The sequence below is a fragment of the Helicoverpa armigera genome, chromosome 16 (assembly GCF_030705265.1).
Source record: "Helicoverpa armigera isolate CAAS_96S chromosome 16, ASM3070526v1, whole genome shotgun sequence".
NCBI classification, from domain to species: domain Eukaryota; kingdom Metazoa; phylum Arthropoda; class Insecta; order Lepidoptera; family Noctuidae; genus Helicoverpa; species Helicoverpa armigera.
This window is the reverse complement of record NC_087135.1, coordinates 2,636,448-2,910,247: the sequence shown is the minus strand read 5'-3', so window position 1 is coordinate 2,910,247 and position 273,800 is coordinate 2,636,448. Positions and strand designations below refer to the sequence as shown.

The 273,800-nt window shown below is 34.7% G+C and overlaps 10 protein-coding genes, 3 long non-coding RNA genes and 2 other non-coding genes across 18 annotated transcripts; 10 read left to right on the top strand and 5 right to left on the bottom strand.

Annotated features, from left to right (window-relative positions):
• Positions 1 to 35,023: 35,023 nt before the first annotated feature.
• Positions 35,024 to 37,444, top strand: LOC110384574 (uncharacterized). The gene is made up of 5 exons (XM_064038713.1): positions 35,024 to 35,152; positions 35,337 to 35,630; positions 35,823 to 36,005; positions 36,616 to 36,837; positions 37,207 to 37,444. Exons 1-5 carry the CDS (start codon positions 35,119 to 35,121, stop codon positions 37,368 to 37,370), a joined length of 897 nt encoding a protein of 298 aa, XP_063894783.1. The 5' UTR covers positions 35,024 to 35,118; the 3' UTR covers positions 37,371 to 37,444.
• Positions 37,445 to 40,379: 2,935 nt separating this feature from the next.
• On the bottom strand, positions 40,380 to 94,979 carry LOC110384499 (connectin). Its single transcript, XM_021345802.3, has 3 exons — positions 94,688 to 94,979; positions 41,626 to 42,669; positions 40,380 to 41,218 (listed from the first exon to the last, which is right to left on the bottom strand). The coding sequence occupies exons 2-3, from the start codon at positions 42,644 to 42,646 to the stop codon at positions 40,458 to 40,460; spliced, it is 1,782 nt and encodes a 593-aa protein (XP_021201477.3). The 5' UTR covers positions 42,647 to 42,669; positions 94,688 to 94,979; the 3' UTR covers positions 40,380 to 40,457.
• Positions 94,980 to 95,427: 448 nt separating this feature from the next.
• LOC110384498 (mitochondrial genome maintenance exonuclease 1) lies at positions 95,428 to 104,651 on the top strand. Of its 2 annotated transcripts, none has more exons than XM_021345797.3 (5): positions 95,428 to 95,822; positions 96,151 to 96,618; positions 98,378 to 98,591; positions 100,878 to 101,213; positions 102,016 to 104,651. In XM_021345797.3, the coding sequence occupies exons 1-5, from the start codon at positions 95,621 to 95,623 to the stop codon at positions 102,026 to 102,028; spliced, it is 1,233 nt and encodes a 410-aa protein (XP_021201472.3). In that variant the 5' UTR covers positions 95,428 to 95,620; the 3' UTR covers positions 102,029 to 104,651. The 2 variants fall into 2 exon arrangements, with proteins under 2 accessions (XP_021201472.3, XP_021201474.3); XM_021345799.3 differs by having other exon boundaries at positions 100,878 to 101,223.
• A 637-nt stretch (positions 104,652 to 105,288) lies between these two features.
• Positions 105,289 to 114,852, top strand: LOC110384553 (uncharacterized). Its single transcript, XM_021345867.3, has 9 exons — positions 105,289 to 105,502; positions 105,855 to 106,066; positions 108,917 to 109,127; positions 109,265 to 109,621; positions 109,892 to 110,077; positions 110,704 to 110,822; positions 112,794 to 112,958; positions 113,437 to 113,607; positions 113,975 to 114,852. Exons 2-9 carry the CDS (start codon positions 105,863 to 105,865, stop codon positions 114,263 to 114,265), a joined length of 1,704 nt encoding a protein of 567 aa, XP_021201542.3. The 5' UTR covers positions 105,289 to 105,502; positions 105,855 to 105,862; the 3' UTR covers positions 114,266 to 114,852.
• Positions 114,660 to 114,852, top strand: LOC126055478 (U2 spliceosomal RNA). Its single transcript, XR_007511465.1, has one exon. It is a non-coding gene; the product is annotated as a U2 spliceosomal RNA (small nuclear RNA).
• A 3,948-nt stretch (positions 114,853 to 118,800) lies between these two features.
• LOC110369861 (uncharacterized) lies at positions 118,801 to 139,273 on the top strand. The gene is made up of 8 exons (XM_049844112.2): positions 118,801 to 119,068; positions 129,095 to 129,305; positions 136,278 to 136,640; positions 136,791 to 136,976; positions 137,145 to 137,266; positions 138,042 to 138,212; positions 138,530 to 138,700; positions 138,923 to 139,273. Exons 1-8 carry the CDS (start codon positions 118,871 to 118,873, stop codon positions 139,211 to 139,213), a joined length of 1,713 nt encoding a protein of 570 aa, XP_049700069.2. The 5' UTR covers positions 118,801 to 118,870; the 3' UTR covers positions 139,214 to 139,273.
• LOC126055479 (U4 spliceosomal RNA) lies at positions 132,991 to 133,130 on the bottom strand. Its single transcript, XR_007511466.1, has one exon. It is a non-coding gene; the product is annotated as a U4 spliceosomal RNA (small nuclear RNA).
• A 3,351-nt stretch (positions 139,274 to 142,624) lies between the features above and the next one.
• Positions 142,625 to 159,051, top strand: LOC110369823 (uncharacterized). 2 transcript variants are annotated; one of them, XM_049844106.2, is made up of 9 exons: positions 142,625 to 142,782; positions 148,116 to 148,352; positions 149,337 to 149,547; positions 150,729 to 151,091; positions 151,384 to 151,569; positions 153,197 to 153,318; positions 153,670 to 153,831; positions 157,187 to 157,357; positions 158,088 to 159,051. In XM_049844106.2, the coding sequence occupies exons 2-9, from the start codon at positions 148,143 to 148,145 to the stop codon at positions 158,376 to 158,378; spliced, it is 1,716 nt and encodes a 571-aa protein (XP_049700063.2). In that variant the 5' UTR covers positions 142,625 to 142,782; positions 148,116 to 148,142; the 3' UTR covers positions 158,379 to 159,051. The 2 variants fall into 2 exon arrangements, with proteins under 2 accessions (XP_049700063.2, XP_049700066.2); XM_049844109.2 differs by having other exon boundaries at positions 142,634 to 142,759.
• A 2,173-nt stretch (positions 159,052 to 161,224) lies between these two features.
• LOC110369863 (uncharacterized) lies at positions 161,225 to 166,603 on the top strand. Its single transcript, XM_064038609.1, has 8 exons — positions 161,225 to 161,506; positions 162,467 to 162,677; positions 162,952 to 163,308; positions 163,891 to 164,076; positions 164,325 to 164,446; positions 164,743 to 164,904; positions 165,642 to 165,809; positions 166,247 to 166,603. Exons 1-8 carry the CDS (start codon positions 161,324 to 161,326, stop codon positions 166,538 to 166,540), a joined length of 1,683 nt encoding a protein of 560 aa, XP_063894679.1. The 5' UTR covers positions 161,225 to 161,323; the 3' UTR covers positions 166,541 to 166,603.
• Positions 166,604 to 176,473: 9,870 nt separating this feature from the next.
• On the top strand, positions 176,474 to 179,375 carry LOC110369879 (uncharacterized). The gene is made up of 3 exons (XM_021325478.3): positions 176,474 to 176,706; positions 178,057 to 178,177; positions 178,682 to 179,375. The coding sequence occupies exons 1-3, from the start codon at positions 176,613 to 176,615 to the stop codon at positions 178,797 to 178,799; spliced, it is 333 nt and encodes a 110-aa protein (XP_021181153.3). The 5' UTR covers positions 176,474 to 176,612; the 3' UTR covers positions 178,800 to 179,375.
• Positions 179,376 to 180,794: 1,419 nt separating this feature from the next.
• LOC110369875 (uncharacterized) lies at positions 180,795 to 182,262 on the top strand. The gene is made up of 3 exons (XR_007511392.2): positions 180,795 to 180,912; positions 181,649 to 181,769; positions 182,082 to 182,262. It is a non-coding gene; the product is annotated as an uncharacterized LOC110369875 (long non-coding RNA).
• Positions 182,263 to 183,790: 1,528 nt separating this feature from the next.
• On the top strand, positions 183,791 to 190,501 carry LOC110369862 (uncharacterized). The gene is made up of 3 exons (XR_010277243.1): positions 183,791 to 183,929; positions 190,158 to 190,275; positions 190,382 to 190,501. It is a non-coding gene; the product is annotated as an uncharacterized LOC110369862 (long non-coding RNA).
• Positions 190,502 to 220,026: 29,525 nt separating this feature from the next.
• LOC110369834 (plexin A3) lies at positions 220,027 to 220,800 on the bottom strand. Its single transcript, XM_021325401.3, has one exon. The coding sequence runs from the start codon at positions 220,798 to 220,800 to the stop codon at positions 220,027 to 220,029; it is 774 nt and encodes a 257-aa protein (XP_021181076.3).
• Positions 220,801 to 221,584: 784 nt separating this feature from the next.
• LOC110369854 (uncharacterized) lies at positions 221,585 to 222,534 on the bottom strand. The gene is made up of 2 exons (XR_010277248.1): positions 222,331 to 222,534; positions 221,585 to 221,978 (listed from the first exon to the last, which is right to left on the bottom strand). It is a non-coding gene; the product is annotated as an uncharacterized LOC110369854 (long non-coding RNA).
• Positions 222,535 to 254,500: 31,966 nt separating this feature from the next.
• On the bottom strand, positions 254,501 to 264,752 carry LOC110369792 (uncharacterized). 2 transcript variants are annotated; one of them, XM_064038523.1, is made up of 9 exons: positions 264,604 to 264,752; positions 262,066 to 262,276; positions 259,923 to 260,133; positions 258,567 to 258,929; positions 257,807 to 257,992; positions 257,354 to 257,475; positions 256,028 to 256,189; positions 255,398 to 255,568; positions 254,501 to 255,024 (listed from the first exon to the last, which is right to left on the bottom strand). In XM_064038523.1, the coding sequence occupies exons 2-9, from the start codon at positions 262,267 to 262,269 to the stop codon at positions 254,734 to 254,736; spliced, it is 1,710 nt and encodes a 569-aa protein (XP_063894593.1). In that variant the 5' UTR covers positions 262,270 to 262,276; positions 264,604 to 264,752; the 3' UTR covers positions 254,501 to 254,733. The 2 variants fall into 2 exon arrangements, with proteins under 2 accessions (XP_063894593.1, XP_063894592.1); XM_064038522.1 differs by having other exon boundaries at positions 264,495 to 264,750.
• Positions 264,753 to 273,800: the final 9,048 nt, after the last annotated feature.

Genomic DNA, 273,800 nt, shown 5'->3' with positions numbered 1-273,800 from the left:
ACTTTAACTTTTTTTGATGAAGAAACTGGCCGTTAATATAGAAAAACAAAAGAAAAGCACAACAGATCTTCTAATTTCAAAACACTCGCCAAAAATGCTACCAAAACATTCACAAAACGAAACAGCACTTTTATTTAAATCATCCGCATAACCAATTTTTTCTAAGCTTAATAATATGTCATAACTCACCCTTACTGAGGTCAGGGTTGCCTCAAACGAGAACATAATGCGAGCTGACCGCTCTTATTGTTTTGTTGTAATCAATTCATGGCCATTCCTAAATATAACTTAAATAGGGTTACATTTTGTATAACGCTTTGTTGTAACCCCTTGGGAAGTAATGTTGTTAAAGATTTATGTATGTTACTGTTGAGCTGTAAGTTTGCTAATATTTGGTACAGCATTTTTAAGTGGCTGTTTCTAGCTTAATTCTAGTTTATGGCAAAATCTGGATTCCAGTAAACCTGGTGCAATTTTGTTATAAGCATAGTCCCGTACATTTTTAAAGGATAATATCTTTACTACAAAAGGTTTTTTGCCGCTCAACCGCAAAAAAACAATTTGTAAAACAATTCCTTCGTAAAATGCATTTCTTTTCCCATAATGTATAAGTAATTCAATTTAGGAGTTCACCTTTCAAATACGAACAAAATAACGCTGTTGATACAGCTATTTCTGACTTATTCCATTCCCATTCCTTAAAAAGTTAATTTTCTTTTTCCTTAACTTTCTTTGGCATTCGCTCGCGCCTTCAGAGCAAAACCATACGTGTTTGTAATCTAACTCTTGTTTGTATCTTTTTAACAACTTTAATACTCCCACAATAGAAGAAAATAATACTACCTTTACCTTTAATAATCATAACGCAGGATATCTTTTTATAAACCCCAATAACAATAAAGAAAGGTACCGTAATTCCAGGTGGCAACAGGCTGCCCCAATATTCCATAATGACAAATCCGTGAGAAAATCTGTTACGAAAGTAAAGAAAAAAAAACAATAAGTCTCTGCCAATTCCAAAAAAAGGTCAGACCGAAAAGTAATTAAGATAAAAGATGTCATTACACTTTTTTTTGATCTTTAAAATTTTCCTCCCGGTGCAAAATCTTTTATTGTTTTTTTTTTCAGTTTTATTTTCGTTTAGTGTTGTAATTTGGTTTCTGAGTCAAGAGGGGAAAAAAGTTAATTGGGTACAATTAAAAAATTCTGCGGCCTCTAAAAATATATGTTGCGATATAAATTATGTCTGGACGCGACATTAAAAGGCGAATGAGTAATTTAAAACAATCTGAATTATGAGCTCATTTATTTACAGATGAAAATCCGAAATTATTATTCATGCACCTTAAATAGGCATCTGGTAGAAAATGAGATGAGAAATAAAGCACAGTAATACTGACGTATATAAATATACAGTCTTGTACCATAACGTAATTGTTTTTTTTATGAGATTTCGATAAGTTTAAAATGTATGTGGTAGTGAGTTGTTACAAGTAGTCACTTCCAGTTTAATATACGTGCACGATATACGTTTAACAAGTTTTTACTCGCCAGCTTCCAAGCTTGCCAATTGAGCTTTCTGCTTCAAAATCCCACTCCCACATAAACTATGTCAGCTAATTAGCCAGTCTAACGTTTAAACAAAAACATTTAATATTAATATTTCATTTCCAAAATTCGTATTTAGGTAAACTTTATTAGTGAAACATCGACAAAGGGTTTTATTCAGCCAATGATCAAAGCCGGGGCGGTCGGCAATTTCCTTTGTTCAAGGAAACAATAATGTAGTGGGTTCTTTACGAAATATGAATTTGGATGGATTTCCAAAACATCATTATCTTAGTGGTTTTCTCGTTATTTCAGTTAATAAGGAAAGTTCTTTTGATTGGGGACCTGGAATGTTGTTTTGGTAATTTGGTAGCATTGAATTACGTAATAGACTTTAGGTCCTGTCAGTGAAATAAGTTGCGTTCAAAATATTTAATTACTGGATTTTGAAATATTGTATCACAATGTTCCATATTGTTTTTAATCATCACTCATTTCAGTAAAATGACAAATGTTTACGGTCTGTATAAAACGACCACATTTCAGCTCAAGAAATTTCAAAAACGTCCAAACAAAATAGATCCTTTGGCTTCCCCAGTAATATTACGGAGCGACCAAGTTGTCAGCTACTAACACACTCCAAAATAAGGTTGGCAGTTATTCATATACACTAAAAAGAGAGTATGCGGACGGCAAAAATACCGCACGCTTTGAATGAAGTATAAAATTTCGCATCGTCAACACAAAGGACGCGGGTGCTACCACAAAAGTTTGAAATGAAAGCCTTTCCTTCAATGTAAGGTTGACAGCCCTACGAGCGCCTGCAGCGAACAATGTAATTTTTGCTTTTTTAATAGAAACCGCAACTTGACAAGCGAAACGTGGATACACAGACAGTTGCGGCACAACTTTAAATAAGGTACCGGTTATAGCCAACCCTAATTTGTTACGGAAAAGCTTAGCTTTATATTTTATGGAAATTGTGAAATTTAAAGTGTATTTTTGTGTTTAAGAAGAATTTCATGCAATGTTTGGGGGAACATTTGGTCTATTTGCAAATTTAAAGGATCGGTTTGTTGAGCTAACTCGCAGTTAGCTTTTAGTTGTTAATGCAGACATGGAAAGCTTAATTTTTTTCTTACTTTTTCCCATTTATTGTGCTGACAATATCATGCTTAATTTTATTTTAAGTGACATTTCAGTACAAATCATTGTACATTTGTAGATACAATGGGTACTCGTGCAGAGCTCATCAGCTTATTAAGTTGTCATCTGTTTGCCGGCAATGACGCGTCACTGGAAATCAGTGAAACACTCGTACTACAGAATGTGATTGCTTTCAATGGCTGCACCTTTTCCAAAAATTCAAACATAATTGCTTATTTATTTGATTAAATAATATTATGATCTTCTTATTATAGGACTTAATGAACATAGAAATGTCGACAACAATAATTACGACGGTTGATTTAAAAAATAAATGTGTTTTTTTTATCTATGCTTCATAACGCCCGACTTTGCACAGGCATATACCAATAGATACGACAAACAGACACACAGACGCTGTGACGAACTGTTTTACCGTATTGATTGGAATTCTGAAACTTAGCTAACATTGTACTAATTTGTGTACATAAAGTTCAAGCAGGTACATTCAGGAACAAAACAACAATTATATTTAGACTCCCTATCTTACAGTTCGGAGAAAACTGGAGAAACCGTTAATTCCACTTCACTGTGACATTTACGCCGCCATATTGAAAACAAATTGAAAATCAATTGGTTATTTATTGAAATCATGTTTAATAACGACCTTTGGCCTTAATAGTTCATACGTTCATAACATTTCTGCAATACTTGTGGGTAGTAAAGGATCATTTTAAAGTCAATATTGTAACCCACCTAAATCTTTAGTGACCTTTTTATATGTATTGTAGGCGTGGCGTGCTTTTATTGGCATTACAAAGTTTTTTTTGCAAAACTTCACGGTTTAATGCATAACTATTTTTTATTAGGGATCCGTACCCAAATGGTAAAACGGGACCCTATTGTTTTCGCTCCTCTGTACGTCCGTCCATCCGTCTATCACCAGACTGTATCTCATGAACTGTGATAGTTAGAGAGTTAAAATTTTCACAGATGATGTATTTCTGTTGCCGCTATAACAACAAATAATGAAAACTAGAATAAAATAAATATTATACAAGAAACGTGATTTTTTTGCTCTGGTACGGAACCCTTCGTGCGCGAGCCCGACTCGCACTTGGCCGGTTTTTTTTACAAATCTTCACGGTTTAATGCATAACAATTTTTTTATTTGTTCAAACCCTTACCAATTTAGTTTATCGGTGTTTTTCTGCATATATAGAGTCACCAAACGAGGGTAGAACTAAGTGGGTGAGCGTGATGGAATATTTAAAGCGTCTGTGAGTAACCCAGGTGAGGTTGGTGTAAATAATTAGCTAGTAAGATGTCTGCAAGTATTATGTGGTGGCTTCTCTGTATGCACTTAAGTCATTCTAGTTTAAGTTTTTAAAGTGTGTTTGAAGGACAAACTTAACTTTCGAAAGTAAAAAATTAAGATTGAATTAGGTACACAAAACAGACGGGCCTGTCCAGCAGGAATAGAAAAAAAAAATACTTTCATGTGCCAAAATATTATCAAATGTCACCCATCAAGATCACATCAAGTTCTGCTCGATTTACGAACAAATAAACTAACCAGTAAAACATACATTATAAAAAAATACCTTTAAAAATTCTATGTCGACTTTCCGCTGACTGTACCTCTGAAAATGAAGTGACAAAATTAATACCTCATTAAAAACAGTAACGTATGCTAATAAGGTCACAAAATCGACATATTTCAATAACAAACAACACAGAACAATAACGCTGGCAACAAATTTTTGCATTCCACTTCTAGTGCAGTTACTCCACGAATATTAATAATTTATAGCCCAACTTGGAACGTTCGCGTTGCTTACTTTTCTCATTATCATAATTTTAACGTTGTCATGTAGCTTTCCACAGGCCTCGAGCAAAGACTTTATTATTTCAACATTTCTGTTGTTATGTAAAGAAGGTCAGAAGTTCAATGGTTACAATTATTTTGGTGAACATTTTGATAAATATACTAAGCAATTATTTTTTTATGAAGTTTGGTGGGAAGAAATGAAAATATCTTATACTTATTCAGTGTATGTAGTCTTTTCATAGTTTGTAAATGAAAAACATGAATGTATTATACGTTACTTTGCGTACCTAAAACGAGGACCCAGTATCAGATAATTACCTACGACAACAACAATCAAAAACTATGTAAATACTCAAAAGGTAATTTTAAAAGCTTAGATAAAATACAATGCGCTAACAATCCATTGATAGCAGTAAAAAACTATTCGATTTATTAACTTTAAACGTCCCAAGCCGCTTACAAAATGGAGCATTGTCGATTGAGAAGCTTTAAAATAACCATTGAATAGGAATTTTAACTGAACGGTAACGTTATACTGCACTGCAGTCAAACGCCGGCTTTAACCGATTTCAAAAATAAAAGTTTATTTGATTTTAAGTTATTTTAGCTTAAAGTATTTTAGAGGACGAAAGTTTTTAACTCTTGGAATTAATCTTCTTCACTCGAGTGATTTAATGAACTTTAATGATTTATTTAATTTCGTTAATAGTAATTTCTGAAATGGAAAGGTAACAGGTATCTGAATGACTGATTACTTTGTTCACCACCACTAAATTGTAGCTCGCTTGTCATTATGCTTGCATTTGCAATAACGTGTGATACCGACGAGTTAGTCTAATACAGCTTTACAATTTTCATTATTCATAGCTGTAAGTTTCATTTTTACGAAACATTTTGCAACTTTCATTTCGCGAAGTGGATTTTCTGCCCAAAACATTGTGGTATCCGGAATATTTTTCAGTTTTACGCTGTTTTTTTTATATTTCGATGTCAAAGACGTCACAATAAATCTTTGGGTATTAAGGTTGACGAGACTTTTGGTATTATCTGAGATTAAAAACGCGGTATTCGAACGCGTTTCGATGTTTTTACGAATGTTTGATCATGTGGGGTTCATTTTATAGGTACTTTTGGGAGTATTTCTGATTCTTTTGTAATAAGAATGAATAGAAGTACACGTTATAGGTTAGACTATATTTGATTCAAAACAGCGATTTTATACCGGCGGATTGAACGCTCGATTTTTAGGTAAAAAACATTTCACCCAGTTTCTTGTGTCAATTGTTTGTATTGTCGCGTAATTTCAAATACAAAATGTGTCCCTTCCTTGTTAGGTACAAATATAAAGTCCCAAGTATAAAACAACATAAAAAATTATAACCCACTTCAATCAACATTTTTTTCCGTATCGGTGTCAACTGGAAGTAGCCAAACAAACAATCAATGCTGCTATTTGTGGAAGAACAGTAGTTATAACATGTCATTATGTAGCAATACATAGCATAGTGCTATAATATACGAGTGCTGATAATAGCTTACTGTAATGTCTGGTATGTTATTGTATTCATAACATTAGAATTTAGGTATGTTCTTTTTGACGTTGTTTGAAAATAGTGAAATTTGTAACCATTGGTGTACAACGCCCAGACGGAATAATCGCTAGTGTGATATTCAAAACTTAGTGAGGAACATCACTTATATATAAAAATGTAATTAATTCGGAGCCTCTGTAAACTGCAGTCACTTTTGAAATATATCTTCTATATATATATATGTATATATCTAGATAAGATAAGATAATAGAAAGTCGTGTTAGTTACACCACTTATAACTCAAGAACGGCTGAACCTATTTAGCTAAAATTAGCAGGGAGGTAGTTTAGAGCCAGGAGAAAGACATAGGATAGTTTTTGTCACCATCCGGCTACGGGAAGCGGTTATCTCAGGACGCGGGTGAAACCGCGGGCGGAAAGCTAGTATACCTATAAAAGAAAGTCTTGTGGTTACACATTTTATAACTCAAGAATGACAGAACGGTTTAAGCTGAAAATTTTAGAGGAGATAGCTTAGACCCGGGAAAAGGTCATAGGGTTTAGTTTTTGCCATCATCCGACTACGGGAAGCAGTCATACCGGAACGCGTTTGAAACCGCGGGCAGAAGCTAGTTTTCGATAGAAAATAGAAAAATACCTCACGGTAGAATTATCCCAAACTAGTGGTCAAAAATAGTTATGTACCAGGACTATTTTTGAATTCGCATCAACACACAAAGACGGGATTACTCTCAAGATTCAAAATAGAACAAAATCCAACACATACCAACTTTAGGAGTTTATCAGAAATAGAATGTGTTCAATAAAATCTATTCGCATGAGCAAATCGGTTTTAATCAGGAAAAGGTCAATAGTATTTTTATGCACGACAGATCTATTTTCGTAAGTGATTTTTTGTTTTGAAAAGAGTGTGTGAATGACTCTTTGGAACTGCCTAGCTTTCGTAAGAATCCGTAATATGAAATAATAACTTTTGACTATGAGACAGTTATTACTTATAATCTTCCACGAAAAAGTAATTCAATTACTAATAGTGTACATTCATCAATAATAATAATTTTGCATTACGATTCAATTCACAAAAGAGTAAGAACGACATTAGTAACGTGTTTAATGAAAATTCTCCATACAAAATTTAAACTTTTTGCAGTAAGACCATGAAGGTTTAAAGCTAAAGGTTACACAAACTTTTCTCGTGAACTAAGCCCGAAATCCAGCCAGAGTCAACGACTCATACTTAATATGGCGTAGGATAAAAAAAAAGAGACCAGATGACTATTTTTGGTTGCTCTTTCGAATTTTAAATGCCAGCAAACGATTGACCTATAAGTTTACACGCCGATACCCTTCCGTGCCTCAGAGAGCACGTTAACCGTCGAGTCTGTTGTCAGGCGAACTCCATAGATTCACATGGATAGTTGAGCTTACGAAATATGTATTCATTTGTACATTCAGCTACAAAATAATTCTAAGTTTTTCCTCAGCAGTCTACGTTTAAGAGTCCTTCTTTCCGATTGTCAAATATATCATCATTTGCCTACCCTCTTCCGAACTATAGATACTGGTGTCAGCTTACAGTCTAACTAGATACAGCCGAGTAGCAGTGTTTTTCCCATTTATTTTATTTTATTTATTTGAGAAAACAAACAATTACACACTTAATAATTAAATTGGTTAAGATGCATACATCAGTGTGCAACTACTTGATCCAATTAACGTGCCTTCCAAAACATGAAGCGTAGGAACTCGTAATGATAAGATTGCCGCCCATCCACGAACTGATCTCGCCAAGCGTTGCTTAACCTTATGATCGATCGACACATGCATCTGTTACTGAGCCTCCAGCCTTGTACTGCAGCATAAAAAAGTCTATAAAATATATTCAGAAGTCAAAACAATATACCCGCGTAGAAAAAACTAGAACAATAATAAAAATCTGTATGAACATGAATTGTGCCCTAGAGTGATGAGATGTAAGCACTGTGACAATTACTATGCATGAGTCTAGGCTTTATCCCAGGGTACCCGTGTTTACGCAACGCGAACTATGAAATTGTGTACAACCATTTCATTTTAAATCTTGAACACTAGTTTCTGTGCTCAGTTTCACCCGCGTCTTTTAGAAGTGCCTTACACCCCAGAATAGTCTTTCATGACAAATGGGCTCTCTAACATCAATTATCTCATCTAACACTGAGATAATTTTCCGCCTTCAAGAAAACATTAATCTTTAGTGTATCATTGCATTAAAGTTTGCCTAAATAAGTGCTATTCAACAAACATTACCACTTACGTGAAGAAATAATAAAAAATAAAATAAAAATGTTTTATATTCAGACGCCAAGGCCCATAAAATGTTAGTAACAAAAAACAACTTAACCTATGTTAGATAATTACAATCTATAAAATAATAATAATAGAAAAAATACACCGCCTGATTCACTGGAAGGGTTATCAAGTTGCATGTAAAACATGCAGCTTGACAAACCTATCCAGTGCAGGCCCATAATCATCAAACATGTTTCATAAATCCGCACCATTTATTTAACAGCCTTTAAGAAAAATACATTTTTTCTGACCTCATCTACAAGCACTGCAAACTAAAGTTATACTTTGAAATAGCTATGTGAGAATTATACCCCGTTCACAGCTGTCTTAACATACGTCATGCAGACGCGTCCAAGATCTAAGGAAACTTGACCTACATGCTTTTGAACGCAGAACATTTGTACTATGTTTATGTATCAACATCTCATTCATATGTAGTTCTGACCTAGACATACAGGTCTTTATTTATCTTTGTATGTATTTGTAGAGCTGTAATTTTAAGTAAAGGTTTTTTAAGACGTAGTTTTGTAATGTTATTATAAATAGAAGATGAAGTTGTTCTAATAAAATTATGTCTGTTTTTTTATGGTTCCCAAATTAAAGGTTGGAATTTTTGACCAATGCAATTTGTGATTTTGCTCTATAAAGCAGTAGGAATTTCAACGGTACCGCTATGGCATGCCACATGGTAGTACTTACCATGTATTCCTAAACTATCTATGTAAATATTTCTCACACTAAAATCTCTCACAAACAAACCGTTAACAGAAAGCCCCACCCACAAACGATCTCACATTTTTTATCGCCACAAACCTCATTTGCTTCATTCAACTGCCAGTTATTTATAATTTGCAGCTAAGCGTGGCCTTGTTTTGGACAGATAAACAATTAAATGACAAAAGGTTTCTAATTGTCCAATTTAGATACGGAACCACGGCTGGCTTTTGTGTTGGCGTTCAAAGGGTGATTGTTGTGGCTTGAGATACATTTTAAAGCTTTGGGCGATGCTGAAAATGTTGAAGTTGACTTTTGTCATTCGAGCACTACTTCAGCGTCTTAATTTTGGTCACCCTGTATATTTGTTTATAGAATTTCATTGTCAAGCACTCTGTTGTTATGACGGAGGTATTATTGTTTTGTTTAAGTACTTTTACAGTTTGAAAAACCTGCCATCATTGGCCTTCTGCTGCATTCAACTGCCTCTATTTTGGGATAGATAAAATGATGTGCTATTATTGTAAGAAATTAATGGGCTAGTGCACGAAACCCTAAAAGTAATTTTACATGTATCCACGAGAGTAAAAACCGATGTTAAAACTGACATTATAACCAAAATGACTGCTAAATCCCATCACAAAATATTTTACCATACCTTGACAGGTTAATATTCTGGCTACAGAGAATCGAAAGCACTAAAATGCTCTTAAGCTGTACCTTCTTGCGTAGTTACCATCCGGCTAGTTTCATATGACGGTGCAAATACCCATTTAATTCAATAGGGTTAAGGCGTATACGTAATCCTGGGAAGAGGATGAATACGAGGCGTTAGGGCCTCCATAACGCGCCCTTCATATTTCGTGCCCACGCAATTCATGTCTAAGACATGAACTGCATGATTATGCTGGTTTATTTGTTATTCCATTTTACTCTAGAGCCTGTTGGTTAAATAAACGCGGTGATTCACTGATTACGAATAAGAAATGTTCTCGTAATATTTGTGGTTACACTGCTTATTGTGTAGAGATTTCTTGGTGACCTAATTTTCTGATTACGTGCCCAAATATTTGGTTGTAGGGATGTTACATTGTGTTCAGTTATTTTAAGTATTCTTAAGGACAACTATCTGAGATTAACTTATGATTCACATTCACAGTTTACCTATTTGTAACAACATTAGCTTAGTAAATACTTGCAGGTGTGTTTCTAGTCCTATACGTGTGTGTTCTTCTTTTTAATATTCAAATCTTCTTTCTAATAAAAAAAAACTGTAATGGACTTCCCAGGACCTCTCCTATTTTATTACAATAAAGTTCGACGTAGTTATTCTTTTAGGGTAACTAAGTTGGCGGCCAATTTGTCATGAATTAAGCATAATTAAAATATTTCTTTTGTTTTCTTTTCTTTTACTTAAATTTAGGCTTTCAAGGTTTTGTAGGAGGCCTACACTCTCTGTGAATACGTAATTTGTAATGATAATAAGTTTAACAGTTTCTAGGTTAAATATAATGAGATTTTATTTAATGTTTTTTCAGAGTTTTATCACTTCTCTAGGATTGGTCTTTTGAATCTAGAGAGTGTTTTACAGGCAATTATATTTGCTTATTATGGACTAAGAAAAAACATTTTACTGTGCTACATAATTCTTCAGCCCAAGCAACGAATTCTTTGTGATTTTACTACATTTTGCCTTAATATTTCCACCCTCACTATCCCTCTTAACGTTACACTATAAAGTCTTAACCTTCTGCGAACATAACATTTCTGTTGTAAAACGTACAAAATTACTCACGTTCACCACAGTGTACATACAAGTAACAAGTCAGTACTTTATGATTTAAGCGATGTTAATATTCTGTATTGCCTAAGAACAGTCCGAAATGTACTTTAGAACGAACACTGAGTGATGGCTTGACATTTATTTCCTAAATACATCACTTCGCCATTGTTGGCTTCCTTTATGAAGAAAGATAAAATATTTCCTCAAGCGCGGAGGGTATTGTCGGGGAAATGTCGCGGGGTGAGGGGAGCGGAGAGCTCGCGCGTTGTACGGGACAAGTCATACGCTGAAGCGATTTAAGTAAATGAGCGGAATGAGTACTTGAGTTGCCTCAGTTGTTGGGGATTAGATCGTCTCAGTTGTGCCGATTTTTGCTGTGGAATTTTAACAAAAAATAAATAGTAAACAGTCAAACACCGTGTGTGGTCTATTAGCCACTTAGCGTAATATAAAGCCACGACCACGTCCAGTGAAAACTTTGAATATTTTATACACTTAGGTAAATAGGAAAAAATACAACAATATGCATATGAATACTTGCATTTCACTCGGTAGGTTTCAGATCTACTCAAAACTTAGCGTAGGCTTATTTCAGTTGTTTTTTCATCCTCATTCTATGCTTAATCGCCATCTCTCACACCTTTTTTTATTATTTGATGATATCAGCAGCGCTGTGGGTTAGCAGCGGTGTGGGAGTGTCAGACTTACTGACTAAAACCCATCATGTTCCTTCGTAGGCCTTTTATGTACCAGGGCCGCGTTAACTCTCCACCGCTTACAACTTAGACAGAATCAAAGTTCCCACTGTAAACCTCCAACAAAGGCAGACGCCGACGTCAGTGAATTGACGAATATTTATGTTGTAAATTTTACTATATTCTTTATATTGTGTATCGACAGCCGTTACACATCGCGGCGTCTTTTCACGAGCACCGCTAATGTTACCTATTGTACCTAATATTGTTACGGATATAAAGGCCTTATTATCAAACTAGGCTGCATTTTTGTTTGTTTATTATAGGGTTAATAGATTTATTTTGTTGTGACCTGGTTAGCCATGAAAGGGTTCGTTGTTGGCGAAAGTTTCGTCGGAATTTTTCTTATTAAAAAGGAAATTTTTATTAAGTTAATTAAAAAACGTTAGTTATTATTGAGGGGGAATAATCATTATGATAATATATGATCTTAAACAACAGGAACGTAACATAAAGTAATTTAGGTAAAGAAATTCAAACTTCAACAAAAAATAGATACAAAGTTGATTCGTAAGTTTCTGAATGAAATAGAATTTCTAAGATAGAAGAGATTAGCTTTTCATTCTTAAGTACAAAAGAGCCTAAGTCTGTCGAAAAAGGCTGAAAACCTGTAACAAGTGGAACCTTTTTGAACTAACCTATTTAGCAGTCTTTTGGTAAAATTATTGTGCCAAGTCACAATGGTGGCTTGAGGCTCGAAAAAAAACTTTTTTGTTGTGAACCGACATTAATGAAATGACAAACGATGTTTGTGGACGCTAGTTGTTTAAATTCTTTGTTATTTTGGTTTAATGTATCCTGTTTAGTAGATGGAGTGTGTAATGTAACAAATTGTATATAATATTTAAGTTGGGTTTTAAAAGTTAAATTTTGGGTTGAAAAACAATTTTAACTTTCATTGTGAGATTTAAAATTAGCAGAAGATCAGTTCGTTTAACTCTTTTAATTTTTTTAAAGTACATTCCTGTAAAACGTTAGATATTTATAGGTACCCACTGCTATACATGGCGGAAATGTTTAATTTTCAGACTGACTGCAAATCACTCAAGCTACGCCTCTCAGCTACTTATAAACACCCTTAAAAGAAAAACAAATAAAGCTTAAAACAACACAGTCAAATCAGCAGTATAATTCCAAAAGAATAAAAACAAAAAACTTAACAGAAACAAATGCCGGCTAAAAATAATAAAGTATGATATCTCGTTCGGCAAAGCATTGAATAAAACTCCCGATCGAACTTGGCCCGCTTGAAAATTTTGACAAAACTTTACGATTAGATAAGAAACAGAGTTAAATCCGATTGAAAAGTTTTCATTCGACACCCCTGAGAAAAGATTAGAGCATCGTGTAGGGTGAGCAGGTATTTTTTTTACTTTTGTGGACTTTTCCTAGCTTGAACTGATATGCATTTTGTTAGTTTTAAGTGTAGAATATTTTTTCAGCTTCCTGTTATTCAAAAATAATATACCTATGTATAGTTATCGGCACGAATCTTGAGCTCTGACCTTCACCTGCGCAGAAGTAATTCATTGGATCCCTTTTGTGGTATGAAGTGAGGCGCGGGGGCGGGCTAAAGCGGTGATTGGCCCGCAGTGCATCGCGTCATAGCCGTCACTCGCGATTGGTTTTTTGCTAATAAATTACTTCTGCGCAGATGTAGGTCAGAGCTCAAGATTCGTGCCGATAACCATAGATATTTCAAGAACCGACCCCAATGACAATTATTTGTGATAACGATAGTAGGTAATTTTAGTATTGCGGTTATGTCGATCAAATCTGTCCTTATTTATAGTTTCTCCTCTACCTTTACCTACAGACAGTGAGACCGTGAATATAAACTCAATGTCCCGTTATATTCAGGCCAGGAATATCTGAAACCGGCAGGTATGTGGGCGTTGCGGGTTACCCCTAACCACTACATAGGAACTGCCGCTCTTCGGGACAACGAGTTCCCTAGTACCTGTATTTGACACAAGATTATATTATACCTTGTCACCTTTACTGGTATACCTATGTATTATATAGTTGCTATTCGAGAACTAGTACTGAAATAAACGCTTTAGTGGATTCTTGGGCTTTGGATACAATATCTACTTCTTATTCCTCCTATTCACAAATGGGGAAAATCCAGAAACTATTAATGTGAAGAAGCACCTATTTTTCGGCATTATTGTGTACAAGTACCTAGTTAAAAACCTTATAAATGATACAAAACGCTAGCTTCATTTAAATTAATATTTATTTTCGGATTCGTCCGGCAAAAAAATGCAATTTTCGAAAGATGTCCGGCTTTTTTGAATCTTTATCTGGGATTGGAATCCCAGATCCGAAATGCGAGATAGCAACACTATATTGGACCAACGAAAAACAGTGACAATGAAAATGATGGCACATGAATTATTATTTCGACTGACATTCATGAACTCTTTGAAAAGAAATCAATAATTTTTAATATTTTTTATCACCGATTCCTAATAAATCTAAAAGGTTGGTCACCATACCGCGTTCTCGCGATCTTTAAGAGTTTTAAGTGAGTAGCTAGGATGAGACCAAAGTTATTACAGGTGTTACTTTATATTATACTTATCGTGTATCTGAAGTATCTTAGTACTCTTATGAGTCTTGTACAACTTATTAAGTTAGCCGATCTCATAAAACTGTAGTTGTTAAACTTCTGTATTTTCTAAACATCTTTTTTTTTTCAAAAACCGGCTGAAACGTGTTTTTTTTTACTATCAAGTAACTTATTGAAATAAGATTTACTACTGCAAGAATGTTGTTAAGAGATGCAGTTTCTACATATGTTATGGATATTGTATGCTTAATAAACTCTAGCTTTATTTAAAGTAGAAATAGACATAATGAATTAAAACAAAAATATTAAACGATCATCATATTTAGTGAGCCGTCTAGCAAGTCGCACGAACTTTCAAACGTATTTTGTCAAAGTTTAATTAAAATTAATTATTTGACTTTAAACGTCAGTTATGGGTTGATATATTTTGGGTATAAATAAATACATGGGTACATTAGTACATACCTATAAACCTTTTGAATATCGCAGACATTTATCTATAACTAACTATATCTCGCAGTTTTACCCGCATCCCTACGAAACTACTTCAATAGACAAAAATATGCCTAGCCTATGTCACTCGGGGTGTAGTGTAGCTTTAGAACAGTGATTTTTTTTTTCAAATAAAAAAATTTAAAAGCCTTTAAGGTACACAAATATAACGTTCTTATATAATGCGACTTTTTATAAAATAATTTGCTATTGAAACCAACTTTCAAGTAGATAAAACAATTTTCCGATATGAAGAGAGGATCTTGGTATGTCTTTGTTACCCATCCATGGAGAAACAATACTAACCTTGTTTGTCTGTCGTAGCTTTACTAAAAGCGTTGAGGCGCTTTTAGTAAAGCTACATATAATATTAATATAAATTAACATATAACATATTAATATAACAATCAGCAGTCATAAAGTAATTTTAATACCGCATTATGGATGGCCTAATTCTAACTAATCGCGAGCTATAATCATTTACAATATTAATCTGAATTATTCCTATTAATTACGATGACACTATTAATTTGGGAACGTTTATTCGATAATTAATTAATCAATTATAATTTATTGGTGATAACGCATTAATGGATTATGGAATGGCCATCTAACTATGAAATTGGTTGTTGAGTTACAGATGTCTGATTATGTGCTCAAGTGGAGGTAATTTTATTCTTATACTTATATGTGGGTTTTAGGTGCAGTGGCTTGTTCGAAGGAGTTACCACAGCCCTACTATATGAAGAGTCTGACACTTTTTCATGCTTTGGAAGAGGTCATACTTATGATGATTTTTTACCAAAAAATTACCTACATAAGTATGTATACTATCACAAATAGACAGACCATTTAAACAAATGATTATAAAAAATAAAGTATTTGTAGCTCTTCTAAATCACTTACTTATTATAACATCATACTATTGAAATTAAAAAACAAAGTTAATTTTCTCACAGTATGAGCTCACTTTTTGAAGTACCTAACCACTACAAAACGTAGTAATAATTCATAAATTTTACTAATTAACCTCAAACGAACATTAAATACGCCACTTTAATCTCTTTTGCCGTAAGTCCTAAAATTGACATTAAAAGCCAATTATAAGAGAGGTAAATTATGTCTAAATTGTTCATAAAATTTATTGTGGGCCTAAATAAATGTCTCGTTAATAAATATTGGGGTTATTCGGAATGTCTGTGGCTAATGTCATTGCCACCTCTCATACTGAAAGGTTGCCACACATACTTCGAATATGTGGATAAAAGCAACATTCTAAGCACAATAATTGGCGTACATGGCATGTGAGTAATTAAGAATTTTTTGCATATTATGATAATCTGTGCCTGTTCCACGCAAAGCTACTAGATGGCTTTTGAAATATTTTCATATATACAACAGAATGACATACATGCCATATCCATGTTCGGGATGTAGTTCCCACGGAACGCAAATGAATCCGAGGGTGAAAACTAGTTTGTTCATAGGTATATCTCAACCTTAAGTGGGTACTCATGTCTAGTTTTTATTCAAGAAGTAAATTTACGTCCACAGTCATAACTGTCTGCAAGCTTTATTTATTATTTGCATGAAATTTCCCAAATATACCTACTGTATAATAATTATGCAACACGGTTGTTTTTAAAGAACTACAAATAAACAAAATGACGACATTAAACGTGTATTTAACACACGCCATTACGAAAATAATTACATCGTTTTCGCGAAGTAATAACACGAAATGAGTTCAGCGGTTTACAAATAATCAGGTTTTTATTTAACTGTAATTACAGAGGTAACTATCACGCAATTTTGCCTACCATCTGGGTTTTTAATTAAAATATTTCCAGTATACCGTCCAACACGGTATCCATAAGTTCGATACAGTTGCTCAATGATTGTTAAATAACACATATTTACTGGACCGAGAAACCCAGATGCGGGAAAACTTTGTACAGTATTATTTCACTGTGTTATTCTCTCACATATCTACGTAATTCGCTGTTGACCAAATTCTACGAAAAAGTTGTGTGTACTGTTTCAATAATTTTTGATGGAGGTGTATACGGATTTTCAGTAACTCTTATAATAGGGTAGTTTCCAGGGTCGAAATAATGAAATGATATTTAGTCCGCTTTTTAGATAATCAAAAAATATTGGATACGTATTTTTTCTTTTTTTAATTAAACTTAAAATGACAAAGATAATACACTTCAAAAATTAGGAGTGGGGGCCTTTTACGTCACAGTGTCCTGAAAATTGTAGCAACTTGTGACGTCACACTCAACTTTAACACGCTATATCTTAACAAGTTCTGATCCAATTTAAAAAAGAGAATTTTGGACAATCTACAAGACGGACTAATTATTATTTTTTAGGAAACTAGCCTATTAATTATATCAAAGAAGATTATGTTTTAAAACACAGTCGATAAATATAAGGTACTTGGAAATACGCAAAAGCATAAAAATAAGCACGAATATAATCAGTAAGAAGGAATTGCAAAGCTTCTTTATTTTTAGAAGTGCTAAAAATAAACACTTTATTTTCCCACGATACTATTCTTATGAGTTCTTTAGTACTTAAACAGCTTTTAAAACTACACCAACCAGTGTTGCCAGGGCCCTATGTTCTGTTGATGCTAACATTCGGAAAACTTCACAATTGATGCCCCACTTCGAATCGCGGATTCCCCAAGTTTGGGGAAGTATAGGCTTTATTTTAGAAAAGTAACTACGCTTTTTGGAGAACTTTTAAGTTTATTTTGAATTTTGTTATCTGTTTTCAGTTTGAGATTTAAGTTATTTGTGCTTTTAACTTGTGATATTGTACGTTTGTGAAGGCATTGTTTTGTTTATTAGAAATGTCAAATTAATGATTAGAAGAAGAATATAAAATAATGTGTTAACATCAAATCATTACATTGATCAAAATAAAAATAACAACATTTTTTTCTGTATACTCTGCATTGTAAAATCATAAACACGTAAACCAATAATTTCCGTTTCATTGTTAATCTGAATCATGGAACAGCTTACACATAATTGTGTTGAAGCTAAATTATGAAAATAACTGACCGTTCACATTATTACGGCTAATACTATGATATGATTTTTAATTGTTTCGACGTATGCATATTAACGAACTAGGTTCCGCCAGCGGTTGCTCCCAAAACAAATAAAAATACATAAAAAAGTGAAAAAAAATATATCTAATGGGCTAAGAAGTTTCGTAATATAAGCAACCAATTAGGAATCTGAAAAATATTAACTTTTCTCGTCACTTTGGTAAAAAGATGAGAAAATTCTCGGATACTTTTAGATTTAAAATATACGCTTCAAACACACGTACAACACACATACAAAATCAAGGAAAGAGAAAACGAAAATAAATAACAGTAGACATAACGTAACAGCAATAGTAGGCACTGTACCTCTACATGTCGCAGTCATCTAGTTCAAATTGCTATTTAATTGGTTGTTGTTCAAACTATATTAAATTAGATGACCATGAACATGCGTCGTTCATTCAATCAAATAGCAAAATTCAACCTGATGACTGCGACATAAATACCAAAGCGTGTTTCACATTAATAGTAAAATACATTTGTACTAAAACACCCAGCGCCTGTACTTACACATATACATATATGTATATTCACTCCATGTGGTCGGTGGTTAGCCCGGTACTAATCAACGCTGGTTTTCAATCCGTCATCTGACTTTGCAAGTACAGACTACTGGAGCGTACTACGATCAAAGTAAACAAACATTTGGCTTCAGCAACAGTACCTATAAAAAAAAATATTTAATACACGATAATATAAATAACAATCACTTCTATTTTTTTAGGTATTTTTACTCATAAGAGAGGCCTACCATACTTTTCAGACTGTATAATTTAGCTCAAAGTTTGCTAAAAAACATAATTAATTCTAATAAACTAAAAATCTAGGTCCCCAAAAGACCTTGGTTACACACTTAAAACGAGTTTTCCCCTCCAGCATTTTTTGAGAGAGGCCAGCAAAAAAAGGTTTCACGAAAAATATTTAAACATTAAAAAATATTCTTTACGAAGGCTCTCAAGCCCAACAGGGTGCAAGCGTGCCCATGAATAATTATTTGACCCTCTCCAATTAAAAAGTGCCGAGTGGGTACAGGTATTTAGCACTTCACAAACCTTGTTATTTGTGAATCATTTAACAGAAATACGACAAAAAAGGCTAAATACACGAAGTAACGGGCGACATTCAGATAATATTTTACGAGTTTAAACGGTGATCCCTCCAAGGACTAGCCTTGGCAAGCGTTAAGCACTAAACTCTTGAGTTAAAGATAGATAAAAAAGCGAATAAAACCGCCATGTTTTATGCCACATAGAACAGCAGGACAGACAGAGAATAAAAGAAACTTAAACATTTTTAGATAGGTAGTATTCAAATTAATTTCTTCCGAACACGTATAGTATTTTCTCAAAGCGAATGAACGATTCAATATACAACGCAACAGTAAAAGCTTTCCTATATTTACGACTGTTGACACAAAGATCTCACGCAAGTTAACGTGCTTTCAAATATTGGTACCTTTATAGAGCAATACTGTTAAAGTTTAAACGTTCTCTAATACTTTAAACTGTTAACCTTTTAAGCTTTATATAAATAATTGTGTATAACTATATACTGTAAAACAAAATTCTAGGGAATATTCACGCACCACCGCACAATATCGCAGACACAATTCTCTGAACTATTGCAAAGTGAAATCGAGCCTAAAGGATTTGTGTTTCAAATGAACGACCTCTCCTATAGTCTGACGAAGCAAGTAAAGCCAGTACTTCATACAAAAGAGAATAACCCCGCTTTACAAAAACTGTTTCAGTCATAAAAAGGACTTCGAGATAAAAAGAATACATATAACAAAAACTATTGGAGAGACAGAGCCAACGAATATATGCGATCCGTTTTATCGTCCGATCCATATAAATATCGGATGCGAAACGAAGAACCAACATAAAGTTTATACGCAGTAAAAGCTAGACTATCGTAATGTCGTCACTATTTCGTCGCTTCGAATTTATTGCATTTCGATGAATATTTTTTCTCGATAAAATTGGAGACGCTGATGGCACTGCAGAAAGCTATTTAAAATTGAATATTATTACGATTTTTTTTTGTGCAGCCTGGCTTCTGCTTGATGTCAGAGAAAGGTAATAATGAAACCTAGAATTGTAGGGAGAAATAATACAACTTTTTTTTTATATAAGATATGAAAGATATTTAGAGTAGGTACCTGGTGACCTGAAAAGTAGATATTAAACATTTTTCTAGGGACATCTACCTCTAAATTACAGGCGCTATAATAAAACTATACAGAACATTCCAAAACAAAATGGAGGTACCTAATTTCCACATTTCTATTTTTAGCCAGCAGTAATTTTATGTATAGTCGAGAGTTAATTACTCTCTCGGGACTAAGACAAATATCTCAAACACAGACATAGGCTGAAACAGAAATACGTAGAAACCTGGAAATTAAATACCAAGCATTTAGAGTACCCACACACAAACAAAAACAATGCAAACTTTTAGTCGGCTGATAGTTTGTTTGGGCTCATAAATCAGTATGAAGATGAATTACGCAAATAACTATAACAAACCGACTAAAAACTTTGATTGGAATCTAAATTTTCTTTTAAAAAAAATGCCATCCATCGCGCCGAAAATTTTGTCAACAGTGAGAAGGTAGTAAAAAAATATATGGTAGACTAATAGTCCCTATTTCTTAGAATCTTAAGCCTGTTGCAGTTCCAAAAAATCATTAGTAACTTTAATATTAAATTGAAGAAGATTAACGGAGAAATGCATTAGAACTTCAGTTGAAAAATATAATTTTTCAGGGATTTGAAATACCTTTGAAATAGTAATTTGACTTAAGATTTTCATTCCATATACATGATATTTACTTACCTCTTCTAAAGCGGCTTAACTCAGCCATGTTTCCGTCATTAAGTCATAAGTGACATTAAGTCCTAAAACGGCTCAAGGCGATCATCTCAAATAAACCGACTTCGGTATTTATAACACGGTTTCGGTATTACCGGTAAAGCTTCATTGATATTGGACAAGCGCTTGTGCACGGTCATAAAACAAATGCTTAATTCCTGGACGAAAATCGAACTCGGAACACCGACTTCAAGAAAGTCGTAACATTTGAATTGTAGGTGAACATAAATAAGAATTCTACTACGATTTGAATTTTTATTTTTCGAACTTCTGTAGAACACTGTGTTGGCCATTTTGAAGACGTTCCTACTGATAGATCTTGGTGTCTTTTGAACTTATTTATGTACACTGTTTTATATACTTACCTACACATAAGTTAAAGAAACTAAAGCTATTTGTTTAAGTAAGTACAGCTAATTGTCTAGATTCCACACATTCGTTATTCTCTAGGTTATAAAACAAAACTGAGGTTTTAGTTCATCATTTTAACTTCAATTCTTTTATCACAATTCACTTAGGTATACATCTAATCCTGTAAAAACATCTTTCAAAAACAAATCGTACAACCAATTTCATAAATCGATCACTTTACACGTTTATTCCAAAATGGATCCATAACAGATTAAAACTAAGGCTGTTCACAAAACCTATAACTTGAAGCGTAAAAGTAAAAATATTAAAACCTCTTTTGGTCGTAAAAGGTTGCGTAAATTTTACTGTACCCTCATTTGACGGGTTTGGGCTTCAACTGGCTGAACTGAATTATCCAATGCTCTGATCGGATAAGAGACGATTTACATCGGCCCTGTGGGAGCTATCTGTTTTGTTTATTTGTTACATCAAACAATTAATAAGATTACTTCGATTTAAATCAAATCATTTATTTAACTCAGGTATAAAAGATTTTACAAATAGATAAAGAGTGCACTAAGCTGTATTATTACCTAAATAGATTTTATAGAGATTTTTTCTAATAACATAATTCTTACAATAACGTCAAAGGATTAAAAGGTTAGGAATAAATTATATTTATGTGTTATCAATTGTGTATATTTATCAATTGTTGACTAACTTCTTGAATGTCGCGAATAATAACAATAGAAATTCAATGGTGTCTCGCTTATATCTCCGCTAAGACGTACAACGGATTAAAGCTCGTTTGGTTGAGCTCGATTCACTCAACATATTGTGTTACAATATTGTAATAGATTTACGTCAGTACAATCACCCTTATTAAAAAACTAAGAACGTGTCCAGAGCACTACCATACTCTGAGCTTTGTGTGTGTACAAAACTTGACAATAAATAATTTTAGTCGGAAAAACACACAAATACCTTTTATAGAACATTTCAAGAATACAGCTCTAATCTTTTCTATTATCACACATATACACTAAAAATCTTTTACTCCTTTCTGAAGTTTGATAGCATTACAGCTTTCTCCAGTTAATTAGGAGTGCTTTAAAATCTACGATAGCGTCTGCTTGTGATCCCACAAACGGGATTTCGTTTGAAAATAACGCCACTAATGCAAACCGTAAAATCTTGTACTAATTAGACATTCTATTGCTAGGAAAACTAAATAAATCTCCTCTTCACATTCATATCAGTTAAAAGTTTTTTTATGTTTCCAGTAATTTTCAATTTCCCTGCACAATTGATTGTATTTGAAATCTATTTTCTTTTGCAAATAGGCATGTGCTTCAGAGGTATTCTATAAGAAAATATTTCTAATATAAAAATCAAACATTCTTATCGAACAAAAATGCTTGATATGTGAGCCGGTCTTATTCGAAGTCATGGGTACCTGTTAAGGCGAAGTTACACGAGTAATGGAGCATATTTTTATAAACGCACCTGACTTATTTTATTGGCAAAGTTGAAAAGCATATAAAACGCTCCAGTTCGAGGTATTAATACTGTACTGCTATTTTACAGAGGTACATGAATTTATTATTTTATTACGCAACTCGTATTTGAGCTTATTTCATGCAATATCAACGCAAAGATATTAAATATTGCAACTATCTTATTATGACAGTCATTTGGCATTCTTACGATTCGATATACTGGTCAAAACTATTTACATCAATTTTTAAGATTTTTAATTCAACAAATAATATTCAGTACTCACGAACAGCATAGCTACAACTTCTTAAATATCATTAGGTACAAACAAGAATTATCACGCACGATTAGACATCCCGATAAAAAAGGCCGATCAACAAAATAACATAGCCCAAAAAACAGACTAGTAACACGAACAAATTCCATCGCAAATCCATCACAAACAAACAAAATGTACAATAAATCATTACGAAAAACAACTTATTCAATTGGACCTTCTATTTCGGTACTAACTGTCCAATGTTTTGTTTCGTAGATTCCCCTTGGGTGAGGGCGGTGGAAAGTTAGAGAATTGAATTTTACGATACTGTGCCCATACTCCCTTTACTCCTTGTGTGGAATCATTTAAAATTAGTCCCTCCAGTAGCGAGTTTGCCAACTAAAGTTCTTTAGAATTTTGAGATTGTGTGTTTCTTACCATTTTCGGCTGCAAGTTTTCTGGGCTAAGTTTTGAGGTTTCGCGGTGAAAACTGACCAAACTAAAATTTTGCTATGTACTGTGTGGGCTATTCTGCGGTATGGAAACAAAGGCTGGTAAAATTACAAAGCAACAAAACATCGAGTATCATTTGTTTTAATGAATTTTATACTATAAAAAATGAACGAGCCAGTTTCTTCAATTGACTAAAAATAAATATACATATTAATTGGGAAGTAAAAATTGATAAAACAACAAATAAATAAAGATATATTCTGTTCATACTGATTCAGGGATTAAATTAATCAGGTTCAGAGTACATATGTTCAATCCAGCGAAACAAACCATTATTAATGCAAGAATTATTACGGGTTTCTTTAATTAAACATGAATACAAACCCAACGTTTCATGAAGATATACATACAACTATAATATGAAGTATTTGAAATAGTAATTATTTTAGTATAAAAACAATACTTGTGGTTACCCCAGACGAGCTCGCCGCACGGTCTTCACAAAGCACAATTAGATTTTTTTTTAACATTTTTACAATTTATCAATCTTATAAATTATTCTAATAGAAATCATTAAAATGATCTACTCAAAAGTTTGGTTTTTAGTTTGAAATCAAGTCAAAATAATTTATTTTTACGCCATGTAAATATGTGAAGACATATATTATAAAACTTGTTAACAAAAAAAAAAGTTAAAATAAATAAAAATAGTTAAATTAGCGCTTCCCCTTAAAAATATGAAAAATTCATCCTCATGGCATGACGGACCTTTATAGAGTGCCAACGGTTTATTGTCCCAGTCTTAAAAGTTTTATGCATATCATACTGCGCGCTTTAAAAAATATAAACATGTTTTCGACTTCATTGTTAAGCCATTTGTGGGAGTAGAAATAACGTAGGTTTTATTTCTGCATTTTATGAGTAATTTTTTTTTACGTACGATACGTTTCGGTCGGTTTTTAGTCGGTCTCGGACAAAATCCTGTACGTCGATTCCATAAAATTCAAACAACAACTCGCATTTCACTTCGCTATTCACTCTCACTTCGCATTCGGTTCAAAACGTTCTAAAAGTCATCTCATACTTTATCTGTCAAAATCTCCAGTTTAATTTAGTTCAACTCGCAAACACGCTCGCATGAGTAGCGCTAGTGTAGTTTGAGAATGCCAATCACGAAACTCACGGCGGATTCAGATGCGAAGTCTTACAGAATCACACCACTGATCGTTGTTACGTGCATACTTTTTTGCATCTTCATACTGATTTAAGGGCCTAAACTAGCAATCAGCCGAGAAACCAAAAGTTTGTAGTGTGCGCATACTGATATTGATTAAAAATCTTTCACCAATTTAAATGTTAATTAGAACTTTTTCTAAATTATTTTTTTAAATATCTCTTATTTTTGTCCGTTTTAGAGTTTTCTTCTAACTAGCGAGGGCGCGACTTCGAAGTCGAAGTTGCAAAGAAGGGTAAACCAGGTGTTCCAGTGATGGAGATATCGCGGTTCTACGTGCTCTGAATTAATTACTTAGTGACGCGGTCCCATGATTAATGTGGCGGATACCAACTGATTATTAAATAGGGCTTCCAATGATATACGGCCACTACCACATTACCATACGTAACGCACAATTATGTGAGAAACTTTTTGAAATTGTATGAACAACTTTTAGAATATTTTATGGGTACTTTTAATGCTATTTTATTCATTTAATTTATTATGCACCTGTTGCAAATTATTTTTTACATTTTCTATTTGTTTTTTACAATCTAGACACACGGCAGTGTGTCCGCCAAGTTCGAGCTAAAAAAGCGACACACCGGCCGTGGGTTATATTACACGAACCATTTCGGTTCGAATTCGACCCCCCTATAACTCAAAATCTATTTTATTTACGCATACCAAATTTCTAGTATCTGTTGAGACCCCCTCACTTATCTAAAATACAAAATTTCATTAATATACCTATTGTAGGTCTTGAGATATTGACGTCAGAAAATCGCTATTTTTACTATACACTCACTGACTGACTGACTGACTGACTCACTCATCAAAAACCTAGACCACTTCCAATGGTCGTATTGACTTGAAATTTGGCATGGAGGTAGGTCTTTATGTCAAGGTAAAGGGAAAAATCTGAAAATGGCCAAGTGTGAGTCGGTTTCAAAATAATGAAGGTGTTTTATACCCGGTGTAAATTTATACCCCTGAGGAACTAAAACGAAATAAATTTATCTATATTTATATAATATATCTTCGAAAGGTCGTACCGATCTGAAATTCGTTACAAACGTTTGTATGAAGTCAAAGTAAAGTAAAAATCTGATCTGAAAACGACCAAATGTGCGTCAGTTTCGAAAATAACGAATGTGTAACTTTGATCCACGAACATAATATATGATAACATGTCATGTCAGTCAGTTGGTAAATCTAGTCCATTTAGTTAATCTAGTTCATTTCTTTGTAAAAAGCATAAATCTGAAAGATAGTATAAATGAGACATTTCCTAACTTAATCATAAGAAAAAAATAAAATAATCAACCTTACAAAAATAAATGAAATCCCACCCAAAACAATAATGTGAAAGACTGCCAAGTTCGATAATATGGGAATGCTTCGCCTATAAAAGAAGTGAGATCTGAATAAGAACCAAGTTCCATAGTTACATATACCTCAGTTCAAAATAGTTACTTTTTAATGATGTTACTTGGCAAGTTTTAATAGAAAATTAAATACTTGATTCATTGCGTTTAGTAGGTTTATAACAAGGTGTGTGAAAACTTGCCAAGTAGCATCATTAAAAAGTAACTATTTTGAACTGAGGTATATGTAACTATTTAACTTGGTTCTTATTCAGATCTCACTTCTTTTATAGGCGAAGCATTCCCATATTATCGAACTTGGCAGTCTTTCACATTATTGTTTTGGGTGGTTCATCTTCTCTCAAAGTACCTCTCTTTATCAGTGTTAGTGGCAGCTAGAAGTGACTTGGTTTTCAAAAATCACGAGCCTTAAATCCTTGTTTTTTTTAGGAAACCCTTTTGCCATATTTAAACTCACGACCAACTAAATAAGACTTGTGTTAATACTATTCTTCAACTTCGTGTACCAAAATCTTTAATTAAGTACAATTTTATCAAGTAATATTATCTTTCCAAAAAATATAATACGAAAACCGCACCGGAAACCGTCCCAAGGTGACTACATAAAGAGTTTTAAGTCAGCGTAAGGGACTGATCAGATACAGAGGCCTGAACCCTCGGTGAACGTGACCTGTCACTACGAGGCTTGCCTGAGGGCAAACCAACCCACAGGAATAGGATATGATCTGGGAAGTAAGCTACTTTAAGAGTATTAATGAGACAACCGTGTAGCTGTATTGTAAGTGATAAAAATTATTTTATGACCCTCATGAATGGCTGTGGGTCGGCCAAAGAGCAATACGCACAGCAAGCCTTGCTCACTGCTAGGTTTTTAAAATAACAAAAGGTATTATATTATCATAAAAACTCCGCTGAATTGTCTTACTCTTGACGTGAAATAAAGAAGCTAAAAACTATGTCCGTCCAATTAGAACTCGTCATAAAGAAACCAATATTTTTAACAGACTAAAAGTGCTTCGAGACTTGTGTCAACGAAGCACCCGCTCTGTATATGTACTTGCAGAATTCTAACCGAGCCCGCTAAAACTGCATACTGAAGACTAAAAAAAATCCTCGTCTAATATATACTCAAAGGATCCCGGCCACACGACCCAAAGCCTCCACTCCTGTTTTATTTAGATGACACCTCGTTTCATTTAGATTCGGATCTGATGGGTAAAAAGAGCTCGTGAATTCACACAAGATTTAAGTAATGTGAAATTGGACACTCTCCCGGATACTGTAATGGTATTTTGGGATTTTGGGAAGTATATGCAGCTAATTAAGTGAGAAATTATTCAAAGGTAACAAGGTATAAAGTGATGCAATACACATCGGGTTTTCTTTATCTAATTCCACAACTTCTCATCCATATAATATCTATATAGGATCTTAGCTTCGAAAACTGCTTTTTAAATACTTTACCAAAAATTAACCTCGAGGTATATGAATACACAAACTCGAAAACACAAGTATCTAATTCATTTATTTCAACCTCTAGAAATAATTGGCTTTGAGCCAACTACGAGTATCTTACCGATTAGCAATGTCTATGGATTCCCCGCTTATTTCCCAAAGCATTGGAGACCTGATATACACTGAACCACACACTGCAGAGCAAACAGTCGGCCGTCAGCTGAAAAATTATATTTCTCCATCAAAGTTTTTAGTCGCTCTGATACCGATCAAATACCTAATTGTTGTTCCGTGTGTACTTCCATTCATCTTCATGCTCATTTATGAGCCCAAACCAACTATCGGGCGACTAAAAGTTTGTAGTGTGCGCGCGCTCCGAGACTTCTTCGGAACCCTTGAACTGCTGGTCTTTGGGGATGCTCCTTAAACTTTTAGGCGCACTTGATGATTATAGCAGCAATTAATTTAAAATGTCGGCTCCTTATCAGTGAAATTTTGACTGTAAATAATATCCTTGCATACCCCGGGAACGCAGGCTCAAATACTTCTAAACGAAAAATATGATATCTTGTCTCCGGGAGTAAAATCTCGAGTAACTTAACTCGTTATTTAAAGAAGTATATAACATTCTAAGACTTTTGAACCCATTAAAAATCCTGTAACTAATGTATCTTTCTGTAAATCTAGAAATCTGTAACTAGTGTAATAATGGTTAAGATTAAAACGTGTTTTGGTTAAAAACACAAGATATATCGCCGTCGTAAAAAGCAGCCTTGAAACCTTCGCCCCTCCAGCGATACTATTAATTGGTAAAAAAGCAATTGTGGCACACTCGCTATAAGCACTAACCACTAGGGGGAAACGCCAAATAAATTGCCCCCATATATCGTTGGCTCAATCTATTAAAACCCGTTAAACGGGTTAGAAACTCGAAAAGTAGTAGTTAGTGTCCAGCAGGCTCGTTCAATAGATTCGAATAAGTGGACCGTTACTCGTCCAGCAATATCCGGATTGAAGCGGAAAAAACTCGATTAAAAAAGGTTAGGTTAATGGGTGGACCAGTGAGAAGTGATGCAATTACGTTAAATTGATTCTACCCTTTGTTCTTTCACTCAAGAGACTGATTTGTAATGAAACCACTTTTCTATCGAAGCTATGTTTACATTTTTATTTATATTATTTTTTCAAGTCCAGTTTCATGATCTCAATAATTATTTATTGACTGCCTCGTTGGTCTAGTGGTCGCAAGCGCGGCTGCTGTGCTCGAGGTCTCGGGTTCGATTCCCGGGACGGGCCGAAATCGCTTTGTGGGTTTTCTTAAACATTCACAAAGCAGCCCGTAGTCTGGAAGTTGGTGATTGATTCACCCGTGCATCGGAGAGCACGTAAATGTCAGTCCTGCGCCTGATCTCTTTCCGATCGTGTAGGATTGCCGTCCCATCGGGTTATGAAAGTCAAGAAATAGGGAGTGCACCTGTGTCTGCGCAAATGCTCGTGCACTATAATATGTCCTGCGCAGCTGGCTGATCTCCTTAAAAATGAGAACAGCCGCCGTGGCCGAAATCGGCCGTGGGCGCCATTATTTATTATTTCTCTCTTTACTATTGAAAATAAAATCACTGGTAAAGACCACGTCAATCAACGGCTTTTCTATGTTCTTAAGAGACAAATTCCTCAAAAATAAGACATTCGACATAGATGGTGTGTTTTCTTTATGAATTCAATACATTACGACATGTTTTATCTACGCTTCGTCTTTTGATCGTGTAAGCGGATTGTATGTCTTCCTGTAAAAGGCACTTACATTATAAAACGGCAACAAGCCCACGGGCCTTCTTAGATATAACGCGACCTTTTGTCCATTTACAAGAATAATATTCAGAGGATTTACTTATTGAAAATCAATGGCTAGCTTAGGAGGTAACAGGACTGGCGTTATCTCCTTAATTTTAAAGTCAAATTCTTAATCCGCAAAGTATTCGGGGCACGTCTGCCCCGCCTGGCTACTTTGCGTTGCAAATACCACTGCAGGGTTACGGTCGGACTAGAGAAAGTATGTTTTGCTATGTCATTTTAGGAGCTAATCGTCCTACCTAACCTCAGCTGTTAGAAGACCTTGTCTATACGAATAATGCTACAGACAAAGTATCGGTAGTCAAGTTGAAAAAACATTGCTATTTTTTCTTATAAAACTATGCGCTACTCTAGGATGTTCTGTTGAGTCTCGAGTGGTTTTAAAAACATAACTGGTACTTCGATTTTCTCGTGCGGGATTCGAAACCGCACTACTATAGCACACGTCGTGTCAAACATCTCTAATGTATGACAGGATAGAGGAAGAAACAAGTAAGTACTAGGCTGTCATAAACTAAAGGATGCAAACCCAGCACTGTTCTCTTCAGTGTAAAGTCATCTAGCATTTAGAGCTTCATCGAGCATCTCTGTGGCAGGTTTTACTCGAAAGAAGGAGATGTCGGCTATCATAAACTATAGGATACAAACCCAACACTGCTCTCTTCTTACCCGTGTGAGGTCGTCTAGCGTCCAACGCCCGCCATATATCTCTGACATCACCGTACAACCATTACCTGTATCATACTAAACTCAATCAGAGGCACAGTCATCGACATCAAACTCACTAACCTCAAAGGGTAAAAAAGCTACACAATTCCTTTGCAATGTCCTCCGTCCTCTAATAAGATACTGAGTCCCGTACACAGAGACGACTATAAGAAATCTACAAATAGGCCGTTACAAGCCTCTTGAGTAAACAATGGTCGATGCAGCTTGATAAGCGGTTGCATCGTATTTTAAAGTCAAATCGCCAATCGCAAAATATTCAAAGCTACCCCACTGTTCCGACTTGCAAATCTTAGGTAGGTATAGGCTTACTCCACTGTATTGGGCAGGCGAGTACATGTTTGTTTTTGTTCAACTTTTCTACCTACCTACTCAACTGTAGGTACACTAAGATAAGTAAGTGAACTTTAAGTCGTAACTTATTTTACGAAAAAAGTTAAAGGAAAGGTACAATGAATTTTTATACCCTTACATATATAATTACTAAATGTATAGCTAGACAATCTAAAATTATAAATTTAAAAAAACCCCCGACCCAAAAAAAGTACGCAATAATTATGACAAAAGGTTAAAAACGCTAAACCCTATAAAAAGCCAAAAATAACTTTTAACACTACGTAAACTAAATTTTGTCGTGTCGGGGGACCGCTCTAATTCATTACTTTAGATACGTGTTTTTTTTTTAAACTAATGTTGTAATTAGGTAGGTATCATTTGATTTATGTAAGTATTTATGAAGGTTAAAAGCGGTCCCCCGACACGTCAAAATTTAGTTTACGTAGTGTTAAAAGTTATTTTTGGCTTTTTATAGGGTTTAGCGTTTTTAACCTTTTGTCATAATTATTGCGTACTTTTTTTGGGTCAGGGGTTTTTTTAAATTTATAATTTAATTTTATTTCATGCTTTTTAAAGGAGCTCCTTAATTATTCCTTCTTTCGTTTAATTTATTTTATCTTAAGATGGGGTCGCTATATGCGATCTCGGCCAAAGGAAGCTGTTTAACAATCCTCATGACAAACTGGCTCTGGGAGAATTGCACAGATTGAGAAACAATAAAGATTAACCTTTGGACATTCTAGATTTTCAGCAAAAATATAAATCGGTTTATCAGTTTCATTCCGGCATTTCAGGGTTGCATCCGCCACATTCCATTTCCAGCATCAGGTTCTCGTCAATCAGAAACATGAAGAGAACTCGGCAAGACAAATTCAACGAGCCCAAACTCGATGGGTTTACTAAAAGGCAGTTCAGGGTTACGTCTCCTACCTTCGTGCCCTAACAGCAGACCAGCTCAGTGGTTCCAAAAGACATTAGTGTTTCAAATTTCAGATCCCACATATACTTGCAAGTAAACTGAGCGTGTAACATTCCTATCACATCTAGCAAACGAGCTGATGACCTTGAAGACCTGAACCGATTTACACCAAACATAGCTAAGAACACTCCCGACTGACATACCTTTTAAACAAAAAAAACCGCATTACAATCGGATCATCCGTTTGGGAGCTACGATGCCACATACACACACACACACACACACACACACACACATACACACACACACACACAGACACGTCAAACTTATAACACCCCGTCGTTTTTGCGCCGGGGGTTAAAAACATATATAACACTAGTTTACAAAATCAAACTTTTTGTCTGTTGCCGTGGATTTAATGGCTGGTAACATTCACTTATGTTTAGTTTTTATTCATTACATCCCCAAAAATTTTTTTGTAGCTCGACTTTACTTGTTATTGACTTTCTCTTTTCTGAACCTTTTTCAGTCGCTGAAGTACGTATTTTATTGTAATTATACAAATATGTGAAGTTTTTACAACACGAGTAGTTCAAGGAGGCGTTGTTTGAACAATCCAAACCATGTTTGTTACTTATGTGGAGAATATGTGTTTGAGAAGAGTAGAAATGTCATCAGAGACGCTTAAAAATACTTATTTTTTATATTTTGGAATGTTGTTAGATAAAAATGACAAATCTTGGGCTCCTGATTGTGTTTGTAAATCGTGCGTTGAATACTTAAGATTATGGAAAAGTAGTAAAAAAAGTACTTTTAAACTTAAAACACGAACTATTTGGAAAGAATCGAAAAATCATCTCGACGACTCTTACTTTTGTAGCGTGAACATAAACAGCTTAAACACCAAAAATCGAGCTAAATGGCAAAACCGAAGTAGAACATGTGTTCAGCGACCAGTGCAGCATTCACCTGAACTTTCAGAGAATAAAAATTATATTGAATTTTGAAAAATTATACTGAAAATTATGTTGAACTTGTCGACGACCTGCTTTTACAAATAAGAGATATGGGATGCAATTTGAGCATAAACTCACTTCCTCTTCACTCATCTGGACAGATTTCCAGAAAATTTAGGAGATATGAGCGAAGAGCAGGGAGAACGTATGCATCACGATTAACGTGTCATGGAAGAACGTTATCAGGGTTTCTGGGATGTAAATATGATGTCCGACTATTGCTGGTCTCTGATACGCCATTTCCCAAAGTCTACACATAAGAGAAGAGCTTTTAAGCCAAGTTTTTTGGAACTTAACAATTAATATAATTTTTAAACAAATATTCTTTAAGGTAAATCCACGTTTTTTCTCTTTAAACCGCACTTAGCTGAATCTCAAAAACTAGAGCTGATAAAAAAAAACTACTAATAGTTTTAAATATGGTTAAATATGAGTAGTCAACAACAGCTTAAAAAATCCCGGCAACAAATGTACTGTAAACTAGTGTAATTAGATACGTACATATTATAATTTCATTATATCTGTTGAGTATATGTAAACAGTGCCACAAAGATTGTTTATCTTCAGTTAAATGCCTACTCCAATGGAATATAGAAGAAATTATACGTTTCACCTTTGCATGGCGTGTAACCTAATAGCATGGAGAACAAAATGACTAGCGGAGGTGCCATAACTAAAAATCTCCTAAGAAAGTAGCGCGCCAAAATGCGGATGTACGTGAGACGAGGAACGTTGCTGTCTTAATACTCGTTCTTTCGAGCCGACCATTCTTTGTAATACCAAAATCGTTGTCAGATGTCCCAAAGAAATTAAACGTCTCATTAGTTTACTTGGAACTGATGGTTTTTGACCCAGGAGAAGGCACCTGACGTACCAGTACTATGGCATCTCCGCTTATATTTCCTTGCTCCGTGTCTATAGTCACGTTAAGCTGATTCTGCTCGTGTCACAACATTGTAATAATGTATTAATTGGCAACTTTGAATTATCATATCTGCCATGTCAACTGAACTTCTGTTAGTTGCGTAACTAGATACTTTACAAACTAGCTTGAGCCCCGGAACTGTCTCCCACTTTTTTGTTATAACAGGATAGTTAAATATTTAGATACGTTGCGATGATCTATGTTGCGATGTTTTTTTTGTTTCGAATGTAAACTTTAACTAAAATTATATATTCAACGATGGTAAATATGAAATGAAGAAGGAATGTTGTGAAGGCTGGCAGTTTTGTCTAAATAGCCGGTTTGTGAGCACATATATCAACTATTATTCATTCATTTTTAACCGTGGACAAGGGTGCCCATAAACTAAGTCAAGTAAGGTTCTGCCAGGGCTGTGGGAATTTGTAAGAGTTACCCTGGTACACAAAGTGCTCAAGCAGGTACATGGTGGGTAAAAACCTGACACTCCCTTACGCCCACCCCATCTGATAATTTCCTACCAAAAAAAGAGCTGCTGAATTGTTCGAAAGAGTAATCGCGGCCTTCTTCAGAAAAAAATATAACGGATATAGTTTAGTAGATAACGGCTATGGTATACAATAAACAATTGTTGGTAACAAACAAACTACTTTATTGTGTATTATCGGAGTATACTTAAACCTTTGACTTCCAGCGATAAAATAAATTATGTTACCTTATATGGCATGTGCTTTTTTTCATCAGAATTATTAATTGTAAACAACACTTTTATACAAAAAAAAAACTAACTGTTCCACTCGCTTTGAGTCCCGGGGAACCTTCTTCCGTACCCGGATAAAACATATGACCATGGTCAGCGCAATAAAACGCAAAAAGAATTTATTCTAATCGGTTCATCAGATCCAGAGCTTAATCGATTCATGATATTATGTATCTTAATAAGAATAGTTAATTTTCTTTTTTATATCGCAATTTCTTAATGTAGAACATAATTATGTATTCTGTATTATATAAGCTCCATTTTGTGTACTCTACTGTGTTTTTAACTCCTGGTTTTCTCGGAAAATATCTTTAAATACCAACATTAATCTGGGGCCCGATTCTCCTAAGTGAATAATGTCAAAATTGAATAGAAATTGAATCGCAATAGCAGTTTTAACCATATCGGTCATTCTGCTACTAATAAAAGACCAATCGTATCCCAATGACATTAGTTTGGTTTGCGATAGGTCTGCCATTTGGTCTATACGGTAGTTTGCTCTACAATCATATTGCAATCATAAATAATTAGCAGACAATATGATTCATTATTGAATCACAGAAACGGATAAGAACGCTTATTTGAAAGAAAAAATAGCGGAATGCCACATACGCTTCAATCGTAATTGAGTCGTGATTGAATCTCAATCGCATGTGAATCGTATGTACGTCGCTTAAGTAAATTTAGTACAATCGCGTCCCTGTATGCTGATCTGAATGGATTGTTGTGTAGAAAGATGAACTGATAGATATACTGTATATCAGGGAGGAAGGATAGATGATCGCAGATGCTATAAGACAGGTATCGGTACAAGTACAAACCGATCAGTTACAGTGAACTAACGGGGCGTTCGGGTTCTTCGAGACACCTGTTAACTATTTTTGATATAATATAAAAATGGTTGGGTCCAAAGAAGATATACAATTTTCGAGCGAGTAATTTTCTTTAAAATAGTTTCTCAGGAGATTTTGCGTTACTACATCTCCGCTAGTCATATTGTTATCCATGCTTTTATAGGTTGTAATAGGAATGGATGATCAATATCCTTGCCTGTACGAAATTAACTCTTGTGGTCTCGCAATATTGTATCAACCTGTATAACAAAACTGTCTATGTATGCTTTTAACAAGGTTCTTACCCGACCATAAACAATCCATATTTTTTAGTAATATATCGCCCCTATATATATTTAAAGTTAGCTGATTAAGCTCATTCAGTACAGTGAAGCGTCTCAATAAATAATGAAGTGTATATTGTTGGCTGCATTTTTGTTAGGTAAGCAGTTGACTGTTAATTTCATTTTAAATGAGAATATTCTGTTCTAAAAATAAACTTTCGTCGCGATGGATTTTCGTCCATAGGTGTACAAGTTAATATATAAATAAAAATTGAGATGAAGTTTCCACACATCTATAAGCTCTTGTCATATAAACTACTTTATTAACTGTGACTCTTACAGGCGCACTTCTGCCTGCACACTCTCGCCATGTCCACTTCTATAGAAAGGACTACACATACTTTGAAGAGTTCGATGCATTTTATAAACTGCATTGGGACCTAACTGGTACTGACTGGAACAGGGCTTTCTTGACTTGTGACGACGAAGAGTCCACTCTCTTCTACCCGAAGGCCAAAACGGAGTGGACTTTAGTCAAGAACTTGACTGATCGTATGTTGGAAACCCCTAATGTGACAGACATCTTTGTTGGACTCCACGACGCGTTCGAACTAGGAGAGTTTATCACCGTTGACGGTAAGAATTTATTACATGTACTTGCGAGAATCATATTACGACGCAATATTATACAGTGAGTGGGCAACCCGTTAACCAATGTTGTGTCCAGTTCTCAAACCCTTGCCAAAATTAAAAATACGCATGAACAACTGAAAGCAAAAGAAATAACTAACTTAACTTAACATACTTAATTAGAAATACATTTTACAGGACAGTCTACGCCATACCCATTGCCGTCGGAAAGCTCTCTGTTATCTCAACCGGATAATTGCATAACTATGAACATAGAAAGCGGATTATTCAGTGTAGATACGTGTCACAGAGTGCCTGACTCCCCGCTGCCATTCGTCTGCAAGAAAATTGAAGAAAAGACTTGCCCGACGATAGACCGCAGTAAGTTTAATTTTGTGTTGATGTCTCAAGGATCAGATTAGTAACAACCCGCACGAGTCAATGGATTTTACATTATTTCGCGGTGGGTCTGTGGATAGGTGACCAATCTCCATGATGAACTTCTACGTGTTTCAAAAGGCACGTGAATTTGGTATGTCCCGGCTGTCATTTTATCATCAGGTAGCCGTTACGGATAGTCAGACACCAGTAACTATGACAACAAGTTATAAACAATGGTATTGGGTTGCAAGAATGACTGGATTAAGGAGGTCAGATAGGGAGTTGCTCCTTGTAACACATCTGTATTTGGTAAGATTAGTTTCCGATCCTAACATAGTTGGGAAAAGGCTAGGCAGATGATGAGTAGTTGCTAAGCAAGTATCAACTACTCATTATTTGCCTTACAGGTTAAAGGTTGTATTTTTTTTAAATCACGGTGTTATTGTGGTATTTTAGTCTCCGAACACAACTCGTGAACTAGTTTTTTTTATTTGCAAATGACTGCTTCTATTTGCCGTGGCCGTGCTTTCAAAGTTCCCAAAATATAACTACAGGTACGGAGTTTTGTTTTCATATGATTAGAGTAATAACGACATAATATAAATTTCAGATTACAAATTCGTGAAGTCAGTAAGAAAATGCTACAAAATAAATAAAAAGCCGATGATGTGGCAAGATGCAATGAGGACCTGCTACATGGAAGGCGGAATACTGACTGTCATAGAAAACAGTGAACAAGCAGATATACTTCGACACATGATTTCCTACGGTGACCGATATTTTGTAGGAATAAGGAGGCTCTTTTCGCGCAGCGACTACTATACAGTTAAAGGTAAATTCTATTACGATAATTGTCACTTTTTTTTAATTTATTGCATGAATATAGAAAAGTCACCTCGAGTTATTTTGCGGTGGCATGTCTTCTAACTATCTAGTTCTTCCACATCTGTGAAAGGCCGTATCCGGGCCGAATATAGTTAGCCAAAAGTAAAATATTTTTTAATTAGTTTCGGGTTAGCCTTTAGTTAGGGTAAAAGCAAAAAAATATGTGTCCTCTTTATTACATTACTACAGACACAACTTCGACTTTGTTCGTTCTAGTAATTGATCCTCACCAAAGCCTCACCAAGCTACTCTAATTTCAACAATTTATTAAAATAGTATACCTAATGTTTACTAAGAAAATTGCTTTCTTTTGCAGGAAAGAAATTCATGGAACTGTTTGAAAATAAGTATGACGATGGCAACTATAATTCTCATGACTGTGGAACGATTTTAACAAATGGTAATGAAGTTCTATATACTTCTACAGCAGACTGTGTCAGTCCGTTGCCTTTTGTTTGTGAAATGGAATTATCCGAATGATAGGTTATCACTTGGATTATAACAAGTAACTGACGTATAAATAAAGATTCATCATTAAATAGTAGATATCTCGTTGTCAACTTGTTTCACTTGCACCCAACATGAAAGGACCCAACGAACATAGAACTAAAATTAAAACGAGACCATTTTTTCGTATTCAAGCATTCCGTTCAATATAATAATATCAACGTAATATGAATAATGTGACTAGATGGGATACAATTAATTGAGAATATTCTCAATTAAATTCTCTCGTAAGTACCATTTTGAATAACACCAAACGTATGAGTTCAAAATGCTACAGAAAACTCGCGTTTCAGACCTCGTACCATACCTTCGATTTCTTAATATCGACTTGCCTTTAGTGGACGCAGACTAACCGTCATTAATAAATAAATTTTCCTAAATGTTGAAATTAAAATAAGGAATCGAGGGTTAATCGTTTTCTCTGGGATATTCAGCAGAGTTTGATCTAAATCAGAATAGGCGTCTCAGAATAAAAATCGTGTATCAAACACTTCAAATATAGTCCTATTGAGAACTAAAATTAAAAATGAAGTCGTATAAAGAATCCACTAGTTTCGTAAATACGATTGAAAATAAATAAATTCAATTTCTACCACAGCAAACCAGAATATTTTATTCTATTGGTTATTCTGAGAACGTTTGCTTATATTTTTACGATGTTCACTCAAATCCCTAATATGATTCGATGGTTTTCAATTTCCCGGCCGTGATGTAGGCTCGCGTGATCATACCCTCTGTAATATAGTGTGGCGATGTAATAAATATTGGGACGACCAAAACATGTTTTACTTGTCGCACATCGCAGTGGCCAGCCAATTAGGTACTTCTATGATATAAAAGGTATTGTAAACTTTAATTCAGTCTATGTGACACTGTAACTGAATAAAGAATTCAAATACTTTTTTAGTCATACATATGTCACACATTTTCAACAAAACAGGGCCTACAGTTTGTTTTTATTAGCTACCATCAAAATAAAGCTAATAAAATAAATTTAATTAGCAGTTAATTCACTGGACTTTTTCTTGCTATTTAATTAAGTTTTCGTCAGTAAAGCGTTTCCTATTTAATTAACTCACCAGAGACGTCTTAGAAAAACACTTTGAGAATTTAAATTCCACTTATTTTTTTCGAAAAATAATCAGATGCAATTAGGGGGCATCTTTACGTACTTCTCTCTTACAAAATATTGTAGTTAACGTGAAAGTTTCTGGGCTTGAATTTTTGTTCCTCAATCACGTTTTAACTGCTGAAGAAATTTGATAAAATTGGAAGTAAGCAGGTAAGAAGTAAGTAAGTAGGTAGTAAGCTATTACTTAGGTACCTATATTTATCTGAGTGCAGAAAGCGGCTTTGTGAAAGAAAATTTAATGAATGCATACCTTACCTAATAGGTAAAGCAGTACTAAAAGTCTTCAGTCAGTGGTTTTTGCCTAAATTGGTGGGTATATCTTTAAATGTCTAATCTAACTAGATCCCTATATAACAACTATTACTAGCAATTCCTTGGCTGTAGCCAATGTAACCATAGTTACGCCATCTACCTATGCAATGCTTAACCACATACATTTATCATCAAATATTGCTTTCAGGGCCTAGATAGAGGCTCTATCTATTTGATAATGTTTAAATTTATAATTATCTTCATCAATGACACGCATTTTTCTTTAATATTTTTGTTTTATTCATAATGACTGGATTATAATTTATTTTGAGTTTGGTGATCTTCACACTGCCCCGCATCACGCTGCATCTTGCGTGTCGACGCACCTACGCGCGTTCTTGCGGGAGTGCAGATCTGCATCATCGTGCGGGTTTTTCACGCACTCACGCGCGTAGGTGCGTTTTGTAAATTCACGCACGGCGGCTTCCATTTTCAAATATACACGTCACGCCCATTCAAAATCACGCGCGTCACTGCGGGATTCAGTGTACCTTGCGTCTCGCCCCGCACCTACGCGCGGGGGTGCGTGTTTCTCCGCATGTATGTGCGTGATCCGCATGAACGCGCGTGGATGCATTTTCAGTGTGTTGGACTATGCGTGTTTTCCATACAAACGGAGATATTTCCATACAACGGGAAAAAACGCATCCACGCACTACGCTGCATCATGCGGGGCAGTGTGATAATCGCCTTTGAAATCTACGTTTTCCCCTACGCCATCTACTTATATTTTTTTGTAAATGTTTCTTTTTGGAAGTAGAAAAAGCGACACCTATCGTCAATATGGCGAAACAAATCTGTATCATGCAGTGCATCTTACTGAGTAGTACATTAAAGTTACGATAGATGGCAGCAAGTGTCTTAGATATAAGAATGAAATCATCTCTATTTTGTGTAGATTTCTTCTGCTTTAAAGCATTATTTTAATTTGAGTCGAACTACGGATGCCTTTTATAATCAGTGTGCCACATCCAACGTGGCAATGCCGCCAGCCTTTTGGCTACACTCCCGGGAGACAGCGATGAGGACCAATTTTTCGACACCCTTTATTATGTTTAGGATTCTTATTTATGTAAATATAGATAGAGTTTACTTTAAAATAATGTACTGTTTATTTTAACAATAAATTTAGGGGTGTGAGTACTTACCTATTAGGTGCTAACGAGTATACTGATCATTACGTAGATAATATTTACATAGGTACCTACCTAATTGGCCATTTATGGGTCCAATATCAGTTAGATATGTATTAAAGAAATACTCTACCTATCTTAATTTTGAAGTTACGATTTTTGTTTCTTTCTAACATAGGTTCTATCCTCTGATTTACCTATGTCATTGGATTTTAAAGCCATGTAAATAATAAATAAACTAGTAGGTATACCAATCATTTTCATTATATCGTCCGATTGCCGTCCACTGCTATACGTAAACCTCCCTCAACGAACGCCAACTATCCATAATCGGAAATAATAAATATTTATTCCGATCAATGTCATAAGTACTTATACAAATACACAGAACAATAAAACAATACAAAACTTAAAATTGTTTAATTTAATGACTGTGAGAGAGTGTTTAACATTATCAACTAAAGAGCTAAATATATTTGTGATTTAATAAAAATACAGTCTAAAGCATAATATAATAGATACTAAAGCGACACTGTTCACATTTCTAATTGCGTTATTGTAATTCATTTCAGGAGTTGTTTTTTTCTCTTCCTGAATGCTCCTGTGTGAGTGCTCTTTAATTTTCTCAGGCCTTGCTTCATCAGATGCCATATCTTGATCATAATTATGTTCAGTTGGTTTAGCAGAGACAGTAGCTAGACGAACAGTAGTGAATGTTTCTTTGCTCTTAGTTCCATTATCTTTACTTGCTTTTTCTATTTTATCTTCTTTGGGTTTCGTCGCTTCAAGTAATGTATCTTGGTTAGAACGTACAGTTGACCTCAGCGTACTATATTCTGTGCTAGTCTTAGGTGAAGTTACTGGACTAGTGATTGCTTTGGTATTTTGCTTCACGGTGGTTTTTACGGCTTTCTGCGGTGCGGCTCCTTCATTTCCTGCAGTTGATCCATGAGATGTGGTATTGGTGCAGTTTGCCAAATCCCTTATATCTGTGTAAAAGAGCTTTCCATTGAGCTGTGTGTCGTCGTAATATTCGTAGTCAGTGTTTTGCGCTGGAGGATCGTCTTCGTCTAACGGTTGACCTGTATTCTTCTCCGTATCTTCAGTTTTAGTCCAGAGTTCCTTAAGGTTGTCGTCGGGGTTACATTTGAGATTTTCTGTGGCGTGGCGCAAGTAACTGTTCTGTGTCTTGTTCATTAGAGACATGAACCATTCTAAGCGGCAGTCGCAGGGGAAGTTGTTGTCTGAAACATGAAAGTAAATATTGTTAGAAAATAAATTAGACAGACACGTCCAAATCTTTTTATGATAAAAATTAAATTAATTGACATCTTTTATTCTGAACTACAGAACTGAAAAGGTTTTTGCTTCTATAAACTACATTCATGCATATAAGCCTAAAATGATAAAAAACTACTATGCTTACTAAAGCATAGTTTTGTGGGAACCATTTTTACCGGTTACCATTGATTTGGACGAGAACTAACTAATAAATAGTACTTTCTTAAATCGAATGCATTAAATGTTCATGCGTTTTTATGACTTGCAGTTTGAGAAGCTAAAGTACATTATTTGTGTGATTATGGTATAAGATTTATTCAGTGGGAATAATTTTTATTTCTAATCTCTAATTCTCTCAAAAAAATCTCACCTTCCACATCCAAGCTGCTAACGTTGCCGTAAAAATTACTCAAAATCGGTGACATCACTTGCGGCTTTAATTCAGTAAGCTGGTTGCTTTTCAAGCTTAAACTTGTCAAAGAGTCCAAACCTTCAAATGTTTTCACATTTTCAATGGTGATCAGCTTGTTGTGCGCTAAATTCAAGGCATTCAATAACCCTAAGCCATTAAATGCTTTCTCGTCTAGCATCTGAATCTTGTTCTCCTCTAAATTTAGGGTTCTCAATTTTACAAGTGGCAAAAATGTATTATCTCCGATTACCTCCAGACTGTTACTACTAAGATCTAACTTTTGCAAATTTCTTAATCCGGAAAAAGTCTCACTGTTTAAACTAAACAGCCCATTTCTGTCTATTTCAAGCTCACTTAAATTAATTAAATGCACAAAGGCCCTATCATGTATCGTCGTTATTTTATTGTTTGTCAGATATAATCTTTCTAAAGATGGCAGTTCAACGAAAACATCTCTGTTAATCTCGGTTATGATATTGGAGTCCAATCCAATAAGACTTAAATCTCTATGGTGAGCGAAAGCATTCTTTTCCAAAACTTTGATTTGGTTATCGCTTAGTGTTATTTCTTCAATAAGGCTTAAGTTAGCAAAAGCAAATGCGTCAATTTTCTCGATGTTCCCATACTTGATGTCCACTTTCATAAGTTTATCCAAGAACGTGAGTGCATATGTTGGAATATATGGGATTGCGATGCCTCTTGTGTTGGAGATGGTTAGTTTGGTGGTATCTTTTATGACTTCAAAACTGTTCCAAGTTTTGTCGTCTCGAAGGACGTCTTTTTTTAACAAGTGACAGCTAGCACTTTGCACCATATCTTTGTTTCGACTCGGAGTACAATAGCACTGTATGGCATTCGTATTGTTGTACACGGGATCACAAATGTTAGTCGTTGTTTCGCGTTTTTGATGGTGATACCATTTTGCTTCGGCGAAGATTGATGTGGCAAAGGCGAGTGTCATTATCCTCCACAATGCCATTTTGATCCTTTGATACTGCTTGCCTGAAAAAAAAACAGAAATGACATATTAGAAAGTTATTATCAAACATAAGGCGTTTTATGTACAATATTAACTGCTTGAATGCCGCTAATAAGAGAACAATAGAAAATCAATTGTGTCTATGTGGATCCACGCCACCGGCGTACAAGGGGTTAAGGATGGCCATGAACATATCAATTGTAATTCGATTATTGTAGTTCTTAAAAAGCTGAACTCTTTGAAGTGACTTAAACACATTATTTTGATGTCTTTTGCATAATTTACGAGTACGTATCATACGTAAAAGCTGCAGCAATAAATATCATGTGGACTATTCATCATTAATCTCCGAAGTAATAAGCCAATTCCAATGAGATTCCTTTTATGCGATTATTTATATTTCGGGGTTCGTAAATATTAACTTTATGTTCTCAGAGTATTGGAGCAGATAATATTAAAATGATGTCGCATTGCTGCCGTACATAAAATTCGCTGCAGTATTAAATCATTGATATATAAAGACCTATATTTATCTGTAGTGGCTGCAGTAGTATTCTATTAGGAACTTTCTGCACATACCTGAATAAACCTTGTCTAGTAATACTGATTAGTCTAAAACTATAAGAACGAATGCTTAAAAGAAGACATCAGAATCTCTAAATTGGTCAAGTTTCCTTCGATTTTTGTTATTTACAACTTCAGTTAAAACAAAATAATATTACAGAACATCCTGAAACTCAAGATAAAATGTAGAACATTTATCCAAGTGATTTAGAAAAAGCGTTATTGGCAGTGGGCTCAAGTTAAGCCCCCGACACTCTGGCAAAGATCGACGGCCATTTCTCAAATGGGATTTAGTTAACTTCGTAACTTTGTACCAGGTGGCAGGCGGGAAAAACGTCTATATTACATGTTATTTTATACAAATTGAAAAACCTGCTCTTCGTTTTTCCTTATAGAAGCTATTTTTTATGAAGTAAATATAAATGCTTTATTTCCTGTCCTAGTTTTTTGTTAACTTTTGTCTGAATATTCTGAAATCCACCAAAATTATTAACCTAAAGAGGCTTTTTGGTAGATGCGCTCAAGATTTGCTGATCTAATTTGTAAAAGTTTATCAGTTTCAAAATCAGTGTCATATAGGAGAATGTTTTTGATCATTTTCCATCTTACACTAAAGCCGGAATGAATGGTGTCTACATTATGAGTACCTACATCAGCATCATTTACGTTAGAAACTAGGGTAACAATATTTTTGAGATTAACACAAAATTTGGTCGTTTATACCACCTGTGTTGTGAATAACGATGACTCAAACTGCCGTGAGGGTAATTAACCCCATTTAACCCCATACCTTTTTATTAAATGCCAAGGATAAATACTTTTGTAATGTAAGACTGTAATTTAATATTTTTTTTTCTATCTACTAAGGAGGGCCAGTTGGAAACGGCTAGCATATTATTTAAAAAACTATTCAGGTTGGATGTTAGTTTCTGAAGTGACCCACTGTAATCAGAACGAACCGTTTGCTAAATCGGGAACCTGGGATACTTGTTAGACAAATAAGTAGATAATAATTTAACCTTTAATTCATTCTTGCTCTTGAAAACCATTCGTCTGGATATCAACGATATGGGTAACTAAACGGACAACGAACAGCCCACACAGAATTACCTTGTTACACACAATACAAGTTTTACAAACGTATTTTGCTTATCTTAATGTTCAAGAATGTCTTAATTTAATTGCAAAGCTAGCTGGATTTCTGTGCGTTCAAGTATCAGTAGTTAATTCAGATGAAAACTATAGGTACCTGTAAGTATTTAAAAGAAGATATTTGATTTTGCTGTCAAGTAATTTTGACTAAGTACATAGTTAAATTATTTACCAATATTTATCTACTAACTCGGTGTTACAAATACCTACATGTATTTTTTAAAACACTTAAAATATAATTAAAAGGTAACATTACATGCGTATTCAGTGTATTTGAGTTTGTGTCACTGCAAATATTTTTTTTTTATAAGGTAACATATTATATTTCGTTAAAATACAACTTTAGATACCTAGACAAAAATTATTTCAATATTTAAATGCAAGCAAAAGCGAATACTCCATATTCTAAACGTGTCAAAAATATCGATTAGGGTAAACAAAGTTTTATAGATCCGCTATCAATAACCTTTCCTTGTGCGCGTGGGCCAGTATTTCTGTATAGGTACATGAATAAAACGTATTTATAACTCCTGCTAAACATTTGAGCAATACTCAAACTTGTTCTAGCTAAAGTTGTAGGTATAACAAAAGAAAATAAGGTAAAGGGGAAACAGGCCACAGAAAAAATAATGTCAAATTCAAAGTTACAGTTTAGACGTAAAAAAATATTGCATAAAATAAGTGTATGTATCTACGAAAATTAGACTGGACGAGCTGTTGCTCACAAATAATGTATCTGAATTTCATCATCATCATCCTGTGCCCTTATCCCATTTAGAGTTAAGGACATAAAGTAACAAAAAATATGTCTATACCTTAACGCCTTTACTTAACTAGCTTCGAATACCCAAATATTTAGCTCTCGATTGTAAAACAACTTTAGCACTACTTTAAACCGTTTCCATCGAAGCGATAAGACAACATAAACGCAGACACTGTTTACACGGTTTTAGCTATATATTGTAAAGTCGCGGACAAACTTTGCAGTCTCTCCTATAATTCTAGCTAACTCAGATACATTTGATTTTCAACCGTATGCTTTCAGCAATAAGATGGAAAATTGTTCAGGTCTTGTAAGTAGGGAGTGCCGGCTTTTCTGGGCTCAATCAATGGATTATTTTGTCTCTAACTGCGCCCAAGGGATAATTGCCTCGCCAATGACCGAATTCAAAACGTCACTCAACTTTAAGACAAAGACTGCTCCCTGTACATAGTACCTTCTTAGTAAGACTTCACAAAGAGTATACCAAATCTATGTATAAAATAGGATTGAGTATAAAGAAGGCAATACTGTTCAAGTTCAAGCGCAAGCAAAAGTTATTGATGTCGTTTGAGGTATTCTAAAAGAAGAAAAAATAACTTGCTTAAGAATGTCTTTACAATTTATAAACAAAACAGCATCCACATTATAGAACGCAACTCCGCAGTCGAAAATAACAAAATTAAATTCTGTCTCACAAACTCCGTTCGTTACTTGAAATAGTTTTAAAATAACCAAGTCAGCATCCTTATGACGTTATAATAAAAGCAACTTTACACTTCTACATGGTTCCTCCATTTTCCTCCGTACACTTGCTTGCACATTAAAGTACGCACTGTTACGTCTGTTATGTTCTTAATTAGATTCGCCTGTCAATTTGATGTAGTCTGACATTATTGAATCACGTCAATCCAATCCGAGTACATATTAATTCGTGATGAGTACTTGAGTGTGCTCGCAAGTGTACTGAATTTGCTTATTGTAATTAATTGATGTCAGTCTTCAGGGATTTGTGTTGATGATAATCTAGTTATTAAGAAAGGATTAGGCAACAGGTGAAGACTAATCCAAACGCTTAATACTAATTTTCAAAATGGGATCTGAAATACATGATTTTATATTTAAGCGAATGCCTAATAGGTAACGATACGACAAATAAATTCAAAGCTAATTTCTTCCATACTTGATCAAGTTTCCAAGTTAATAGGAAGAAGAATACCAAAAGACTGGAATTTCATTGGACGCATACAATTTGCAATATTGATCCAATCGCTTTTGGGCATGCTTGAATAATGAATCTATTTGAATATATTTGAATTTGGAAGGATCGTATTAGCTCTCGTTATGTTTGGTCTGGTCATAGTCGATCTTTCTAATAGCCTTTTAAATGCTGGTTTCCTAGTATTGTACATTTAAAAATGAGAGCTTTCTAAAATAGAATACTTACAACTGCTTAGTTTCGTCATATTAAGTTTAGATACTAAATAACGTATTGAATAGGAATTGTTTTGGTGCCAATACTTTTAATTTTACTTATATTGTTAAATAGTTAAAAATAAATAAATTGGTCACAGCTATTAATATATTTTTGAGTTTTCATGACGAAAACACAAAAAAAGACTCAATAATGTGCCATTGACGACTTACCAACTTCTTAAAAACACTTCAAGCACAACAACAAGTAACTAACTACAGTAAAAAAACAAAATTTCTCACGTACAATTCAGGCCATAAAATCTAAGCAAGGATAACATTTGAAAAAAATAAAAACAAAAATCACAGTTTCATGCATTATTCGATAAACACGTGTTTATCGCACACCAGTCGAATCTGTACTAGACCTTGTGTACATTGTGTTCCGAATTGTTCTAATTAGGAGTACAATAGCTGTTTATTAAAATTGTGTCAATATTATGTGTGATAGGAACTGTAAACTGACAATGTCGTTATAACAATCTATTGAATCCAACGTAAGGGGGCCCTAAATGATAAATAAACAGTGGTGCTCATTAATTGGGCTGAACATCTTGTGATTTTAGTCGTATACTAGCCGTTTTCCTGTGTCTCGTGGGAGCTACTGTCCGCAGGGAGATAAAATATAGCCTATTTTACTCGCAGATAATATAGCTAAAAGAATATTTAAAATCGGTCTAGTAGTTTTTGAGTTTTTCCATTACAACCAAACAAACAAACAAACAAAGTTTTCCTCTTTATAATATTAGTATAGACTATACCAGTTTAATTTTCACACTGTAGCAGTAACGAAAGCTGAAGGGCTGAATAAAATTCTGGCTTCAATTCTTGTGAAAAACTGTCTACAGCAGTGTGCGAACTAGATAGGTTTTGGCGTGGTTTTTAGGCATGGGATAAGTAATAAAATTTAGCAATTGTTGCGTTTCAACCCGGAATCAGTACCTACAGAAATAATTTTCAACGGGCATCTATCTATTTGTTTAATGGATCTATATCCATAAAAACACTCGTTATTATACATTATATCTTGTTATCAATCATACATATTATAAAGGACATTTTAGCTAGATTCTTTTACCTTATTTTCTCTCTTACTGAAGCAGATTTATATAAATTAATTAACAAAAAATAATATTTTTGATTACACAATTTTGACCGCCTTGTCAAGTATTATGTAAGTTAAAAATGATGTTTAACACCCAAACGTGGATATTTTATTTTACGAGAGCGGATTGTGTTCTTTGCGCACTGTCTTTGTATAACTTGGCCACTACTGAGCACTACCGACCCAAAAAAAATTTACTCCCGAGCTCACGCTTACATAGGCGGAGTGCATGTACAATTATATAAGAATGGCTCACCCAGTTTCGTAAAAAAACATCTGTACCTACCTGTATGTTTAATAAAACAAAATAATAACAAAGCACTGAATGTATGTTCTCAAAACAAAATACGCTTGAATGGTAAGTAGCTGAACAGAATTCCTGTCTTCAGGCCTGTATTGAATTTCCCTTTAAACAAATTCTAGAAATTAAATTGTACATTCTCTCCGCGCTATAAGCGGATTTGTCAGCAAAACAGACACGGTGCGAAGTGTGAACGTGAAATTGCAAACAAAATTGTAAAATCCACGTTAGGACCAGGTGTTTCCTTGAACACTGGTCAGCCTAAACCCTTTCGAAATGATTTAGGCCCAAGCTAGCGTGAGCGCTAAACCTTCAAGCTCGTAAATTAAGTTGTGGGGAAATGGGTCTAAGTAGATGTATGGACTTTTATTGTCCTGAAAAGGTAATCGTTGACGCACGTATTGTTTTTTTCATAGATGTTAGTGATCTTTAAGTTTTTACGTAAACAGCAAAAAAAAAACACTAGTAATTAATAATTTAGTTGAAAAAAAGGAAACATTATAGTCTTAATATTTTCTAGGTAGATAAACATAGCTTTTCATAAAGACCACTTAGATGCGTTCCTCGGTACGCCATTGTAAAATGAAACGGCTTGGAAAACTATCAACTGCTCTCAATTACTACCCATAAAGGTTAGACGACACTCGGTACTGAAATTATGTTACCATTGCCCAGCAGGAGTAGCCCAGTGCAGTTCACGATATAATTCAATACGGAACCACCCTTGTTTATAATTTTATTGAGAGTCTAGCTTCCAGTTAAAACTTTGTATGATCAAATACCGACCATAAGTAATACCTAGAGTGACCAATCTGCGTCGTGGCAGGTCCAGCGGAAAATAGTGGGACTATTTATTCTTGCATGTAATTACTAGGCAATGGTCATTAGACATTAGAGCGCCACGTCTTCAACACTTCTTTCGAATTTACAGCTTAGCTTATTAAAACGATGTAGGCTGTCAGGCCTTTTAGTAGCACTATAGAAACGACAGATGAAACAGACAGCTAAAAGTGGTCAAATAATATATTTTATTAGTCTTGTTATAAAATATGTATATGGCCACTGCGAAAATGCTATCTAATCTGTTCACTCAATTTATTTAAGTACTTGCGTTTTCTATATTTAAGAGAAGGCTTTTTCCTATCGGCTGGGCAAATTATCGTTCGAATACTTCCCACTACATTACCATCCCGCCGCGTCCATAGAAATAATTTCAACGAAGGTACATTACAATCTCAATTTTCCATTAGTGCACAATACTTCATATTTACCACGATAGCGAACGTTTTCTTTAGGTACTGGCTCCTCTAGACGTCGTAAAAATGAATTCACGGCTCCTCGGTGATCGATGAAAGCAATTCCGATGTTAGTGTTACCATCAAGTTATGAAGCGAAGAATGACAGAACTTATTTCCTTTTTAAACAAAATGTAAAATATTAAAATATAAGCTGAGCCATTTATAAACTGAAGACTTTAAAAAAAAATAGTTCCTTTTCTGTTGCCGCTCATCAATCAATAGCAAACAAATAAATATCGAATTTATATAGGTACTATGACAAATTATAACTTATTATTTAGACACTGAACTGTAATAATTCTTAAAAAATAAAGTACAAAAAAATGGCCATACACAAAAATATCTAGGTCTCATAATTAATGCACTCAACGACTTCTATTAATATGTTACATTTTTAATTGAACAATTTAACACTTTGTATCATGCAAATGAAGAAACTGACATTGTAATAATTAATAGCGTGGGTTGTTCTTAAATGCTTCTAATTAGTTAGCTAGATTTTGAGTCTGACAAAACTCAATTCGGATTTTAGAATAAACGTCAGAAGCAGTCGGAAAAAATACTAACATCAACTCGGCCACGACAATCTCGTTCACGTGGTCGAAACAGGAAAATTGGGCCCACACGTCAACCAAACCAATTCACCAGTTTTATGGAAAGAGCAAGCAAGCCGAGTAACTCGGCCTAATAATACCTTTAATATAATGAAAAATTATTATGTAAAGGATGCATACATACGTCGCTGTAGTCAAATCGATATTCTAGAAGTATAATGTCTTGCATCCGGTAGCATGAGTCAAGGATATGCATACGAATTGCAATATTAATCGAAATATTAAAGCTGACAATTTAAAAATATCACTGACGTTAAATTGTAGAATATGTTTGTATATGGGGACTGAATATGGTAATAGCAACGGCTAGCTTTTTTTATTTGTAGGTCCTGTAAATTTCAAAGTTTCAAATAACTTTTTCACAAAAATCATTAGCTGGATCTACACTCCACACTCACATTGCTTTTGCCTTTCTTAAATATTTATTATTATCATACGCATCGACACCAATATATGCACCGACCCCAAATAAAATTGGATTATGGCAGGGAGGCGACGAAATTCATCAAAACACGCGTTGCTCTTTTAGTTAATCGAAAACGTGCAGTACGAAAGCCTTTGATTAGAATCGAACTGTATTGGTCGCCCACACTTCATCCTATTTGAGACCAGTCCGCCAATCTAGAACTAGTCATGTTGTAATTAAAGTCGATTATGATGCAACTGACACCGACGTCAACTTGGCCGTGGCGTGAAATGCAAGGATTTTTGTGAACATAATATAGATAAGTACATCATTTCGAAAATAACGAGGATATATTACATAACACTACGTTACTGCTCAATTCGATTATTTGATTTTGATGATCGATTCTGGCAACACTAAGATGAAAACGTTAATCGGCGTGCAGTGCTCTTAATGAAAAAAATGCATAAAGGAAGTGACTATGTGAATGTGTACTAAAATAAATAGGTACCTAACAATAAAGACTACAATTTCCGCATAAGTAGGCTTCTTCGCTTTATTAGATACTTTCCCTATCCCATACTATTTCTTACTATGTATTTACAAAATACCTACTTACATGAATTCGCTAAGACTCATATTTTCACTACAAACCTGAAGCAAAGGCTGTAGTGTAAATTTTTCTCACAACAAAATGCAAATACCTCAATAATCAAAAGTATTTGAGCAACGAACAATAAAGCAGAAATAACGGAAAACATCTGTTTTCAATGTGCAGAACCTCAAGAGGATTATGATTTATCTCGCCACTCCAAACGTTGTGAAGACGAAACGTTTCAACTGAAACTGTGTTGAAAACTAGATAACATATTTCCTTTGTCTAGCATTACGGATGGTATTTGCTGACTGGTTTTTTCTTCATTTAATTTTAATAAGTTCACACCAAATCCTACTAATATTATGAGTAATTAGTGATTACCAACGTTTGTAGGAATGAAATAATATGTTACGTGAGTATGTTTGTTACCTTCACGCTAATACTTGTAGGTAGATGAATTCTGATGAGACTCGGCAGTTATGTATTTGTTACTAGAATAACATACACCTATAGGTTACTTATGTTCATTCGCGAGTATAGCTAGTTACGGTATAAAATATTGAACCTAGAAAACTGTGTTCAGACAGGTCGAATTTAGACCACTTTTCATTTTTTTTTTAACTTCTGTAGAAAACTAAATGAAAATAACTTAAGTCTCTCAATTCCCAATTGTGTACCCAAAATTAACGTCTTGTAAAAGTTTTAAGTGCAAGTCTCAGGAGACTTACTATTGTATTTGAAACGCGAAAGTTTTGATATTAAAATTAAAGACGCGACAATATTGCGGCATCGCCTCTTCAACTTCACAAGTATGTGCTGAGCGGGCTAATATTAAAAAAGGAGCTCGGGACGGGAACAGTCAAAGAATTTGCTAAACGAATACTTTTTCAAATCTGCGTCTATATTTTTTTATGTTCAGTAGCAAAGTAAATGGGTTAAAGAGAATATAAAATATCAAGCAAAAAAAATATCAACAAATATGAAGATGTCTAATGATTAATGGCATAGAGGCACCACGGTCAGTTTAAATAACACCTAATTCATTGTATCCAACAGAAATACCATAGGTATAAAGCTTTGCAATTTTAGAACACTGTAACTATCCCAAAAATATTGCTCGTGAGTATAAATTACAAAACTAGAGAGTGGTCTAAATAACTCTGAATTCCGAAAACCAATGTTTGGTTAACAAACCACTAGTCCATGTTATACGCGTAGTAAATTCAAAGCAGAAAAGCTAATTAATTAATTCAATAGGATTTTAGGGTATCTTGTTGTGGTAAACTGCAAGCCAACCCTGATATATATATAGTTCGGAAAAGACTAGACAGAAGATGATGATATTGCGGTACAAAAAGCCACTTCTTTGAATGTTTTTATCAGTTTACAGTAGTAACAGTAAATTATATATTTTTCCGTGGCAAAAGCAAATTATTTTTCATATTACGTATAATTATTGTGCAAAAGCTAAGCTTATAGGAAATGCGTTTTACTGGAAACTTGTCACATACACGCTCCCCTATTAAAAGGATACTAAAATTATTATTACGGTTATTATAATTACCGGGAATAGTGCTATCACTATTGTTTGTTTGCTTATATGTGCTAATCTCAGGTACTATGAGGTCCAGTGTGAAAATATCGTTAAAAGCAAAAATACCGGCTTATTGAAGTAGTTACCAGTCTGGCGCAATATGTGTGTAGTTCCTATGTTAACATTATTTCTAATTTTTATCCGGGTCTACGAAGTACCTATAGTTCCCATGTGAATCTGGTGAAGAAAGGTAGCACTCGTACATAACTTAAACCAAGACAGCTGTTAGAACATATTTTGTAACAATGCAAACAAAACAAGCGTGAATAAAAAACGAGTTAGGCACATTTATTGAAGCATACAAACCTACTTTTACGGGATTCTACTCCGTCTAGAGGACATGTAAGGGCAATTTTAAATGTTCCTATGTAGGTATGTGCCTTTACCTAAATATGCTTGAATTTTCACATAAGTTATTCTTCACGAGTTAAGTGAATTTACTTGGCTGTCATTTATATAGTCGTGCTGCGTATTTACAGAGTGTACATAGCCAAAACGCATCCATAGGAAACTGCTCGCTGATACTTTGTAATGCTGTTTTTTAGTTTGTGATTTCAAAGTATACACGAATTTTGCGTACTGCTCGCGTATAATTCGTAGCTTAGACGTGCACATGCATCTTTCCAATATATACACGGTCAAATTTATCTATACAAAATTAATATTAGGTAGGTAAAGCATTAAATAAAAATGGCTTTTGAATTCTAAAATACTATTAAATGACATCATAAAATATATTTCATTAGCTTCTAATTTTTTAACTCAGTACGTTTAAAATGTAAGCAAGCAACATGTAGCAAGCATCGCTTCTGTCACGGCTCCGGCGCTGCGGGTCTCCGGCGGTGCCATGCGAGCTTATCGTCGCAGATGGTTTTCACGCTCACCACCGCAGCTTCGGCTTGCTGGCCGGCTCGGCCGGCCAGCCTCAGCCGCGTCGGCGAGCATTAAAACTACCTGCGCCTCAGCTCGCGGGCCGCCTCGCCCCTCCGCGCCTACGCGGTTTTGAATTGCACTCTAGGGGTAGGGCAGACAAGACTACGTGGAGTCGGTTTTGCAGCAATTCGTTTTCGCCACTAACTTCAATTTTTGATACATTTTTTTAAAATTGAACGAGCATTATTAATATTTAAATTAACATTAAATGCTAGGTCGTGTTTTAATCAAAATGGCGAGTATGCAACTGCTCGCAAATAGATCGCGCCTGTTATGTATACACGATTCGTTTGCATGCGGACTAGCACTGTATATTATGGAACAAAGCAAGATACTTTGGCCACTACAAAATATATGCGAGTATTTGCGTACTGCTGCTGTATACATCGGAAGACTTTGTATAAAAAGTGAATTCCAATCTATTCGCGACTAGTTTCACACGCTTGCGTACTAGCCATGTATATACTGTAAATACGCAGTCGTGCTACTTAACCCGAGCTTTTATCAAAAGTAAACACAAGAATACCTGCATTGGAAAATAAATAATGACTATGTTTAAGAATAGAGCAAATATCAGTTAAGCATCTAAAAATCTGTTTATGTGAAGTAATGTGAACTGATGATTTTCACAACATTTGGAACAAGTGTTATATATAAAAAAAAAACTGTCATCGTATCCTTAAGATTAATTCAAGAACCATAAACAATCTTGGCAACGTTTTGTATATTAGAAAACAAATTATGGCATTTTCCCGATTTTAATCATCCCAGTAACACTTTTACAGAACAAAGGCCTTTTTTACAAACCCTGGCTCATGTAGTTAAGTACAACATGTTAACCCCATTAGTGAATATGAGTTTGTATTTAATAAGGATGCACGTTATGCGAAATGAAGCGAAACGACGAGGTTTCCTACCTTTTGTTGAAGCTTTTAGCAAAATTGTTGTAGATTTTGTACCTACGTTGTATGTGTACTGTTGACATGACAAGTGTGTAGGTATGTGATGATTGCATAGTTTCAGTGAAGGTATTACGTTAATGAAAAATTCATTTAGGTTCATGGTAATTTTTTGAAATCTTCTTAAATTATAAACAGACGTTCGGGTTTTGCCATAGCATTGTAAATAGTTAAAAGAAGTTCAGTGTAGGCACTCGCATGTTTATTTTTGAAAATCGTATCGATCCCGCAAATTACTGCATGTTCAAATTACTGATAAATATTAAGTTTAAAATGCAATATCATTAATAAGTGTTTTATACTAGGTACTTAAATTGAATGTGATGATAGTTCAACGTAAAAAAAAATCTACCTAATCATTAACCGACAGTAAACCTAATTAACTAGATAAACAAACAATAAAGCATTATTAATAGTTTTAAGAAACGGCTTATCGTAATAATAGTAGCTTATTATGAGACCGTTGACCTATCGTGATAAATAATAGTCAATAGACGCGTTCAACTCCTGTTTTATCTCCCATTATAATGGGTATTTTTAATGTTACAGCACACTATCTTCTAGCTATAAGTACCTACATAATATATATGGGTACTAAATGAACAGCAATAGCTGAGTTCATAGACATGAGGCACCTGATGTACGAGTACTTAAGTGAATATGAATATGATAATTGGAGGAAAACTGAGGAAACTATGTAAGTAAGTAGGTATTAATTTGGTAATTCAATCAAATTAGTCTTACAACCAGATGACTGCGACGTAATTGTGTATCATGAAGTAGATTTGTATTTTAGACTAAAAAATATTTGAATGGCTCGAGGTGATTTGTTTGTCAAAAAAGATGGTAACAATAACAACTGTATATCTTGCAAATACTTAGTGCTAAAGAAATGAACATATAAAAAAAAATCTTTTCATTTCCTATTCAATACAAAGCACACATTTATAACGGAAAGGAAATAGAAAAACCCACACACATTTAAAATAAATCACACCCTCAGTAAACTTAAGGTGTCATAGAATAAAAATGTTGCCTGCTACAAAAAAAGGAATCTACCAGCGAGTGATATTTATTCCGCTAGTGTTGTGTAGCCTATGTTGTCATAAAGTGTCGGAATAATGTTATGTTCGTGACAATATGGGCCAGTAGCTCATGAACAAAACCGTACTGATTCTAATTTTGTTCGCCATGACATCATATTTCGATGCATTCGATGATTGAGTCATTTTGCTGCTACATTGCTTATTTATGTTTTTTTTTTGTCGCTTCCAGTCTTAAGTATGGCTTTGAATTATTTGAAACTGCAAATTGCTTCCCGTTGGCTTGTTTTAGATGGATGCAACTTGAATGACAATCATGAGTCTCAGATTACATGATGAATTTGTGGTAGCGTAAAAATTTGTTTAACAATGATAGAATCTTGTATTACCTACTGCTTGAGGATTTTATAAAGATCAATTGAAATTGGACTGATCTGCAATGGTCTCAGTTTTACTCTCATTAAGCCAAATTGTTTCTTAGGCATCACTGAAAACACGGCAACAGTATTTAATCGCCCGATTTAAAACAGATACAAATAGCACACGGAAATATCTCTGTTTAATTTACCTATTAATAAAAGATTACCCGTTTTCTTAGTCACCTCAGTGTTTACGAATAAACGTCTATTTCTGAACTATTTAATCACTCTACTATATTTTCTCACAAGCACTTTCGAACGGTCGGTTTGTTTATCAATTGTGGTTGAGCTCCTAAAGTCAATGGATTCATCAAGGGAACAGCTGACATCTAAATCTGTCTTGAGCATGAGATCATCGGAATGTCCCATAAACTATACTTTATGTGAATGACTGCTTTAGAGTTTTACACCTATTAACTATTTAGTATTGAGTCAATGAGTCAGCGACTAAAGTGAAGGGAAGAAGCTAGAGTTCTAGCTAGGTTCTTGTGCTAATTAAAGATTTGAATCCTTTAAAATTGGCATGAATTCGATAAAGATATTTATTTCTCATATAGACGTCAACTCTTCAACAATACTCATTTCGGAATATTGAACACTCTTAAAACAGCAAATGATTTTTCAAATTGTTGCCTTTCCAAAAATATCGCTAACCTAACCTTCAGAAAGAAAAAGAAGTTTTCCATTTAATAGCTTACAAATAAGACCCTAGTACATTTTATTTGGCACTTATGACTTCCCACATAAAATTGGCATCTGAAACATTTTCTTGTTCCATTCCTTAGGGTTCAATTTCTAATTCCAATATCCTGAGATAATTCAACCAACTGGAGACGTCATTGCTGTGCTTTCCCGTTTGCCATATGTATGGTAGCCCCATATTTGTACGTGCTTGTGCGCCAATTATTTCACAATATTGAGTTCGTAACTATATGATCAAGAGTATGAATGTAAAGATATGAATGAACTATTTCTTCATTATTTCATGCGTAACACCGTGACAGACTATTTCGCGTAGTCTTCTTATAGTGGTGGCTCCAGTTGTTTCAATGCTCTAAGCCAGTATCTAATGTAATTGGGCCTCTAGTGTATTCTTATTAGAAGTCCCAAGATGAAATTGTGCTATTCCGGAAACTTGTACCTTGATACTGCTAATGATCTGTGTTTCTACTTGATTCTAGTAACTTCTTACTGTATCATGTTTCAGAATACACATGTTAAGAAGATCATTTTACTTTGTTTTTCAGAAAATATTTTTATATTGCCGAAAATATTTGTTTTTGATCTTGTTGTTCTACCAATTCCAAGTTACATTATGTACTTAGACTTTTCCGTTTGAAAGGAAGACCATGAGTGGTTTTAGATAAGATTTTCTGTAACGGGTAATTGATCAGGTACATATGAAAGTATTTTTTTTAATCAGACATACTTAATAATAAACCTGAAGGCTCAAAAAGAAAGTCTTACCACTACAGTTAAAACTAGAACCCAAAGCCAGCTATCTACACCTAACAATTTGTTTCAGTAATTTAATTTCAGAAGTTGAACCAGCACGGCTAAGTCGTATTATGTATATTGAAATTCTTGCTCCGTTCTCGAGCTTAGTCTCAGCTGTACGTGATTGCTCCTGTTGATTGATCTATGTTTACTGTACCGCTCACGTAGATAGAAAATAGTATACGGTTCAAATAGTATCTAACCATGAAACAGTTTTAGATCACACTGTTATGTGCGATTCTAAAATAGAATGGAGAAACTTTGAATGAGTGACGGTTGATTGGACGTTGATTTTTGATTGGTACGGGTGAGGAAGATAATCTGCAATACTTTCAGGATTTAATGTTGCTAATAATCCCTTAGTAGTGAAGGAAAATAAATGTTCACAATATTATAACAGGAAACAATGTATTTAAGTATAACATCAAGTCTTATCAAACAGTTCACTTTCATTACAATATATTCAATCCATCATAGATTTCGGTCGTACACTGTACAATTCCTCTTCTCTGCTTATATACTTCAATGGTCGTCATTATTTCATTAAGTTTCTTCTGTGATACAATATGTTTTGCAAAAAGGCCCGCTTGTACCTGTAACAGCTCATCGCGTACTTTTACGATTTGGTAAATAATTACGTAATCTTCTTGCACAAATCTCACTACACTGAAAAACATATGTTCTACGTCATGACACTTCGCGGTTAGATTCAGGGCAGGCATCACTTGTGCGAAATCTTCGACCACTGTTGCAATTGTGGTAGTATTATACCAGAAACTTCCATTGGCGTTCATAATCTCTGCTTGAAGTGCAATAGCTCTGCTTCCATCAGAAAACGTGCACTGTGCATCTTCTGGATACATAGAGAATCTATGCTTTGTACAATGTCTTGGGAGAGTATCATTAGACTCCGGATAATAAGCGGCTAATACCCAGTCGTTGTCGTATAGGTCTTTTATGTCCGCAGCTTGAGCGACGATTAATATAAACGATAGACTTATGAACTTCCACATGTTTAAATAATAGGTAAAGATACAACCGATGCTGCGTACTTTTTGTCTTGTACTGATTGATTCTAGTAGGTATCAAACAAGCGTTATATAAAAATCATTCTAAAATATCATGTCATGAAATTACCCTAACCCTTGACATGCTGCTGATATTAATGTTTTGTAAATATATCTCGTTGTTACTTAAGAGATCTACAATCAAGTTTATGAACTTTAATTATTGATATATGGACTCATATATCTTTAACTGTATCAATGATGTTTTGTACACTATTAGTGAATGAAAATAATTCAACACAATGTGATGATAGGAAACTATTTATTAATGTAAAATATTAATACCAAGTCTTGGCACACAGTTAATTTCAATTTCCATTACTGCTTATTTAATCCATCATAAATTTCTTTCGTACACGTTACAACTGCCCCTTTTCTTTGGTTCAATCCTTCAATGGTCGTCATTGCTGTGTTAAGTTTCTCCTGTGATATTATATCTCTTGTAAAAAGGCCGGCATGGTTTTGTACCACCCCATCTTGCATTATAATGTTTTGGAAAACAATCAAGTAATCGTCCACAAAGTTCACTACACTGAAATCCTTCTTTACTTCTTCACCGCACTTAGAAGTTAGATTTAAGGTAGGCATCACTTGTGCAAAATCATCGACTACTGTCATAACTGTGGTAGAACGGAAAATGAATCGTCCTGAGGCCTTCATAATATCTGCATGAACTGAGAAAGCGCTGCTTCCATCAGACAACGTACACTGTACATTATCTGTATTCGTAGAGAATCTGTACCGTGTGCAATCTAGTGGAGTAGGAAAATGAAGCACTGGATAAAAGGCGGAAAGAACCCATTCGTGGACATTCAGGTCTTTTATGTCCACAGCTTGAGCGACGGTTAAGAGAATCGATAGACTTATGAACTTCCACATGTTTATAGTATTATAACGACACAGCCGATGTTGCGTATTGTCTGTCTTGTACTGATTGATTCTAATATCAAACGCAAACATTTGAAAATAAGAATCTGGCTGTAATTGTTAACCCTTGACATGCTGCTGATAACTGACATGTGTAACGTATTGACATTTTAAAAGTTCCACGAAAATTCTTGTTTACTCATTTACTTCTAAATATCTACACAATCATGTTCAGCCTTAGTTTTATCCTCGAAAATAGAAAATCCTTCACTTATATCAACGTTGTTTATCCTGTCAATGTAAATTAAGATAGTTCTATTTTCCTATTTCGTTCCCGGTCAGGTCGCCTTAATGCAGTCTAGCTAACTTACGGTATATTTAAGTTGACCAAAACCGTTCCGGTTATGAGAAGAAATATGAACTTAAAACGTCTTGAATAGCTAACACTAACTCGACAAAAACTAGCTGACAGCTATTAATTAACTAGTTGACTGTTTAAGAATATGACATCACTGTCTACTACAATACCTATTGAGCTTATCCAAAATGGTCTTCTTATGGATGACGGCCAGCTTTCGAAAACGTCCAGTCGTTTAAACGCATACTATTAATGGATGTTTTATTCTATTGTTATGGGATCCTTAAATGGGCCCTTGTGAAAGTTCGTAGACAAATTTCGACCTAGAAAAGTATCCAAAAATTTTTTTTCGTTGTTCAGCTTTCTTCGATTCATCAGCGAAAATAGGACTATTTTCTTATCTACACCGATACGTACAGTTGAAAAAATAAGAAAAGGAGGTAAAGGAGTAATTATAGACATGGTTTCAATAATAGTGGGCCACCATAGATACGCAATGAAGAACGAGAACAAATTGTTCTTGAAATAGCAAATCTGATTTGTTGCAATATCTCCTATGCTTTCATTAACGTAACACATTGAACTTTAGATTATGATACTCTCCAACTTTCAGTGACGTCATCAAGCATATTTCTATTACACATTGCTTTCATAGCATCGCGCCTACGTACATATGTTTGGTTTACCTCTTTAAAGTTTCATCATCGTTTACATTGCATTCTATACAAGAATCGTCATGTCTTTCGCCACTATATTGTGATGTTCTTCAAAAGTTACCTACTTTCATTCATACCATGACAAGTATCCTAGCAATTTTTGATATACTTTCAGATCCGTCCGTATTAAGATAACATAATTCAATTTGAGTTGACAAATAGTGTGATCAGATAAAGATTTATGTTTATGGCCGTATACTAATCTTACCATACCTGAAAGATCAAGGTTTAAATAAAATCCCTCTGTATAAATTAGCCGCATTAGATAATTTTGATTGAGTTAAAGCATAAATTTAACATAATAAATTATATTTTGAACCATTTTCCAGTAGCAGGATAAACGGATATATTCGACTCTACTAAGTGGGTCTTTGACCAATTTACTGATGGATTAATTAAATCAGGACGGACTTTTATAAAGTAATGATATTTCTAATAGAGCTTATTTTTTTATCCACCATTTGTTTTACGTTATTGCTGATTCCTACATTAAGATTAGTCGTATCGTGACTAACTAATAATTATAAGTTAAACCAAACACTTGTGACAGCTGTTGGCTTCGAATTAACAGATGTAAGCAGTACTTAAGGCTAATTTGCACATCTTTAGTAACGTATTAGTCAAATGCACGTCTATTAACATTATTTGCATTATTGTATGTGTACACAGTTATTTGTAGGGTAGGTATCATTGACATAGATGTGACAAAGAACTTTAATGGTTCCTATTGACAGTTTAATTACCTATTCCATGTTCAGTCCTGAAAAATCTTCTGTTATAGAATATGCAGATCCTTCATTTAAAAAATCATGATTTTTTGTGGTGTGTATTTTAGAATTTTGTAACAGACTTTTGTGATGAAATGTTATTCGATAGCTTAGTTACATATCTATCCTAATAGAAGCAGTTATCGCAACATACAAAAGGATCTATAAACTTTCTTTGCACCTTAAATTGGATATGTCACAATAGAAAATAAAAAAATGATGGATTTTGTGTAAAGGTTCGAAGATTTTATTTCGAATCTTTCCACAAAGTCAAAGTGAGTAAGTAAACAAGCAATCGATATCTGGAAGTCCTATTTTTGATCTTAAACTGAACAAACAAACGAGGAGCACTTAATAAAGTATGCTGATATATTTTGTTAACACTTATTAATTACTTTGTCAAATGGTCGTGTGATCGTTAACATTATGACTGCTTCCAACAAAACCGAGAACAATTTACCGGAGTAGGTAAGTATCAATAAGCCGCGATTACGATATGTTACAGTTTTATATTTATTGTTTTATCCCTTCTGACCTCGAATTTCTGAATGGGTAACGTAAACAAACCTTACGGATACACATACAAACATACATATGGCAAATGGCTTGTGTGCTGAAGGAACGCCGCACAAATGTTATTTGTACATACCTAAAGATTTTACGTAATGTTTTTATAATTTGCTAATACGAACACTTTGGAAGTTATAAGTGTGTTCTTAAAAAAATGCTTCTAAAAGTTTAGTAGGTTGTTGGAAATTGAGGTTAGTCGTAGTGTCAGCTGAAAGACTCACTGTTAGAGAAAGGTCTCCAGCAACGCTTCCAGGTTTCAAATTTTGTAATTGTCAATATGCTTCATTAACCAGGAGGGTTAAGTTTTTTTTTTTTAAATAGTCACGTTACAATACTGTCGAAGGTCGTGAAGAGTTCTATGTCAAAAAAAAGAAAAATATTGCCATTGTATCAACTCACTCGGTATGGAGCTAATCAACGACGTCCACTCTACAGGGTGCTATTATTGTCAATGTTTGTTTTATCAGTCAAAGAGAACCAATATAATGCATTATTTTCATTATACTTCTCAACAGAAATAGCAACCCAGTTACCATTTTAAACATACTTATAGATAAGTGCTTCCGAGCTTACATTTTTCAAATCGGATATTCATAAAGCACTCTTACAGTAAGTACATGGATACTCGAAGTTAATCTAATCTGGCGTCGTTTCCATCCTGTACTTGAGTGGCCTTTGAAACAATATTATAATATCAAAAGGCGGCTTATTAAGCGTTATTGATGGCGGCAAAACCCTTTCAGAGTGTTTTAAGGGTAGAGTAATGTTGTTTTCTTTTGTTATGGGAATTTAACTAGCACAATCTTTGTGACCTTCATAATCGCTTAAGTGCTTAAGTTGCATAATTTTTGGAAATTGGTGTCCTTGTTTATGTCTTTTTTTTCTGGAAATTCTCAGTGTTGATTCTAGATTTGAGAGCGATGACAATAATCTCAAAATATCTGGCTAATTTTGGATACTGTGTTTCTTTAAAAAATATCAACGCCCTACTAAGTTAAGTAACTGCTGATTGAGGATGGAATGCAGAAGGGATTGTCAGACTTTACCAAACTAAACCTCATTTATTATCATTTTTCCACTAGGACTTTGTACTTCAGAGCAGCAGTAAGAACCTCTTTCAAACGTTCCCACAGCCCCAAAACAAATTACCTGTTTAGCATTCCCATTTTTGGCGGTACTGGCAATAAATAAAAACTATGATATCCTGCACATCCTGTCCTTGGTTAGATTTTGTAACAATATTAGCATATCAAAAGGCAGTTCGCTTATTTAGACTGATTGATGACGCCGAGACCCGTGAGCTGCATAGAAAGTGGCCACCGTACCGAAATGTAGATGCATTTGCTATGCATCAGCTATAAATGTTAAAGTGAATCTTAAGGTGGGTACACACACGAATATTTTCTTATTCCTTATATTTATAACTATTAGAATCGATGCTGGAGTAGAAGCAAAAAATCTTGTTTCAGAACGCACTTAACCTAGTTCTAATAAACAATAGCTTTACTTACAGTAAAATGAACTACATACCTAATTAAAAAGTTCATCGCTCGTTGTTGTGAAAGAATTTTATTTTTAGCATCTATGTATACTAGCCTTGTCTGATAAATAAGAAATTAAAACTACTTAAGATAAATACTAAAATTAATCTACAATAGTAAAATTATGTGACTTCTATTAAATAGGGATACTTTATTTTTCGTACCACAAAAAACTTATTTTTACTTCTCAAAAATGAAATTGATAATCCTACGGCTCCCCTGTGTCTAGTCTTTAATCCCCATGAGTCACTCTATGACATAATGCATCACCGTTATGACAACAATGTGTCATTAATTCGATATGCATTGAGCTGACTCACTGACGATATAGCGTCAAACCGCTCATTCACAAACAACCTATTAATTTATCTTTATGCGAAACTTTACCGTGCAAGCAAAATAAATACAGAAGTACAACTCTTGACTTCGCACGTTTTATGTATTCTAAGATTATGTCAAAGAATAGCTTCTCAAAGTGCACTTCACACTTCCAGCATTGATATTATTACATGCAACTTATTGGGTAAAATTAAATCACAGCACAAGATACGACACCTCACATCCTCCATGAAATAAATTGTCTTTCCTGATTTTACCCTTTACGACAAATGAATAGAAATATTTTTGTTTTTACTAATAGCCATAAGTGAGCAGACATAACTATTAGATAGGATAGATCCAGAATCGATATTATTTTATAATCTTCAAGACAGTTTAGTACACCCAACAAAACAAATCGCATCAAATTCTGGTCGCAATCTACAAGTTTTAATTGTTCTCTAACATAAGCATCGCGTTTCAATTCTACGGAAACTGTCATCTAACTTCGAAACCCCAATTATGTGAACATGAAATTCCATATTACCCAATACCCTTACGTTGATCAATGCCAATCTCCACTTTTACCCTTCGCAAGTACCTATGGGGTTACCTTACTCAAGTCATTTTGCTTATCAACGCTTATCTCATCCATGCGTGCCCTAATCATTTTCTGATGTAAAATATGTGACGAAGGGAACTTCCAACAGGATATCGTTATGGTAAGGTATGGGGTATAAAATGTATCGACCTTGAAGCAATGTGAAATCGATTAAATTGAAGTATTCTCAATCCTTCATATACTTAGCATTTTATTTTAAAGTTACATATGAATGTGGACATCATCATCCTCCGAGCCTTTTCCCAAACTATGTTGGGGTCGGCTTCCAGTCTAACCGGATTCAGCTGAGTACCAGTGCTTTACAAGAAGCGACTGCCTATCTGACCTCCTCAACCCAGTTACCCGGGCAACCCGATACCCTTTGGTTAGACTGGTGTCAGACTTACTGGCTTCTGACTACCCGTGACGACAGCCAAGGATGTTCAATGACAGCCGGGACCTACAGTTTAACGTGCCATCCGAAACACAGTCATTGGTGTCTAAGATATACTTAGAAAGTACATACAAACTTGGAAAAGTTGCATTGGTACTTGCCTGACCTGGAATCGAACCCGCGCCCTCATACTCGAGAGGTTGGTTCTTTGCCCACTAGGCCACCACGACTACTATATGAATGTGGACAGTTAACCTTATTTAGGACGAAAGTTATTACTACTACAGAAGTCCTCTTAACTTTAGGCCGTCCCATAAAAAAAAAAATAAAACTGGCTGGAATAACTGGATACCAGCTTTTATCAATCAAAGCACATTTGGTTCTTCTGAATTCTGAATGTGTTGAGACACTAATGTATATTTACTCGCGCACTTAACGCGTATGCGGTTCTACTATCGCTGAAGCTATAACTGAAATTACCATTTAAAAATATTAATTGCCAGTTTAATAGAACAACACAATGAATTATTGGTACAATAATAATACGTACGTAAGAGCAGTAATTATTATTAAAATGACATATATTTGTTTGCAATGTGTCGTGCATTTCAATATTGCACTGCTGATAAGTAATAGTACCTAATCTTTAAGACTTTGTTATGACTGTTTAAAGATGAATAAAGATCATCGTACTGTAGCAACAATCACAGTGCATTTCCGATGTCTTCATCAACTGATGAAAATGTAGGGTCACTTACTACCTTACCTATCCATATTTCGTTGGTTAGCTACGCTTATTTTTTAGCCGTTCTATTTGATAGTGACATTAAATCTAATAATATTTATGGGTTTCTATTAAAAATAAAATAAATCGGTCACCACACATGGGAATCAGATAATAATATAGCTCATTTGGCTAAACCATAACGATGAGAAAACAATAGGATCGCGTCACACCTCCGCATTTGATCTGCTCTATAATAAATTAGTTTTTTAATACAACCTTCAACTATACATTTATGGAAAGAAAATTAAACAAGAATTTATCTTACATCATTAGCATACAGTTAAAATAGTACCTAAGACCGCTTCTACACGAGCGGATATTTTTCTCGACGTTGTTACGCGTGACATTTTCGTCCGCTAGTTTGAAAGCGCTGCCACTCAAAATTGTGTCATCTAAAATTCTATCATTCATTCGTGGAACTCTTTAGTGTGTATTTTCCAATACGTATATTCCCCTACAAGTACTTGCTTCTTAGGCAATAAAATGTGAGTCATACGATGGTTTAAAAACAAATTAAGTCAAAAGCAAAAATAGAATCCTTGAGTTCTTGTTACTCATTTATTATTTACTCAGAATAGTAAGTACAAACGCAGATTATGTACTTTATAAACATCGAATAGTGTGGGAGAAATCTAATATCCTCGACATAAATATTAAAACAATACGTAAATACACAAAGGAACCTTGGCCAATATTTATTTAGACTCGTTAGGTTAAGTTTCTAGGCAATAACGCCTTTACCCATTAGGCCGCTAGAGAAACATACGGGGCAATTTACCGCACGCGCCCGTTTATTTATTCGCCTTTGAAATCTAGTGCACAAAGCTCTAGTAAATCATGGTGCTATAAAAATCGTATGCGCAATCTCCAAGATTTAAACAATCCCACTTGCACTGGCCTCGGAGTTTTTTTTTTGCATATTATGATTTTATTTTTGCAATGAGGTCAGCCTTCAAGTTGTGTCCGGAAAAAAGATGAAGTAATTTCAGTTGTGATTCAGTAATTTATCTTATTACCATAATTTTGCGCATGATCATAATATGTATAATTAATTATAATAGGTACCATATATTTTTTGGATCATATATGTATGTACCTATTAATCAAAATGTACATCACCAACAATGAATCACTTTTTGCAATCAGTTGTTTATTTTCACTGAACTGTCCATAAAAGAAACAAAATAACAATTTGAAATTCGTAACAAATTATTATAATTTAATCCACTTTAAGCCCGCCACCTGTAATGCAGGATACGTGACACGTACATATTTATTATCTTCATGCATCATTCATAGCAAATTCAGACAACCCAAATGCAAAGTTTTATAGCCTTACATCGGTCTGAATAAAAATGAATGAACAATTGAGTGGTACGCCGTTACACGTTCCTACAACCTGCTTTGGATATCGGTGCCATACTGTCTAGCTATTCTTAACTGCGACGCGACCGCACCAACCGCTGAGCCGAATATATTTACAAATATTAAAAGCTGAGATCATCCACTAAGAAGTTCGCCGACGTATTCCAAGAACAGCATATAAAATTTAATACAGCTGCAAGTATGATAAAATTGAGGATTACTGGTGAATTTTAATTAAAACTGCCTTAGGTTTACATGGAAAATGGCACGTAACTGGTTTTAGGTCAATTTCATGTTTGCTGTTTTAAACTATTTCCAAGTAAATGAACGATATGACAAATTCTATGTATTAACGTTTCTGTGGAAGCTTGAAGCATTATTACGGTCAGTGATAGGAATTAGTTAATACGTGCGAATCATATTAACCAGATTAATGATTTCTGATGATTAGGTTGTCTGATAGTATAATCAAACAGTTGATCAAAGTTAGTTTATTTTTAGATGTAAAGAAATTATACATAGAGTTACTTATACTGGTATTTATTAAAAAGCGTACGGACTGTGTGATATTTTTTGAATAAAAAATCCTTACCGAGAATTCACGGTCTGTCCAACATAACTAGGTTTAATATCTAGCTTCAATATCTGTTTAACCATTCATACAGGTCTGCCTACACAAATGACTATTGTCAAATATGTCCCATGTCCTTGGTGCTTTAAACGTCTCATAAGTCATGGCAATGTTTTTATTTCTGCTATATTTATTGTTCATAGTTCTGTCCGAATATCAATAGTGCCATATTTAGAAACTATTGTGTTTGTAGGTACCTATCTACTTGTTTATTTTTCTTGGTATTTTACGATAATATTATGGTGAAGTGACATCATTCGCGGTGTGCGGTTTGTTATACTTACGAATTTTTGTAAAACAATAACATATGTTTTAGAAGTTAGTAAGTGTTATGTGATGACATAAATAATAATAGCTATTCTGTCACCATTCGAATAATTCGGCTTAATAACAATAATGATGTAGGTCATTCTAGAGCCATATGCAGTTATCTTTTTATTTCGAACTTAAGTCTGGATATTTCGAACCGTTCAATGATGTAATTTCTCTACCATACACAAGCCAAAACAGAATTTCTAGTTATAGTTTCAAATAACCAATAAATAAGGAAATTATAAATTAGTCGATAAAAAATAGAAATCTGTTTAAATAGCATAACAGGTAATGTCTATGAATAGGAAAATATAGCACAATACCTGTTATTACTGACCAAATAGTTAGGTACCTAGTTTAATTTAGTTTGATAAATTATGGGTGGATAAGGATGTAATCACCTATCACTGTAATAATATTTAGATAACTAATTTATTTATAGATTTTTAATAGTTAACAAACACGCATTTACATTTACGTAGTTAGCTTTAAATAAGTAACAGTGGCGGAATATAACTACCTTTGTTCACCTGCCTACCTTTCACCGACCTAATGTTTTTTTTTTTCTAAAATATACACTAAATAGGACATTGTAAGGTATAGGTAATGTTGCAGTACATTTACCTAAACAAATACCTAAGGTTTGGCAATGAATGACGACCTATGAACCTAATAACGCACTGATTTATGACCAAATACATTGACTAACCAACTACAGAGATGATAACAAACTAGCGAGCGGTTGCAATAAACGTTTTAATAAAAATATTCGAATAGCAGTAGCTTTGAAATATGAAAAAGTAACTCTAGACCATAAAACGCAATATGCTGCAATAAGCACTTACGAGGCAAATGTATTGAAAAAAAAATCGGACATGTAACGTCGGAGTACCAAACATTACTGGGAGTACAGGCAATTTTTTTGATATTTATTTACTCATATTCGCAGAATGTTGATTTACCTTCAATTTTTGATGCACGGGTTCTCAAATTCAAAAAACCAAGTTTTTAGCGCGTACTAGGAAATTGTAATGAAGATACATATTGAAATCCAAACATGAGAGCTGAGTGAGTTACACTAAAAGTGGATTCTCGGAACATAACGTTTATTGTAACGTGTCATATTGCTTCAAGGTTTTTACAACAATAGTTTTTGAAGGAATGTGATTAAATCATCAAAACTGGATACTAAGTTTGGAACGCTGATCTGTATACTAATAAGTTTCTTTGTTTGTTGGCGTATCAAATACGTACCTACATATTTTAACTGATAGCCTTAGTGGGATCTGGCAGATAAGCACGCGCCTAGTAATTAGGTAGACCAACATAATAAACTTCTGCAAAGAGTAAAGGGCTGCTATATTTATCTTTTTACAAAACGTACACAGTCAAAAAATTAAATAAAAATCCCACATGAAAGTTTCAGAACCTTTAATCAGTAAAGAGTTTTATACAAATTCAGAGTGCCTGCTTTTAACTTTACCGTTTTTTAGGGGGTCGGAATATACCAACGGCCGAGTGAAATACTAGGCAGGTACGCATTTTACATTTGTAGTGAATCATATTACTCAATGTACGTAAATTATTTGTTAAAACTTCATGCAACAAGCTGTCTCGGTATAGGCATTGTTCTTTTTGATTCCGCAATGAATATAAATAAATCAAGTTTCCTCTCCATTTGCCTTTGTCCCCAGTGAGTCAAAAAATTGAATATCTGAATAAATAATCTGTTGCTGGCCCCTGAATTCTTTGCAAAGGCTATTCTGCTTCATTGTGGCTTTAACAAGGCCCAAGGAAACTGTCATATTTTGTAAATTATGCAAAATAAGTTGACCCAAAAACCTAAGACAGTTTGATAAAATGTCCTTTTTCTTAGCTTTGACCTCTGTCGTAGCCTTCTCAGTATCTCCGGCTAAAGCCTACGAGAATAACTAGATAGCAGTTTTTTTTAAGACAAGCTTTGTAGGCTAACAATATTAGTGCTGTTCTGTTCTTTATAACTTTTCCTTCCTCTTACAGTCTTCACGTCTTTTATTAAAGCTGAAGTTTTATACAACCAGATAATAATAATTTTATGTCTACTTTGTACTTTGAATAACCTGTAAAATAAATATTTTTAGAATGCTGAAAGTTCAACAACAATACCGACTGAATAAAGATGACATTTTCCTGTGTTTGAAAGTGTGGCAACACTGGCAACTCCCGCTGACATCCCGCAGGTGGCTCCTCAATACAATAAGCTGGCTTTCTGCGCTTCCCTCGAGAACATGTCCACGAATTTAATTTAAAACTTTCCTATTTTTATACAACTCCAAAGTAAGTATATTGGATAACTTGTTGAAGAATGGCTAGACTCCTTCAGAGTACAGGTCGTCACAAAAACGTCAGGTAACAAACAGTTTTTAATAAAACTAGTTCTAAGAAGAAAATATTACAAAACAAATCTCGGAGAAAAGTTACGTTGTTATTGTGAGTTAGTTCTTGAATAAAAAAAATCTGAGACGTCGGCGTCCCTATTTACTCACATATTTTACAAGGATTCTTGACACGACGAGAAATATACAAAAACCGGTCAAGTGCGACAGAGACTTACTTGGTGAAGGTTTCATATCTTAGTAACGAAGAATTTCAGGGCTGCGTGTACACAATACCGCCATATTTTATGCCGCATCAATAAGTAAGTAACGTATGCTTTTTGGTCAACGGATTTTATTGCGTAAGGTTAGCAATCTTGGTTTTAGGACAAGATTTATTAGAATTTTTATTGCAGTCCCAAAATGAACTTATTTGTGAAATATACAAAATTCTGTGACAAAATTGATTAGTCAATTTGTTAGCTCCATTTAAACGAGATAGGTAGTGTTCCCTTAAATTATCTTTCTCGGCAGCCAACTTTTTAATATTAGGCCTTCATAACAATTTTATTCCCAGTTTACCACACACATTTTATTGTAGCGATTACCGTAACGAGTTTGTTTTGCGATGTAAAAATATTGAAAGCATTAAAACGAATTGGGATGTTCAATAAACTTTTCTTGGGCTTGAATAAAATAACAATATGCCATATTTTATTGCAGACTCCATAATGCACAACGAATATTGTTTCTTTTTGTATGTTTACATAACATCTGCTTGGAACAAAAAAGTTTTCAGATATTTCTTTAGTATCTTTCTATTAGTATGGAATCAACAGCATTGTTTTTATTATTTTCATTAATAAAATAGAAATCTGAGTTTTCTGCACGTAAAGATAATACAATCAATAGGTTTGTGCAAGGATGTGTTTCGTAGAAATGAATGGAAAATCTAGGTGGTTGGAATTCTATCCATTATTTTTAGTGATAGCATAATATTTTTTACATTCACACTATAATCATTATTTTTATATTAAAGTTAAACATTCTGATATGCAATAAATAGTAGACACCTATATCAGGAACCATTTGTCTCAAGAAGGTAACTGGACCTGCCTCGTATGATTTATTATACGTCATATGAGATAAACTGTGGGATACGATACGATCTATATTTATTACTAAGCACATCCTTGATATTCTAACGGTGTGTAGTCAGGGTTGGTATTTAGTGGCAAGGGTTGGGAACTGTGGCTAGGGTTGACACGTCGTCAATTTAGGTCGAAAAAAATATTTTGTTTTAGGCAAAACTAATACTTAACGATGTTGTTGTAACTGTAAAACTATAACATGAAAAGGGGAATATGTTTATTTGAAAACTCTGTAAGCTTGTGTACTTATAAAACCACAATACATTTTCAATAAAAAGATATGAATTAAATAATATCTTATTTTTTAAGTAAATAAGCTAGATACTTCAATGCCCCTCTGCTCTGTCAACTCTCCACGTACAATCGTAACTGACCCTTTTTACACAAATACCAACGGAATACCTACATTAAATCAAGTAATCTTGTGAGTACCTAAAGGGATCGGTCAAGTTTCTAGCATTAGATATAATTTACGTAAAAGGTAAAGGGGATATAGAGTGTCATAACTGTCTAGCACAGCCATTGAAATATGAACTTTATAGCAATGTGGAGACCACTTATGACAGTCAAGCGAGCTACGAAGATGCTTTACGGTTCCTTTCTAATTGTCAGAATGCTTTGATGTTCGTTCCACATTTTTTTACCCTTAGTAGACCGTAAGGGGTCATAAGCGGAACATTACCTTATATTTCCATTCCAAAACAAAAAGTTACATGGTTTAATTCATCTCGCGAGGTCTACATATTTGCTTAATTAAGTTACAGTCCACACTGAACACTTACCACTCCACTTTTCCACTCTGTGAACGAAAATAGTTATCTGTGTGGACACGTGTCGGCAGATGGAACAAATAACTCAATTCCAGAGCAGTTGGACGTAGAAACTTGTATGCGGAATGTTTTATGTGCCAACCATTTACATCGCAAAGTTCAATTTGTATTTACTTAAGTTTGAAAGCAGTCCAAAATGTTTTTATTGTTACATTTCTGTGATCACCCACTATGTTAAGGTTTGGTATTCTGTAGCACGTATAAAGTAAAACTCATTTTAATTTGCGCGGTCACCGAAAAACCTGCCCTACATATCGTTGAAATTCCGCACCGGAAAAATGTAAGGTCTCCAAAAAATCCGTTGCAGGTCGCAGTGTAAATGCACGTGATTCATTTCTGTAAACGCAACCACGGTTCAAAAGAATGCACGGGGCTTTGGAAGCTTTATAGGTATTCTACACGAAAAATTGCATTGTCGTCCTCTTCAGCATACAGAATTCATAGATTTTCGCACCATTAAAGTAATGTATGGATCTCAATAACATTCAGTAATATTTTAAACCTATTACGCCAAATATCGGCTAGTAACTGCACATTATTTCCGAGTCCCTCCCATCAAGTACGCGAAACTAGGTTCAGTAGTTCCCGAATTATAACTTTTAGTAGTAACGTTTGTGAAAACGACGGTCATACAACCGTTTGTTCGAAATAGAAGCACATAACGTATTTACGGCATTTAGAAACATCGTCTTAGCCTCTTATATATCTTGAAACAATCTATTTTCTGGCCCCGGGATAGGAAATAATTCCCAGTGGTATTTTTGAAGGGGTAGATTGACGTCACTATTCTACCGTCTTCGAGTAAACTTAGGTAATCATGCCTAGAAGGTGTTGGAGCGTAATATCTTAAGTTTAAGATGAAAATTCGCTGGCCGAAGTCAAATAAAGTACACTGGGGAAATTTTGACTTCGCAAATTCTTCACAACAACCTAGTAATAGTGGATTTAAGACCGCGTCTTTATTCCCTTAAGAGTATCTGATGTAAATATTCTGTTTGCTAGAGATAAAATTCTAGGTCAATTGAGAAAATGCCTATTGGAATATATAAAAGGATCTTTATTTTTGGTTTCATAAAGAGATTCTGAAAATCAGTATGTTTTTAAAATGCGTAAAGGCTTTCAAAGCACGTTCTGTTATTCTGATTGAGTGTACTGAATTATTATAATTTTAACTGAAAATTGAAAACAGAGGTTTCGATAACTTTCAATAAATTAAGCATTTTCGTTCAAGGTAAAATACACCTAGTCTATCTTCGTAACTAAAAAGTAATTCAATATTCTATCTTCGTCTCGCGTTTCCGTATCTCCGACTGATTTTAATTAAAATCGCGGCTTCGGATCTGCGTGTCAGTGAAATGCCAAAAATGAACGTAGGAAGAATTTAATTATTTTAGTGTAATTTTTACTTCCGCAAATACTAATTGTTTTGAAAGTACGATAAGGTTAGAGGTCTTCCAGTTTTATTTAAATAGGCTTTCAAATAATACTTGGATCATCAAGAGGTTTTGGGTGGTTCTCTGAAATTAAATATAATATGGAATGATCCAAGTATAGAAAGAAAGACTTGAATTCGGAGATTGTTATTCTATTTACATCCAGCCTTAGAAAATCGCTGGATATCTAAAAAGTAAACTTTCAGCACACATTTAGGACAAGTGTTTGTGTTACAAAGACATGAAGCGCTTGAAGCAAACTAAAGCAGTGAAATCGATTTGGAAGCAATTTGGCGCGAACGTCGTTTTTAGCTGACGTAGGGGACAGTTATAGCTGTTATAGCTGGACAGTTATGCTAGAGACGTACCGTGGAAATGGAGGCTGGAAATTCTTGTGCGAAAAAATCCACTTTATGTAGGCTTTTGGTTATCAACTGTTCTTTGAATAAGCGGATTTTGAAAAAAAAAGGAACTTTGAATTTCGCGAAATCCTTTTATTTCAATCTACTTCATGATAAAAGACATCTTTCCTTTTTCAAAGTACTTCTGTAACCACTCCTCTAACACACGTTATGAACTTTAACACCATTAGCATACTGCTGAATCAAACTTATAAAATTGGCTAGACTTATAGTCAGCTTTTTTGCAGAATATTCTGTTAATACCAAGTTATCAAGTAAAACGACTTACTGGACCTTACCAAAATGGCCTCAGTGGATATTGTGAAACTATGAAACAGTGCTAAAAGGTTTTTATGTTAAACAATGCGTTTCTTAATAAGGTGCGGTTACATCATGCACGATTGAAACTGAATGCCAATATTTACAGAATCTACTTTCCATAACTAGTGAGAAGACAAAATACTTGAATGAAATCTTTTGGAATGGTATAAATATTTATAAATGAACTTTTAAGAGCAACGCATGCTGCAAGCTTTAATGGTTTTAATAAAGTACCCTGAATAAGTTTTGATATTCACACAGGTTGAAGCGCGTTCGCAATATCCATAACTTTGTGAGGTTCGTTACAAGATGATTGGGTTAAAAAAATGCAATTTCGTTGTTACCTGGTCCACCGAAATTGCCGCTGTCATACGGCTTGTAGTTAGTTAAAATTTGACACCTATAAAGTACTAGCAAAAGTGTGGGATCAATACTATAACTGCTTATATTTCTGTGAAGATGCAAATACAATAAGACCTTTATGATTTTGTACCCAACCTCTGTTCCAGTACTATCATTGATTCTCTTCGTACTCCTCAGTCGTTTGTACATCATTCTAACTGCTGCATTAGTCACTAAGACGGATCTATCGCACATTCGCTGTTCATTTAACTATAAATTAAGACTGGGACCTAACGTATTGGCAAACAATTCTGCTAAATTACAAACACTAAATTTAGTTTCCAAGGTCTCGGGAATGAAATCAAAATCTGGCTTATTTAGAGCGAGAATTAAAAGCAACAGGTACCTAAATGATAAATGTAAATACAAAATACGATAGGAACGCCTTTCTGTGTCAAGTTTACGACAAAATAATAGCCTGCTGACGCTACGGTAGGACTAGGTAACTGTGGAATCAGCGAAGCGACTCATTAGGTTTTATTGTCACCAAGACTCAGCTTCTGTAAAACGTAGCCATGTTTACTAAGTGCTTCTTAAGGCTGAGTTTAAAGCCCGATTTGTTGCAAGGCCAAAATATATTTGTCTTCACCCAAGGTCATCATTATTTCATACGATATTCATAGCTTCAATACACCTAAAGCAAGTCTGATGCATTTTTAACGATACACTATTGCAGACATACTGAGATCGTTCATCATAGCTGAATAGCCGTGCATCCATTAAAGCATTTTCACGGGTCGTTAACCTCACAAAAATATTTTTGCAAGAGATTTAAGGCTGAAAATGCGCTTTATGGAGTGCAGAAGGAAAATGGATGAATGGTCCGTGAAACGGGTCAGAAGCAAAGAAAAACGGAAACGTTGTATATATTTACGGTAAAAAATGACACATGGTTGTTGTGAATTAAACAAAACTATTGAGTTTGGTATTCAGGGAATTATTGTTAAACCCCACTGCGTCGACCGATGTATATTAGATTTTAGAGTTCTAGATTGCAGAAGGAGCAAAAATATCATCAGAGTTTATAAACACATTTATACTGGACGTACTGTTAAAAGTAATAGACAATGTTAATTTGGAAAGAATGAGGTTTTAGGTACAATAACTCATGATCATTGTACTACCAAGCTTTCAGAAGCAAAAAATATTTATATTTTCAGTATCAAACTAACGAAAAACTTTATTCCAACCACATAAACTGAAAACGATCCATCACACCCAATGACAAACGTATGCAAAAACAATCTGCCTTCCAATTCGATTGATGATGCAGAGTTTAATGCAAAACTCGTTCGAAAGGAAATAACGCCGAATCAATTTGGGATGGAAAGTGAAAAATAAATCGCAGGTACAGCTGGCCCACATCGAATCGACGTAACTCGATATCGGCGTGCCCCGAGCGACGCTCTGACCGAAATGCTCGCATTATCGAGAATGTTCGTACCTGATGCATGAGACGTATCTATTAGAGCGGGTGTCAAAAGTAGCGTTATTAACTTTTGCATAACGCTTGAGAGTACTGTTTCTAAATTGAACGTGAATGTTTCGTAAAATGTTCCTTAGAAATGACAATATTCTTTTTGCCGTACGTTTGACTTCATCTGTGAAATGTATGCAGGTAAGTAGGTACTGCACAATTCTTCCTTAATCGCTTGGAAAAGCGTAATAGTGCTTGTAAATATTGAACTGGGATATTTTTTTCTGAATTCCATTACGATAATCGATTAACGATCCAGTTATTGATACACCATTATTGTGCGCGATCATTCACAGAATAAATCTACAACCTAATGAGGTGCTCTCGATTTAATGAACAGGTATACCCATAATGAGCACACCCGGATAAGGTCCAATCCCAAGAGGTTGCTGTTATCACATAGAGAAGCAACTTTTTCTCCCAAGATTAAAAACTTGCTTTTACAAATCCCATGGGAAGAGATTTCTGCCAACAAATTCTTGCTACAATGTTTTATTATAACGTAAACAATAAAAACTATTTTGACGGAAACTCTTCAACTATAAATTCATTAAACGCGTTTACGATTTCATTCTACTATAAATTAACTGGGTCAGCTCTTATTCTTAGTTTTTTCCACAGAAAACAATTCGAGACGAACAAATAAAAATTCAGGGCAGATCGGGTGATTCATCAAACGTATAAAAGCTTGCACCTACGCTTGAAGTACTGAATCTGACAAATTCACACGTTTTCTCATAGCGATGATTGAACTTTATGGAGGTTGTACAAACAATTTTTTAAAGATTCAATGACTCATGTAACTGCATCTGACGATAAATAGCTTCTCATTTTGTCGGACGATGTTCTGAATCCTAGTTTAATTCCAGGAACTAGTTCTTTCAAATAGATAGGGTTACATTTTACCGTTGATACGATGGAACGTTTGAAGATTATTGGATTGGTCTTATAAATGTCTCAAGTACTTAATACTCAATCGTTCATATCGACATACCTGGTTTAATGAAAATATCTGCAAAATATAAAAACCATTGGGATCACTTTATATCTGCTCCTATACAGAAAGTCATAATTCTATACCTCCTATCATATTTAATACACCCGCAATAATTCGGTACAGATATCAATATCTTCAAGAAACCATAAAACAAACAAGGGTTATTAAACTCACGCAGGAAATAACACTCGGGGGTATCTGAAGTTAGTATCGTCGGAACGTGTACGCCTGATCTTTTGTGGCTCCCGTGGGCCACATACGAGGCTACCGAACCCTAAAGGGGCTGTAACCAAACTGACCCTAAACCGATTTGTGTAAATTAAACCAACACAAAACAATCAGTTGGCCGGACCCGTGATTGATAGATTCTACTTCGTGTTTTTAAAACTTATTAGTTCTCTGGAATGTGTATTGAGCCTGCCTTTGTCTGATGAATATTAAGGAACCCTTAGATATTTGTCTTCCTCACACATACCCTTACCCTTGGTGTGTTATTACCCATGTACAAAGGGCTATTAATGCCGTAAGACATGTTTAATGAATACATAAACATGATACGCTGATGGCACAATATGGGGTGTCACAGTATTATGTTTGGCCACTGAATAAGGACACCCAATTATCCTTTGAAAGAGGTTTTCTTAAATTAAATTGTCCAAAAATAATGTTATTCGTCCTTTGCTAACAGCATTACTTCATCTTCTACTGTTTGTATACGTAAATATACGCGACAAATTCTCCCTTTCCGTTTTCGCAACAGTTTTGACACTTACAGGTCCTAAATCATGAAATGCCATTCGTTTTCAGCAAATTAATTTCCAACAAAAGTGAATGAATCATACTGTTATTCCCACACTAGTTTTTGGAGTCAATCGAGGTCAATGCTCAGTAGTTAATGGTGTGCTGATTTGATCACTGTGAGACATTTCATTTGAAGTGTTTATTGCCGGCGAGTCTTCAAAGGAATCAGTTTAGAGATATCATTAGAGTTAATATTTGTCATATTTCCTTAATTTTTGCCAACATTCTATGGATATTTTTCTTAAAAGACTGTACGCAAGAAACATCTAAATAAAGACAAAATTGAAGAAGGAATTTGTACTGGAATTCAGCCTGTATTTCTGTTACTTATTAGCACTGCAGATATAATCCCCGGTGGCGCTGAAGTGTCACGTAATTCTATACAAGAGAGTCCAAAGCTTGCTTTATTTTTCACAAAGATATACAACAAATAACGGCTAATTAGCAGCTTGGAAAATGTAATAAGCGTAAGAACAAAATAAGGATAAGCTGCCCAAATATACATAATTAAAATGTATCTTGTTTCGATATTTTTTTAGGTAAAATAGTATCGCGAAATTGATGCAAATTGCATATTTAACAATTAGTTAAGTTAAAATAAACTATATCAAATAGAAGATAATGTAACTTCGTTACTAAGTAAAGAAACACACGGGTACCTACATAGATAGCAAGATTGGGCTAGAATCACAAACCACATTTTGGTGTCATCTCAAGTCGAGTTTGTCACTATTCATAATAAGTAACAATAACGGTGCGCTAGGCGTAATCTTCGCATGGATAAATATTTGTCACGTCAACAATAATATATAAATTGTTTGCTGGCTGTAAGTAAAAGTAACAGAAGGACAACTAGACATATTCATATCCTTGGCCCAAGTATCAGTAGATAACGCTAGACAACAATCGATGTTACACTTGTTATTCATAAAAAAAGTATCCATTTTGTAATATGTAGGTATATCTCTCGCTAATCTAATCTAATAGGTAAGTTACAGTAGTCAAAGACATTATAGCCGATTGTACAATATTTAGGTAATCTGGAATGACTCATTTTTACCGAAGAAAAGGTAAGTAGCAACTGCTGTGTTTTATTTAATAAAGCCTATATCTCGTCACCATGAGTTATATTTTCTCAATTTTCTTTTTTTTTCGCCAGAATGGTACTTCTGAACGCGCTTAGTAAATGTTCTCCGTGTGAACGTTTAATGCTAGCAATAACTTAGTTATCATCACAGCAAATGAACACGCGTATATTGTAATTGGTATAATATTTGATTTAACTATTTGGTTTGTAAGTCATAATTATAGTTATTTAGGTTGCAACTGCTAATGTGGACTGATTGAGTAAATTACGCAACGCCAAATTAATTTGGTAAATTAAAAATAATAAACTATGACACCAACTATTAGGTATTGCATGTTTAAGTTCATGGATAAACAATTGACTGAGGTCATTGATAAATGAAAATATTATATCTTAGATCATGGAATGGATAATGAATTCACAAATTTATATACCGTCTCCAATATTCGGAATATCTCAGCGCAAAGTTACGTCATGAAGATGCATCACAGCGCATTGGATCAACAGCAAAATAAACAAATCCTTTCGGAGCTGTGACGTCATACTTGTGCCAGTAATTAAAAGCTTCTGCGATATTAATCAGTGATTCCGAGTACTAGGAAATTTTAGCTTTGACGTGATTTCATCAATTTTTTAGTATTAAAGATTAAGTATAGGGAGACTATCTGGAAATTTATGTGAAATGCTTTCGGACTACGTATACTTATTTATTTATAGTTAAGAAATAACTGTGTTAGGTAATATAGTCTCCCTATACTTAATCTTTGATTTAATATTTTAAGACTAATCTCGAAAAATGTACAGCTCCAGACGTAAAGTCTTCAGAATCAAACTATTCAATGCGAACGTTGACTCGTACATTTTAAGTCACAATTTTAAATAGGTTATTCAACAATCACACTACAAAACAAATGCGTTAAGTTCATTGCCCTAAAACGTAACACTTAGAGTTAATTCCGAACCATGGTAACAATGTGTGCACTTTAAAATCATGATACCCTATGAACCGAAAGATTTCGTCTAGTGACCCATTTATCGTGTTAAATGGTGTAACAGCGGGCTGTTTAGAATACCAGCCAAACTGACGACTTTTTGTCGTCCGACAGTTTGATCGGGCGCTTGATAAGTACCGAAATGAATGGTAGTACCTATACAAATAATGCTCAGGTATTTAGTTGATATATACATCATGTTCCTTAGTAGGCCTTTTATGTACCAAGGCTGCTTTAATTCTTTCGAACAATCCAACAGCCTCGGCAGGCCTTGGCAATGTTGGGCCCCGCTGGGGATTTAGCTTGTATAGGACCGACTAAAAACCTTGATTAAATTCAAGATTTTCTTGAAAAGTATTTTTTTTTCCTACTATCGGGCCAACTGTCTGCCGACTTTTTAGTCTACAGTGTGCATGAACTCTTAATTGTCCAAATTGATATCACAACGCATTGTACGCCTGAAAGGCGTTAGGATTAAATTGCGAGAATATATTTGCATGGTCATTGGTCAGTAGCGACTTGATTGAGTATGGCCGTTAAAAGTGGATTTACTGTAAATATTTATAAGTTGGGGATTAATTTTGACGCTGATATTAATCAAGGAATTAAGATTATGTTCAAAAGAAATTAGGATTTAACGAAAACATTTTATCATTAAGTATGTAGTAAAATCAAATTCAACAAGCGTTGTTTCAAAACCTGCTAATTGAAATAAAACTCGTCAAAACAAGTGCAATGAAATTAGTATTTTAAATTGAAAAAACCAAGCAATGCCTACTTATTCCTAATCTTTTCTGAACATTACTTACACTCGTAAGCTTAACACAATATTTCTTTTTTAATAAAGCCGCGAGCAAATGTTCTTTTTACTTCATTTCTTTGTAGACTACAATGGGTATAAAATCAAATATATGCTCTGAAATGTAATAATTTTACGCACTCATAACAATGAACGTTAAGAAATAATGCTCTTCGTCCATTAGTTGTAATTAGATTCTGGTGTATAGTATCATATTACTTTGTCACTGTTTTCTGTATTCTAGATGAGACTTCAACAGCTTGAACTCCGAACAAGTTTCGCTGAACAGAGAGTAATAAGTATAATTAATTGTGTCAAACAAGAATTTCGTAACTACATTTTCCTGCCACGTTAACGACACAATTTCTCGTTTTATGAACACTGGCTTCTTAGCAACTTGTATTTCTGAACTTTTGAGCCCGTAAAGTTGTACGACGCTGTCTTGCAAAAGGACATATCGGTCCTTTCACGTCTCTTTCATAAGCTGGTATTGACACTCGCTTTTCAAACTTTTATTGAAAGAAAATCCCAAACACTTCCCTGACACATTCAGGATATGTTTGAGAATCAAAAAATCTTATTTCATTGAACCGTCGACAGCATATCAAATGGCACTGGCCTTAATAATGATATTCCAAGGAGAATGATAATCGCCTACGTGAGTCATAATAGATATAGCCTTTAATTTTACTGGTAATAAAACTGATATAAACAATTGCTATACAGCATTAGTAATAATGTCACGCGTCAATTAAACGCATTTGTTCAATTAATTCGGTAAAGGGACGAAGGGACCATTGTGAAGGACTTTGTCTGTGGTAAATAGTCTTTGGAGCGGAATGAGGGTGTTAATTAGGTATATGTAAGGAAGACCCGTTCTTACTGGCGTTTATGTCAGGCTTTAGCCTAAAGGTCTTTAACTTAATGAGGATAGACCACTGTTTGTGGTCCTATTCAAGATCGCAAAAAAGGACACAACATTCTTCTTGAGAAGAGAAATCCTCTAGTTTACTTTTTCCAAGTTGTTCATGAATAGAATTTGTTAGGTAATAATTACGTAAACAAGAAATATTGGGGTCGTCGACCAATCAGTAGTTATTAATGTAAAAATAACAAAGCAATTTCTTCAGTAAAAATACACCTGGGCACCAATATTTTTTTCGTTGAACTAATTTTACCATCATTCATTACCATATTATAGGCGGTACCTTATCTGTTACCTTACAAGATCGTTTTATCTGCTAACCATTTTTCATCGGCCCACCTGAACATTAATCAATCTATTCTTATAATAGCCGAATGTAAACATGCCCACCCTTTTAGCAGCTATTTATTAGGAGTTATTTGCTAACAATCTTCGTTCCCACGCTTAGTAACGGCTTCAGTAAAACATCGACAAACATTTTCTATATAAGTAATTGACGCCATAATCAGGCACTTGACGTTGCTAGGAAAACGGTTGAATTTATTGGCAAATTTGCCGCTTCGTAACGAAAGACTTACGCCTCTTTGTACTCCTACAGACTTTTTACAGCAACCGAAAATGATCGCATTCAAGGACCGTAAACGTTAATAGTGATGTAACGCTAATACGAAATCGTAAAAATATATCACAATAAGACATAAGTGTCACTCTGTCAGTAAAACGATGACAAGATCGTGAAATATAAAAGCTGAGTGTTTTGCTTATAGCACTAACACCTACATATTTTTTCGGATACCATTTAGTATGGAACGCTCCGTAGTAAAATCGTTCATTATTTTTTTATGGGTTTAAGCATTTTTATGTCTTCATCATAAAACAAACAACGTAATCTGACGAAATAAATTAAAATATAAACATAAACTTTAGCGTTTTTCGGCAGGGCAGCATAACGTACATTCAATGTACTCAAAATTAATGAACACGTGTTAATGAAAATCTCGCTGTGACAATGTTTAATGGTCTTGCTAAGCAAATAGGGTCACGTCAAGCCAAAAGCTCGCAACGAGCAATGTACGCCGAGCGACAGATTTGAATGACAGTATTATTCCCTGATGCTTCATTTAAAACAGTGCGAAATATAAAGGCTGTGGATATATTTCAAACAAGTTGTTTAAGCGTGCGTGGAGGAAAAATAGCTTCAACTATACTAAAATTATTTTAGGGTCCCATAAAGTCTTTCGCAAAATTAGGTAGCTTATATTCCCTCAAAATATTTCCACTTTTATACGTCCCAAAATTTTAGCATACGCTAACTGAAGTGCAGACTACGCGAGATAGACACTTTATGGCACGCGTTAAATAAAGCTTTGCGAGACTTGAATTAGGAACAAAATTGTTGTTTTGAAAGTTAACTAGAGAAACTTAATCTTTAGACGGTAGAAATATAGAAATATTCCTTGACAAATAAACTTAATACTTTTTTGATCAATAAACAACACTCAAAAAATCGTCAGCGTAAAAATAGAAACTTAATTGCTTCATGCAAGCTCAGTTTACAGTTTGACGGGTCAGCCGTCGATTTTACGAGTGATCCCATACTAAACCCACTAAGTGATTATGTCCACAAAGTGGCCAAAAAAGCTAAACGCTATAAGTCAAACAAAACAGTCGTAAAACGACAATGACGTAATCCGGGGCAGTATACAGGGTTTATGGGTGTTTAGTAAAACAGGTCACCGGTATGGAGGTCGTAAAGAGAAGTTTCCTAGATTGGTACAAGTTTGGAGATTGTGCGGCTTTGTTTAATGAAGATTCTAAAAACCGGCCAAGTGGGAATCGGACTCGTGTTATAAGGATTCCGTACGACAAAAAAATCACGTTTGTTTTATGGGAGCCACTTAAAATGATATATTTTTATAGTTTTCAACATTCGTTGTGATAGCGGTAAGAGTAATTCATATAATAGTAGATTCATTATTTGAGACAACTATCACGATTTATGATATAGAGGTACAGTCTAGTGACATACAGACAGCGAAGTTTTAGTTTTGGGGTCCCATTTTACACTTTGGATTTCTAAAAATGAGAACTTCGATAGTTTTAGATTTCTTGATAAAACTATCCTTCTACTTCAAATTCGGAGATTTCAAGTCTCTTAGATTCTATATTTCAAAATGTTTATTACTTTCAGGTAATATCCTATTTCTAGCTGCCAGGCCATTGCATCTTAAAATAGCGTCAATAGTTTAGTCGTCCATACATTTGGATGCAATAGTGTTACACAACCTAACGTCAGTATGCACTTTGCAACATTATCTGTAAATGCACGTTACTATTTTGCACCATAGAAAAATATAGGGGCTATATTTTTGTTTTGCTTGAAGTGTCTTTGAAATGGCTAATTCTCTTCAGGTTAACTCGGTGATCGAAGTTCCTTCTCTGTTCAGAAAAGGCCTTTGTCCTGCTGTTTCCATAAAAAGCTAAGACTTAATTTTAAAACTTCTTGCTTTTACAATAGTTCTTTACGAGCTGGTTTATAATAATTATTCTGTCATTAAACTTTTATACTTCTTTGCCCCAAACGCAATCTAGGACGGTAGAAGTGGCTGTTCATAAAAAAAATCTTTATTTTGTAATTTCTTCTCCATAAGCGACAACGGAGCAATTAAGTAAGCGTGCTTCAGAATAGAATTACAATGTTGTGATCAAACGTTTTTTATCTACTATAATAACTTCGATATTGATCAAGAGCTGATATAAATTTTAACAGCCTTTGTTTCAGATTAGCGTTTGATTTTTTAAACGTTTTGTAGCCATAAAGTTTGTAGATCTAGTTTTACCGAAATAGATGAAGCTATAAAATATTAGATATTGACTATGTAATACGATAATGGTTCATATAAAGACAAATATCACACATTTTTAGATGAACAATAGTACTGTGATGAACAGTTAAATAAATGTACGTATTTCAGTAGTAAGTACCACTGTTTCAAAATTAGCCCAACGGAAATCTCTAGTATGTCCTTCTCCGACTAGATCAAACATTCGGAGCACAATCAGGTGAAACTCTTCAGAGGCTCTCTTTACGGTAAGTTTTCACTTCAGTAGCAATTGTACGTTCTCCAACAGTTACAATCCAAGCGTCGTTGACCCATGTTCCTGCTTGACCTACTCCCTTTTTGTTTTCAGTCTACAACTTTTCTCTGCAGTTATAATTAGGTTTAGTTAGCATTGTTAAGTATTCGTTTATTAATGGTAATAATATAATGATTTGAGGATGGTTGCGCTAATTTGCTGCATTGCGCTAATGGCCCATATGGACGTTATTGTATTTGTTTTAGTATAATTGATATTTGACTTATTCCAAAATTAATTGCATTTGTATAACGGAAAATTGGTTGGTGTAAGATTTTTATCAATAATTTATTAGCACAAACTATATGGTTAGTGACACGTTGTCATGTTCAAAATTGTTTTCTTCGTCATTGTTTGTCTTGTCATAATAAACCACGTAAATTTTCTAAGAATTCTAGGCACACAATTTCATACTAAGTTCATCTTCCACAAAATGCCTAAACACCCTTGAATCCGAACATTGTTTACAACTTCACAAGTTCCTTTATGCTTGTAACAGACTACGTTGCGTAACGCTTATTTTAAACCAGATTGTGTTCACAAATTCTCGGTAACTGCACGTTACGGATATTTATTAACTGATAGTTAACCCGTTGAACCGTTTTCACGTGTTGTCTAACTATTGCGTTAGGATTTATTTACGTTATGAGAGTTTTGTTTACGTTAAAACGCAGGGTGAGATGGTGCGATCGGTGGTTGTATATGTAAGATAGCTTGTAATAAATATAGGGCACATGCTATTGTCGTGTTTTCAACGGATTTTGTTTGTGTAACATATTTTTATGGGCTGGATGACATGTTGCTGTGTTATGTCTTAGGATTTTTATCTCCGGCTCAAAGCTCCAGTTTTGTTATGCCTATCAAGCCAAAGAAAATTATAAACTTGATGTAAAGAATACTTAAAAGCCCGTAATATTTAAACATTTATTACTGGAAATCTAAATAAAAAGCTTTCAAAGGAGATTTGAAAGAGCCGCTTCTAAACAAATATCTGTAAAGCTATTTATAATATAGATAAACAAATCGCTCCTCTTTTATTCAGCGTTGCGAACAAAATTCTAAGTACAAATTAATTATTAATTTTATCTGTCAGTTGCCAGAAGTTCATTTCATTATCTGAATACAAAAGAGACATTGTCGGTGTTTTCTGTAAAAAGGTCTTATCGCTTTACGAGCTTGTTATCGTGAACTAACTTTTTCTATTCGGACAATAAACGATATGCATTGTTACGAGTAATGTATACTTACTATTGTGCACAATGCATTGGAATTGTCATATTTTTTGGGACGGCAAAGCAAACGTGTAAGTATTAGAAACTTTGTTTTACTTTTTAACACAGAAGTGTAAATAATAATTACATAATTAATTGTGTAAGTTTACGAAATACATATATCTTAAGGTAATTTTAAAATAAAATTTAAAACGCATAGCTTTTGCATCAAATTAACCTGAAAAGTGCCAACCAACTGTAATAAGCCATTATCTCAATATATAAATCAGAATAATGCACCATCACTGACTTGAAGACCCACTTTTCTTATCGTTCCCTGCTCTTTCTAAGCTAACACTTTAGGACCTAAATTGTTGGAAGACAGATTGTTTCAAGTTTATAGGATCGTTAAGTTCTTATAAAACTAGCTTCCTTCGGTTTCGAAAGGGATAAAAAGCCAAGCCTAAATCTATATAGCCTTCACCAATAAATGAACACTTAAAAAATTCAAAACTGAAACTGAGTTTTATAGCATAAAAATTGATAGCAAATATATTGTCAGAAACGCAAAGTCGGACAAAGCTTGAACCACTACCTCTTCCAATGTTGTCCTATGGCTGGTCTAAAATCGAATTTTCCCTATAATCAAGTTAGGAATTTGACCATAAATATCAAACTAATTAAAACGGAATCAAAACAAGCAAATCAATTGTTGCATTCAGCGGCATGCGATTGAAGAGATTGAGTCTGATGCACTGCTGCACGCGATGTCAAGCTTCATTAAATCCTAGATAGAACCTACTATGTACATATTATGTATGAGGATAAGTACTTATCTTACAGAGAATTGAAATAATTAACATTGCTAAATATAAATGAACTTCTGTTGTGTGTCACTCCTAAAAGCTGTATACAATGCTTGCTTTATTTTGTCGTATTGCGTACAAAAGGACCAATCAATGTAGGCTCAGTTTTAACGTATGATTCTTTTATGTTAATGATGATAAAACCATACAAAAAATATTCTGAAGTTACAATAACATTTATCAATATTTTAAAGGACACTGAAACAAAGCGTAAGCCAACATCGGCACTAAGTAGCGACTTCAATTCAACCCGCTAATTTCTTTGAAGCGCAAGCAAGCGCGATAAAAATGTTTCAGTACAAGTCTTTCATTTAAAATATACTTAAACGCCGCTCAGTGAAAGCACTTCCTCTATTTACTCAAGCGTTTACTTTCAGTAAAAAATATACTGACGAAAGGAAGGGTCGGAGTTGTAAGACAAACTGGGGCGATGCATGTAGGTCAGTCCATGTGGTCGCAGGTTAAATTATGCATATAACTGCAGCCGCTGTCGATAACTCGGTACCGGCCGGGATAAATTGAATGAAGCCCGTCTTTCAAGCAAAAATGGCGATGCACGTATATCGCGGAAATTGACGAGGTATCATCGATCGGTGGTAAAATGAAGCCGACTTTTATCAAAAGTGAATTTTCCTTATCCAATCGTGCAAAAAACTTTATTTATCAAGCAAGGCAAATATTTAAAACTGCTAAAGAGAAGTTAAAGACCGCATTAAGTCTTAATTGAGGCAATTTTAAAGTTGACAAAGTGCACCACAAAGGCATTTTCCTCCAATCTGGGTTCATGAGTTGCGTGAAATTAAAAGGAGCGAAGAACGTGCCGCCTATTGTTGAGCATAAACTACCATCTAAATCTTTTAGCACTTCGAAGAAAAGCCATGAGCCGCATATTAATAAACTCCATTATTCTTTTATTTCTGAATGACCTTAGTCCACCGCAGCATAGGATGATATGCAAATTCGCTATAATTTAGAACCACAATACCTTTAAACTTGGGTATTGATGATCGAACAATTAATTCAAAGTCTTTAGCTCACCATCCGTCTATGCCCAAACTCAGCACAATGAAAAAGATAGATAGTCCTAGTTTGCGGAATTCCTTTGCAGGGAAAATTTACGAGCTCTCGATATCTGCAAACTATTCGACAAGTGGAATTTTAAACAGAATAACTAAGGTAATAAAATTGTAGCGTTCCATGTTCTACATAAGCATTTTATATAAAGCTTTTGTAATGGAGCCGGTCTCTTTGTGCAATGTTTTGCAGTAGCGCGGTTTCAGTGCTGAGGGGAACTTCGCACTTTTTAGAGTTCCGTATCTTTGTTCTGTTATTTAAATGTGTTCGTTTAACTTTGTAATGTGACATCTCTGTTTCTTAGAAATTTTTACACTAACACTACTGTAATTTGTATTTTTTCGTACAAATTCCTGAATTCATTGAACTGTATTGGCAATATACTACCAATTCACATTCAGAAGTAAACATATTCATATTACCCTATCTGTAAATTCATTCACTTTTCATCATATTTACTTTTTCATCAAAACTATATTCAGCGTCGGAATTCTCATTTCAAATAACATCTCAGCATCCTAACGTTTCTCGTATGATACAGTTAAAAATCTTCCTTAATGTTTCTTGTTACTGCAATAAATGTGACCTCTGCCTTAAAGTAAGATGTTGCAGTCGCAACGCTAGGACATACGAAGGTTTATTAAAGTTTAGAGAAAATTTCGCTCATATCGTTTCATTTTATTTGCTCGTTCTTAGTAAGTTTCAGTTGTGAACTTTCATTTTGAAGAACAGTATACAACCCCTTTTCATCAACCATGGTCTTGAAGAAAATCGTGAAGTTAGAGGTATAATGTTCTACTAGAGTACAGAAAATTTGTTTGCTCATGTAGCGTTAGAAACAACAAAGATCGAATATATTAAGGTAGAAGATTGGCAGTACCTCACTCCCCGTGAGCTAGAACAAAGCCTTCGATCGGTTTGTGTGAATACTGATGAACTAAATTGACCTTTGAATATTAAACCTATCTCTCCGGGTCAGCTTAGGCTAAAGGATGTTACCTATATCTACCAAAACATAAAGGTTCACATTCAAAGGGTGCGTGCTATGATAAGAGTAATTTATAAAGCACATCAGAGGTCCTCTGTTCATTTAATTAGTTAGGTACATAAACCCTCACAGTAGAATGAAGATCGGTGACAATTGTAAAAAAGAAGAGCACCTTTGTTTGAAATCGAAAGCAATCCAGAAATAAACATAGACAACATACAGTTCATTAAATGGACTGTAGGCAAGGTGCCCGAACAATCACTTAAAACACTTGAACTGTCTACTAGGCGGAGTACCGCGTGGGATACGAGCTATTCGACACATAAGTAGTTCAAGTATTCACTATTACTACAAATAGACAGGTACAGAAGAACGAATACACAGAAGAGGTAATTGAAAAGGCTTAAAGCTTCTAGAGCATTAAATTATCCTTCAACAAAGGAACGTCATGACTGCTTGACATTATAATTAGACAATAGGTACTTACGGCGGATTTAACCAATTCTATCTTCCTAGAGACAGGCATTTGAAATTACTTGTAGGTACAAAGTTAATATCAAAATTGAATCTCTTGCTAGAGATGCAACATGCACAAGTTCAAATCCATGGGGATAAAACCACTAAATTAGAGACAAATCTCAGACAACAATGCCCTGACCCAGCTCAACATGACTGCAGTGGTGCTTCTGAATCTCTTTATCTCTGTCTCCGCTTATACAAACAACAAATACTTCTAGCAATGTGTTACGTGTGATAGAACGGAATATTTACTTTACCCCGCTTTCTGCATTGTTACTTTTGACATTTTATTCCCTAGTTCGTTTCTCTGCAGCTGTAATAAAAGTGAAGCAAAAAGGAAATGTAACGGAAATCGGGATATAAAACCTACTATTAGACATGTGAAAATATGTTTGCTTTTCGATTTCCTTCTAACATTTTGGTCAGAAACCAAGGACCAGATAATGGCTGAAGTGCAAATAAAATACGCCATAGCTTTCTGAGTGTATTGAGTAGATATTGCAAAACGCTTTCACAAAGCTCAGTGTTTGTGTTTGTTGCCAAAACTGGCCCCATGCATGATTGTAGACGCCAAAGAAAATATCCGTAATTTCCATGACTTATCAAAATATCTTACTGTAGTTACATCATCAAATTCCATCTGAATAAATCTAGGGAATTCTTTTCAAAGAATCTCATGAACGTAAAGGATAGTTACAAGACCCAAATATCATTGTTTCTATTATGAAACTATTTGGGAAGTTATTTGGCGTAGATGACGACGTAGACGGTATGCGAACCGTACCACGCGTGTGGACTTATCTAATCTAACTTCAGAAGTTAAACTTCTATGTTCCTCAGGAACAAATAGTATTAGCGAAATCTTCACCGTTGGTATAACTCAGGTCATTTTGACAGTGACTGGTATAACTTCCTAAAATAGAATCAAGTATAATTATAAAATCAAGTATTATATTAATATAAATAGAATCAAGTATTATCAAGTATAATTAGTTCTGCTCAATACATAACCTATTTTAGTCCTTGTCCACTTAAGTTTATTTTTGCTATAAATCTCCATCCTGTTTATCACTAGCTTCCTGCAAATCCCTATTAATATACTTAATCAGTTTAAAGTTGTCGTTCTATAAATTATTCATAATTATAATTTACGATACTATGAACTATAATCAGCACTGTACCAACCAAGGTTATCATTTCAGGGGTGCTTAACAAATCTCTTACTCAATAAACATATTTATGCACTCAACATTATTACCGAACAACAAAAGCCAGTGGAAACAATCCAGCAATTATTAATTACATAGGTTTCTCAAAACAAACGTTTGATGTTTTATTTTTGCAAACTTGATTGCGCAGGCAGCGTTTGAAAAAGGCTTCTTTGTTTGAACAAAAGGCATGTTTTGATTCCGCTGCGTTTCCCCGATAGTACACAACATCGTAGAATTTATTAACTATTGTTCTATAGTGCTTGACCGCTTCGGAGAGTTAGCATAGGTACCCATTTTGTATTCTGCACTGACTTGGGGAATTAGCCCAAACTAATATTGCTAGTGGTCCTACGAGACGAGTAAGATAATGCCGACATGGGCAGCATCTGCCTTGGTACTAATAACATTATGCTGCGGTCAACAATCCAATCAGCCGGGAGGATTATACCGATGTCTCCCCAAGATCGTTTGTTGTAGGTCTCCTCGGTGCTGCACCGTTTACTATTGTACCTACCTACCTATATCGTGATGATATGAATACTCAACTCCATAAGCTTAAGTGAAATTAAGCTTTCATAACGCAAATTGCTCTTGGCTTATACTACAGGCAAATCCGCAAAAAGAAAAACAAAATCAGAAAACGTTTTCTAGAAATGCCCTACCTTTGCTCCCTCGATTTGATTGTGTTCCAAATAAAAAGAGATATTTATTTGAGGTAATTACTTGTCTAACAGAAGCTATCAAGAAAGACAGCGAGAGCTTAACCTAATTACTTCCTTGCCTGACAATTGGCCATCGATGTGCCAAAGTAGGTTATAAACCTATTTTGGTTATTTCATCTTTCAATCCATTAATGGAAATGAGCATATGGATTATGGATGGAGCATTAATTTACGGAAAAGCTTCCCCGCTTATTTAATATATTTCGTTTTCAATCTGATTTTACGGGGCAAGCAACTAAACTAGGTTATCATACTTAATTTTCCGTGGGTCAACCATCTTCGATGTATCGCGACACCTACTCCTAATCCATGTACAGTTTTCAAAAACGAAACGTTAAACGATAAAAGCATTTTACTTGTGCACAATAATGATAGGCTTGTTTCTTTTCTTCACTTGGTTTAGGTACAAAAATTCTGATTCTGCCACACCAAATTTTCCGCGTACGAAATTTTCCGGAACGCAGTTGCATTACATTCAATGCAAACACCATTTGCTAATTCCGTCGATACCGCATTAACATGCGCATTCACGTGGCGACAATTTCTGGTTGAAATCCTATAAATTAGCAAGGTTTAATAGTTGTACGCTGGCTACATAGCCATTGCCAATTACAATAGATAGTGTCGCACGTTACTATCGTACATAGAGTGATAGTTTAACGTCCGAGAGTTTTATGACCCATTCTTTTATCACCCGGTAGGAGGATTGTCCTGTAATAGATATAACCGTATAACTTGATCTACTGGAAGCTCGGAAAAGGGTTGTACCCTTCGTAACTGTATTATACGATGTTTATCAGGATCACATATTAGCTCTCAATATTAGAGGCCACGATCCAACTAGGGTGTTTGCATTTCAGATCGGTTTCATGCTTACTACAACAATGTGTTTGCGTTTGTACTAATAGATAAACGAAGTTGAAACTGTTACAACAGAAATTATTTAATACAAAGGAACAATAGCCGCATTTGATTTCACGAAATTATTTAATTGTTGACAGGTATTGAAAATTGAAACCGACACTCAGTTACACAAACTTATTTAAAAGAGAAATGAAATCCCCTAACTACTACAAATAAATTCTCTTGAAATTAGATTAAGGGCTGATTTTTCAATCATCAGTTAACTCCTATCTGAGGAATAAATATGGCGGTTTGACATATTTTCCATACAAAAGCTGTCAAAACGTTAAAAATATTCCTCAGATAGGAGTTATCTGGCGATTGAAAAATCAGCCCTAAGTGTGGCAGGAAAAAAATATTAAAATAAATCTCCTTTCGCGTTGCGGACATTTTTTAATTAAAATTCTGCTGCCGCGATGCACTGAATGGTTCCATTTTTATATTAATTTCTTTCAACATCTTATCGCTGGTCTGACACCCACTCTTTACATTAGTTAAATGAATGAGCAAACTGTTTACTTGTTCTTTATGAAATCAAGGAATCTCTTTCACAAGACGAGCCATAAACTTTTTCTATGCAAAAATAGACGAAACTTGTTGAATATATGCATTATTCAATGCTTTTTCTTCATTTCAGTGTTTTTAAGTGAGCCATTCATTTAAAACGTTAAACCAGGTAAAGTGTGGATAAAAATGAGACCACGAAGTAGAAAATTCTCGTGCTATTTTATCAAGCTGAACTGCAAATCCTTTCATTTTATCTATGTAGCTTTTATATTTGTAAATTATTTTTATAAGGTATTCTTGAATATTTCTTTAGTCAGTAGAAGTATCCAATTTTACTGCATTTTCAGATAGATATTTGTTTATGGTTTTCTTTTGTTTGTCTCCTGCAACTCCAGAACAGATTCAAGCTCATATGAATTTTGAAAACTTGACTACGACGACCAGCTTCAGCACTAACTCCATGTCATAACTCGGACAAAATTACCATTTAAATTCAACAATAATATTATATTCCAAGGCTATTTGAGTTAGCACTGCAGTTGAAACGAAGAACTTCATACAGAAATGTAAATTGGGTACCTGGATGAAAGCTATGCTTTTGAACGCAAAAACTTAGGCCTCAAAGGTATGCTTGGTACTCGGTGCTTTAATTTTATATGCTTTATTCTTCTTCAACAGGGCGTGACCTACGTGCAGTAACTTTTGGGGTGGAAATGGTGCATAAAGTTTAAAAGGCCCCCGTGATGTTGGTAGTCTCAGAAACGGACTAAAGAGTCTTTTTCGTGACTCTTTAATTTTTAATGATGTACCTAGTAAGTATTTAATTTTTAGTGATGTATGTAATAAGGTATATGAATGCATAGACACATGCCCGCATGCATTTGTACACGTAGTTAATTTAAATGAATTTTACCCTGAATAATGGGTGAACTTAGTTGAAACAACGAAAGAAAATGAGTATCTGTCTAATAATTTAATTATTAATGTTTTCTATATTAGAATGCGTTCTAGTATGTTTTCATTATTTAAAAAAAATTCAAAACTTAGTTGCAAAATTTAGAAGTAGGTAGATAATTAAGTTCCTAATAGCTCTGGAATTGCCAAGTATAGAAATTAGAAGTAGGCGTAGAATGTCATCATTTCCTTGGTGAAGACTAGGAAACATAACTTTAGTCAGTTTTAAGCAATACATACTTTTAGGTACTTACTGCTCAAGACTTGGTCATACAGAATACTACTAAAATTAACATCTGGTTCCACAGAATCATTACTTCTTCGTGACTTCTTTTTGTATTGTAAAAATATACTCTCAAGGATAAAAGAAGTTACTTGTTTCAAGTTTTCTTTTCGAGGGAAGTCTTCATAGACGTATAAAGTCACCTACTTCACTAAAATAGCTATTATTTTGCTTGGATTTTTTAATGAAAAAGGCTAGGTAGGTACCTAAGTAGGTAGTGAGGCACTCCAAAAAAGTACCTAAATAATAAAACGTTGTAAACTAAGGAACGATTTGTACGTATTTTCTCAAGCAGGTTGGTGCTTATAGCTGTTAAATTATCGGAATTTAATTTAGGCGCATTTTCATATTGCTTAAAACCTTTTCAGAAAAAAAACAGTTTCCAAGTCACTAAAAAGACTTAAAACATGATTCAGGATAAACGATTAAGATTTCCTGAAAATCCTTTAGATAGCAAATTAACAATTAATTGTTACCTGCTGTTTAATAACTAATTGAACATATTTTAAAAAAGTTTACTTATCACAAGAAAATATCAAGACGTTCATTAATGACCCATTTTTCAAAAACACTATAATTTAATAGGTAGACAATAATTTAATTAATTCAGAATTCTATTTATAAATTAGGTATACTTATTAAAGGTAGGCTTCTAATTAAGTAAATAAGTATTTTAGGTACTTACAATATCAAAGTAAAATCCTTCCCGTCGTATTCACTTCTTGCTTTTTCACATCAATCCACTTTTCAAGAAAATAAGTTTAAAATGACATTATTAATAAAAAATAAAACAGTACATAAAAACACAGAAAATAGGGGTCCAAATAGTAATGTTTTAGTACTCAATAAGTAATACTATAACTGATCAACAATAATTCAACTTTCGATCTTATAAGAGGAGAGCCAACGACACACAAGCAGCTTCAGCCGGCCTTTTTCAAATGCCGCTACAAACAATCTCGCGCGATATCCATTTTCCCGCCAAATTAATGGTTCCAATCCGCCCAAAGCCAAAAGGCATCATTGCTTACAGACTTCGAATCTACAGCTGGGCTTTCTCATTTGTCCGCCGTATAGCAGTCTCATTCATATTTTATTATAATGCAACCAAATTCAGAAGAAGGTTTACAAAGAGGACCACAGTTACAAGATAATTATTTGTATTTTGGTCATTTAATATTACGCTTGCCGCGACATCTAGCGGTGCGTTCATACACTTTCACAGTACTCCCACATAACGACATCTATGAATAGTATTATGAACTTGAAACAAAACAATATTTTTAAAACAAATTGGTTGCACCTGCAATTATAAAAGCACTGAATAAAACGAGTATTTTTTATCATTCAAAAGTTCACGACAAAAATATTGTTTTTTTTTCTTTTTTTTTTATATTAATATTCGTTGTGGCAACATCCATTATTCTTATTTCAAATAACGATTTGTCATTGGTCCTTTCATTTCACAGATACATTTGACAAAATGTTTTTTTAATTTCTACCGAAAGAATTCAACCCAATTTTTATGTCAAGTTTGGAAATTCTGATGAAATAATTGTAACTGGTATAGCAGATACCAATTCCTATCTTATTATCGTATACAGACCCCAAACTCACAATGTTTCGACCCGTCTGCACATTGAATCAAAGAATCTCATTTGAGAGGAAAACCAAAGAATTTATCAGGACCAAAGTGGTTCGCCCCGCTTCTATCTTGAAACCGGCAGAAAAGTTGAAACTCTATAACAAGGAGAATAAAGAATTGTTCGGTCCCTTGTTAGAGACAAGCAAACAGAAGAAACAGCGTGTTCAGAAGGCTGGTGAGTTGTGATTTGTTTTTAACTTGAAAGGTTTCTGCAACCTTGCGAGTTAGCGGATCAACTACTTTCTAAAGACTAGCAGACAGCTGCGACACATGAGGAAGCCACTAGTGTTATTAGTGCACAATCGGATCTCTTTGTGTCGATATTAATAGTGGTGTTTACACTGTCGTGTTGACTTTCGATCTCAATAAGCGTATATACTACGTATTACAATGATTACGTCTGCGTAGCGAATCTTGCCAATTAACATCATATGACATTTCAGTTTTGGCGCCGCGGGTTATACACGCGCACGCATAACGCCGCTTCTATCTGTGTGTTTCAGCTAAAAATAGAGCTTCACATCAAAACAACAGCGCGACTGCTCCTAACGAAAATACATTGAAATTCCAAGAAAGTACAGAGAGAAATGGTTATAGACCGAGTCAGACGCTGACCGGGTACTCCAAGTATAACCCTGTGTTTGCTGTGAATGTGTTAAAATCCAAAATGTGGCAGAATACGAGGCATTGTGTGAACTTTGTTGGTGTTGTCTTGAATAATACAGTGCGAGGTGTAGCCACTTCTGCATCATGTAATGCAGCCCGTAGCTCTCCAGCGCAGCCTGGGTATGCAAGCGAAGACAAAATCCTTCAAATTAAGCAGCATAAGAATGATTTTGCTCAGCAGTACCCATCTGTGACCCTGATCTTGAACAAAACTATGACTGAAGAATCTAGGACTGCATTGGAAAAATGGAAGCAAGAAAGAATAGCTGAAATGGGTGAAGAGGAATTTAACAAATTCTATGCAGGTATGTGTAAATCACTTTTTTTCAAAGATTTAAATCTAGAATGCAACCTAAAAAAAAAACATATTAAATATATTTTGCATAATTTTAACTATGTATTCACAAAAGTAAATAATAACTTACTCATCGGAAACAACATAGTGAACAAATGTAGAAGTGAGATGAAATCATTATATGACTGTTTCCAGTATGGAATCTTCATATACAATTCTCATAGATTCTTGTTGCTGTCATCTAACACATAAATGCTAGAGACTATTGTACGAAACAGGTTTTTGAGAATTTAGGTACATTGGGAGATACCATAGCAAATTGTCAAACAAATCCTGCAATGATGCAATAATAATAAATATGACAACATAATACTACTGATTGCTTAAAGAATAATTCTGAATGTAAACATTTTAGAATTTTGCACAGAGATAGTTTACATAATCATGAAGTAATAACATCAAACAAAATAAAGTAACAAATAAAACCTACAATTCAAAGCCTGTTTGAGAACAACTACAATAAAAAAAAAAACAAGTTCAATGATATCTCATGACAACAACACAGCTGTTTAAATATAAACTACACAGTTGTTGTCTTTGGCACAACGCAAACTATTCAGCCTGTCTGTAGAATGCATTAACTTTTTTGATCATTTTCTCATCTATCATCTCTAGTAAAAATATAGTTTCCGCATCATTTTGAATGTGTCATGTGAAATATTTTTAAGTAGGTACGTATTTATACTTTTTGAAATTCATTTTTACTTTAATGTCAAGTCATTCTAATGATATCAGTAAGTTTTATGAAGTTGTCATAATATTAACTCTTTAATCTTCCTAAAGGTCAGACCGTCATCAATACCTTTTTGAGTTTGTAGGTAAATTCCCTACGTTACGTTCCTAATTTTATGCTTTGTGACATCAAACAGTAAATGTGTATGTAAGGGCTACTTATTTTCTGTTTAACAAGTATCAGGGTGAAGAATTTAAATTTATTTAGAACAGGAGAAAGAATTAGGGTCAAGGATAAATGTTTTTACCATACCATATATTTTTTAAGTAAAGTTGGGACTTGTTTTTTGCAAGGGAGGGTGATGTAAACTAATATTAAAACATACTAGAGTTTACCTCTATAACTTACTGTTTATCGTATCGTCGAATATTTACAGCAGCAAATAAGGGCATTAAGAATAAACTACGCAAATGCTCCCTATCCCTTTTGTGTTATAAATATCTCTTTTATAAACGTCTGGACACGTTGGTCTAAACTGCCCTTAGTTCTTGCCAAGACATGTGATGTTACACAAATCTGAACTTTTAACCTATTTGATGGATACTTGGCTAGCTTTTAAGTACCTGGCGCCATAAGTCCTGGATATACATGACATAGACACGCGGCAATACGTCAGATATTAATATAGAATTCAAATTGCCCAAATTGGGAGGAAAATTTGAGAGGGAGATCTTGACCTTACCTTTTTTTTCACATGGGTGGTTAGGGCCACAACGGAAACGTTGCTCTTGTTAATAGTTTAAAGTTCAGAATTTCTTTCTATGTCTGCAAACTAAAATATAACTTGCAGTACTTCAATATGTAGTAAAGTCAGTGCTTGGGGATGGGAAGACCTGACACTTAGTCTAATCACAAAATTATCTTGCAATTCAATTCTGATACCTATTTTACTGGTCACGCTTTATTCATAAAAATATTTATTTATCATATGAACAAAAAATTCCTCTGTCTGTAATAAAACCTCTATCCTTCACAGCGCAAATGGCAGTCGGTACCAAATTCCATAGCACATTGAAGAACTACTTCACGCAGCCACAGACTCAACTACGCATAGAGAAGGAAGTCGAAGGAGTTTGGGTGTCAGTCGCCGATGTCCTCAAGAGCATATCAGCACCGAAAGCCATTGAATCAAATGTGATACACCCTGTGCTGAAATACAGGGGGATATTTGATGCTATAGCTGATTACGAGTGAGTAGATTATTCTATTTTAACAGACTTCCCAAAAGGAAATCGATCCTGAATTTGACTGTTTTTATTTTGGAGTAAGTGATGGTTTTGCAATACCCTGCAGTTATTCACAACGTCATAGGAAAATAAGTTAGGCAGGTAATTCAAATGTCGTAAGTCCGTAGGCAAATTCAAAGTATTCCAAAACAAGAAAAATCCAAAGTTTTGATTATTAGGAACTATTATTACTAAGGTAAACTAGCTAACTTAATAAATAGGTATTGAATTAAACCATGTCACGATATGTAGTTGACCACATCCTACAACCTGTCATAAATACCAAGCATATTAAAATATTAAGTATAGTTATCGGCACGAATCTTGGGCTTTGACCTTCGCATTGCGTCATTGCCGTCACTCGGGATTAGTCCTTTGCTAATAAATCACTACTGCGCAGATGTAGGTCAGAGCTCAAGATTCGTGCCGATAACTATACGCATAGACATTAAGAATGTACAGTAAGCGCAAAACATAGTATCGTTTATTCAGACAACGATTTCAATTCAAAGTGTTGCTACACACCCACCTCCACAGGTTTGATTAGCGCAACTGTCTAGTGCAGTTCATTTACATACTACTTATCTCAAGCACCCAGACGTATTACGCAAAGCATAGGTGTGTTAGACTGCAGCTCAACCGGTTTTGTAACGGACAGTTTGAAGAGCCCCTGGCTGAGGCCTGAGGCCAAATTCAAGGTTGTATGAAAACCTACATCAACTCAGTGTAGTGAGAGTATTACCACTGAGTTGTCCAGAGTTCTATGACTGAAAAAACTAAACAAAAATATTTTTTATGCAGCTCTTAAAATAGTTGGGGTAATCCTGGCCGAATGACTAAATGTTATTTACTTTTTTATGCAAAAAAGAAATCACTAACAACGTCATTTGTTTTATCATATTTATCACTATCGCCCACGAAATGCCTCAGCGATAAAGAAGTCACTGACTTCGAAATTTCAAGTATAACAGATTGCTAATGTCAAGGGAAAACTCAAGGTTATCAGTCTTTATATAATCTCTTTTTTATACGGTTCTCGTGCCAAACTTTCTTCATACCAATGCACTAATAACATAGGTAATATTTCATGTTCCGGCCATTTGATTTTCTTGGCTGCGATAAAAGTGATAAAAGTTCAATCAAATCATTCTTTCTTATCTGACTTTAGCGATTATTTTCTGCTCGCATCCTTTCATATAACTCAAAATCTGGAATCTTGAAAATTTTTAACATCTTTTCAAATAGGTATTGAAGAAATAAATCAAATATTACAGAATATCATCACTACATAGTATAAAACAAAGTCGCTATTTCTGTCCCTTTGTACGCTTAAATCTTGAAAACTACGCAACCGATTTTCATCCAGTTTTTATAATAGATAGAGTGATTAAAGAGGATGGTTTATATGTATAATAATAACATACAGTAAATAGTGGGGAAATACTGTTATCCTGTGGGAAGCCGGAGCGGGGCGCTAGTAAAGGATAAATGGAGAAAGAAATGGTCTATTAATTATCCTAACCAATACCTATTATAAATCCCCTGTGACAGCATCTCTGTTTTTCATAACAAATCGATTACACATCCTGAGAAAGGACGTAGGCTACTGTTCATCCGGAGGCGTGGGACGCGGATAGAACCGCGATACATAGCTAATTTGGACCATAAAATCATACTAGTTGTTAGTATGTTAAAACTACTTGGATACGGTATGCGACTATAAAGGGAGATTAAATAAACGCAAAAGTTTATGTGTATTTATCTATTTTGGTTCTTATCTAACTAAAACTACGCGTCATTAAGCGAAGGCGTAGTTTGCTTCAAGATCTTACCGGTAGAAACGTGTATTTTCTTGGATAAAAATATTTACTGTTGCCATAATGTGACGTTGTGAGAACAACGCAGTTTGTAAGTTGATACATTTTCCTAAGATACTGATTAATCGGATATTCACATGGAAAAGACTTCCCACAGTTTCACAATCATACTTAAAGTAGGTACTTAGCTATTTTCCTGAGACTATTCCCATATCAATCAGATAAAAATAATGGATGTTAGAAATGTACTTCATGCATGATAGTTAATTTTTTAATCTCGTCCAAATATGTAGGCACTGATATGGTTAAATTGCAAACAACTTGTACCTATCTATCTATGTTCTCGTGCCTATGGACAATAGACTTACAACGTAAAAAATGTGAAAATATAACCAGAACCCAATATTTATATGATTCTTCTTTGTACTTCCAGAGAAAAACCAACACTAATCGAATGGAAGAAATCGGATAAACCGCGCAAATCGATAGCAAATACTTACGACAATCCCGTGCAACTGGCCGCATACTTCGGCGCGGTTTGCCACGACCTGAACTACAAGCATTTCAACGTGCGCGACGCTTTACTCGTCATAGCATACACGGATGGATCCAAGGCCGATGTGTTCCATCTCTCCCCGGACAAACTGAGGGAGCATTGGGCGCAATGGCTCATCAGATTAGAGGAGTACACGAAAAAGTTTGGCAATGATTCCGAAAAGATGTTGAAAGGCGGGAAGAGGTTGTTCGAAGAGGATATCGGGAATCTCCAGTAAGTTACGGTTGGTATCAAATGCTGGTACATTTTACATAATCAACAATAATAATTTACCATCTCTAATTTTAGTCTCATTTAAAATACGGTTTTTACTACGTGATAAATTAGACCCTCAATCCCACCTTAACTCGATTTTGGCCTAAGTGTGATCTAAGTGTGATTATGTTCTTTCTGCTTGACTATGCGTCCATGGAGTCACAATATGTGTTTCGTCTGTTAACGGCGGTCGAAATACCTTGCAACATCCTCTCTAGCCAAATCTTTAATTTCTCCGATCTTGATCAACCTCTATTTCCGTTCATGATCACGCTCATAAAATATGGTACGGAAGATGCAAAATATTTTCAATCAGTATGCACTATGTAGTGATCTAGAATAGTGTGCCAATTTCTGATATAAGAATCTATAGTACTCTGCTATGATATAAGAACTGCGGGGTTTTCCACTGATGACACTTAGAACACTATTAATTTCTGCCCTTTGTTAAAAGTGTTAAAGTTCTTTGGGGAATTTCCCTTGAGAATCAAAAACATCAGTTATTTAGTTCCAATGCTCCCGATTGCTTTTCATATTATTCTCGAATGCAGCTTTGCTGTCATATCAGAAGAAATTCTATCTATTATTTGAAGTGACCTATGACACTAATTTATAAGATCGATTTGTTTATGATATATTTAAAAAGAAAGAAAATGCATTTACATTTGTAACAACGCATGAAATTATTTACATATTTGTGTACAATTATACTAATTCCTTAGTCTAATCAATTCTAATGATCATTATTTTTCAATTCCAGTGGAGCCGGATAAGAAACCGAACATGGATATAATTTACCTAGTGACAAGTTTTGGTAATTATTACAACCCGCCTTATCACATGTTATGTTTACACACACATAAATTATAAAAAGGCAATATTATAAGAAACTTATCACCCAAGTGCAAAGCTTATTGTCAAACTCTCACTTGGAAAAGTATGTTAAACGAATCATTCTGAATGTAGATTTAGAGTATTGTAAAGAAAATTGTTAATTGTTGAACTAATTTCAGACTGGTTTTGCGTTTGTTGATAACTTGGCTGGTCTCTGATACTATAGGTACTGAAATACCGAATAAAAAGCTATGTTATCATACCTATAGCTTAACTTCCTTGGAAGGAACCACACATAAAAGTGTCTCTGAAATCAAAGCATGTGAAAATCTTTGCAAACTCAGTTCTTATTTTACACTATTAGTCGATGAACGATTGCAATGCATAGGTCTTCTTCCTAAGTAAGTTTACATCGACAGCTTGAGCCGGCATTAAATCGCATCGCATTAAACGTCAATAATCGGATTTGTTGCGTTAAATATTGATTTTGCCGTGTATTTATAAACTGGCTGACAGTTGTGCAGAAAACAAAGAAAAAATATAGAAGAATCGATTTTTTTTTCTTGTTCCAAATTTGAAACAAAAACGAACTGAAAATAGAGCAATGTACGGGGCATGTCACAAATATTCTGGCCCATTTAATTTGTACATGTGACATAGTTGGCTTAATGCCTATTTCTATTGAAAACGTATTAGTCGACGACGCCGTCAACGGCCTGACATAGCTCTTATGAATGATTCGTGTATTCTTACATCAGAAAGAAAGTTACCGAACATAAGTCAAACTTAATATTTAATAAAAGAAACAAGGCAAATTTTTGTTAACTTTGGATCAGTAGAAATAACCATCAAAATAGCTAAAAACATCCCTATTAAACTAGCTTTCAATCCTGTTCATCTGTTTATTGGTTATAATGTCGTAGATAGACATAAAGGAAAGCATTATCAGTCTGAAATTAGTAGGTTATTAAAGTAATTCGGCTAGAACTGTTTGTTTGGGTATGTTCTTGTATGTATGTATAACATAAAGACTGGATATGTGTCGAATGCTTTTCACCTTCATAGAAATTACTGTAGATATACCACGATCAGAAATATACGAAAAAGCTGCTATAAGCATGTAAAAATTAAATACTGTTCATTTCTGATTTATGCCCAAATAAAAAGCCATGATTTCTCTGTGGTCAATCTGCAGTAATTCTACTTCTCATTAGCATCTATTCACATTAATTATATAGTTTAGTTTATATAACTTATAATCACAATTAATGTATCTTGAATTTTCTTGATTTAGCATCTTATAGTTCCTTCAAGCATTTTGGCGAAGAAAGCTTGAAGGTCTTCAGTATCACAATGTGTTAATATATGTGTAATACTGTTATATTAAATTTTAGGTCGTGACCGAACGAAATATTCTTTAATTGGGACTTTTTTCTTTTTCCCTTATTCTTGTTAGTTTTCGTACGGTCACGCCCTCTTATGTTAGTCTCAATACGAGTACAGTTTCTCGATTCAGAACTTATCGATGGACCCTAATGGATTCCGATTTGGTCTGCGGCAGGGATGATATGACGTTTGGTTCGATGCAACATCGATACTACTATTTAGTTTTAAAGTTTATTCATAAGCGCTGTTTTTGAAAATCGAATCGAAAGTCATATGAGTGTTGTCTCTATTCTGAATCGAGGATTGTTTCTGCCATTTTGATTTGTATTCTCATTATCAACAAATCTCTGTATTCTGTTTTAAAAGAGGCAAACATATTATCGATTTAACGGTCTCGATACAACACGCTCGAATGGAATTTTTAGTACATTCTTTGCCGAATTTCTTTCCCGAGAATATACAAGCCTTGATCTACTTAGATTTATCCTTAATTGCCAAAAACTGAGTTTAGTACTAGTCCAATATTGGTACAAATTGTGTTCAATTTACTAGAAACCCTTACTGAATATTGTATAGTATATTTTTATTCTTTGGCCTCAAAGGTTTGTATGTTATTTCTAGGAAGATTTTACTACCACTATATTTTTTCTTATTAGTGGAATAAAATGCTTCGTAAATCATTTTGAAATGTTTTACTGTAGTTTTTTAATTATATTTTTTGTTCTTAACGGGGCTGAAGTAGCGATGCCAGAAATATGTTCAAGATGAAGCTTTCTTAACATAATATTTAAACAGCATTTATTACTTTTATGCCCTTCCAGAAAAATGACGTTAAGTTTTTATTGTGTTTCTAGAATTGCCTTACGAAGAATTGTATCTTTGTACCTACTATTAGTTTCATAACTCTGTGTATATTGTTGTGTAACATTTGAATAATATAATATTAGTTTTTTTTAACATTTCTTCGTGATAAATTACTTGCTTCATATTTTGTCAACTGTTTGAAGGAGGAAATATATGTATCTATTGTATTTCTAGGTAGGTCTATATTTAATTTTGTATAATTATATGCGTTCTTTTATACTTTGACTGCTTCTAATACTTAGCCGTCTAAAGTAAGGTCTGAATTAAGTATGTATCACTGTAATTCACTGATATTAAATAACCTAGAATTTATTTATGTATTTATTTTTTTGTACCCAATATTTATTCCTTAAAAATATGTGGTCTTTGTTGACCCATTCTAATATTTATGGAGAGTAACTCCGCTTATTATTTTGCATAGCGACAATGCAGGTCTGTGTGTTTATACTGACCTATGCATTCAATTTACATTATATTTACATAACAACAAGGTGCAAGTTACGGAACCAATTTACTCCATAAATTGCTGTACCTACGCCCGCGCCCCCGTTGTGCTAATTGTTTATAACACGTGTGAAGTTGAATAATATTCACTTTATTTATTTAGTCACGCTAATAGTCATGTTACGTTATATAAAATTTGTTTCACCGATTGAATCAGGTAACTAATCGTATTACATTTGTTACATTAAATTACACTGGTTTGACCAATTTAATTAGTTACTCTAAAAAAAGCAGTATTTGACATCTATCGTATTAGAATCTTGCGTAGAACGAAACGTAAACAGCTGTTTATCGCATTCCAATGGTAATTCGAGAAGGCCGGCGGATTTTACGTGAACTACTACGATCTCTCTTTCACACTCGTGTAATCTACATAGACACTAGCGCCACAATTTTTAATGTTTACGTATATTCAATTTGTTCGCTTCATCAATCTTTGAAAACAAAGTGAAAGCTCGTCGGTGTCTAGTCGCTTGTTATGCGTTGTTTCAAAGTCCAAGGACACAAAGATTTGCTAGTAAACTAAGTTTGCTATTATCGAATTTAACAATAGAACGGCGGATGTGTTGTTGTGACTTATATTCGTGTATTATTTAACCGACTACCGGGAGTTACTTCAGAACCGCGTTCGGCTTGGGAACGGATAGTCGCGTGAAACGGTAGGTGTTATGTTGTAAATATTTTTATTGCTTAGTTTCTGTAAAAATTGGCATTTATAAATAGAATTTTACTTGATATATTTTTGAGTGTCGTTTATAACGTATTTTTTAACATAGTTGAATTAAAATTACTATATGATTTCATGATATCAGCATACTATTATTAAATGAATAATGTTGTTTTGAATTAATTAAGACTATGTGCGCAGATTTCAATAAATGTTAATTGGTCATTAGTACATGGTATTGTATAGCAACAAACTTTATGTATAATCAGTTCTCCGTTTCTACAAATTTTATTAATGTTAATTTTTTTAAGTGTGTCTCTAATTTATTTTCTTCTTTTTTTCAGTCAGAAAAATGGCAAGTGCAGTGAGAAGTAAAGTGCTTAAAGTTTTAAACAAACAGAAAAATGGAATGTCATTTGCCGCTGTCAGACAAAACAGTTCGGCTCCAGAAAAAAATATTCTGACATCTGTGTACAAAGATCTTCCGGCAACCAGTAGTACAGTAAATGACTTTGTATGGCACAATTTGGACAGGTGGCCTGATAAAACTGCTACGGTAAGTTATCTTTATGACCCTTATATTTATATCTTTATACCATAAAGAAATACTTCTACGGCTTACAGAAAAAAAAACCGGCCAAGTGCGAGTCGGACTCGTGCACGAAGGGTTCCGTAAATTACAGTTAAATCAACCTATCTCAAAAACTATAAGAGATACTTTGATCAAACCAAAAATCGTTGAAAGAGTTAATTAGCATGCATCACCTCTATTTTTTTTAGAATTTTATACCCCGTAGTTATAAAAATAGAGGGGGGGGGACATACTTTTTACGACTTTGAGAGCTGATATCTCAAAAACCGTTCACTTTAAGAAAAATGTTTTTTAGAAAACTTTATATCATTTTAAAAGACCTTTCCATTGATACCCCACACGGGTATGTACATCGAAAAAAAAAATTTCATCCCTCAGTTACATGTATGGGGGGCCCCACCCCCAATTCTTTTTTTTACTATTTAGTGTCATATTTTTGTAGCGGTTCATACAACACATATTCCCATCAAATTTCATCACTGTAGTACTTATAGTTTCCGAGTAAATCGGCTGTGACAGACGGACAGACGGACAGACGGACAGACGGACATGACGAAACTATAAGGGTTCCGTTTTTGCCATTTTGGCTACGGAACCCTAAAAATGGTATGCACGGAAACATGTAAGCTATTTACTGAATGGTTAAAGTAAGTTTTGTTAATAGCCAAAGGCATGTATAAATAAACATAAACTAAGCATCAGACTGACTGCAACTCTCATTTACATAAGCTTGTGTTAGAAAAAACTAATTTAAATATTTAAATAAAAAGTATATTTGAAATGACTGATGTCCTCAAACCACAAACACACAAATATTTGGTGTTAGATTAAAAAAGTAATATTATTTAAAAGGATATTCTGCGATTCGCTGCTTGTATATCGCCTATTATAGAACAGAAAATCAATTGTATTTTGTGTATATCTGTGCTCTGAATACAATGGGTTAATAGAAGCAAATAAAATAAGAACAATAAATATCCAGTTTTGTACTCAGTTTTATCCCACTATCAACGTTTGTACATTTGTAACTAATTCCTATGCAGATATAACTAGATCATTATGATTAGATTAGGCACTAATAAAAAAATATTAGATAACTATTTTATCTTTATTCCTGTTCACATTAAACTTAATTTGGTACATTTTTAAATACAAATTTAAAATATTGCTCTGTAAAGAAATTCAGCGCTAATGTGGATTCAATTTGTTAGAGAGAGAAGTAAACTTCATGGCAGTACATAAAATACCTATGTACATTCCTATCAAACTACTTTATAGGAACTAACATTACTCACATTTTTCAATATTAATGAGTTCACAAATTAAAAAGCAATTTATACCTACAGTTTATATGATAGAGCTGTTAACGTAATTCTCATTATGATCCCATTTACATAGGGTTCAACAGCCAATAAAAACTATGTTGTGTTTCAAATACTATGCATGGATTTTATAAATGGAAAAATACACATGTGGGAGGGAAGTACACATACGCGTTATACCTAATTGCTTTTGAACCTTGTAATCATTTTATAGGATAATAAAATAGATTGAGATAAGTTTAAACACTAGTAAAATTTTTATACTTTAATAAAACCATTGCAATGTTCAAAGTTCAACCATGTGCACAAATACCTATGTGGGGATGACATGCAAAAATTAATTTAATTAAATATTTTATCAATCATGATAATTAGGCCATTGATTACTCAGGATTATGTATTTAGATACTTATCATGTTTACTTTAGGTACTTATTAAATGAGGGATGGTGAGTAGGTAACAGCTGCATACCTATCATAAGCTATGCCTGCTGCGGTCAGTTAATGGATGGGTACCAATCTATGCTGAAAAAGCATTTAAACCCTTGCTTCAATAAGCCTCGTCTGCCATTTAAGATCTATATCTTGTTTCTATCGGTAGCAAGAAACTAGAAAGCCAAACAAACCATTCAGTCTTATTAAGGGACTTTTTTGGGAGCTATTTAATCATCAAATAATATGGCGCTTCCCTCTGTAGTTGGAGCGGAAGAGATTACTTAAAACTTCTGGTCAGACTCTTACTGACCTTTCTTCCGGAACCTTTTGTACTTCAGGGGAAAGTTACTCTTTCGAACAATAAAATCCAGCTTTCACCTTAGAAGACAAGCGTTTTGGGGCTTATTATGGTAACAGACCATCTTGTATTTAATAATTTTCAACATTGTAATAAATAATCAAGTCCAGTTCCATAACACGTCTGTAACTAGTTTCGTTTGAAAACATAATAAAGTATAGTCATTTGCATAATAAGTATTGACGTAACTGCTATTAGATAATTTTCCACGTGTGTTAATTTTTTTTTCAATTTGTCTCTGCTTGTTTTTATATAATTTTGATTGTACACTGTCTTGGCCTAATTGTGTTCAATTTTCATTTAAGAATTTATCTAATCCTAACGTCGGTTCCCCAACACTGCTCAAGATCCAATAGGAATCCAGATCAGTTCTTAACATGCTAAACTGACTGATTTTTATAGAATACGGCTCAACCAACAAAAGCAGACTTCCTAAAAAATATATTTAGATCCTTATGAAATCGCACAAGATATTCTTAGCCAACATAAGCTAGATAAATGTGAACAACAAAATAGGATAAACCTGTTATAGACAATATTTATATTAAAAATCTACTTATGCCATTTTTTTTATATTGATGATAAGTATACTAATTTTGAGTGACGCACGAATTACGGCTTAAATGGCAAAGGTCACATTTGTGTACATACCTGTTTATCACTTGTACATGTTAGTATATTTTACTAACTCTTGTTCAAGGTATGTGCAGTAACAGGCCTAGGATACACATATGCGCAAACGCATAAGATGTCCATATCGTTCGCCGCCTCTTTACGGACAAAACTCAAGTTGCAGAACGATGATAAAGTGGCTATAGTTTTGCCTAATATCCCGGAATATCCTGTCACTATTTTGGGCGTACTACAGGCTGGATGTATTGCCAGTATGATGAACCCTATTTATACAGCAGGTAAGAAATGCTAAACAATTTGACTGTGAACGCTGCCTTACGAAACTTCTGCTTATAACTCAGGTTTGCTCTAAAGGACATAGCATAATACCGAAGTAATGTTCTTGCCTTCATTAAAATTAATATTTTGTTTTCAGAGGAACTAAAACGCCAAATACAATTAATCAAATGTAAAGCAGTGATTGCGTCGAAAATTTCTTACGCGAACATCAAAAAAGCTTTAACAGAACTGAAAGTAGACATACCAATAATTTTAGTGGATAACGATGGTTTACCAGAAGGTACCATAAAGTTCTCAGAGTTTGCTCAAGATTTTAGCATAGACACGACTTGTTTGAAGGAGGTGAAAAGAGGTCCTAAGGACTTGGCGATATTGCCATTTTCAAGTGGGACTACAGGGTTTCCTAAAGCTGTGGTGCTCACACACTCAAGTGTTGTTGCCATGAACCAGCAGATTATTGATCCTGAAATTGTTGCTATTAAAGAAACTACAGGTAAGATTTACATTGTACTTTATTTATTTCTGTTTACTCATGATAGCTTGATGGTATGATAAGAGTTACCCTATTTGAGGTTCAAATCGATCCTACCCGACAGGGTTCAAAATCAAAATGCAGCCCATTTGGAAGCTTCTTTAAAACTTTGTGTAGCCTCTTAATATATAGACCAAATATCCTTTTAGTCTAACTTATTTCGTATGTCAGAACCTAATCTCGTTTTACCTTTATTATTTAAGTAATTCCAAATTCATGTTTTATTTCCAGCAACAAACCAAGCAGTGCTGCCAGCAATATTGCCTTTCTTCCACATATTCGGCTTCAATGCTCTGATGATGAATCAAATGGCGTTGGGCGTTAAGCTGGTGACCATGCCTTACTTCAAACCTGAACTATTTCTTCAGACGTTGGTACAACATAAAGCTGAAGTTTTGTTCTTGGTGCCTCCTATGGGTAAGATTTTAATATAAAAGTGTTCTTATGTTGTATTGAGAAGGTGTAAAATGTAACTTACATTTTTACAGCTTACATTATGTAAGCTTGAAGGATGTGTTGAGTATGAATGTGAATAGATGGAGAGACAGATGTTGACTTAGGAAATGGTGGATTGACTAAGAGACGATATGATTAAGAGTGGAGAGTAAGAGATGTTAGGAGGGATTCCAACGGAAAACATTTCGCGCCGACCCCTAATAACCTATAACCCTAATACCCTCATTTATAGCAAATTAAAATTTTATTATGATTTATGTATAATGGTAACATAGCTTGTTATAAACACCAAAAGATTTCTAATCATTTCCCAGTCATGCTTGATCAACTTTTTGACAATCTGAACTAATGCGAATATCTTCGTTAGTAGGCACCTACCTATCTAGTCTTTGTTAGTTTTATGTTTGATCGTGATAAAACGCTTTATCGAGCTGTTTAGACTCTGGCAACTGATAATTATCTCTTAACTAAACTTTGTACTTAGACTTGAACTTGAACTAAAATTTGGACACCTGATCAGCAGTCCAATGTTAAATGTTTATGTACATGTTTTGACCCTTCTAAAAGATACACTATTAATATTCCAGTGGTATTCCTGGGCAAGCATCCAGCAGTGAAGCCTAAGCATTTGGAGTCTGTTTACGGCATCGTGAGCGGAGCTGCACCAATCTCTAAACAAGACGCCGAAGCTGTTATTGCTAAGAATGTAAGTTTTGTTTATATACCCAGTCTTTGAGGCTTGAAGGATAATCCTCTGTTCAGAAACTATCTAGTATAATGATGCCATGAAGAGTTGTTTTGGTATAAATGCAATGATTTTTTGGTCAAATTACCACTGCCTCCACCTGTGAAGGGGTGTCAGATTCTTATTGACTAATTGACGGTCTATTCATAGTATGAGCTAATGTTCTCAAGTTACCTACATCTTTATAAAATAAATATTCTCTAAACCATTTGATCATCATAAAACAGCATCACAGCATATTTTATAGCCGCCTAAATCCTGTCTTAAATCCAAATCGAAACTTGTTTTTTTCTCCTAGCAACAGTAAACATGTTCATAATATCATTTAGCACATACAAATCAGTCTAGATATAAATAGCTATCTACCGACGCAACGCAAGTAAAAAGTTCATTCAACCGTGACAACATATCTATTTAATACTCAAAATGACTTAACTTGCAAATAGTTCGAATGGGAACTTATTAGTATAGTTCTTGTTATCCTATTGTCTAGTATGTGCTCAGATTTGATGACGTCACAGCGTTGAATAGAGCATACTTTATCATAGTTGACCTACTTCTCATTCAGCGTGTATCCTAAGTACTGATTAATAGGTATTCATATTATGCGAAATGTAGTTGTGATTCTAATTTTGTTCAATGTTGGAATAAGATGTGACTTATAAACATTTTGATCCTATGCAATTTTTTTAATGAGCAATCGTGGTGATTAAAGTGGTCGGTCCTGTCCTGTCCTGCCAAGCAGTGGGACGATAAAATTTTTGATGATGATGATGAGAAGTTTTCAAAGATTCTATGACCTTTTTCGTGAGTTACTAGGCACTATAACATTCCTGAGTACTTTTACAAATACCAAAAAGATATAATCGTACCTATAGATTAATTTACGTTACTATATTAAAGTACTTTCATAATTACTTATCGTAGACATAATTAATTATCTTTTAAAATATTTAAGCACCTACTTGAGACACCAAAGTCCTTTTGAAGAAAGCTATAAAGATTAATTTACTACAGTCGCTTACATAACGTTATGCAACGGTTTAGTGCCTATACTTACACTAATTACTGTTTTGTAAGGAATGTCACTAATAGTAGAGCTTTATATTAAGAAAGTTTTGCTTTCTAGAGCTAGAATTTTGACTTTACAAGAAATGTCAAACTCATATATTTTAGTGCGAAAACCTGAAGAGGTATCAATAAACAAACACCATATATCTGAAAAAAAATAATCTAACAAATTACTAACAGATTATACGCACATTGTACGTACTACAGTACACCTTGTGCACCTGTTATCAAAAGATAAATATACTATTGTCTGATAGCTAAGTACATTTCAACTTTGATCCGATAACGCCGTCGTAGTGGAGTTTAGCACCCGATAATATATCGGTATCTTTTGTTATTGACCTCTGGAACTGTGAAGAGGTCTTTCTTTATCTTTGAACTTGGATTCAAAGGTGCCTTGTTCGATTTATGTATTATTTTTTACAACATTTTTTTTTTGTTTTTATATGATGTCGGTCCGATCGGACTCTGGACTTGTAGTTTTTTTTTATGTTATTGTTTGTTGAATGTAGAAATAGAACTTTGTTGAACCTAAGTATAAAAAAAAAAACAATAAGTCAATGTATATATAATCCAGTAGTAGCTGAAATAAATGACGAACACCAACAATCACCTTAGGCATTTTATTCAATGTATATTAATTTAATTATTTTCGATGTGTACACCTGTAATAGGCATAGCAAACTAGAATTTTATGTTATTTTTTAACTTATGTTTTTACATACATACATATTTTATTGTGTGCTGCTGGTGTGCCCATAAATAAATATTCACAACTGCAATAATCAAACCATTTATCTTTGTAGTACTAATTATTTATTACTCACTAAATATATTCACGAAAATCTTTAAATTTTTCAGAAAAACATAATGTTCCGTCAAGGCTACGGGTTGACGGAGACCAACGGTGGTATCTCCGTGGCGAGGAACGTTGATGCGAACCATGCGTCTGTTGGCTTCGTGTTCGCTAGCAGTGAGGTGAAGATCGCTGATGTTAATACGCAAGAGGCTTTGGGACCTGGTCAGGTAAGCAATTATTACTTATCTATATTTGACTTTAACGCTCAATCCTTCTCCATGTGAGAGGAGGCCTGTACTCAGCAGTGGGACGATAAAAATGCTGTAACGATGTTTGACGTAGTGCTTAGTAATCTCATCTGCTTAGCCTTTTTTTAACATGTTTGAACAAGTCAGGCACCTTCTTATAGGCCAATATGCGATAGGTGTGATTATTTACTAGAACTAGCGAGGCGTTCGGTTCCTTGTCAGTCCAAAACCAATCTGTCAAAGATTGGACTCCCATCCAAGGACCGCCCGCGCGTAGCTTTGCTTAACCTTATGATCGACTGACTTATAGGGTTGCCACTTAGCCATGAGAAAACTTCCACTTTTATCTCTAAAACCAACAAAACCATGCTAAGTGACGTCTCATATTATAATCTAGTACTATTCCCAATTAACCTAGTAACATACACCACTATATCATAAAACATACCATTTTCAGGAAGGTGAGATCTGGTTCCGAGGTCCCAACGTGATGTCAAGTTACTATGAAAACGAGGAGGCGACCAAAGAGGTTCTAACTCAAGACGGCTGGTACAAGACTGGTGATATCGGACGATATGATGAAAATAAGTATCTTTATGTTACTGACAGGCTAAAGGAGCTTATAAAGGTAAATATTTTTTTTGTAGGTACTTTTTATTATACCGGGTCATTATAGTAATGAAGGGTATTGCTAAAGGTATTAAATAATCAACTGATATTTTGAAAAAGCAAAACACACAGTTGACATTAGTACTCTGCCAAAGGATATACCCTCTAGCCATAATAATTGTATTAAAGTGTCAGTCTTAGAAAAGATTCTATTTAAAATATAAACTCTAACAATACCAAATAGGGATTCCAATGGGGAACATAGGTCATTTCCTAAGTTTCATTGTCCAATTATCATCCAATGCAAATGACAATGGGCGAAGTCTGATTTCAACCTCTTTTCATAATTTGTTTCATAGTATAATACTGAACTTCTCTTTTTCCAGGTAAAAGGCTTCCAAGTACCTCCAGCAGAATTAGAAATGGTTCTAAGAACGAATCCCAAAGTTCTCGATTGCGCCGTCCTTGGTATTCCTGACCCAATATCAGGCGAAGTTCCCAAAGCATTTATAGTAACGCAAGCCGGCCAAGAATTGAAACCAGAAGAAATATTAGATTACGTCAACACCAAAGTTACAGCCTTCAAGAAAATCAAGGAAGTCCAGTTTGTACCAGAAATTCCTAAAAACGCAGCTGGTAAGATTTTAAGGAAACAGCTAAAGGAAAAATACTGTTAGCATTTATTTTAAGATGGTACGAATGTTTGGGTGAAATGCAAGTATGGATTTTTGGTATATTTTTTTGCATTTAGACTTTGTACAAAACTTTTTTATTGGATTGTGTGTTGCATCTTGGTTTAAGGTATTGTTTCTAAACTTTTCATACCTACGTAATTTTACAATAATAATATAAATATGCAATCAGTAAATGACCAAAAAATACACTGCAGTATTTAACACCATTACTTTTTAAAATCATATTTATATTTAGGTAGACGCATACAATATAAGTACCACTGTATAGTTTCTCAGCGCTTCGATAGATGGCGCTGTTCATTTGAAGCTCATTTCTGTATCGCGGTGTTAAGATTCTCCGCGACTCAACGACCCTCGCCCGTCACTTTAGTTCGGTATCGCTTCTCGGCCTTTTGGCTAAGATCAAAGTGTAGTATCTGTTCTTTTCAGCTTAATATCTGAAAGTTCCCTCACTGAGGGACCAGTATATTAAACTGATTTTTGTAAACTGACGGGATGTTCGGGGCTCGCTCCACTCCCGTCACGGGTCGGCCCGGCATTGCAGTGCCGCCGGGATCGGCCCACATAAATACATATCTATTCCCCATTTGAGTAAATACTCATTATGAAATAATTTGTTGAAATAGGGCGAAAATTACAGTGTTTCTAGCCAACCAATGACCTGTCCGTAACATAAATAAATTAACCATTGCCTGAATACCATACTTAAAAAATATATTCTACCTACATTATACAACCAAGTTTTCCCTAGTTTATTATGGTGAAACAGCCTATTATATCGGAGAATCACTTTTATCTTTAGGATTAAGAATAAATCATAAGACAAAAATGTTTAAGGATATTTGTTTTTATAATTATTAAATATTTTTGAGCATTTTTAAAGAAAAGTGCCTTTACAATGTGGTAGCCTGCAATAAAAAACTAGTCTGTAGTTTTTTTTTTAATATAAAATAATAAAAAATTGTTATCAAAAAGTTTTTAAGATTTAAAAGCCGTATTCGGTAAAGAAATAATATTTGTATAGTAAAATTAAGAGTCAAAAATAATGTTTATTATAAAATTGTGTTCAGATTTACTTAAATTAGTTAACTCTCAAAGACATTACTTGCCAAGCAAATTATGTCTGTGATTTTGTTATTTACCTACTGATATTAAAACTACGTATTGTTTTTACCATATCACCTTTATACGTACTATATACGTATTTTTATACCTATAGGAATAATAAAATAAAACAAAACTGTTTTACCGAAATGAAAATGCTGCCTGCTATTGTATTGAAATTATGTTGGAATGAAATTCCTAAAGGTTTAATCATGTTAATATATGTTTAATATACATTTTTTATATGTATAAGTAGATTTTCTACAAACATATGACCTTATTTACATTTGATCAATAAGCATTTCTAATGTTTAAAATGTTTACATAGTTTATACCTACTTACACATAAAGCTTTTATAAAAATCAAATGTTGTTATATTATACGTTATAATTTGTTAATAACTTTTAGATATAAAAAAATAAAATTTATTTAATGGTTTGTTTTGGTTTTATTCATAAATATTTACATACGTACATAAACATGTTCAGGTATAGGTATGAACTTGTAAATTAATAAATGAATTGATTAGTAATCATAATTACTTGCATATTTTAAACTTTAGAGATACATAATTTTGCTAATGAAAACGTAATTAATTTAGTCTTTATCTTTTCAGTAATGAAATGAGAAAAAATTTTGTTAGTGTTAGCCATCGAGGAATGGATTTTTTCAAATCGGACCCAAACGGTCCCAATGTTAACTAACTCCTCAGCTGTATAAATTTTTAACTTAGTACCTATAGACTAGGTGTTTGCCGCGGTTTCGCTCGCGACCCATGGGAACTTTTGTGTTTATGTTACTCGTAAATAGTGTAGTTTTCTATCACTGAAAGATTTTTTCAAATCTGCCCTGACATAACCGCGTTCAAGCAAACAAATTCTTCAGTGTATTAGTACTTACTTCAAAATATTACAGGTACATCGTATATTCTGTAATATATGGTGTACTTATACGGTAGACATAGTTTACATAGACACACCCATTGGTAAACTGGTTGCCGTCATCCAGTCGACCTTGGTCTCCGCATCAACTACGTCATCGGCCCAGGTTTGTATACAGACGGGCACGACGAGATTTTTATCGATAAAACTTCTTTTATTTTATATTTTTTGTAAGTACTACAATCTGTTTTTTGTAATGTTGTAATTTTAATACGATGTTTTTTTAAGTTACCTATATAGGTACCTAATACTTAATTTTAAATAATTATTATTTTATCGAGTGGATACTCCTTCAAAATTAAGCTGCATACGCGTACCTACTTGAAGGGGCAAAAAACAATTTCATTAACGAATTGACCAACCAAATGAAATGATAGGAATTAACTCACTGAAATCACTCTTGAAAACAAAAACATTAGAACTTTGTTTGTGTTCATTTACTGTTTTGTTAATGCCTTGCCTTGAAAATGTGTTAACCACACTGCATTGTAGTTTTGTGCGTAAAGAAAATTTCTAAGTTCAAACCTTATAATAACACTAACTTCCACCAGCGGTTTCACACGCGTCCCGTGGGAGGAACTGCTATGCGCATCCGGATAATCCTTTACCCTTCTCCAATTAATGCGCTATCTAACACTGACAGTTTTGTTTTTAATCGGACCTTTAGTTCCTGAGAGTAGCTCGGTCAAGATAACAAACTCTTCAGCTTTATAATATTAGGATAGAAATACCTTAATAAATAATGTCCTATGAATAGGTACGATGGCCTTGTAGATGTTCTATTTTATCATCGTGCATCGAACTTTGAGCTTTCACGAACTATTTTCATCCTCCTTGTTTTAATATCGGATAGTCTAGTACATTCTCTGTGGTGGGTGTGTCATAGACAAATGGGTGTGTTTTTGTCGTGATCAGAAACTGAGAACGATGATCGGACAACTGCAAAAAGTTTGAATGCATTGGTAAATCCGATCGTTAGTGGCTTGCTACATCCTTAAATTAGATGGCAATTGAAGGCTCGGGTTATTAGGTATTTAAAAGAAGTTTAAGCCTTTCCTTGTACTTTTGGTGAAAACTGCTCAAGCATTTTTATAAATAGATAGGTGTTTGATAGCTTATAGTTAGGTAGGTAATGCAGTCTTGGGAATACCCAGTATCTATAAACTTATCTTCTAGTCGTTAACAATATCACATTTACTTCCTTAAAAATTTACTGCTGAGGTTAACGATATTTTGAACAGTTTCCTTCATTCACACTAAACCAGCTGCAACGTAAAATCTTTAGTGGCCGTTCTCTTAAACAGACATTATCTGGACACTTTCAAAGGGCAATGCCTGAGATTCTTTGGAGAAATCAAACCTGTTTGGCTGGACTGGACGCGAAGTGTTATTCTGTAGTAAACTACAATATTGAGTAATCTTTGGTACTTAGGTAGGTATATGGATCAGATTCTCGTTGCGATTGGATAAATCGCTTATTTGCAAAATGATTTTTTAAATGAAGATGAGCAGAGAATAGAGAGAGATTAGAAGAGATAAAGTGTCACCTACCTGCCTACTGGGTAAGTAAGGGAAGGGATACTTACTTGGGTCACTTGCGTTGAATAAAATGCATGCAATGGGTATTGTGTCTCAGTAGACGGCAATGTACGTTAACGTGCATATTGATAATCTCTTTTTAATTGAGAATACAATTTGGAATAAGTAATGATAGATGGGACTTTGGATCCTCGACCTAGATCTTGACCTGCGTTACAAGTTGGAAGTTGGTATAGCAATGCGTCAACACTCAACAGATTTTTGTTTCCTTTAGCTGTTCCGACACAGCCTTCAAAGTCGATGGAGTGACTTCTCTTCCTATTTAAGTAGGTCGTTATGTGTACCTAGGACATAGCAAAGTTCAAAGTCTATTGGTATTTATCAACTACTCGGTCAGACTGAATGTTAGCCTGGGTGATATTTACATAATATATTTTCCTGTAAAACTGAACTTTGTACTGAGCCTATATTTCCTTGTTCGTTCGCGATTTTTTTATGTTTCGTGTTCAAACAGCTACTGAATATTAATAGATTGGCAAACTATCATACATTATTAAAATAGGAAATAGGTAGCTAGGTAACTACAGAACCGGTAGGTAAATAAAATGAAATAAAATCTTAAATGACCTACATATATTTTAGTACTGTTTGTGTACCTATGTCTACAACTTATTTCAGATTTAAATTAGCGTGTCCTATTTAAATATGCGTCAAAAAATAATAAGCATGCATTTACCTGGGTACATCACTTAAAATATAATGTATCTAGGTAAATAGGTAGTACCTACTTACCTTTAACTATTTAGCAATCTGTAAAATACGTACTTAATCACAATAAACTTCTATTTACCTACTCCGTAAAACATTGCAGCAGCTGCGATAAATGGACAAATTATCAAGTTCAAAGTTTTCGTTTATTAACTCGCAGCGTTTAGTTTGCAATCAGTCGCAAACCGACCCCCGACAGTCGTTCACTCGCCGCCGACAAAATCGCGCGCAAACATGCACAATATGGCGCGAAAACTCCTCTTACGAGAAATTAAAAACTTAAAATGGCAAAGGAAATTGTCAACCAGTGCAGTGTTCAGGAAAGATGATTTTATCATAAAATCGACTGTTCCTGATATTGTTGTGCCCAAAACTAGGTTTATTGACCGTTTGTGGGAAGAGTCTGCTGGATATAAGAATCAGGTTGCACTAGTAAGTATTTTGCTCTATTTATTTATTTGGCTTTTCACCAAGTTTCCTTGATCATGAAAAAAAGCTACTTAAAAAAAGGATTTTATAGTGATGTGCCACATTATTTTTTAGTCGATTAATTTTACAATTTTATATTGCATTTTGTTATCAAACACCTTGAGTGTGGATTGTAAAAATCTTAACGTTATCGCGGGAAATGTTAGCACATAAAACACGGGTACTAAAATAAAGATGAAAACTTCGCAATTGGACTTTGGACTCAAAAATTCGGACTGCGTATTTACAATTCATTTGGCGGGAACAAAATATCTTACTCATCAATTTACTCGCCAATTGAGTTGAACTACATAGGTATTTGGTCCGCTTTGGTATTTGTACTAGTTACGTTACGCATGATTGTTTTATTATTTAACAGCCGTTGGTTATTGTACCTAGGTTTGACAGTGGTTTCAATTGGTGTAGCTTCAATTAGAGTTTACCTGCCTTTTTTGGTTTACGAAAATCCTGAGACTTTCCGCATACATACATAAAAATATGGTAATTTTACCTACCTATAGTTTTTGTAAACCGCAGATCTCACTCACGCATTGCAGGATCGCACCTGCCTACATGCAGTACCTAGCTATATTTACAAAATAAGTAATTATTCCAGTTCTATGGACAAAACTGGCTGCAGATTTAATTTTTAAATATGATAAGTTTCTAGGGAAGATTCCAATAATCCTGATATTTCAAAATATTCGGCCGCAATTCTGAGGACAGTCTAAAAATCCTAAGATCTCAGGCCAAATTATGAGATACATGTAGAAAATTACGAGCAATCACTGAAAAAAATACAAATCTGAATTTAAAGAACTTTGAATGGGATTAGGTAATTTAATTTCTTACTCAGGCCTATTAAATCAAATCTTGGTAAAGTTAAGTCCCCTGTCCCCTTATTTCAGCATTGTTAAGATTGTAGGTTTTTATTGTTATTCAAACAATAACATAGACCAAATTGTTATTGCTCTAGTTTCATCATCATCATCTCAGCCATAGGACGTCCACTGCTGAACATAGGCCTCCCCCTTTGATCTCCACAGATACCTGTTGGAAGCGACCTCCCATACAGCCATTTTTGGTCGCAGATATGATAAAGATGTAACAAGTCGTAACAGTTTCGTAACAGGTACGACACAACGTGACTGTGTAGGGATTAGCTTTTATGTGTTGTAACGGTTCAGTAAAAATGTGACGGAAACTAGATTCAGTAACTTTGTGTGGTCGCTGTTTCGATACTTTACAGCTTAATTTGTAACGACACATTTTAGAAACTTTGCGTTTGGTTTGTAACCAGTGTGCAATGTTGACACAATTGTGTTGTAACAGGGTAGTAACATGTGTAGTCGATGTTCCAGAACACTTTAACCTAACTTGCATATATAAAAACATGACGAGAGCCAGTTATTCTCAAACTGTCTATGTTTTCTGCCGTTATCAACCATTTAATGAAATTTCAAATGAGTAAACAACCAAAAACCTTACGTAAATTCCGATGGACTTCAACTTTTTACAGAAGAGTTAAAGAAATAAGTACGTCCCAAAATATCTTAAGTAATTGTATTCGTACGAGTACATGTAGGTTTTTTTTTATTATAATAAAAAAAATTTCATGATGTTGCATTGTTGCTAGGGCAAATTGACGGATACCCATTTTATTGAACTTAAAACTTATTATTTTCTAGGCCATTTAAAGGAAAACAGTACGGAATTTCGTACCGAGGAGCTTAGGCGCTCTGCCCACGGAGCAACTTAAGTTGAGGAAACTATCAACATTTTAAAAGTTTCTTGTAAAAAGTTGATAGTTGCTATAACGTTTACGATTGCCGCAATTTTATGGCAATCTGTGAGCAACTTTCGTAGCCGAGTTGCTAAATCTACGCAGCGATCAGCGTTCAGTGTGACAGTGGATATCGAAGAAGCAGCATTTGCTCTCATTTTATTACGTCGTCGCCGTCGACGGCCCCAACAAAGACGGAATAATATTTAACAGTTGCTAGTTGCGGCAATTAGGAACTATCTTAGTCATCGATTACAGCAACTGAAAACTGTTGACGATTACCGGAACTCGAAACTCGAGTTGCTATGTGTGCGCGGTTCAATTGAAATATATGTAAACAGCTAGTTGCCAGTTGCCAGTTGCTCCAATAGTTGCTCCGTGGGCAAAGCGCCTTATTGGTATAGTCCCTACCCTAGTGCCAAGGTTTCAACTTTCGAGCTCCAAATCTCTGTTTTTTCTTTTTCTCGGCCAAAACAAGACGTCTTCGTCTTTAACCCAAGTACCTACTCGGTACAAGCGATATTAATTCTGATGAGCCTTCTTATTTAGAACAATGCAAAAAGGCATCTTGATAAAAACTTTGGAAAACACTGTAACCAAATGTTAAGAGAAACCATCTTAAAAATCTAGTAATTTTGTAACAATTTACCGTAACATGTCGACACGTGTCGACACATTATCGTAACTTTGTGACTAGTTGCGACGAGCATATTTTTCATAACAAACATCAAAAATGTTTTTTCATAATTCATTATTTATGAATTTTATGAGTAAATCTTGCTAAAATAATTTGTATTAGGATTAAAATATTTGATATTGTATTTAAATGGAAGCTTTTGAGCACTCGATGTGCATCATTTTATATTTTTATTTTATTTAACAAAAGTTTTTCTTTCGCCAGAATTATTAAAACATGATATTACGGTGGCGCGTTGGAAATATCAACATATTCAACGAAATTACACAGTAAACTTTTTTTCCCAATAAGATTTGAGCATTATAAATCATATTAATTAATGAAAACTAAAACTTTGTTTACTTCATTATCATTATCATACTTCAACCATCATTTTGTGATTTCTTGTATTTTGTATTATTTCGTCGTGTCACTCACGCACGAGCCAACGAAATTGATCGAACGAATGAATGATTGAATGATTAGTGCGAACTCTGGTTAAAATACGGTAACAATGTTACGACACGGCGACGTAAATTAGAAACCAAATGTTACTTGTTTATTGTGTCGAGATCTTCCCCATTTTTAGTTGCAGCGACGGCGCTAACACGGAACGTCGACGAGATTATGTTTCGAGATAGATCAGTGTCGACGCTAAGTGTCGAAACGGTTACGTTTATGTTCGCAAAAATGGTTATATGGGCTGCATCCAGCGTCTTCCGGCGACCTTTATAAGGTCGTCTGTCCACCTCGTTGGTGGACGTCCTACGCTGCGCTTGCTAGTCCGTGGTCTCCACTCCAGCACTTTTCGGCCCCATCTGCCATCTGCTCTGCGAGCAATATGGCCTGCCCATTGCCACTTCAACTTGCTAATCCGGTGGGCTATATCGGTCACTTTGGTTCGTCTACGGATCTCCTCGTTTCGGATTCGATCACGTAGAGAAACACCGAGCATAGCCCTCTCCATAGCTCGTTGAGCGACTTTGAGCTTTGAGATGAGGCCGATAGTGAGAGACCACGTTTCGGTGCCGTAAGTCATCACTGGTAACACACATTGGTTGAATTGCTCTAGTTTATTATTGGAAAAACTCATTTTCATTATAATAAGGCAAGTTTGCTTATACGCTGACCGCATAGCGACCGCAGAGTCCTCGATACATTTTTCATTATTTATGTAGATACCTAGGTAATGTTAAATGTTTATAAATAAGGAATTAGTTTATTATTTAAGTATAGTAACTAGGCGACTAAAAAAAAGTTTAAGACGCTGATTTTTATCTCAAGACATTAATTTCGCATAAGTAGTACTTACCAAAATTTTAAGACAAAAAAAATGTCTTATGTCTTATGCACAGTTAATCCTTAATGTAATTATTTAAAAACCAAAAATCTGGCCTCAACAAGGCCAAGTTCACCAGTTTGTTGGAATTGAGACCCGTTTGCGTTTACATTTTTAAATGCGTTTGACACAAAAAATATTTTCGGAAAAAATTAAATCGTTAAAAATACTTAGATTTTGGCTTGAAGTGGAATATGATAACTACCTAGGTACAAAGTTCTTACAAAGCAAAAACCCATTTTACCAAAAAAGTTATGATAAAGTAGGTACCTAATGATAACATTTATTTTAAGGAAAATAGTTAAAACAAACTGTAGACTTTGAGCTCTGGCAGATAAAAAACTACAAATAGGTACCTAGGTATTCTTTATTATCTTAAAACAGGTTTACAAAAAGATTTCGAAGTGTCAAAGTCCAAAAAATATAACTAAGTAGGTATCATTTTTGTAACACTAGCTATCTGTCAGTTACAAAAACTACTGACATTTGCCTACCTATTTTAAGCTGATAGTAAAAATATGTTGCCAATTTTTTAAACATATTTTATTATGTACCTAGGTATACTTACTTATTAAGTATTGCTCAAGGTCCCTGTCCATTAAAGTTAGACTTATAGATTATTATTATATACCTATACCTATACTTACTTAGAAACAAACACATGTAGGTTTGTTATGACTATCTCTTTTAATTGTTTAGAATTCAATTTATCTCTTTATGTTATCGTTATTTATATTAACACAGAACCACTATACATATACATATTAGTACAGGATTTTTGAGATCTTACATTTTTAGGTACGAAACAATGCATTTCTGGTATCAGTGTATTTTTTGACTTTAGACAGTTTTCTACCTCAACCGACAAATTTTTGAGTCCTAAAGGTCAAGAATGTATTTTTCCTCACAATGCCCAATTTGGTTAATAGTCATTGAGTAACCTATTAAAACAATAACGTTTATTAGGGTTAGGGCTGCCATCCGTCCGGGTTTCCCCGGATTTGTCCTCGTTTGGAGGCCGTCCGGGGGCCGTCCGGGCGGGGTTTCAAGAAGTGTCCGGGGAAAACCCGGACACTTTTCATGTAAGGAAGCACCTCATTGAATTTAAGTATAATGTTAATAGTAAATGGATTATAAATTAGGTATTTTTTTGTTTAAAAAAAATCGTACTCGTTCGGGGGAAAAATGCGATTTACGCCAAATGTCCGGGTTTTTTAAATGTTTGTCCGGGTTTGGCAAAATTCGAGACGGCAGCCCTAATTAGGGTTATCGACATCAACTCTATTGTTTTTTAATTAAGATTTAAATTACACTGTGAATGTCAACGCATTTTATTAATTTATTCATTTTATAAAAAAAATGGACACTTATTTTCCGGATTAAAATTGGTAATTCTTAGATCATACAGTCCAGCACTATTCTCAACATAAGCCCAGATTACTTAATAGTTAGGTACTTCATAAACATAAGTATGACATTAAAAAGAAAAAAAATAGATACCTATTCGTACACAAAGTCCGTACCAACCTTATTGATGTCACCTATTAACCGCCGAATTTTTCGCCTAGTCTAGACACAACGCTAGAAGATCAAAACTTTAAATATATTCTGGACTTTGAACCGGATAGCAATAAAGTTTAAAATAAAACAACAGCTGTTCTGATCCAGACTTTGATCTGATTGGTTTATTTCTCATATACAAAGACGTAATATCTCCACTAACGGCCATTCCCTCCCATTAGCTAACTAGAGATAGAATTTTGTCATTAGCTCCTTACAAATAACGTCTAATTCTTATCCCAAACAACAGATAGATAGAATATTAAAACGGCCGTAAGTGCACCTATTTCCATAAATCTCGAATCTCACTCTTCATTACTGGTCATGATCTTATAATTGAATGGGTATTTAGAGCAAATGGTTCAATGAACTGAAAGCGGTACGCGTTTATACAATGTTTGATTACAGTCTTCAGATAGCAACAGTATTGTACTACATGTAATAGATATGAGAAATGCCTTCTAAGTATTTAAGTCATATTTTTCTAACTAGCTTAAGATCACTTCTTTTTTTTCAGTTAATTTTTCCAGTCAATATTGTTTAGTCTCCTTCCTTTTTGTTAAAAGGTCTTCGTCTTTTCTTGGAAATTTGGTACTTACCTAAACCAATTTCGTACTATAGTTTACGTCTGAAGCTGAAAACTTGCACTATTTATAACACTCATACTTAGGTACAGCCCTTGAGGTAAGTTTTAATTCATTCATCCAACACATTATTTCATTCAATAATTTTCATATAATGATTAGTTCGATAAAAGACGAGCCCTTGTCTAATTCAGCAAATGATACTGCATCGAATCGTATCCACGGTCGCCATTGACGTAAAACGTTAAAATAGATATTTTGAACCAATTTGCGAGATTTGCGCGTGGTTCAAACCAAGGTTTTTGTCCTTACCTACTATATATGCTGAAGTCAGTTAGTCACGGTAAAATTGCTGAAACAGTGGACAAGTAAAGCCTAGTTGAATTTGATACGGTCTTTTTGTAGGTTCTCCGGAGACTGTTTATCCGGATACAAAATGTAGAAATACCGTTGAATGCAGATAAGTAAATAGTACATAAGGATACACAGATTTGCCCAGGTAACTGGGTTGAGGAGGTCAGGCATTCGGTAGACTAGAAGCCGTCCCCAGCAAAGTTGGGAAAAGGCTCCGGATGAGTTAAGATATACAGGTTAACAAGCTTACCGGTCAATGGTCTTTTCTTTAGAGGCAGAAGTAGTTTTACGTAAAACAATAAGCTCTTTTACTGATTAAATAATAACAACTATTGTTCTGTTACTGATAGTACAGTATATTAAGGACTTTATATCCTTATCACAACTTATTTCCTGTTAGATATTTGATGTCGGCTTTTATTTCTAAGGAAAACTGAATTCCGATGTGATCAGTGGTTAAAGTAGGTAGAGTATAAATAGTAGGTCCAGTATAAATAGGTTTTTTTACGGGAAATCATCAAATGACCCCTCCCGCTATGGGTGCAGCGTGAGGGAGTGTCAAACTCTTACTGACTAAAACCCATCATATTCCTTCTTAAGCCCTTTATGTACCAGGGCCGCGGTGACTCTTTCGAAAAATCCCTGAGCCCCGTAGTATCGGTATCGGTAGGACTTACTTCGGAATTCGGAAATGACTATAATACTACATTAACATCTAGAGGTAAATAGTCAAATGACCCATGGCCGTGAATAATAATGAGATTTGTCAATATTGATCGACCTCTATGTTAGAAAACCTCGGAAGTTGCTTCAAGTTAATGAATAGGCATAGTGACATAATATTATAATGATTGTAAATGATAGTTGTGATCATTTATCAATACTAGATAATGCATAACCTTTTTCAAATAAATTACATTAAAATCTAAACAGTACAACATTTTCTGAGCATTTATGCAAATAATACCGCACTTAACATAAAATAATGGTTGAAAACTTCAATGACTATATTGCCATTGAAATACACAGACTCTGACTTAATAACCAGTTTAAAGAAAACTAGTTTGACTAAATATGTTCTGTTTGTTTTAAGGTCAGTAAGATCCTTTAAAGACATACATTATGAAGGCTTTTGACGTGCTAATTATTATACAGATAATACTTATTATTTGCAAGCTATTTTGACCTGTATGACATTATTTTAAAGTCAAAATCTGACTGAACGTTCAATTAACATTACAGCTTTGTTATTTTGATTTTGATAAACGAGCATGGAGGTCTTTTAAACCGGCAGTTATCAGGTGTATCACATTGTCTTCCTTCACACACATCGTCTACATACACCAGTCAGATCCATTTTAAGGCATTATAATCTTTCCACTTCACCTTCATCGACTCTTACCTTCTTCGTATTCCTAGATTATCCTGCTATTAGATATCGTTTTCCTTGCCTACGTCGTACTGGGAGTTGACATCCCTCCCCAAAATCAAGAATTGTTTATTCTTATATAGGTAACTCTTTTCAAACGTAAACAAAAAATAGTTCTCAAATAATTCACCAACAGCCTCCTAAATGCTTTTGCCAAGAAAATGTGTGATGGCTAGGTTTTTGTTGTTTGTTTTTGTAACCATCTTTAATCCTACATGCTCCACGTGTATGTCAATTGATACTCATTAAGGTTCTATGAGGTATTTTGGCTAAACAAATTGGAACTGTCAACAATCAACGACTCTGATTTATGATGTCAACATACTTATTGTGCACTAACCTACAATAGACTTTGGTCGACACGGTCAAGGATTTCTAGTACAATGTTTTGTTTTTAATTTGAATGGCTCCAATGTCCAATGATTTGAATGAATTTCGGCAAAAAGTTTGAGCAATGACCTGTATTAGGACATAGGTAATGACAGAATAGTAAATGATTATAAATTAGTGGGTGAATCAATCAAATTAATGGTAGCTCCACATATTCGATGAACTCGCAAATGTTTGTATGAAACATGCTCATTGAACGTACACTTAGTGCGCATGTACTCACTTTACAGCTAGCATGCCGAATTAATAAGAAGTGTTGGTCTTTCTAAACTATGAATCAACGCAAGTGTCAACGAGTCTGTTATTACTTTTTGTAGGTCTAAGACCTTTGAACGTTCATGAGGAAGTGGATTTCGGGTCCCCTCGTCATGTAGTGTCCCCTTGTTAGCGTGAGAATTTAGGCAACTGCTCATAGTTCCCAAAGGTGAATGGTCCAATGGTACAACGAATAAGAGGGCCTTAAGTGTAGATTAGCTTCAACAAATCAGAAAGAGATTAGTTTTGACAGATCAAGACTGAACAGAAGCAGTGTAGAATACTGTTCCTGATCTAGAAACAGTTTGCAACATCGTAAACAATTCCATAGGTCCGCTTACTGAATCATCTAAAGAGTTAATTAGCTTCCGATATGAAGAGATATGTTTATCTAGGTTGCACACTCCAGACGATTAATTGCACTTTGTCACGCTATCAAGAGATTATATTGAATGTCAATAGCTGGTGGCTAAGGTGATCATTGAGCAATTATCATAATGCTATGAATAGAAACAGGATTCATACGTGATTATGATGTTTGTGATTTTCCTTTGACCTTTCTCGGTTTAGATTTTGTCCAGAATAGTATTTGAAGTTGATTGGACTTTGCCCAATTTAGCGTTGATTGAGATAATAATACGTTTTACTAGAAGAACTCGTTTAAGAGATTAGGTAAAACACTCGCTCGGGGAAGTACCTACCACACTACCAACTTTCCATAACGCATCATTGATCCAAGCATAATTACCGTTACGGTAGATATTGTAAAATTCAATTTTGTTTGGAACAAGTTACTCGTGATTTGTACGCTGTCTCTGAATGGTCTATTAAGTATTCTGTGGTAGACCTGTCGATTACATAGTGGATCCAAAAGACTGAATCATTAGTTTTGGCACTAATACTGTCTACAATAATAGCTCGAATCATTGTCTAAACAATATCGTATTAACAAAGTATTGTTCGATGCAATCATCGGCGCCGGCGCAGTTTGTTATTTCACTGGTTATGTCACTTTCTTCCTTGTATTCATGACATAACTAGCCTGTAGTTTCTTTACCCTTCGTTATTGTTGAAGAAAAAAAAAATCAGGACAGTCGTGGAAAGGTCATGTTCCCCATGGTGGTGAATACATTGCCCTTCATGCGTTACTGAACCTTGACAAAAATCCTCTAGAATTATCTAAAATTAAATAGACTTATCTTATTATCATGTAAATGGACTTATCTTCATAATTAGCTCATCATAATGACTTGAGAGATTTGCTAAAGTTAAGTGTCTTCAATGTATACCTCGATATAGTAATGACCCTGGTTGTGCCTTAAATATATCCTCCATCTTGTGAAAAATATCATGCCCTATACTCACTTCATCAGAACTCTTCTGATCTCTCTCCGGTCGTGTCGGACGTGCCATCCCATCGGGTTATGAGAGGGAACAGAGAGAAGGAATAGGGAGTGCACCTACGTGTCAGCGCAAATGCTCGTGCACTATAATATGTCCTGCGCAGCTGGCTGATCTCCTTAAAATAAACAGCCGCTGTGGCCGACCGAAATCGGCCGTGGACGCCATTATTATTTCATCAGAAATCAGTAATTAAATCCATCCTTTTCCTTCTTCCAGGAAAGTGCAGAAACTAAGAAGACCTACACATACTCCCAATTAGAAAAGAATACATCGGCTTTCGCGACTTCTTTGATCAAGAAGTTCGGTTTGAAGCCAGGAGATGTCGTAGCTGTGATGTTACCAAACTGCCCCGAATTTCCCGTAGTGGCCTTCGGGAGTCTACAAGCAGGATGCGTGCTGACAACTGTCAACCCTATTTACAAGGAGTGTGAGTATATTTTGGCTTGTTATTGATTTAAGAGGGGAAGAACTGGATTTCTTTTGTGAATTACTTCTTATTGACGTGGTAAGAATAAGAATATGGATATATTTTTTGGACAGTAGCAATAGTTACTCGTCGGCCAATGTTTTTTTTTATAATTTCATGCAGAAATGTAACTTCCAGTAATGAAGAACATGCAAATGACACAATGTAAATAACATAGGTGATGAATGATGAATGAATTAACATAACAGAACACAATTACATACATACCTACTTAACATTGGAGAATTTCTGTCGAATGTTATAAATGCAAGTTGTCATAAATGTCATACTTTCTTTCTATCTACATTAATTGATATTGTTCATCAGGACAACCCAATCCTATGATAGTAGTGGACCGTGGACTAGGAGTGGGTGATACAAAACGTATATAGATATTGAATCTATATATTGGTGCAATATCTAAAATCCGATATCGGCTTAATCTGAATCTATATATCGGGCGAAACACTATATTGCTCCAAAACGTATCCGAGGGCGAGTATGAGCTTGTCGTACGTATCGTATTAAACCGATTTACCGAATAAAGACCGAGTATACACGATGTGACACGATCTCTAGTCTCTACACCGACGAAATAACTTAGCAGCCGGCCGAGAGGGGCGCGTGATTAATAAAACCAACGTAGAACGTAGCTTAATAATCCGTAGGTACTATTCTGAACCTTATGTCAAATGCAATAAGTCTGTTTGAAGAATTGTTTTAGTATTTTGGCAAGATTGTTAAAGGAATTTCAACTTTCTTTTAAAGTAATAATGATGCATATTACATTACATAATTTGCAAGGATTTATTAACTTCGCGCATGACGCTTGTTGTCCTCTGGCCTTGAACTAGAAAGCAAAGAAATTTTAAAATTCTATTTTTTAGTTTCGTGCTAGCAATTATTGAGTGAGCGCATTATTGTTGTTCCTCATTATTACTTACTTACGATTTGATTTTCTGTTAATTTGTGTTAGTTTAGTATTTAAAATAGTTTAATTTCTTAACTTGAGTATTAATGTGTGTAGGTATTAAGGTGTAAATAAAATTTAAGTGTAAAATTAGAGTAGGTTAGGTACTTATATTGAAACATTTTGTGACTCGTGTTAAAACTATTTTTAAAAATGTCTCGTATAAATTCGAGTATTTTATGGGACTATTTTGACAAAACAAATTTAGTGGACAAAAAAGCCAAATGTCGTGTTTGTGGTGACAGTTATAGTTATAAAGGTACGACAGGCAATCTAAAGGCACATTTAAAAAGCATTTAGATGCATATACGAGAGTTGCTACCGGGCAGCAAGATATTACGACTTTCCAAACTGCCTCAGCAAGTCAGATTATTGCCGCAGATTCATCTGCAACACCGTCAACATCGGCTACAATAACTACGTTAGCAAACCCAATCGCCTCAACTTCAACAGCAGCGAATCCAACAGTTTCACCCCCACGTCACGTAAGACAACAAGGTATAGAAAGATATGGCGCCACTAAAAAAATATCAGGTGACTTGAAAAGAAAGATCGACAATGATGTACTAGACTTATTCATAGATAGTTATCACCCTTTACATTAGTAGAGGAACGAGCTTTTAAAAAGTTATGCGCTGGATCCCTGGCTATCAACTCCCGACTAGAAAAACTATTTCTAACGTCATGATTCCTGCCTTGTACAATAAAACGAAGAAACTTTAAAAACGACATTGGGTAGCATTGAACATTTGTGTCTTACAGCTGACTTATGGACGTCAAGAGCCAATGAATCGTATTTGGCTGTTACCGGTCATTTTATCACGGAGGAGTTCGAGCTAAAGACCATCTTGCTGGACTGTTCTAATTTCGAAGATTCTCATACGAGTGAAAACATTCAGAGTGTGTTAAATGATGTAATGAGTAAATATGAATTAACATTAAACAAAATTAATTTTATAGTAACTGATAATGCGGCCAATATTCAAAGAGCGGTTACTAACATCGGTTGGAAGCATTATGGATGCTATGGACACACGCTTAATTTGATTTTACAGAATGCCATTACAAGAGAGCAGACTCTACAGTCCGTATTAGATAAAGTAAAAAATTGTGCGCTTTTTAAAAACAGTACCGCCTTAGAGAAATTATTAAAAGCACAAACTAATGATCAGCCAAACTGCGTACCAAAACGTTTGATTCAAGAAGTTCCGACGCGCTGGAACTCCAGCTTTCACATGATACGGCGCTTCGTGGAACTGGAACATTGCATTAGGTCTACAGTTGCAGTCATCAGAAAAGACCTTCCCATTATTACCAACGAAGAGTGGTTGCTACTTGCCGAAGTCACAAAAATATTGAAACCGTTCGAGGACGCGACAGAATCGATGAGCGGCGAAAAGTATATGACTGGTAGTTCAGTCATAGTCATGACACGGTGTCTAATATCATCATGTGATAAACTCCTGGACGAAGAATTCTGTGATGTATCTAAAGAGCTAATTTACACTTTAAGGACAGGACTAATAACCAGATTCTCCAATCTTGAAAGAAGTGGAACATTTTCGGTATGTACATTTTTAGATCCTCGATACAAACTGGCTGTCTTTTCTGACGAAAATGAAATTATAAATACTAAGAAACGAGTCCAGGACTTAGTAAGTGGTATTATAGCGCAGGAGAGAGCGCGAGAAGAGGCACCCGTCTCGGCATCTGAGGACCACAATGCTGATAAGTTTTCACCATGGACAATTTTAAACGAAATAGTGGGAAAAAAGCAAAATGTCGGGACACCGGTGTCAAAAGCCATTAAAGAAATAGATGGCTATTTGAATGACGACCTGTTGCCAGTTTTCACAGGAACTACGTGGAACTGCCCTCTCGAATGGTGGCGCAAACATAAGTTTACATATCCATACTTGGCGAAACTATTAAAAAGATATGGAAACATCATGGCGACGTCAGTTCCATGCGAGAGGATCTTTAGCAAAACGGGACTAATTATAAATGATCGTCGCACTCGGCTGACAACATCAAAAGTAAACCAGCTCGTATCTTTGAACGTAAATCTAGATGAAAACAGATTTAAATAAATGCTGAACAAACAACGTAAATAGTTGAAAATGTAAAAGACAATGTAAATAGTGTAAATATAAAAGTTTGTATATATCATCAAATGAACTGTTAAATACGCCTGCATTATTTTATCGTTCGGCACCTACATTTAGGTATAATTTATTATAAAACTTTTCATAACAGACAATAATGCAGCCAGTCCTAAGCCTGGTAAAAGTATGAAGGACAGTTCATTGATGATGACGATTGTATGTTTTCTCTAACTACGTAATAGGCTTTTTCATCACGTGAAATTAGTGATGTTTAAACTTCAGCTAAGTATCTAGACAAAACCGTTGTTTGTAATTTAGCTCCTTAGAGATACATCGTATTACGATATTTACAATATCGCATGCCTAGGTGGTTCTCACTCACAATACGCTTTATGGAATGATACAACATCATGAGACGGATTACGCGTATCTGTTAATATATAGTTTCAGAAAATATATAGTTTCGAAATCCGATATCAAATATCAATATATAGTTTCGATTTGATATTGTGAAAAAGCTATATTACCCACTCCTACCGTGGACGTTTCATTATTTTTCAGAGTTTATTGGGCTTTTGACAGCCGCTCAAAAATTGCCATCGCGGACGGTATTTCACGTCCACACGGCGGGGTATTGGTAAAGTTTTCAACTAGCAATAATCGCACCTCGGATTAACCTCATTGGTTACGATATTGCCTCTGCGCAAAGTTAATCTAGGGAACATTTGAGCGAGGGTCATCAAACCGATGTAACGAAACCATAGCGCGATCTAACTCGATCCCAACGCCATCTATCGAGGCGTGGTGTAAACTTATTCGTGTACTTGTGTTGTTCTTTTCATACAGTTTTGAGTTATCCTTTAATAAGCAATTTGTAGAATATAATATTTTTACCTAGATAAATTTTGTATAAATCATTAAAACAGGTTTGAGTAACTTATTTGTAACATTTAACCTTTAAAATGTTAAAGTATGGTACAAAGGTTGGTCGTATCTGGCTAAGATAATGATACCTATACCTAATAATAGATATGCCATATGCCAGGTGCATAAGAATCACTTATAAAAATGCATAATCATAATAACATAGCAAAAATCGGTTTACGATGTCTTAAAATTTCGGCGTTATTTGATCGAGCGATTAGTAAGTCACTGCTATATGTTTTTCTTTTGTTTATCTTTGATGAGATCACCTTTATGACAGTCTTATTGTAAAATGTCGCCAAATTAATCCTTGAAAAACCGCGTAAAATATCCATTTAGCCTTTATGAAAATTCTAAGTAGATTCATACAAGTCCATAAACAGTTTTTCATGCAAACTAACTGTGGTGAGCTCAAAAAGCGAAGCAAAAAAGTATTTGATAGTTTCAAAAAAATACAAAAAGTCAATATTTATATTCAGGTAATCAGCTACGGTACAAATTTTACATGAAATAGGTACACATGAAAAATGATTCTCACACCACAAAACAGAGCTCGATTTACCAAACAAGCGAGTTATCTTCTTATCCTTACCCGTTAAATTATTTTTGAGATAACAATGAAAATACTTATATTCTTTCTTTTAGCTTTAGTTCCGTGTTTGTTTGGTCTAAACGCACCCCTTTTGTTGCTGTATGTACTGGATTAGTTCTCGGTTTTTGCAGTAATAAAGTACTTATTTATTATCTATACTGCAGCGCAATAAGTACACAAACACATAAGGTATCTAAGCAAAATTTTGCAATTCATGCAGATAAAGAACATAGCGTGTTTATTTTACTTAGATAGGCAAAGAAAAAATTTTATATTCACGTAAATATGTTTAGTTCTTATGTGCGTAGGTAAATATTTTTAAACATAATTGTGCTGAAAGAAAGGCCTCGAACTTTGTATTTACAATAAAGAAATCAAATATTGAAGCATTCTTCAACATAAATAGGGTCGTTTAGGTCTTATGTATCCTCTTCACTGACTTGTTGAGTTAATAGTTAATAGACTTTGTCATCTAGAATTTAACGACTTTATTTGAGGTGGTAAATCATGAAATAACACCTCGCCGTGAGTTCAGTGTCAGACTTTTACTGACTAAAACCCACCATGTTCCTGCTTGAGCCATCTGTCTATCAGAGCTGCGGTAATTCTATTAACCAATCCCGCAGCCCGGCAATCACCAAATTCAACAGCTTATCAGTTTCTGCTTTCTTACTTACCTATCAACTTATCATGAATTTATTTCTAATGATATCTAATAAATATGCAGGACCACAACATGGGTATTACGATAAGCAAGTCATAAATATATCATTTGATATCTTTAGAAGTTGATAGATATTTAGGTAGTCCGTAGTCATCGTTAGAGCTGAGGAATGTGTTTTTCTGCTGGCTAAATAGGTATTAACTTTACTGCTGGATAGTTGATAAGTTACCTACAAAGGCAGGAGAGCTGAATAATTAGGTAGTTGAAACTGACCAAAAAGTATAAATTGTTGAGGAAAGCAGGAATGAGAATATTTATGATAAAATGATTCTACTTATGCCAAAGAATATTCATTAGTATAATTTGTCATTTGAGATATTCAAAAAGAAATTAACTGTCGTTAGAGATATGTATGATAAATAAATTGCATATGTTGTTGGTATGTAGTAAGTCCTAGTAGTATGGTTGTTGTACAACATATGTTCTTTCAAAAAGGTTCCTCCCGTCTGTACCATAGGACTTAATTCAGTATTCAAAATAAGCGACGTCTCATGGCGCTAAAGATAATTAAATACTTTCGCCACAGAAAGATGACGATAAAATAAAAAGAGATCAAACTCCACATTGATAACTATCACATACTTAAGTCTTGCCCCTAAGATAAGATTATTTTCTTTATTATCTCAGACATTTATTGCACATTATGAAAAATTCGCTGTCGTATGACACCAGGGACTGATAACAGTTGGCAAAGCCTAACAAAACGAATTGATAAGAATTGTCATGTCATTACCCTATTGTGAAACAACTGTTATTGAGATAGCGCGGCTCGTTTACACTTTTTTTTAATTTCTAACTTGCTTTTCTAGTAATAAAATATAATAAAAGGAATAAGGATATAAGGTTGCCTATTCTAGAAATTAAAATGAGTAGATACTAAACAGGATTTTGATATAATCGTATCTGCAATTTGCAATGACTTTCAAAATATATAGCAAAATAAAGTAAAAGCTTTTGCTGACAGGCCTAAAGGGATTAAAGATAAAGATAAAATGTGCATGGCTCATATAAATTAATGCTGATTTAGAATTAGAAGGCTTGATAAAAGAGCATAATAAAAATAAATGCTCAATGTACAAGAATGCCAGATGGTGATAAAATCATGCATACGGTGGTGATATTTCCTTGAAAGTAATGATCATAAATTAGGATGTAGATAAATTTACAAAGGTAATAAATAGATTTAAAGCTGTTCTCGTGATAGATTGACATCATTGTACGATAAAGTAATATCGGAACTTTGGGTGTGGTTATAGCAATCACACCTACTGTAGGTAAGGTATTTAAACCTGACCTAGGTTTAACTAGGACTGTGGAAAGACTCGTTGTTACTCATTCATAATTAAGTTAAGGTTAACCACAAATTAATTAAGTCAATAGCGGTCCGTTAGAACTAAGAGTGAATATGTTTTCTACAGTCGTTATTACCTACTATTTTCATTTGAAACAATTTAACTAAATAACTACTAAAGTTTACCAAAAAATCAAAGGCTCAATTTATTCATAAAACAATTGGCAGTTAGCAACAATGGCTTTCTGTTGAAATGTTTTTTCAGATATTCAAATTAACTTCAGGCTATTTACATATCTTCTTATACATATTCTTCCATTGTTACAGTCGAACTCGCCCATCAAGTAAGCATCACGGAACCAAAAGTCTTCGTCACATTACCAGAATGCTACGATACAGTAACAAAATCTTTAAACGCAGCTAAAATCAAAGCCAAAATAATCCTAGTAGACAGTCCCAACAAACCAGTTCCAGATGGTGTCTCAAGATATACAGAAGTAGCTGAATCTGGTGAAGCTGATTACAAACTACTGGATAAAATAGAAAGGAAAGGAAATGATATTGCTTGCATACCATTTTCAAGTGGTACTACCGGATTGCCTAAAGGCGTTGAGATAACTTATGATAATATATTGGCTGGAATGGAGATAATGTCTCAGAAAGAGAACTCTTTCCCGACCCTCGCAAATGGTAAGATTTTGAGCCATCTTATGTCACCTAACCGTTCGGTCTATAGAAAGTCTTTGATTCCCGTGCAAAATATAACTTAGTTGTTGCATATATTTTCTTAGTGAGTGTGTATTTTTAGTGTATTGTCATAAAAATAAAATCTTTTTCCAGATAATTACCAAGATATTCTCCCAGCGTTCCTACCATTCTTCCACATTTACGGTCTCGTCATTGGTCTGCTTGGGCATCTATCTAAAGGCTGCAAATTGGTTACTATGTCCAAGTTCTCTGCTAGCATGTACCTGGACATCTTGAAGACACAAAAGACTACCTTGCTTTATATCGTTCCCCCTGTTGGTAAGCACATTTTCTCCATTTTACTTTTATTTTCTTCTAATTTGTTAGATAGTATCGCATTTACTTTTTTATCAATAAAAAAATTGTGATCTTCTAGACGAAACCTCGTCACATTTGTTGCTGCACAAGCTGCATCACCTAACAATAAAATTGTTTTTGCCTTTTCAGCGATTCTCTTGGGCAAACATCCAGACGTGAATGAAGGGCATTACCGTCATGTAAGGCATATCATCTGTGGCGCTGCACCTTTGGCTGCATCTGATGTTGAAGCTATTTTACAGAAGAGTAAAGTAAGTTCACTAACAATTATAATATTTTTATCAAGACGTAAGTCAGGTGCTTATGTAAGACAAAAAATAAAAGTATTAACTTGGACGGAAGGTTGAGAAAAAATCTCAAAATATTTTAAGCAAACACTTTTTGACTTTACTTTTTTATTCACATTATGCTTCAACGCAATCCCCTTTCCCGCTTTTGTAAATTGTTTTATAAAACTATACACTATCTTTTAGAACCTTACCTACCATCATACACAAAGTCTTAAAGCATCAAATTTTATATTCTCTGTCAATCATATTTTGTAGCTACAAATGCTACATCTAATTGCTTGTTAAAGGAAACCACGTCATAAATACCAAATAGGTACGCTCTTGTCCCAGATATTTAAATCAAGAGCCATCAACTTTAACTATGAAGACATGCTCGTTACTATAATAAGATAGGGCAATGGGTACGTCCTTGTCCTAAAGGCCATGTCATAATAGGTCTGATATGGCAAATGACATGTTATTAAAAGGAAGTTTTGCAAGATTAATAGTTTCTTGTCCATAATTATAATGGTTTCCTTGGTAGTACTGCATTTTGAGACGAGATATTGTTAGGGATGAGTATTCAATTCTTTTCATCTGCATGTCGATGTACCACTCTAATGAGATGAGATCCCTATTTTTATTTATAGAACTGTCTTATTCAGTTATGGTGCAATGCAAGAAAAATAGCTTTTCCAAACCAAATCCTAATATCTTTTACTAAAGACTTGTAATTTTAATGTTTTCTCACTTCCAGCGAGCCATCGAGTTCAATCAAGGCTTCGGTATGACAGAAACCACGTCACTGGCTACATCCACCTTCAAGGGCACTAAGAATGTAGACTTCAACGCTTGTGGAGTACCCATGGCTAATGTTGAGCTGAAGTTTGCTGATCCAATCACTGGTGAAGCCGTGCCAATTGGACAGGTAAAACTGACTTGTAGTAAAATTATAGAAGGAAAGACTAGTATGTAAATAAATGTATGTAAAAATCTCGTTATTACCTTAAGTAAGGCATTTTCTGAGAATTTTAAAATTGTTCCGGACACGTACTTTCTTCTTACTGCTGATCCTACAAAAGGACCGGTAAAAATGGACACTACCACTCCCAAAGAAGCAGTATCTTTCTTAAAATATTTTTTTATGGACCCATATTTTTGGGAAAACGATTTTGGGTAGATGGGAACCCAAAATCTTTAACTTTTATAATTTCACAGGTAATTTAAAATTTATATTTCTTCTAGTCGGGCGAAATGTACATCAGGAGTCCTACAATAATGAAGGGTTACCACAAGAACCCTAAAGCTACCGAGGAGTCTATGACCAAGGACGGTTTCTTCAAGACCGGTGACTTGGGCTACTACAAGCCTGGCTCCGGCCTTTACATTACTGATAGGATTAAGGAATTAATTAAGGTTAGTTTAAGCATTTCTGTCTATCAGTCAGTTCAGCAAACTTATTGAACCTGCAATTATTTTGCTATTGTTACAACAGGTTTCCATTTTCGAGTTTGGATACTCCTAAATTAATGAAAAATAATAAAAAAAAAAAAAAAAAAGAGTTTGGATCCTCTATTTGAACATTTACATTTCTAGAAGACTAGATCTCACAATCATTTATAACATCTTTCTTTTCAGGTAAAAGGAATGCAAGTCGCACCAGCGGAATTAGAAAGCCTCTTAAGATCTCATCCAGCGGTACAAGACGCGGCCGTTATAGGCGTTCCTCACCAATTCTATGGCGAAGCTCCTAAAGCCTTCATCATCAGGAAGAATGGCTTGAAGATCACTGAAGAGGAACTTCAAGACTTTGTAGCCAGTAAAGTAGCGGTATACAAGAAGATAGAAGAAGTGATGTTTGTTGATGACATTCCTAAAACAGCGTCGGGCAAGATTTTGAGGAAAGAATTGAAGAAAATGTACGCGTAATAGTGAGAAAACAAATGCTAGCGGCTCTTCGTAGGTAGGATTTAGATAACGTGATTAGCAGATAGAGTTGTTATTTCAAATACACTTTGGAGAGATCTATGGAAGTTTCAATACTGAGACTGAGTTCGCTTTGGTATAAGATTTTGATGCGGAACTTTGAGAAATTCCTTTCATGAGAAGTTATCTTTCTCCTATGACTATACAAAATCTTGGGTGATTTCTTCTAAGGAAAAAATCACTTAGCATGACCGAAGTGAATTGAAGAGACTGCGTAAGGAGAATTAAAATCAATCCTTTTATATACGAAGAGTTAGCATTGCTGTTACTTAGGTTTAACCAAATGGGACGTTGTTAAGAAATTGTTGAATAGTTTTGTATAGTTTTTAATATTAAGGGGCCGTCGAAATATTGTAAATTACTTCTGATACCTTCCTATGTAGTTTAGTACCTAAGTTTAGAAGGGTGATAAAAAACTGATTATTTTGTTATTTAACACGATTTCTCGATGGCCTCATCTTGTACATAATTTAATTTACTCTAGTGTAGGTTTGTAGTTAAGAGAAAAAAAAATATACATAATTGGATGTATCATATATTCTATTGAACAGATTAATTTCCGTCAATAAAGGATTTAATTAATCTCTGGTAACTTGCAAAAAAAACTTGAATAAAATTCTTGTTACCTTGTTCCATTAGTCAAAAAGTTCCTGAAAAGCTGTGCTATATTTGTTTAAAAACATAATTATCTGAAATTGTGCCTTATGTATGTTTAAAGAAAGTATGTTATCAATATTGATAATATGGGTAGGTGCAAAGTAATTTTAAGCTAATTGTTTTTATATAACTGTAGTTTAAAATAAATAAAATATTTTTTTAATAATCCGTGTTTTTTTTACTACACAATTTAATCCTCAAGATTTGGATGTCATCGTCGAGGTACCTAAGCCTCTAGAAGTGTATTCAACACAGTTGTGTTATTAAGGCGAGGAAGTGGTCAACAATAATTCCATAACCGGCACGCGCATCTAAGGCGCCAAAAGGGGTCGGAGCGTTTGAGCGGGGCGAGGATAACAATACGCGCGCTAGCTTATAACTAAAAGTCGTAAGCGACAAAATGGTTTTGTAATTTTAATATTTAGAAATGATAATTTAATAAAAATTCCTACTACAATTTTAAAGAGTATGTATATACTCAACTACTAAAAAAGTTAAGAGGCTTAAATCGGTCCCGTTTGCCCATAATATGTGAATCTCTTTTTAAAAAGAGGTATGTTTGATATATTTTTCTCTGTTATAAAAGTTACCTAATCATGTTTCTACAACTAACAAAATAAGGTTTATATCATGAACTTTCAGGTAACCAAGTTGTATTTTGATCCGTTTTGTATTTACTGAGAAAAATTGACATCCTTGGCGCCAAAAATTCCAATTCGTCCTCTTAAGTGCAAGCTATCTTAACAAAAATTTTCGGAATTTTCAAATCGCATCTACAAAGCTGCAGCTTTCGACCTTAAGGGTCAATTCCCACTGAAAGAGCAGCGGCCGGCAGCGGCCGGCAGCGGCCGTAATTGCAAGGGATTGAGCGCGAGCGCGGCGCCGCACCGCGCCGCTCTCGTACATTTTCCGTGCTCTTACGGCCGCTGCTCTTTCAGTGGGAATTGAGCCTTACACTATTTAAAGAACATAAGGTAAACTACAAAGTCTAAACAGGTTTTAACATACTAAGACTAAGCTAATAATATAAAGTGATGTTTTGTATGTACTTCTTAGTCAGCAGCCTTGACATTGATACCGATTAACTAGGTATACATTAATAGAAACCGGAGGTTCAAACCGAGCAGATAACTGGAAGGGTAGGTATGTACCTACAATAAAAAATAATGAGGTGATTTGCGTTCCGTCGAACTTTGACCAGAACTATTGACGTCAGAGATAAACGTGAGGCGGTTAATGGCCGGTGTTAAAGCACATTTCGGCGATAACTATATTTTGTCAAAACAAAAACAAAATCTAAGCGTTGAGACAATGAGTCGTGCAGCGCCATCTAGTAGTCTGTTTGAGAAACTCTCTTTCAAGCTTCTGAGATGCAAAACTAGATGGCGCTAGTAGCCGGTATAAAAATGTAAATTGAAATTCAAATTGGTGTTCCTAAGATTAGCGAGTTCAGTTGTTTTTAAAACATTTTGATAAGTCTTGCGTTAAGACTTATCATTCGTTGGCTGGATGATCATCAGGTGAAAACCGGTTCATTGTGATAGGTTTTCAATTGTTTCTGTTTTTATCGAAGTACAAACGTCATTACCTAACAGCATGTCATAATGTTCGTAAACAATTTGTAAACATCACGGAGTATTAACAAATGGAGTACTGAAGATGTATGCGACCCACCTAACAAGACATCTTGTGTTTGATTGTATTTAGGTATCTACCTAATTAGGTAGATCTAGGCTAGGTAGGTCAAGTAACAGTTAATTAACTGTTACTTGAAAGTTTATTTACTGAAGGAATGTCATTCCCCAAAGAGAGTTAGCTAACTCAGGGGACCCTTAGGACCGAAGCTTGATGGGGCTGCTAGGCTGAAAATGAAGGGCTTCAGGGAACATGGTACCTACGTTTTAGTCAATAACAGACTGACTCTCAAACTGTGCCCACAGCGGGAGATTATTTGATGAACCTCCTTTCTCACCAAAAAATGCCATCTTAAATCTTTTTACATATTGGGACATAGATATAAATTCAATACGAATTTAATCTTTTATCGAACGCTAATAACAGTGAAATTGAGTCCTCCATTTCTTCATCATCCGTGGTACGATACCGATTACATAGTCGGCTTCACTAATTTAGAATTCATATGCACAGCAAGGCAAGGCAAGCCATCGGAATCGGCTTTCATTCCATACTATTTTGTCTAGCTAATGTTGTGTACACATTATCAATGGTAAAGATCTCAGAAAGCAATAATAATTATTTCATTTTCTGCCTGCATTTGCAAATTAATTAAGTTCTGTTCACCAAATTAATAGTTGTTAAATTTTAAAACAGCTGTGTTTTAAGCAAATAAATGTACCTTTCTTTTTGTCTTAAAACTACCTAGGTAATATGAATTAAAAGTGTCTCGCATAGTTTTGAACCAAATATTTAAATCATCTTTAAAAAAAGGGTTATCATAAACCCCAGTATATGCTTCCAAACACGGAAGACATTCTTTCTTCCGTGGTTCCAAACTTAAACGATAACAAAACACGTTCCATTCACTCCCGCCAGAACAAATGCATTCGAATCTATATTTAGGACCCATCAAACTAGTGACAATGTAAATAAATGCACCAACATTATAGGTACATAGCTACCGATAACTAACTGCCTTTTGATTTACAACTAGCATCACCAGAAACAAGTAACTAGTACTTATATCCTAGGTTTAGAAGTCAGTTTACTTCGGGAGCTCGGCGTGAGCGGGCGTCACTTTTCCCCGCAGCGAGAAATTTAAATTTTTCTTTTCATACCGGTGTTGTGCGTGGCCTGTGTTTAAACTGTGATTTGGTATTTGAATTAGGAATTGTTATGTAAGTAAATGCAGGTTTAAGTTGATATGGGTGTACTTTAAACAGCGTTATCAGTGAGTGTTTGTTGTTTTAACTCCTGACCGATGGTAGTAGGGTTCATTTGACAGCGTGACTATAGGAACTTAATAGATAGTTAGACTAAACATTAGGTTTTAATAGTACTAATGTCATTGCGAAGGGAATGACAAGTTGATAAGTCTGTGACGCTTTCTCACGTTTGCGTTACATTGTTGAACTTTGATGTTTGAACTTGAAAATCAACAATATTTTTCCAGTTCCACGGGAAAGTGGTAGTGTTTGTATGAATGCGGTAGAAGCATAGAAAACTATGACAACATTTGTACTGAAGCAGTCTATTGATATTCAAATAAAGTATCATAATTCGTATACAACAAACTACGGAAAATTCTGTAATGTTTCCCATTAAAAGTTGATATGTAAACCACCTTTATACTGTAAACAAAATTAACATTACCTACATAGGTAATTAATTTTACCACTTAAATTATTCTTATGTTTACAGCACATTAAACATGCTTATTTCTTTGTAATGTTTCACTAGTCTTCGTTTTAAAATGACACACTGAACGGTTATGATCGCGCGCGCACAAACAAACATTGCATTGGAGCATCAGGGTCAATGCACTAGACGCATAACGCTGATACGCGCGACAATGTGTGACCTACATTTTTATAGTTTTCGGCTTTTTCCTATCAGTTTCTGGGTCAACGATATAGGTACCCACTTATGTTTAATAGAATTGAACATTTGTACCTATCATTATATTAATTTTGGGAACTGTTTTCGGAATATGCATGGTGTATAAACAAAGTTTGGTTTGCGATATAAAGATGTAGTATTATGTTATGATATGTCTTAAATTTCGATGTTTTTGATGTAATTGGCTAGGTATACTTACCCTGAGAAAGGTTTTTTTTTTTATAAATCATAAATAGTTCTGTAACTAAAACAGTAAAAACCGTTTTGCTACAACTGTAACAAATAAGCCAGGTGTAAATGCCAAAAATCCAAGTAAGCAAACCCAAAGCTAGATTTAGCAACCAACTTATTGACAAAGTTAACATCTCATCATCATCATCTCAGCCATAGGACGTCCACTGCTGAACATAGGCCTCCCCTTAGAACTCCACAGATACCTGTTGGAGGCTACTTGCATCAAGCGTGTTCCGGCGACCTTTATAAGATCTTTTGTCCACCTTGCTAGTATTGGCGTGTAAACATCTGTTACAGATAAAAATGCAACTCGATTTGCATCGAACTGAAACTAATTCAGAATTTAAGCATATTTGATAAAGCTACTGACCTTCATTTGCACTTGAAATCAGCTATGAAAAATATCATGTATGATAATCATGCTTTATTATATGACAAAGTCTGAAGCTTCAGGCATTTTACTGATATCAAATGATCTCTGAATGACATTGGCGTGACTTTCTTTACGTGGGTAACATTATAGTTTTCCATGATGAACTCTAATTGAAAATAGCTTTGAATAAAGATAATTCAATCGTAACTTAGGTACTAAATTATTGTGTGGTAGCTTATTTCTTGAACTGCTTTTTTTGTATAATCTTTGGAATTATTCTAGGCAGTTAAAAGCTACTTAGGAAAACCCTGGGTTTCAAACGACGTATTTTGGTGAAAAACTCGGATACTTACTTATAATCTGATCAAATGAGACACTTATAATATTTCATGACCTTGCCCAGATATACTTACTTTTTATTTTTGGTGCATGTAAAACTAAAAGTTTTTATTTTTTAAATGTTCGAAAATGTATCGCTTATCTGGGGTAATGCTTCCGATCTTTTGTGATAATAAAAACAATAACAAATACCACATCAATTAATTTCCCATTATCAGGTTTGTGGTTATAACAGTATTATTATAATTAAGTATAAAAATGTTTTTATCTTTATAAGGATGTTTTGCTTAAAAGTATGAGAAAGTATAAGTTTTATTGTTGCGACAAAGATAACAAAGGTTTATAATATTATGGTTTTTACATCTATCACGTCGTATAATGTACGTACAATGTATTAAGGAAGAAAATGTTTCATGTATGAGAATATAATACATTTTAAGTAACATAAACTAACAGAATTCCTTGGTGGTGCTCCGTGCTTCTCTATTAATCCTTCTTGCCATATTAAAATGTTTGTAGATTTTTTAATAGTTTATTAATATAGGTACCTATTTTTAAAGTGAAATATGCAAAGTTAACGTATATACTTACAATTTATTTATATCAATTGATTTTGCAGCATGATTCCTCGGCCTTATTTTAAAATACTTCTGTTTGAGTGTTCTCGAGGCACGAAAACATTTATTTATACCTTGAAAACATGGAAAATAATCTTATTTAAAAATTCCTTCACGCTGACTGTCCTTACAATTTTGTAGTCCATTGTTTGAATGAACGTGTCTTATTTATATTTTTACATTGTGATAATCCGCTTGCTTTGTCTTCCATTTAATATCACTTAACTTGTTGTGTGCGTATAAAATTAGCCTCAATTATGAAATAACAATAAATTATACAATTTAAAGACACTTATCTAGGAGGAAAACTAACAACTAGCCAAAATATGACTTTATTTATTGATAAATCTCGATAGTATTTTGCTACTTACAGCTTTTTCACACCGGCGGATTTACCGTGTGAAAAAACCGGCACAACAGTACACGGTTCGATCGGGCGCTGTCACCCGTCAAAAGTCGTATCAACATAATTGATGTTTAATTAATTATCTAACCAATTGGAGAATAGTTTCAGTTTCTATTTTTAGTTCACAAAATGAAAACATAAACAGATTTACCTTTATAAAAAAGTACACTAAATGTTAAGAACATTCAATATCCCTCGAATTCGGATAAAACAATTGACGAACTGAGGCATATCCACTGCGTCAATTAACAAGCTTGATACAAAGAACATTCATGCTACATACACACATACAGACAGACAGACATATGACAGACTCTATTTATAGAATGAACTGCCTGTATTCATCAGATACTCACATACATACATACTCGTTAAACGCAGTTGTGTATTGTAGCAAGTTTGATTGTATGCAGAAGTTCAAGTCTTGATTATGTAGCTGTGATACAGATTAGTGTATTTTTGACTACCCCTGTAGTAACTAATTAGTAATCTGTGCTACCACTTACACCAAATTCTTTCAGTCGTGTACTTAAAATATTGAATATACAACCTTTAATAAGAAGGGAGTCAATGTCAAGACACAGAGAGGAATAACCATTCCTCTATAATTCTCGCAGAAAATATATTATGATATTACTGACCAAAAAATAAAATTGGCAACAAGACAGACAAAGAACGAGTATGTACAACATACGAGTACATAGTAGTTGCAAAAAAAAAATTTTAACACCTCGATAACCATTTTTCGATCAACAAAATATACTTAACTCTAGCCAAAAATCATTGTGTAATTATTCATTCATTAGTAATTTAATTACAAACATTATATGAAACTAAACTACTGTTCATTACTTTCTTTTACTACTCGTCAAATGACAAAAGGTCATGGTCTCAGGCTCAATAAAAACGTTTTTATACATAGCATTTATTTATAGCTAACCATGTAGCCATGTAGCAAAGTGCAACAAAGGGAACATACTTAGACTGCATCTGCATACAATAAGTGTAAAAACATCAGGTTATGCGACTTTATGAAATCCTTGGCATTAATGTAATAATTGAGTTCAGATAGGTTTGATGTAGATACAAACCAGCGACATGTACAAAATGTGGCAGGATTGCCTTTAAAGGTTTGATGGCCCTTTTGTGGGAGAAAAGCCTCTAAATCAAATCGGGCTGTAGCCTAGTTTGAGGGTCATTGCCAAATTTTTATTTTTTGATGAATACATTTTTTTTATTGAAATGATTTCTGTTTAATCCTATGACTATTATTGACTTGATAGTCGTATCTATCTGTCAAAGATCTGGTAGTAGGTAGGCGTTGGACGCAGGCTGCGTTCAACCCGTCCGTTTAGAAACCAATCGGGGAGGGTTAATGGTTATATTCAGCAATGGAAGTCTTACAACCAGTATGATGATGATAATTGCTTTAGTACCTACATTGCCTTAGTTTTGGTAATACTGTCACATATGAGGCAATATTGTTACACCATTAAGACAAAAGACATTAGAGAGCATTTAATGATAATGTCTTATACCATTAGGTGTTATCTTTACTGCAGTATCTGCAGTTAGATATTTATCAGAACACTACCGTCTTCATTAAAAAGCCATTAAAGATTTGGAGAAAAAATAGAGACTGTCCCATAAGTTTAACTTAAAATGAGCATCACCTATAAAATATTTAAAAAAATGTTTATGCGACATTTAGACGGCATCAGATATTTTCTTAAAAAAAATGCCAACCATCGTGTTAATTGTCGGCCGGCTGTTTAGTCTGCAAGGTGCGGGTCTTCTTAGAATACGATTTATAGTTTGGCAACTGGCAACAAGTATAACATGTATTTAATACTACGAACTTAAACAAAGTTACATTTCAAAAAACTGCAACTGATTGTAAGATAACGTATTCAAATGAGCCGAATGAGCGGCAATAAGCAATGATAGCTTCTTCAGGCATACCGTATCTAGATCTTGACCAGGTGTTGGTAATTGGTCACGACTCATGACTACTGTAATAACAGACTTCCTTTTATCTTATCGTGGAAACGATTCATTGTTTGTTTTTTATTTTCTTTTAGGTAGTAATTAAAAAAAATGAAACATTATTTTTATAGGCTTAAACGTTAATTTATGCAAAACTGCTTGCACCCAGTGATCTATTTCATGATGGGCTTTGATGTCAGGGTAACTGAGGAATTCGAGTAGTAATCTATAGTAATAAAATAAAGAGGAAACATTTCTGTTGGTTTGTCTGTCTGATTGTATCCGAAAGTGCTGAACCGACTTAAAGAATTTCTTTCACTGTTGGAAAGCAGCAATACATAGCTATATTTTATCCCGGCACGGGCTACTTCCCTTCGAGAAGTACCCTCTTCTTCAATACGGTCCCTTTGGGAGTAGGTAGTCCCGAAGTGAAACCGCGGGAAAACAACTAGTAAAATAAATTGGTATTCTATTTATCAATATTGTTGATCACTGTCATAATGCTATCAGACTGCAATCGGCTTATGACTATCACTTATCCTATCCTACCTATCTTTCGACTTTATTACCAAACAAACAGTTTACCTACTTAATACAAATTACGTAAGTACACCCATATCAGCTGTTGACACGAAAATTAAATCATTTACTTTCCAGTCTTCATAAACAGTGCATATCAGAACAATGGTAGCCAAAAACTTGTTCACGGTAAAAAGGACTTTAAATACAGTGAAGCAGAGTTCAAAATATGCGAGTGTTGTGATTAGAAAACATAGTGTATGGACGCAGGATAGAGTGATCACGTCGCCTTACAAGAGCATTGAAATACCAAACTATACGTTGTACGAGTACGTATGGCATAATTTGGATAAATGGCCGGAAAGGACTGCTTCTGTAAGTATATTTTCTAATATGTATTCTTAAGTTATTGGCCAGGGACATAATATATTTACCCATATTTTGCTATAAATAAAATTACGATAAACTTTTGCGTATACATTTTGATCTTCGATATCCTTCCAATGGTCCAAACAAAGAATATAATAAAGAATACAGAAACAGAATAAAGTTTAGATTATTTGTTTAGATTATTTGTGTCAAAAAATATAAACGTGACATGCTCTTTTTTAAAACGCCTAAAAGCCGCAAAGTTGATCATCAAAATTACGATGAAAACACGGGGCTTCATAACAACACAGATGATATTATCTTACCACTTGCAAAGCAGATTACTGATATATTTATCAAGATGACAACGGATCGGCTTAATGCTTTTATTTTTCCACTTGAAATGATGCCTATAATCGAGCATCGCTTCTTGTTTTGTTATTGCAATCAAAGATTCCGTCCAACCCGATATCAAAAATAATCCGATAAAAAAATGTTAAAGCTTAGAAAATCTATTTTATGTCGCATATTTCTTCCAAAAGACATCACAACATCTCCGTAAATTCCTAACTTAAAGAGTATATTGTGAATAGGCACATATAATATTATTAGATGATGTTACTATTCGTCATCGCCAGTCATCGGTTCATAGAAGGGAAACTTGTGATTAAATGCATCAATAATTTCTAAATATAGCATACAGTAAAGCATAATCATGCAAAGCAAATGCCAACAAGCCATGTTAAAACTAAACTGTCTTTTGGAAAAGTCGAAGTTGTGTTTTAGGTGCCCCTATTTACATGATTTTACTCGCGTCTCGTGGGAACGCACCCGGTTAAATAGTACCTAACTTTCAGCCTCGCTAGGGCTATCTAACATTGTCAAAAAAAAAACAAATAGGTCTAGCTGTTCCTGAGATAAAGGCGTTCGAACTAAATAAACCCTTTAGCTTTATTATATGAAGTATGCATAGATCAATTAACGTTTCAGGTCTGTGCAGTAACAGGCAGAGGCTACACCTACGAACAAGCATTCAAGCTATCCAACAGATTTGGGGCGAACCTAAGGACCAAGTTCAAGATTCGTGATGGAGACACAGTCGCGATCATGCTGCCCAATATTCCAGACTACCCACTGGTAGCTTTGGGAATATTGGAAGCTGGAGGAGTGATCACTAGTATCAATCCCATCTATACTGCTCGTAAGTGTTCTATGAATCTATTAACAGTAGCGATTAGAATCGCAGTTGGACTTATATTATTTGAACTAGCATCAAGAAATTTCAAAACTGCTAAGTAAATAACATAGAGCTTATGAAAAATAATTTGAATTAGAAGAACACGTTGAACTATAGGAGTATTGTAATGTAACAGATACAGTAGATCACGTTAAATAATTAGGTACCCAAGAATTGTAATGGATACTAAAAATCGGTAAAAAAACTTTTAAGTAAAACGGTTTTATCTTATGTGCACTGAAAACTAGAAAATAAAAAAAACTGTTACTTACCTATAAACCTACATGGGTGGCCCCGGTCATACCTATTAGACTAAAATAAAAACGTGGGGCCCATTACCTAATTATTGCTGTAATACTTTCTTCTAGAGGTAAAATAGGTGTGGATTTCTACTTACTATAATCGTAACTGGAGATTTTGACAATCAATAATCACCCGTAGCGGCTTCACCAGCGAACGCCGAGTTCACGATCTAAGAGAATATAAAGATATGCTTTGCCATAGGTAGGATTTCAGAGGGCCCCCACGTTTTTATTTTAGTCTAATATGACCGGGGCCACCCATGTAGGTTTATAGGTAAGTAACAGTTTTTTTTATTTTCTAGTTTTCAGTGCACATAAGATAAAACCGTTTTACTTAAAAGTTTTTTTACCGATTTTTTATTTTCTAGTTTTTATATTTAATGAAAATGCCTGCCGAATATTCCTCATTCTATATATGGGTCAGCAGCGGTGAGGGAGTGCCAGACTCTTACTGACTAAAAACCGTTGTGTTTCGTCGTAGGCCTTTTATGTACCAGGACAATCCCGCAGCCCAGGCAGGCCTTGGCCCTGTTGGGCCCCGCTGGGGTTGCTGACAGTATTCTACTTGAGTAGCCCTTTCATTTGATACCCATATTGAGGGGGTTGTGGAAAAAATATGTAATCCGCCATTTTGTACCGGCGGCCATCTTGGATTTACAATGTTATTGATTTAAGTATATTGTATTGTCATCGGAATTAAAGGTGTGTACCAAATTTCAGATCAATCTGACAACAGCAAGGTACTTAAATTCGAATTACTAAATTTGACCCAAGAATAATAAATAAAACAAACAGGGTAAGCTAAATAAAACCGTTTAAAAACTATCTGTGCACAATTTTCAGATGAAATTCAACGCCAGCTTAAGATGTCGGCATCAAAGATGATAGTCACGCTACCAGAGGCGGTACCAACAGTCAAAGAAGCTTTAAAACTTGCCAAACTTAACATTCCAATAGTCGTTGTGAAAACCAATGGAGACCCGGCTCCTGAAGGAACAGCTTTATTCAACGAACTGAGTGAAGATATTCACGCAGACAAGTCTTGTTTGAAGAAAGTTAGAAGGAACCCCAATGATATTTGCTTCTTACCGTACTCAAGTGGGACTACGGGACTGCCGAAGGGTGTGGAGCTCTCGCATAGAAACATCATTGCTAATTGCCAGCAGATTAATGAGCCTCAAATAAGGTTGCACCATGATACGACTGGTGAGTTCAGAATTTATTTTGATGTTCTTTTATGGGAATCTAAAGAGTAATATTTGTACTTAAAACGATAATTACACATTTGGTGTTTTCTGATTGATTCTCTTTGATCTGATATTCAAAAATTAAAGACAAAAATGTTTAAGTTAAGTTTTCATAAGGGAGTATATAAGGTAGTGCATAAGGAAGTACGTCTTCTCTCTAAAGCACCTAAGACAGTACAGAGGTATGTCCTATTGTTCTTTCTTTCTTAGACTTTTTCCTCTAAACAAAAACGTATTTTTATTATTTTCAGCAACTCATCAAGATGTGGTAATGGGAGTCTTACCATTCTTCCACATCTACGCAGCAACAGTCCTGATGTTCCATAAGCTATCCATCGGGGCCAAGCTGGTGGCTTTAGCCAAGTTCAGTCCAGAATCATTTCTCAAGACTATTGAGAAGCAGAAAACGAATACTCTGATGGTGGCACCACCGCTGAGTAAGTATTTGTTTAATAACTTTTCTGACGATGATTCTTGAAAAGTGAAATGAAAGAAACATGAATAAATCTCCCAGGTCTGCAAAGTCTGAAAGTTTTGAAAACGAATGATAAAGAACAAACAGGGGTCTCGACACTTTAGGGCCAACAAATATTGATAGGTTTCAGTCAGTAAGATCTAATCCGGCCATAATGGCTTTACAAGGAGTCAGGACCTGGGTCAATTCTAATATAGTGGCAACACTGTGTGGTATGTAAATAAAACATTAATTCTTTTATCATGTTTACGTCCTGTAGGCTGTTTGAACAAATTTAGTGATACTGATAATGCTGCTGCCATAAAAAGATATGCCGATACTAAAATTTATTGTAAAGTTATAAATGAATGTCGTAAATACAGATTCTGTTCAGGTATTATTTACGATGAAAGTAATACTCTTTGTATAACTATTGAAGGCAATATAAGAATTATTACAACAAGAGGGAAGGTATCATATTTTTCTACAGAATCACGCGATTTGAAAGCCAATTAAAATGAACCAATCACTAGTGAAAAATACATTATTATATTCAATATTTGCTGTTAAACTAGCTGTCTCCATACACCAAAAACGTAAACAAACCCACACAAGCTGAGAACAGCGTACGTAAACAAGAGACAGGTTTTATGCATCTGTGTGTGTTTGACGCTTTGCGTGTGTGTGCGTGCGGTGTATTAATAACTTCATACTCATACGCCGCTCACGTACACACCTCCTTTATTTGTTTACTTCTGGCATTTTGCAATTGGTTCTCCACAAGGCCGTTTTGGTCTTGAATGACTGGGTTTTGGTAGACTTGTTTATCATCAGCAATGGTTACTTTGGCCCTATCACTATTTATTTAGGCCTTTAGTTCTTTATCCGTTATATGTATCAATTTATTTTTCTTGGTCCTATTTTGTACTACATAACTTACAGATGTTTCAGTAACTGTAGCTGCAATAGTTACAAATCGTTGTTTTACAAACATGCGAGATCATTTGCGTTGTCATGGTCCGTCGATTAATTTGCTAATTCCAAATCTCGTGTTATAATAGTCTTGTTTATTTATCGTTAAACATGTAAAATAGACCATATTGGTAAATAAAGTCATAAAGTCCATTTGTAAAATACACGAAAGTGATGTCATCGTTGACGCACGAGTTTTTTTCGACATAATAATGTTTGGAATGGTCGCCTGATCCATTGGTAACATTCCTGACTTACAAGTTCGGACACACCCTTTTAACAGTTCACAATAAAGCCAAAATTCACAACAACAACTTGATCATAATTTTACTCAAACTTAGTTTGGAAAAAGTGCCAATATTGGTAAGGCTTTATACAAAATGTCATCAAACCTTTACCAGTAAAAAAGGCAAGAGAATTAGACGACGAATATATTATTTTGTCACCTTACCGCTGTACAAATCTCAGAGTTATTATTTCCAAAATTAAGACTAAAGATGTCTAGATAAGGCCAATTGTCTACTAAGAACACCAATGCAGTGGCGACACCAAAAGGCGAGGGATGATGATTAGTACTGTAGGACCGATTGCCAATTAATCAATATTTTCCTAATCTCTGTACGTGTTCTCCATTCCAGTTCTGATGATGAGCTCTCATCCTGCAGCTACAGCGAAAACATTCCAGCACGTGGACTTCGTGTGTAATGGAGCGGCGCCTCTTGCAGCTTCTGATGCTGAAAGATTTTTGGCACGATGTGAGGTACATATATTACTTATGAATTTAATATTATCTATTACTTATCCGAATTCTACGATGACAGTCACCATCCTCCGAGCCTTTTCCCAACTATGTTGGGCTTCGAGTATGTTCTGCGATGAGAGTGCTGCTGCTGAAACGATGCTTGAAAGATCAAATATTAGATATCGTATTTTTCAACTTCACACAATAACTTCACAAATATTTTATATTGTTTTAGTCTGTAAGTCATAGCTTTCACATGACATCTTTCACAGCTAATATTAAGTCGAAACATTTTGGTAAGAGAGAAATTGGAAAGTGGTCAATTCCTAGAAGAAATATCGGGGTTCTAATAAACACTGTTTTTTTCAGCGTGACATAGACTTCAGACAAGGCTACGGTCTTACGGAGACTTCTCCAGTAGTCTCTCTGTCACCAACAATGTCAAAGCGGTACGAAGCCACTGGTCCACCAATAGCGAGTACTGAATTGAGGATTGTGGACAAAGATCTTAAGAATTTGGGACCTAAAGAGGTACGTGAAGATTTATATGTAGTCTATACATCTATACATATAATAAATCTGTAGAAAAGTAATTTTTGTACATTGAAGAAATTGACAAGAAAAATAGCCAGCATGTTAAAGGATAACTAACAGAACCCATTTCCATCATTTTTGTCATTTTTGTCTGTTTGTCTGTTTGTTCGTTCGGGATTCACGTAAAATCTACGAATTCAATGCAGACAATGCTTATATACAAAAATTCTACGTAACTTGGGGTATTACTTAGTTTTTGTTTCATCGAAATCGATTCACTCTATTAAAATATATGATTAATTTTGTGAATTCAAGATGTAAAATATTACGACAAGCAATCTGTTCGTCAAAACTGAGCATTTGAATGTTGTACTTATATTAGTTGATCGGCCTATTATTAACCTTTACACAGAAACAGAAAATCACACCTTCATAAGTAACTTCGGAAGAAAAAAAAATATGAAAATTTTGTTTAGCCAAGGTTAAAGTAGCTCCATCTGTGGTAATCTGTGTTAAATAAAATACATAAAATTTGTCAAAGGAGCGAGGTGGTAAATGACAATTAATTACCATACATTCTTTATACAGGATTATTATTTCAACAGATGGAGTTGTGTATTTTCCGTAATTCACCATATTTTAACACGTAGTGTAATTTTTCGATAGACATTTCAATAGTGTTTGTCAGTTTGCCGTGCCACATCAAAATCCAATTATAATTATTACTTTGATGAAAAGAAAATTAATAGTTCTCAGCCAAATTTAAAACGGTGCCATCTAAATTATTTTTTGAACATTATGTCAAAAATGATGACTTTAGTGGAACAAATAATTATCATTTAAACTTACAGATGGAGTTCATATCAGGATTTTTTCATAAACATAGTTTAGCTTATCTTCCACTAATGTGGTGGCCTTAAAACAAATTACTTTGAATGAGTAGTATTAAGTAGACCTTAATTATTTTTTCTGATGCAAAATATGTAAACTTAATCCTAGAAGAAATGAGGATCTATCTCTCGCAAGCGCTCCTAAGCGTGAGGTAGGTAATGTAGGATTCTGTAGCTTTAAGAACAAGCCCAGATACAAAGTGCAGATAAGAAATGGGAGCTTTCTCGATTTAATACCATACACACGTAAAATGCTTTATGCGTCTGAAAACGTACAAATTACGCGCCGCATACCAGAGACATGCTTACTTTCAACTTCTGATCGCAAATACACTGTTCACGATTACGAACAGTCTCAGTAAGACCCGAGCCAAGTCTAAAAAAACACCTTTTATATAAAACTACGTTTGATGTCATTTAATCACAAAGACAGAATCGTTCTCTGTTGCAAATCCTATCCACCTATATCCTATCCTAATCCAGAATGCATTGCAGGTGTGCATTGCACAAAAACCAATGGTATCCTATTCGAGAAGTCAAAAGAGTTGACCTGCCAACGTCAGCTTCTGCGCTAAGCAAGTGTTCTTAATAGTACCACCAGAATTACATTCATCGTTGAATGAGGTGACTAAATTTTCCGAAACCACAATAACAGTAGGAGCCAAAGCGTATTATCGCTTCATAGAGCTCTGATTGGCCCCAGGTGACCAAGTCAGGTCTGATTTGTTCGTTCATCAGATCTTTGAAAGTGTTTCGGTGGATACTACTGTCGTCCTGTTTACGTGTGACACAAAATATGGTATATAAACGTCCTCCGCAAGAGCGAAATTTTCCCGGTGTGCGGCAGTGACGCACAGTATACAACACTTATGTTTCTTTTGATTTGCTGGCTCCACCAAGAAATGACAAATTGCGAGCGTACATTTTGAAAATCTTGGCAAAACTGCAGGTTTCAAGTACGAACACATGAAGTGGACTCTCACAGATACGTACATTTTGCCTATTCGTGAACTAATGCAAACATTTCGGTGGAGTCCCGGCTTAGGCCACCACATTAGGCATGCGCGATCCTCGGGCGTGTGAGTAGCGCGGGCGCCGCGCGTGCGTCGCGAGCGCGCTGCGTGAGCGTCGCGTTTTGCTGCCCTGCGGCATTTGCAGCGCGCTCGCGACGCGCACGCACCGCTCTCCTTGACGTTTAACTGCTAAGGCGTTTAGCGGGCGGCGGGGATAGCGGGCGAAGGGGTGAGAACGCAACTCGAGCGCCGCGTGCTCGCCGCGAGCGCGTCGCTTGCACGCTTCACACATGCCGCAGGGCAACAAAACGCGACGTTCACGCAGCGCGCTCGCGACGCCCGCGCTACTCACACGCCCGAGGATCACGCACGCCTAATGTCGCACGCCTAATTTTCTGTCACACAGCCACACACACACACACGTGCGTTTTTTGTCTGCACAGAAAATCCCCAAGTCATACAAGTGTTTCTCCCCAGTAGTGAAACTATCCTACCCTATGCGCCTGCTGATGATGATGACTCATTTTATCATCCATCCAGCTATTCCCCAACTATGTTGGTGTTGGCTTCCAGTTATAGAATCTTTTTGAGTACCAATATTTTGCTTGGAGCGACTACCTATCTACCTATCTTCAATCCAGTCAACTACACAAGACGATATCCCTGGTAAGACTGACAGACTTTCTGGCTTCTGATTAGTCGCAGCAGCTGCAGAAAATGTACAAATGACAGCTTTGTCAGACTCAAAGCATATCGGGGCTGCGGGTTGTTCGAAACGGGGCTGCGGGTTGTTCGAAAGAGATACCGCGGCCCTGGTACATAAAAGGCCTATGACGGAACACGACGATTTTAGTCAGTAAGAGTCTGACACTCCCTCACCGCTGCTAACCCACAGCGGGAGGGGTCATTTGATGATTTTACGTCGCTTAAAAAAAAAAAAAAAGACTCAAAGCATATAGACATAGATTATAGCTGTTTCCTGTGAAAATTACTAACGTAATAATTTTCCAAATTGGCTGACTAGATCCAGAGATTTCCACAACGTCACAAACTTTACTTCTTTTGTTTAGATAAATGGTCACATCCACAACACAACCTTGATCAATGAATCTATGCGACTGCTAAGTGCTAATCCTAATTATACTGTCACGTGAAAGAATGCACCTACGGGATAAGTAGTATTTTGACTATTCTACATTGCCCACGCAGACGAAGTTGCGGGCAACAGCTAGTCTAAAATAAAATGGGTACTCGTAGCGATGTAAAAGGAAAACATAAAGTGAATCGAAAGAAATTGAATTAATTTAGTAAAATGTTCATAGATGTAAACTATTTGATGCATGACTGTAGTAATCTTTTACTGACTTATTTACTTTTTCCCAATTTTGTTATAACATAGATGCTTTCTTGAACGTTGTAGCAACTAATATTATTGTTTTTGGGTTTCAGACTGGCGAGATCCTTATCCGAGGTCCTCAAGTAATGCGAGGATACAGAGATAACCCACAAGCCAACAACGAGGCTTTCACAGCAGACGGCTGGTTCAGAACTGGTGATATGGGCGTAGCTGACGCAGATGGAACTATCACTATTGCTGATAGATTAAAGGAGCTCATTAAGGTAAATATGGAATTATAAATAAGTATGGATATGGCTGCGAAAGAGTCTAGCTGACTTAAAAGCGAGTTATTTTATGTTTTACGGGCAGCCTATGTCTTACCGTTACACTAAAGAGTTTACGCCATAAAAAGTCTGGCAATGACCTGAAATGAAGGACAAAGTGATTTTTGAAGATAGAATTGTAGGAGAAAACAAGAAAATAATAGCTTGGAAATACATATTTCTATAAATACACGTATAAGTGATTCATCCTCCGAGCCTTTTTCCCAAACTATGTTGGGGTCGGCTTCCAGTCTAACCGGATGTAGCTGAGTACCAGTGCTTTACAAGGAGCGACTGCCCTGCCTGACCTCCTTAACCCAGTTACCCGGGCAACCCAATACCCCTTGGTTAGACTGGTGTCAGACTTACTGGCTTCTGACTACCCGTAACGACTGCCAAGGATGTTCAATGACAGCCGGGACCTACAGTTTAACGTGCCATCCGAAACACAGTCATTGGTGTCTAAGATATACTTAGAAAGTACATACAAACTTAGAAAAGTTGCATTGGTACTTGCCTGACCTGGAATCGAACCCGCGCCCTCATACTCGAGAGGTTGGTTCTTTGTCCACTAGGCCACCACGACTTCCACGTACACATACACGTATAAATGATTGTACTAACAATAAGTCCAATTACAGCTATGTTACGATGAATTAAGTAAAAAATAAATATTTTTCATTTACAGGTAAAAGGCTTCCAAGTACCCCCAGCAGAATTAGAATCCGTTTTACGTGAGCATCCTTCAGTAGATGACGCAGCCGTTGTTGGAGTACCTCATCAGACCAAAGGAGAATCACCTAAAGCCTTCGTAGTACTTAAGAATGGTCACAAATGTACTACAAATGACCTATCAAAGTTTGTCAATGAGAAAGTAGCGGCATACAAACATGTGGACGATATATCCTTCATTGATAAAGTTCCTAAAAGTGCAGCTGGTAAGATTTTGAGAAGGGTGCTGAAGGAACAGTACTGTTAGAGTTAAGATTTAGAATCAGGGTATATATAGGTGCAGTTTGCTTCAAATAACTTTGGATATCTTAAGTTTGCCATTGAAAGGCTCAAGCGGGGGCGGTAGTGTTTTGTTCATGTTGACTATTGCGAAGACAAATAGTGGACACATAAATCTTTTCTACAGGATCTATTTGAACAAATGTGCAAAGTTATGTGGTGCATACTGTACTTTCAGTCAATTTGTTCTTTCTAAGTAAGTTTTAAGATGAACATTATAGGGTTAAGATGGAAAATATATTTTTGATTACTGAAATTGTACATTTTGGAATTGAAAGAGTTTATTGAATGTTTATTTGTAACGTTAACAGACTTGAATATATTTTGTAAAGATGTATAAGCCTGAAAGAATAAAAGGCGAATTGATACAAACGACGATATTTGAATGGAAATAAATATTTTTGTAGCAATTTAAGACAGCATTTTGACTAAAGATTTTTCGTAAAGCTTTAACATTAAATACGTATTTTTAATAACTCATTTGGTTTTTAAGTCTTGTATCATTTTGAGGACTGCGTAAGGTTTAAGGGTAAAAATAAAAATAATGTTGAAATTATTATTTGGTTAATTGCGTCTGTATGTTATGTTGTAATCATGTTATGTACTTGTTATTGGCAAAAATATAAAACTTTTTTTGTATACTTTTGTTTCTTTATATAAATCCATACTATTTATAATTATAAAACTAGTTTGTTTGTAACGCGCTAATCTCGGAAAGTACTGCCACTTTCAGTTAACAAAATTCTTTCAGCTTTGTCGAGAAAGGTAGTAGGTTACTCTTTATACGCGTTCATAAAAGTAAGCAGTTCCTATATGACGCAAGTGAAACTGCTGGGAGAAGCTAGTTCTACACCAAAGAGTAAAATAATAATTAGGGTATTCTACACTATTGGTAAGCGGTTAATCGGAGGTACCTATCGACTTGATAGATAATCTACTTTTAAAACTATATTGCTAGGCGGGTTTATATGTTTATAGGCACTTAAATATTTTCTATTTTATGACACACATTATCTCAAGGCACCGTGATTATACAGTTTGTATAACATTTGATAAAAATAATTATCAGTCGCACTACCTTTAAGGAGTTTATCTAAATAATAAATTAATGCAATGTGTAGATAAGGACCAGAAGTACCGGTTCACTGTTTTTTTTTTTAATTTTAACAGTATTTTATAATATATATATAAACACAATTAAATTACTTGTTCAGTTTAATTATCTAAGCACATGGATATTTACGAAACGTATTAACATACCTACATAACTGTAAAAAATTCAAGTAAAAAGCTAACACTAAAAAACTTCAAAAAAAAATATAACTTTTTTTTTTTTTTAAACACGACCAAAACGTTTCATATCAAGTCTATGTTTGACATTGTGTTAATCAAAAAACACTAATATTATCTTGATTTCCTGTTAATTTTGATGATTTTTTGTTACAGTTGGAAATTACCTACAATTGTGTTTCTCACGATCCAAGGTTAAAAGACCTAGAATTAAAAAAAAAACCTGTTTATAAATCATGACAAGGAAGAATTTTGAAGTTATAAGTTTGACAAAAACGGCTGTTTTTTTCGTATTATACTCGTATCTTGTAATGTATGTCTTCGTGTCTATCTACAGGTAGACAATTATGCAGTAGTCCAAATAAAATAATTAACTACTTCACTTGACCAAAGAAACGATGGATAGATTGTGTGAAAGTAGTTATGGTAAGAAAGAATGTTACTTGTGAGATGACGGCAGATAGAAGAATATGGAAGGAGAAAACATGCTGCGCCGACCCCAAATAAAATTGTGATAAGGGCAGGAGAATGATGATGATGATGATGTCCACGAAGCGGACACAATAGTTAAACAATGGGTGAGTATCACAATTTATGAAACAGTTAAGCTATTAAATAGAAAATAAAAATCATGAGATTGAAAGACAAAGACCTTTTAAATCAAAATAAATATGATGGGTTAATTTCAAAATTTTCACGCTATGGAACCATGAAAAAAAAGTGGGAGTAGCAAAATTTAAGTATTTTAAAAATATTCGTTTATCAATCTTGGCACCTAAATCTGATATCTAATTGGTTACTATGATATTAGATTAATAATGTGGTTAATAAGTAATAACGAGACCTTAAGAGATATTTTATCTACAGTGAAAGTATGAAATTATGTTTATCAGATTTCTTTAGAGAGATAACAATCAAATCAACCCAGTTTGCTCTAGACGTATGATATAAGTATTGTATGTCCAAGTAGAACATCCTGCTTATAGAATATGAATGTTCACAGACAGACTAGATGGATGGACCACGTGATGTCAACAAGCATTGAATAGCCATCTGGCGTATAGATACAATATAAATAATACAGAAGAGCAGTACCTAAATAAAGAAAATAACAACTATTTACAACACAATATAATTATGATATCAGAGAGCTAAATTATTTTAACATTTTTTACATTGGAAAAAGTTACAGATAAGAACAAGCAAGGTCATTTTTTGCTTTTACTACAGCAGGCATTTAATATTAGTACCTATAATACACTACTAACGCGTTAGTTTTCATTTAAAAGTCTCATATATGAGCCTCAATAAAGTTATTTCTACAAAAGTAGCCAGTAAAAATCAATCTAGCTGTTTTAGGGATTTAAGAGACACAAAAAAACATGCACAAACTTTTGGTAATAGTCATCACCTTAACAAAAAAAAATATTTTATTTCCTTCTTTTTGTACACCCTATTTTTACGCAGTTACACTTCTGCAACTCACCTGTATGTTGTCTTGTCAACAACCGAGTAATCATAATCACTATTCTCGATTCATTGCCAGTTGTAGTAGCATTGAATTCGACCGCGCTCGTCAACAGTATTTTATTTATACAAATACAAATCTATTTTTATCGCAAAATGTCCACAATTATATGCCGTTTAAAACCGCGTTTTAAAAGAATTGTTGGCGTTAGAGAAATCAGTGTTTGGAGTCAAGATAAAGTTGTGTCGTCGTGTTTCAAAGATGTAGATGTGCCGAATTTGACTATGGACCAGTTCCTGTTTAGGGATTTGGAGAAATGGCCTGGAAAGACTGCTACGGTAAGTACCCATGTTTTGTGTACCTCTTTGAACAGGGAGTTAATAAACTGTATGTGTAAATATCGTTTGTCTGTCAATAAGATAGGTTAACGAATAGGAGGGTAGAAAATAATGTAAACAAACTTTCAACAGTGGTATTAAAATACTATGTCCTGTATCTTTAAAATATCTGTATGTAGTATAAGTACTACATACAGATATTTACACACTTAATAACAATGACAATTTTAATTAAAAAAAGACGATCAAGAAGAATTTCTTTGAATTGAGTATAGCTGTGGGTGATCTAAATCTATTTTTGAGAGTATAAATTCAATATTACGTAGGCTCTGAAAATGTACAAAAGAAAAGTAAATGTCAATAGTAAATACTTCTTTATAAATTAACATATAATCAAAATTGGTATTTTCTATTGAAACTAGCCGGTAGACGTTGATAAATTCGTACCTACGTCTGATTAGCAGTCAATTGTTTCTCCGATCAAAGGTTACTCAACTCACTCTTGGAGTGAGTTTATTTGAACGATAATAATAATCTTAAAATAAATGTTTGTTTAACAAGATGTTACGAAATTTAACAAAAACAGTGCACACTGAAGTAAAATGTGTGAAATTATCATAATAGTATGCAGACGTTAAAGGTCGATTACGACTGTAAAATAGTGCTCTATAAATCTCTTTTTCTTCGTAATGCATACTTATGAAGTTGAAGTTGGTTTGTTTGCTTGAACATAGTAATGGCAGGAACCATTGGAATGATATGACAAAACAGCTTATTTATTTAGGAAGGCTATTTTTTATCCTAGTACGTAGTAGTATTTTTTTCGGGACAAAACCATGAACAAGAACAATGATGCTACACTTAAATGTTTTTACTACCTTTTGTAATGGTTTCAAATACGAAGTCTAAGTCAAAAGTCCTGAAAAATAACTTTAAATAAGAAAACATTATATTCGACAGATATGTGGACACACTGGCCGAGAATACACCTTTGAACAAATATACAAGAAATCAAGAATTTTTGCAGCAAATTTAAGAAGAAAATTCAAGGTCAAAGATGGTGATACTATTGCTGTTTTATTACCCAATGCGCCGGAGTATCCCATAGTTACATTTGGGGTTCTAGCTGCTGGCGGTGTTGTTACAACTATGAATCCTGTTTATACGGCATGTGAGTTCAATTTCATTTAAAGTCCTGAAATTGTAGCATGGGAAGAGCTTGGAATGCCAGAACAAAATTCTGGTATTACCGAAACTCATAAAAGTAATCGAAACACAAAGTACAAAGTTCAACGAGTACAAAGTGTCCATATCAATTGATAAAGCTTCATGATTGTACAGATTTTCGACAGGTCATCTTAATTATCCACATTTTAATAATACATTGATTGAAACGTAAGTCCGTGTGCAAAGGAACCTAACGAATTTCTTAAATATGATTCCAGATGAAATACAAAGGCAGATTCTCCTATCAGATACATCATTGATCATAACCAACGTAGATCTAGTGCCAACAGTGAAAGAAGCACTCACACTAGCAAAGAAAGATTTTCCCATAATAGCACTAAATATGAATCAAAGTTTACCAGAGGGAACGATATCATACAAAGAATTAGTTGAAGATAATAATGTCGACTTAAGTGTACTGAAAGAGGTTAAAAGGAATGCGGAAGATGTAGCGTTTTTACCGTATTCTAGTGGGACAACGGGACTTCCTAAAGGAGTGCAGTTAACTAATAGAAATGTTGTTGCTAATTGTGTACAACAGAATACTGAATTGAGACAGTTCGAAGATACTACTGGTAAGTTAGTTATTAATGAAACTGTAGAGGTAGACAGACCAAAATAGATAGGAAGAGGTAGACGTCTATAGATAGACAGACAGAGTAGATAAGAGCAATACACGGGAAACAGCTTAGTTAAAACTCGTGATATAATAATATGATTTGCAATAAAACAAAATGAAGATAAAGCTGACTTGCAATAATAAAAGAAACACAAGTCAAGTGTTTTAATTAACAAAGATAACAATTAGGTTATTTTGAAGGTGCATACGAATTACCTTATTAGTACAACCAAAAACCGATAGGTAAAGAATTAAGCAAATAAAACCAGTTTAACAAGTACAATTAATTGAGATAGGTTACAATTTAACTTGCTTAGTTAAAAAACAAAACACTCTGAAATTATAAAAACGCATCTCAATTACTTAGACCCACGCCTCTTCATCTACCTAAACTAATGTACCTATCTGTCAAAGATTTTTCCAACCATATTGGAGTCGGCTGCCCGACGCAGCTGAGTACTAGCGTTTTACATGGAGCAACTGCTTACCTGACCTTCTCAAATGGCTCCTTAATGGTGAACAATGTTTTGGTTTCCAGAATCACATCAAGACAGTACTTTGGTAGTGCTACCAATGTTCCACTCATACGGGTTGTCAATCTGTATGCTGCACAAGCTATCAGTTGGGGTGAAACTGGTGACGCTGCCGAAGTTCCAACCAGATATGTTCCTGAACACGCTGTTGAAACATAAATTGCATCTGATGTATTTGGCACCACCTATGGGTAAACTTGACATTTGTATTAATGTAATCGTCAATAGAAAGTATTGTCCAATTGATATCATTTGACCCTAAACAGCTTGGAATTTATCAGGAATATAATTGATGACAAAAATGGCTAAAGAGAAACTAGGAAAAAAACAAGCTATTTGGGCATTCTATATTTTAACTGTCAACAATCAACTGCGTTTGTCCTATCTAAGCAGAGGACTAAAATCAGGAAAAAAGTAAAAATTATTATTCTGTTCATAGTATTGTTCCTTGGATCGTATCCTGAAGTGACTGCGAAACATCTGGAACATGTCAGAAGTGTTACCTCAGGAGCTGCTCCTCTGCCGTTTGCTGACATCCAAAGACTGTTTGAAAAAGCTAAGGTAATACGAATGTTTTTCTATTTCATAAAGTTTAAGCCCAAGCCTCTCTTTAAGTTGTTATCTAATGTCCCTATCCATATCCCTATTGATTCATTCATTCTTCGATGGACAGCATGTATATGTTTAGAGTAGGATATATGAACGTAGTTTTTTAGTTATGGGAAAAGACTCAAAAGGCTAGGCAGATGATGATGAGTATTTACCTATAAACAATCTTATCAAATAGCCAACCTTAGTGTCCTTATGAAATGGTCCTGCCTGATATTTAAAATAACCAATCAAATTACAATTTTCAGCGAAAAATTCATTTTGGCCAAGGCTACGGTATGACAGAAGCATCGCCATTAGTCACCCTGTCAGCAAAGGGGACAAAAACATATGAAGATGTTGGATACGCTCTACCGAATATCCAGTTGAGGATCGTCGATGGAAACATGAAGAATCTGGGACCAGGCGAGGTTAGTAAATAGTAAATTCCATTACATATAATGCTACAGGTCTCATTTAGAATATTACGGTATAGTACTGTCTGAATGACGAGCATAACAATATTTCAAATCTGCTTGTTGTCTGTAATTTATTACGCCAGACTGTATTTTTGTGCAACCTGTAATCATACAATTCGAATGCAGTATTCAATGTCAATCAGATTATGATTACAGGTAGCACATTTTACTGTAATGTTTATTTGTCCTCTTTCCTACAAGAAAAGAATAAGTCTTTAAGGTTACCTACTGGCGAGGGAGCACCTTACGTTTCAGTGTTCTGAGCACCAAAGTCACCTTTGAAAAATGTTGTTCACGTATTTGTACTTTGAATTATTCACTATCTTGCATTTTCTTTAGCTGCCAAATTCTTGGTATGGCTAGCATGTGTTGAGCTAGAGATTTATTCGGAATTACACTACACAATATGATCAGAAAAACCATTAAAGACAGAGGTACGATTTTACTAAGTTTTATGAATGGAAATAAACATAAACGGTGACATTGGTAGACTTTCCTTCCTCCGTGGTTATAAATATCTTACAATCGTCTATTAATAAAGACCCATTCATTTTGTCATAAAGCTGTGGTTATAGCAGACCCTGACACAATTAGATTGATCTTCATTCCAATGCAAAACTAATAAAGTCAAGTCTGTAACTGTAATAACGAAGAAAGAAAATCATCAAAATGTCGCTCTTCTTTTTCAGGTTGGAGAACTCCTAGTAAAAGGTCCTAATGTGATGAAAGGGTACTTGAAGAATCCTCAGGCAAATAGCGAGGTATTTGTAGGAGAATGGCTAAGGACCGGAGACTTGGGAAAGATTGATGAAACAGGCCTCTTGACCATAGCTGATAGACTCAAGGAACTTATTAAGGTAACCATCTTACTTCACGAGCCGCGGCTACCGCAACTGGGTTGTTGAATTACTTTTGTTGACATTGCATAGATGGCGCTCCTATCAATTTCAGTAGTGTAATAAGCGCCTAGAAGAAAAACACAGCAATATTGTATTTTAAACATGTTTGCTGTTATTAATTTTGTAGGCGCTTAACACAGTTGACATATTATGTTGTTATGGAGGTGAACTATTAGCATTCATAATTTAATAGTGGACCACGTAAATAATGGATGCTATTTTATTTATGAAGATTTTAATAATCCGATCATTTATTCAAATATGAGTGCAAACTTTATTAATACAAAGTCCACGCGTATTTTATAAAGACTTTAAAAATAAGTTTCGATAAAAAATATCGTTATAATGACTAAATTAGTAGTGATATTTTTAGAAAATTTTGCTTTAATTTTCAGGTCAAAGGCTATCAAGTCCCGCCAGCAGAATTGGAGAGCGTTTTGAAAGAACATTCCGCCATATTGGATGCAGCTGTCATTGGCGTCCCGGATTCAAGTGCAGGAGAAAAACCCCGTGGTTTCGTAGTATTAAAACCCGGGAATAAAGTGACTGACAAGGAAATTATAGAATTTGTCACTAAAAGAGTAGCTCCATACAAGAGAATTAGTGAAATTACATTTGTTAATGAAATCCCCAAAAATCCGTCCGGAAAAATACTGAGAAAAGCGTTGAAAGATGAATTTTGTAAATAAATGTTAATAATAAATTATTTTTTGATTAAATTAAATTGTATAATAAAATCATAAATTACTTTTCTTAATTGTTTTATTCCAAATTAGCTGTTCCACTTCCCAGGCGAACTTCTTACCGTACCTGAATAAAACATAGGCAATGTTTTGCGCAGTGTAAAAAGACACAAATACCCAATAGCCAACAGCCCCATGGAGCCAAAATACTCCTTGGATGAAACTCTTTAAAAAAATGTTTACTTCAATAGTTTGGTTATGAATTATTAAACATCAGACGGCGCCAACATTATACATTATCTGCAATATTTTTAAAGTCATAATTTAATGTTATTGGTATAGGATTAAAAGGTTCGAGCTGAACTCGATACATAAACAAAAAAAAAAGAAATATTCCGGTAAACTAGTTTCGTTCACACTCACACGTATAAAATTCACGTAAACACCAGAAATCATTATGTATTAAGCGACCAATTATAATTAGTATTCGAACATAAATGACAAAGTATTGAGAATACAAATTCATTATATTTTATAATAACAATCATTATCATAATTATTTATAGTCCATTTTTAGACGATCAATTTTGTAGACTTATCACGTTTCCAATCAGTTTCCAACAGCTTTAAGCTACACGTTTTTGATCATCACGATTATCACTAGTTTCCTGTAGTATGCACTTTAATAAGGAGTTCATTTAAGGAGAAAGTATCTTTTTTTTTTAACGACGTCAAAAATCATCAAATCCCGCTGTGGGTTAGCAGCGGTGAGGGAGTGTCAGACTCTTACTGACTAAAAACCGTCGTGTTCCGTCATAGGCCTTTTATGTACCAGGGCCGCGGTATCTCTCGAGCAAACCGCAGCAGGATAGAAAGTATCTCAAATCACATTAGTCGCCTTTCCTTGAAGTAGGTACCTACTGAAAATTATTTAAATAAATAAATAATGTCGGGACACCTTTTCACACACGGTCGGTTAGCCCCATGGTAAGTTATTAATTAACTTGTGTTATGGGTGCTAACACAACTGATAAACTACATATAGCTACATATATACATATTTATAAATACATATTGTAACACCCAGACCACGGCCAACAAGCATGCTCATCACACAAATGTCGACCGAACCGGGAATCGAACCCGGGACCTCAGGTTCGGCAGTCCGGCATGGTGACCATTGCGCCATCGAGGTCGTCGAATTTAGATTCGGCTTAGCATGCTTATCCTATCACAAGTTTCAGCCAGTAACCATCCTAGAATTTTAGCAACTCTTATAGTTTTCTAGCCTTAGAAAGTCCTAAAGTATTTGAATATAACTTAGTTATTTTATTTTGATTGAAAATTACAATACGAGCAGTATTTAAACTAAAACACTACTTAACACTCTATTTTTATATCATCCAAATTCTTACAAAGGAATTCAATGTCAAAGACAAGCATTTCACGAATTCACAATTAACATAAATCTATTGCTATGCAGGCGCCACTATTCCGTATCAGATTATGTCTCAAATTATACAACAGACAATTTATTAGCAATAATATATTCAGTAGGTAGTTGAATAGCCATCAAAACAACACAACAGATTCCGGCTCAAAGGAAATTACCATACGATTATTATAAAATAAATTTTAATACAAACTTTTTGTATCGAATACTTTTACTTGATAGTGCTGGCTGGCGCCATCCTAGACTGATATTGTTTTGTTTTTTTATCGATAAAATATCGACTCGATTTCTCCTTGATGAATGATACCTACTGACGTGGGATTAAATCGTTTTATTTGTGAGATTTACACATTCTTTCGGTCAAGATAGGAATGTTTGTAGATATTATTTTGTTTTATAGAGCAATAAATGCTAATATTTTAGAATGTTTGTTGTATCTATGCTAGCTTTTGAAGTGTCATCTTTGATAGTTTTTGCGACATAGATCTATACATGGGTACTTATTATGTTTATTAAGGTAATGTCTTATATGGAGGTGAAACAAGAAAAAAAACTATAAGATATGATATCTTAGGAGGATGTAAGACTGCAGAGCATTGTCTGTGTACAAATGAGAATACGACATTAACTACGTCTTCTATCACGCTTAGGTATATAATACCGCGCGGTTTGCTGGCTCAGCTCTCAGAATTGCTTTAATATTTTGTACAAGGAAGGCGCCAAGAGCCAAGGAGAAGGAGGACCAAGGAAGTGAGCTTTTCTTGCTGTAAGAAAATGAGATCGATTTTGTTTCAAGACTGGATTTTTTAGGTCCCAAGCACAGATTGGATAAAATCGTCTGAAATACATTTGGACCTCTTTGTATCCGCAAAGGATTCTGATAAAAAGTATTTAATCTTAATGCGCATAATAAAGACCAACATCAACGTGGGTAGGTAGAAGAGTTCAAAGAATTAGAACTAATCAATAACTTTTTGTTATATTTTACAAGGAAAACCTCAAATCGTGAGAAATAATATATTTTGGCGTAGCTGTAAAAAACATTCCTGTACCTAAAACTAGCTGTGCCTAGATGGACACATTATCTAGGTATAGCAGTTTGTAAAAAGAGTAATAACTTACAATTTTGAATCTAGCCATTTAGTTAACAAATATAACAAACAAATATGAACAAAACTTTACTGCGCATTGTGCATGCATAAAGGTACATTTTGAATAATAGCTGCCGACTGCGACTACCGATCGCACATGCCGCGAATGCATGAAATCAGTCGATCGCTGCTTCGATCCCAAACGGTTTCATCTAAATACATACACGCCAAAAGTGCAGCAGCGGCCGATTTTTTGCAGTCGCGGCATGTGCGGTCGGCAGTTGCAGTAGCATTCAAAACGTACCTCAAGTCGTCAAATAGCTGACTTCAGAAATGCACAGTTATTTGGTGCAGTGTACTTTTGAATTATAAAAAGAATTACACAAAAATAATTAAAGGTAAAAATGTTATTTTTTATACACGTGTCCAATTATATTATCAGCGAGTGATTCACAGCTTTTGATTGAAACAAGACGTTGACAAGGTCCACCCAATAAAATATTACCTTGAAATAAAATAATTGCATAATTATGTTGCAATATTTCGTTTCCAGTAAACTTTAAGTTGGTATTACATTTAAATTATTTGGCAAAAATAAACATAAAATGAATGTAACATATTTTTTTAACATTCATTTTATCAGCAGAACATGTTCTAATAAATTTCAAATTTACAAAAAGGCGTCTCCAAAATTATCATCAATTTGGCTTCGAAAACCAATCATAAAGTATTATAATGTCGCGTAGTCTATGAGAATATTTAAAATAATACTAATTAACATTTTGATTGACAATTATTAGATAATAAAATAGCGGGAGGTATTAAGAGCTCTATACATTATTGAGTTGTGAAACTTCTAATTAATGTCAGACATTTTTGTCTATAAAAATAGAAAACAATAAATTATTATTTGAATTAAATTATGTAACGTCGCGACAACGTTTTGGCTATGAATAAAATTACATTGATTGCAGTTCCAGATAGTGTCTTATTAATTGGTGGTATTTAAGTTAAACATTTATTAATTTGTAATTCTTTTTTAAGCGTATATGTTTGTCTCGAAAATGTGTGATTTATTATGTGTTAAAAGTTGTACAATCAACCTTAACAAATCTCTTTTTATTTAAAAATGTTATGGAATATAATATTTAGCATCACTTCTACCACAAATTGTTTATTCCCTGCGATTAACGCGCGTTCCGAGGGAATCACTTCCCGTATCCAAATAAAAAGCAGCCCTTACATGATTCCGATAGATAAAGCTATTCTTCTGTTAGGTTACACCAAAATCCCTTCAGCAGTTTTTACGTGAAGGAGTAACAAACATCCACATGATTTAACTTTTAGTTTTAGCATGCATTTTGTTTCTGTCCCATATCGTGTTTACTTAAACTTTCAACTCCAAGACAATTTAAATATAGCACAAATTGAAGACAATCCTTTAAGCGGAGTGTGCAGTAAGTGAATGCCGTATAAGATGAGTAAGTAAACGTAGTTAAATGACTTAACAACATGATGTGGCTTACATATTATTTCGCGTTTGCTCAACTAGTTGCGAGCACAAACGTGGCTCTTTGTCACAAGTTCTTGTAATGCAACAAAGTTTCAGTCGACTGAATTTCATTTGCGACATTGTAGCAGCACAAATATGAAATTAACATTTTAGAGAAAATATACAAAGTGTCAAGAAAGTTATAAGTAATAGGTAAATGTCTACAATGTCAATGAAATCTTTTCAAAATAGCTGGAGGATTTATATCTGATTACTCTCCTCCGAGCCTTTTCCCAACTATGTTGGGGTCGGCTTCCAGTCTAACCAGATTCAGCTGAGTACCAGTGCTTAACAAGAAGCGACTGCCTATCTGACCTCCTCAACCCAGTTACCCGGGCAACCCGATACCCCTTGGTTAGACTGGTGTCAAACTGGCTTCTGACTACCTGTAACGACTGCCAAGGATGTTCAATGACAGCTGGGACCTACAGTTCAACGTGCCATCCGAAACACTAAACTTAGAAAAGTTGCATTGCTTTTCTAAGTTTACTTACTTTCTAAGTACTTGCCTGACCTGGAATCAACCCGCGCCCTCATACTCGAGAGGTTGGTTCTTTTGCCCACTAGGCCACCACGACTTTAGGATTTATATCTGATTGCACCATAATTTTTTTTGCGGTTTTAATTCACGATGGTTTTTGGATCACAGGTTAGTTAGTAGCAACTCAGCCCGTTTAATATATTAACAATGAAGAAAAATGTAACAAAAGCTGGACCCTAAAAGTCGGAAAAATGCCAACCACTTTGAGCAAGCGTGGTGATTAACGCTCATCCCTTCTCTATGAGGAACATGCCCCGCAAAGTCGCTGATGCTAGCTTGGGGGGTAGCTTCTCAAAAATAAAACACATTAAGAAACAAAAACACTGTAAACTCCCAAGAAAGTTAAAATATAACAAAATGTTGTCGTAAAAACTTCGGCATGGCAACAAAAAGTCATTGGAATTTGTCTCTAGACATGTCATTTGTCATTCACACACGCTCACTCTTGGGTTTTTCAATCCTACTTTTTTATGAGATAAAACACCTATTTCGCTTTTACGACGATGTGATTTTGATATTAGTTATTTAGGGAAAAAGCTTAAATTATATGGTTACTATTATAAGTCAGCTTCTTTTTTCTATCATCCAAAGTTTATCTTACTTTCTTCTAATTCTGAAACATTACGCATTGAGAAGGAATTTCCGTGAAACAACTCATGGTACAGAAGACATTTGAGCATACCAGAAGTTGTAGCGGGGCACCAATGCGATAGACTAACTGCAGTCGTTGGTCCACTGCACGACTGTGCACGAAGAGTTACAAGTAAAAGAGGAATGACAATGGATTGTCAAGCGTTCAACTGACTAACCTTTGTAGTCAACCACAACTTCTTTTTCAGGAGTGTAACGATGAAGAAGAAGAAAAATTCTCGAGAGAGAGGTTTTCCCATAGTAAAACCTTCAGATTGAACCTGTAGTCAGTCGAACAGTGGGGTAAAATTGCAAATTAATCTTTCTAAACACGAATATCAATAGTGAAGTATTTTCCACCAATTTACTAAACTATTGAGTTGCATGTCCGTGTCAAATAACGCAAGGTCTTTTAAAACTAGTTTCAAAGAATGTCTGGACATTAAGCCATAAATCAGAAAGAGACATCGTGGTATACCAAGGAGTTTGAACACATCAATATTATTTATGACACGATCATTAGTTGAAGCAAAAAACTGGCTTCGTCAGTCAATTTGGTGTATACCTACTTTGATTTATTAAGAATAATTTATACAAGAATTTTTGTGTTTTGTAGTGAAGCGATACAATATACTTTATTGCTTGCTTTAATAAAATACGAGAGTGGATACTATAAAATGATCGTGCATTTTTTGGTTTATGACAGGGAAAATATTGTTTTCATAATGTTTTTTTTTATCTTGTCGTGCTATATTGGTTTGGTAGATTTTAAAAAGTCCTGCTACTAATAGGAAAGCGAAAAGTGAGTGATAGATACTTCCCGGGCCATTTATGGTTATGTCTCTGTTTTGTATGAATTCCGAATTTATTTCGAGGTTCTGTATGCAAAAAGTTCTAGATATGCTCATCCATCTCATTTTGATATTAAGTTGCATTAAATTAATAGGTTATCAGACTATCGAATGCATATTTTTCTTAAACAGAAAGTGAGATTAATAATACGTATATTCCAAAATGTTTAAAATTACCAAAGTTCTTATGACCTCTTGACCTCAACACGACAGATAAGTTTTATAAACTGCGATTTATAAACATATTAATCTGTACTTAATCAATGCCATGTAGTTATATTTTAAAGCGAATTAAGCGCGATATCACTAAATGTTGGGTTTTACGAAGTCTCGTTGTAAGCTTGGAAATTGAAATAGGTTTTAGTGAAAGTTGTCAAGAGATAAATTGTTTGTTTGTATCCTAAAGGCTCCGAACTAAAGACCTACCAAACCAACTTGAAAAATTCTCATACTGTTAGAAAGCTACATTCTCCCCGAGTAGCATAGGTTATATTTTATCCCAGTATTTACGGGCAGAAGTTCCCACGGGTCGCGGGAAACCGCGGTAAAACGGCTAGGTACCTACTAATAAAGGTTTAACTCTTTTGAAATCTTTAACTGGTACGTTTTTAATGTTTATGTATGTGTATTTACACGAATCTAAATAGAACTTGAATGTTGATTTCATTTCCTAATTACTGTTTATTATTCTGGTTAATATTATCAGTAATGATATTTGTGACCTGCTTTCAAGTGACCCTGACTTATTTATGATAGATAACACAAAACACGAGTAAATTAGTTCAATGTTTCTAAATAACTAACAGTTCCCTGAAACCTTGGATATTTGAGTACAGAATAAACTGTTTAAATTGTTTAAGAGCTTGATATTCTTAATTTCTGTTAATGTCATATGCCTAGCCTTTATCCAAGTATGCTGGGGGTGGCTTCCAGTCTTACCGGATGCAGCTGAGTACCAGTTTTATAAGGAGAATACTAATACGAAAGCCTATCTGACCTCCTCAACCCAGTTACCCAGCAACTCAATACCCCTTGGTAAGACTGGTTGTCAGAATATACCATAATTACATACAATCAAACACATAAATTAATTAAACAAGGAGCGACTGCTTATCTAACCTCCTTAACCAAGTTATCCGGGCAACACCTCTTGCTATGATTGGTTGTCAGACTTTTTGGCTTCTGACCACCCTTAACGATGGAGTAACACGAATAGGTAAGTAGGTACAACATAATTTAAGTGTAGTTAGTTATTACGTACCTTCCTACATTGTTTTAAATACTGTTATTATAGGTACTTAGATAAGAAGAAGATTTAAAAAAGGTCCAGAGAAGGTGACTTTTTTGATATCTTCAAGTCAAACATTATTTTGAAGGTCCGTGAATATTATCTATCATTTCAAAACAGCATGTAATTTATTTTTAAATATGTCTCTATATTATTATTTCTCTTGAACCCGAAAATAACATGATAAGTTACTATTTACTTTGATATTTAATTGTTTAAAAACAATACCAAAAACAGATCGATTTATGACTAATTATACTATGCGTGATTCTCCGAGTTTTGTCAATGTGGTTTTTCGACATTATTGCCGAAAACATGTGATTTTCTCATTCTAGGGAACTTTAACGATGGCTTGAATACCGAAAGCATTGAAGAGCTTAGTTCTCGGTACACATCTGCATCTGGTTACATCCTAATAAAGCAGGGAAAAGGCTACGCACTTGACATACAGTGCGACTAATCTAGCTAGAGAATAAAAAAAAGACAGGCTATGTCAACTCCAAATAGGTTTTTGACTAGGAGAGGTTGATGAAAAATATACGTATTATGTTTTAGATGTATTATCTACTTTTCGATTTAATAGGTTTTTTGGAATTTACCTCAAGAAATCTGGTCCGCATTAAGTTACGGTAAAGGAAAACCTGTACCTCCTTAAAATTCTGGTTTAAACCGGCCATGAACCGACATAGAAGGACATTTACACAATAACGGCCTGATATATGTAATGTATTAAATTGGGGCCGATCATCCTTTACGGTAATAAAAATTTCGCATTAAAAGGTTTTAGTAAACAAATCCGGGATCCAGGGTTTCTTTATGTACCTGAATCTGAATGAGGTAGTATAAAATAAAGATTTAATTAAAACATTATTTTTGTTAATAAACAAAAAAAAAACGGATATAAAAATCTTTGTTTCAATATTTTGTCGTGGTCATAATAATATTTTCTGAAGGACCTAACTCAAGATAAGTTAAATCCTATTCGAGTATTTATGCCGTCATGAATGAGTACAGGAAAAGCTATTTATTTTATGGTGTGGTTAATCCCCGTAATAAATTTTTCCCATAGCATTGATGTGTGGTTTATTATCTTATGATTATGCGATCAAAGTATTAATACTAAGTAGGTTGGCACTAAAATGACGTACCTATATGTGATGACGATGACTTAGGATATAGACAGAGACGAGAACACTGCTTTGATTCGATGTTTAATCCGCTTTCTGAGAGAATCATATCCCCATACAGATAAAAATAGCTTATATCTTAGTCTCATACATACCTAAGCTTTATTATATACTACCGAGTTTTATCAAAACCATCCAAAAGCGTTTAAGAGTTATAAATATAACACGAACCGACATACATCCTTACAAACCTTCGCATTCATAATATGAATAGTTACAAGGACGAATGCGGTAAATGCAAGATGCACCGATCATTTATGACTTTTCTAGCAATCATGACAAATTGATGTCATCACAAACACGATGGTGTGATCTCAGAGTACGAGAAAACGTGTCTCCATTCACGTATTTAGTTTCAACTATATTTTCTTCAAGGCTTCAATTAGTTACCGATCTACATTGGTTGAGTATAATATAAAACCATAGGATACCCATTACCCATATGAGGAACAACTTTCCACTAAAAATATTTTGGAAATCCCCTTTGACATTCCAAAGTTTATATTTTACAACTTTCGTAAAAACTTAAGCAGATGCAGATTATTAAGTCATAATACATCGAACGACCTTTGCCTCAGTCGCAAGAATGTGGCCTTAAGTGGTCCATAAAAAATAACAACAAACGCTACGTTTAGAAGACGCAAAAAGTTTGGCGACAGCCTTTGTAAAAATACTTCACGGATCTATGAGAACATTTTCGGAAATAAAAAAGTTTGTTTACATATAATGTGATGAATCACATGTAAATCCCAAGTACGCATTCCGAAGCTGCCTGCGACCTTCATAAGGCTGGCTGCACAACTTACGACTGTGGTATAATTTTGTTAACTTTATCTGCAAATAGAAATCTTTTGTCGCTTGCTGTTTGTTGGTAATGTCTTTGAACTTTGAATTGTGCATGGTCATTGGTTATTTTTAATGTCATCTTTCCTTGTGAATTTTGTAAAAGGTTTTCAATGATAGAATCACGTAACCATTTTGACAGGTTGCACTCATTTAAAGAAGTCATGATCAAGCAACTAAATACTATGTATATGATCAACTACGCATAAGTAATTTTCAGAAATATGGCTATGTAAAATAGTTGTGTAAAATAGTAGTGTTCAATACAGGAATATTTTCTCTTAAATTGGGTATTATAACTCCATATATCAGAATACTGTGCCTATTAATCATTTATTATCCGAAAACTAAGATCTTGCTCAAAATTCCAGCCCACATGGTATAAATTGGTACATAAAATAAAAACAAAACATAAGTAGGTAATTAATTTACGAAAATAAAACGCAAATCGCAAGTGTGTAAACGGTTGTTTGGGAACAAAAACAAGATCACGGCCGGCGAGCGGTCATTCGAACTCTCGCATAGCTTGGAACAACACTTATATAGACGTGCGATACATACATACCAAAAGTGGATAAAACAGTATACAAAAATAGTTTTAAAAAATATTTTGATACTTAGAAATTTTGTTTGGTTTTCAAAATGGTGTCGAAAATCGTAGTTTTTGCGTTGATCGTTGGTACCGCTAGTGCTGCTACTTTCATAGGCTTGAACCCACCAAAGCCTAGTAGCTTAGGTAAGTTGATTGTGTTTTGTTTTTTTTTCTATCAATATTTTTATGTTGAGCTTTATCAGTGTAGCTTCGTCATTTTCCGAGCCTTTTCCCATCTATGTTGGGGTCGGCTTCCAGTCTCACCGGGAGCAGAGTACCAGTGCTTTACAAGGAGCGACTGCTTATCTGACCTCCTGAACCCAGTGACCCGGGCAATTACTGCGGTTAGGTTATCAATTGTTTTATTATAAACATTGATAATGTCAAATCTATATTTTTGGTTACTACGGTAGCAAACCTTGTTTTATACTTTAATTAGAATAACAATTGAAGATCGGTTTTTTTTCTTGACTTTCATATCAATATACCTACATGAGGTATTGACATAGTGTTATCTATATATAATGTTTTACATATGTACATATGTTTAATCCGTGTTCTTGAGTACATTAATACAAGTTTAAGAGACGATACTCGAATGAGATATAATAAGATATACATTATACATAATTATTTTTTTCGTGTCAATGTAATCATGGTCGTTTCGAATTAAAAACTGAAACCAGAATTGTGTTGATGACGCAAAAGATAATATGGTTGTTTATATTATTACCAATCCTTTTAATTTTTTTAAAAATCTTCAATAACAACATGATAAATAAACTAGAAGTTTATTAGTTCATGAATAAGCATGGCTACTTTTATTTAAATGATGTTTTCAAGTAATACTTTAATTAATGGTGACTTGATAATTACGTCAATGAGTTCATCATTTTTTTTTTATTCTGAAATCAAGTTTACTCATATCATGCAAAACATGAATGTGATACATTTAGTTCAAACTGTATCCAAAACACGTTCTTATAGTTGAAAGGTTAAAGTCTAAATTCCAGTAGCCAGTGATAACCAAAATAATAAAATCCGCAACTTTTTTTTCGCAACGTACTTAACATACAACAGGTTTACTAAGCAAAACAAGCTTCTGTTCATAGTATTGTTTTGATAGGAATATTTTCGCAAAAACAACTTATTTGTATTAGATTAAAACCTAAAAATTCCAAAATTGTCAATACGCCTTGAACATGCGAGGTGACTGACCTTCATTTCTTCTTTATACGAGAAGAGGCTTGTATCCTGCATAGTTGGTGAAGATGATGATAGTTTAATTGCTTGTATGTTCCTAATTATAAAACAATAGAAAATCAACTATGTCTCGCGTATATCTGTACTCAGATATACAACGAGTTAATCGATTATCAAGTCATCTCAAACCTTTTATCATTTTAGTTATATCACCGATTTACTGTATATTGCTAGTTATAGGTCCATGTTTTTTTTTTCTGTATCTAATTTTTTTTTTCTTTTAATTTCCAGCTCACAAAGAAGGCTGCTATATCAAGGAGATAAATGATGTGATTCCTTTCGGGGAAACTGTGAGACCCATCGGCCACTGTTACAGTATATCATGCGGCAGTGAATACATTGACTATGCCTCGTAAGTTATATTGAATTACTACTATTTTCTACTACTTGCTCAATATATCTTGGACACTATGGTCACTTATAAGTGTAATCTGGACTCTAACGTTTAAAATCAAGCAGCATTGAGCATCCTTTTCTGTGTGAGAAAATGCCTGAGCCCAGCAGTGGGACTATAAAAAGGCTGAAGAATATGCCTTTTTAATTTAAGATTATTGTTTTACTCTTCCACTGGTCCATTGGTTCCAAAAGTCCACCTTAGAATCGAGTCTTATAAGGCCTGTTCTGGCTGTAGGATGGTTAATAAAGGATCTTGAATGAGTGTTAGTCTGAAAGACACCCCCTTGCGCTGTATCAACAGCAATTTCAATTATTTGGTCATTTCCAGAATTCCAATTCAGCTCAACGCTTGTGTTTTGTTTCTGTGTATGTTACTAACACTCACAATTAACAAATATTACCTCTTCATAAGTATACCAGTATACCTATAGATACCTAATAAAGCCTTATTTTGTTTCAGATGTGGTGTCGTCGCAACTGACGATCCCAAATGCTACATTACTGACGAGGATCTCAGTAAACCCTACCCCGATTGCTGTCCCGATATCAAGTGTGATCTCGACAACAACCTTGTATAGTTTAGTGTTATTAGTTTTAGGCTTAAGTTTAATATATCGTGTTAGAATCGCGGCGTTATTGAGGGTCCTTTTTCACCAAAGTATTTTAAAGGCATCAACTAAAAAAAACCATCAACTGTCGTAGGTTAGATAAACTTTTGGGGACATCGTTCACATAATATTGTCTGGCAAAAACGTTGGTTGAATCAATACTTTCTTTGGAGATGGTGAAATTGGCTATTAGAATAGAGTTGACTTTAGGGTTGAAAAAAGAAATGAAAAATGTATTTCAATGTGCCATATAAAATTAATTTATATGTAGTAAATAAATAAAATATTTTTGTATAAATATTTAAAAAAAATGTGCGAGTGTGGAGTTTTGATTGTGAAGAAAAAAAAAGAAAAAGAAGTTTGTATTTTTGAAATTAGAATTTTTCAATAACGCCATGATTGTAACACTGCGCGATGTCTAGAGTCATTATGACGAATAGATAGAGTTCCTTTTTCAAAGAGTTTGTATCCAAACTCTAGAAGCTATCTTGCCACCAAATTGTTGAATTTAATTTATTTTTATTGAATTAGAAATTATTTTAATTATTTTGTGTGTTTTATTCATTACATATTATATTATGTCATCCAGTCTTCCCAAGGGGTATTGGGTTGTCCGGGTAACTGGGAGGGCAGGTGAGGAGGTCAGATAGGCAGTCGCTCCTTGTAACACAGGCACTCAGCTGCATCAGGTTAGACTGGACACCGACCCAGACATAGTTGGCAAACGGCTCGGGAGGTGATTTGGTGTTTTATTTATGTAACTTTATGTTTTTGCATTCTATAAAATATGGTCAATCGACTGCAATCCAGTTAAGCAGCTTTCACTGTTTTAAAAAGATTTATTGACTGGATTCATTTCTCAGATACTTAAAGAAAAGAAAGTGCAGTAAATCAATAAATAAGAAGAACTTCTTATACATAACCAGTTTAAGAGAATCCTAACTAATACCTGCTTCCTAGTCTTGGGGTTTTTTACTTTGCACAATTGGTATCATTAGGAAGTTAATATTAAAAACCAACTGCTTGTTACAAAAGTTAAACCTATTCTTTCTGCATCATCTTCTTCTATTTAAAACATGAACGTATTTTGTTCTACAATTCTTTTCCCACTTTATTATGAGAGATAATGATGTCGGGACACCTTTCCACACACGGTCGGTTAACCCCATGGTAAGTTATTAAATAACTTGTGTTATGGGTGCTAACACAATTGAAAAACTACATTTTCTACTAGATCTATAATAATCATTAAAGAAAGTTAGCCTGTCATGAAAAGACTGTATGAATATTGAATATTAACTTTGTAAGTGCCTATGCTAAAGTGATGAACAAATTACACTTTAATATGACAAGGATTCACTCTCAGTGTATAAATATTCAAGTTAACCTCTGCCGACCCTACAATAATAACGACCATGAAGGCCGAATATATTTCACTGATTAAATTGAATGTACAAATTTAAAAAAGCATGTCATAATTTAAAACAATATTTCTCATTCTCTCAGAAACATAATTAAAATTAAATAAATTAACTTCGTAGATTCGAGGCGCTGAGATAATATAACGTGAAAATTCAAATGAATTTTACAATTAAGGATAACATTCAATTCAATGGAAGTTTGGGTACGATTATTAAAACGCAAATAAAATATGTACTCAACGTGTGAGAGAATGTGTGCTCACCGTTTATAGGCACATGATCTAAAAGAGGTGCAAATTAAAGAAACAAATTCCGGAACAAAGGCAAACTTTGGGAAATACTATCTACGCCTGTTAAATGCGTCAATTTATTTTATTTTTATCGAGATAGTGTTAAGAATAGGAATCGCAAACGAAGAAAGTCGAGTCGAGAACGAGAAAAGTCGGGAGTGTGTAGCCGGCCTGTTTCTCAGAATACTCAACTTCAAGAGTAGATTATTATGTTATTAATTATTTTTCCACATTTTTTTCATTTGGAATTTCAAATCAGTGGCCACGGAATGACGATTTCAGCCATTTCGACCTTTTTAGTTTTTATTTTGACAGCTGGTGCAATTGCTTTGCAATGGAGCACAGAGTTACCACCAATACCACGTATATTCGGTTAGTACCATATATCTATACTAATATTATAAAGCTGAAGAGTTTGTTTGTTTCTTTGAACGCGCTAATCTCAGGCACTACTGGTCCGATTTGAAAAATTCTTTCAGTGTTAGATAGCCCATTTATCGAGGAAGGCTACTTTTTATCCGGGTTCGTGCAGAGGTTTCCGCGGGATGCGGGTGAAACCGCTGGCAGAAGCTGGTTTTATAATAAGACTTCTTATTTAACCCCTTGTATATCGAAGCGCGGATATACGCGAGACACAATTGATTTTATATTGTCTTATCATTAGCGACATACGAGGTCAATGCACTATTTGTATAGATTCTTAACATTCTTTTCACCCAGATTTATGTTTGCATTTTGTAAAAGTGGGCCTACGATTTTACCCGCATCTCATTTTAATTATGCAAGCAATACATACTTACAAACATAGTTTCGATTATTTGTACGCAGGATGCAGGCAATCGGTAGTTAATAGTTATCAATGACATGCCATGATATGACAAGTTAAACTCAATCGCTGGCTGTAGAGAAAAGTAAACATTGAAAATCAATCTTCTGTTTTTAAGTTAGGGTGGTTTTTAATGGTTAATTACCCAAAATTGTAAACTTGTACATACTTGTAAATTACAACTGAAAATTAGTTCAACATATGTAGTCATTTTGATAGCATTTTATCTCAGTAATACCTAGTTTTACCCAATCTCTCTATCTCATGCGTACCTATTTTCAGGTAACAAAACGGGATGCTATATAAAAGAAATGCATGATGTGATCAACTTTAACGAAACTGTTCCCGTTCTTGGATATTGTTACGTAGTCCATTGCACTGTCCATGAGATTGAATATTTGTCGTAAGTTTTTTATTATATTTTCGATTTTCCTAGTTTGGAAGATACTGCCTCGTTGCGCCATGCTGAGCACGAGGTCTCGGGTTCGATTCCCGGGACGGACTTACACAAAGCAGCCCAGAGTCCAATCCTACTACCTACTATAATAATGGTATCCACGGCCGATTTCGGCCACGGCAGCTATCTTCATATAAGGAGATCAGCCAGCTACGCAGGACATATTATAGTACACGAGCCTCACTATATACCTATACATATATACTAAAACTGAATGCGGAGGAATCTTTTCATTCGAACTTATATCTATTTTTTCAGGTGCGGTTGGTCTTCTCATGAGAACTATACTAGGGACTGTATGATCATTGAAGCAAAAATGGATGAGCCTTACCCTAAGTGCTGTCCACACGTCGTCTGCATAGACAGAGATGTACCTTGGTTAAATAAGAATAAAACAGATACCTATCGTAAAACAAAAGAGATCGTATGGAAATTGTGAAATAATATTTTTATACTAAAGTCACCATAAGTTTTTGATTTCTTGTAACTAATCATTTAGCATTTACCTGACTACCGTATTCGTCTCTTGAGCCTTTTACCAACTATGTTGGCTTGTATCTTTCTTAGTCGTATCCCATTTGAGTTAATATTATTTTTAACTTGTCGGCTCTCCATCATATTTTAATCACTTTTAATAGACCAAAGACCTTTTTCCTACATAATTATGTTAGTGTCAGCCATCTGACCTCATAACCCTGTTAATACAATACCTCTTGGTAGGACTAAATGTCATATACCTAAGTAGCTTATGCAAGTAGCACGCATGTTGGGGCACATGCGCAAGTTAAATGCATTTTAAAAACATGCGGGTAAAGCATGCAAAGCTAAACACCCACGCGCGTGCTCTTGTCACTAGTCATTAGCGCATGTTAACTTGCTCCAGCTACATGCACCGTGTAGACGCACCCTAAGCCACGCACTCTTCTTGCAATACAGCATAATTATATCATCAATAAAACTCAGGTATATTCATCTGGCTGACACAATATAAAATATATCATTTTGACTAGAAAATCTTTCTTTTTTAATTGACAATAAAGTAAGATTGAATCATAGAGCGACAAAAATTTCCTATAGTGTGAGTTTGATTAAGATTTCATGTAATGTTTTACTTTCGTTAAATTTACTTTCGAGAAGCATTTATGTTATCCTAATCAGTTATTTGCATTTAAAAAACAAATATAATTAAAATGTTCGCGTCATTGATATAAAAACAATACATGTCGTAGGTAACGGTTATTGCATTTTCTAAGGTTCATTTTTGTTTAGAAATGTCAGAAGAAAATTTTATTTTCTTTTTAATTATTGCTTCTATAGCAAATGCCGCTGATTATAAGCAAATACTACCCGAAAAACCTCCGCAATTCAGTAAGTTTTTTTTCATCACATTATGTTTATCCTTTTTCCAAACATGAATTTGGCTGCTGTTTTACATTAGTGTCTGTCATTGAACATCCTTTGCAGTCGTTACGGGTAGTTAGAAGCCAGTAACTCTGACACCAGTCTAACCAACGGGTATTGGTTTGCCCGAGGGATGAGGAGGTTAGATAGGTAGTTGCTCCTTGTAAAGCACTGGTACTCAGCTGTATCCAAGCGCTCTTTCGCGTGTGCGCGGGGCACTTCCGTATGATAACTTGCTCTAGCTACCGTGTAGAAGCACTCTATCATTAAAAAAAACATAAATGACGTAATCGCGGTGACCAGTCGCTTCACCGTTATGACACCGTCTTTTAATTGATAATTAAGTAAATACCCATTCATAGAGCGACAATTTCCTATGGTACTTAATTGGACTGTAATCGATTGAGATAAAATGTAAGAAGTTATTAAAAGTACTAATTGATTTCATGTAACGAAGGTACTTTCGAGAAGTATGTATGTTATCGAAATTAGCTATTTGCATTTACAAAACAAATATAATTGAAAATGTTCGCGTAATTGATATAAATACAATATAGGTAACTGTTATTGCATTTTCTAAGGTTCATTTGAAGCAATATTTTTGTTTAGAAATGTCATCAAAAATTGTTATATTTGTTTTAATCGCTTCTATGGCAAATGCTGCTCAATATAGGCAGAGACTGCCCGAAAAACCTCCGCAATTCAGTAAGTTTTTTCTTCCTCATTTTCTGCTTAGACTTTTTCTAATCTTGGGGCTGACTGCCAGTGTGAACCGATACATCTGGGTACCAGTTGTGTACATGATCTACCGCTTCTCTGATCTCCTCAACCGAGTGAGTAACTGGTAGTTGCCTGGGTAACCCGATATAATTTGGTAAGACTGGAAATCAGACTTAGGTATGTATGTGAGACTTATGTACTAAGATGAGTGACTGAACTATTCTCGTCAAATACATTATGCTTTCGAAGATGTCTACAGTATATGCCTGTTAGTCAAATGCACTACAAAAAACCTGCTGCTTACTGTCTCTGTTTTATAACTCAATCTCAAAAACTGCGGAAAAACGTCTATATTTTGGCTAAGGTATAGCATAAGAAATCGCACTATAAATTGTTTATGTAGATTAAGACACCGGATCTAAAACTGCGAAAGAATTCGAAATATTAAGGTCGTCAGTAAGCTAAGGAAAAATATATGAATTCGTTTATTTATCCATCAAACTTATCAATGTGGGGTTTTTCTATAGAATGTGATTCCGTTAGTCGTGCATATTTCAATGTTTTTTTTACATATTTTATTTTGTTTAGGCATCCTATTCGAGATTTTGCTTTTATAGTGTGCGAAAGAAGAGCCGTCAAAATATGTTGTTTATTATATGAGTGCTGGAATGTGGTCCAATCCTTTTAATTAGAGTATTTTTCTGTTGATTGGTATCCGATAAAAGTTAAAAAAAATGGTATTTTGTTATTGCAAAATATTCTATAGATTAAAGTTGTATGTTGTTGATGTGCGAGTTTCTCACGTTTTAGTCTCTTTTGATGAGAAGCTTAAGTAAAATACTTTCCTGTTCCATGAAGTCATTTTCTAGTAGAAAAACAGCTGTACATCAATTTTTATTATGTCCTCTTAAATAAGTTGCTGTCAACAAAATATAATTTGCTAACCTAACAACAAAATTATTTCAAACAGAAAATAATACGCTTTCGTGCCTAAAAGTAACTCAACGTAGCTAATCTCATTAAAACACACATTTTCATCATTCCCTCGAAAACTCGTTAATTCCATAAACATACAGCAACAAGTGAGTCTTAACTCTCTTTAATACAATACGAAGAAAACCGAGTAAAAGTTATTTACCGAACTCAAATATAAACATGTTTACACACTCGTACAAAGTTTGAATTTGTTAAAATACTTCGAAAACCACATCTGAGCAACGTAAATGAAGGAGATTGATAAGATTTCGAGTTTATTTTGTGTAAGACTTTTTGCGTATTGAGAGGCTCAGCTTTTTACTGACTTTAACTTAGACTTTAACACCAAGCTTAATGACGTTACATTAAAAACCATCTGCCTTTCACGTAACTTAGCTTATTTTAGGTGCAGCAATTATGTCTTCAATTAACTTTGGTCGTCCCTTGTACTCTATTATCTTAACACATTCAATTGTTTATGGCCAAAGCCTTACCACGTGTTTCTAAATAGCCTTGCCTTTTTAACCGACTTCAAAAAAAGGAGGAGGTTCTCAATTTATCAGGATCTTTTTTTTTTCAGTATACCTTTTACTGTTATTTTTAATACCTTTCCCATCAGAAATGATGACGATGTAGCCAACATAGAAAAGGCAAAGTTCTGTGAACAGAAATGTAGGCATGTTTAAGATTCCAGACTAGGGCGGTCGGCGCTCATTGAGGCATCTGCAATTCGAATTGGATGACTGTCTGATACGACGATGAGTTTCTAAGTTTTACCTGCATTGTTTTTAAATGTTACTTGTTGTTAAAACTTCCTCATTAACATTATATACGTAAACAAAGTAAATCGCTTTTCCATAACCTGTTACTCAAGTATTCCATGGAAGATGGTACATTAACATAATTATGCATTAATATTAAAATCTCATATAATGTTATATGCGTCACTTGATTATGTAAATAATATAACTCGTACCTACGTCATTATGTAGTGGTATTTTCCTGTCCCCTTTTAAGATATGCTTTTTAAGAGAAAACATGCGTCATGATAAAAGTTTTGGATAGTTCGGTGAAATATTTAGTTGTTATTTTAGCAAACCGTAGAACTTTTTATAATAAAGTAAATGCTAGCTGTTTCTCGCTGTTCCATTCGCGTTTACGACTATAAAGTTGCTGTTCGTTTTTAAAAGCCTTAAAAATCCTGCCGTGAACAAACGGACAGAATTAAATATAAAAGTGTTCTGAGGATAATTACCCGCATATGTAGTGACAAAGTTATTTATGCAAATTGAACAGTGGAACAAAAAATATCCAACAGTAGTTCTAGATTGCTAAAAATTTCAATTATTTGGCAAACTTTATTGTGCAATGGTTATTAGATTTGCAAGCTTCCATCAGTAGTTTCTTCTCATCCCGTTGGAACTACTTTACTATATCCTAAGTACCTATAGGCGCTACCATTTTTATTATGGAAAATCATGCAATGGCCCCTACCTACTGTGGGTTAACAGCGATGAGGGAGTGTCAGACTCTTACTGACTAAAACCCATCATGTGCCTTTTATGTAGTAGGAAGACTGACAAAATTTTGGTAAATCATAGATTCTCTAAAACCTACTCAAATAGTAAATCATGGCTTTCCTCATATTCTGCAATTGGATAAAGAAGTAACAAGTTCTAAACCAGTTGTTGTGGTTAAAATCGTTATTCATTGGTTAGCAACTAGTAAAGTTAACATAATATAGCTAACTTGTGGTTAGTTAACAACTCAACAAAAAAGGTGTTATGAAGCCTTAGGTAGACCGGTTGCGTAGGTTAAGATAATCATATTAATATGTAAATTATAATGTTTTTACAATTTATCGTATAACAGTACCTGAGCTTAACAATAATTTCATAATTTGTAATTTTAAACTCTCATCGTAAATAAAAAAAAAAAAACAACAGCCTTTGTACTTATTAGTCCCCTTTTTGACTAAAAAGAAAATTTGTGATCACGGAATCGAACTGTCGGAATCGAAATACATAAATGCAATAAATACGTAAGAATAATTTATCTAATCCAGTTCTTTTTAAACTTTAACTAATACAAATATTGCTACACCACACACTCCTAATTGAAAATAATTCAAAATTAAAGGAACCTACAACAGTGTAAAGTGTAAAGAAAAAAAAAGAATTCTCAATAACTTCGATCGTTAAAATATATGTATAAATTCCTTGTGCGGCGCCATGGTCAATGAAAAATAATATAAATTGATACATCAACCGTAGTTTTGTCAATTTATACGCGAAATGCTCATTAAACTAATGAGATTCATAAAGGAACATGATAAATATATAGCGCCGGAATAGTGCCTTGCAATTATTTTGCACTAGTACTTTTTACTGGCTTTGCTCATAAAGGTACCCACTTATGTACTGTGTTGATTTGCAAAAAAACATTATCATGGGATATCAACGACACTTTTCTTTATCAGTTCACAACTTTTATTAACACGCTTTTTTTACTTCAGTACACGATCTGTTTTACTCCTTTGTATTTTTTTCTTTAGGTTCCCAACTTTTATTAACACGCTTTTTGTACGCGATCTCTTTTACTCCTTTTTTCATTGTTTCATAATTTAAAACCCCTACCTTGATATTAAATTACTCATCATCATCATCTTCCTGCCCTGTTCTCAAGTCCTTTGGGTTCCGCGCAGCATATCTTTTTCTTTTATTCCTCTCTGTCAGATATCATACTTACATCCACTCCCTTCTGCTTCATGTCCTCTTTCAGGCAATTAATCCTTCTTTTCTTGATATTAAATTACTGAGTGAGGATAAGAGAAAAGGTCTTCATAGTTATCTACCAGGTTCAAAAGTTACTTCCATTACTTAAGTAATTGTTGAGATAAAGGCTCTAGCAGAGACATCTTGTGACCTATAATTTAATTTTACTGATAAAAGATATTTTTTACTAAACGCTGCACTAGATGGTGCTACTTAAACGTTTCTACTAATCTTATTTGACCTCATAACAAAAAATATTAAGAAACATTTTTACCAGTTGAATAAGCATTAAAGATGTTTTTTTCTGACAAACAAATAAAAATCAAGTAAGTATTTTTTATCTTCGACCCGCAAAGCCTTTTCGATGGTGTCAAGGTCTCGAAAACACATTTCGAGGTCTTCGCAAAAAATATGCTTCTTTCATACCGATGTGAAAAAAAAACATATCTACATAATTTATTTCTAACCAAGTATTATTTATTGATGGTCTGTTTTTAGCCCTCAAAATTCCGTTGATCAGTTTAGGGCCTGTCTTACCTTTTTCGCTCTAATCAAAAATAATTATCTTTTTATTGTATCTCAATCATTTTTGGTTACCTGTATTGCTTGACCAACGATTAACTTACAGTATTTTTTTTATTCAAAATAATTAGCTTTACTTGACGACCCTTACATAGTTGGGAAAAGGCTCGGGAAATGATGGTGATGAATTAACTTGATTCATCTTTAAAAGAAAAGAAAACTCTACACTCATCATCATCATTGTCTCAGCTATAATAGGTGTCCGTCCACTGCTGAATATGCTGCCTTCCCCATTGATTTCCAAAAGGACCTACAAAAGCAGCCATATCTTCACTCTCTTTAAGGAGCTTTTCTAGGAACAAACAACATACATATCTTCCTTATACAAGCATTCTGGGTCCGTACAAATATATCTGAATTTAATACAAATATTTGTTGAATGCAGACATCGGAAGCGAAATGTTACGGTCATAGTGCATTGTTCGACCGGTACAATTTGGTGCATTTTCTTTTCTTTGTGACAAAGTTCCAAAATTCTTACTGAAGTGTACAAAAGATCGGTACATGATTGTCGTATTAGAGTTACTTTTCCATTAGGAATAGTGTAGTATTAAGAAATACACACGAGCTAAAACATATTCAATTGCATGTGAACTTCAGTTAGCTTTATTGGACCCCAACGGGATCCACCAGGGCCAGGGCCTGCCGGGGCTGCGGGATTGTTCGAAACAGTTACCGCAGCCCCGGTACATAAAGAGCTTACATACCTACTATTTAATATAAGATTTTTCGTAAGGAGAACCATGTAAATCGATAGTTTTAATCAAAGTGTGTAGTTCATTCTTGGCTCCAACGAAACCGAGATGGCCTGTCAGTTAAAGATAATAATTTGTAGAGGCCCTGCATTGGATGTTCCTACAATAACCGGCAATATCCAGTTCTAGGAAACTCTGACATGGGAATGGCTAGAATCTCTGCATTTCTCTCAAAGCTACGTTTCTATGATTCCGTTTGATAGGATACCGATGTAATTAGAACCACATCGGACATTTTCGCTTTGTCTCTCAGATTTTGATGGCTTTGCTGTATTGCTAAAGGTAATAGGGACCGCTTCTGTTTTGGTCCAAATAGGACCATCTATCGGTGTTCAAAGTACGTTATGATGTGATTTCATGTGATGCTAGCCTGATCCCTATAAATAAGAAATGATCCGTTTCGCAAACGGACGGTTGCTTTTTTTAATCGACATCCCAAAAAGAAGGTGCTGAAGACGGATGTTTTTATTTTTTCGTAAACAAAATCGTTCCTTGTTTAAAGAAACCATTCATTATTATTCTGTGCCTTAGCCTTGTTTATCATTATTTCTTCTCATATTCCTAGAAATTTGTTATGTACTAAAATAGCCGGTATATCGTCACCCTATTTACTTCAACCATTTATAAAAAGATGATTCAATACTTATACATCACATCACAGCCAATCGATTAGATCTCAGAAATCCTCTTCCGTTCTTTACAAAGTAAACATATTATTACGTACATACATACTTTTGTATGTATTAGCTTTTGGCGAAATAACTTGAGTATGAGTCATTGGTTACGTCATGGTAAGACGGACTTTACATTACCTGGCCGAATCTTGTTGCTTATTAATTTTAATTTTGCTCATTACGTTGTTATTTTTGTCAGCTGTACTTTTTGGAAGAAAGTGTCATAAGTCATATCTGTATTGGGAACAAGTTTAATGTGAAAGACGATTACTTATTTCAACCCATCTACAATAAATCTTTCCTTAAAAAAAAGAAAAGAAAGGTCACCTGATTAGATAATTGTTTATTGAGCTCATCATCATCCTCCTGCCCTTATCCCAATCATATACAGAGCTAGAGGACTATTTTAAATACTTTAGAACATACATACATAACACAGCTTATTATTTTCAGAAAATATACCTGGCTGTTACATACCTGAGAGAAATGAGGTGATTCCTTTCGGAGCAGTCGTAAGCAATAAGGGATGCATCCTCATACAATGTACAGTGGACTCCTTTGAATATACTACGTAAGTTTTAAATGCTATCGAATTCATACTCCTTTATAGCTATTTCTCCACATAAAGTGTTAATTATTTTCTATAAAATACCTGAACTATTTTGTAATACTTTCAGATGCCCAATAGCACAAACCCGTGATCCCAAATGCCGCGTGTATCATCCTTTTGGCACATCGACCTACCCAGACTGCTGCCCTCAACTCATGTGTGATGTATCGTAAATACTTTGATGTTTCAATACATACATACGTTGAGTAATAAGTATTGTATATTTTATTTGCATTTGCAAAATGAATTGTTCTACCTATCCCTATATTTTTTAAAGAACTCCAGGTCAGGCAAGTACCAATGCAACTTTTCAAAGTTTCTATGTTCCTGACCGTGCTTCGAAGGGCACTATAAACTGTATGTCTCGTCTGTCATTTGAACATCTTTAGCAGTGTTTATGGGTAATCAGAAGCCATTAAGCCTGACAACCTATGCACTGAGCAAGTATGAGTTATACATAAAGCATAATGAAACTAAAAGTATGTTTGGTTATTGATACTACATAAGACACAACATTAATTAAATTACATAAGCTAGCATAAAAAGTTCAAAGTCAAGTCAATGAAAGCCAAAGATTAGAATATTTATTGTAGTCTGTTTATTCTTCAGACCCTTGACCCTTCAAGAAGCAGTTTAAACAACAACCTTCAGTTGACGTAAACACTGCAACCTTTTTATCGACTTTATCGGAGAAGTCGAAGGGTTAACAGAAATGCATTTATGTAAATGTCACTGTAGACTAGAATACTTTAAATGCGATGATAAGTAAGAGTTGGAAATATAAAAGTTCATACACCCAGTTTAATTTAAGGCAGGTGCAAATCAACTACATGCTACAGTATTGTAATCTCAGAAGTGTTTGATATAATAGGGCCATTTTTTCATTTCTTAAATACTATTATCTGGAAGTAATGATTTAGTAGGCTTTTTTTTCAACTGTCACCATCTGCTCAACTATGTTGGGGTCGGCTTCCACTTTTACATGGACTGTCTGTAGAAGTAGAATTATTATACGAAATAAAACATCACCATAATTTTCACTAAAGTTCTTGTTTACCACTTTTAAATACGCCAATATTTTCAGCCACACACATAATACTGCCTTTCCTCTGCTTCAAGTCTTCAACACTTTTTATCACTTTCAACAATTCCCGTTCTGAAACCACATTCTTCGCAAAGAGATACGCAGCATTCTGTTCTTTATTATTACTCAACTCCGGAGAAGGAGGGAGATCGTGGTACATTATGAAGAAGTTGTCATTCACAAATCTTGCTACCACGTGATCGTTGCCTTGTTCACTCCCACACTTGCAGCCAAGGTTCAAAGCTGGCGTTACTTCTGTAGCACTCTTAACAATCGCCATCGGCATAGAATATTTCTCCAACAGCTTCCCATCTTCAGCCGTCATGGTAATTTGTACTGGAGTAGCTTTTCTTCCATCGCTGTAGGCACACGTTGAAGGCATCGGGCTCTTGGCAAAGTTATACCGTATACAGATCTTGGAATCTGTACTAGTGAATGGATAAAATGACACTAGCATCCAATCGCCATACAATTGTTTGATGCTCGTTGCTTGAATAACTGTTACTAGAGTTAAAATTATAATTGTTTTATTCCACATGATTACTAGATGCGAGATCACGGATGTAAAGTAGCACATGGACTGAATGTTATGGGCGATAACGTTTATTTTGGGATGACGCACGGGAACAGTATAATGACCTCTAGTAGTTTTGTTTCTGATAAATGTGTCAGGTTGGAGTCATATTGAAAGATTATTGAAGTGGTATCGTTGGTCTTAAAAATAATCATATTTCTGTTATTAAGTTTACACCGTAGGTACAATGGTAGAACTGATTAAAATTAAGTTTGGTATTAAGATGAAGGATAAGTGCTTAACAGGCCCAAAACTTTACAGATACAATGCTTTGTAAAGTCATACAACAGTGTGTTAAGATACATAAAAGTGCACCAAAATAAACACTCACACTCTTGGTACTCATTATTCCGCAATAGAAGATAAAGTTGGTATTGTAATCAGTATGAGGCCTACGTCACCGCATGGATAGCGTCAAGCGTGGCATAGAGAGTTATTATATTCGTCGCCTGGTTTTGCCATTATTCTAAGTTCCTACGTTATTCTAAAGTAACTACTTCACTCCCTAGAACACAAAGAAAAAGCTATTCCCATGGTTTATTTATTTCTAAAGTGCAGGTTATAATATTGTTTTTAAGTTCTACTGTTTACATTTAAATGCAATTGATAGTGTGTTTACGCGAATATAATCACGAATGGATACTCCTTTATAGTAAACAGGAAAAAGGGTCTGAAATGCTCAGGGTTCCAAACACAAGAACTTCTCAACTTGACCTAAATGATAACATTATCGCGAATTATAAGGTCGTAGCTTTAAGTACAGATGTTTTGTCTCACGAAAGTGTGTGAGCTACACTTGTGTGTGTAATGTGTGCTCATTGTTATGAGGAGTCTTTGTGACTAAGTAGTGGTACTCCTGAACTTACGCCTACAAACGGTTTGATCCAGAAATCGAACGCAGCTCCCAGCACGTAGCAGTTGCGCTTGCAAACAGTCGTGTATTACATTGAACAGATGTAGCTACTGCCGGCTTGTCTGAACTAAGTATAGTAGAAACAATATACTTCTTGGTGAAGCGTAGTCATAGACTTATAGATGTTTTGAGAAAAAAAATCTAATAGAATTCCAAGAGCAAGATATTTTTAATGATTCAATAAGTGAGAGTTAATATCGGAAAAACCAATAAGGCAACAACAAATAAATTGATTACACACAAATGTATTTTTTTTATTATACAACAAAACATCATACAATAATTTACAAATATTTCGACATACTTAATCAATAAATACTACACTATTGGTTCCCCAATTCTTTGAATTTATCACTAATAAACCCATTAAAGTTTTCTGTGGCACACATCATAGCACCCCTTCTTTTCTTGAGCTCGTCATTATTCGTCATAACCTCAGCCAATACACTTTCAGGCACGACTTTCCTTCCAAAGAGGTTTGCTGCATTAGGATCCACCTCCGTACGAGTAGAAGCCATGGATTCCGCAATTTCGTGGTAAAGAATGAAGTAGTCTTTGTTCAACACCCTCGCAACAGCAAGCCTTTCTTCCTTGTCCCCACATTTGCAGCTTAAAGCTAATGCTGGCATTACCTCGTCTACTGTATCAACAAATATTATCGGGCCAGCGTTACCACCAGGAATTATATCTCGGTCAGTTTCCATAAACATTCGAATCGAACTAACATTGTTGCCACCGCAGGTGCAAAGCAAGTCTTCTGGGCCTTTGCTGAATGTGTAGCGAATACAAACTGGAGCGTACGCAGAGACTGGGTAGAAAGCCGCTTGGATCCAGTTGCCAAGAATGTCGTTGATATCAGCCGCCTGAGCGACGACTAAGAGAGCAGACAGATAAATTATTTTCCACATTTTTGCAAAGGCAGTTGATTTGAGTAGTGTTAAACTGATACTGGCTAAAACGCCCGAGACCTGAGTATTTATATTTCGAAGTGTAGTGATAGCAACAATAAACACAGTTAACCCCAAATGATAAGTCTTGTTGTGTTTTAGGTTTGTGTGAACAAAACAACATATTAATTCATCTCTATTTATAACTTAGCCGTCATCTGGTTTTTACCTGTGGTATCCCGAGAGTGTATTATTATAAACAAAGATAAAATCTATTTCGCGTAAAACCCTTATGATTAAATATTTTGTTTTAATTAGAGTATTTTGTAGTATTTTTATAATACGTAAATAAAACAAAATTAAGGAACACGGATATAATATATTATGTGAACTCATAATAGGTATACTATTTTTGTAAGGTGTCGTAGAAAAGATACTGAATAAGTACTCATATGGTTTTACCAAAATATTATGTCTATAATGTAACTAGATGTAAAATAATTACAACTGCTTTTTGAATATTAATTATTATTGGAATGTATATGATATAATTGACTGTCTTGCCCTCAGAACATAACATGACTAAATTTTTTAGGTACCTACTTTGGTGGATATAAGGATTTCATAAAAATATTAAAAACCAGCCAACAAGTTGGAAATAAAACTGGTCTAGTAATTAGGACCGATTAACATATAAAATATCTTAAATTATTTTTATTTCATAATGTCAATACTTTTTGCATATCCAGTCACAAGACTTTTTAAATGAGGGGGTACTTACACTCGCAATAATGTAATTATATCAACAAAACGAACGAAAACACAAAATGTATGTGGAAACAAAATATATTTCAATTTGCACAAAACCTTAAAAAGATCTTACTCGTAAGTCAGTTGTTTAAATTTTAAATAATCGTTTTGGGATCAATATTATTTTCTTCAATATATTCCTTCGTACATAGGAAAGCCCCTTCCCTTTTCTTCAGATCTTCATTGCTTATCAGCGCCTTTGCTAATACATTTTCCGACTCAATCTTTCTTGAGAAAAGGAACGCACCATTTGGTTCTATCTCTGTACTATTATACGTATTCTGGAAGAGAGTGTGGTATAAAAAGAAGTAGTTGCCATTCACCAACCTTGCAACGGGGTGGTCGGTAAACTTCTTGTCACCACATCTGCATTTGACATCAAACGCTGGCATCACTTCTTTAGGAGAATCTACTAAAACCACGGGTACTAAATTGACATACGTTTTGGTAGTATTCCCAATAGTCGAGGACATGTAAAAGGAATTGCTGCTTCCATCATCACAGGTACACTGGTTTTCTGCAGGTGTAAATGTATAGCGACTGCATCGGGGCACGAAAACTGCAATTGGATAGAAGCCAGCTTCGTACCAGTCTCCATAGAAATCTTCTATCTTCGCTGTATCACTTACAATAAGAATAGCAAAAAATAGACTTATTATTTTCCACATAATTCAGCTTAAAGATTACACTCGGCTGCTATCAAACTTGTTCTGATCGATTCGTGGTGCGATGTTGGCCTTTATATCAGGATAAAACTGTATTAAAAGTCATTGTTATTAATTCGCTTAACCCTTGGTATTCGAATCAGTTGCATATCTTGTTTTGTTTTCTTGTTTTTCTTTCTGGTTATTCATTTCGTGACAATTAGTTACTAGAAGTTGAATGGTTCTATAAACATTACTTGATCTATTGTAAATAGTTGTGGCATAAGCTAAAACAGTTAAAACGCATTTATTTTCTGTTGTCATTTCAGTTGGAAACCTGATACTTTCTAGCTCTAAAGTCAAGAACCAAGACTAGTTTGGGAGAGTACAACCAAAAATACTTCTCACTGGGTTCCATTACTTATCTATGTACATACCACTTTCAAACAAAATCCGCATCGGCTGTTTCACCATAAATAAGAACAAACAAACATACAAACATCTGCCTATAATTTTAATTAGAAGAGGCAGGATAAAAGATGATGATTTCTTGAATATTTGCAGCCATTAACCGCTTTGACTCAAATGTCCTTAAAGTATCTACCAGGTAACCTACCAAAATAAACATGGAACTTAATACTCTGCCTAAACTTGTTGTATCCTTTGAAAAATTAGGATCGTCTCGACGAGGGATGACAGTGTGTAATTAGTGATTTAGGATTGACTGTAGAAATCGTTAGACTGTTGTTTTTCCTTAAACAAACAGATAAAGCAAGCTATAAATATTTTTCTTAGCAATCACTCATGACTTGTGAACTGAGATAAATAATAAACTAAAAGGCCATTGACATACAAAGGTTCAGTACTTTGTTACAAGTTCAATAGTTAAGAAACAAAAATAAATCTACACAATACATTGACGGTTAATCGGTATTTATTTGAAAGTCATATCTTACAATCAATGAATTTAAGCTCCATTTTGATTAACGACTCCATAGTTTTCCGTAGTACAAGCGATCGCTCCATTTCTTTGTTTCAATTCATCAACACTTGCCATCACGTTCAAAAGTTTCCTCCTTGACATAACCTTTCTTACAAACAGTTTTGCTTCGTTTGGTTCCAATTCAGTACGAGAAGATTCCCTTGATGGAGGCAGGTTATGGTACATAATCAAATAGTCTTCGTTCACTATTCTGACTACTCCTTGGTTTTTCTTTTCCACATCTCCACATTTACAAGTGAGGTTCAATGCAGGCATCACTTCTGAAGCTTCATCGACTGCCATAAATGGTATGAAATGACGATCTACTACTATTGGACTTGTTGGGACCCTCACATCCATTTGAACTGAAGTTGCGTTGGTTCCATCCGAGAGCGTGCAATGCACATCTTCAGGGTTCTTAGAGAATTCGAAGTGAAAACAAGATGCTTTTGATGATGATGCTGTAGATACTGGATAATAAGCGACTAATATCCAGTCACCGTATAGATCTTGAATATCTGCTGCTTGAGTGACGATTAATATAACCGATAGACTTAAGAACTTCCACATGTTTGAATTTGTATGAAGATGCAGCCAATATTACCAGGTGTCCCACTAGCACTGACTAAAGTATGGAATGCCTTGCATTTAAATAAGGACCTAAATGGATAAACAATAATTAAAAGCACAGTTAACCCTTGCCATACAGTTGATAAATGTTATGCATAAGATAAGCTAAGCTTTTAGAGTTAAACAATCAAGTTTAGAAACCTTTATTTTTACTGTATGTGCCTTTTTTCTTTTAGTTCACTAGTTTTCAAAGTTATGAATTAATTTAGTTTTCATGTTCTTGCTGTTCAATACCAGTACATCTTCTTTTATTTTGTTTTCACATTCATTCATTGTAGATTATTCGCATAAAAAATTAGATAAAAAAGACGAGAGTCCTAAATATATGTAACATGACTCTAGCTTGGCTGCTAGTTGGTATAAGTATAGCTAGTGGTGATACGGTAATTGAGGAAAAAACAGAACGCATATCATATCCAGTACCACATAAACCCAGTACCATATAGTAAGTAGACCATAAAGATACTTTTAATACTGGTCTGGTACTAGAATATCTGAGTTTGAGGAAGCACTGGGTTGAATTATAAGGAACTCTAAAATCACGACACGATATGCATAACGTTTATCAGAAGCATGTCAAGGGTTAAATGTAATGTAATGACTGTTTTTTCAGCATGATCTTTATTTAAATGTATGCGTTTTATATTTTGATCAGTACAAGCCAAACAGTACGTAACATCGGCTGTATCTTTATATAATTCTTTAAACATGTGGAAGTTCATAAGTCTATCAGTCATCTTAACCGTCGCCCAAGCTACGGACATAATAGAACTATACGGCAGCGACTGGGTACTCGCCGCCTTTTACCCGGTGCCTCGTTTTAGTATTCCAATACATTGCACACGGTATAGATTCTCCAAGAATCCAGAAAATGTACAGTGCACGTTGTCTGATGGAAGCAGCGCTTTCTCAGTTCAAGCAGAGATGATGAATGCTACTGGAAGTTTATTGGATACTTCTACCACGGCCATAACGGTGGTCAATGATTTCTCACAAGTGACCCCTGCCTTGAACCTGACATCTGATTGTGGTGGCGAAGAACAGCCAGCTTACACTGTAGTGAGATTTGTGGATGAAGATTACTTAATTATTTACCAAAACTTGGACTCGCCTAACGGAGTGGACCAGAACCAAGCGGGCCTTTTTGCAAGAGATATTATGTCTCAAACGAAACTTAACAAAGTAATGACAACCATTGAAGAATTGAAACAAAGAAGAGGAGTTGTAACGTGTACGACAGAAATTTATGATGGATTAAATAGTAAGGATGGATTTAATAGTAACGAAAATGAAATAGATTACTAGTTGTAAGAAAACAGTTATGATATTATACGTAAATATATTATTTGTTGTTATGGTAAATATATTTTTTTAATCATGTTATTTTATTTACCTTATGAGAATGATAAGGGGAATTTGTGGTGCTATTAGACTGGATAGAGTAGAAAATCAAAGTAAAAAATCTACCATCCCAAAGGTATCGTTGGGATGTAAGTCAGATAGGCAGTCGCTCCATGTAAATCGCTGGTACTCCAACATAGTTGGAAGAAGACTAGGCAGATCAGGTGACAGATGACATGACTGCTCTATAATACCTTATTCATTAGTTTATACTTGCAGATTTATCAGTGGCTTAAAGTACTTTTATTCAAATGATAACCTTACTAGGTTATCACAAGGATAAAAGATGCTTGTAGTCGTGAGAAGGGTCCATCGATCAAAAGGTTAAGCACCACTTAGCGTGGAAGATACGTACGTCATATTATAAACTTTTATGTCTTTGACGCTCGTTACGGGAATCCAGAATCCAGAAGAACAATCATCTAGCCAGAATCTTGTCAACGAGTCCTTTCAGTAGGGTCACCGGCTAACTGGATTGAAGTAGTCAGATAGCTAGTCTCTCCATGTAAAACGATGGTACTCTACTGCTTTCGATTAGGCTCGAAGTCGAGTCCAACAAAGTTCAGGGCTAAGGCGTGTGATTTATGCTAGTAAAACATTAATTTATCAATAATAAAATAATTTAATTTATCATTCATTAAATAACATTTACAGCTGCCTTCAGAGTAGTAAACATCAAAAACACTACATGGTATACAATAGATATTTTACAAAACAAGCAACATATCTCCAGCTATGTCTGTATCATACAAAAGATTTACAACTACAATAAATTAAGAAAATATTCCGTTAGTTCCTTTTTTCTGCACCTTAGTTTCTCGATAGTTTTCCTTTGTACACATCAAAGCTTCTTTCCTACCCTTCAGATCTTCAACGTTGGTAATGAATTTAGCTAATTATTTTTCTGGGACCACGTTCTTCATATACAGGTACGCATGATTCGGTTCTATCTCTGCAGGTGAGATATGTTGATACATGATGAAGAAGTTGTCACTAACAGATCTCACTACAGCACGATCTCGAATGTTTTCTTCACCAAATTTGCAAGGGCCTCGTAAAGATGGCATCACATCTTTAGGAGTATCAACTATCTTCATAGGCATTGCATAACGATACAATAAGATTCCATCAACGTCTGTTATAGAGATTTGAACTGAAGTTGCGTTGCTTCCATCAGGGTACGTGCAGTGGATATGTTCAGGTTTTTCAACGAAGGTATACCGTATGCAGACAGGTGTATATCCAGTGTGTGGTGCAGGATAATAAGCAGCCTGGATCCAGTCTCCATAAATTGTTTCTATGTCTGTTGCCTGAATTAGTACTAGGACAGCAAGAAGAGTTATTAATCTCCACATGGTTTTTACAGAAATGTGAGATACAGACGGTTGAAGAGCAGTATTGTTACAATTGCACTGATTGAAGTCTGGAATGTTTGCAATATGCAAACTGTTTGTATAAAAATACACTATTACGTTAAGATAGATCAACATTATAATTATTTTAATTGTTATTAAAAATACTACTAGGCTACGGAACCATTGATGAAAATAAGAAAACAACAAAACATATATAATTTGAATTAATTTTTTCTTTAAGGATAAATTAATTATGTATATCTTTTTGAATTGGTATCTTGTGCAGCCGGTTTCTATAAACTGCATATCTACTGTGTAACTATGTTAAAGGAAAAATTGACTGATGATGATGATACTTTTCTAAATCCTAAATTACTCCTCATTATAAGTAATAGAAACATGCCAATTATCAGCTTCATAAAGAAGTGAGTCATCTACATAATTGGATCTATTTATTTTGTTTTGTAGACAATTAACGTGACCTTTCAGTACTGCTGATATGTATTTGTATCATATTGTTAACAATGATAACACTACTAGCACCTGCTGCTTTGTCTGTAAACATTCTGAACAAAAAATTTACAAACGTCCAAAAAAGAACCTTCTTTCGTAAATTGCGTGGTACACCAGCAGATATAAAATAGACCTAGGGTGCTTTAATAAAGAAACAGGTTATATTGAAATATTATACCTGCACTGATCGGTACCTACCCGTACAGGTTTGTCTGTACCGGCAACCTGTTTCTTTATGTAAGCACCCATATGCATCAGTCCATGAAACTTTCGATTCTTGCTTGGTCAAGCTTCGGCAATTGTAAATAAGGCCAAATGTCTGAACAGTCATAATCATCTAGGTAATATTTATTATGAGTATAAGTAGGTACCTACTACGGGTGCGACAATATTGAATACGAACTTAAGAATAAAATCAATGATGTTGTGTCCCTTTTCGTTTTATGATAGGAATTTTAAGTTTTTATCATTGCTTCTATTGAAATCGTTAGTATTTATATAACGACTAGTTGTTTTAGCCACAGTTTCTTAGTATTCGCTGCGGAATCCCAAAACAACAAGATAAAACTCAGTATGGAAAATAATTGCTTTATCTTAAAATACGTCCAGAGGGGTTATGCTCTTACAACTCATGTCAGTGCAACTGTGTCAACTCAGAATATCAGTAGCGTCCATTATTTTAATCATGTTAAAAAAAACAACATTTTTATTTTTTCTCTTGGTGGTGAGTCAGGCAGCAAAAATAGAGGAAATTTACGGAGACTGGGTTCAGGCAGCCTTTTACCCAGTTTCTGGGTACATCCCTGTCTGCATACGCTTCTTATTTAATAAGGCTACTGAAGATATGCAGTGTTCTTACTCTGATGGCAGTAAGGCGAATTCAGTCCAAATGTCTATGATAACAGAACCTGGTGCTTTATATGCTCAAAGTAGTATACCTGTAACGATAGTTGACACTTATGAAGAAGTGATGCCTGTATTAAACCTAACTTGTAAATGTGGTGACAAAGAGGTTCGGGATGCTGTAGTAACAAGGATGGTTAACGAAGATACCTTTGTTATGTATACTAATAAATCGCCTGAGGGTTCTTCAGAGGAGAACTCAGCGTACCTGTTTACAAGAGGTCCGGTGTCATCAGAAAAATTGTATGGTTTGATGACTAGTATTGAAGATCTGAAGAATAGACGCGGAGCAATGATGTGTGCGACGGAGAATTATGGAGGATTCAAAAATAATTAAGAAGTTTTGTGAAGAACTCGCTGATGGAAAAGTGCGAATAGCATTTGTTTGTGTGGGAAACTTATAATTGTAAGTGTAATTAAATGTAAGCTTGATGTGGATTTGCATCATTATTTCAATGACTATATATGTATATCATTGTTTGACTAGCTGAATGTTAGAACAATTTATGTATTTTTTTCTCTTTAACAGTGTCTTAGCAGGTTGTATTTCAAAAAATATATTTAATAAAGGTCTCCTTAAACACTGAACACTCTCCTTAAATACTTGAACTAGTTCAAGAAAACACCTAGACTTCTTCCACTGTGCGAGCAAAATATTAAATGCTATAAAACTCCACTGTGTATGTTCTAACTAAACGATACTCTGACTATAGAACTTTTTTTTATCAGGCGGAGAACATAACAACCTCAATTGATGTACCCAGGAGTTATAAATAAAACCCCCTTTTTTTCTTGAAGTTTTATTTGAATTATTCCTAACCCTTTCTTACTCACTTAAAAAACACGTTATCTATTACATCAATACAAAACACATTCGGCGCTCACAAACAATTTAAATATCGACTTAATAAAAATACACAAAATATTCATTTTCACTGGAGTATTACACGGTTATGTACTTTATTTGTAACTTTTCATAGTTCAGTCTATCACAAAAGATCGTCCTCCACTTTGAACCCACCATAATTTTCAGTAGCACACATCATAGCACCTCTCCTTCCTTTTAGATCTTCAATGGTAGTCATTAATTCATACAGTTTCTCTGACGACACTGGGTTCCTCGTAAATATGTACGCTGAGTTCTTTTCAGTCTCAGCTTCCATAGCCCGTGGGATATTTTGATACATCACAAAGGTATCTTTATTCAACAACCTTACAACGGCCCTGTCTTTAACTTCTTTGTCTCCACATCTAGCTGTGAGGTTCAACGCCGGCATGACTTCATCAGGAGTGTCAACTATCATCATCGGCATAGTAAACTGCTCTGTTAAAACATTAGAATCAGTCATCATAGCGACCTGGACTGAAGTAGCGTTGGTACCATCAGAGTACGTGCACTGCACATCTTCTAAGGACTTGGTGAACGAGAAGCGAATACAGACAGGAACGTACGCCGATATTGGATAAAACGCAGCCTGGAGCCAATCGCCATAGAAATCTTCTATCTTCGCTGCCTGACAGTAGACTATTAGAACAGAAAAAGTTATCACTTTCCACATTTTTTATGCAGATTATTTTAAAGTCAATGCGGCTACTGGTTCGTCTGGTTTCACTTTTACTGATCAAATTGTGGAACGTCTGCGTTTATATTAGGATCAAACAAGACTGGTTGTGATAAACAGGGTTAAACTCTGACTTCTTGTTTGTTTTTTGATATTGTGGTATGGAACGACTGCCTGAGGATATATAATTATCGTTTCGTGATCTTTGTGGGTACCTGCGGTAATTAATTAAGGTATGAATTTAGGAACTAATGACGGATTAGATGTGAATTGAATCATCTTGATTGATGCTGCCTGAACCTAAACAGTCTGCTTTAATTTGTCCCACCAAGGGGTTCCACGATTACTGGGATTTTAGGCAAATAACTAATTGTTTAGAAAGTGTATTTTTAGCTTCTGACCAACTTATTCTCCATGTTCAATTTTTGAAATAAGTGCACAAAACAAAATAGGCAAGTAAGGCAAAATAAATTAAAACAAAATAAACAGTTTTTGTAGAATATTTATTTGGTTTATAACAATGACCAAGAATTACGCTTTCGAGTGGTAGTTTGCATAAATCTCTTTAGTACACCATTTTACACCATCTAGGTCTTTAGTTTCGTCAATTACTTTAATCAGATCATCAAGTTCTTCATTGGTTGGTAAATCACGGGCCATTAGTATATGTTTCTCATCACTTTCAGTCGCTACCGAATATGTCAACAAAAAGTTTTCGTTCACAACTCTGAATACACCACGATTTTTATATATTTTTCCTCCACAGTCGCAAACGGTATTTAGCTTCGGTCCATTCTCACTTAGTTTGTCAATCACTAGCATAGGTGTTGAGAATTTTGGCGTTGAATGTTCGATTTGTCCATTACTGTCAATGCGTTCCAACCGTCTCATTTTTATTAGAGTACTGTTGTATCCATCTGTGCAGGTACATTCGACGTTAGGCTCGTCTGGAGAAAACTCAAACGTTAAACACACACTCGGGACCCGAGTTACAGGAAACGTCATAACGATTGTGTAGTTGCCGTACATATCGTTTACGGATGCCCCATAAACGACACTCAGCGTCACACTTAAGATTAGTATTTTCCACATTTTTAACACTTTAATGGATCAAACGTGTGATACAGCTGCTGAATAATTCGGTACTAGGAATTATCAGGTTAGGTTTTATATAATATACGCTCAGTTATTTTGACCTGTGACTTCTTCAATAAAACGTGGAGCTATTATCAGCAGTTCAATGTAAACAAAAAATCCAAAATTTTCGATAACAAGCGATTCTAAAGTAAACTTAGGCACGGACGTAACAGTATTTTGTGTATATTTTCGTATTTTTTGACACTAACAATCTTTATCGGCTTTACTGCTCCTTTTCCAATTAACCTTTTGACTTGGGGTAATTGACTATCAGGCAGATGTCATTTAAAATAGAGTCATCCTCCGAGCCTTTATTATTAAGTATCTGCGGTACTTCATTAAGGTATGAATTTCGGAACTAAAGACCGACTAGGTGTGAATTGAATCATTTTGATTGATGCAGTCTGAACCTAAACATTCTGCTTTAATTTGTTCCACCAAGGGGTTCCACGACTACTGGTATTTTAGGCAAATAACTTGTTTAGAAAGTGTATTATTAGCTTCACTTTTTGAAATAAGTGCACAAAACAAAATAGGCAAGTAAGGCAAAATAAATTAAAACAAAATAAACAGTTTTTTTAGAATATTTATTTGGTTTATAATAATGACCAAGAATTACGCTTTCGACTGGTAGTTTGCATAAATCTCTTTAGTACACCATTTTACACCATCTTGGTCCTTAGTTTCGTCAATTTCTTTAATTAGATCAACAAGTTCTTCATTAGTTGGTAATTCACTGGCCATTAGTATATTTTTCTCATCACTTTTAGTCGATAGCGAATATGTCAACAAAAAGTTTTCGTTCACAACTCTGAATAAACCACGATCTTTATATATTTTTCCTCCACAGTCGCAAACGGTATTTATCTTCGGTCCATTCTCACTTAGTTTGTCAATCACTACCATAGGTGTTGAGAATTTTGGCAGCGCATGTTCGATTTGTCCATTGCTGTCAATGCGTTCCAACAGTCTAGTTTGTACTAGAGTACTGTTGTATCCATCTGCGCAGGTACATTCGACGTTAGGCTCCTCTGGAGAAAACTCAAACGTTAAACACACGCTCGGGACCCGAGTTACAGGAAACGTCATAACAATTGTGTAGTTGCCGTACATATCGTTTACGGATGCCCCATAAACGACACTCAGCGTCACGGTTAAGATTAGTATTTTCCACATTTTTAACTCTTTAATTGATCAAACGAGCGATACAGCTGCTGGTTAATTCGGTACTAGGAATTATCAGGTTAGGTTTTATATAATATACGCTCAGTTATTTTGACCTGTGACTTCTTCAATAAAACGTGGAGCTATTATCAGCAGTTCAGAGTAAACAAAAAATCCCATATTTTCGATAACAAGTGATTCTAAAGTAAACTTAGGGACGGACGTAACAGTATTTTTTGACACTAACAATATTTATCGGGCTTACTGCTCCTTTTCTAATTAACCTTTTGACTTTGGGTAATTGACTATCAGGCAGATATCATTTAAAATAGAGTAACAAACCTAATTCACTTATGAAAGCTAAAAGATTCGTGCAAAACCTCGGTAGTCAGGCAAATATCAATAATCCTGTATACCCTTCAAGTTAAAACCCACATGCAAAAAATATTATTGCGCAAATTGAAAAACGGGCTTCGTTGGACGACCGCCGAATTTCAAACAACGCGGCAATTTATTTTTCAATCGATACCCCTCTGTTGCAAAACGCAGCACTGCGGCCAAAAAGGTGAGCGTTTCAGCTATTGATAGGATTTTTTTTATTTCAACCCCCTGCATAGCACTGGTTTCAATTTCGAGGTATTTCAGGAACGAAAAATTCGTGTGTGAACGTTATTAATTTAGTGCATGTAGGTACAGAATAGTTTTTTTGTTGCGCTCCAATGATCTTTGTGAATTTGGATTAGATTGCGGAAGTCCTGGATGCATTTTTATTTGTGGTGCATGAAGGGTTAACTGAATAAGTGCAATGTTCCGGGAGGTTGGCTCTGGTTTGTTAGTTAACCCAGTTTCATAGTGTGTTTGAAGGAATGGTTTTATTATATTATGCTTGCAGTTTTCTCACGGTTTCACCCGCGTCCCGTGGTAATCACTGCCCGTACTGGGATAAAATGTAGTCTATGTTACTCGGAAGAGTTTCGGAGTCTTTAGGGTACAAACAATTTTTTTTCATCTCAAGGTATTAATATGGATATACAGACCTATATAGTATCCAGTTGATTTGATTATTATTTTACATAGGCACCAATTTTAAGTAACAAAATGTTTTTGCGATAAAGTTATTTTTGGTTGCTTATTTAATTTTAATGACTAACTTTGTGTTATCTGTTTGTGTTTCATATAACAATTTGTTTTGATTTTAACTTACCTACTGAGAAATATGTATTTTTCTGTTTTGTGTTTTTAAATGGGTATTTACATTCCTTGTGTTATTCGAATAATAAAGTTTTACGCAAATAACTAGCCTTTTAGACTTATCTGTATCTATCTACCTACCTGCTATACTACGTGTATCATACAAGAACCTAATGGTTTACAAAGTTAAGGGATATGGGTAAGTATTGTTTTCAGACGAGTTTTACTACATAGCTCTTTATTTTAAAGTTATTTACAATTAATGTAAAACTAGAATGACCACAATTATAATAATATAGTCACCACTTGTGGTCACAACCCACAATGAAATTGAATTAAAACATTTCATAAGCGCCATCTGCCTCCTAAATGTGCAGTCCAGCATACAGTTCTTAGTTGCTGTTACAGATGGCGCTATGATGCTTATTTTTAACGTGTTTTTAACTCACTAAAAAGTTTAGGTTTAGTTGTAGTGTTCATAATATAATGTTTATTGCAGGTAGGTATATATGCATGTATTGGCATATACTTTGCTTTCATTAGCACAAGATACACGATTAATCTGGTCTGCTAACATAATGCTGTACTTAGGTAGCGATTTAAAATGTAATTCGTTCCTTTTGCCAGGGGTATTGAAGCCTTTAACGCTTCAAAGAAAAATATATCTCATTACGTGTATATTGTATACTTCATTACTATGCACCATAAAGGAAACAATAAAAGGATTCTCTTCGGTAACGTTCAATAAACTTGGTAACTACCATCTGGTATTTTATGATTATTACAAAGCTCGTAGTGGCCTCTTCTAACCGAAATTATGCTATTCGTTTTAATGCCCGCTCTAACTGCCAATCTTTGAGCTGGCATTTTTTAATTTTCTTTTGTCTTCAAATTAGGTGTAAAGGTTGTTTTCGCTATGGAGATTATTATGAACGGTAATTATGTCCCCCAAAAAGGATCCTTCAAATAGCAGGTTTATCCTTAGGATTAAAATTTATTGTGGTCGGTAAACAGTTGGTGGATTTCACATACCTTTCAACACAAAGTTTGCCTCTGGACTTGTACTGAAAATAAAAGGTGCTTTAGGCTATTTGTTCTATCGATGTCCAATGCCAAATTATTTGCGGTCTTATGAACCTTTATTTATTTTAGGTTAGACTGTGGTTTTTGTGGCAGAAACTTGGAATTTAAAACACCTCTTCCAGAAAGTCGGTTAATATCTTAGTAATCGTTCCGGACTCAAAGGCCTCTTGTGTAGGTATACAAATATTTTATCATATCATCATGTTCCTTTTCTGTCCGTTTAACGATAAGAGTTCCAATGACAAATTCTTTGGTATCGCCTTAGGGCGACTCCAACAATAACGTGTCATTTTTAAAGGATCTGGCATGACAAAGATAGATTGCTGTCCTTTCTGTAGAATCGTATCCCCCCTAAGTTTGTCATGTTTAAGGTGAAGGTAGTTATCTAAGGGATGCTCGAGGGACCATCATGGGTATGAAAGGTTCTAATGTGATTGTCACTTTTTTTGCCAGATTATATCGTTGATATGTCTTTGTGCAACAGGAGTGCGCCATTATTGAGTTTACTTTGGGTGATAAAACTTATGTTATTCGATTTTTTTTTGTGTTGTAGAAAGGTTCTAATACAAAATCAACTAAGACGTCTACTGCAACATACCTAACTCCATACCTTATTAAAATATTTTCCTCATAATATTCGTTATGACTTCGGAAGTCTAAAAAGTAAATCAGGAACCAGCAAAAGACCAAGATTAAAAAAAGGCTCAAATGAATAGTTTCAGAATACAACTGCGCCCAGAGGAGGAACGAAAAAAAGAGATGCAAGATAACAATGATTTAATGAACGCGAAAAAGTTTAAGCATCCCAGTTTAAATGCCACCCGCGAGTGTACTCAGAGGACTTTGTTCGCGCTTTTTGTACGGCTTTCTATAAACGGGTGCAGTGACAGCGGTCAGCGATTAGAAAGATCATCCTTTTGATTACAAGTGTTAGGGAGCCAATCCGATCGTTTGGTTACTGTTCCAAATTCAATTTGTAGTCCTATAGCTTTGACCTCTTTGAAGTAAGTTTTCAGTTTGTGTGTCGGCTAGGTTTCACGTCACTTTATACTTTGTTCTGCGTCTTTTAACTATAAATATACGAGCGATATTCGTTAAATTTGTACTAATTAATAAATTAAAAATAGATTTTCATCTTTTTGATATGTGGGAAGACAATATTGCTTTTCCAATTTTTTTGTAATAATAACTCTAGGGTTACATTCTCCTTTCAGTTTATATTCAAGAAAAATACCCAAGATATTTTTAAGAGGTAAATTGATACTTCGGGACAACTAATACATTTTGGTATACTGGTATACTCCCTCATAACTGATGCTCTCCCATATTATCCAACGTGACGGGACTATAAAACAGGGGTCAGTATATAAAGTTTTTATCTGCTTCAGTCGTAAAACGCGATTGAGAGACCTGATCGTAAGCAACAGGCTACTGGGCAGGAGATTCATACACTAAAAGCAAAAGAATAAAGCGTTTACCAATATTCCTGCTTATACAAACTCTTTGGAGGAGCATTGTGAAAAATAAATAGGCTGTTCTAAATTTGAAATATTATTTGTTTCTGTACCTAATGTCAACTGTGTCCATTGAGTGATATGGAAAGCATGACGTCTAATCGTTTTTGAAAAAGATTCTACATTTAAAATGGTTTAGAATCACAAACAAAAAAAAAAGGCAATGCAGTGAGTGATTAAGGTCATGTAAAAAATGTATGTGTACATTGATCTATGTATTCATGTATGTATATGCACGTGTAGTAACCAATTTCAAAATCATTGATATACATATGCTTTCCACGAATTTTATACATGCACAGATTAAACAAGTTTTCTAAAAGCCAAACTGAACAACTCTCTATGATTCAATACAAATATTTTTTATTCAATATTTTGATCGCTAACACTGAAAACATACGCGTTTTATTTGTACGGTGAGCAACGCAACGCAACGCAACAAAATGTATTTTGCTCGTATAAATGCCGGCTTATGTGGAAATAAAAATACCTAAATAGAATTATTGGGATAAAAAGACCAGAGTATTTTTCCTTATTTTTTTACGGTTATCAACCCAGTGAGTTTGATTCAGGTGAGGTTTAGTTAATGCCATATCGAAAACAATAGCAGACTTTAAAATACACATACCCATCAAGTCTTTAGATGTTATTAAATTGCAGGATACATTTTGATTTTTGTACATATTTTTATCTGAAAACTGCTAAATGCTTATCGTTGTAGTAACAATGTAGAGAGTTTATTTGCTAGAATGCGCGCATCTAAGGAACCAACAGAACCAACTGATTTGAAAAAGTCAGTGCTGTAATATCCAAATAATACTAAACACAGAAAAATAAGAATCGTCAGCATAACTTAGCACCAAAAATCTACAACCGCACGTTTCGCTTTAAACTACAAAGAGTTAGATACAAACTAAGTTATCCTTACAAACGGCTTTACCTGGTCCAAGAAAATTTCTAGAATACATAAGCATCTATTGATTATTCAAGGCAGCCATTTAGATAACGGTATTAGTCGGTTTTAGCCGGCTGAGCCTCCCCATCGTAAAATACAGGAGTTTGTGATTACACGTAATGTTGCCGAAGAAATGTACGAGAATCCCTTTCAAATCAATGCTGTATTTACTTGGTAGTTTATCTACACTAATAATAAAGGAGTTTGTTTGAAGGGAATAATTTTTGGAAATAATGTTTCGATGTGTAAGATTCCTGCCGGGATTGTTCGAAGGAGTTAATACGGTCCTGGTACATAAAGGGTTGAAGAAGGAACTTGGCGGGTTTTAGTCAGTAAGAGTCTGACACTTCCTCACGCTGCACCCACAGCAAGAGGGGTCATTTCATAATTTTATTGAATAAGATTATGTGACTAATAGACGAGCTATGAACTAATCTAAGTACCTCAATTATCTGCTTTCGATTACGGTATCATGATCGAAGTCAAAAATAATTGTGTGTTCTAAATACAAATAATGAAGCTACACTATCACCAAAAAAAGACTGTCGTCCACACAGCACACAACGATTTTCTTTAACCACATTAATTAAGTAGGTACAAAGAAGTAGTTATCTGAATAATTACTAAGGAACAGATATGAGGGTTCATTACAGTTAGTCCTAGCTGCAGTTGACTAATTCACGTTATTTCCTTGGCCAGGAATTAACTATGCCTCTGTTTTGCTCGTCTGTCTACGGTCTACGGGGCAACTCATAAGCGGTAGCGTTTGTTTTTTGGTGTAACCTTTTTAGCTATAGATTACGTTTTTGTTACGAGTTTGGTGTAAGAATAATTCTTGTTTGAGTTTGTTGATGACCCGGTTTGAATACATTTCTTTTAAAAGGAAGGTACATTCAGGGCAGCTCATACCACCAGCTGAAACCACCTAGATTTCTTTTAAATCAATTTGCAACCCTCTTACCATGATTGCGGTCCATTGCAGACGGGGATGATAGATTGCTTTTCTTTTCATTTATAACTCCGTCGGTCACTAAAGTTCACACTCGGTGAATAAAGTTTTCACACATATCTCCGAACAGCACAAAAGTGTTCATAGTCATCATCCTCCTGCCCATATCAATTTTTTTGTTTGGTATCGGCGCAGGGTTTTTTCTTCTTCCATACTCTTCTGTCTGCTGTCATCTCACTTGTAACGTTATATATAGCCATGTTGAAACTTTTAAGGCAGTCATAGTCATAATCGCTAAAATACCACAACTTGTACCACATAGAGTTTCCGTCCGTCTATCTAACCGCTGCAATTTAAACCCATTGTCTTAATGAAACAGGCCGTTTCTACACATTACGCTCTCCCGCGTCATTTATAGAACAAACAACGACTTAGTAGAGTAGACTCGAAGAAAATTTAATTACGTGTGAATAATTTAACTGTTTTGCAAGACTATCGTTAAGTTATCAGTTTCTTTGCAAAATGTTGAAGTTTGTGGTCGTGAATTTTTAATTTTTGAAAGGATGCCTCGTCCTTTTTAACTATTACCGTTATATTCTAAGTTAAGATCTGGATGTTGTGTCTTCCTTGTATTGCGATTTCTATCTAAACTTTTCTCAGATGTAGAAAAGAATGAGTAGAATACAGACAGTGTAAAAGTTAAAAAAAAACTGGTAAAATATTTTTTCAAACAAAACCAATCTTCAATCTTGTAAAAGACACAAAAAGGTTTTATTTATAAACCAAAGATCCGAGTTATAAAACTAAAAGAATACCTAAAGTTAATTTTGTTTTCAGGTTTTATAACATTTTTCTAAAAATAACATCCTGTACCTAATTAGTTTAGTAAGTCAGCCTCTCAAGACTACAAATTATGTGCCTTTTGTTTATGCCAAAGATAATTTTGCCGGTGTAAGTAAGCCTTAAAGTATGACTGCCTTATTTTATAAGCATACCTAGACATTTTTATGATGAAAAATTTTTGAATATTATGTTTTTTGGGTACTTTCTCGCCATCTCGTCACTAGAGTTAAATATCTTGAGTCTGTCTATATTCTTTCAAAAGACGAGAAAGCTATAAAAAATACTGGTGAATAAATACATAAACAAATATATAAATAAATACATATAATCTTCAAACATGTTAAGCGCTCTTCACGAAAGTAGCAAACAAAATAATAACACAGAACATTTTCATTAAAAAATAATAATTGTTAAACAAAGTTTAGAAGCTCCTAAACGTTTCGCAATTAACTACTTGAGCGCATATTAAGAAACATTTCCCCTAACGTAAGACTGTCGGCTCTTAAAGAAATTAATAAAATAATAATTGCTCTCTTATGAAGCGGGGCATAACCTTTGATTATCTGGTTACCACTGAGGCCGAAAAATAGGGAACAGCTTTTTTTACATTTTATGGCTAGCGTCATCAGTTAATTCCATCTTTTTTTTAAATTATTTTCTGAGTACCTATTGATAGAATTAATTTGATTTTCCATAAGTTTTTTTTTACTAACAATCTTGTCTGTAATTCTGTTGGATGCGGTCAGATAAAATAGATTGTTTTATAAGCAATGGTTTGTCGAAGCTAAAATGGTATCCAATAAGAAAACAAAGAAGTCATAACGTATGTACCGTACCGTACCTATAATGTATAAGCATTTTTTTATAATTCACGGTACAATTTAAAAAAATATTTTAAATTTTTGGTAAAAAGTAAATGCATGCAACCCAACTTAATTGCAAGTTAGTGTACGCAGCGATGAGAGCGGATTCTATGTAAACTCCAGTTTGTAATATCTGACTCTCAAACAATATAATTTTGTTGACATAGATACATGTTAATATGTAATTATTTCGTTAATGTATAATAACAGCTTGAAGTGCATTTTAAATGGATAAAGTGGCAATTTTGCTTCCCTATCTCTTTTAAGTAAGTTGAGTACCTTGCCTCGTCATTCAGGATTTGTAAAAGGTACGTGAATAAATTGGAGATTTTCAACTCCTATTGCTCAAAAAGACATAGTTCAAATATTTATATTGATGGTGCAATTAAATTGTAAGTGAAAAGTTAGAAATACTGTATTTATAGCCACTGGTTGATGCGAGAGGATATAATTATGGTGAGAAAACACTAAAAAAATTACCCTGAAAGCAACTTTAGCAATCATTGTGATCATACATATATAAATAATAACGCTGAAAACAACTCCAGCGATCATTGTGTTCATTTATAAATCAAGCGGAATTTTCTTTTAATAACGTTAAAAATAACAGTAACTTCCACTTATGGAAACTACGTTCTAGTGTAGCAAGATTTTCCCCAAAAACTTCGAACCAAAATATTTTCGATATCAACATCATTATGGAAATTAAGATCTGAAAAAACGAGCCTGCGCCTTATGTCTTATTTGAAGTGTCTACTAAAAGTCAAATGAGGGTACCTAGCTAAGTATGGCAGTCGTAAAAGGCAGGCGCCATCTTGGTAAACTAACGTTCTTTACTTGGCAGCCGTAATAATGTTTAAGACTCTCAATAGTGTAGGTGACCTCCACATTTCATTTAGAATGTAGGTGTATAGTTTATGAGTAGTATAATCAAATGTGTGTGATGGGTAAATTAAATTGGAAATTTTTTGAAAAGATGGAGGAACCAAAGAGGTAAATGCACTTTATATCAGAACAATTAGAAAAATAAAGAAAGACTTGGCTTTCAATTAGGTCTACATTGTTCTTGTACTTTTGTACTTGTCCGATCTTGTTTTTGGTATTGATTAATTTAGTGCTAAATGTGTTTAAATATTCAGAAAATGACAGCATACACAGAATGAAACAGTATCGTTACTGAAAAGAATTCGTTCGAAAACTAAATCCTGCTCGATAAAAGATTCGATTAAATCCTCCTCGATAAAAAAAGTCACTCGATGATCGAAAAAAAAAATCCTTTACATTTGGGATTCGATCAAAATGTCATGCGTTAGAGTGAAGTTTCGATGCACTGGTTTTGATCCAGCCCGATCGGCAGCGTACCAATTAAAAAGTTTTTCGTTACAACAGTTTTCGAAAGCTACGTCATTCTAGTCTACATACTAGACCCGAAAATATCAAAATGTTCACATTCACTTGATTAATGTTACATAGTTTGACAGCTGGTTAGCAACCTCATGAATGAATACAACTGTTTTAAATATGGAAGAGTAGCGAAGAGGTTTGATATCTGTGATAATTAGCAAAATATAATTATTTAAGCTATTTCACTCTCCATACTAGCAGTAAGCGCTAAGAATATTTGTTAATAAATTGGCAATTAGCTATTGTCTTCTGGCCTATATAGTCGTAATAGTCGTGGTGGCTTAGTGGGCAAAGAACCAACCTCTCGAGTATGAGGGTGCGGGTTCGATTCCAGGTCAGGCAAGTACCAATGCAACTTTTCTAAGTTTGTATGTACTTTCTAAGTATATCTTAGACACCAATGACTGTGTTTCGGATGGCACGTTAAACGGTAGTCAGAAGCCAGTAAGTCGGACACCAGTCTAACCAAGGGGTACCGGGTTGCCCGGGTAACTGGGTTGAGGAGGTCAGATAGGCAGTCGCTTCTTGTAAAGCACTGGTACTCAGCTGAATCCGGTTAGACTGGAAGCCGACCCCAACATAGTTGGGAAAAAGGCTCGGAGGATGATGAGCTATTGTCTTCTGTCATTTTGGTAGTCTTTATTACATAGCATAAATAAATATGTCGGATCGCCGTGTACTCAAGTTTAAATTAACGCCATCTATTTTTTTTTTGTAAACTAATTTGTAGTTTGTAGCGGAGGAAATTAAGAATCATCATAATTGTTTAATTCTTTTAATAAAAAAACCTTAATAAAACAATAAAGTTATGAACATTTTTAACTTTCGAATGAGTTAATTAATGACCAATCAGAGCCGAGGATTTGCCTCCTAATAATTGAAATAAGTGGGTGTACTCCAAGTTATCTCCTCCGTAAACTTACAGCTAATAAAGGCGTAGGTAATTTCATTTCATTTCTTTTTGGTACTAAACCTTCATTTGCAACAAAAATCCTCATCAACGTCCGACACTTACAATATACAGACGAATCTTAGGAAAAATTCTTCAATGTCTGTTCGAACTAAAATTGAATTGAAAAAGTTAATGTAACGTTCAGTCTAGGTACTGTAATAAACCTGAGTAGATTTCCTCGAGAAATTAGAAAACAGACCTGTAAGGAATTGTGCACACTTATTATTGAAATAGAATTAATTAGATTATTCTAAAACATCTTTTGCTTTCGATTAAGTGTCACATTCAATGTCTCCAAATAAACGTAGAGTGAGTTTTCGAAATGATGTTTTTCGTAGTGTTTTCCCAATGTCTTTCGACTCATTATAGACAAATATTTTTGCTTTTCAAAACCAGAACTACTTCATTCGTTTTTAGCCGAATTTGAAGAGAAGCGGATCCAAGTAAACTATATCCTTATATTCCATGTATAATAAGTAAAAACTACTAACACTTCTCTACTTTCATTTCATAAAATAGATCCCATAAAAACATGTGACGATCTGACGTATATTGTAGCTAGAGCTTAATTCGGCGGGCAAGCGAGATAGGAACATGAGTGACAGGTGCAGCGAAGTACCTAAAACGGGGGTATAACAAAAATTTTATTGGCCGACAGATTTACGGGCTATTTGCCAGGGATCAGTCGCCCTCGAAAAGTATTATAGATTATCTACGAAAAAGAATTACGATTGGAGTATAAAATTTTGTAGGATTTATGAAACGGCAATGAATGAAATTCGTGTCTGAATCGTAAAAAATATTCGTAATTTTATGTCCTTTTCTCTCTGTCTTTCAATTCACCTTGTAGGTACCTACAAACATATACAATTTTGTAACTTATGTATTTATGACATTGTAACATGTTCTGCTCAAATGTGTGTCGTAGAAATACCGTTACTTTTCATTTATTCATGAGCTATGGTTTTCCAAAACTGCACCTCTCAAAAGGCCATCAAACAAAACCATTCGAAATTCGTATAAAAATTATAATCTCAAAAGCACGAAGTAAGCGTAAGAGAATAATAGCAAGACTGTCAGTGTAATCCTATGTGATCCACTTTTCTCGTTACATACCAGTCGCCGTGCAAACGCACGGAAACACGGGTAAGCCTCTTACGTAAAAGTACAGCTTGCTTAAAAATATCATGTGTACCGAAAATATCTTGCCAAGATACAAGCTTTGAAGGAAGAATTATGACGTAGGGTTGTCACGTAATTTCGTGTCCTAAAATAGGTCCCTATACTTCGCGATTACGTACTGATTTATGGCGGCCAATATAGGTCTTGATTTTAACTGGATTATTCCAATTTTAATCTTATGAACAATGTAATACAATTTCGGTGTTATAATTTCGAGGTTGGAGTTCAGATTCATACACATTACAGATGAAACGAAAAAAGACAATTTCCAATCCATCTGGCGTTTCATCCGATCCCTCATAAAAAAATAGTATTTTTAATGTAGGTAGGGTAAGAAGAACCTTTATTAAAATCCATATTGCAGTTAGATCTTTGTTGAGAGGTTTACTTAAACTTTTACAAAGTTACTAGCACTAGATCGCAGTTAAAAATAACACAGTGACGGCAAAAATTCATGTCTCAAGGCATAAGTTTCTCAGTTACGAAGATGGACGCTCTATTCTTGCAATATGCAGTAAAGTTTCGTAAAATATGGCTAAGACACGCCAACCGAGGAAAGATACTAGAAATCATTTGAATACTTTGGCTAAAGCTTAGTTTTTTGGTACATTGTGCGAGTGTCTAAGGTTTTTTGTTTGCATGTTTACCTACTTTTAAGTATTTGGCTTCTTTACAAGGGATATTGAAAAAACTGTAACATGCACTTAATAAAAAAGAATGGTCAGTATAGAAATTGAAAAAGGATTTTATTGTGTTTCTGGTGCTTTATTTTGACACCATAAATAAATTCAGCTTTCCTCGGTATACGAGCAAAAAAATATTTTCACACACATTAGCAGTAATTCCTGAGTTATGTTCAACTTAGCAAATAAACTCTTCAGTTTATAAGCAAAACAGATGGAATTCTAAAAAAAATAAAGCACATGAGGTTCGATACAATTTCAACAAACGTTCAAAAATTTTATAAAATTGTTGAACAACTAAAAATCTCGTTCTACTCATCCACTTAGCGCAAAGGATTTTTATGATGCAATACACTTACGGAACCAATTTGTAGAAATCAATGTCCAGACGCTTATGCCGTGTAACTTGATTCCAGAATATTGGAGGAGGCACCCGATTGTATATAGGTATTATTGACTTTTAGGGTCGATACATCATCATCAGCCTATCGCAGTCCACTGCTGGACATAGGCCTCTCCAAGTGCACGCCACTGAGATCGATTTTCGGCTGCTCGCATCCAGCTCCTGCCAGCCGTATTGCGCAAGTCGATACATATCTGATGGAAAATGCGTCGCGTTTAACGGTCGCGATACAAATATAATTCAACAAATCAACATGTTTAATTACCCCCTTTTATTATTTTAACGTATAGGCCTTTTACCTCTCATGTTGGGGTCGGCTTCCAGTCTAACCTTATATTTTCTACTGCAACATAACTAACACTGAAATAATAAAAAATACCGTATCAATAGTTTCTTAGCGGCATCAACTCCTTTCTTTTCCCAATAGTAATGTAACCTGGAGGCGCCCGTTTCAGTAGCATCTGTTCAATTTTCCCGCTTTACTAGATCTTGTTTCGGCACAGATAGAAAACTGTTCGCTGTTCAGCCTACGGATATTGGTGCTACTCTCATTATGCTAAAAGCTTTAATACCAACCTTTGTAGTGTGTTCACGTACAGCGCCATTTATGATCTCACTCACCTTTAATTTCAGTACCAGAAATAAATTGTCTTGTATAACAATTCATTGATCGCATAACTGTTTTAAAAGATTAAGACTTTTTGCAGTAATAAGGTAAAACCCCTAATTGTTAAAAGATTTAACTGTCTCGTGAAAATGACGGGGATTCAAGAGCAATAACTCGAAAAACCAATTTGATATTCATCCGGGACTGTCTTAAAAAGTTAAACAAAAAAGTTTGTGAGGTACCCCCAATCTTATTTAGGCAATTCCTTAAGACTTTTGTTCGAAATAAATCATTCAACCCTTAAGTATAAAGCACGTTTGGACCGATACTTCAAGCGGCTGACTGGTGAGGGTAACATTTAAAAATTCGACACAATACTTTTTTGAGGATTTACGGTAGGTTTGTGCAAATTACAAAGTTTCAGAAGACACATTGCATCGACCGTAGAATTAATGCTACCGTATCGGTGTTCTATGTAAAAAGTTAATCTTTGAACGAAAGTTTTAAGGGAAACATCTCATGTTTTTCAGGCTATCAAGAGAAAGTTTTGAGTGGATTTTAATTTTTTATTGCACGTAATTACTCTCGAAAATATTAATCAAAGATTAATCAGCAACATGCTTGTCAAGCATTTACCATCTTCTACGATATTCTACAATATTGGAATCAGTCGCCGATAGATATATACAACGATAGATACAATAGTTCAAAAACAACAAATTCTTTGCATTTGCACAAATTGCCTTGACCATGATTTTACCAATATTCAAATGATAGTTCTTTTGCCTAGAAGGAATTTTTATTGGGTGTAAATCACAAAAACAATAATAAAACATCGTTTAATAACAAAGTAACAAATTGACTTAGCCCTGAAAGAAATAAAAAAAACTCAAATCAATAAGCATTAAGTAAATAACAATAACCATATTTAACTGAATCAATGTTTTTGATGGACGCGATATGTGGCAGTTTTTTTTAAGTAATGTACGTGCTTTAAATCTTACAAACCACATCGAAAACTAAATGAGATACTTTACGAATCACTATGTTATAAGTACATTGTCAGCCCTCTTGTGTGGACACGACATAGGAGTATATCTACCACACAAACTTTTTCTGTCTATCCACGGTCCAGAGTGCCTAGGACATTCTTCCAGCAAAATACACTTTGAAGTTTCTTCACACCACCCACAGCTGAATCTCTTATCCAAGGATTGACATTCCTCACAACTATTGGCCATATACTCGCACTTGTACACTATCATCAATACCATATTGGAATATGGTTCTGCACCACCCCACAGAAGTCTCACGTAACCCAAAGCAACACTTCGACTAATTCTCAAAGTCGTGACGTCACAGTACAGTGTATTCTGAGTTAGTGAAGCTTTCACTTTGACTATCATCTCTTCTACATGTATTTCACACCAAATATTACGTTTGTATATTGTTAAATCGTCTATTTTTAAAGTTAGTTTGATGAACCTCCTGATATTTGCGGGCACAAATATAGGATCACTAGACAAAACTTCGGTACAGAATCTTTCTAAAGAATTCTTGTGCCACGCATTATCGAGGTAGACTTTTTGAGGGCAGTGGAGACTTGGGTAATGAGTGCATCCAATTTCATGACACCAGTCGCATTGGGAGCCAGCCTTCTTGCATTCCCAACAGGTACTGAACGAAGTGCAGTAAGCCTGAATCGAGTCTATGTGGGACAACTGTGTGTCAAACTGTTCACTTAGTTCAATGCAAGTCATCATTATCCAGACTATTTTGCGTAAGCGCCACATCGTCTTGTTGTCGAATTTATGATATGCTTGAATCATTTGGCCTTCCTGAAATACCAATATTTCTTTCCGTTATTTGCGCACCTGTATATCCAAATTCTATGCTAAGGTCGAATGTAGACTTCCATGAAAGAGAACTTCCACGAAAAAACTACGATGTTCTTTATTAATAACAACACTTAACGCCTTAGTTTTACTAATAATAACAATTAACACTAGCGCACTAAACGCCCACGAATAATTTTAAGAGTTGGAATTATTACTCAAGCACGCACCTTCTCTAGAGAACTGGAACGGAACAAAATCGGTTTCATAGTTTCTTCTCTATTTATAACTTCAATGACCATCATATTTACAAACAAGGCTATTGAGATACGCCAATACTACGTTCATTATGAAATCACTGAGGACGGCACAATGATTGTGATTATTGTATTGTTTGGTACAGGTCTGGGAGCCAGGTGGCTCTCCCAAGCCGACGAAAAATTGCCACTATCTTACTTACGATTTATTGACTGATTCGTTTTGTTTTCTTGTAGTTTTCAGTTGATTTTATGACGATACAAACATATCTTAGAACTGAGCCGTAAAATTAAACAAATCTGTAGTGAAGTTTTATTTTAACGGAGACCTAAACTATATATTTTTTCAATATGCTCAGACAAGTTCTGAAACTGAATTGTAAGTATATTTTTCCATATGTAACCTTTTCGAATTGATAGTATCGCTTAAATTTAAACGTACAATAATGTCTTACCATAATTTTCACAAGTCAATCTATTTAATGTCCATTGCATCATGTCGTTGGAGCACTTGGCCCCCATCACACATTTAGCTGTCTGGTCACACCACCCGCACCCGTACACGGACGGGATTATCCTACAAGATTCACAATCCGTCGCCAACGTTTCACAATTGTACACAATCAAAGGAACCTTGTTTGAATAAGGTTGAGCACCACCCCAAATAAGCATTAAAGTTCCTCTATCATTGTCGTCGAATTCATTGGAACGCGACTTCAAAACAGCAGGGTAACAGTATACAACATCTTTGAGTATCAACCCTTTCAGATGGTTCAGTTCAGTTCCAATTTTCACCTGGCAAATAATGTCTTTTTCATATAACGCTGGATCAGGGATATATACTTTGACTTTTATATTTACTCGAACACCGCCTGGAACTAATACTGGACCTTCACTTTCAATGTGTGGACAAGCTCGAATTTGTCCACTTATATTAGATTTGTCTGCTTTAGTTTCCGCCAAGGGACACAGTGCTCCAGGATTTTCAGTGCATCCGTAGTTATGACACCAACCACATGGAAACCACATACTTTTCACACATTCGTAGCAATTATTGAAAGAACGACAGTAACCGCTTGGATCCCTTATTGGAGGTTGAGGTTCATCGTCGTGCATATGGCTCATTGACAACAAATAACTCTTGATTTTGGACAATTCGTCGGGTTTCAAAACGTCGTCATCTGCTAATGGTTCAGCACGCTGCATCTTTCTTGACGTCGATGCGAAGCTGTCAATTGTTTTCATTTGCAAGACAATAAGTAGGAAAGGCAAACTGCTAACGAACATTATGACTGGTCCAATGAAGGATGTTACATCAAATAAACGATCATCGAAGACATTTTGGCTTTATATAACGCTTGCTGTTCGCTTGTTTATATTCAATTAATAGTCAGATTGTTTATATGGCCTTGGTTCAATAGGTCGTGTGAATATTTAGTCATAATAATTATGTTACAATGGTCGTACATTTTCTATAGATCGTAATAACTCAATGGGAAAATATTAGTGAGGGTTTATATCCTTATAATAAGGGTTTTTTTTATTATTTATTTTAAGTGGTAAGCCGTAGTATTGATACTTTATTTTCTAAATAATTAATAGAACAAGCAAGCTTTTCGAAGAACTGATAAGAAATGCCCAAGAAGCAAGTCCTGTTTTATTTCATTTGAAACAGGACACTGGTTGAGAGAAAGTTATAGTTGACTCGAACAAACTTGTAAATACAGAAGTGAATTTGGCGCTATGTTGCAGGGAGTTGTAATGAAAAAGTTGCCAGCTTGTCTCGGGAACTCGAGGGCTGTTAATCTGTTACATCCACGTTTCCTTCACAGTTCGAGTTTGACCCTATACGTGTATTGGCATTTATAAACCAGTCCTGTTTCACCTTCAGATTATCTGACATGCGACTGTGACTACACTTACTAAGATTTTTGTTTAAGATATGGTATTAATGACCATGGCATTTTTTTTTCAGAAATAAAAGAGATCATAATTCTGTATTCAATGGTATTGGTTAATTAAGAAGCTTCTGGTACTGGTGTTGTTGCAGGTAGTATTGTTGCGGTGTCATCTGCAGCTGTACCATTTCCTGACTCTGCTCCTCCGCCACCTCCTTCTTCAGTTTTATTTCCACCAGTAGCATCACTACCTCCTTGAGAATCGTTTTTAGCCGCAACAGTAGTTTGTACAGTTGTAACCCGTATCCTTCTGGTGGTCTTAGGGAGATCGTTAGCACAACCTACGTATATGTTAACCGATATAGGAAGGTTGTACGTTGATTTGATCCGAACAGTTATGAACTTCTTACGGAGGCCACCACGAGTAACTGTTGTAAATGGTCCTCGGCCCATGCCTAGACGGTCTACTACCCTGAAGTATGTTATCTGCGAAAAGAGTTTTTTCATTAATGCCTAGAAGTATTTTTAATATACTAATGGCTGACATTGGGACAGCAGCCAGTGCAGTGGGACAGCACAGGCTAATAAAAAAAATTAAAAAAAATGGCTGACATAAAGCTAAGTTATATCTACTGGTTTTACATTATTATCTTTCAGTGTATTAATACCTGGAGTTAGTTATGTTAAGACAAATAGCTGCAAAATCAGGATATAAATCTTTACCCTGATTAACCATGTTCTCTGCAAAAGAGCTGTTCGAAAAATACACTCTTACCCCAAAATCACGAGGGTAGTATTGTACCTACACATATTGCTGATTAAATGATGGCAAACTTACAGGACATTTGAATAATCTCCCATATGACGCAGTTGTAGCACCAAAGTGTGAGGCTGGTTTATAAATTACATCCTGGGCAACCAGAAAATCATTTTTCTTGAACATGCCAAGGTAAAAGTCCCTGCATATTACAAAATGTGAATAGAACAAGACAGTTAATAGCAAGAAACATGCTTTCATGTTTAATTTAGAAAGAGATTTATTATGAATGTGGATAATCAGTTTAGGTAATAAATTGAGCCCATTTATTACCCGTTAATTTTATAGTGTAGTTTATAAGGATTGTTAATTAATTTCGAATTATTAATTCCTATTTTCTTTATCACTTACGTCATGTAGTACTTAAATTTTTAATTCATATTGTGTTAAATTCGCAGCGTAATTATTACAGGTATGTCATTTTATCGCAACAACGTGTAATTTTAAATTGTAATTATACAGGTACGTTTTGAATTCTTCCTGCTGACCGCTCATGCCTTGTCAAAGACGTAGTTTTTCGGTCAAACTCGTTGTCGTAGTACATAAGAACATGATTGATTGAACTATTACAGGACTGATGTAATCAATCAATGGAGTTGACCAAAGTGATTGAAGACAAGGTACAGAAATCAAAATTTAGTGGGCACGTAGCTCATGGGTTTATGATAGAACTTAAACTTTCACAATGGAGGATTTTTTTCTTAGTACGCTTACGCGTAAGCTAACAATTTACATAAGAAAGCAGTATTTTCGGTAAAACCGAGCGGAAAATCTGCCAGTCTGAAAACGCTGTAAATTACATGCTTTTTCGTCTAGCGTAAAATATGAGGAATATTCGCGTGATATCATTTAATTATTTTATGTTGAATTTTTGTTACCTCTATTGTAACAAACTTCTCACAGTTTATTCGCATTTGGGATAAAATCTAAGTACCCTGTAACCGGCTCTCGAGTACCACCTATCTCAATATAAAAAGTTCATCTCATTCAATATGAGATGTAAGGGGGCAAATCAACTGCCAACTAAAGTGTCCGTGTGAGGTTGCCTTTAAAAATTACTTGATAAATAATAATAAATACTTTAAACATACAATACAGAACATACACAACATACAGAACATTTGCGTAGGCCAGAAGTCACTAGTAGCCAACTTCGGACAAGCAAAATTCTTAAGATCTGTACGAATAGATCTCAAAGTGGTTCATATGTTAACATCAGAAACGCAAAGCTACTTAGAAAGAGCTTATTTTTAAAAATTGATGACAGGTAGATACTATTTGCCTGCCTTGCCTATGGTGTAAAAACCCCTAATCCCTCGTTTATTATACAAGTGCATATGAAAATGCACCCTCACGCAACATTAGCTGTTTCCCATTACGGTATTATCATCCCTACACATCCCCTATACGCTATTACATGGAAAGATAGAAAATACACGGTCAAATAATTTACGCGGTAAAGTTGCGTAAATGTCGACAAACGAATTGGCTAGGTATTAAAAAACCCCCGACCCAAAAAAAGCACGCAATTATTATGACAAAAGGTTAAAAACGCTAAACCCTATAAAAAGCAAGAAATAACTTTAACACTACGTAAGTACCAACTAAAGCATGTCAGACTAAACTAAATTTTGTCGTGTCGGGGGACCGCTCTAATTTATTAGCCTAACATTAGAAGTAATTATATACTACTACATTACATATACTTGTTATAACTTTTTATATAATTTTGTTTAGATACGTGTTTTTTTTTATACGAATGTTGTAATTAGGTAGGTATCATTTGATTTATGTAAGTATTTTTAAAGGTAAAAAGCGGTCCCCCGACTCGTCAAAATTTAGTTTAGTCTGACATGCTTTAGTTGGTACTTACGTAGTGTTAAAGTTATTTCTTGCTTTTTATAGGGTTTAGCGTTTTTAACCTTTTGTCATAATAATTGCGTGCTTTTTTTGGGTCGGGGGTTTTTTAAATTTATAATTTAATTTTATTTCATGCTTTTTGAAGGATTTCCTTAATTTTTCCTTCTTTCATTTAATTTCTTTTATTTTAAGATGGAGTCGCTATATGCGATCTCGGCCAAAGAAGCTGTTTAACAATCCTCATGACAAACTGGCTCTGGGAGAATTGCACAGATTGAGAAACAACAAAGATTAACCTTTGGTCATTCTAGATTTTCAGCAAAAATATAAATCGGTTTATCCGTTTCATTCCGGCATTCCGGGGTTTCATCCGCCACATCCCATTTCCAGCATCAGGTTCTCGTCAATCAGAAACATGAAGAGAACTCGTCAAGACAAATTCAACGAGCCCAAACTCGATGGGTTTACTAAGAGGCAGTTCAGGGTTACGTCTCCTATCTTCGTGTCCTAACAGCAGACCAGCTCAGTGGTTCCAGAAGACATTAGTATTTCATATTTCAGATCCCACATATGCTTGCAAGTAAACTGAGCGTGTAACATTCCTATCACACCTAACAAACGAGCTGATGACCCTGAAGACCTGAACCGATTTCCACCAAACATAGCTAAGAACACTCCCGAATGACATGCCTTTCTAACAAAAAAAACCGCATTACAATCGGATCATCCGTTTGGGAGCTACGATGCCACATACACACACACACACACACACACACACACTCACACACACACACAGACACGTCAAACTTATAACACCCCGTCGTTTTTGCGTCGGGGGTTAAAAAAACAGAAGGCAAATTGAAGGAAAATATAGTAATGAATAATACGTTTTCTTACTTTTATGCAGTGACGCAAAACGTTATCATGTGTTTAGGTATTTAGCGTGTGCATTAGATTGGGTGTCACCTTTAAAGAGGATTATTTTCAAAACCACGAAGACATGAATAAGTAGCTACTAATATCAGCTACCAATTTTCTGTATGTATTTTGAAGTATAATTGGAGAGTGTCAGCCATTTTATGTGCACGGAAAAGTGCAGCGATTTTCGAGCAAACAATCACCAGTATGTTTTCATAAAGGGTGGAAGGGAATCGTTTATAAATAAACACATTAGTGTGAAAGCCGGATTTTGATGGTGTTAACAATAACAATGGTATATGAGATTCATTGGGCGACGCGATACATTCAAATAGGTGATTAGATACATGAGTATTTGTTAATTATAGATCTGAGACGGTAAGAAATATTTTTTTACGTGACTGCCTCTTTCGTATTTTTTTTTAGTTTAGATAGCGGTAGCGTTAAAGTTATATATTTTTTTAAGGAAACACTTTTATATTGTAACAAAAATAATATGTATATAGTTTTTGTATGTATAGTTATGTATTTTTTAGGGTTCCGTAGCCAAAATGGCAAAAACGGAACCCTTATAGTTTCGTCATGTCCGTCTGTCCGTCTGTCCGTCTGTCCGTCTGTCCGTCTGTCCGTCTGTCACAGCCGATTTACTCGGAAACTATAAGTACTACAGTGATGAAATTTGATGGGAATATGTGTTGTATGAACCGCTACAAAAATATGACACTAAAGTAAAAAGAATTGGGGTGGGGCCCCCCATACATGTAACTGAGGGATGAAATTTTTTTTTTCGATGTACATACCCGTGTGGGGTATCAATGGAAAGGTCTTTTAAAATGATATAAAGTTTTCTAAAAAACATTTTTCTTAAAGTGAACGGTTTTTGAGATATCAGCTCTCAAAGTCGTAAAAAGTATGTCCCCCCCTCTATTTTTATAACTACGGGGTATAAAATTCAAAAAAAAATAGAGGTGATGCATGCTAATTAACTCTTTCAACGATTTTTGGTTTGATCAAAGTATCTCTTATAGTTTTTGAGATAGGTTGATTTAACTGTAATTTACGGAACCCTTCGTGCACGAGTCCGACTCGCACTTGGCCGGTTTTTTAAGTGTGAACTATGATAATGTAAATAAAACTAGCTTCCGCCAGCGGCTTCACCCGCGTGTTGTGTTGATAAAAAGTAGCCTATGTGTTAATTCAAGGTATCACCTATCTACACACCTAATTTCAATCAAATCGGTCCAGCCGTTTTTGCGTGATTGAATAACAAACATACATCCATACATTCTCACAAACTTTCACATTTCTAATATAAGTAGGATTATAATATAATAAGTAGGATATGGCGAATATTTTCTGTTGAATATATTTTCAAAACCGATCTGTGTTCATTATTCCATGGGTTCAATACATTATTGACATGAATATCCTGACCCTACAATCCAGACGCACGCTCCTAGAAATGATGACCCTGTTCAGTATATGCCGCAATAAGTTTGACTGTTCTGATCTTGTGAAAAGTCTGTGCTACCTGGTCCCTCGCACAGTGCAGAGTAGAGAAGTGCGTTCACGCAGTTTATTTGCCACTAATCTGCGTCGTACTAACTCAGGCGCACGCGCACCACTGCACCGATTGGTCGACACGTATAATAAAAAGTTTGGATCTATTGATATTATATTTCTGAATAAGAATAAGTTCAAAAATCAAATTATTTCCACTTTAAAGGCACAGCCATGATTTTCTATAAATTTTATGTATTAAATTTTGATCCAGCATGTATTTAGCATTATGTTTATCTTTGTATATATTTTTTTTTTTTTTTTAAGCCGTTTTATTTTATTACTAACCTTTATATTTGTCCCTAGTATTAAGATGCAGTGCCTATTATTATTAGCTTTTTTATTATTTTTTTCACGTTGCTTTATATTCCGAGATCCATTTCAATTACAAACCGAGTAATAATTGTAATAATTTTAACTTTGTATTGAGTACCTTTAAGTTTGCCCTTACTGTTACTTACAGTACCTATGCTAAGTATTTAATATGGTAATCTGTGGATAGCGTTGTGAGTAGTATATTTGTTTATCCTGTTATTTAAGTACTCCAATCATGTGTAATATTTAATATATTGCTGTTTGTTGTCCCTAATATAATAAAATAAAATAAAATGAATTTATGGACATGTAGCTAAGGACTTATGAATATTCGATTGAACATCGATTGAGAAGACATCGATGTACTACATAGACTTAAGCGTTTGCTCTGTTTAGTGTGTGTTCCTGGGAAGTTTGTTGCACCACCACTTCTTCCCAGCAAAAACACATAGGAGGTGGTGAAGGGTGGGCGTTATGGGGACTGTCTTTTGTAAATGACGTTCAAAAAGTGCTGTTTTGCAGCCAAGTTTGAATAAATGATTTTGAGTTTGAGTACACTGGCATGACTTCAAATAATTATTTTTTACAGTAAAAAGTAAAATAATGATCCGATTACGAATTATATTCGGTAATAAAAATAATAATCACTGTTTTCTGAGTTCTATTGATAATTACGAACGATGATATAGGTAAGAAAAATAAAAACAAGAATTCTTCATACTGCTATTGCACCGGTATCGTATTACAAGTACGAAAATAAATGCAAGCCAATGAATGAAGATATCGAAGGCTTGGTATGGCTCGAGTCCAAACATGGGATGGGATTGGGTCAAATATTTGCGTACACGAGGTCATGCAAATGTGGATGTTGGGTAATCTGCGCTTTCTGGCTTCTGTTTAGCCTATTCGGTTTCTGTAGATAGGCTCCCACTTCAATTACAGAGCCTGCAAAAGGTAGTTGTACCTAATAGTTGGTTTTCAGTTTTGGTGCGTAGTTGAGGTCCCTTTTTCGGGTTTGAAGGTTATCTAGAGGACTATGATATCTGCTTAGTTTTCAGATCATGAAAATAACCGTACAATCGTAAGTAAGTTAGGACATTTCATTAAAAAAGTTTGCTAGCAAGCAATAATAGTATTGTTCAATTGATCTTTTTTTTTAAACTAAGATAATTTTGATTCGCAAATAGTTTTGTACCAAATATTCGTAATAAATAAAGAAAATAAAAATAACATAGGGGTAGAGCATGAGATTACGAAATTGTCCAATTGCGGTGTTTTGAAAGCACCTGTGTTTCTTCATACCTTACGTTTTGGGTGCGATGCGATACAAAATGAATATTTGCCGCCGATTCCTATGCAGCTGCCAACACGAGCTAGGAAATTGGTGAAAAAGCTGTTTCTTCATAAAATACTAAATGGAATTTTGTCGGAAATTGCAAACGAAGACGCTTTACTCAATTACGTGGATTTAACTATATTAATTTTATTCGATTATGGCTGAGTGATTTCTGTTTTTGGCCCAATGACGGTTAAATATTAAAGGCTATTATATTATATAGGCAAGTACGTATATACCTCTATATAGCAAATTAAACCGGCAAAGTGACTCACCAAAAATATCGTGGACTTGGTGCTATTATTATGTAAAACACAAATGATTCCATACTACAAAACTTTATTCTGTTTCGGTTATTATTCTTTATTGCACATTTTGAAAACATATTTTATTTAATTTCATTCTTACATAGACTAGTATATTATAGGAGTACATAAGAGCAATTTATTACTCAAGTAAGTACTGATGCTCAACATTTAAACAGTCGAGTATAAAAATCGTTTAAACTACCTCGCAACATTTACCGCAGCGAGCAGAGTTCCTTCCACTCTAAACCAATTAAAAATCTAATATCCTCCCGGTTCCAAGAACCTATATATTTTCACTAGTACACTTATAGTTTTAAGAATGCTCACTGAAATAATTAGGTACCTATTATTTGACACTTAAAAGAATGGAATTACCACCCCAGACACTTGTGAGTTTTCTAGGAATTCTTTGGCTCTGTAATGAATTTCAGGAAAGGGCCTCTAAAAAACCGTTTCTTTTGGAATTAAAAGACATAGGAAGTTTTTCGATTCTGTTGAAGTCTGTGGCGTCTTTATAGATTCTGCATTGTGGTATACACTTTTATAGTCTGGCATTTGACACATTGATGTGAGAACATGTACCCCTTTTGGAATTTAGCGATTTTATATTTCCTATAAATTTTTCGTTACTCATAAAAAACGGTTAAGTGAGAACAATTTGAATAGATCTACAGCAAGATAAATCTATTTAAAAAACTTGTGGTATTCCAAAACACTGAAAATAAAATATGAAGTAAAAGTAAATCAGCTAAATGTGTTGCTTCATGGCTCCACTCTTAGAATGGAGATAGTTAATATCTTCTTGGTAGCCGACAACCACTACGGCCGAAGCGGTAAAACGTTATTCTAATTTTGTATTATTTTTACGTAGTACTTTCATTTCCTTAAGCTACAGGATTTAACTATGTTTTGTTTAAAAAAACTGCAGTTTTATAAAGCAATGTACTTCATTTTAATACAGTTAATAGTCGATCAAATTATGTTTGACACCTTACTACGTATTTACCTATTGCTATAACAAGTGAAAAGCGGTTTTACAAAATCATATAATTTTTTGTCATTCAACCTTTTTATCCGGCGAATGTCCAGTCAATGGTTATCGATAAAGTGTTTTGCATAAATTGTGGTTCAGTTTAAATAGTTTCAAAAAATAATGTTATGGAATTTACCATCTGAATTTCACAAAATAGCAATGAGTTTTTCTAAAGAATGATAATAAGGATGCATTGCTATTAATATATTTCCTTTATTTTGAAGAACATAATAACAAGACGAAAAAGTATCTACGGGTACGTCCGATATTCGTGAGCTGTGAAATATGGCCGTGTTCCATCACATCCAGCCAACAATTTAAAAATAGGCTCGAAAGCAAAAACAAAAGAGGCCTAATACAAATTACCAATAAGACACTCGATCATAGTTTCATCTTGCAAATATCTCTGACACTGTACACCATTTCCCAGCTTTCCTCCGACAGGCGTCCGTCTAAAATCGACGCCTTCGTTAAATCCAGACGATATAATGCTGACGTCGATTCCACCTCATTTGCCACCAAAAGGGCTTCAAATAAATCCCTTTTTGACATTCTTTTTTTATTCCTGGCGTCTTCGTAATAATAATCCTTGGAAACAGAACAGCTCGTATATTTTATCGGGGTACCGAAATACGAACATATTGTAACTTTCTTTTGTAATGAAAAGGACTGCTAATGTTACAAAGGATCTGGAGTGGGATAGTGATTCTGTGATCAACCGATTGGTCGTCGTAATAAACCTTTTATGGGTTGACTTTTATGGTTTCAATGTTCCTCGTATTGGGTTGGTGTTGCTTAATTTTCTTTTTTGTTGTTACCATATGAATTAGGAATATAGGTACAGTACATATACACGTAAGGCCAGTTAGGACCTTATCTTTAAAGATATGCATTCTAACCCTTTGTGTCGGTGCGCGGATCCAATGCTTTTCTCAATTGATTTTCTATTTTCTATCGACGACCTCGATGGCGCAATGGTCACCATGCCGGACTGCTGAGCTGAGGTCCCGGGTTCGATTCCCGGTTCGGTCGACATTTGTGTGATGAGCATGCTTGTTGGCCGTGGTCTGGATGTTACAATATGTATTTATAAATATGTATATATGTAGCTACATGTAGTTTATCAGTTGTGTTAGCACCCATAACACAAGTTAATTAATAACTTACCATGGGGCTAGCCGACCGTGTGTGAAAAGGAGTCTCGACATTATTACATTATTAATAGTTATATCATTTTACGTTACACAATACGACAATTCCTTCACCGGTATTGTTCTTTAACTAGCAGCATACAAGTGCATGGCTAGAATATTTTTCATAGATTTATTAATTTCTGTAAGGCACATTTGACAATAAGTAATATATAATGCCCTATTCGTAGTAAGTATTAATACCCTCTAAAAATTGTCTTCATACAAAAGGTGCGCTGTAAAACTGGATTCGCGATAAACGTATACAAACTACAGCAGCCTGAAGCCGACTTGGCCCGTGTTTTATGTTACATGATCGACAGTTTAATTTACTTGTCAGTTAGTGGCGAAGCTTTATGCAGGGTGATGTATCGATGCTAAACAGTAGTGCGGCTAGCCGGGAAAATTGGGAACTGTCCTATTTTAGATTATGGTGGTGTTTTTAGTTTAGGAGAAAAAGTCGCGGTGGCCTTGTGGATAAAGTAAGTTAAGTTTGTATACGTGTGTTGTTACCAAAAATAAAGTAACATGATTGTGACAAAGGATTGATTTTCATGTCGCTGGTATTGGATAAAATTTTACTAAAACCCTGATTTCAATAAATAGAGAGAGGATTGTCAAGTTACAGACTTCTAAAAACTGTTATGGAATACTCACACATGTCAATATACTTGTCGGCGTCAGGATCCGACATCGTTAAATAAAACAAAGGGGTTCTCACACAAGCACTTGGTTTATTCCAATTAACACAGTATTAGTCACTACAATTATTTATCACGAATTTGTGGGAGGTGTGCACTCGGCAACGGTCGGCGAACGAATGACCCGAGTCGTGCGCGCGCGCCGCTTTATATAAGGTCCACCGTTGACAGATCGACGGTTGACACATCGACGGTGGCGCCGTCACGGCCATGCTGACATACGCTCGTCCTCGAGCGTCTTCTGAAAACAAGACAGCAAACTGCTCGATCATCCTGACATACTCAGTCACGTCAAATCAAGTCAAATCAGTCAGTCAAATCTTTAAGTTGCGAGGTCAATCACAACAGACTTAAATGTGCTGCTCCGGCAAGCCCTTTTTTACAACCTCGGTATTACAACCGGAGACCGTTAAACCATTCTCATCGGTATTACAACCGGAGACCGTTAAACCATTTTTTTTTTAATTACCTTTTTCTCTCATCTTTTTCTCTTTTTTTTTTAGCTTACTTTTTTTGTGACTTTTTTTCTTTTCTTTTTTTTTATAAAATCTCACATAGTCTACACAAAATAGTTGGTTAGTCACCAGAACCTATGACCCATTAAGGCCAGTTCTTAACATGATTCGGTTTGTCATAAGTCGCAGAACATTGACCCAGAGAGCCATTTCCTAAAATCAGTCACACCAGTCACGTGTCAGGGCAGTCCCCAAGATTTGTCACACTTGTCACATGTCATGGAATATTGGCCCTGCGAGCCAGTTCAGTTAAGTTAGTTACGTTAAGTTAGCCACCAATCATCACTTTCTGAAGATATAAGTACAGGTCAAAGAAATTCGTCACTGTCACCGTCATTATCAGATGACACCTTATAGCTTCCATGATCGTGAGCCGCCGTCTCGGCCTCCTCAGTCCTTAGTTGGAATACAAGCTACTTCAAGTAAGCCTACACGGGTATGTCAGGTATGTTACCACAGCACTTTTCGAGTGGTCTTACTAGTACTCGAATACGGTAGTTTCCAACGAGTCAAATTCATTACTTTTATTTAACTGTCAAAAACTGTCACTTTCTTTGCAATATGTATGAAAGCGCAACTTATGACGTCACAGATTTTTCACATCAAACTGGATACTTATTTAGCTTTTATTATCAATAAAAAAATTTAATCAATTATTCCATCAAAACGATAAATGGAAGTGACATTATTTTTAGATGCTTCACTAAATGAATATGACAACGTAATTTATTTTTGACCTAGTCATCCACCCAATTCAATATAAGATGGTCTCAAATCAACCTTAGCGATTTCCTATAAAGTTTCACGACACTAGTTGCACGGAACCATACAGTTGTTCCCATGGAGAATATTCGGCAAGAAACCCCATAGAAGATACCTATCATATTCTACGTCTATTACAATGAAAGCAAAAGCCCTAGAAATTCCTATGCAATTGAGTTTCGGTTTCTTCCGCTCAAATTAGACGAACAAAATCATCTTCAAGAGGAATCTCACTGTTGTCACTAGAAGATTAAAACGCTCTGTTTTGTCAAAGCTAGTTTGCTGTATCTCGAATTTCTATCTACGACTAAGCAGAGTCGACTAAGAAGCTCGCTAGATCTGAAGACATCGTTCTCATAGAAATAAAATATAAGCTCGATTGGTATACGGTATATTGCACTGAACCTGGTACTATTTGCTACTCAATCAACATCAACAACAACGATCTGAAGAGTATGATGATGACTGACGGGTATATGATGATTATAATGAACTTCTACGAGCCTGTCGCGCAACGTTCGAATCATTCTCTACAATCGCAAATAGGCACTAAAAATTTCGCATTGCTCGCCCTATCTGACTGTTGGCCAAAAATTCTACTATTGTTATAAGAGTAGTAGAATTTTTACAGGATTTCTCGAATACTCCGACTGGTATACGATTATCTGATTGGAAAGACTAGCCGGAAGACAACAGCTACTGTTCAAGGCCTAAGTACGGATTCAAATAAGGGATTCCTAGTTGAAAGGTTGTATTCGATCCCTGAAGTCAGACTACCAAAAGGCCCAACTCTATGATCAAGATCTACGAATTCGTAAAGAGAGGTCAGCTATTAATATAGCCGTTTCTAGGTAATTACAATACAAAAGACTCAACAACCAAACCTACTACAACCACACAGCCAATTCTACTAGAGTCGAACTTTCAGACCGAAATCAGACCTAGCACTACAACGATTTGGGATATCTCCGCCCAGTCCGGGACAGTCAACGTCGCCGCGCACAACCGGCAAACACTGAGTCACGTTGACTATAGGGATAATTTCTCGACTTATCAACAGCTAGAACGGCAGCTAACGTCCATTGCAAAACTCTCTCGGTATCGTTATCCTCACATTCAATAAGCAACTAACTATATCTAGTAGAAAAAGTCAAACCAACTATGTCAGCCTCCCTTACAATGAACTCTCTCTGTTCGCGTTTACATACTACCTGATTAACCAAACAGATCGACCGATCGTGGCGTAGAGCCAGACACCCCATCAACTCAGCCACAAACCCGACAATTTCTGCTCCCCCGGCAAATTTCATCTCAGACGGCATCCGTGAAGTCAGAAAAGGAAAGTGCTTAGGCAACTGACCAAACTTTGAAAACATTTGGGTCAGCAGTGGCCCCCCCAGCCGTCAAGTCCCAAATGTGTGGCGCAACAATAGCCATCCGCGCCGATGAGGCAATATTCTGGGAACAGCAACAGTCCTTCTCCGGCAAATCTAACCTAAACAAGAGGCAAGTCCTTCACACCGACACGCTCAGAATAAGACAGGCACCACCCACCAGACCTACACTCCAGAAATCACAGCCATAAGTGCGCACCAACACTAGCCAGAACGACTCAACGGCACTACACCCCTGACACATTTCTCCTACGCATCACGAGCTGCACTACCACCAGTTACGGATTTCAAGAACAGCAATCACCTTTCAAACGAAAAAACCGGTCACATCAGCTGCCAAGCAAGAAATTAAAGAAAGATCCAACAGTTAGTCCGACTTTCAAATTGTAAATTACAACTACGATTGTCACTCACACGAACGCCTTCCACTCGACAGGCTTTACATGACCTTTGTGTCCCTTAGCCGACTTATCAGCCCATCCTGGTTTTCTAGGAACCACAGTAACGCGACACTAACTGTACTCACACAGATTTACACGAGTCTCTTCCTGATCACCACGCTGCTATCGCACAGGCCAACGGGTCTTTTCCAAGTCACCCCGATACCCATCATAGGTACAGCATAACACAATAAAATCACTAAGTAGGCGTAAGAAGTAACAACACCTTGCCAACAAATCTATAGTCTGACGTATAATTGAATTATTCTATGTAACTGAAAGACATTAATCAGAACCCGTGGAACTACTTCTCAGCGTCGGTGATTCCACTAGTTAACTACCACTGACAATAATTGTGTGCCAGCTGATTGTTGACCACGGCGATCGTATAATTAGCCCTTATTACGAGATCAGCCAGCCGCACACATATTATAGTGCGCAGGCATCTGCGCAGACACAGACGTACCCTATTCCTTCAATCTCATAGCGACAGCGTGCGTCAGCGACAGGTGCGTCAATCAGCATCTTCCAGGCTCCGGGCTGCCTTTTGAAAATTTCCAAAACCAACAAAGCGAACTCGTCCCGACCCGAGATCCCGAGCACAACAGTCGCACTACATGACAACTAAACCAACGACACAGTTCATATCTACCAATACCACTAGTCAACGAGGCAGTTCCACGTTTAATAACCTCGTGTAAAAAATAACCTCAACATAAAACTATGGATTGAACAATGGATTGGTCTCACCGGGTTTTCCACTCAACGTGCGTGACGATCGCACATCGCTATGGCGCGCAGTACAGCAAACCTTTCGCGGACGTGAAGCCACGGAGATGCACAAGCACCAACACTCCGACCTCACAAAGACACGTTGGCCTAATGGCAGGCAGCGTCGTAATTTTCTCGCCATATTGCACAATGATCACCGTCATTGTTGAAACATGAAGAAAAAAAAAAAAAAGGCAAATTCGGTTAATTTTCTAGCATACCTTCAATAACTAACTTGACATGTAACAATGGAAACCGATACCATTACCATAACCGTGGTTACCATACTTGTACCTTCGCTGAAATTCTTAATAAATCTTCTACTACAAACTCCATTTTAAATTATCGACTTCCATTTTTTTTTCTTTTTTAGTGGGTAGGCAATTTATCTTCACGTGGCGAGTTCTCCAAAAATCAGTCTGGTCATTCACCAACCAACCAACATCATGTTGCAGTACGAGATTCACCACCCAGGATTCTTGCTTGTGCTTGCCTGGCTTGATTCAATGCGATAGCAGTGTTGCATCAGGCGTATCAACTTTTGCCACTAGAATCTTCACATTTTGAACACGTGGGCGATGCAGGGCAATCCTTAACAGATGTGGGCATTCGGATTGCATCCCACTTCTGATGTCGGCGTCAGGATCCGACATCGTTAAATAAAACAAAGGGGTTCTCACACAAGCACTTGGTTTATTCCAATTAACACAGTATTAGTCACTACAATTATTTATCACGAATTTGTGGGAGGTGTGCACTCGGCAACGGTCGGCGAACGAATGACCCGAGTCGTGCGCGCGCGCCGCTTTATATAAGGTCCACCGTTGACAGATCGACGGTTGACACATCGACGGTGGCGCCGTCATACTCATTGAATATAATATGCCCTCCGAAACACACTCATTGAAGTGTGTTTCGGAGGGCATGTTAAACTGAAGATCCCGGCTGTCATTAAACATACAACAAACATTTGGCAGTTAGGTATAGACCTAACCTAACCTAACCGTAACGACTACTGTAACTGTCTGACTGATATCTGAAAGCGTTAATAAAAATAAGTCATTAATCAAATATTCGTTGTTAAAGAACAATACCTACAATATATTTTTTTTACTCGCTTATATTCATGTGTTATTATACTAATGGATACATTGTATAGAGTGATAATTAAATTAGCACGGTATCTGATAGACATGTTCTTTCAAACCAGTTTTTGTTCGATGACAGAAAATAATAAAAAACCGGCGCGAAAATGCCAAACCTTTTAGCTAAAAATATCTTCAATATACCATGCACTTTTTTATATTTCAATAACGTAAATTTTGATACAGGCTTTGTAAAATCATGCTTCGTTACAAACAGAATAACAAATTTTTAAAACTATTGAACGATAAAACCTATAAAATTCCATAGACCGTGGCATCGGCGAATTTGATAGAAAATTTTTAAAAAGTTTTTGACAAACGTTATTTGCTTACGGGCAGCGAACGGACTTTCCATTTATTCTGTTTTTTTACGCCGCGCAAGGGGAAACTGTAGGTTTTCATTGGAAATACACCCGGGGACGCTCGTTTTGGGGAATTATGTACTATTATTTTATCAAACGACGACCAAAAGTATATTTTTCCATAAAAGTGCTGATAAAGTCGTTGAACTTTTGTGTTATTTTTATTAGAGAGTCCTGTTCCGAATATTAAAATGGCGGTAGGGATATAAAGGTTAATTTGTTTCAGTAATATTATGGTATTAATATGAATGAACATACCTCCAGAGCTTCGTAATGACCGTTCGGTTACAGGGTTGAATAATACCAATAGCTCGGGCGGGTATTCATGACGTTACTGATTACTTCAGTGTGTAGAAACCCTATCAAAGGCTCGGATATATCATCAATTACTACAAAGGTTTTGGTGGAAGTTAACCATTAATATTGAGCGACGTATTAGGTGTGACTCCACCTCTAATAATACGCCATCATTCATGTATTACTTATTCACAGAGGTACGCCCGAACTTAGTGAAAATAACGAAACGTTGAAGTATATTCTAAGCTTTACGCTTGGTACAAGTTATGAGAGATTTAGCGATTTCTTGGTATTGAGTACTATTTGCTCAGGTCTTACAATGTTATTGAATGTTATATTATGTATACTGTACAATACTTCTGTTTTGGTTACCGTGGGAAAATATAAATAAAGCCATAAACGGTATATGATAAAAAGTATTCCATTGCAGAAACATTGAAATTGAAATAGCAGTTAAGAAGTCTGAAATTGTTCAGCAAGCGTGATGATTAACGCTCCTTTCTTCCCTACGTGAGACAACTAGTATAAGACAGTAAAAAGTCTAATGATGAATTTCCATTGACTCCGCTTTCTCTTTTAATTTGTATCCCTACTTAAACTGACAGAAACTTTAGCAGAGAAAAGCTAATCCGACGTGACAATGACTAATATAACTTTGCGCAATGCCGTCTCCTCTAACTCACTTGCTATTTTCTTTCAAATGAATTATGAATCACTAGCGGCAAATAAAACCGAACACTTTCGAACAAATGCTATTATTTTATTTACTTTGCTCAAGTTTTTTGCGTAGGAGGAAAATTCATTTTTTTTATCTCGAAGGATTTTGATGGTATCGTGTCTTTTAAAAGTTATTTTAGAAACTTTCCTTATCAGGCGTGAATAGCAATTAAATTAAAATAATAGAACTTGGCTTAGCGTACCTACTTAACTATTTTGGTTATTCAGATACCTTATATTTATTTTAAACTACTAAGTACTGTAATAAAAAGAAAAAAAAAAGCTTTTGGAAATAGAATTTCAAATGGTATCCAGTTCCATTATTTTTTTTCTAAAAATAAACGATCAGAGATACAGTCAGTTTTGAGCGATTTTCCCAGATAAAAGTATTTTCATAATACTAAAAATAAAAGGCTGTTGTCAGTTACTATTTTAGCTCAGAATTGTTTAATTTAATGGACAGTGAGAGTTAATTTTGTCTACTTCTAAAAGGTTAAGGTGTCAGGCCCCAGGCTGGATTCTTTATATTTTTAAAACGATTTTTTTATAAAGGAAGGGGTGGTTATTATCCAGGTTAGTTTTTGGATTAATGCTTTGACTCATATAGATACTGTAAACAGCTCTGCAAAACACGATATGAATATTCATAAAACACATCTATATTTTGATAGTAATATCAATAAACAGGAATATTTTTTTTTTGTTTGTTTATTTAGTTTTTTACTTTGGTAAGCTAATATGATTATACATATATGTAGAATTAATTTCTATTATTATCTATCTATTTGTCACATAAATTAGCATATAATTATTAATGTACACAGGAACTATTAATTGGCAACCTAAACCTACTTAGTAATGTCATATTGGAATTACGTATGACATAATGCAATGAACACACGATATGTATTCCTGGTACGTTGACTATAATTCATAGGCCTAATGAAGTGTATCTAAATTAATTGCATTATGTTCCCTGTGATATATGATTGGGATATGCAATGATTATGATGTTGTTATGAAACGTGATGGACAACGTATGGACAAACATTTTTGTAGGAAAGGGACTATTATGAGATCAGACAGTATCCATATTTTTAGTCTAGGATTCAATCAGTAGGTAAACCGATATTGATGACGATGCAATGAATGAGTGAAATATTTTGTGTCTATTTTTGACATGGAATGGAACTTGATATGGAAATTAATCAAAATTCTTGATAAAAAAAAAATGTTCATGAATGGAATCAATAAATATTAACGGTGTGAATACAAAAAGTTGTAGCAGCTATTTTGTTAAATACAATTTTTACGTGTTTGAAATATTTCCCAATTTTCCTCTCTTGCATACTTAAGGTTAATATTTTCACGCAAGCTATTTGTATTTTAGTAATTACTTTATTTAAACCCCAATACGACGACAACAATAATATTTGCACAACGCTTGGATAAAGGATAATTTTGCAATAAAAGTACCTATAGAAACAAACATAAAGGTGTACCCAAAACCAGATTTTCCCCAGCTACAAGCATAACACAAGCAACCATAATAGTTTTTAAAGTAGTACGACCATAAGGCTTACTTGTATCAAAACATCAGCGTAAGTGCTCTAAACGACGACGATATTACGTATAATACCCCTTTATACGGCAGTCTCCGGATATGAAACTTTTCATAACCACTTACGTAAGTATTTAGAAGGACCCAGTTAATTATTTAAACATAATGTTTGACCCCTGAAACCCAGGACTGTGGGGGACTTTAATTATCTCGATTCAGACCCTCGTTTTAACGATCCCCAAGTGCGTAATTGCTTGCGTAAGGGTGGCTATGCCAAGAGTGACTGAAAAAGGCTAGTTTTCGGAATTAAGTGTAGAGTTAAGAATGCGTTTAGATGTTTGTTCCTTGAATATGCTGTTTGTGTTAAGTAGTTAATCCTTAATTACTCTGAAAGTACCAGAAAATAGCCGTTTTGCAGAAAAAATAATAAAAATCATCAACCTGTTGCAAAAACGGTAAATAACTCTAATGATATATTTTTCATGAAGTGTATTTCGCTTACAAAGTACTTACGGATTTCAGTCCGACTTTTTTATCAGAAGGTTACAAAAACATCACCAGTCAAAGAAGAATCATTGTAGAGGTAGATCTGCTTCAAGCCAAATAAAATTTAATTATTTTTAATCTTCGAGCCACAACAGCAATCATTGCCCAACTGTATTACATGTACTTTGGACCTATTAATTAATCTGACCACTCTATTCGATTCACAGGTCTATGTCACAGCCAATTCTACATGATTAATGTTAATGAGTGTCTTAGTTTGTTGATCAACTTGTTTCGTAAACCCTCTGATGTCAAATATATTAACTTTAAGAGTTTCAAGGAGTCATTTGTGCCGATTGAGATCTATATTTAGATTTCGTCTAATTTAGTTACACATTGTAATCAATTGCAGAAGGGTTCATAAAAAGAACTTTGTTCCATCAATTTTTTTACTAACCTAACACCACATCTCTCGATTTGATACTTTGTATTTTGAGATTTAGGTACCACAAAACGTATTCGCTTTCAACTGTCACCTTGTAGGTCTTGCTGTACAAGTAAATTGAATCGTACTAGTTCTAAACGCGTAAACCGCTTATTAGTACATTCGAGTGAAACCTACAGCAAATATACACAAAACTAATATTATTGTGCGACCACCGTTCTGTGAAACGGAAATAAACGATTTCTCATTGGCAGTTCAAATCACAATGAAAATCCAATTATATTACGCAATTATAGCACCGAAAACTTGGAAAATTACCTAATATCAATCACGTTTAACAAAGCAGGCATTTTCCCAACACACTGTCAGTGGCGAAACCATATTTCAAGCAGGACAATAGGTCCAATGTCCACCTCTGATCACGCCTATTCGGACTTAGGGGTAGTGAGAACCCACCCATTTATCCGAAACCTCACTGCTCCTGACTTTTCTTGGGGACAAAGGCTTATAAACGTTTTGCGTGCACCTAATTAGCACTACAATTGTGCCCTAATGGCTTTTACCAAAACAAAAACAGCTATCTAAAGAAAATTATTGGCACATCTATTTATAAGGCAGGGGGCGAAACCCGGCTCTTATTGTCAATTGTTTAGAAAACAAATGAATGAAAAATATAAATCGAATTGTTGGAGATAAACAAAGACATTTGCCCTTTGAACTTTGCGTATTTATGTGAAGAAAATCTAATAATTCATATTGTAAGCTCATCATGAATAATAAAATTTAATAACTATGAAAATTGTTATTTCTTTCGATTGTTTATTGTTCAGTGAGGAAATATGGCTTTTCAATTGAATATGATATCTTCTTTTATTACAATATCTATTTGCTTTATGGTTTTATTGTTCAAATCAGTATGTCTTCTTCATTATTTTGAGATCTACATAGAGGTATTTCCGTTATGGTTGAATGAAAGCTACCTATTATCTTCGAGCAACAAGCACTAAATATTAATCTTGAAATTCAGGACGTATAACTAACTAAGTTTTCAAAACCTATTTTATCTGCCTATAGCTTTTGTAATCCTATACTAAAATAACGAGAACTAAACACAACCAAACAGTTCACTCCATGACCAGTTACAGAACTGTAATTTACACTCGAGGCCAACAAGAAGTGTAAATAACATTTCTGAACGCGACATTACACTAAGCGCTCGAACCGTAGCTATGCCAAATCTCTCGATATCAGTTGCTTATTCAATCGGCGCGATTTGAGCTAGCGAGCGAAAATACAGTTGGGTGCACTGAACAATTTACAATTCACTTGTGCCTGCCTCTATACCACTGGGGACAATGGGTGTGTGTGATTTGAGGTTTGATTTTAGTCTAGCGCCAGCTTGGCTCGCATTGTCAAACGATTTTGGTGACTGGGTCGGTTTTTTTGTCCGCATTTTGATTGCATTTTTGTTCGGTGATTGGTTTGTATAATATTTGAAATGGTTTTTATCGGTAAATGTTTTGAGTTTTTACTTTTGAATGTAGGTACCTATAGCTGTACATTTTTGGTAACGAAAGTACATATAGTTGATAGCTCATTTAATGAAGAAGCACTTCAAGAGATAAATATTAATAGATTTGTTTGATGTATACTTAAAGGCATTGTCCTTAAAGGAGGTAAAATGATCATAAGATATAATTATACGCTAAACTCATATGCAGACTTCGTTAATTATAATTACCTACTAGTCATGTGATGTATTTAGACGAAAACCAATTAAAATTGTTCACGCGCGAGTAGACTTGAATGAGATATTAATTATTATAATTATGGCTGAAACTATAAGCGAATATGTCGTGCCTAGATATTTAGTGCCTACATTTCGTACTGAATAATAGAATGACTGATTACAGTTTGGATCTGAAATGTGGTATCCAAACATACATGATATTATGTGCTAGCTCATCTGTCGAGCATTCAGTAAAACGACTGACAGTTGTTTAATGCTTAAGGCTAAGTTAGGTTTGCTTTTTTAATTTCTACGTAACTTAGGTACATATTTTTACTAACGACCTGGTTTTACCCGTATCACGAAGAAACTACTTCTGGCTCATGTATAATAAATAGTCTGTGTTATTCTGACTAAACAAATAATTGCCCGGTTTCATCGAAATCTATATGATTGTTTTCCTAAAAAAATTATATAATGATCGGTTCAGTTTTAAATCTAATTTTCAATAGCAAACATTCAGAAATATCCCGATAAAATTCACGTCGCCATATCCTACGATCCTATACGAACATTCGATAGCTCCAATCTAAATCGCAACGAACAGTCTTCACCTGTTCTAAATTCAGTCCAAAGTGGACTTCAAAGTGTGATAATCTAGCTACCGTCGAAGCGGAACTGTCAAATTGGGCATCAAATATACATACGTGCACCTGACACGCCGTCCTGGCTCGTAATGACACCTCAATATAGATTGCTTAGTGCTAGAACCGATCGGCGATTGACGGCCATGATATGGATATTTTGAGAAGGCGATTTGGATTGTTCTAATTTTAAAAATTGTTTCTATGTGTCTCAGGGTGAGTTGGTGAGAGTGAGTTTTGACTGCATTGTTGGTCTCTCGATAGCGCGACGGGTATGTTTAATAGTCTCCATTGAATAAGATGTTTTACACTATATCACCTGTTGTAGCTATGGTATGATAATATTTTAAAAGCTACTACTAAACATATGATGTTAATGAATCAATTGATCAGCAGTACCTAGATAATACCTAGTGCATTGGACCAGCCAAAGTTGTTTAAGATAATAAATAAATCTGTATATTACCAAATGCAATCTCTGAATAACCGACACAACACTCAATATATCCCCTTTCCTTATTCAGTACCTCCATAATCCCTTTACGAGAAAGTCCAACCAAAATTAATCCCTAATGACATAATTTCTGACAAAATATTATAACGTAATTGAAGATAAGGGCAACTACAAAAGAGAATGCTTAGTTGGCATCCATAAAAAGGCGGGTCTGATTAATGGATTTTCGTCTGTGCCCGTCCTTCTGCGTTAATCAAGTAAATAGTCGACAAGAGCCTAAATGAATTTCAAGCCAAGCGTTTTGGGGCATAACTGGAATAGTGTCCGACAATATTTATTAATTATTATCGTCGTTATTAATTCTTTATACAGCAGTGACTGTCTTTTTTATTTACATGACTTGTGAAAATACATACCTTATTGTTTATGCTCATGTGTGCATTGAGGAATGTTTATAAAATGTTATTTTTCTCAAATAATATTTAAGCTCACTTTTTCATAAAATACGTATTTCGGCATCTATTATAAAGTTGTAAACTCATGTAGCACCACTAAATCAATAAAAAGTAGTTAACCCACCGAATCACGTAATAATCTACTTTCAAAAACCTCATTTATATTTTTGACAACCATTTCAAAAAATGAATCAATAAAAGACTTTTATAAGACAATTTATTAACCAATGTCTGTTTTCTTGCTCGCACAATGCGAATACATAAATCAGATAGAATTGAACACAGCTTAAAACAAGACACGTAAAATGGCGGACAATTAAGTATAATTTATCGGTGTTACCAACTTTTGTTCAGTACATTTATATTTGTAGTTGATGTAAGCCGAATATTTTACGGCCTTAATTACAAAGTTCTGAGGTGATTGATTTGTTAGTGGGCTGGACTTACTGCGGTTTGTTTATGGATGGGTCACTGCAGTTGTCAAAACTTTTATTAGTTTTGTGACAGTTTTATGGTTGATTGAAATGTGTAGAATTAATAATGTGGTATACAAGATAGACACTTAAACATACTATAGGTATTATTTTGGATATTAGTGGTAAAGATTTTATTTAAATCCTCTAGTATTAAAAATTACTACAATTCACAAATCATTTTAAAGAAACAACCCAAAAATGAAGTCTGCTTTCTTACAAAATTAGCGCAATTTGGAATTCTGCCCATTAAGTAAGATGCAGCATACAACCTACCTATCGGTGAATAAATAGTATTTCTTCGCGACACATTAGCATAGCTGAATAAACCACTCAAGTCAATAAAGGTTGGGACACACCACACAACACAGCGCGCCGCTGTCACAAAAAATTTTTGAGCATTATTTAATAAGAGCGAAAGAAAATTGTGTTTCAGGTCATAGTGATTTTCATATTCTGGCTGACTAAAACTTAAAATTTTGCGTTAAAGCCACTTTATATTTTTGAACCACGTATCTTGAAATCTTGACTTTTACTTTTTCACTTTTAATCCGTCGACCTCAGTGGGCTTGCCTCCGAGTGCTTTTTCTTCAGAACGACTGCTATACTCATCAAAATATATTTCGGAAGCCTTGGTGTATTCTATGTTATGTATGTTTAGAATTAGAACTGTTTTTATTTTATTATTGCCTGTATGTAGATATTAGCCTAGATTAACTTAGTTTATCCCATTGTTATTATTTAGACAATTTGGTTTACCTCAACATCTGAGACTTTTTAATTACCTACTAATTCATATGATCTATTTTTTTTTTCAATAAATTTTTACTTTTTTTATTATTTTTATTATTCTCCTCTCACTGTGCACCTGTATTAAGTGTGCACCCACCCTAACTGTGGTTGCAGACATATGAATATGCAGTCCAGAGATGCTAAGTTCTACCGAATGAGGCGTATACTGAATTACCTAACTAAGTACCAGAAGATTGTTGGAACTTAACTACTAGGTAAGTAGGGTGTGTAGTTATGTAAAGTGGTTTGGTGAATCGATTGGGGAAATATCTGTTATTTATGAGAACTTGATAATGATGTTAGTAACTTACCTACTTCTATTTATACGCCTCCTTTTTTACTATTTCTGAATTTTAGAATAGCTAATTCTAATTTGTAAATATGTTCCTAATTAAAAATTAATTAATTTTAATTCTTTAAAACCTATAGATACTCTTCTTCAGAATCTTTAAAGCCAGAAAGATTTTGCAACAAACAATGTTTTTGTTGTTTTTATGACTGATTTATTTATTTAAAACAAATCTAATGAACAGTATTGTGAAATTACTCTATTGATAATTCGATTTTGAAAAAAACGTATTGTTCGTATAAATGACCGCATGGACTATCGATCACGTACATATCTACGTGACAGGTATTGTTTGAATACGTAGGTAAATAAAAACATAAGCTAGACCCACACTGTACCAAAACCAGGAGTATGAACGTTACAGAGATTACGAGAAGCCGAAAATCGATCTCAGTGGCGTGCACTTGGAGAGGCCTATGTCCAGCAGTGGACTGCGATAGGCTGATGATGAGAGATCAAACATACAAACTATAGTATTACATTCGATGTACAAAGTTTTTATCCTGGCATAGGCTAAAAATGTTGGGGCAGCTTAAAAGCTGGAGTTATGCTTTTGAAATAAAATTGAAAACTAAAAAATGGGAGGAACAGTTTCGCATTCGTACCTATATATTATACTTTTTATGTATCTTTTCAATACAGGATAGTTGTATATTATGCATGTATATAGAACAACAGTATTTAGGAAAATCGATTATTTTCAGTCAGTTGAAAAAATATGAAAGCTTTTAGTAAACATAGTCGTATTTCAAGCCCCCTTATTTTATTTTTGATTAAACTGTATACGATTAAAAAGATCTCGGTAACATATTATACTCCATGTCCCAATGAAGCACAGTCGACCAATTCTTTGCTCTATACCGCTTACGTTCGCTGTTTTCCTAAGCTGACTTCTGAAACGTGCAGTGTATTACAAGTAACTAATATATGCTGCGATTTATTTCTTACTTTGTTATTATTTTTCAATGTGAGTCGTGATATTTTATATGTTTTATTACTGACCAATGCACTTCTTTTATAATGAGAGAACAAGTGTTAGGTAAATGTTTTTTTTTTGTATAAGGATTCGTATCGGTTTTTGACTAAAGAATAAATAACGACCTTATCTTTCAAATGAGCACAAATAACTTCTTCTTTTTGTTATGGCTCCTCTTCATTCCTGAAGGTTCGTAGCCAGCCGCATCAGTTGTTCGATGAAAGCGATGCCCGTCCACTCCTAGATGTTCCTCAACCACTACGTACGAGTATGGCGTACGAGTTTATCATGCAGTAAAAATTGCTAGGAACATTAACATAAAAAAGAATGTGTTTTTATTGTTTAGAAATCTTCACTAGGTTCATTTATCAAAACATACTCCGTTATGAAGTAGACTACGAAGTGTTAGTAAAACTTTATTAACTAGTGTACATTTTTTGTTGTCTGTACAGCCCTGCTGCAGATTGTAAACAGCTGATACAGCTGAGCTAAAAGATCTGGCTCGTGACTTCTTTTGTTTAGTTTTCACACAACATCGATAGATGGCAGTAGGTTCACATAGAACGTTAAATATGGAGCGCCAAATGACTAGCAGGAATACCATACCGGAAAATCACATAAGAAAGGCGAAAAGATGCAGGTTTTAAGGGGACTTCGTTCAGTTTTGTAAAACGAAATATCTTCCACAAACGTGTCAGTAGTGAAAGTTTGTCATGCCCACCGTACGTATTTGACCTAGAAGAAATCGCCTGACCTACCTGCTTCATGGCATTTCCGCTTATTTTTCCTTCCTCCGTGAAGTTCCCACACTATAATCATTCACATGTTATTTTAAGTCGTAGTATGTGTAGTCGTAATGTGTGAGTAGTAGTGGTATTTATAACTCATCACATCTTTGTTCATTATTCAAGATTTTCTTTATTTTTCATGCTTTATTTTAATTTTAACTGTTATCTGATTGGGAGACCATTACTCTCTGTGGTCACTTCAGATTTTATGTCACACATGTGACTAAAGCACACAGTTCCATGTAGAAGTGATGTCAAAAAATCTATTTGTATCCTCTGAATACAAGCAAACGTTAAGCATGACCCTTGCCTTAATTGGTGTACAAGGTTTCACAGTATCCATAATATTAATTAGATTCGCTGGGAAGTTTGTTCTACCACTTCTTCTTCCCAGCAAAAACACATGAAGGAAGTGGTGAAGGGTGGGCGTTTTGGGGGCTGTCTTTTGGATGTAAATTTGACCTTCAAAAAGCTATGCTTATTTTCAGCCTACTCTAATAAATGACTTTTGATTTTAATCTATATTTAACTGTGGTATTTCTGTATTTTTTCTTACACATCGACTTCTTCTCGCACCAGTACCACTCGCAAGGCTCACAGCTTAAACTGACATCTAAACTCCTAGATTTCTGTACTGAGTTATTTATTAGACTCGACTACAAAGAAGCTTGTATCAACGCTGCAAAAACTTTAATCTCAAACTACTGGAACTTAGCAAAGAATGAAACAACATGATTATGTAGTTTTTTTTTTATAATGAATATTCATGGAAACAAAAATTTCGTTAGGAGAATATAAATATTATTCTTCTATCAAATATTCTACTTAATGTCTGAGGTTTCAAACATTTAACGAAACTTGATTCAAGTATGAATTCTAAAGAGTTAAAACAATTTCAAAAATAATATTTATAAAAATTACATAATCTTAAAAACAAAATCCTCACGAATAAAACTCTTTAAAAAATTACCCCACATAATAATAATCATTTACTTTGACAAATGGTACAATTCAAATAGTTTTCGTCGACCGTAACATAATTTCGATAGTCATAATTCAGTTCTATTCGTCTTGACAGTCAAATAATCGTGGTTGCTTCTCTGACAAACGGCCGTCAATTTGTTGCGTCCCCAAAATTGTTTCAAATTAATGCAAGATCTAATAGAGGATTTGGAATATAGATACTGTCTGATCAAACCTTTGAACTTTGGACATCGAAGGACTGAATTGGTTTCAACTAAGCTTTATTGAGAGTGTCGGGATTAATTTGAAGAACCGTGTGCTCATCGGCTGAGAATAGATTAATGGCTTCGGATCAAACTATTTATGATGCGTCAATTTAAATTTATAGTTGAAAAGTAATGGATGGAAATCTATTTTTCAGTTGTAAGAAATATGTAAAGGTGAAGTCTCTCTCTCGCAGTCTTTGCATTAAGATGTAAAATTCTACCCTAACGAAAATACAGAGTAGGTAAAGTTCGATAAACACGTGAGTACAATATTACAAGGGGCAAGTTCACTTTTATTAACATACGTTTTATTTCATCTACGAAGACATATTTCAGGCTCTATAAATGCTCTTTTGGTCTTTCTGAGTAATCTGTCAAAACTTACTTAAGTTACCACTAATGTAAGTGTTTTATCACTAAAATGGGAGCAAAAATAAAATTGTTAGATAAAAAACATTTTACCATTTCCATTAAAAAAGGAGAAAATATAAAAGTGACTTCATTAATAACTCGTAAATCTTGTTCCAGTGTTCGCGCCATTAAAAATCTGTCGAAGCAACGTAATGGCGTCGGGATGCAGCCAGCAATTACTGTCACTCACTCCAATGCACCCATTCTCAGCGAAATTCGATATATCTATTCCATCGAATTAGCTTTTTAAGAAAGACTTTTTCAACATTGTTAGAGAACCTCCTTTGAGGAATTTCTTTTTTATACGTGATTGGTTTTCAAGTAGGTAAGCATCAATACGTATTCGATTTTTAATTTGCAATCGAATGTTGACATCGTTATTTTTTTGTTTGTGTTTGCAAGTTCTGTGTAGGTTTGTAGGTGAAAGTCTATACATAAATGATAAGTGTTTATTGGTCAAAAATGTAAAAGTATTTTTTATATTTTATTTCGTACATTTTATCATAGTGAACAGTATCATAAACCCATAGAAGCCATCTCCAGCCTATCTTCGTACCTAAAAAATATTTACGTACATAATCATGGATGGTAGTATTGGGAATGTTTCCCATAACCATTATCTCTCCTCTGACTAGTTACAATAATTGCATATTTACCAACTTTATTGGCCACAGTTGGACTCCGATAACGTGCATAAAGTTGAATGGGTTATACCATTTACATAAACGATTGGAAAAACAGTATGATTGAGCTCGTTCCGTGTATTGGTAGTATGTTTTCCTTCATCGCGTTCCTTGGGGAACTGTTGTGCGTTTTAGGGAAGTTGGTAGCAATTGCGTCTTTGGCAGTCTTTGAGTCATCTTTTTTATACATGTATTTATGCTAATGTGAAGAATCATTCTTCGTTTTAGTCAAATGGTTGAATACTTCATAATTATGTATGTAGAAGGCAGTAATGGAACGGAGTAAATTATTTTCTTTGTTGCTATTGTCTTTTAATTTAATTAACTCTTTTAAACAGTTTTCACAGCATTACCAGATGGGCAACCAAAATAAAGGACTTCACCAAAGCGGAACAATATTTTACTGCTGATGAAATTCGCGCCAAACTTCGCGGCTTGCAAAAACTGGATCAGCTGTTCAAAAAGTAAAACCTTATTGGAAAAATGCTACAATAAATCAATCTAAAAAGTATACTCATTTGTTTCTCGGCGTATTGAATTTTCGCGAGCCAAACTGTATTGTTGTAACCGGGTGTATTGTTAGGCAAAAGTTTGATAGTCTTATTTTTTTTTGTTTTTTGAACCTCGTTAAAACTATCCGTGGGGCCGATGAATGAAGTTTTTCGATACAGATTTTACCGTTCGATAGATTGACGCAAATGGAATAGAAGCCTGGTTATGGAATGTTGTGCGTAAAAACAATGGGGCTGTTTGCTGTTCATGGAAGCTATTGTCGCGGATTTGGGATTGAATGTATTCAGTTTTTTATAGTATTTGTTTTGAAAGTTCATAAATCATTTCATATAGACAGTGTTTTCATTTCGACGGATTTTAAAGTGAAATATATGTTGTTTTATATTGAGTGCTGTTTTAAGCCTTCCAAAACCTACCTAAAACATTGTGCTTTTTATAAAGTGTGAATCTTTTGTTTCTAAAAATCATAAGCATCATGTCAATCCTTCGTACAATTTTCGCAAATCGCAACTTCCACAAACATCCTAATGAAAGATCTAAAAGGCAACATTTCTAAAATAGGCAAAAGAAATTATCGCACCAACAAACCGCCTATTTAACTTTTCAATATGGCGGCGTTTCCTAAAACGGACGTCCTGACTTTTCCAATTCACTATTGCAACTAATTAAAACTTTAGTTTAATCCGAGATTCCCATTATACTTTCAGAAATGGCGACGGGTTAACCTAGAACTGCTAGGAGGGTGATCTCATTGGCTGCTTTTACACCGTAACGTAATGTTGTAGGGAACGAACAAAGTTTAAAGGCTCGTTGGGACTGGCGCATGAGCTTTTTAGAGGACGGTTGACCAATGTAATAAAGGAGGCTAAGATGGTGGATGTGTGTTTTAGAATTTGTGGTATTTGTTTAAAATGAAAAGGTTACTCTCTGAAGATACATGAAGTATCTGAAATTGTTTGAATGGTTGTCACGATACGATTTCATTGTTCATATTCACGGCTTTTTTTAACCTTTTATGGCTATTGAATGATGGGTTATTAAAAATGCATTGAAGATTGTCATCATTGCTTTGGTGGCTAATATCTTCTATAAAATTTTACAACCTACCTCAGGGGCTTGGGAAATCACGTATCGTTTTCCTCCTTATGCCAAGCTAAATTGTTGTGCATTACAATTTATCTCTCTTCTTTCCTTAAAGCTAAGGGGGACCGACTGCATAAAAATTCTACTGATCCGGCTATATGGTTATTCCTATCATTATACTAAATGGGGATACTTAATTAGAGTTCCATACCCAAAGCGTTCAACAGGACCTTATCACTGTCCGTCTGTCTATTTATTTGTTCGTCCGTATGTCACCACTCGAATATCTTTTGTCGGTAGTAGATATAGTCTGTGAAAGGACGCTCTATTTATGGCCAAACTTAATTGACAAGTTCTGACTGAGTTTGAAGGAGATTCCGAGTAATGTATCGTTTTGTCGTTAATGTAAAAGTTTCGAGTGTTTTTGGATGACTGTATTCATACTTAGACAGGATAAGGTGTAGAAACAGTACTTTTGCTATAGAAATGATATTGATGAATTACTTCAGTCTACATTTTCTAGTAATCAGAATTGCTTGTTGTTGTAAAATTCATCCCACCAAAAACATTAAATGTAAAAAAAGCCAATCCTCTACGCAATTCCTCCACCGTAAAAAGTTTTGAGATCGCATAGAAGCCAAGTCCTTTTCAACTTTATTTGTAATAATAAATCAATATTTTGTGACTATATCAATAGTTTTGTTCACTTTACAATAATATTGACTTGGCCATGAGCACAATAAACTACAAATATAATACAGCATATCTTGGAGAGATGAAAGTCAATCATGAAGTTTAATATCACAGAATTAAATACTTTTAGTTTTTTCAATTGTTACTAAATGACCGACACTCAGTATCATCCAAAATCATGACCTGCACATTTACTATGGCGCATGTTTGGTCCATGGTGATCTCAAATTCCAATCAGTCCAATCGTAAAATCATGTCCATATAGAATGTATCAATTCAATGGTATTTACACATTATTTCAGGGAGCGACTATTAACTTGTGCTCATGGCCAAGACAATATTATTGTAATGTGAACAAAACTATTGATATAGTCACAAAATATTGATTTATTATTACAAATAAAGTTGAAAAGGACTTGGCTTCTATGCGATCTCAAAACTTTTTACGGTGGAGGAATTGCGTAGAGGATTGGCTTTTTTTACATTTAATGTTTTTGGTGGGATCTAATTTATTTTTTGTAGGTCTCCTTCTTCTCTAAGTATATAACAAATTAAATTAACTTACATGCAACTAACTAAATATATAACAAACTAAATATGTAGACCTAAAGTAGCACGTAAACAACATTTTTTTTAAATAAATTAAACAATTTCGAAATTGTCGAATTTTTTAATCGAATATCTTTTAGAATAAAAGAGATTTATTTCAGAGGTAGATGGCGCTATCACATGAAATTATTTGTTTTTTTTTTAACTAAAACCCGTAGCGCGATTTAGACCAGGACAACGCCATCTATCGAGCGAGCATGCAGTATTTATCGCACTGCATTAATATGAAAGATTTTATCATTATTCATTTTATTTTAACCTAGCTTTTTTATTCATATGTATGTATATTTAATACATAATAACAATATACCACACTACGTAACAATAAAACAAATGGTAACATTTTGTACATAAATAAATAACAAAGTTATCAATGCAGTCAAAATTCATACACAATGTTCTTGAAAAACCGCAAATATAAATTTGTTTCCTATTTTTTTATAAAGTTTTAAGGTTTTTATAATTTTCCCTTTATATGTAGCCAATAACCTATCTTGGTGCCAAATTTGAAGGTTCTAAGTTTGCTTGAAGTACCTTAGACTTTTGATGATCGGTCAGTGAGTGAGTCAGTGACAAAATGGTGTAACTTTGATCGCTCATAACTCGTAAACTATTTATTCAAATTTCTTGTAATTTTGGGACTGAGCTTGTTCTAATACTTACTCTTGGTCATCGAAAACCTAAACTCCTAGCTTTGTTCACATGGAAGATACAGGGGGCTGAAATAGCCGCGAAACGCTTCGAGAAAAGATGGTACGGCCGTGCCCGCTTTGCTCGAGTCTTGGCTGGGGCACTGCCGTGCCCTCAGATCATCATCATATTTGATTGAATAACATAACCTCATAACTTAAACATTATTAAGTGTAGTAGTGCGCAAGTGTTTGAGTTATTCGCGAATTTACTTTGTAGAATTCTGACCTCCAGCTATAAATTTTGTTAGCTACATATAAATTGAATAAAAACAAAACTTCGGTGTGCAAGACTCGCTAAAACCTACATAGCAGAACGAAAACAGCAGGATTTAAATGGTTTTCTCTTTGTCGAGCCAATTTAGTAATGTGCTTATTTTCACCAGTTGACATCTGATAGTGGATTCGGCTATTCGAAGTACCTAGACTTTGTAGTTATGGGTTCCAAAAGTGGCTTTAATGAGTTTAGCCTTTAGCGATCGAGCGTCTTGTGTTAAATGAAAAAGACCTTTACAGCAGTATTGATAAGGTTGAATGTTGACTGTCAGATTCTGTGAAAATTTCTCGGAAACATTTTCGCAGTAACTAAGATGGTTTTCTGAGAGCAAGAAAAGGAGTGACAGAGCTCTTTGTTAGGTGTGAAACTAATATTGTTCCTGAAGTTTGTCTGACGATAAGGTTCCAGTTTTAAATCAATCACATATTCAATTGTTTTTATAAATATAATTTTAGAAATCGAATACATTTTGTGGAGCAAAAAGTTTTATAGCCATTATAGAACTAAAACTACAGAAAAAAGTAAATAACATTTTAAAAAAAGAAAGAAAAAAACACGTTCGCCGTCCCGTTCGAAATTCAAAAGTGGTGCGCCAGTAGCAAAAGTTCAGTTGTTATGAACGTACGTGACCCTCCATACTTCGCGGTTGATGTCCATAATAAGCGGGTAAACGATGTAGTAGGTACCGGTAAATTTTTCACTAACATGTACAAATTGTATGCTTAGTATTTTTTTTAGGAAGTTATGTGTGAATAAGGGCCGGGAATATTTTGTGTATCTTTTTAAACAAAAAACAAAATATGTCAGATGATTCCAAAATATTTTTTTCAGCAGAGATGACGAGTAAGATCTTTAAAGAATTCTATGTCCAGAAAAAGTAAAATTAAATTTAAAAGACAAAGAAACCGACTGTTAAATTCGTGTGAGAATATTTTACCATAGTTCTCAAAGAGCCGTTCAGTTTTTCCTTAATGAAACAAAAAAGGTTTTAGTTAAAAGAATTCGCAGTATTCCACAGAGCTCAAAGCTTTTCTCTCAATCGCCACCATTGTTTTAAAATGTTTGTTTACTTTTACCCTTCTATGTAAATTGACGTAATGCTTTAAAGTAATGTGGTACGTAAAATGCTTTTATTCTAATTCTAAAAAAGTTAGAAATGGGTGCTTAGATCTTTTTGTTTTTGTTGTGTCGCTAACGGGGTTTTGACGACGGAAAAAAATATGCTAGATGAAATATAAAAATAATATTTTTATTTCTTGTTAAAATTCCTTTATAATGTCTATAATATTTTGGTATTCTTTACACTGTATGATATGTTAGGATTTTCTTAAAGAATATCTTAGCTTCGACGACAAATCTGCTTGTCAGATTTGGCTCTCACTTGATCAGTTGTTTTCTATTAAATGCAATATTATTTTTGTTCAATATATCTCCTCATATCTCTCATACAGGCTTATAAACTTAACAATACTTTTCCTTCAACACTCTTCTCAAAATCTTCCCAGAAGGATTCTTTGGTAGTTCATCCAAAAACGTAACATCTTTAACCCGTTTGTACTCTGCTACTCTTTCTTTAACAAATGCAGTTATACTGTCAGCATCAGGCTTGCTTCCTTCTTTCAAAACTACGAATGCTCTAGGAACCTCTCCCGTTTTTGCATCTGGAGCGCCAACTACAGCTACGTCTAGAATATCTGGATGTTCTTTCAGCACGTTTTCTAATTCTGCTGGAGGTACTTGATAGCCTTTTACCTGTAAATGAAGTTATATTATTGTTTTTAATACGTCAAAGTCAAAGGTTTTTATTTAATATCGACCTGTTATATTTGCTTAAGTAACGTCAACAGCTAGACGCACGATTCCAAAGAGTGGGTCTTATGGAGAAGAACCGGCAAGAAACATCATCATTTTATGTTATAATTTTATTTTTGTCGTATTTACATTAAAAGTGAAGGTTACATTATAAATCATCAAAGGCTAAATCATCATTTGAAAGCAAAAATCTTATCAGTGTTAAATTACATAATATTTTTTATACTTTTTATCTCTATAGGTATGACAATTTCAAAATTACTAAAATAATATCAGTCTCGTATCTGGACTTTTTAATATTATATAATCTTACCTTAATCAGTTCTTTGAGTCGGTCGGCGATAGTTATTTCTCCAGTTTCATCAATGCTTGCAAGATCACCAGATCTGAACCAACCGTCATCAGCAATAACGGCTTTTGTGGCTTCTATATTGTTTCTGTAACCTTTCATCACTTGGGGACCACGAATTAAGAGTTCACCTTTCTGTAAAGGAAAAATATTCAAGAGTTGACTTTTATATATTTATACTAATTATACTTTTCACAGAACTGCTACGCAATGTACCAATTCTGACTTCTGGATTTAGGCGTTCTCTACAAGTCAACCTTTAGGTAGAGGGGAAATAGTCTTCTCTCGTGGTTTAGCCACCAAGCAAGTAAAAAAAGGTAGAGAAAAATAAATAAAAATGATATAAAAAATCTTTAAATATCCTTTACAAGACACGGGTTTTTCTTATTCAAAGAGTAAGATAAGATAGTCTTCTACGAGAAAAAGTTTTCTAAGATGCTCGAGAAGTAGAATCAGATAAAAATTACCTTATACATAAGGTTGGTATTGGTACACTAAGTAACATTTTTAAAGCTCGTTTTTTATATTTTCATGATTAATTCAAAGTCATCATAAATAAAATTAATATAATATGAAAATTGAAAATAGACATACCTCATTAGGTCCTAATGGCTTATATTCAGAATCCACAATTCTTAACTCAGTAGTAGGTAAAGCAAATCCAGCTTTGGAATAATGGTCAGAACCCGGTAACGTTAATGTCGCTAGCGGCGATATCTCCGTCAAGCCATAAAGTTGTAGAAAATCTATTTTATGCTGAAAAAAGAAAACATAATTTGGTTTTGAAAAATTTGGTTTCTGGGAATTTATTGCCACACGTCTTCTTTCCAGTAATAACACAAAGGGAATGGTGAAGTTTTTTTGATGTTCAGCCTAATTTGATGAAATTATTTTGAATTTCATAAAGAGTCATTAAGTTTGTATGTAAAGGCTTCGAAACTACTGAATCGATTTGAACAGTTATTTCACTGTAAAGAAGCTACATTATTCTCAAGCAGCATAGGATATATTTTATCCCGGTAAGAGCAGTTTTTCCCACGGGATGCGGGTAAAACGGCGGGAAAACGGCTAGTTATTAATAAAAAGGTCAACGATTGAAGATTATATTTTTTGTTGTGGGCGTAGTGACTTCAGGGAGATAAAAAGGCTATTTAAGTCTTTCTTTTGAATGCTCCAGTATTAATTGGCCGAATAATTAGCGAAGAGAGTTTTTAAGGTAAATATAGCTAATTTTAGACAATACACTTAATAGTCCAGTGACTATGTTTCTCAGAATAATTAGGAGTAGGTAATTTTAATCATGTTCAGGCCTCTTCTGTCGGACTTTTTTCCAAATACAGACTCTTTAACAAAAAATTTTGATTCTATGAAAATATAATAAAAGTAAATAGGCCATTCACTAGAAAATAAAACTCTATCTAGAAAAAATACTTTGAAGGATATTAATGTTACTAAGTTTCAACTAATTTTATTATGCAAAGCAAGTTTGGATTATTTTTTGTTTTCTTCATTTATCTTCTGAAGAATTGCTCCGTGAGGATTTCTACAGTTTATTTTTATGAAATATTTGTTAAGGCCGTTTGTGTTAATGGATTCTGAAGTACAAAAGTCATTTTATTTTACGAATCCGTTGAAGTTCTTGTAAATACACTGCAATTAAAGTTAAAAAAAAGCTTTCATAATTTTGACAAATTAATATAGATAGTAGGTATAATGTTTCATTGTTTCATAAAAAACAATAATTTGTGATTATATTATGCAAACCTGACTATGACCAGTTGAAATCACAATTGCGAAACGTCATAAGCCTTTAAAAAGCGTAATACATCAGATAAGATTATATTATAACAATTGTATGACTGTGTTAAAATAATAGGAAAGATCTGTTTATCCTTAACCTACGACTATATGTGTTTTTACCTTAGCTTTATTCAGAACTTTCATGACGTCATTTCTGGGTAACGGTGCAGCCCCACATACAATAGTTTTTAGTGATGATAGATGCTCTTCTGTTACTCCAGCATATGAACCCAGGAATAATACTGAAAAAATTTAAGTTTATTTTTATACCTTTTTTTGAAGGAGTGCCAGACTTACTGACTTTAACCCACCATGTTCTTCCAGAGCCGCGGTAACTCTTTCGAACAATCCCGCAACCCTTATTTTTATACCTCATTCAGGATTTCAGGAACGTTTTATACAAAAATCGGTCGTCAGTCAACAATAAGATATTACTTTATGTTTAGGTAAGGACTACAGTGGTATTTACGATAGTATTAATAAGTGGATCAAATAAGTGGTTTTACAACAGGTATTGGCAATTTAGTTAATGCTTTTATTATACTGATAGCTGGGTTTCTTAGTAACACTTGCCTAAAGGTGGAGCTGCATAAAGTAAGTTTATCCTGTGTTGTTTCATCGACTCAACGAAAGAGTTTGGTTGGAACTTTGGTAGGGTCACTATCTTAAATCCCAATGACAGTTTGTGTATCATAATCACAGCTAAACCGTAAAGGTGGTAGAATGGTAACACTCCAAAAGTAGAATCTTGACTGGTTTCTGAAATTGTTAGAAGTTGAAATTAATAACGAAAAACTTTCAATAATATTTGACGAAAATCTTCCTATAAGAGGATTTCGTGGAACTAGGGAAATAGTTAAGTTAGCCACTCATCAATATGGACGATGATAAGAATAAGAATCTTTATTTGTATGAAACACGGGGTACATAGATGTAACATTTGTTATAAGTTCTGCATGTTTCGCCGTAGCATCGGCATACAAATATAAATAAAAAACGTATTTATCAGCTAGATGATATAGTACTTATAATTATAAAACAAATGAATGGGAATTTGAATCAAATTAATGACATTATATCACAAACACTCATAGATAACATGAGCGAGATCTGTTTCAGGGATCCAATTTCAGTACAAATTCATCACATTCTGTTACACCTAAACAAAAAATTTGATAGAATATAAAAGGCTAAGTATATGATTCAATAAATCTCTAACCATAACTATAATTATTATCGAATTTCGTGTCCTAACATGTTACACCAAATGACAAAAACAATGCTGCATTAATTTAACAAAACACTATCTTATCAAACAAGCCGTTCTACTCACTGGTTGTGATATCATAATGTCGAATACTATCAACGTCCTGCTGTTTGCAATTCACAACGATATTTCTATGTGTTAACTCAACTCCTTTTGGTAGACCCGTGGTTCCACTAGAGTACGGTAAAAATGACACATCATCAGGTGTTCTGGAAACTTCCTTCAGTACACTATGATCAACGTTATCAGCTAAAGCGAATTCTTGGAATGATATCGTGTTCGCTGGCAGTGGGTTGCTACCGTCTTTTAAGCAAATAATTGGTATGTCTTTCTTAGCCAATGATAACGCTTCTTTGAGGATAGGAACCAGTTCTGGGATTCCGATTAGCACTTTAGGATCTGATTGTATTAGCTGGCGTTGTACTTCATCTGAAAAAAGAAAACATTTTTGGTTTTACTTTGCAGGTCTTCATATGCAGGAGTAATGGTAGATATAATAACAGATGTAAAGGAGATAATGGTCATAAATATATATTTTCGTTTGTCCCCCAAAGGATTCGGAGCTACTGAGCGATTAGAAAAAATCTTTCACTGTTGGAAAGCTACAGTCTTTCCGAGTAACGTGGGTTATATTTTATTTTATCCCGGTAGTTCCCATGGACTGCGGGTGAAACCGCTTGAAACCAGACAGTATTCTATATGTTGTTCCAAAGACGGGAACTTACTATCATTTTTACTGAATGGGAATAGAAGTGGTATCTCGTATGTTGCAAAGTTTATTTTTGTCTTTTCCTTTATAGATATGGATACCTAAACCATGCGGCAGAAGATAGACATAATATCATGATAATATTATCTTCAAAGTTGTATCTACGAATAACAGTACCTAATTACGATAATATATTTTTATCACACTATTGGGGTTTTATTAAATAATACGTACTGATATTATCAATACAAGTGTTATATGATTGCTTTTTTATGTGGTAGTGACAGATTATTTAATAGCCTATAAGTTATATAAAATCATTAACCGTACCTACGTGAAAGCAATATAATTTATTGGATATTTAAAAGAATGAAAACGGAAGACACATTGCGCCGACTCCAAATAACTTGTCGACAGGTCAAGAAGTCTGTTGTATCTTGTTTAGTATCATAGAATGCAATGATGCACTCCGATGATTTATTTAATCCACACTGATTATTGCGATCAAATAAAAATATGTATTATGGAGACAGGATTGTTTCAATCATTGTGTCATAGAATTATTTTTCATAGATAAGACGTACAAAAACAATCTACCTAAAAATACGTCCAACCAAGTTACAAAAAAATACCACTTTTAATATTTCTTCATCGCAATTTTCACCTCAATATCCCACGACCCGATATTTCACCATCATTTTCTTATAACTTACATGCAGTGTACATAGGGTTGACAGTTGTGACCTCTGCTCCAGCTTCCAAAGCCCCTAACGCTGCTATAGGATACTCCGGAGAGTTGGACATCATGATACATACGACATCTCCGTCCTTTATCTTCAACTGCGTGCGTAACTTTGAGCCGAAATTTCGAGAATATTTGTACAGCTGGTGGTAGGTGTATGATCTACCTGTTAGGCCACATTCCTGGAATTATTGGAAATTGATAATTATTATATTAGTGTCAGAAATCAATATTTATTACAATTATATGAAAAAATTTACGCAACAAGTCCAGTCTTAATCTGATTTTATGACCATCAACGTAACCAATCGCCAAGCTCGCTAAATTCTTAAACCTGATTGATATATCTTAAGTCCAAGTACATGAACATTATAAACGTCTATTTTATTTATAAATAATAGTTTAAAAAAACTAAAAAACACGCTTTTTATAGAAAAACGAACTAAAAAATAGGAAATAAATTTTAATGAATTTAAATTAAGAAAACAGTGTTAAAAATTTCAATGAATATAAATTAATAAAAGTGTGAATACAAAAAAAATATTTAAAAAAAAGCGTGGGGTGCATGGTGTCAATAGTAATAAATATTTTATTGACAGATATGAGTACAGTGATTTTCATTTCGATAATATCTTAAAAAGCACCCCACGCTTTTTTTAAATATTTTTTTTTGTATTCACACTATTATTAATTGATATTCATTGAAATTTTTAACACTGTTTTCTTGATTTAAATTCATTAAAATTTATTTCCTATTTTTTAGTTCGTTTTTTAGTTCGTTTTTCTATAAAAAGCGTGTTTTTTAGTTTTTTTAAACTATTATTTATTTTCTACTTTTTAGTTTGTTTTCAAACTATTATTTGTTTTGTAGAATTAAAATTCTCTTTAGTATACAAAAATTTGTCAATATTAGAGAAAACGGCTAAAGATAATTATTGGAACTAAAAATTAACATCGAGTCCTGCCTTATCGACTGTAGAGAAAAATTCTAGAAAATTTTAATTAATTTTCTTACCTTATCGACTACAGATGAAAATTATATAAATTAACAAAGATCATGTTTTGCAAATTGAAAAGCCTAGAAGTCGGTGTCTAATGGATGTTCCTAAGTTAATTTTGCCACCGATTTCTAGGCCGATGCACCTAAAATTAGTTTTTTTTTTTGCTTTTTAGTGTTTTGGGAACTCGGTTAAATTTTTTTGTAAAAAGGTTATTTATTTAAAGCTTTTCAGTGATACGAATAGTTGTCACTATCCATACAAGTGGGAAGTTCTCATCAATACAAAGAATATAAGTCCAAACGAGGTATTTTACATATTCAGTTGTCGAGTTCCCTTGACTTTCTCTGGTCTCCATCATCAGGTCAGCTCCAAACCTTCACTGTTGCATAGGTCTTGTCAATACAAATAATTTAAGCCCAAACACGAGGTAGTTTACATATTCAGTTGTCGAGTTCCCTCGATCCTCTCTGGTCTCCATCATCAGGTCAGCTCCAAATATTCACAGTTGAATAGTGCTTTTAGGCGTACACCTAAGTGTCAAGTTTTTACCCTATGTATGCCTACAAGTTTTGAAGGTTGCCCTCGATTTCCCAGGGTTTCCATCATCAGATCCTGACCTGATGAATATGGGACCAACTGGCAGCTATTCCAAGTCGAACAAAAAAAGAATCACGTAAATCGGTCTATAAACCTCGGAGTAATCGATGTGTATGTGTAACCTCCTCCTTTTTGGGAAGTCGGTTAAAATGGAATAATTTTGTCAAATTAGTGTATTGTCATCGGTCCTCAATAAATCTACAAAGTTTGAACGAAATCTGGCCGTTTAAAGTGGGTCAAAATCGCGCCCAAAGAAGTCGGTTACAAACAAACATACAAACATACAAACATACAAACCTACAAACCTACAAACATACAAACATACAGGTGAAGCTAATAAAAAGCGTGTAAAAACAAAATTGTACGTGAAAATTCGTGATAAACAATTGTTTTAAGAAAACTGACGTTTATCGTGTCGGTGAACTTCTTCCTTAGAAGATTATCTTTGAAGTAAGTATTGCCTATGATTCATAACATTATTATGTAGCTTTGGTAAATAATGAAAAGAATACATACCATCGCAATTTTATCAGCCCATACTTCCATGTTCTCAAAAATATGTTCGGGAACAGTCCTGTTTGGTATCTCAATACCTTTGTGTGGTGATTTTACTATGTTATCAGGTGTCCAAAGACTAGCATGTTTCTTGATACTCAAGGAGATATTTCTGGTTGTTAATAACCTTTGAGCGGTTTTTGATAAAAGGTTTCTGGCCGCCATGGTGTTTCTGAAACAATTAATTCGCATCGTTATCAAAGTTATTTTTGTTTAGCATAATTGCATATCGGTGCAGTTCATAACGTTTAAAGATTTGGTTATATTCACACAAAATATTAGGTAATCTACAGAAGTTCTAAATCTTCATATTGTATGTAAAAAATAACATGTTCAAACAAGAATAAGTTTTGAATGCTCTGTTGATAACTTTATCAATTTTAGTGCCGGCAATAAAATCGTGTAGACATAAGTATTACCTAATAAATTTTTTTATGTACTTTATTATTTTAAAATTATACCTTATAAACGTTATAATCCTAAAATTCTCCTGCACTTGCATAAAGCCACAGACAACTGACCAATGAAACACTATAGCCTTTAGTCGACTAGATTCACACCAAAACCGTTACTATACATACACACATACAATCCTTTATATGGAGCATATTAGTATCTATTACACTAGCTGTGTGCCCCGGTTTCACCCACGTTCTAAGAGAACTTCCTTATTTACCCGGATAAAATATAGCCTATGTTACTCGAAGATAGTGTAGCGTGCAACGGTGAAAGAATTTTTCAAATAGTTCAGTAGCTTTGGAGTCTTAGTGTACAAACAAACAATCAAAAAAACTGTTTGCCCCTTTATCATATTAGTATATTCAGAGTCATTATTTGCTCTAAGCAGAAATATTGTAGTTGGTTGGGTAAGTACGAGTTTCGAAAAAGTAGGTATTAGCAGTGTTATCTAATGGGCTATTATTAGTGTCATTTATGACTAACAATCTTAGAGCAATTTTCATTCTGTTATCTCATCTTCGTATTAACCTAACACTTGGAACGTACGATATATATTGTTGGTTGAATGATAACTAATAGTACCTACTTATATTTTGATTTCTTCGTGATCGTACGAATACCTAAATCGAGAGAAGTGTAGTGGATCTTTAGTGGTTGGTAATATAGAAGTCAGATAAAAATAAAATAAAAGTGTGTTAACTAGGTGTTATAGTTAAATATTTAATACTAAAGTTTGTATAATAGTCTTATATATTTCTCATTATAATAATAAATAATTCTTTATTGACCCTCGACTTACACTTCAAGAGGCTCTCGTTAGACTGACGGATCAAGCGCTTGATGCAGAAAGCATTGCTACTCGACACGGCACGCAGGTTTCCCTCTATGGTACCCTGACCTTCGATAGCTTGGACCATATTCCCGATGCTGGGACATTTTGTTTATATTTTTATTTCAAAATATTTAAAAATGTAAATATATGTTAAACCAATGGTCATCGACTTAAGAAGTTGTATCACGTTCAAGTGATAATCTATTGTATGCAATAGTTAAACAATTACGTAATTAGTCTAGAACAATATACCTAATTATGCTTGCCGGTTTTGCCCGATAATATTCTTATCTTAATATCAATAATACTATGGATTGCTTTTCGTATCTACATAGGTATATGATGTATGTATGTAGTCTGAAGATACGTAAGTTGTTAAGATATGTTTATATTAATTTATGAATATTGCACAATTTTATTTTATTTTAGGTATCTACACAATAATAATAAATATACACAATACTATATCTTTTACAAAATTATTTCTTTTTTATGCCTTTTCCCCATTTTATTTGTGTTTGGGACAATATGTCCTATGCTTCCATTCCTATCTATCAACGTTATACTAAACCAACATTGATTCCCATCTAAATGTCATCTTTCCTTCTACTTTAGTAGTCGACCTGTATTATTAATTTAATCTTAATAATTCCTAATAATATTTGCAGATTTATTGAATCCGAGGATCTTCTATCTATCTATCCACAATAGATCTACAATACATTAATATGTATTGTAGATCTATTATAGAAACAAATCCATAGTAACAATATCAAAGTCTTAGGCGAGTAGGTAAAACGTTTTGATTTAAATTAAATGTAACTACGTATATACTTTTTAATTTTATTCATTAAATACCCACACGCACACTACATAATGTAATCACTAGTTCTACGTAATAAGTGCAAGCCCTTCGGTTATAAATAGACACTCATTCAACATTATAAATAAAAGAAAAAATATGCTTGGCATTTGAACTATAACTATTTCTATATAACTGGTTGGTTAACCTTTACCTAGTCTTTATAGCAAGGGTTAAATAATTAAGATAGAGTTAAAAAAAAAAACATCAATAAAAAACTATTAACTATAACCTCACCTCTCAAGTTGTTTACAAACAATTCACACTCAAACGAACATTTAACTATAACACAAATTAAAAAAAAAACACACAGCTGACTTTCTATACAAACTCACACACAACTGACCTTTGTCTTCAGATAAGAATAAAATATCGATTAAAACGTAATCAATTAAATAAATACGATTATTCGATTCGTTTCCGATATGTACATTGCGAGTGAGACATACGGTGTGACTGGATAACATTCTCGTATCATCACACGTTTAGACCCGGTTCACGGTCAAATACGACAAAAAAGATACCGGTCCTTGTATGCCTCTGTATCTCGGTGAATGCGTTACAAATATTTACAGGTAGATTTAAGAATTTACTGGGATGTGTGGGCTAGTTAAATATTAAAGTTTCGAAATACATTAGTGTACATGTGGATGTAGAGAGGGTAAAACCTACAAAATAATCTCCTTATGTGTAAAAATGAATTCTGAATGTGACTAAAACTCGAGAACGGCTGGACTGATTTTGTTTCTTTTGAATTTAACTTTCCCGGGAAGGCCTAAACGATACCTACGAAGTTCGCAGGTTCATCTAGGGTGTTTATATTTTTATGTGAGAAATTGCATACAAAGAGCAATTTTCCCAAATTAATTAACACAGACAAGTTAAGTAGTAAATTTTTTGATAGATCATAAAATATTAAAGCCGGTTTTTATTATAGCGTTTCCGTATATTTTTTTATTATTATTAAGTCAAGAGAAGTCTTTATAAAATGAACTAAGGTAACCTACTTGTCCATAAGACAAGTCTTCGCCCCATGGTGTATATTATTTGCACTGAAAACAGTAAGTAAGTACTCAGTAACCGTACGATTCTCTTAATCCTTATTTAAAGAAGAAATCGCTTAAACCAGAGACCGAACTACTTTATCTTATTCCAAGAACAACAATATTTAATACGTTTCCGATAAATTTTAACTTAAATCACATACTTCATATTAGTTAGGATGTTATTACACTTACTAAAAACTTTGTCCTAATACACATACATACATTTGGTTACTTGGTTTGCACTTCATAAAAAAAATACCAAGATTTAGATCACTATTGAGAACATTTAAAGAAAAGGTCTGTTTTTGTCTCTGTAGAAGCAGAGTGCCAGAGTTTAGCAACTGAAACCTATGTACGTATGTTACTCCGTATCTACTTTTTGCGTTCCAGGTAAGTCTATCGAAAAATGTCGCAGCTCAAGTCGAAAAGTCAGGTCAAGTCAAAAAACTCTGCTATCAAAAACCGTAGCGTAGAGGATATATTTTTTTACATTTAAAAATCTAAATTGGACTCAAATATTTCTAAGTGTAATACCTCCTTTACAAACAAGAACTGCCACACTCCAAGAATTAGTTTAACTTCGATATTTAAAGTTGGTTAACAGCGCTTAACTTCCAGTTACGTAGTTTTCTAACTGGGAAAGTATGATTTACCCACATTTGTTTGCAATTGACGTTGGAGATTTTATTTAAACAGATATTGGTAAGGAAAACGAGAAACATAAAATTATCAGTGATATTGAAACGAGAATTAAATATACCTATTTACTTAAGTAATTTATATACTTAATACTTGGAAAGCTATCGTAGAAAAATAGATAGCAAGAACTAAGCATATATAAATCTCTTAGATACGAAAACATTGTTTTAATTTTTTTTAAACTATAATATTTGGTTTAACCTAATGCAAAAAAATATCCCGATCATTAAATACTTTTTAAAAATACATAAATTCAAATCATAGTAGGTATCTAGTTATGTAGCCTATAAACTTAAACAAGGGACATACTGTAAGTAGACAAGGTATTACCTAACTACGTGATACAGTAGCATTGAATCTAACAGCAGTACAGTCTATCATCAAGTGATTACCTCGCACGCCACACAATGTATCAAACGCAATTGCGAATAACAATGCGCTTCCCATCCATAACTAATCCTAAACGCAGGCTAATTTCTTGCAAACGTTTCGTGTAAGCGCGAACAATAATACAGGCCTATTATTGGGAAATTGGCCAAATTGGGCGAAAGTGAGCTAGTGGGATGGAACAAGGAGTTTCAATAAGAACGTTTATCATCTATATTTATATACTTTAAGACTATTATCACTAATGAAATAAATAAAATATTTTTTTTGTTTGTTGGTAAAGACTCCGAAACTACCGGACCAATTTGAGAAATTCTTTCACTGTTGGGAGGCTAAACTATCCCCGAATAACAAAGGCTATTTTTTATCCGAGTGCGGAAAGTAGCTTCCCCGGAACGCGGGTAAAACTTAATATTATAAAGAGGAAACATGATTGTGTTTGTTTGTACCTTTTTTTTTTTTGTTGTCGCTGGGCTAAAAATGCTATTACGCATCCCCTTCCCATCGGGGGACGGGAGAGGGGTATGTGGGACTCCCCGGTAAAGGCGTTCCCGGTATACCCACTAAAAAGGCCCAGCGGCACTCCGACCTCGCCTGAGTGGAGGGGGTCTGGGAATCCATGGCATCCAGTCCCCCACCGGCGATTGCCCGCCTTACGGCAGGCCCCTCATACCTCCCCCTAGTGGGGAAGGGTCCTTATAATGGCCGGAGCGCAGGGGTTGATCCTTGTGATGCAGGCGGTGGCGCCCCCGCGCCTGTCGCCCGCTGATCACCCCCCGGGGCGGATGGGGACAGACGTTGTATTCGCCGTCTTCTGCACCTTCTACGTCTACGGAGCGGCACCGCGAGAGGGTCGTTCTCCCGCACGCGCTCCGCCGTTTCCTTCTGAGACATGACGTCTTCACAGAAGGAGGCTACCGCTTCCCATGTCTCCTCACTTCCCAGCATGGCAGCAATCACGCTGGAGAGCGAGAGGTCATTTCCGACCACCGCCATCAGAGCGCGGCGGGGTTCAGCCCACGATGGGCACACCTGAAGTGTGTGCTCTGCCGTATCCACCGTAGCTTCGCAGTGGTGACACTGTGGGGTCTCCTCCCTCCCAATCCGGTGCAGGTACGATCCGAAGCAGCCATGCCCGGACAGCACCTGCACCAGACGCATCGAAAGGCACCCATGCCGCCGATCGAGCCAGCCGTTCAGGACAGGCCCGATGGCATCCAGCGTCCAGCGACCGTACGTTGCCGAGGCAAGATCTTCGGCCCAGTGCAGAGTTATTGCCTCCCTTGCCTCCTCGCGCACCTCTTCTTTTTCTGTCGGGTCTGGGCGCCGGTTTAGCGCCTTCTGTCCCGCCGTCCAGTCGTACACTCTGGCGAGTACCCAAGCCTCGAGCTCCCAGGGAGGAGTACCCGCCAGAACGCACACCGCCGCAAAGCTCACAGTGCGGTACGCCCTCGAAACCCGCTGTGCAATGGCCCTTTGTGGCCTGCGGATGGCAGCGGCGTTCACCCTACTGCACAGTGAGTCTGCCCAGATTGGGGCCCCGTACAGTGCCATACTTTTGAGTATGCCGACGTATAAACGTCGGCATTGGTCGCCGGGACTACCGATGTTAGGGAGGAGCCATGAGAGGGCGCCCGCAGTCCTCATCAGGCGCGTCGACAAGCCGCTGAAGTGTGCTCTGAAGCACCACTTACTGTCGAGCACTATGCCCAGATATTTCATCTGGGGCTGCACCCCAATGCGGACACCCTCCACATGGATATGGGCGTCGGGCGGTTCTTGCTGCCGAGTCCCATGGAAGAACACGGCCTCGGTCTTGTGCAGCGCCACCGTCAGCCCTAGGCGGGAGATTCTGTCCACCACTTGAGAACCACCCGCCGAGGCCAAGCTGGCTGCCTCTCCAAAATTTCTCCCCCTGGCCGTCAGAAGGGTGTCGTCTGCATAGCAGATGACAGACGTGCCACGGGGGAGGTTGCCCCTCAAAAGCCAGTCGAATCCGATGTTCCACAGGAGTGGCCCTAAAACTGAACCCTGCGGGACACCGGACTCGACGACGTAACGTCGGAGCTGGCCCGTTTGTTTGTACCTAGATGAATTTGAATAATTCTTTCACTGTTGCTGAATTAAACACCAGTAATATAAGCTATATTTTGACCTCGGGTACTTTCCCCGGGAGTAATGACATCAAAATGTATATAGGTACTGAATGATACATGAACATACACTATCACAAAAGCCTAATAAAATCACTTAAATTCTCCTTTCTCGTGATAATTCTGGGTAATTGAACAAGTATTGTGACGTTTCGTCGGAGTAGGTATTAAGAATTTGTTGTATCACAGGATTGTATGAATGGTTTTGTTTTAACCTAAAACATCTATTTATATATTTCATTTGTATACTTGATAACGAAGTGGCAATTTACTGTTTGAGTGATAATTAAACGCCCTTTTTAGATTGCTTACATGCCTAGGGTTGTTAAGGCCAAGTTTCCTCCATTATTAAATTGCCCTTAACCCATGGTATTGGTTTAGTGTCGGCGCAGCATGTTTTCTTCTTCCATACTTTTCTATCTGCCGTCACCTCACAAGTAACATTCTTTCTTACCATATCGACTTTCATACAATCCATCCACCGTTTCTTTGGTCGTCTTCCACTGTATCCGATCGATCACTTCACATACCCAGAGTTTCTAGTCCAAATTTGACCTATGAAGAGGTTTCACATAGTAACATATTATGGGGTATCACTCCATAATCTTCTAACCTCATCGTGCCTACATTAAACTTCGATAACTTGGATCTATTTAGAGCACAGCTGACTGCTCCGATTATGACAGCGACTTAAGCGTGCACGGTACATTTAACAATCGGCGTTCCCGATTCCGCCTGAGAAATGTTACTTAAAATGGAGAATCTCTTAACATTGTTTTGAAGTCCTTGGATATCCTAAATAGGCTGTTGGAATAATTTAGCCATTTGGTTGCGGGTTTTGTATCATTATTCAATTAGTTAAAGGTTACGGAGGACTTGTAGATTAAATTAAAATATTCTTGAATGGTAATGAAGTTCGAGTTCGGTCTTTTTATATTTTCTTGATAAACAGTCGTTTAATATTGTTGTTTTTTGACTTCTGACTGCCCTTTTGTCTTTAAAAATGATCTAACAAATTAGGTACACACTTTTTAACCAAGTTCAAAATGTTTATAGAAGATGACTGAAAAATAGTTTTAAATACAGAAACATTAGTTCACTCCATCTAATGCCATTATATCACGTGCTATAATTCAAATTCAGAATACCATCTCATAACGTAGGTAAAGAAAATATAAATTACAGTCTAGCTAATAACCAGCCAGAACGTTCATCGCTTAGATTACGAGCTTCTCAGTTAGCTAAATAAGAAAAAAAAGCAAAAAGTATTTACATAAACTTAGTAGTGAACCCATTAAACTGCCGGGACTTAAATTAAAAACTTCTTGGAGCCATTAAGAATTTTATCATAACTGGGAGCCTGAACATGTGCGGGATGAAGTTCCTTCTAGGAATTATGCAAGCTATGTCCGATATTTTTTTTCGGGTCTAGATGATCTGTGACATAATATGTCCTATAAATTAAAATAAATATAGAGGCTGGATATAAAAATAGCTTGTCTTGCAAGGAGCGGTAGGTTTGCAATGTGCTCTAAGAAATTGAGTGTCATTTTTTTCATAACAAGTTATAATTTCATATCTAAATATTTCCATTATTTTTAAATATTGCTAACTATTGCTATTTACATTATTTAATCAACAAACGTGTCCACTGGACTCCTAACTGTTATGTCAAATCGATATTGTCTTCAATTGTATTGCTAAAATATTTTTGTAGGCGTAGATAATTTATCATCACTACAATAGATAGGATGTCCCGTTTACTATTGATATCAACGATCTGGTAAAAAATATCACAAAAAACTGCCTTTATGCCTTAACTTGAAGAAACGAAAAAAACTAATAATCCTAATCCTACCAATAATTTTCACAAATTAAATTAATCCCGTTTAATTAAACAGCGAACTTTTACCTTGATCCTAGCATCAAAAAATTCCAAAAAGGTTAATAAATATGAAGTACGTCTGAAGGGGCATATTGAAGTAAATCTTGTAATTTTTCCACCCCATTGGGCTCGATTCATTATCACAGTACTTACGATTCGCTTTCAGAGCCCTTTAATTAAGTTGAATTTACATTCCACTGTAAATCGCAGTCGACTATAGATAAATTAATGAATTTAACCTTTTTATGATAATGATTATGTTATTAAAGCATATAATTTATATATATTTGGTATCCCATAAGGCGGTCCATGTTTATTCTCTTTCCACCGGTCCTTGAATAGACCTCGCAAAAGACACAAGTCTTCTTATTGTCATCTTAAGTTCTGTAGGCATTATTTTATTCCTTGAAAATCAATTCTTCAAAAATGAATATAATTATTGGCTAGTGTATATTGAAGACAATATTCTCACTAACAATATTGAGTGAGAACAAAACGTAGGCAATAGAAAAATAAATAATAAACAACTGAAACCTCGCCTGTAGACTTTTCTTTTACATAAAATTCAACCTTACTCTGTTCGGAATAAGGTTCATTTTGTCATCTCCTACTGGTTCTCAGCGAAGTATTTTTTTATTGGCAGCTGTCAAGCAATATTTATCTTGAATGAACCCTACTCAGAGTATTACCCTAAGCTCAGTTTGAAGTTTTGAAATAATCTCAATTTCCCTTCTGTGAAACCTTTCCTTTAACCTATTTAAATATGTATAAAACATGTAAGTATAGAGAATGGGGAAGGTATGAATATGGACTAAAAAAATTGGAAAAGCTTTCAATGTTTTCAAAATTTCCCAGGAACACCTCTATACAGGCTCATATATTTTCAATACAACACACGGAAACTATATAAAGCGATATTGATACCTTTATAAAACACATTGAACAAAAACTCTTAACTAGGATGTCTTTTATTATGCAGTGAAAAAAAATTAACATCCACTTTGATACAGTAAAGCGAAGAAATAATAAAGAACAGACTTCAAAATAAGCCACCGATTTGACAAGACAATCAGTGCAAGTGTAAAAGTACCGCTAAATAAGCTTTTTGGAGAGCTCCCCATTAATATTCTTTGCTAGCCCTCACTACAGAATAAATTATGTTTTTCGCAAGAACGGGTAACAAACCAAGTTTATCCAACTAAATGTACTTAAGTTACTTCGTAATAACTTAGTCTTGGAACTTCGGCATCTTCGGTCGGATCACTGAGTCGGTAAAATAATATTTTTTGTTTATTATTTAAAGCAATGAACGTTGTGTACAGAAGTGTTTTCGAAGTTACCAGTGCTTTTGTAAAATGTTTTTTTTTTTCGTTTTGGTGTTTCAACTAAAATGCTTTTACTTTTAACTGCAATTGCTTGACATCGACAGGATCAATTTAATCATCCAATATATTGCATGCAATTTTAGAATCAGGACGAAAATTGATGTTTGTAGTTGTATTAGAAACTAGTTTTGGATATTTTGGGATTTAAAAAGCATTTAACAGTGCTATTGTATATGCTGAGTTTTATTACCCGCGACAAGTTCCGAAGCAAAAAGTCTACCGCGTAGTTTCTGGTGTCATCTTTTGTACCTACCTACTGATAGTTGTCAATTGTTTTAGGCGAGCTTGACACCCCAAACCGAGAGCGTTGCAGCGCGGAAAATCTGCTAGCGTCAAAGTGCTCTTAGAGTTATGATGATTTTTTTAGTTGTTATTATAATTATGAGAAAAGGTTAGATAGATAAGCGTACGTAAATAATAACAGTAGGTAACCTTAAGACAACTTTTCTACTTCTAGGAATATATGTATGTTCTAGGTATGTATTTTGTTTCAAAGATTTCAACTTGAACTGGTTCAAGATCTGGGCCAGTATCTGCTTAGATAAATCGGTGGACAATAAATTTTTCTCTGAACTTTTGTTTCAGACGTATTTCACGAACGTTTTGTCTTTGCGCTTTCGCAGAAGTTTCTAAGATACTGTTATGTTTATGTTTTATAATTTGAATTTTCTAGAAACTATGGTAATAAGTTGTGGAGGTTCATTTTATGTCTGATACCATTCAAAGTAAGGGTCATTTTTTGAAACTAGGCTAATCAGATTAGCACTTTTTTGCGTCAAAATTACAAAAGGACGGCAGTATCAAAATGCACACTTTTACCACTTCCTAGTAATGGCTGGAAAGAAGAAACGGTGAAAAACAAATTTCCCAGCAACTCAGCTGACTACTACTATTTAATTATTGGTAGACACTATTCTACTAAATTATATTATATTCATCATAGACCGAGGTATTTTAGTATTCCTATTTTGGAACTACAACAATATCAGTCTACTAAACTGTTCTCTAATTAAAATCCTACATAACATACATGATACTTTAACGAAATTTAATTAAGACCCTCATTAATCTGAATCCTGACGTAACATAATGGGACCTAAAAATGTCCAAGGACCATCCAAAACCGGTTTGTCTTTAAACCATTAGTTCGTTAAAATACCTAGGTATATAAAAAAAGAAAAACTATCCAAGCTCTCTCGAGCTCTAGTAAAAGAAAGAAAAATATTTATTAGTAAAATATAGGTATTTAATGAAAACAGTTATTGAAGGAAAATATGAAAATATACATAATGTTGAAGTTGAAGTAATGGGGTCAATAATTGTATCTTTATTTAGACAAAATAATTAAAGTTAACCCACCTAATAGTATACAACTTATATAGTATGAAGCTTAAATCCATATCATAAACAATACTAGGTACAATTTAAGCCTCAACCACCACTCAAAGATTAAACAATTACCATACCATAGGGCAATTTACAAGCGGAGTACATACGACCAAAACTCCTGTAATCCGCTCGGCTGTACCAAACAGGTGCTAAGTAATTAAATGAGAAGATAATCTGTTCCGTATAATTACATTTTGGGTGGCGGTTAAGCGGTTAACTGCCATTTATAACGCGGGTTGACTAGAGAATACAATATGTCGAATTGTGACCGCAGATCGTCCAGATGGCCGGTTGATCTAAACTGTGTGTGTAACAATGGCTGTTGTTGGGTAAATATGGTGATATTTAGGGTAAAATTGGTATTATCTTTTAGGTATTTTAGAAGATCAGATGGTCTTGATGGTTGCAGTTTTCATTCATAATACTATAGTGAGATTTTTATTTAAAAGCTATATCAGTAAATGAAAGCAAATTATGTTTGTAACTTGACCTGTTGGAAACTGTGCAGCCAACTGATAAGATTTTTCACTAACTAATTCACACTAATAAATAACATGATCCACGACAAAAATAAATTATAATATCACAACTACTTCCAA

Excerpts from the sequence above, each read along its gene's own strand:
- LOC110384574 (XM_064038713.1), top strand. The coding sequence starts at position 35,119 with ATGAAGTGTATATTGTTGGCTGCATTTTTGTTAG. Across the intron at positions 35,153-35,336 it reads GTTGGCTGCATTTTTGTTAG|GCGCACTTCTGCCTGCACAC; the intron begins GTAAGCAGTTGA and ends TGACTCTTACAG. Across the intron at positions 35,631-35,822 it reads AGAGTTTATCACCGTTGACG|GACAGTCTACGCCATACCCA; the intron begins GTAAGAATTTAT and ends TACATTTTACAG.
- LOC110384499 (XM_021345802.3), bottom strand. The coding sequence starts at position 42,646 with ATGGCATTGTGGAGGATAATGACACTCGCCTTTGCCACATCAATCTTC. Across the intron at positions 41,219-41,625 it reads TAGCAGCTTGGATGTGGAAG|ACAACAACTTCCCCTGCGAC; the intron begins GTGAGATTTTTT and ends TTCATGTTTCAG.
- LOC110384498 (XM_021345797.3), top strand. The coding sequence starts at position 95,621 with ATGTTTCGACCCGTCTGCACATTGAATCAAAGAATCTCATTTGAGAGG. Across the intron at positions 95,823-96,150 it reads ACAGCGTGTTCAGAAGGCTG|CTAAAAATAGAGCTTCACAT; the intron begins GTGAGTTGTGAT and ends TGTGTGTTTCAG. Across the intron at positions 96,619-98,377 it reads ATTTAACAAATTCTATGCAG|CGCAAATGGCAGTCGGTACC; the intron begins GTATGTGTAAAT and ends TATCCTTCACAG.
- LOC110384553 (XM_021345867.3), top strand. The coding sequence starts at position 105,863 with ATGGCAAGTGCAGTGAGAAGTAAAGTGCTTAAAGTTTTAAACAAACAG. Across the intron at positions 106,067-108,916 it reads GGCCTGATAAAACTGCTACG|GTATGTGCAGTAACAGGCCT; the intron begins GTAAGTTATCTT and ends CTCTTGTTCAAG. Across the intron at positions 110,823-112,793 it reads AAGCTGTTATTGCTAAGAAT|AAAAACATAATGTTCCGTCA; the intron begins GTAAGTTTTGTT and ends TAAATTTTTCAG.
- LOC110369861 (XM_049844112.2), top strand. The coding sequence starts at position 118,871 with ATGCACAATATGGCGCGAAAACTCCTCTTACGAGAAATTAAAAACTTA. Across the intron at positions 136,977-137,144 it reads TTATATCGTTCCCCCTGTTG|CGATTCTCTTGGGCAAACAT; the intron begins GTAAGCACATTT and ends TTGCCTTTTCAG. Across the intron at positions 138,213-138,529 it reads AAGCCGTGCCAATTGGACAG|TCGGGCGAAATGTACATCAG; the intron begins GTAAAACTGACT and ends TATTTCTTCTAG.
- LOC110369823 (XM_049844106.2), top strand. The coding sequence starts at position 148,143 with ATGGTAGCCAAAAACTTGTTCACGGTAAAAAGGACTTTAAATACAGTG. Across the intron at positions 151,092-151,383 it reads GTTGCACCATGATACGACTG|CAACTCATCAAGATGTGGTA; the intron begins GTGAGTTCAGAA and ends TATTATTTTCAG. Across the intron at positions 157,358-158,087 it reads GATTAAAGGAGCTCATTAAG|GTAAAAGGCTTCCAAGTACC; the intron begins GTAAATATGGAA and ends TTTCATTTACAG.
- LOC110369863 (XM_064038609.1), top strand. The coding sequence starts at position 161,324 with ATGTCCACAATTATATGCCGTTTAAAACCGCGTTTTAAAAGAATTGTT. Across the intron at positions 164,077-164,324 it reads GTATTTGGCACCACCTATGG|TATTGTTCCTTGGATCGTAT; the intron begins GTAAACTTGACA and ends TTCTGTTCATAG. Across the intron at positions 164,447-164,742 it reads GACTGTTTGAAAAAGCTAAG|CGAAAAATTCATTTTGGCCA; the intron begins GTAATACGAATG and ends TACAATTTTCAG.
- LOC110369879 (XM_021325478.3), top strand. The coding sequence starts at position 176,613 with ATGGTGTCGAAAATCGTAGTTTTTGCGTTGATCGTTGGTACCGCTAGT. Across the intron at positions 176,707-178,056 it reads ACCAAAGCCTAGTAGCTTAG|CTCACAAAGAAGGCTGCTAT; the intron begins GTAAGTTGATTG and ends TTTAATTTCCAG. Across the intron at positions 178,178-178,681 it reads GAATACATTGACTATGCCTC|ATGTGGTGTCGTCGCAACTG; the intron begins GTAAGTTATATT and ends ATTTTGTTTCAG.
- LOC110369834 (XM_021325401.3), bottom strand. The coding sequence starts at position 220,800 with ATGCAGCGTGCTGAACCATTAGCAGATGACGACGTTTTGAAACCCGAC.
- LOC110369792 (XM_064038523.1), bottom strand. The coding sequence starts at position 262,269 with ATGGCGGCCAGAAACCTTTTATCAAAAACCGCTCAAAGGTTATTAACA. Across the intron at positions 256,190-257,353 it reads AAGTTCTGAATAAAGCTAAG|CATAAAATAGATTTTCTACA; the intron begins GTAAAAACACAT and ends TTCTTTTTTCAG. Across the intron at positions 255,569-256,027 it reads AGCCATTAGGACCTAATGAG|AAAGGTGAACTCTTAATTCG; the intron begins GTATGTCTATTT and ends TTTCCTTTACAG.